Source organism: Schistocerca cancellata, chromosome 1 (genome assembly GCF_023864275.1).
Source record: "Schistocerca cancellata isolate TAMUIC-IGC-003103 chromosome 1, iqSchCanc2.1, whole genome shotgun sequence".
Classification (NCBI taxonomy): domain Eukaryota; kingdom Metazoa; phylum Arthropoda; class Insecta; order Orthoptera; family Acrididae; genus Schistocerca; species Schistocerca cancellata.
The window spans coordinates 511466215-511754572 of NC_064626.1; the positions used below are offsets into that span (position 1 = coordinate 511466215).

General features: G+C 42.5%; 1 protein-coding gene and 1 non-coding gene across 3 annotated transcripts; one reads left to right on the plus strand and one right to left on the minus strand.

The window, feature by feature from the left end:
- Window positions 1–7667: 7667 nt before the first annotated feature.
- LOC126178310 (probable cytochrome P450 304a1) lies at window positions 7668–164928 on the minus strand. Of its 2 annotated transcripts, XR_007536222.1 has the most exons (10): window positions 164809–164928; window positions 74356–74604; window positions 66468–66631; window positions 57884–58168; window positions 47763–47880; window positions 32551–32731; window positions 28979–29096; window positions 21521–21662; window positions 20982–21214; window positions 7668–8094 (listed from the first exon to the last, which is right to left on the minus strand). XR_007536222.1 is itself a non-coding variant. In XM_049924522.1 (9 exons), exons 1-9 carry the CDS (start codon window positions 164903–164905, stop codon window positions 21042–21044), a joined length of 1527 nt encoding a protein of 508 aa, XP_049780479.1. In that variant the 5' UTR covers window positions 164906–164928; the 3' UTR covers window positions 20742–21041. The 2 variants fall into 2 exon arrangements, 1 of the variants encoding a protein (XP_049780479.1); XM_049924522.1 differs by lacking the exon at window positions 7668–8094 and having other exon boundaries at window positions 20742–21214.
- Window positions 151113–151187, plus strand: Trnap-cgg (transfer RNA proline (anticodon CGG)). Its single transcript has one exon. It is a non-coding gene; the product is annotated as a tRNA-Pro (tRNA).
- Window positions 164929–288358: the final 123430 nt, after the last annotated feature.

The following is a 288358-nucleotide window of genomic DNA, read 5'->3' on the forward strand; positions in this document are numbered from 1 at the left end:
AGTACCTACACAATATTCCAATAAGGTACAACACAACTCCAGAGTTCGATAGTTACTTAAAAAAATATAAATCTATCTTGAATAACACAATAAAGGAGGCAAAGAAATGAGACAATGACAGATACATAGAACAAGCTTCAAACAAAATCAAAGCAATCTGGCAAGTTGTAGAGAAAGAAACCCAACCTGACAAAAATAGAGTTAATAATATTGTATTAAAGGCTGGCTTGGAAAACATTAATAACCCAGAGGAAGTAGCTCATATGTTTAATAACTATTTTATAAGTGTAACAGAGGAACTAGTGCAACAGGCCTCCAACAGAAAACAGCATACAGAAACAGGGGAAAAGGTCTCAAGCAAATCAATGTTCTTGTACTCAACAAATGTAGAAGTTGTACAGGTTACAATAAAAGGTCTCATAATGAAACACTCTGCAGGAGTAGATGATATACCTGATTTCATTACAAAGAAATGTGGGGACCTCATTACTGAGTCCTTAACTAACCCACTTTTGCTAGAGGAATTTTTCCTTCATGTTTGAAAATAGCAAAAGTAAAGCCATTGTACAAGAAAGGTAACAAAGATGAAATTTGCAACTACAGACCATTGGCACTTTTGTCTGTTTTCTCAAAAATATTAGAAAGGCTCTTCACTAACAGACTTCTTAGAGGATAATGGCATTCTGTCAGAATCTCTACATGGATTTAGAGCATACTGTTCAACCAAATCAACAGTTCACTCCTTTCTATTTGAGGTGCTGTTATCATAAGATAACAAAAAACTTACCATGGGCATATTTTTAGATTTGTAAAAGGCATTTGACACCATAAATTATGAAAAATTGTTACACAAGCTAGAAAATCTTGGCATCAGAGGAACAGCTAACAACTGGCTCAGCTATTATCTTAAGAACAGGGAACAGTATGTGGAAATAGGTCAGGAAAGGCATAATGTCATTAGGAAATATAATTCCAAGCTACTGACTGTTAAATACGGTATACCACAAGGATCAGTAATGGGTCCAGTTCCATTATTACCCTATGTAAATGACCTAAACATAAGCACTGACAGCAGTAAAACATTTCAATTTGCTGGTGGTACAAGAGTTCTAATTACAGGGAACTCAGGAGAAACCCTTGTATAAAACATAAGAGAAACCACTGACAGGCTAACATGTTACTTTGACTTAATAACCACTGGAAAAACTGTAGATATGGATATACACACAGCACAAACAAAAAGTCTGATATAACCCTATCTAGAGCAATATGGACAGACAATTACCAAAAATCTCATACCAGATTTCTTGGATTTCATCCACAAGACGGCTCGAAGAGGAAAGTACATACTGAGCAAATTAACAAAAAATTAAGGACTTCTTGTTTTGTGTTGTGTATATTAAAAATGTGTTCTAGCTACAACACTCTTCCATGTGTATATTATACAGGTGTACAATCTCAGCCCCGGTATGGGATTATATTCTGGGGAAATTCTGGAGATGCTATCAAAACATTCAAAATTTTTTAAAAAAATTATAAGAATAATGGAAGGGGTAGATAATTGCAAATCATGTAGATGATTGTTTCAAAAAAGGATGATCCTGCCTCTTTCATATATATATATATATATATATATATATATATATATATATATATATATATATATATATATATATATACCTAAAAACAAAGATGATGTGACTTACCAAATGAAAGTGCTGGCAGGTCGACAGACACACAAACGAACACAAACATACACACAAAATTCTAGCTTTCGCAACCAACGGTTGCCTCGTCAGGAAAGAGGGAAGGAGAGGGAAAGACATAAGGATTTGGGTTTTAAGGGAGAGGGTAAGGAGTCATTCCAATCCCGGGAGCGGAAAGGCTTACCTTAGGGGGAAAAAAGGACAGGTATACACTCGCACACACACACACACACATATCCATCCGCATATACACAGACACAAGCGCATATATATATATATATACTTGAATATATTTAAAACAAAACTCAACACACAAAAAGACCACTCATCACTCGAAATCACACAATACACAGCTATGATACGAGACAAAAATTGGATGTACACGTTTAAAGTACCAACACAAATTTCATGAATTTAAACATGGCTGCGGCAGCAACTGTTAAAATTCTTCACAATAAAGGATGACAGCCAAAAACAGTTGCAGGATAAAATTTTTTATTAAAATTCTTGACCAAGGTTTCGGTATATATAAATATACCTTCATCAGAAGTAAAACTTCCTGAACAGAAAGACACATTCATTAGAAAAGCCATATCAACGAAAGTAAGAAACAGAAGCTTAAGTAACGGTGAAATTACTACAGTAGTGTAGGCACAAAATCATTAGTACTTACTAAAATTACATCATGCAATGGAGAATAATAAAAACAATTATGCCAAAGGCGTCGTCAATAATTAAAACATCATCTCCATTTGTACAACATGTGTAATGGGCACAAGGTCAAAGCGAACAGTATTAACAGCATTACTTCACTTATGAACTTTTGAGACACGAGTGTGAAAGCACTAGGGCAGATGGTTTCGCCGAGAGAGGGCACTTGCATGTGCCAGACTTGCGCATATTACAATCCATAAGTACTTACATAAGCGCATCAAAAAATTATTAAAAGTTGTGTTAATTCAAACTCTGTCTTAATAAGTAAAACGTATCAGGCCAATTAAAGACATTTATATAAAATAGAAATATAGAACCAATTTATCTGTATCCTAGTGTCAAACGGATAAAGCTTGCGCTTGGAACATCTGACGAGAGAGGGCACTAGTGTAATGCGCTGGGTATTGCCGCTAGTTTTATAATATAACAAGGAGTGGAAATGTGCAAAATACAATGAGAGAGTCTTATAAGAGATAAACATACTGAACTCAGCTTATTAATTAATTTGTCTATGTGTTAGCTCTGTTTTAACTTCTTATTCAACTGAAATCCAAGAGTATTACACACTGTGTTTCATTTAATGCATGACTATTAATGTCCAATTCTGCCACTAAAAGGTGATTATTGCTTGTTTAAAACTGTATAAAATGACTCTGTGGGATTAAGACTTATACTGTTAGCCATGAACCACTTGTATGTCTGTTCAACTAAATACATAGGTATTACAATTAGGAACAACTTAAATTAGAAGGAACACATAGAAAATGTTGTGCGGAAGGCTAACCAAACACTGCGTTTTATTGGCAAGACACTTAGAAAATGCAATAGACCTACTAAGGAGACTGCCTACTCTACACTTGTCCATCCTCTTTTAGAATACTGCTGAACGGTGTGGGATTCTTACCAGATAGGACTGACTGAGTACATCAAAAAAGTTCAAAGAAAGGCAGCAGGTTTTGTATTATTGTGAAATATGGGAGAGAGTGTCACTGAAAAGATACAGGATTTGGGCTGGAAATCATTAAAAGAAAGGAATTTTTCATTGTGACGGAATCTTCTCATGAAATTACAATCACCAACTTTCTCCTCCGAATGTGAAAATATTTTGTTGACACCAACCTTCATAGGGAGGAATGATCACCATGATAAAATAACAGAACTCAGAGCTCGTACGGAAAGATATAGGTGTTCATTCTTTCCGCGCACTATACGAGATTGGAATAATAGAGAATTGTGAAGGTGGTTTGATGAACCCTCTGCCAAGCAATTGAATGTGATTTGCAGAGTATCCATGTAGATGTAGATGTAGATGTTCTGCTGTCATCTGAGCTGTCTCCTAAAGCTGGTTTTGAGCCCTTGATCGGTACATGTGTGAGGTCAGCTGACTTGCAGTTTTTGACCAAAGTGTTTGAATCTTTGGAAGACCATTTATGAAGGTACAGAACAAGATTGAGATCAGTAATGGTCCTTGTTGGTCCCCATGTGTTATTTCTCCCATTCTGAGGTTATCTTTGTGCCTGTGACACAGTCTTTCTGTGAGAGCATGTGCTTTCTGTCTATTCATGCAAGAGGGATTTCATAACACTTAAGTATTCCAAGTAAAATTTTGTGATTCATACAACAAAAGACTTTGAAAAAGTCACAGACGTTGAGAATTTTTTACAAAAGCCAAACTGAGAAGCAGGTAAAAAAATTCTGCTCATTTAAATTAGTCAGTATTCCATTAGACCACCTCCCAAACACTTCTTGAGATACTGAAAGAAGTGAAACAGGTCATTGATAATTACAAGAGGTTTGCTTGCATCTTGCTTTATAGAAAGGTGTTGCTACAGCTTTTTCAAGTGTAACAGAAAATGTGCCCTGACTCACTGATTTGTTCCAAAGGTAGCCTAATGCTAAACTGACGTCTATTGGTGGTACATGCCGTGTCTGCAAAAGTTAATTTAATACCCCATTTTTGGTTGTTTATTGTTGGGTGCAATGTTTGCTGTGACTGAGGAAGTAATCATTGAATGAAATAGCCAGTAATTTGGAAGTGTCACCATTTCTACCAAAGCAATTTTCTGGGGACTCAGTTTCATTTGTGATCTTATTTTAGTTTGTTTCTTGTTTAATAATGTTCCAAATTGTTTTTACTTTATTCATGGACTTATATTTTGAGCATATGCATGAGTTTCACTTTTATAACAACAAGCTCGAGAATCTTATGATTCTGGTGGTAATGGAGTTTCAACTCTTGACTACAGAGTGTCCTATGAATTGAGTACAGCTCTCTTTTTTAAGCACAAGACCTCACAGACAATATTAATTTTTCCTCAGACTTTTTGTAGATGATGAAGTACTATATTTAAAAAAAAACGTGCATCTGCACAAATATTCAGTCAGATTCAAGAAAGATTTGACAGTGCTGCAAGACTGTCAACTTGCTTTAATGTTGAGAAATGTAAAATTGTGCACCTCAAGAATGTGTAGTATCCTATGACTACAGTATCAATGAGTCACAATTGGAATTGGTCAACTCAACTCATACATATCTTCTCTGATGGCAATAGGATCCTTTCAGTAGTATAGCTGTCATTGTCACAAGGCCAGAATCGTGTGGCAGCAGCTCGCACAGCACAATAGTGAAGTGTTGTTGATATCTTGAGCACCAAATTTACCAAATCTGAACATAATGGAACACATCTGGGACACTATCGGTCACCAGCTTCATGCCCACAAACCATCTGCCCAAAATTTAGTGGAACTGTTTGACTTCTGCATAGACACCAGGAAAATTGCAAAGGATTTGTTGAATCCATGTGGTATAGAATCTTGGCTGCATTGCATTCCATAGGTGGACCAACATTCTATTAAGCTGGTGTTCATAATGTTCTGGCTCATCAGAGTTCAGAGTAAGGTATGGGAAGGTAACATATTGAATTCTGGTGCTAGTCAGGGCAAACGGGTCCTATTGACTGCCATGTCATCCTCAGCTAATGGCGCCATCGAATGCAGTAGGGGGGACCATGTGGACACCAAGTCTCTCTCCCAGTCATCATCAGGTTTCTTGACCTCTGAACCAATACTAATCAGATGAGTAGCACCTCATCTGGGCTCACAAGGCTGAGTGCATACCATCCCAATCCTTCCACAAAGGAAAAGAAGGTGGCAGTACCAGGAATCAGGTCCAGGTCGCCTGCATGTCAGTCAGCCAAGTTGACCACACTGCCATGGAGGCAGGCAGTGTAAAGAAAATAAGTGAGTTATAATATAATGCAGAAAATTCTTTTTTGTTTCAGGCACTTTTGACTAGGTAGATAAAGAGAGCTGTTGACTTTCACATGCAACTACATTTGGAAGTGGAAAAGGATTTTGTTGCTGTACATAAGTTAAAACACACCAAACAGTTCTCATTAAATGAGTGTACAAAAACTGTCTGTTGTATCTGTCTCATTTTATTTAACCATTTTGTAATACACTAAATACTCCTTGATTTTTCTTCTCTTGTCTAGAGCCAAGAACATAGGAACTGAGAATAGTGTATATGAAATATAAAAATGGCGGCATGTGCTACAAGAAATACACAATAATTCTGATCATTTAGAGCACAGTAGATCATTAAGATATCTTTCTGGACAAAAATAGGTGCAAGATGAGATTTTTCAATTAGATTTTATGAATCAACTGCCACTCATATGCAGATAATAATTTTATTTGTATAAAACTGACATCTTATGTATAGCTTTTAAGGAATATATACTAAAGAGTGCAGTGACTGCCACTTCATGTCACTGCCAGATGAGAAGGAACACAGTCCAAGCAGTGAAGGCACAGTGTCTAGCTACAGCTACCTTGGACAATCCACCAAAGAGATAAACAACAACAACACTATCCACAGCATGCTGGGAAGACTCACTGGCTGGCCAGCAGGCCAAATTCGATATGGCCAGTAGAGGGCTAACCATTGTGACCTGGAAGCAAGTTTGCCTTCCCCTTTCACCACACTTATGCGGGCACAAATACTATGAGTGGCCTTATTTAAATGAGCATGCAAGCTCCTACAGCCATTTCATCTCACGTCACTGTGCTAGGTTGCTATCGATGATAACCATGCTCCGAATTCAGGGCTAGCATTTTGGTGTCTTCTATTATTGACTGTCTACACTTGACCAGACTACCTGGACACGGTTAATTGGAATGGACTCTGGTGTGTGAACTGGACTTGTATTTTCATTGTGTGCAATAAAAATGTGTCAGTAATTGATCTTGTTTTCTTTCAGTCATAATAAAGAGTAAAATGCAATTCTCTTTTTTAAGTTCATTATTGGTCCTTAAAGCTACTGACATTTTAGCAAATATTGGACTGCAAATAAGTTATTTTACAGGCAAATTCTCACAGTGAATTTGTTAAAAACAAGCAGCATTTTTGAGAAAACAGAATTTAGTTATTTTATTCATGAAGTGGTAACTTCATGAGAGAAAAATTTCCTGTCTGTACACAACCAACAGAGTTTTTCAAATCTAACCGCTTTCTGAATTCACATTACAGCTGATTACCTGTGGTTCTCTTTCCTAACTACTGTGTTAGCTCCTGCCACACTGGTGAGTATGGTGTGTGTGAACAATGCTTCAGCTTTGAGTTGGAAAATTTTGTCTGTACAGGATTTCTTGTGTATTAAATTTTAGTTGATAAAGATATCTTGTGGCATAATATATGCAGCCAGGTTTTACCATATATTATTTAAATTTGTGGCACAGAATTTTACCCATTAGCTTGTCTCCATTTTATTGAGGTTTTATGAACAAAGATCACTTATATGTTTCTAGCTCCGGTCTCATTAATAAATTATCCTAAAGGTTGATAGCTGGCAGAACACACAATAGTTGTCACAGTTGCTGATATGCCTCATAAACAGAAAACAAGAGCAGATGTTTGTCCTTTATAAGATACCACAAATTTTGCAACTTGATCCCTAAATGTAATGTGCAGTGACTTTGATATGGCGAAAGGAAGGAACTGTGCAATACACAAATACTTATTAGTGCCCATATAACTTCAGTGTTTTCCATAAACATTAGTATATCCATTATCATATGTAGTAAGTATCATTTCTACACAAAGACTTCACTCTGAATTCAGAAAACTGCTTCTGGATTAAAAAAAAAAAAAAAAAAAGAAAAACAAAAAACGGTTATATCAAAAATTCAGGAAATCAAACTTTTTATGAAGCAATTTGCTCTGATTGCAGCAATGATGTGGTTGATTATCATAATGCCAATTACACTGAACTTAAAATTATGTGCTTCCAGTCTTTATTCATAAATATTACAAATGTATGACTATTAGAAACACAAAAATAGTTCTCCACCAAAGTGACAGTCATTTTCTTTTGATGGAAACTGCCGTCTGCTGGCCTGTGAAACTTTTCCTGTGAAAATACTTTTATCACCAATGATGATATATAAATTTATAAAAAACTGCCAACCTGGCAGTGTCCAAGAACATACTGACAAAATTTTGAATTAATTTTATATTAACATTGTCCTAGGTTGCAGCCTTGTGTTGAACATCCACAAACATATTCATCCAAATATTAGTATCCTTTATGTGAAGCACATAGATGGGTGTGATCTGTTGCAGTGGCATATTCTTCAAAATCCTGAGTATTGCCATAGGAATCAGTCCAGTCACCTGAGGAAATAAAATTTAATTTTTTTATGGTATACAGAAAACAATGAAGAGGATGACATCTCTCTCTCTCTCTCACACACACACGCGCGCACACACACACACACACACACACACACACACACACACACACACACACACACACACACACACAATCACCACACTTTGCTAAAAGGATTTGCTCCTTTCGAATGCCATAATGTCTTTCTGTGGACATGTTACTTGTTAGTTTAAAATGTTCTTTTGGGATATTATTCAAAAATATTCTCATCATGCAACCATATCGTAGCATTCTTTTGAGCTGGAATGCAAATGTCAGTATCCTCCAGTTGAAGCTCAAAAATATTCTCATCATACAAACATATTGTAGCATCCTTTTCAGCTCTGATGCAAGTGTCAGGCTCCTGCAGCTGAAGCTGCAGTTGTATGTCCTTAATCTTGTTTTTTATATTTCTGTGATAGGAAGAGTGAAGGAACTTCATAGCATTTTAGGAGGCAAAAGATGTACATGTTAAGGGCCCATGTATGACATGGTGTAGTATAATTTATAGAACACTGGCTTAAAACTGAGTAACCTTTCTGTAATTCATATTACAAACTATAATGCACATTAAAAACTGTTTCAGAACTTTCAAAAGAGGTAGTGCTTGTGTGATATTACTTAGGAATAGCTCAGTTTTCCAAACTATAGAAAAAAGTGCCTTAATATTTAGAAACATTTTTCTCTTGTTGAGATTAGGCAATCAAAACTTATCATTATCTGCATCTAAGGTGCAACAGATGGTACCTATTTCAGTGCAAATTTGAACAAATTATGATCCTCTGTATGACCAGAAGCAAAGAAATTATATTGTGTGATGATTTAAATAATATTAACTTTGCAGTTGAATCAACTGATTTATCTACTGAGTACATTATATTTGACAAACATGGTCAAACTACAAACAAGAGTAACACTTCAGTTGATGCCATGTTTATGAAACCTATCTCTACAGCAGAACTCAATTTACATAATTTGACAAATGGGCTTTCTGACCATGGAGGCTCCCTACTTAAAACACAACAGATGCACATGAGTAGAAACAGATCCTAATTACCAAAACTGATCTTCAAGTCTCATATCAAAGATTACAACAATTTAACAACAAAAGGGCAGGGTGCAACCAGCTGTGGAATGAGGCACATGTTGGAACAAATGATGCCCATCATCTGGACTCTGAGATCATGCTAGGATTATTCCAGTGATTGCCAGAAAATAATAAAAAGAGCAGCCTTACTAATGGGATTCCAGTGAAGCTTGCAATCTACAGCTTTGCCCCAGAACTGATCTTGGCCCCAAGGTTCTGAATCAAATGGAAGGCCTGAACCAGAGATTTTGAAGATTGTGTGACAAGCTAGGCTGTGACTTCTTAGGTTTGGGTCATAAGAGTTGAAAATTACAGGGTTCCCATAATTGGGTCTTGTGTATACTACACATCAGATGCTGCTACAAAGGTAGCCAAGTGTGTTGCTGCAGGTAGCTGACTGTGAGTGTGGTGCACACAAGGTCTTTTAGATTAGGAAAATCTCCATCCAGTCCAGAAAATGACAGCTGTAGGAGACCATGAAATATTATTGTAAGATATAAAGACAGGTTCCTAGAGGTGAGAGTACTAAGATCCAAGTGACCAGCTGCTGAAGCAATTGCAATGAAGCATCAGAGTTTGAAGTGCTCCTCATAGCTCACAAATACTAAGTACAGGAAGTTGGTAAAAACCCAAAATTGATATTAGTGGGATTTTCAGGGTAATTTAAATGTACATAGTAAGAACAGGCTAATGGGATGTGGAGGTTACGTATTCATTGCAGTAGACTCTCAGACTCGGAGATAGAAATGGAAACCGCATGTGACATTCTTTGGGCAGGACTTAGTATCAATGGTGGGCATAAACTGAATATTGGGTCCTATTAACCCCCTGACTCACACCCAGATGTAACCAAAACTTTAGAGAAGGTATCACCTTGCTAGTAAATGTGTTCCCAAGTCAAATTATCATCAATGGAGGAGATTTTCATCATACAACAACTGACCAGGATAATTACTGCTTTGTAAATGATGGACATGTCAAGACATCATGTACAACAATGCTAAACGATTACTCTGTAACCACTTAGAAAAGATAGTTTAGAAGCCCACTACTGACAAACATATATTAGAGCTATTGGAAACAAGTGTACTTCACTTCTTTGAGGATATTCACATTGAATCTCATGTCAATGGCCATGAGTTAGTTGTAGCAACTGCATAAAGAGGCAGAAGTACTATATCTCAATGAGCAATCTGAAACATTTAGTTTTGGGCAGCAGGATGTAGAAGAACTGTGGCTCAAGTTTTGTAGGATAGTTTACCAAGCACTGGGTAAATACGTATGTAGCAGAACAGTTCATGATGAGAGAAGAGTCATTGCAAAGAAACTTCTAGAAATCAGTGACTACTGCACAATAGATGTAACACAATACATAGGGCTGTAGGTAGAGAGATATTAAAGGGAACATGTTTGGCACTCTAAAGGGATGTTCTTGACCTGGCAGACTGTATTAATAGCAACCTAACATCTTTCACAGATAAATAGTTAAAAATACAATGAAGTACTGTCTCAAAATAACTGATAAATATTCGACCAGATCTTGAAATATTTCAAAATGGTGCAAAGAGTTGCAATTTGCTTTAAGTGAACAGAATTGCAAATATGTCAACATGGCATTCTATGAATACAATATCAATTTAAGTCACAGATGAAATTAGTCAACTCACACAAATACACTGAAGAGCCAAAGGATCTGGTACACCTACCAAACATCGTGTAGGACACCCGCGAGCATGCAGAAGTGCTGCAACATGACATCGCGTGGACTCAATTAATGTCTGAAGTAGGGCTGGAGGGAACTGATACCATGAATCCTCCAGGGCTCTCCATAAATCCATGAGTACGAAGAGGTGGAGTTCACTACTGAACAACATGTTGCAGGCATCCCAGATATTCTCAAAAATGTTCATGTCCAGGGAGTTTGGTGATAAGCGAAAGTGTTTAAACCCAGAAGAGCGTTCCTGGAGCCACTCTGTAGCAATTCTGGACATGTGGGGTGTTGCATTGTCCTGCTGAAATTTCGCAAGTCCATCGGAATGCACAATGGAGATGAATGGATGCGGGTGATCAGATAGGATGCTTACATATGTGTCACCTGGCAGAGTCATATCTAGACATTTCAGGGTTTCCATATCACTCCAACTGCACACGCCCCACACCATTACAGAGTCTCCATCAGTTTGAATAGTCCCCTGCTGACATTCAAAGTCCATCGATTCACGAGGTTGTCTCCATACCTGTACACGTCCATCCACTCAATACAATTTGAAATGAGACTCATTTGACCGGGCAACATGTTTCCAGTCATCAACAGTACAATGTCAGTGTTGACCGGCTCATGCGAGGCATAATGCTTTGTGTCGTGCAGTCAGCAAGGGAAAAGGAGTGGGCCCTCGACTCCGAAAGCCCATATTGACGATGTTTCATTGAATGGTTTGCATGCTGACACTTGTTGATGGCCCAGCATTGAAATCTGCAGCAATTTGCAGAAGGGTTGCACTTCTGTCACATTGAATGATTGTCTTTTGTCGTCGTTGGTCCCGTTCTTGCAGGATCTTTTTGCAGCTGCAGTTCTGTTGGAGATTTGATGTTTTTGGAATGAGATTTTCACTCTGCAGTGGAGTGTGTGCTGATATGAACAAAGTTTTAATCTGCCAGGAAGTTTCATTTGATGTTTTACCGCATTCATGATATTCACAGTACACTCATGAAATAGTCATACGGGAAAATCCCCACTTCATCACTACCTCAGAGATGCTGTGTTGCATTGCTCATGCACCAACTATAACATTCAAATTCACTTAAATCTGTATAACCTGTCATTGTAGCAGCAGTAACCAATCCAACAACTGCATCAGACACTTGTTGTCTTACATAGGCATTGCTGACCGCTGCACCATATTCTGCCTCTTTACATAACTCCGTATTTGATTATGAATGCCTATACCAGTTTCTTTGGTACTTCAGTGTAGCTGGTTGGCAAAATTTTTTGAGATATGAAGTGGAAAGATCATGTAAGCTTCATTATTAAGCAGGAGGCATACTTCAAGCTCATTGGTAGTATACAAGGGAAATACAATCTACCTACACATAAGACTGCTTACATAACATTACTTCAACTCGCCATATAATATGCTAAAGTGTGTAGAATTTGTATCAAATAACACTGACCGGAGTACCTGGACTCATAAAGGTAACTCTGCAGAACATTAATATTCATACTGGATATACTATGAATTTGCCAATATACAGAGAGCTAATACTGTTCTGTGTGAAACAATATACTTTGTTTGAAGTATTAGATAATAACAGCAGCTGAGTAGTATAGAAGGAGGAGGAGTGGCTTTTTGCAAAATACTTATTTTTCTCCTAACATACATATATACATTCCTGGAAATGGAAAAAAGAACACATTGACACCGGTGTGTCAGACCCACCATACTTGCTCCGGACATTGCGAGAGGGCTGTACAAGCAATGATCACACGCACGGCACAGCGGACACACCAGGAACCGCGGTGTTGGCCGTCGAATGGCGCTAGCTGCGCAGCATTTGTGCACCGCTGCCGTCAGTGTCAGCCAGTTTGCCGTGGCATATGGAGCTCCATCGCAGTCTTTAACACTGGTAGCATGCCGCGACAGCGTGGACGTGAACCGTATGTGCAGTTGACGGACTTTGAGTGAGGGCGTATAGTGGGCATGCGGGAGGCCGGGTGGACGTACCGCCGAATTGCTCAACACGTGGGGCGTGAGGTCTCCACAGTACATCGATGTTGTCGCCAGTGGTCGGCGGAAGGTGCACGTGCCCGTCGACCTGGGACCGGACCGCAGCGACGCACGGATGCACGCCAAGACCGTAGGATCCTACGCAGTGCCGTAGGGGACCGCACCGCCACTTCCCAGCAAATTAGGGACACTGTTGCTCCTGGGGTATCGGCGAGGACCATTCGCAACCGTCTCCATGAAGCTGGGCTACGGTCCCGCACACCGTTAGGCCGTCTTCCGCTCACACCCCAACATCGTGCAGCCCGCCTCCAGTGGTGTCGCGACAGGTGTGAATGGAGGGATGAATGGAGACGTGTCGTCTTCAGCGATGAGAGTCGCTTCTGCCTTGGTGCCAATGATGGTCGTATGCGTGTTTGGCGCTGTGCAGGTGAGCGCCACAATCAGGACTGCATACGACCGAGGCACACAGGGCCAACACCCGGCATCATGGTGTGGGGAGCGATCTCCTACACTGGCCGTACACCACTGGTGATCGTCGAGGGGACACTGAATAGTGCACGGTACATCCAAACCATCATCGAACCCATCGTTCTACCATTCCTAGACCGGCAAGGGAACTTGCTGTTCCAACAGGACAATGCACGTCCGCATGTATCCCGTGCCACCCAACGTGCTCTAGAAGGTGTAAGTCAACTACCCTGGCCAGCAAGATCTCCGGATCTGTCCCCCATTGAGCATGTTTGGGACTGGATGAAGCGTCGTCTCACGCGGTCTGCACGTCCAGCATGAACGCTGGTCCAACTGAGGCGCCAGGTAGAAATGGCATGGCAAGCCGTTCCACAGGACTACATCCAGCATCTCTACGATCGTCTCCATGGGAGAATAGCAGCCTGCATTGCTGCGAAAGGTGGATATACACTGCACTAGTGCCGACATTGTGCATGCTCTGTTGCCTGTGTCTATGTGCCTGTGGTTCTGTCAGTGTGATCATGTAATGTATCTGACCCCAGGAATGTGTCAATAAAGTTTCCCCTTCCTGGGACAATGAATTCACGGTGTTATTATTTCAATTTCCAGGAGTGTATGAAGTAAAAACAAAGATGACGAGACTTACCAAACAAAAGCGCTGGCAGGTCGACAGACACACAAACAAACATATTTAAATATGTCTGCTTGTGTCTGTATATGTGTGGATGGATATGTGTGTGTGTGCGAGTGTATACCCGTCCTTTTTTCCCCCTAGGGTAAGTCTTTCTGCTCCCGGGACTGGAATGACTCCTTACCCTCTCCCTTAAAACCCACATCCTTTCGTCTTTCCCTCTCCTTCCCTCTTTCCTGATGAGGCAACAGTTTGTTGCGAAAGCTTGAATTTTGTGTGTATGTTTGTGTTCGTTTGTGTGTCTGTTGACCTGCCAGCACTTTCATTTGATAAGTCACATCATCTTTGTTTTTAGGTATATTTTTCCTACATGGAATGTTTCCTTCTATTATAACCATATCATTAATTTGAACCCAACAATTATGTTTGTTATTGTCGCTGTTGCATTTCGAAATCTTTCCTGTCGTCTTATTTTCTCTTTATTTTCTCTTTCTGTTTTTACCAGTAGTCTCGCTTCGTATTCACCTTCCCCTTTTACCGTAATCTACTATACAATTTTATCCCACCTATATATGCTCAATAATACGTAACCCACTTCCAAACCATAACCAAAAAAATTTTATTTTCCGCTTTCAACACTACCGCTGCAATAAAATCCACCATTTCTAGTCCAATAACAGCTGGTCTTTAAATATGTCTGCTTGTGTCTGTATATGTGTGGATGGATATGTGTGTGTGTGCGAGTGTATACCCGTCCTTTTTTCCCCCTAGGGTAAGTCTTTCCGCTCCCGGGACTGGAATGACTCCTTACCCTCTCCCTTAAAACCCACATCCTTTCGTCTTTCCCTCTCCTTCCCTCTTTCCTGATGAGGCAACAGTTTGTTGTGAAAGCTTGAATTTTGTGTGTATGTTTGTGTTCGTTTGTGTGTCTGTCGACCTGGCAGCACTTTCATTTGGTAAGTCACATCATCTTTGTTTTTAGGTATATTTTTCCTACATGGAATGTTTCCTTCTATTACATAGTAATTTAGATGTAATCCCATAATAATAAATTGAGTACATTAGAATTAGTCATAATTTGTTGTTAGTGTACTTGAGAGTAGTAGCCAGCAGTGGTTGTTTCTGCCTGCTAACTCATTCCATATTCCTGAAGGCTCTCCTTCCAGATGGGACTGACAGAAAACAGTGTGTGGATGAATGAATGGTCACAGGTTTGTCTGACCCATGAAAAGGCACCAAAGAAAACCTGAAAAAATTGAACTGGCAGGCATTTGAATACAGCCACTTATGATTCACCAAAAACCAAGTTACAGTTCAAGAACCAGTGTTTAATGAGGTATCTAGGAATATACTGCAACCCTTTCCCATTCAGATAACACTGATTTTGTGGCATCGTTTATCATCCACTATAAAGTAGAAGCAGTTAGTGTACTTTAGAGAAGTAATCAGCAGTCGTTGTTTCTGCCTGTTAACTCATTCCTTATTCCTGAAGGCTCTCCTTCCAGATGGGACTGACAGGAAACAGCGTGTGGATGAGTGAATGGTCACAGGTTTGTCTGACCCATGGAAAGGCATGGTTGTCATGGTTTGCATGCTGTTTAAGATAAAATAACATACAAATTCAACTGCATACTGGCTGTTAACAGAGGAGTAGGTCCAGCTAGAAATGTGGTTGTCATTTTGTCAGCTTTTCTCTGTGCAACTTAAGAGAAATTCCATCTGTAATGTGTTCCGTATTCGAAGTTAATACAGAGCTAAAGCGTTTAAATTTGTTGAGTGAGCCACGTTACTTCATAATTGCCACCACTTTCCCTGAAACTGTAAAGCTGCTGTTGTCACAACTTGTGGCTAGAACAATTTAAAATACTGAGTGTTCTCAGAGACAGACGTTTCAGGTCACTAAGGTGTGGCAACCTTGAAAGTTTCAGGTTAAAAGTGAGGCCCAGGAACCTCATGGTGTCTTAAAAATTAAGAACAGTATCCCTCATATTCAACTCAGAAAAGTTTAAAACTGAATGGGAATCTTTAAAAGGACACACACAGACTTCTTGGTTGACAATTTAAAACTTCTCCTCAAACTGTTGAACAGTCACTTACATGTGACAAATTGTTGCAAGGCATGAAGAGGAAGTTGTCAACAAAAAAGGGCACTGGACAGGATATTTAACAATGGACATGATATTAGTAATAGCTATGGCCAAGACAGCGACACTTAAGACATTACCTAGAGGGACACTATTCTCCTGCTTAAAGCAGTCAGAGAGGACATCACTCACTCAATGTCTAAAATAGCAGGGCGAGGTGAAGGATGGTATGAAGATGGACAGACTTCCTCAAAAACGCCATTCATGGAGCTGCCCAAGGATAATATTCTACCAAAAGGTACTGTAGGCCTTCTTGATGTCAAAAAGTATAGCCAGGAGATGACGCCAGTGCAGGGAAGCCTATTTTATATCTGTTTCTAGAAAAGCTAGGTTATAAAAGGTGATGTGATACCTGCTGAAGCCACGCTGAATGCATCTAAGGAGCTGTCTGGATTCTAAGATCCAGGGAAGGCGCTATTTGGCCATCTGCTTCACGGTCTTTCCCACACCACTAGAGAGGGCAACAATATGATAACTACTTGGGTATGCTCAGTCCTTCCCAGGTTTTAAGAACGGAATTAAAATGGCCTCTCACCACAAGTCAGGAAGGTGACAGATGCCCAAATGTGGTTAAAAAGACTGAGGAGGATTTCTTTGCTACACCCTGTGAGGTGCCGTAATGTACTATAAGTGACCCTATGGTGACCAGGTGATGTGTCACAAGCTGCAGCTAGGGCAGAATCCAGCTCCCTCATGGGGAAGGGGCAGTTGTATTCTTCATTAGTGATGGAACGGAAGTTTCAGCTCACTCTGGAAATCTCAATTCTGGCTGATAGTGATGGTAGCTATTGCAAAATAGGCCACCATAGTCTGGGCAATGTCTTGCAGAGTGGTCTATAGACTTCTGATCACCTTTACAGCAGCCACTGTGCACTTGACACCTCTTCCAGAAATCCTCCTGATGGCCTTCCATATTACTGTACTTTTAGTGGAATGGTGTAGGGTTGGCAGGAACTGTTGCCACACTCCCTTCTTGTGCTCCCTAATAAGTCAGTAACACATTGCCCTTGCTTCCCAAAAGGCTCCAAGGTTCTCTCCAGTTGGGTAGCATTTGAACCTGTGTAGAGCAGTCCACCTTGACCTGATTGCAGAATGACATTGATCATTCGACCAAGAACAAGTTGCCTTTCCAACTGGGCTGAAGACTGTGGAATGGCTTATCCTGTTAACCAGTTCCTATACTATCCTCTTTCTTCAATAGGGACTGATAACCTCAGCAGTTTGGTCCCATAGGACGCTACCACAATTTTTCCTTCTTCAAACAGATTGCAGTACCAGATCTACCTTCATTTACATTATTTTCACAAAGTATTAAATTTCTTGTCTCATTGTAGTCATCAAAAGAAAAAGTGATTCTTGTTTTCTCTATAATGAAGACACCAATTTTAAATGTAGGATGTTATGTATTACTACATAGTTTTGCAAGAAACTAGTTGTAAGTGAAACACTGAAGTTTTGTTCAAAACAAAGAACTTGAAATTATGGACAGCTGAGAGGCAATTTCTTCTTTTCTGTTTTAGCCTCCTGGCCTGTCACCTCAGTATCCTGTCTTCTGTGTTTCTCTGTGGTGAGGTTTTTATTATACGAACAATGATGCACTGTGTTCATGATGTTGCTGTTATGTGGAAGATGGTTGTGACACTGTTGTTATCAAGATGATGATGATGATGATGATGTTGATGATTGCAGAGTATTATGGGAGCTTATGAAGTATTATGTGAGGAACATGTTGATTTTATGGTTAGGAAATAACTGTTATAAAACATCAATTATGTTCATGGAATCATATGGCAATGAATACACACTGAAGTATACGATTCTGGAGAGCAATTCGTCGTCAGCTGATACTCGTATCCAAGTTTTCATTTCTCTCCTGAGATTTCCTTTGTCACGGTTCAGGTGTGGAAGTGTCGTTGATGGCTTAGCAATCCAATCCTAGTGTGGAACAGGCAGCCACAGACATTACAGCTGATGGAAGGTGGAGGAGTTTACGTCTCCGGCGTTTGTCATTCTCCATTTTATGATGTTCCAGCTCAAAGTTTTGAAGAGCATTTGAGGTAACTGAGTGCCAGCGTCTTCAATCTTCTGCTATTGTGAACCAGTTACTCGGATCGATGTCCAAGTTTTTCAGATTTTTCTTGTACTGATCCTTATAACATTTGAGAGAGGCACCTCGTGGCCTTTTACCTGTACTCACTTCGCTGTACAGCATTTGGCATGGAATTAATAGCACAGTTAATGACAGGATAGAATGTAAAGTGGTAATTGTGATCTATTGGTACTGTGTGTGAAAAACAGTGGAAATCCTTGGTTCAAATGAATAACTTTATTATGAATAGAAGTACATGGAATAATGATTCATTCTTAAACAACTAAACAATCATTAGAAACTGTCTTGCCATAATTGCTGTTCGCAAAAAAAACACCACACTTGAATAACTTGTTATTGACATAGTTAACTAAGGATTATTTTTCAACATTACACAATGTGGAGGAACTGCAATCCCCATTCTTAATCAAGAGCTGAAACTAGAGATGGCAGAGACCTTGGATGCTGGTGTATGGAGCAAAGTCGTGCTGATATGATCATCATCTCCAACCTGCTCCTCTGTTGTACACAATAAACAATGCTGTAAAATGTGTTAAAACATTTTGTATTTAACATTTTCTCAAGTTGAATATGGTTATCACACTCCAACCATAAAAAACACCTCCATATTGTAACAACCACCTCCCCTGTAATTCACTCTTGGCACTCCACATGATGGATGGAAACACTCTGCAGGCATTCCCCAAATTAAAACCCTTCAAGTCTACTTCACAATCACGTCACAATCACATCACCTGCTTTGGCAGCTATAGAAGGGCTGAGATGTTCCTGATGGATTTCTGAAAATTGTAATATGGAAGGCGAATCGTCAACTTTGGTTTATGGGGATAATTTTAGAAAAGTGTTGTTCATCTGTAAAGGAGACCATGTGTAGAAGACTAGTGTGACACATTCTTGAATACTGCTCAATTGTTTGGGGTCCCCACAACCAGTTCACAGATGGGCTACTAGATTTATTACCACTGCATTTAATCAACATACAAGTATTACAGAGATGCTTCAGGAACTCAAGTGGGAATCCCTGGAAGGAAGGCAATGTTCTTTTTGAGGAACACTACTGAGAAAATTTAGAGAACTGGCATTTGAAGCTGACTGTGGAATGATCCTACTGCTGCCAACATACATTTTGCATAAGGACCATTAAGATAAGATACCAGAAATTAGGGCTCATGTGGAGGCATATAAACAGTCGCTTTTCCCTCACCCTATTTGCGAGTGGAACAGGAAGGGAAATGACTAACAGTGGTACAAGATATTCTCCACCATGCACCATGCGGTGGCTTGTGGGGTATGCATGTAGATATCTTATTCATACGCAATGCAGTTGATTAACCCAAAAGAAATGCTTCTGTTAATTACAACCCATATTGTATGAAATAATAACTGCTGTATGAACGCCTGTATCATGTCTTACATACATAGCAATTATTGGGATTAACTACTTCAGTAAATGTAAGTTCATACATAGCAATTATTGGGATTAACTACTTCAGTAAAGGAATTTTGCCTACATACAGATACATTTTTCAACATTCCATCAGTTCTGCTTTCAGATGATACTGTTGTATAACTCAAATTGTGAATGAGAAAAAATCCAGGACTGCATCATTAATACACTTGACAGCTTAGAAACATAGTCCCAGTTAACCGATAAAATCTGAACTACTCAAAAACACATTTGGTATCAAGAGTCAAAATGCCATGAAATAAAAATAAACCATAAAATATGGAAAGAGCATAAGCAGAATCTATTAAATTTTTAGGACCAAGTACATGGTTTATCACAATTGCTAGTACAGGCTTCTACAGGTTGTGGAGGGAAGTTAGTAGATAAAATGTTAACATGGAATACATATCAAGTAAAACTGATACAGTCTTCCAACGTATATTGTATCTGACTGGTACATTTTCGGATATGGGTTCATTATGAAGTTTTATCTACTACGTCCCCTCTACAGCCACTAGAAGTCTGTAATGGGAATTCTGAAACACTCTGTGTAGATAAGAATTTAAATATAATATGCATATTGAACACATAACAGTTTAATTATGTAGCTTTGCTTTTGGGATGCAAATATTATGCAGTGACACTGACTTGGACACAAAGAAAATTGCACCCTTCAGTTCAAAACAATGTAGATGGGAGTTATCCTTGCAACATATCTTTTGTTCCCAGAATCCTCCTGGCCTCAATATACCACAACATCTCCCACACAGTTTCCCCTCACTCTGTTCTGTCACCCACTTCCAGTCCACTCCCCCACAATGTCATCAGCATCATCATCACACGCTGCACAAAGTCACCAGTTCCAGTACCATGTGTTGGATTTCTATCACAGTCATCTATTGCCTATCCCTCCCACAATCCAATCTTGCACATCTGCTGCCTCCCTCTGAGCCATCAGCCACCCTTCCCCAATCCTCCCTCCCACTCCCTGCCTGTTTTTTCATATTGCCCACTCAAACTAACACGAAAACATCACACCAGTCTACCTGCCAAACTGCAGCACAATGTATCTATACAGATATTTTGTGTGTGTGTGTGTGTGTTTCAGTGAGTTAGCGAGCTTGTACCTTTACTTCTTAATTATTCACATTCAGCAAGAGCTTTTTATACCATACTGAAATGTAATACTAATTTCTAATGTTTGTCCAGTATCCTAATCTGATTATTAATAAATGTACCTATCGCCTCATGCCTGTATTTTCATTGTGGATGTCCACCTGGGAATGTGATATGTCCTATCAGCGAGGCACAAACCGTGCCCAGAATGCAGGAGCTGTCTCGATGATGCCTGGAATGTTGCTGTCTGGCAGAGGCGCGCCATCTGGCTTGACTGAAAAGTTCTGCAGGAGTGTCGAGAATGTGAGAAACAAATTCTGGCGGGCAAAAGTCTCTCCAGCACACAGACGTTTACCTGCAACATAGAGGGGTCTGTATATGTGCATACTCTTCTTCTGTTATCAGCAAATGTCTAGCAAGTCTTAAATGACATTAAATAAAATGAAGATAAAAATTGGGGTTCAAATATAATTGTGGCAATTTGTTATGACATGAACAACTCGATGATAGTGAGTACTTTCTCTCTCTTAAACACAACTTATATAGGCCTAATACTGTTCTTGTAGTGCTGCATTGGACAAAGGTGGGTAGCAGTGTTACCAGATTGGATTCTTGGTAAATCTAAAAAATGACTGTAACACTAAAGAGGCAGTATACGTACCAGCCCCAAATGGCAAGGTAAAGTCTTTCTTGCTGAGTTTTCCATCAGTATCCAAAAACCTCTCAGGTCTGAAGTTGTTTGGATCACCCCACAGATCTCCATCCATGTGCATGCTAATTAAGCATGTTATCACAACAGTTCCCTACAATAAGAAAATCACATATTCAGTTCTTTCACATATTGTGTTAATTTGTAACTCACATACAAGGGAGGAATTAGTATTCTGATGGAAAATTTACTCTCAACTGAAAGTCAAGTACTATTCATTATCCCCATGTTTTTGATATTCACTGAAGCTGAAGCCTGTAATGCAATCCCTTGTTCCAAAAATACCAGGAAAAGACCCAAAAACAACAGTATATAAATCTGTATACAGTGCACAAGATCCACAATCTAGACTAATCCTTGTTTGCAACTAGTTTATTCTAATATTGAAATAAATGAATGTTTCTTATGTGAAATAGGCACAGCCATGTGTGTAGTACCAACAAAAATATGTTAAATTTTATTCTTTATTGTTCATGATATTACCAGAATATTCATGAATATTACCAGAATCTTTATTCAAAAATCTAGGATGGAATAATAAAACAGTATGACTTTGTTAGTATAGATTGCTACTCATCACATAGAGGAGGCTTTGATTGAGACAAGCACATTTTCCACACACACACACACACACACACACACACACACACACACACACACACACACACACACACAGGCACTTCTAAATCCAATGAATCTGATAGCTTAGTTTACTTTTCAATATACTTTTACAAATGCCAGTCTGCCACTCAACACTTCCTCTATGGGGTGAGTAGCAATCTACCATAATTTATATTGTTGTTTAGACATAGTTAAGGAAGTATTCATAACTGAAGACTCGTGGAAAGTTCTTGCACTTAGAAATCTGACTCTGCTAATAATTACTTGTTTTAGGACCCACATATCTTATATGAAACCCTCATTTCGTTCTTTACAAAGGAGAACATTTTGACTTCTTTGAGAATTTGTGTAATTAAAAAAGTTTTTTATTCAACATATTGTTGTGGTACAAATTCCACAATTTTTTAATCTTAAAATGTAATTGTTTTAAAATTTCATTGTTACCGGTACTGTTTTGTAGCCATACTTTCCCATGTCAAAAAATGCATAATTTTACTGCAAAAATATGTTTCATATACCAACTTTTAGCTAAGTGTGGTGTACAGTGCCACTGGCAGACATGATCTATGTCTCCATTTAGCAATCAACTTCAATACTTTAAGAAGTCAGTCTCAAAATCTGTTTAGCAAAGAAATTAAAATGTTTTTGTAAAGTCAGCTTCAGTTTAGCCTGCAATAATTTATCATCTGCATAGTTAGTCTCTGAAGTTAATTTTTAAGAAATTTTCAAGAACATTTGATCTATGAAGTTGACCACTGTTAAAATGACACTGAATAAATCACAAATATTGATGGATAGCAAAGTAGATGAACTAATTTGAATATTATACTAACTATCAGTTCCTGTATACAACATTTGTTAGCTCAGATATTGAAAAGGACAGTATTAAATGCATCAATGACACAGCTAACTTACAGCAAAATAATTTTTGGAAAGGTAAGTATACTTTCTTATGTTAGGAGTGTGTTACTCTGGTTTTGTTGTTATTGTTGTTGTATTCAGTTCAAAGAGTGGTTTTATGCAGCTCTCCAAGATAATCTATCCTGTACAAGCCTCTTCATCTCGGAATAACTGCTGCAACTTATATCTATTTGAACACACTTACTATAATCATACCTTGGTCTCCTACAATTTTTGCTCCCCACACTTCCCTAGTTACCAAACTGATGATTTCTCCTTTCCTCAGGATGAGTCCTGTCAACTGAGTTCTTCTTAGTCAAGTTGTGCCATACATTTCTTTTTCTGCCAGTTTGATCCAGTACTTCCCCATTACTTAATCTACACATCTAATATTCAGCATCCTCTATAGCAACATATTTCAAAAGCTTCTGTTCCATTCTTGTCTGAACTGCTTATCACATTTCACTTCTGTACAAGGCAACACTCCAGACAAACACTTTCAGGAAGGACTCCCTAATGCTTAAATTTATATTATATGGTAACAAATTTTTCTTTTTCGGAAATGTGTTTCTCTCTTTTGCTATCTGTACTTTATATCCTATTTACTTCAATTCGAACAGCAAACTCAACTGTTACTTTTAGTGTCTCATTTCTTACTCTAATTCCTTCAACATTCAACTACATTCCATCAACCCTGTTTTACTTTGGTGGTGTTCATCTTATAGGCCCTGAACATCTTTTCAAGATGCTACTCATTTCTTTACTGTCTGTGATAGAATTATGTCACTGGCAAACCTCAAAGTTTTTATTTCTTCTCACTAAACTTTAATTTCCTTTACAAATTTCATTACATTAAAGTTAAAAGAAGCTCTCATTCTAGATTGCCACCTGATGTGACCAATGACTTTTTGCACCCAAGTAGTTTTATGTTAGGAGAAAGTTCTGTTCCTAAATAAGGCTAACAAAAGAACTACATGCCTTTCTACTTAAAAATGACTACAGGCAGTGGCAGCTGCTGTGTAAGAGCATGTGAACATCCTAACTTTCAACACCTTGTGGATTTAGTGGTTATTTTTCTCTGATTATTGTTAAACTAACATAGATGCTGCAATGTGAAAGATACGGTACTTAAATCTAATATATTACTATTCCTCTAGACTCCGAGAAACATGGCATCAGGGTCGCAAGCACACCTTCTGTTGTGCACGTTTTTAGGAGACTTTTTTGTGTATGCGCAACTCGTGTGATGTAATTGCCTCATGAGCCAAATTCATACGGATTTATATAAACAATGTGCACAACTAGCTCTTGCCATTCAACTAGAGGTTTACATCAGTGCCACCAGGTGGTAGCACATTGTGGCAGACTTTTATCCTCATTCACTCAGCATAAATCCTACTATAAGAATAAGCCTGATGTAAGCAAACAAAGTATCTTGGCGTAACCTTGGACTCTCGTCTTAATGTGAAGCCCACATAAATGAGGTCTACAGAAAGTTATGTGCCATAATGTCCATCCTACATCCAATCCTCAACACATCTAGATCCCTTCCCTGGTCTGAAGGAGTAACTGTGTATCAGGCAATTAATTATACGGCCGGTAATGGAGTATGCATGCCCTGTCTGGGGATATGCAGCAAAGCAGCATCTGAACAAACTCCAGAGGCTCCAGGACCATGCCCTAAGGAGGGCACTGCATCTACCCCTGGGTTTCCCCACTGATGTTCTGCACGCCACAGCTGAAATCCTCTTCCTGAACGAGCATTTCCAAGAATGGGCAAGGGCCATATATGAGAGCTCTTCCAGATCTGGAAATGACCTCATCCAGTCCCTAGGTCAGAATAACATGTCCAGTGACAAGCACAAACATCGAATGACGATCTTCAGCGACTAAGTCGAACAGAAAATCCCTATCTCTAAGTCCTAATCCTGTTCCCTTCCCCCTAAAATCAATCACCTCGCCAACCTCAGGCAAGTACCAGACACACACAGAACATTCATGACGTTACACAGACATCCAAAAATCACATTAAAAAATCACACACACCATCAAACACTTGGAATAAAAGCCAAAACACTACAAACTCCTCAACACACTTCCCCAAAGAGGGGAAAGTATCAGATGAGAGTGAGGGAAACAAATAAATGCAATAACTGGTCAGCAGCCGTAGACCTCGTACCGTGGTCTTTTGGAAGTAGATCCAACTTACGTATTAGATATCTTATTACTACGTCACTGTAAAAGAATCTTTAAGACATTCTGATGTATTAACAGCCACCAACATTTTTCTTAATTATACTTTCAACTACGTAATTTTTATTTTAAAAACGCCTACAGTCACCGTCTCTGTAAAAGTTATTTGTACTGTGATTGTCTTGCTGTTCATAAGTACGGTGAAAATGGATAACACTGCTTCCTGCTTCGTAGCGAAACATGCGCGCGGAACACTGTCAATGGCGAGAAATGAGTTGTTCTTAATGTTTTTCACAAGATTACATAGAAAAATCAGCTTTTGATGTTTTCAAGACACACTATGTAATAAATAAAAGAGAAAGTATGTTACTAGTATGCGTGGTGTAAACGGTAGCTTAGTGGAATGATTATCGTGTATGCTGGCGGGTGGCGGTTCGAAACTGAGCTACAATGTCTTTATGTTTGGTTTGAATACCGAAGTCATTTAAATATAGAAGTCATCAAATATACATTAATTAATTCATATTTAACCATCATTTTTCAAGAAAAATGCAAGTCTTCTAGTTTCTAATGACATATCACACGCAAAACTTTGGTTTTCATTGCAAATATACATTCTTAATTATCGAAATTTGTAAAAAATTGTTAAAGACTTTTGAAATTAAGAAAACATTACACAATTACATTTTCTGGAGAAAAATCAAATATTCTTCATTTTATACGCCAATTGTTTTGTAGGATGGATGTGGTCTCTCAAGAGACAAAGTGAAAAGCATTGTAGAAACGTGGGAAACAATTTTTGCGGCATCCAACACACTGTACAAATGTTGCATTTTTATAGTTGTCTCCGTAATATTGCAATCTGAACCCAATGTAACTGATCTGGAGGCAAGTTAAGGGATCTGTCACGAGAAATAACAAGACATTTAAGCTGCCACATGTACTGGAACTAATGCACCAAGCTTTGTAACACGTCTCTGCTGAGCGATGGCGAAATGCAGAGCAGCACATCATAAAGGAGGAGGAGAAAATGTGTATTTTTTGTTGGCTTGGGATTCTGTTGCTGATTGCCTCATTATCAATGTAGCAGTACTGAAATGTACCGTATTCCCTCGGAGTCCGATACGGAAGGAGTTTAGAGATTACCAGACGAGTGACTGTAATACCTTCAGTGACTTCAAATATTTAACTATATAGAAAATCAGCGCTTTTATGCCACACATAGCTCATGAAGAAAAATTACCCTTCTTAAAGTCAGGAATTTTCATCACTCTTGTTTTCAATTACAATACTATGTTAGCTAAGATCGAGAGCATGTTATGTTTTCCGTCCGGTCACCTACGAAGCATATCGCCTGAGTTTTGCCATATATTACTTCTTTCTGTTTAAAAATTAAGTTACATTGTTTCTCTGCTCGTATTTTTATACGTTTTCACATCACAGCAGGTTAGTAGGATCACTTGCCTAGCCAATGCTGTCCAAGTAAAAAGCACCGGTAAAGCTGTTGCCTCGTATCATCACTGAGTTGATGTACGTGTAACGCACAGCATAAAACGTATCCGAATTGTTGTATTTTGACTGTACTCGAGACAGCTTGGCTTCCGCTCCATGTGAAATGAAATTTATTGAGAGTCCAGCAAACGCAGAAGATTATATAGTGTAACGTTTACATAAAGTTTGTTCTTATGATGACAGCACACTCCTCAGATTGATAATTCATTGAATGTTGAGAAATTAGATCGGACGCCAGTATATGTTAATGTTGTACTGACAGCAAACATATTTTGTGGGTTTCTGAATGAGTGGTAGTAAGTTATGTATTTTATAATACAGTAATCCATTTTAGGTGCTGAGGATCATAAGCACATCACTGTCAGTTATGAGACTGGAGCTTTCATTCGTGCATCTGATATCTATTGATCCTATGGTGAGTCAGGTTTGCCTGCTTTAGGCCCACATTGTATATATGAAAATTGACGAAAAGCTGTATCACTGGTTTTTCTGATATTCACTTAAGTGAGGGATCGACGGTGGTGTGATTTAGGCCCTTATGGATCTCATTTGTATTCTAGTCAAGTGACCATGTTGATAGACATTACTACTTGAATTTAATCATTGCCACAAACGGCACTTCGTGTTTAGAGTTGGTTGTTTACTGTGCGGGAATTGGCTTTCGAACTACGTTGAATCTATTTTAAATGCTAACAAAAAAGTAAAGCTGTGAGAATGAATCATGAGTCTATTTGGGTAGCTTAATCGGTAGAGCACTTGCCCATGAAAGGCAAAGGTCCCGAGTTCGAGTCTTGGTCTGGCACTCAACTTCAATCTGCCAGGAAGTTTAATATCAGCGCACACTCCTCTACAGAGTAAAATCTCAATCTGGTAACAGAAAAGTAAATTGCCAGGAAAAGTTAGCTGCAAAGGAACTAGGGCTTCTGAGAACAGATCCTTCGGGTGAGAGAGCGACGAAAATCAAATAAGCGTGACTACAAGCGAACATTTAACAAGAAACTCTAAAGATAGCGTAAGTTGTTGTGTAGGTGCAGCGTAAGGATATCTGATTTTCAGCTCAGGAGTAAATTTGTGAACAAATAAATCTGTTAGGGATCCTGTAAATTTGTCCGAAAAAATGTAAAAGTACGGTAACTCCCACTTACACAGAAGAAGAAAAGAGAGCCTACGCATTATTTCGTTATTGTCCTAACCTGTACTTAACTACGTACAAAACAAAGCAATTCCACAAGAATAATTCTTTCTTGTGTCAGATAAGCTATGCATCTTATTATTATTAAACAATGGAAAATCCAGAATGGAATGCACAAATATTATGAAAAGGGTAGTTGGGTAGTTGCTACTCACCACATAGCAGAGATGCTGAGACCCAGAAAGGGACAACAAACAGAAACAGACTGTCAGAAAGTTAGCTTTCGTGCAACAAGGCCTTTGCCACCAGAGACTGTGGTCATGAGCGACTGAGTAGTGTGTGTTTTTGACAAAGGCCTTGTTGGCCGAAAGCTAACTTTCCGACAGTCTTTTTGTTGTGCCTTTCTGCGACTCAGCATCTTCAATATATGGTGAGTAGCAACTATCTTCTTCATAATATTGTTATTATTGTTGTTGTTGTTGTTATTATTGGCAGTGGCTGTAGTTGTATAAATCTGTTGATAAGCATAACTGTTATACAGCAAATGCTATTAGCTTCACACTCTCAAATTTATTTGAATCTAAAAATTTGTGAACACCCAGAATGTATACTCACGAGCCGCCATTGGCTACAGGTCAAAAGAGAACCTTCTTTACCTTGCCTCACACATCATGTCTCCATTGTAGTTTATTATTAAATGTCAAATCAAGACAGAATAAATTCCATTTGTTACGATACAAGCCCAAGTTATGAGATACATATGAACACAAAAGATGTAGTTCAATTAGTATTAAACTGTGCATTAGGTGAGCTATAAATATAAAATCTATTTGTAAAAGACATTTCTTGAAAAAGTCTGTAATGATATTTCTCTTGTGGACTTGTGTGTAAATATCCTCACAGTACATTGGCCACTGCAGCATGTGCGTTCTTCTTTAACCCATGATACAAATTACTCATTAATTTTTTGTAAAATTTCCAGCTCACTTGCAGATTTTTAGGGTTTGACATATTCACTGCAGAAGTAAAGAAACACATAAACAAAGACTCACTTTGGGCACAGTGTAACCCTGGAGGGTGGTGTCTTCCATGGCCTTATGGGGTACAGAGATGGGGGTGACGGTTCGAATCCTCATCACCTCCTTTAGTGTTGCTTCTGTATACGGTAGGCTGCAAGAACAAAGGAGCATAAGCACTCTAGTTTTCATGTGACATAGCTTAAAATGAATTTTAAATTTGGAAGTTGATGAGAAACTTGAAGAAACGTGTTATATTCATTGAAATTAATGGAGTGGCAAATGAAGATTAGCGAGATTTGTCCACAGACTCTGTTATGAAATTATGGTGAACCTTTTATTTTTATGTAATAGTTATCACAGTTTACCATAGCCACTAGATGCCAAACCATACATCTTAGGGCAAATAAAGAAATAAACAAACCTGTGAGCAGATTTCCATTCACAAATAAAGAAGTAGGGGAGTAGGACAGTTTACTTAGAGAGGTCTTAAATCACTAGTCTGAGAATTTGCAATGATTCAGGAAAAGAGTGAAAGTGCTTGCATTGAGGGATGAAATGAAACTCAGTGATTATGGAGATACATAGGAATAACCTGTATAACTAATCATATACATTGCAACAAAAGAATAAAATCTTCATTGCCAAGTAATTTAATTACAATAATAATAATAATAATAATAATAATAATAATAAAATAAGAGGGTCATTCAATAACCAAACAGACAAATAGTTGTACAGCAAACTGGTTTACTTAATCAGAACAACTTTTTCTCTCATTTTTCCTTGAAATCCCCTACAACTTATGTGCACTCTATATGTAAATTGAAGAGGAATGTCTGCTATCAGCCAGAGCCCCCTATACTTTACATACAATGTTTTTACAGCTGTGGGATCTGTGTGGTGTCTGTTCTTTCAAGGGAACAGACACCATGCATTCAAATAGTTGTATGCACTCATACCATCTTCTTTCAGATCTTCTTTCTTCATGAAAAATTATTTACCTTTATTTCGAAACAAATTTTGAACTCTGTTATTTACCTCTGTTTTACCACTGGACTTGATGTCATGCAAAGCTTCTTTCATGAGACCAAACAGGCAAAGACCCAAAAGGGCAAGGTCAGAGCTATAAGGAATGTGAAGTAGGATCCCTCCCATCCATTCTACCAACAGTCTGCTGCATCGGCTGTAGTGTATGTGGTTGTACTTTGTCTTGAAGAAGCGGCATGCATTTCCTCTACCCTCCCGGAAATTTCCTCCTCTGTGTGGGCTTGACTCTGTTCTCAGTCATGCCTGAGTAGTGTATGCTGTTGATAGTATATTGCTCCTCTAAAAATTCAAAGAAAATGTGACTATGGCACTAAGAAAGATGGTTGATATTAGCATACCAGCCAATGGTTGCATTTTTTATTCATTATGAACAGGTGATCCAGAGTGTTTCCACTGCATGCTTTGAGTCTTGGGCTCTGGCACAGAATTATGTACCCAAGTTTCATCATAAGTTAAAATAAAGAAGAGGGTACATCACATACCACTATCATTTCCTCCTTCTTTCATGTTGCATCTGCATATGGTGTGTGGTAAGAATGATTGTTGAGGGCCTACATATGAGTTCAAATTTCTCTTAATTTACCAACCTAGTAATTTCTGTAGACCCGTGTCTGAGGAAGTAAAATGATTATCAGAAATTCAACAATAAACCTCTCATCTCTGTGCAGTAGAAAATTTCTCATAGCAACTGCCATAGGATTTTCATGAGCATCTCTGCAATGCTGTCATACTTAGTAAATGAAAACCTGATGAAAATTACAGCTTTTCTTTGTCAATTCTCTATCTCCTCTGTTCGTGGAGAGTCCCAAATTGACGAGTAATACTCAAGAAATGATCAAAAGAAAGATGTGCTAACTTACACTTTTGTGGCTGAATTATATTTCAGTCAGATAATTTTAATAACTCCCTATCAAGCGTCTGACTTTCCTGCAACAAGTTTTATGTTCATTTTCCATCTTCAGTTATCCTGAAGAGGCACTTCTCGATATTATGCCATTGTTGCTGTTTCTAGATATTGTTTTTAATTATGTAACTGAATAGTTTTTTAACAAAATAATAGTGAACTTTCCACCTGTTTAGTTGCCATACATTACATTTATATAATGTTGAAGGTTAACTATCAGTATCTGTACAATCCTTCTACATCCTGCAGATCTTCCTGAAGTTCACTACAATTTCCTGACGTTACTGAGTTTACAACTGATTCACCATATCATTTTCATAGACCAATGAGCCAAAACATTATGACCACCTGCTTAATTGCCACTTCATATAACTTTGGAACACAGTAGAGCAGGGATTTTGTGTGGCACCGATTCAGTCAACAAGTCCTTGCTGGGGTTTCCAGAGGTATATGGCACCATATAACTACCTACGGGTCACACAATTCCCCCATTCCCCTAAATTATGAGCTGCTGGTTTGGGAGCATGGTGCTAGTGCCTAATAGCATCCCAGATGTGTTCTAGTGGGGTAGGAGAATTATGTGGCCAAGACATTAATGTGAGTTCTCTATAATGCTCTGTAAAACCACTGTAGCATAATTATAGACTTGTGACATCGACAGTTATCCTGCTAATATCCATTCATATGAATGGATGCAAGTGATCCGCAATAATGCTCACATAGTGTACCGCTGTCACTGTACCTTCAGTCACTACCACTGGCCTCTTGGGAGTCCAGGTGAATGTCACATATAGGATTATACCATTCCCAGCAGCCAGCATCCGTGGCACAGTATATTTTTTGAGCATCTGTTCACCTACATGATGACATATCTAATCATGACCATCAACATGGTGTAATAAGGAATGTGATTCATTTGGCCAGGCAACACGTTACCACTGGTGCACAGTACAATCACAGAGAGCCAGTATGTGCTGAAGTCATAACTTAAAGTGTTGTTCAGTCAACATGGAAACATATAGGAGTCAGACACGGGTCTGTAGAAATTACTAGGTTGGTAAATTCAGAGAAATTTGAGTTCATATGTAGGTCCCCAACAATCATTCTTACCACACACCATATGCAGACGCAACACGAAAGAAGGAGAAAATGATAGTGGTATGTGAAGTACCCCATGTTCGACAACATGAGCTCGAAAACAAATGTGCCTGCACTAGAATAGTATTCTGTCATCAGATCTGCTTTACAGAACAGGCAAGCCTCCAACCTACACATTCTGTTGTAAGATGAGGACATACAATACTTTGTCACCTACTCATGTTTTCAATCATTTTCCATAGGTGTTCATGACAGTAGCACATGAGTAGCCGACCAGCTTCATCGTTTCAGAGATTCTTGTTCTCAGGTGCTGGGTTATAATAATCTGCCCTTTATTAAAAGCAGTTGGATTTTCCCATTTGCAACCTGTGTTACAAATTCCCTGCTCCACAAATTCTCTGCTCCACTTACATTTTTTCCTTACTACGTCACATACCCGCAATGCCACCAGGACAGATGCCTCATCAGTGTTATATCTTTCTGGTTAATTTTAGAATGACCCTCATAGTAATGTGTATAAATATAAAGTCTGCTGAGATACGTGTGACATGCTCACTTGGGCCGATCGTCTAGTGTGGGTAGTCTCCCGCGGCCCACGACTGCATCCAATTCGTCCTGCACCTTCCTCATCACTTCTGGGTTGTGAACCACATAGATGAGTGCCCATGTCAAGGTGGCTGACAGCACAGAGGCAGCCGGGAAGAAGAAATCCAACAGAATCAGGGACAGCTGCTCTGCTGTAACAGCCAATGTTTCCATTGCATTTTACTCAGATTAGTGGATACCAATTTCTCATGATATATGAGATGTGTAAAAATGTAAAGGAAAATTTGTAATTTGTTGTGCTGTAACAGGCCAGTTTGTCGATATTTCCGTTGTTGTGCTGGTAAATACGTTTGAAAAGTATGTGTACAGTGTCAGCCATAGTAAATACGAGGGCTATCCACAAAGTACATTACCGAGCGGGGTGGCGCAGTGGTTAGACACTGGACTCGCATTCGGGAGGACGACGGTTCAATCCCGCGTCCGGCCATCCTGATTTAGGTTTTCCGTGATTTCCCTAAATCACTCCAGGCAAATCCCGGGATGGTTCCTCTGAAAGGGCACGGCCGACTTCCTTCCCAATCCTTCCCTAATCCGATGAGACCGATGACCACGCTGTCTGGTCTCCTTCCCCAAACCAACCAACCAACCACAAAGTACATTACGTTTTCGTTTGTGTCCGTTAGGGGCGGGGCTAGCGCGGCCATCTTGGTGTCATGGCATTCCGCCACTCAGTCGGCATCCTGCCGTGCTAGTGAGAGGTTCGTGCTGTACTCCGTTGAGTTACTGTGACAGTTTGAAATGTCAGCGTTAATTGAAAATGCCGCTAAGTGTGAAGTGCGTGCTGTAATAAGGTTTCTGACTGCAAAAAACTGTACACCGATAGAAATCTATCGGCAGCCTTGTGAAGAGTATGGGGACAACATAATCACTGAAGGTGGAGTGCGTCAATGGGTCATAAAATTTAAAAATGGCCGAACTAAGTTCACGACGAAGAGCGAAGTGGAAGACCCAGCATAGTGACTGCCGAACTTGTCGAGAAAGTCAATGCCGTGGTCCGTGAAAACCGTAATTTCACAATAACGGAACTCTCTATGAGTTTTCCACAAATTTCACGAAGTTTGTTGCACGAAATCATTACCGAAAAGCTTGGTTACCACAAGTTTTGTGCAAGATGGATACCAAAAATCTTGACAGATTCACAAAAATCAGCGAATGGCTGCAGCGTTAACGTTTTTGGACGCTTACAAGGAAGATGGCGACTCATTACTCGATCGCATCGTTACTGGTGACGAAACATGGGTTAAGCATGTGAACTGCGAGACAAAATTGCAATCAATGCAGTGGGGGCACACAAATTCCTCCCAAAAGCCCAATAAATGCATGCAGACAATGTCGGCAAGGAAGGTAATGGCGACTGTCTTTTGGGACAGAAAAGGTGTGATTTTTGTGGATTTCCTGGAAAGAGGCACTACAATAAACTCTCAAAGGTATTGCTAAACTCTGCACAACCTCAGAAGAGCAATACAAAACAAGCGCAGGGGAAAGTTGGGCTCAAAGATCTTGCTGATTCACGACAACGCCCGGGTCCACACGGCAAATGCCACTCGTGAAGTTCTCGAATCTTTTAAGTGGGAGTTGTTTCCTCATCCGCCGTACAGTCCCGACCTGGCACCGAGCGACTTCCACTTATTCCCAGCAATGAAGAAGTGGTTGGCTATGCAGCGTTTTGATGACGATGCACAGCTTCAAGAAGAGGTATCCACGTGGTTGAAGGCGCAGGCGGCCGAATTTTACGACGAAGATTTCCAAGCTCGTCCATCACTACGATAAGTGCCTTAATTTAAATGGCAACTATGTAGAAAAGTAGTATTTAAGTGTGGCTTTCATCTGTATATAATAAAAAAAATTTCCAATACTTTATTTATTTTTAATTGCAGAACGTAATTTACTTTGTGGATAGCCCTCGTATTTAGTATGTTGTCATGTATCAAAAAGATAACGTGTGTGAAACTTGAGTTTCTACCACGAAATAAAATTTTCAAAGACTTATGGGAATGCACCCGCGTGATGTCTTTGACAATAGCCAATGTTTCGATGTTTACGTTTATCTTTATTGATGTTGCATCATCTATTTGGACAATTTATGGCATTGCATTTCATTACAAGTAGTATAAAAGAAATTTTTTATTTAGTTTTCCAGTTTTTGGCCTACAAGGCCGTTATAAGACTCAGTGTGAAAAATATCTTGCTTTCCCAATCTGTTAGTGCACATATCCTCCTCTAGGGGCCCATTGTGAAAGAAGTAATTCTGTTGGTTTTTGTGACTGCCTCAGTGCTCTATTTCCAATTTTTGTGGTTTTTGATTAGTTTCTTCTTTGTTTGTGATTGGTAGGTGTTCAGTTTTGTGTGTTGTATCGTTTGTGGTCTGCTGCATACGGCTCATTCCTTCTGCTTGTGTGGTATAGTCGTTGTCAGGCTGTTGTTTACCAAATATTTTCTTGGCTGCTGATGCTGTCGTTACGGATGCAGTCATTGTTATGTTATGGAAACTGATCTCCTGCGCGTGGTGTTTTCTCTGAGAATCTGTTTAACCCTCTCATAGGAAGTGTACTGCCTTAATGCACTGCCAACTTTCTTTTATGTTATTCCTTATTTGTATTGTGTCCATCGTTACTTTGCAGTCTCTGCATCCTCTGGTTACCTGTCTTGTTCAGTGTGGTGTGTTGTTTGCGTGCTCATCTTGTGTGTCTGGTCTTATCGTGATCTGAACGATTTGAGCGATATATGCCTCCAACAGAACAGAAGTGCTGCTGACAAGATGACTCTTGTGTATACTTTTATTTATATATGTTGGCGATGCTGGCGCTAATTTTGTGTTTATCATTTAACGATGCCACTATGGCACCAGTATATTACGACATGTTTTCATAAAGAAAAAGGAGCTGAAGATGATCATTGCTGACCGAAACCGGTAGTCTGAGAACTTAAAAATTTGTGAACATAGACGTGAAGTAAAGCAAATTTAAATAGGAGGTACGTATGTCTGTAGGTCACTTTTTTACCCGTCATTGTTACAAACGGACGTTACACCTCTATACAGACACAAATTTAAATACAACGAGCAGACACGTCAATGTCCGGGCGACCAGTTCATAATTTGGTGAAAAAAAAAGTAGTGCACGAGGGAGATTTGAACCCAAATCTCCCCCATTCGTAGTCCAACATTGTGACCACATGATCACAACGCCACTATCCGGCTACGTTACTCAGTGTTGCACATACTGATCTTGGCCGGCCAGAGTTGCTGAGCGGTTCTAGGCGCTACAGTCTGGAACTGCGAGACCGCTACGGTTGCAGGTTCGAATCCTGCCTCGGGCATGGATGTGTGTGATGTCCTTACGTTAGTTACGTTTAAGTAGTTCTAAGTTATAGGGGACTGATGACCTCAGAAGTTAAGTCCCATAGTGCTCAGAGCCATTTGAACCATACTGATCTTGGACCGTTCACGACGCACCACGAAGGAATTATCTGAATGGGACGGAAATCAGTAGATGTGGCGTAGATGCACAGATAAACAAATTATTCCCGCTCCATTCGATAATTACTTCGTGGTGCCTCATTTTCAATATATTTTATTTTGTTTTAGTGTACAAGCCGTATTATCGTCCTTGGTTGGCGTATCACCGCCTAGTGAGGGTTTACATGTCCTCGCAGAGTGTTCTCTCGTTGCATTTGTGTCTTGAAAGTGATGGGTGTTGTTCCCCTGTCCAAATGTCAGCGGTTGTCGAAGTCGTCACCGTCTGCAGTCACGAAAGTTTTTTGAACAGCATACAGGGATTTTGGTAGTGTTAGCGTTTATTTGTTTTGTATAAAATGAATGAGGAAAACTGTATTAAATTTTGCTGTAAGAACGGTATAAAGAGCAGCAGAGTTTTATAAATACAAGATATTGCTTTTGGTTAGTCTGACTTGACTTAAACAATGAGCAATATAAGGGTTTCGAAGAAGGCCGTCAAGATGTTGAAGATGGTAAGTGTGTGGTTGCCCCAACACATCACGAAATCGCAAAAAAGTGCAAGAAATGATTATGAACGATCACCGAATTCCCACCAGAGACATCCCAGATGATACTGGCGTATCAACCGACTCATGCCATGAAACGTTTTTGGATGTTTTCGCTACGAAATGCGTGACCGCAGAATTTATTCTAAAACTATCAAAATTCGCCGAATCAAAATTGCCTAGAAGTCGCTAGATGAGGTAAACAACAATGCAGGAGAAACGAAACATGTCATAACAGACGAAGAAACCTTGATATACGGATATGACGTCGAAACCAAAGCTGAATAGCCACAGTACAAACATTATGTATTGCTTTCAAAAAAGAAAAAAAATCGACAAATGCGATCGAATGTGAAGGGTATGCTCGCCGTATTTTTTGGGTTTAACGTCTTAGTGAACCATGAATTCTTCCTACTGAAACACGAGCAAGGAAAATCCGAAAGGAAGACCCAGATGGGGGCTAAAAATTAATCAGTTTTGCACGATGAAAATGTACCTGCTCGTCCCTTGTTACCAGCTCCTGAATGATTTGGCCGAAAACAATACTGTAATGATGCCTCAGCCTCCAGATTTCCCAGACATTGGCACATGTTCTGGTCCTACATATAAACAAAACCTTAAAGCGGCATTGTTTCACAAGCATAGAGGGGATTTAAAACGCGTCGCTAAGAGAGCTGAAAGCCATCCCACAGATTGAGTTCCAGAACTGTTTGGGGATTGGAAAAAGCTCTGGTATAAGTGTATAATGTCCAATAGGGGCTATTTTGAAGGCCGTAACACTGACGTAAACGAATTAATAAAATCATTTCTAAAAAAAATAAATTGCCATTTTTTGAAACTAGTTGTATTGTGTGTCACATAGAGAGTCAAAATTATAAAGGCGATTGAGGTATAGAACTAGTGGTCAGAAAGTAATATTTAGCGTCTTACATTTTTCAGCAGCAAGTTAAGTTCACAGTAACTCATGGGTTATTCAGATAGTTAGTTACTCAGGGCGTCCATCCTAAGAGTCATCGGCAACGTTTTCTCTAGTATTTCGGGAGATATCTGCAACTTTGTTTTGGGAATGTCTAACTGGAGTCTGCCCAACAAACAAATACTGCCGATCACGTCTTTCATATGACGCCCAATGTCGACAGAACACGTCTTTTGTCTTCCGTTATAAATAAAATTATTTTTAAAGAGGAATTTTACGTACCCATGTGATAGAGCGGTCCCAAATTAGTCTAGCGCGCGATATTCGTTTTAACGATGCGTATTAACAGGGACAATGAAACTCGAAGAAAAACCAGTACTCGAGCAGCAACTGAGCAGTGCTGCTGCATAGCAGTAGCAGTCGGCGCGGGCCAGGGCAGTGCTGTCGCTGCTGGAGGAGTACGAGTTATTCTTCGAGTTTCACTGTCCCTGTTAATACGCATTGATAAAGCGAATATCGCGCGCTAGACTAATTTAGGACCTCTCTATCGAATGATCACGTAAAATTCCGCTTTAAAAATAACTTTGTTTGTAGCAGAAAACAAAGCGACGATTTCCGTCGACACTAGGCGCACATTAAACACTTGATGGGCAGTATTTGTTTGCGCTGACTACAGCTACAAAGTGCAAAAATGAACTAGAAAATATCTGACGATACATCAGAGAAAACGCGCCTGACGATTCTTAGGAGGGACATTCTGTATATTACGGGGGTCACTTTGCATGCTAAATCGTAACGACGTGCAGTGGGGCAATTTAAGACTACTAACATGAGTTCACCAGGCAAAATATTAGTCATCTCATAAGAGAGGACACTGTTCGCTTTGCACCACAGTAGATGGTACAGAACTGGTATCAGGATGTCACATGACCCTCAGCTGTTGGCGCGTCATGGCAGTGAAGCGGTGTCTTTGTGCCAGCCAATTGCATGGAATCAGTGTAGTACAAATGGTCGTCGCGAAGAGGTGACGGAATGACAGAAAGGAGTAATCGTGTCTGAACGTTCCCATGACCAAACTGTGAATGCAGTTGCCCGATTTGTTGGTGTAGCAACACACGTTGCCCAGCGTGTCTACAAGGAATTCTAAACCAATTGCAGCAATGCAGCACAGCATAAAAAGAATGGTCGTAAAATATTCTGACGGACCAGACTGTAAACGAGCGTCACGCGTTATCATTGACAGTCGGTTTCAAACTCGACAGGAATTTCTGCTGTTAGTGAATACAAGTGCCTTTCAACCAGCTGTTGAGCGAACATTGCGAAGGAAAGTGCATGCAACAGATGTTTGCTGTCGGATACATCTACATCAACAGTCCGTAAGCCACTTGACTGTATATGGTGGAGGGTATTTTTGGTTTTTGGTACCGCTGACTGATTTACCTCACCCCCCCCCCCCCCCGTCCTCTCCTCTTTCCCTACTCCCTTCGCGAATGGTGCGTGGGAAGAAAGATTGTCAGTGAGCCTCTGTATTAGCTCTAATTTCTCGAGTTTTCTCGCGAGATGTTAGTGGGAGAAAGTAATATGTTGCCCTACTCTTCCCGGCAAGTACTCTCTCGAAATATCAGTACTGAACCTCTACGTGTTGCACGACGTCTCTCTTGAAGCGTCTGCCTTTGGAGTTTGTTGAGCATCTCTGTAACGCTCTCACATCCACCAGTCGATCCCGTAACGAAACTTGTCGCTCTTCGTTGGATCTTCTCTATCTTTTCTATCATTCTTACCAGGTAAGGGTCCCTAATTGATTAACAATATTCAAGAATTGATCGAACAAGCGCCCTGGTATTACTCCTAGATATTTTACGGTAGGATAACGTTTCCAGAAATTTTGTCGTTAATAATGCAGTTGTGGATTTCTTTTGCTATGGATGCAAAATATGTTACATTTATTTAGGTTCAGGGCCAACTGTCAGAGTCGGCACCACTCATCAGTTCTCTGCAGGTCATTCTGCAAATCGATACTCTCTTCAGGTGTTGCTACTTTGTTATAGACAATCGCTTCATCTGCGAAAAATCTGAAAGACCTTCCAACGCTTTCTACTAGATCATGTATACACTTTATAAACAGTAATGACCGTATTACACTTCCTTGAGGTACTCCGGAAATTACCTTTACATCTGTCGACTCTGTTCCGTTAAGAGCGACGCGTTAAGTTCTGTTTGCAAGAAGTCTTGATCCTGTCGTAAATCTGGTCCGATACTCGGTAAGCTCGTGCTTTTTTTTCTAAACGGCAGTGCGGGACGGTGTCAAATGTCTTCCGGAAGTCAAAGAACACGTCATCAACCTGAGCGCCCTCGTCTACAGCGCTATGGATTTCATGGACGAACAGGGCGAGCTGAGTTTCGTAAGATATCTGTTTACGGAATCCATGTTGATTTTTATAGAGGAGATTTTCATTCTCCAAAAAATTCATAATTTTTTAACATAGAACATGTTCCACAATTCTACAACAGATTGACGTCATCGATACAGGCCTGTAATTATAGTCTGTTAAGTAAGATCGTGGTGGAGTTAATCAGTACGGAAATGTGTTTGATAACAAACTAGAACATACACATACATCATATATGATCTCCGAGACATGCTCGAAATCAAGTTTTCCGCATATTCATGTGGAAGAGACCTCCAAATGTGTCGAATTTGCGTTGTCGGGTGTTTAAAAACTTCTTTTCGATGTAAGACCACGCATTTTGAATAGAATTAGCGTCAGGCGACTGTGAGGGCCAATCCAGTTCTTTCTTCAGTCGCTGCAAAACCTGCTGCGGTGCTTTGGATCATTGTTCTCCTGCAGTGTCCAATTTTCATTTTTGTCGATGAGGCAATGTTTGACAGGTGGTATGAAACATCTTTGATAAAAGCGACAGGTAAGCTCCACTCATGTCTCTTGTTGTGTATCTCAGTCAAGAATTCAAAGTAAACTAATCCTGTATTGACACTGCGTGAAGGACAGAGGTTCCCTCTGTTGGACTGTAAAAGAACTAAGGCAATATATGTGTATAATGCCGACCACGTTGTTACTTAACAGACTGTATGTGCAGCTGTCGCACGATCTTTTTAGAAAATGCGAATGATCTACGTTTTTTTCCAGTCGCTAGTTATACCCTTCGTTGATTCAGCGAACTACGATAAACTGCTACTGGAAGGGGAGCAAGTTCTTTCGCATAATTTCTGTAGATTATCTCATCTGGTCCTGATACGTTTACGCTACTAAGCGACTGTAGTTGATCTTCTGTTCCACGGTCGGCTATCTCACAATCGGTCATTTCGAGGTTCGTACGATGGTTGAAAGGAGGGACAGTGTAATCATCTTCCGCGGTGCAAAAATTTCGGAAGACCGAATTCAGTATTTCGGTCTTCCCTCTGTTAGCTTCCGTTTCGGTGCCAGTATTGTCACTGAGTGACTGAATACATGATTTCAAATCGATTACTGATTTTACGCAAGACCAAAACCAGGTAGGGCTTTTAGTCAGATCGGTTGATAAAATTTTATTTTCAAAATCTTTGAACGCTTCTCTCGTTGCTCTTCTTGCGCTCATTTTCTCTTCGTTCAGCTTTTTTAAAAATTTTTAGGTGCATTTTGACTTCTTTTGAATCGGTGGTACAGCTCTCTTTGGTTATATAGCAGTGTCCTAATACGGCTATTAAACCCCGGTGGGATTTTCCATCCCTTAAGGACTTGCTCGGAATATACATTTCCGGAAAAAAAATTAGTAAACGTTTCTAGAGGTATCCACTTCACTCAAGATTTATTGTTGCAATACTGCATAAGTAGTGCATGAAATGGTTATGTTTACAGATCAATAGCACAGGCAGTTCTGAGGTACTAAGTATCAACCCATGCTGAACCTTCCACATTAGCATGTGGTGTAGCCTCCAAGGGCGGCAATGCCGGCACTGGCTCTGGCATCGAGTCGATCGTGCTGATGGCGAATACTGTCCTCGGATCCGTTATGCCACGCCTGCTCGATCTGCTCACGTAATTCTGTAAGAGTTGTTTGATGGGTCGCACTTCTCGTCTAGTCATATGCCACACGTGCAGAGGTCATGCTGGCAGGGAAGTTGCCGCACGTCTTGCAAAGACGTTGATTTTCACGGGCAGCGTGTGGGCGAGCATTATCCCATTGGAAATACACGTCATCTTCCTGTTGCAAGAACGGGTCTAACAACGTTCTGCACGTACCGAGCACTGGTTAGCGACCCCTCCAGAAACACCAAAGGTGACCGAGAATTGTAGCTTATCGCGCCCCAGACCATAAGGCCTGGTGTGCGGTCAGTGTGTCTTGCAAGAATGCACTCTACAAGAAAACGGTCACTTGGTCTATGTCGTACGCGCAAACGACCATCACTTACATGCAGCAAAATGTACTTTCAATGCGGAAGACCACAGCGCGCCGTTCCATCTTCCAAGTGATCTTTTGACGGCACCAGTCGAACCGTGCGAGTCGTCGCTGTTGCGGCAGTGCAGGCTGGCTAGAGATGTGGGTGCCCTTAGTCCCACTGCTAATAACTGGTTCATAACAGTGCGTGTTGACACGTCTGGGCTCACAGCCTCTTATCTTTGCTGTGGTAGCTGTACGATCTGCCACTGCTGTCCCTGCCGTGTGACGATCCTGGCAGGCGTCTGTGCTGCGTGTGAGAGTGTTCACATGACTCACGCAGCACCTCCAACTTGTGTGGCAGTTCTCCGAATGGACCATCCCGCCACAATCTGACCACTTTCAAACTCACTCAGTCGGCTTAAGAAGCACGTTGCCTGCCTGCTTCACACGTTTGCACCACACTGAGCCTTCTGACGACTAACGTTACCTATCAAAGGGTAGACAGACATGGCGCTCTGGTAACTATGTCACTAATGATCTGTTGGCGGAGAACGTTGAAACCTTTATCAGTACATCTACCATCCCTCAGGTGGCATACACTGTTATTGGATCAAAATGGACATTGTCTTTCAAGGTGTACTAATTTTTTTCCGGCAGTGTAGTTATCTAAGGGGTATTGAACGTTGCTTTTGAATTTTTTCCACTTGCACTTCGCATCTTCGTCCTCAGCACTGAATATTTGATGTTGACTACATAGGTGCTCTGTAATTTTGTAATCTGCCACAACTGCTAAGCAAATATTTTCCTACCTTTCTTAACATTCCTTGTAATAACAACAGTTGTATTTACTATCATAGCTTTATGATGATCGATACCTTCCTCTACGTTAACAATTCGATAAGCTCAGAACTGTTTGTTGCTAGGACGTCTAATACGTTACCTTCACGAGTTGGTTCTGTAATTTATCTTCTACAAGTAATTTTCGGACAAGACATTCAGAAAAGTGCCACACCATCCTTCCCTGTCTCTGGAACCAGTTTTGATTGCACGACTCTCGCAATCTCTACCTAGCACGTTGAAGTTACCACCTATTACAACGGCATGATCAGTGACTTATTAACCATATTCTGCAAGTTCTCTCTGAAGCGCTCTATCACTACAGCTCCTGACGCAGACGGTCTATAAAAGCATCTGATTACCATTTTTGATGGACCTTTGATGCTTAACTTCACCCAGTTCAATTATCATTCGGCATCCGTGATTACCTCGCTAGATACTATCGAATTCTTCACGCAAATAAATACCCCGCCACCATTGTAGACTAACACTCCCTAACGACATATATTCCGACCTGAACTTAGGACTGCTTTGCTATTCACTTCCGGTTTCAACCAAGTTTCTGTTCCTAATACTATCAGAACATTATGATCTTTAATAAGCGATACCAATTCTGGGACCTTTCCTTGGATGATCCTGCGGTTCACTAACATCATATTAACCTTTCCATATCCCATCTACAAGGACGAACCTTCTCTGAGAATATTGTGCTGATGCAACTTGGATTTTGGTAGGCGTTTCTTCTTTGAGCCTAAGGAAGGTTTCCTCTAAACTAAAAAATAGGCCACGTGCAACCCAGTACCATAGAATCCGCTTCCTGCGTATAGTGCACACCTGACCCATTAAAGGAAACGCTACAATTCTCCACCTGATATTTGAGGTCGAGAAATTATCATCTGATATCATTGAAGATTCGGCTGAGCCTCTGGTTTGGATATTTCACTCTGCTCGAGACTAGAAGATGTGACTGATTTGACTACGATGCAAAAAATAGTGAGCTTAGACTCCACTCCCAGTGCGATCTTTGCTGCCTTCACCAAATCAGCCATCTGCCGAAAGGAACCAGGGATGACTTCAGAACTCAAGCTGCAGGTCTTATTTATGCCGTCATGTGCCACTATTTGCAGCCGGCTGCACCGAGCCGCTCGATAGCCGCTGGCAGGGTCTCCTCAACGTCTTGGACGAGACCCTCCGGCAAACGCACCAGGTGCACACTGGCAATTATTTCCTCCCCTGTGTGCTGTTTTCCTGAGGAGGTCCATTACCCGCCTGACGTTACAGCTCCCATGCGCCCTCTGCAGTTGTTTGGACTGGGCAGAAAAATCGGCCGCTCACCGAACAGTAAAGGAACCTGTACCGCGTCAGAAGTATTATCAACACTGGGTAGCAGCTCGCACTTGTTTTTAAATTTTAAGGAGCCAGCCGTTAAGTGTGTCCCCTCTTTAGTACTCTGCCGAGTGATATGTGAACCCACCACTGTCCGTCACTTCCTCTGGAGTGAAAAGGGACTGGTCAGATAATGTGTGTCGGAAGACGCAGCGATAGCCAGATCATCAGCGAATTCGAAAGGCACCAAAGGTGGCGCATGTCTCGGCATAGGTGCCCGACGTCGCCGCAGCTTTGAGCACTAACCAGAAGTCTGTCGACCGTGGTCAAAGCAGATTTCAGCTGTTTACAGACGGGACCCAACTCTCCTTGTGTCCGCCCACAGCAAACACAGCTCCTAGTCATATTTTACTGTGTAAAGAAACTGAATAAGATCTCAAAAAAAAAAAAGAAGAAGAAGAAAAGCTATCAGGAGTGACTGAGAAATATCCTCGCAAAAGAGAATATTGTCCGACAGTCCGGCGGCCGGAAGCTACCCGAGAAAGTTGCTTCATATAAAGACATGCACTAAAATTTATGCAAGAAACCTTAGAGTACGTTAGTAGACAGTCTACAGAATAAAATACACAGGTGCACAGTTACGAGGGTGATTCAAATGAAAACCTTAAATTTGTAATAATAAATCGAAATTTCGTTCCGTTATCCTGTAAGTTGGTAAGCGTGCTACAAACAGCCTGCAGAATGGCCTGTAGGTGGCAGCATACTGTAACGTCGCAGTATCAATATAAAGATGGCCGCCCCACTTGCGACTTGCACCAGGGAAGAACAGTGTTCTGTTATTCGGTTTTTGCGTAGTGAAGGTGTGAAACCTATTGAAATTCATCGACGAATGTTCAGTACAGTGATGCATGTTTGTTACAGCAGCAAGCCTACGAATGGAGTAGGAAGTTCACAAATGGTGTGACTTCAGTGGAAGATGCTCCTCGTCCAGGTCAGGCACAACGAGTTGTGACTCCACAGAACTTTGCAGCAGTTGAAGCCATAGTGAAGGAAAACCGCCGAGTGACACTGAATGACATTGCAGCATGTTTACAGTTTAGTCATGTGTCAGCACCCCACATTGTGCATGATGTGCTCCAGTTTCACAAAGTGTCTGCAAGATGGGTGCCACGGCAGCTGACTCCTGAAATGGGAGAACGACGTGTTGATGCTTGTGAAGAACTTCTTCGGCGCTTTGAACGAGAATGTGATGGCTTCCTTGCAAGAATCGTTACTGGGGACGAAACCTGGGTTCACTTCCACCAACCGGAAACGAAGAGAGCGAGCAAGGAATGGCGCCATTCCTCGTCACCAAAACCAAAGAAGTTTCGAACAGAACCATCAGCAGGGAAGGTGATGCTGACTCTCTTTTGGGACGAAAAAGGCGTCATTTTGGAGCATTACATGCATAGAGGGACCACTGTCACCAGTGCATCATACACAGATCTCCTAAAAAATCATCTGCGGCCTGCAATCAAACCAAAGCGACGTGGGTTGATGTCAGCAGGTGTCCGTTTGCAACATATCAATGCAAGGCCCCACACTGCCCGTACAACAGTTGCAACAATCACAGACCTGCATTTTGAGTCTTCCTCATCCACCATACTCACCAGACCTTGCCCCAAGTGATTTCCATATGTTTGGACCACGCAAAGACGCAATGGAAGGAAAGAAGTTCCGTTCTGATGAAGAGGTACGCCACGCGGTGCATGAGTGGTTGCGCGGACTACCAAAATAATTTTTTCTAAAGGAATTTATACACTTTGTAAGTGCTGGAGGACTTGCATTGAGCGTGGGGGAGATTATGTTGGAAAGTAATACAGCTTTCTACCACTTCTGCACAATAAATAATATTTTAAAAAAATTTTAAGGTTTTCATTTGACTCATCCTCGTATTAAAATAACGGTAGTATAGCTACTAGATACACAGACATGCCATAAATTTGAGAATTTAGACTAAAGTGCACGCACTAAATGATATCAAGGCACTTCTAGTTATTAGAAACTCGTAACAACTTACAAACGATACGGTGTAGCCTGACGTGCTGTTGACGATAGGGAGCAGCCGGGTACTTTTCAGAATGGCTTGTCTCACAACGTCACTTACAGCTGCACGCTTTCAGTGGGCCAAACAACACAGAAACTGGACAGCATCTGACTGGATGCGCGTGGTGTGGTCCACGAGTCGCGATTTTGCCTCTTTTCCAATGATGCCCGAATATGGCGTGGGGAGAAGCTAGTTCAGACCAGACTAGTAAATATCAACACTTACACACTAGACAAGCACTAATTTCTTAGTTAGTAGAATTACAGGTCAAATTTCCTGTGGATAGACATCATGCGTCTTTAATGCAGTGGTTTCCATTGCCCTCTGCATCGTCATGCCGTTGACCATAGCTGATTCTTCAGTCTTTAGTGGCAGTATCCCACCTCAAGAGCAAGAGGGTGCTCTGATCTCTATCCACTTTCCCGCCCTCTTTGATGAGGGAGCTGGAAGGACCAGGGTGATTCCTTATACTGAAAATCTTGGGCCGCCATTGCTTAACATTTTTATTCAAAATGTAAGCAGTGGCTGGGATCGAAATATGACATGAAGTAGTGATAGGCTGTAACGAACCAGCCAGCAGACTGACACCAATCGTCCTGTATAATAAGGATTTCCTGTGTTTGAGAATAAAAAAAATTGTCCTGTGTGTAACTTGTATGAGATGCTAAAATCCCCTTTTTTACTATTTCTCAGCTAATTTATGTTATTTTTGTAAATCAGTTGTCGAAATCAGGTTAATTTTACGCATGTATGTCGCTGAACAACGTACCGAAGTATGAATTTGTCTTATAACACGTTTGTCAGAATGCGGTACAGTACATCACATTATTTGTACAGTGCATTTCAGTTTGAATTGGCCTTACTTAAATTGTAGCCTAATCCAAATGAGTTTGAGAAGTTGCGACAGCAATTTTATTTAAACGAGTCAATACTGACTGCAACTATGAATCAACGGTGATTACCTGTAGACAACAGACGTCGATCGTCAACGGTCGCCACTCGACATTAGTTGTTTGGTATCCGAATACGATTAACGTCGAAGTTATAATGTGTAATTCGCCTTATAAACGAATTAAACGACTATGTGTTTACCTGCAAAGATGGAAAAGAAGTGTCCTTGGATGGGAAGCGTCAAGAACAATTCATTCAAGGTGAAATGCGCGTACAATTGCAGTTGTTAGTATGTTTTGAAATTGTTACGAATGACAAGAAACTGTTGACTAAACCTAAAGAAATAGGTGAATACTATTTGTCAGAGGTTAGCCTTATGATAAAGATGTATATTACTGTACAGTGTTTAAATTCTTCAGTGTTTTGTAAGCCCTTATACATTCAGAGATCTCAATTTAGCATTTTAGACTAAACTGATTAGCGTTTGTTTTCTGGTTAATGCGTAGAGCATGTCCTTCCCTTAATAAAATAACAGCTGATCGGTGTAAAAATTTGGAATTGTCATTGAAGTCTCGTTCTGGGACGCTATAGAAGTTGGCAAGCCTAATATGCACCTCCTGTGAAGTTCTTCGAGAAGAAGACGTGAGCACATGAAATACTGCCTGCCATCCATGTCATCTAGGAGCGAGACGACTGCAGTGAGGTAACAAAGTCTTCCCCGACTTACAGGTAAATGCTGTCGGTTCTCCAATCTTCTCTCGCTCTTGAATTTCCCGCAGGTATGAGTCGATGAAGTCCCGCATGTATTCGTCGGAGTACGTCTTCTTGTGTTCTTCAATAGAGTGCTGCGTAAATGCGAAACATACAAATTACAATGTAAACCAGAGTGAGAAGAAAGGTGAAATAAAAAGAAGCCTCGTCAGACGATAAAATATCACATTAAGTACGAGAGTCGTACCAAAAGTATGGTTCCCAATGAGCTACAGGCTCGAGGGAAGCTGCTACGCTAAATCCGACAACAGTGCCGTGTGCAGTGGTTCTCCCACTCTTGAGCCCGCCCGTCCGCGATTCGCTACGTCGCTCAGTGTTGGCTTGGCAGCTGTCAGAGATGGAAGTGTTGATCGCTGCTCCCGCCAAATGCGAGGTTCGAGCAGTAATCCGGTTTCCCCACGCAAGGAAGTTACCGCCTGTGGATTCATCGGCAACTGACAGGTTTATGGTGAAGAGTGCATGTCCATTCAGCAAGTCCGCAAATGGTGCAGGGCTTTTGCTGAGGGTCACACGAAAGTCACACGGAGTAGAATACCACCAGTTTCGGATGTGATTGTCCAGGAGATCAACAGCGAGCTGCTCAAATATTGGAGGATCACTGTCCGCGAACTTGTTGAACGCATTCCTGAAGCTTCCCACAGCACAATTGAAAGAACTTCAACAGAAACGTTGGGTTATCGCAAGGTGTGAGCTCGCTGGGTTCCTCGGATGCTGACTGACGGACACAGCGAGCAACGCCTTGACTGTGCTGGCAAGTTTCTTCAGCAATGTGAGGGGAGAGGCAACAAGCAGAAGTGGTTGGACTCCATCGTCATGGGACATGAAACGTGGGTGTTTCATTACACCCCCAAAACAAAACAACAATTTCGTCAGTGGCGTCACTCCGGTTCACCGCCACCAAAGACATTCAAACAAACACAGTTGGCAGGAAAGGTTATGGCGACTGTGTTTTGGGATCGGAAGGGGGTATTCCTCATCGATTTCATGCAACCTGAGACGACAATAAACTCAGACAGATATTGAGAATCACTGACCAAATTCCAGCGAGGAATCCAGAATCGCCAGAGAGGACGACTGATGGAGGGCATAATGCTTCTCCACGACAATGCTCGACCCCACATCGCTCGTCAGACACAGGAGCTTTTGAAGAAATTTGGGTGCACTGCTATGCCCCATCCCCCATACGGCCCAGACTTAGCTAACAGTGATTGTCAACTCTTCCCAAAACTAAAGGACGACTTAGGAGGCAAATGCTTCAAGAGCGACAATGAAGTCCGACCAGTCCTCAAAGGGTTGGCGGGAGACTTCTTCGACTTAGGACTACAAAAGCTGGAGCACTGTCTTCAAAAACATGTCGAAAAAAATGGGAAAAAATTCGAAATTTGCTGAGGTCATTGGTCCCTAGGCTTACACACTACTTCATCTAACTTAAACTAACTTACGCTAAGGACAATACACACAGCCATGACCAAGGGAGGACTCGAACCTTTGATGGGGGGCAGCCACTCGAACCGTGGCAAGGCAGCCCAGACTGCACGGCTACTCCGCGAGCAAAAATGGAGACTGTGTTGAAAAACAGACAAAAGTGTAAGCTTTTCAATGATGTATAAATTAATAACAGTAAACAATGCTTCATATTTGTAAAAAATATGGGAAACATACTTTTGGTTCAACACTTGTATGAAGCTAAAAGTGAATATTCACATCTGCTGAATAAATTTGTGATTCAACAATGGGATAATTATTAGCGGTAACCAAACAAAAGTTACTTACCAGAATGCATCTTTCGCTCTGCAGTGGAATGTGATGTTTTGAAAGTTCCTGACAGATTAAAACAGTGTGCTTGACCACGACTTCAACCCAGAAGCTTGCCTTACCAACTGAGTTACCCAGGCACTACTCACGACCCAATAACGGTGGATGTAAAGCTGTGATGGCGGATCGTGTTTTGGCTCAGTCACTGCCCGTGAATAGCAAAGTTTTGAGTCAGAATTTCAGGTCGGCACACAGTTTTAATCTGCCAGGAACTCTAAAAATTAGTCAGTCACTCAAAAGCATGTCGAAAACACTGTCACTAAATTCGTGTCCATAATTATTATCACATTTATAGGGATTTTTAAAACATTAGTATCACCAGATTCAACTAAAATACTGAAATAAATGGCTGTTGGTGTGTCAGAAGTTGCATTGAGAAATATCTTTTGGTATTTCATGGTGGTGACTGGTTTAGGACACCTGCGTCCATTTTCAAACTATCTGTATCGTTAAGTGTGACATTACAGGCCTGTGTATAAAAACAGGCCTGTGTATAAAAACTGCCCCTGCAGTTACGATCAAAGCGGCACTATGGCCGACCACAGCAAACAGACCACATAGAATGGACATTAGAGAGTTTTCTAGTTAATCTCCCGTGCGAACTTGCTACAGTAGAGCGTCGATTATCCAAAGTAATTGGGGGACATGGGTGTTCGGATAATCGGATAATCGAACTGTACATGTTTATTTGTCAAAAAGAAGTACTGTACAGTAAATTTATTCAGAAAAACAGGCATCTCTTTTTAGTATTACAACGTAACATACTAAGGAAACTTCAGTAGGAATATATAGTATGTGGCATAGTTTATTAAACAAAAATATACACATATTATATACGCATTTTGCATGAACAATACAAACAGTATACAAAATTAACGTTTAAAAAAATCCTTTATGTTGGTCTGTCTAAGCAAGCCTACACGCTTACGAGCAGATAAGTCACGTACTTTTTTCATTACAGATATCTGAAACTGGTCACTTTCATCTTGGGCTTCAAACCATCGCAAGGCAGTATCTAAACAAGTGAACGCCTCAGAAGCTGTTGGTATACTTTCATCTTCACTTTCTGGTGCACTGATTGATGAGATGCTGGCGGCGTCATCTTTATCAGTGACGACGTTTACAATCTCGCTGTCCTGCATAATTTGATGTCCTGGATCTGCATCATCGATATTCATCAATTCATGAACGTCTTCTTCATCACATTCGTGGCAATCTATTTCTTTTAGCATACCGAGAATTTCGGACATATCATTCTGTTCGTCATTTTCATCATACCTTGTGAATTTTCTTCTGTGTCCAAAATTTTATTCCAGGCTTTCTTCAAATTCTCTTCCTTTACACTATCCCATGCTACGCTGATCATGTAGGACGCGTCTTTCAAGTCAATATTCTTATGATTTCCTAAGAGACTTTCTTCTCCATCCTCTTCTCTTTCTAACAATAACTTACGCAACAATTCTTTCCTGTCATATCGTTTGAAAGTCTCAATAACGCCTTGATCCATGGGCTGTAATAAGGAGGTTACGTTAGGTGGAAGAAATATTACCTTTATGAACTCGTCTTTTTCGTTTAAAATGTCACATGACGGATGAGTTGGTGCATTGTTAAGGAGAAGTAGTGTTTTCTCCCTCTTCCCATTCTTTAGCTGATGAGCTTTTACAGAGGGTACGAAAACGTCCAGAAACCACTTCATAAAAATCGTACTATCCATCCAGGCACTCTTTTGTGGGGTGTACACAACAGGCAAGGCTGACATATTAACGTGCTTGAAACAACGTGGTTTTTTACTTTTACCAATGACGAACATAGGCAGTCGGTGACTTCCAGTAGCATTAGCACAAGCCAAAGCTGTAATACGGTCCTTGCTTGTTTTAAGACCAGGTGCTGCTAATTCATGACGTGAAACAAGAATTTTTCTCGGTAAAGCTTTCCAGTTAAATCCAGTTTCGTCAGCATTGTAAACGTTTTCGAGAGCATAATCTTCTTCCCTTAATACGTCCCTTACTTTGACTTTGAAAGAATCAGCGGTGGCCCAGTGCGGCGACTACTGTGGGAAACTTGGTTTGGGAGTGAGGGGGATGATGGACGGTAGGGTGGGAGAGTAACAGGTGCGAGCGAGTACACAGTTCGGTTAAGCGGTCGTTCGGTTGACCGACGTTCGGATAATCGACGCTCTACTGTACATGTAAAATGTGGTCTAATAATAATAGCTGAATAATTTTCCTGCTGTTGCACAGCAGAGGCGAATATTGTCCTCTACATCTACATCCTCTTTAAAAGCCTAACAGAGAAGTGGGGAACCAACTACCTCAATATTCATTCCGTCTTCGTCACCAAAAATTTTGGTATGTGAACATATTCGCGCTCTTTTAACACAGCACATTCTAACTCCTTTTGCGGAGTCTTTCTTTGTCGTTATGCTTTCGTAATCAACATCTCCCACTCACTGCCACTGTCCATTGTCGTATCGGCCGACGCTCTACTGTACATGTAAAATGTGGTCTAATAATAATAGCTGAATAATTTTCCTGCTGTCGCACAGCAGAGGCGAATATTGTCCTCTACATCTACATCCTCTTTAAAAGCCTAACAGAGAAGTGGGGAACCAACTACCTCAATATTCATTCCGTCTTCGTCACCAAAAATTTTGGTATGTGAACATATTCGCGCTCTTTTAACACAGCACATTCTAACTCCTTTTGCGGAGTCTTTCTTTGTCGTTATGCTTTCGTAATCAACATCTCCCACTCACTGCCACTGTCCATTGTCGTATCGGCCGCCGCACAGCAGCCGTCAACTCGGCGCGGCGTGCTACAACACGCGCGGCACACAGCGAGTGCCGCTGGCGCCGCACATGACGTCAACAACTGGTGCCAGTGAACGCGTCGTCGCGGGGTTAGCGCCAGCGTACACACCACTATCGATACGGATTACCCTGGCGGCGCTACCCTTGCCTCCAGAGTGAGCAACCGTATAAGGGCGGCATCTACCAACACTCTGATTGGCCGAACCTGAGGATTTAAGCGAGCTCCCTGAACCCGTTCAACCAGTTCAATCTTCGCCGATGACTGTGTTACTACCTGGCTGCTGGATTCACGACGACCGAACCGTACTGTGGCCTCCCTGGCTGGAAACTTGCGACGCGTCGGTATCGACTGGTTGGCAGTGGTTTGGGACTTGTATTCTCTACTAGTGACTCTGATTTCTCCTTGGCGCTACAGCCAGCGAAGTGTTGAGTAGTCGAACTTAAGTTTTGTTTTGAGTGACAGAAGGTCAAATAAATTTGATTATCACGGAATATTTGTTGTGCTATAGTGCGGACATAACATCCATGTACGTCTCTTGTCCACAGTCTTCTTTTTCTCCCATTGATATACAGTACACCCCACCGCCACTGTCTCCTCTTTCACTCACTCTTTCTCCTTTTGTCTTTATTCCCTACTCCCGCTCTCTCCACCATACCCCGGCAGCTCAAAAATTCTGGCTGTCCAACTTATTTTATCCCTGCACCTACGTGTTTCAAATTTCGGTTCAAAATGCGCCCTCCTCTATGCCTGCGTGTTAAAGTACGTCGGTCTGGGAGGCTCTAGATGTCTAAGCCTATATGTATGGTCTCCACTGAGTTGTATTTTTTGTTTCCACTGTCTCCTCTCTCTTTTGATCCCTCTGATTCTATCTCCGTCCATCTCACTTTGTCTTTTACGTCCACTGTCTGTCACTGACCATCAATATCTCCTCTCTCTTTGGCTCCCACTGTTGCTGTCTTCATCCATCTCTCTCTCTCTCTCTCTCTTTCACTGCCACTTTGTCTCTCCCATCACTGTTTCCTCTCTTTTCATTTCCTAATGAGTAACGGAAAATATGTTTAAAAATGGAAGAACAGAGAAAATGGAAGAATGTGAAAAACAGAGAAGGAAAAATAATGTGTACGGAACTGAAACTTAAATTAAGAATAACAACGAAACATGCAACAGAAAAAATGGATGTTCCAGTGTGTGGGTCCCTTTTTGGATTAAAGTAAGAGCCTTTAACTCTTTATGTAGATTGTTCTTGTTCTAGTATTAATTTTTGTAAACTGAGCTGGTTGTTGGAAAAACAAATGTGTTATATACGGCAAATTTCAGAAGAAGTAGGTCGTATGCCCAATTCTTTGAACAACATTCTACTTTGCGTTGAAGAGATCCCCAAAAATTATGGTAGCCTAACAAATGTCACTGTGGAAAGAAAGTAAATAAAGTAATCTACCTATTGTAATTTTATGTCACCTATGTAACATTCACATTCCAAATAAGGATATGTTTAACCATTAGGACTTATTTAGCCGTTTCAGCAGTTCTGTGGCATGCTTCTCCCAAACAAATTTATTGTGACGTTATAATCCCAGGAATTCTACACTGTCATCCTTTTCCATTTGCTCTTCTTCATAATTTATGAATATACTGGTTGGAAACCTCGTACATGTAATGAACTGCGAGCAGTGAATATTTTGAAAGGTTGATGGCAGTGAGTTATTAATGTACATGATAATATCAGGAGCAGTCCTTTCTAAAACTGTATTCAAATTGCTACTTATTGCAGTTATTGTATCATTAGAAAGCCACTTTGCATCTGGCACTGTAACTGGTAAGAGATCATTACTATAGACAAGAAAAAGTAATGGCCCTAAGATGGACCGATGTAGGACAGAAATCATAATTAATTCCCAAGCTGCTGATGACTGATAGCTTAAGACACTGGTTTGTCCTACTGACACTCTTTGTTTCTTGCTTACGAGGTATAACTTGAACACCTTCAAAGCATTGCCCATGTTGCCACAGTATTCTAATTTCCTTAAAAGGATGATGTGATGTACATAGTTAGACACTTCTGACTAATCTCAGCAGAGAACTGTAATAAATTAAGTGTATTCTCACTATACAGGATGACTCTTATTAATGTTAAAAAAACCAAAGCAACGTAGATGACGCTGAGACAAGTAATTTAACGTAAGAAATATCCCAAAAATGGATGAAAAACGTTGAACGTATGACGTCACCAGATGATGTACCTCGCCGCACGTGCAATGGTTGGTCTTGCGCGTGAAGGGATGATTGAGCGGTGCAATACTTGCATTCATACAAACTGTAAAAATTTCGAACACCTTTTGTAAATGTAATCTGTTGTAAACACAGAAGTAACAAAATTATTACGATACAATATTGCAGTGCCTGTGTTATTCTGCATTACCATACAAAGTTCCTTTGGACATGCATGCATGTTCTGACGGACAACTATTGTTACGTGAAAAGGTTACGAGCTTTTCCCCTCTAATGTTTTAGTTTTGTGAGTACTAACATCTTGATACTCTCATGTAAAAGATTTAGTATGTTTTAAAATAATTTTAAAAATCGTATAATAATCTACCATACCGGTGTATATCCAAGGGTTTTTATTACTTCTGATTTATTGTTATACAGACGTTCACCTGAAGATGTGGCTTTTAGTGCCACGAAACCGGTAGTGATCCAATAGTAGAGGATTAAATACCCAAGATGTCATTAAATGTAATAGCAATTGCGAAAATGTGCTACCGTCAGCTGTAGAATGTAAAGATAACAACGTAAATTTGTATCGGACCGGGACTCGAACCCGGATTTCCCGCATATCGCGAGCGGTCGCCGTACCATTTGGCTTACAGTGCACCACTCAGGGCCAGATCCAGATTTCCGTATTATGTCAACCATGCGTCTACAACCTGTACTCGAACATACATTATGTACGTTCCCGTACAGGTGAGACATTTTACTTAAATGTCGGCGGATAAATACGATACTGCAGTGCCTGTGTTATCCTAAATTACGATGCAAAGCTCTTTTGGCTATGTATGCATGTCAGGAATATACATAATGGATGTACGAGTACAGGTTGCAGACGCATTGTTAACGACATATGGAAGCTCGGGTCTAGCTGTGAGCCGTGCACGAATTTTTTTTTTTTCTTTTTTTTTTTTTTTGGAAAAGCGGAAAATCCGAGCTAGAATCCCGGCCCAGCACAAATTTTAATTGTTGTCATTCCATTCTACAGTTGATGGTTGCCTGTATACATTTAATGTACAAAATTATTGTCCTCACTGTAACCAAGTAAAAGCCGTTCTTATTTTGTGATTATTTCCTTTTGACCCTTCTTTTTTTGTTTAAAGACATTATTCAGTAAAGAAAACGTAGGTCATCTTCTGGTAATGAGTCGGTTAGGATACTCATTTACTTGTGACGCAATATTGGAGGTTTTTGTTGTTCTGTACTTTGCAATAAACCAGCGGGACCGGCAAGTAAAATGATAAATCTTATCTCACAATAAATACAAAACTGTCCAATGCAATGCAGAAAATACTACCTGACAGACGCAAGACTCCAACCCTGAGCTCCACGCACTAAAGTCGCTCACGTGGGCCCAGAGCCACACGGACGTGAATACTTGACTTGGGTTGGGGTGATCAGGTGCGACAGACCGATAGGCTCAACCGCTGCTTGTGCGGTGGTGTACGTCATCTGGTGAAGTGACTTGTTCAACATTTGTCAACAACTTTTGCGGTTTTCCCAATCACTTGTCTGAGTGTCAGTTACAGCATTCGGAGGTTTTTAAGTGTTAGTAAGAATCACGCAGCCTTTCTCAGTACCCAAACTTTTCAAAAATGCAAACTGTGGTTTGGACTGTATATTATAAGGGGCGATCAAAAAGTTTCCGTTTGAATGCATTGTTGCAGCCTATATGCAACGTAGCACAAGTCAGATGCAGGTATCGAAGCAGTGACATTTAGGCAAGGGACTAGTGTGGTATTCGTGTCTTTCTGATGTGTGTGCAGTAAATGTGGAAAGGTGAACTGTTGCGACGCTATTACCAAATGCATCCAAACCAATGTGCTGCCAAAGGACAAACACCAGTGGACGTTTATCGGAGAATGAAGAATGTGTATGGGACAGCTTGCCTTTCGAAAACCACACTTGTGGAATGGTGCACCAAGTTCCATGCATCTCACAAATCGGAAGGAAGGGAGGAAGATTAGTCACGATTCGGCAGAGCACGCCGGTCGATCTGAGAGGCCAGCCTCACTCAAGTGGAAGACACTCGAGCACTCGCCCTATAGTTACGACCCCTCCCCATGTGATAATTATGCCCTCAGTCCATTAAAAAGGCTTCAAAGGGTCGACCATTACTGTCAGACGAGGATGTGCAGCAGGTAGTTATGGACCTCTATGCACTGCAGGATGCGGTTTTTTACCAAACAGGTGTCTTCAATCTGGTGCATTGCTGGGATGATCGCCTGTGCTCAGGGCGATCTTTCCTGATTGGCATAGCGATTCTTCACAGTATTGCCGTTGGATGGAAACTTCGTGATTGTCCCTTATTTTGTGGTCAGATGGTTAAGAAGCTGACTGTGCATTACCTTTTACAAAATTTCCGAAAATTCTGGCAAAAGTGAAATCCGTCTTTAGTTGATACCCTTTCTATATGGCTAATTTTCGGGTCAAATAAATTGGGAATCTGGCGTGGGGCTTCTAAAAGCGCAGGACTCTCGTAACATGTGCTGTGTGAGTAAACTGGCCCTGTAAGAAGAATGTGTATGGGGCAGCATATCTGTCGAAAGCTGTCATTGTGGAATGGTGCGCCAACTTTCGTGCTGGTAACGATTCGACACATGACGCCAGTCGATCTGGGAAGCCATTATCACTCAAGTGGGAGACAATCGAATACATGCCCTATAGAAGTGATCCCTCCCCATGGGATTATCACGCATTCAGTCCCTCAAAGAAAGCCTTGACGGGTCTAAGATTCCTGTGGGACGAGAATGTGCAGCAGGCAGTTACGCACTTCTTCGTTCAGCATGACGCAGTTTTTTTACCAAATGGGTGTCTTCAACCTGGTGCATTGGTGGGATGACTGCCTCAATGCTCACGGGGATTTTTCCTGATTGGAATATCGACTCGGGACCGTGCGGTCTTCAAACAGAAACTTTTTGACTACCCGTTACATTTGTGGTCAAATGGTTAAGAAGCCGTATGTGAGTCGCCTTTTATAAACTTTTCCAGAATTCTGACAAAAGTGAAATCGGGATATAGTTTCTTGCCTTTAATGTCAGCATATTTCACCCAGTCAGAAAATGTTCTAATGGTTAATTTTCGCCTTGTAGAAATTGGGAGTTTGGTGTGGGTACATGACAGCGAGGGACCATCGTAGCATGTGCTACGTGAGTAAACTGTCACTGTGAGAAGCTCTGCTGACCTCCAGGAAGAGACGCATCTTCTCAGAGCTGTGGACGTGGTCCCGGTAGCCGGAGAGGCGCGGCGCCAGCCACGACAGCCAGGGGTGCAGCGTGAGGAAGCCGCCCGTGGTATCGCTGGCCTTGGTGAACTGCAGCGCCGCACGCCCCAGCATGCGAGCCGTGGCGTCCGCGGAGCGCGGCAGCCGCGCACCCGTGTACACGTGCAGCAGCCCGTTGATGAAGCCTGGCGCCAGTGCGTCCGGTAGCAGCACGCTGCTCGCACCTGACGACGGGCGCACCACCGCCTGCCGAAACGACACACAGTGTCACTTGTAGCGTAGGGTTCCTCTCCTTTTACTTATTTCCTGTCCCCTCAAAAGGTTCAGACTGGACTACACTTAGGTGACAAAAGTCATGAGGTAGCAATGTGCACATATACTGACGGCGGTAGTATCGCGCACACAATGTAAGGGCAGGGCATTGGCGGAGTCGTCATTTATGCTCAGGTGATTCATGTGAAAAAGTTTCCAACGTGACTATGGTCGTACGACGGGAGATAACAGACTTTGAACGCAGGTTGGTAGTTGGAGCTAGACGCATGGGACATTACATTTCGGAAATCGTTAGAGAATTCAATATTCCGAGATCCACAGTGTCAAGAGCGTGCCGAGAATATCAGATTTCAAGCATGACCTCTCACCGCGGACAGCGCAGTCGCCGACGGTCTTCACTTAACGACCGAGAGCAGCGGCGTTTGCGTAGAGTCCCTAGTGCTAACAGGCTGGGCAGAAATCAATGTGGGACGTAGGACGACCGTTTCAGCCAGGACGGTGTGGCGAAATTTGGCGTTAATGGGCTACGGTAGCTGACGACCAACGTGTGTGTCTTTGCTAACAGCCTGCAGCGCCTCTCCTGAGCTCGTGACCATATCGTTTGGACTCTAGATGACTGGAAAACGCGGGTTGGTTGGATGTGACCCGATTTCAGTTGGTAAGAACTGATGGTAGATTCAAGTGTGGGGTAGACCCCACGAGGCCGTGGACCCAAATTATCAACAAGGCACTGTGAAAGTTGGTGGTGGTTCCATAAGGGTGTGGGCTGTGTTTGCATGGAATGGACTGGGTCCTTTGGTTCAACTGAACTAATCATTGACTGAAAACGGTTACGTTCGGCTATAGATGGAATTTTTATAGATCAATGACAATGCTCCCATGTCACATGGCCACAATTGTTCGCGACTGGTTAGAAGAAAATACTGGACAATTCGAGAGAATGGTTTGGCCGGACATGAATCCCATCGAACATTTACGGGACATAATCGAGAGATCAGTTCGTCACAGGATACTGCACCAGCAACGCTTTCGCAATTATAGTAGGCTATAGAGGCAGCATGGCTCAATATTTCTGCAAGGGATTTCCAACGACCTGTTGAGTCCATCCCACGTCGATTTGCTGCAGCACGCCGAGCAAAAGAAAGTACGACGTGATATGATTTTTGTCCCCTCAGTGTAATACAAAATAAAGTGTCGGTTATGTTATCAAATTGTTGACCTTTCACGCGAAGTTCTGCGTTTTTGGTAAGTTAGTAGTGAAAATGTCAACGGCCTTGCTGCAGTGCACCGGTTCCCGTGGGGTCACCGAAGTTAAACGCTGTCGGGCATGGTCGGCGCTTGGATGGGTGACCATCCAGGCCGCCATGCGCTGTTGCCATTTTTCGGGGTGCACTCAGCCTCGTGATGCCAATTGAGGAGCTACTCGACCGAATAGTAGCGGCTTCGGTCAAGAATACCATCATAACGGCCGGGAGAGCGGTGTGCTGACCCCACACCCTCCTATCCGCATCCACCCCTGAGGTTGACACGGCGGTCGGATGGTCCCGGTAGGCCACTCGTGGCCTGAAGACGGAGTGAGTGCTTTAGTAGTGAAAATATTCAGTGTCGTCACCCGTGATGATTTTTTCTAGAATATAATTGCCTACGTTTTCCATTTCAACCAAGTCGCGGCAGGTGTGCACGAGGTGTTTTTCTTCGGAATTCACGGTGTGAGGAGTAAACTTTGCACACACTTCAAAAAATTCTGGAGAATGTTTTGAACACTTGAATAGCGACGTTTCTCAATTGAGATTTGTGACACAACAATGTTGACACACTACGTTCGTACTCCACTCTTAAAACACTGCCTCCTCAAAACCGCGGCTTCCCCCGTCGGAGGTTCGAGTCCTCCCTCGGGCATATGTGTGTGTGTGTGTGTGTGTGTGATATCCTTAGCGTAAGTTAGTTTAAGTTACATTAAGTAGTGTGTAAGCTTAGGGACCGATGACCTCAGCAGTTTGGTCTCATAAGACCTTACCACAAATTTCCAATTTCCACAACTGGCTGTTCGAATGCAATCCGTTGTTTACAGTTGTTAGTTTCAGCTGCCAACATAGTTACTGCACTAACATCGCTTATATGCCAGGAAAAAAAAACAGTCTGAAAACTTTTTGGATGGACGGTGTGTATGTGAACGACCTTACACTGAACATTCATGAAGCAGAATTGATTATTTTTGCAGACTATAGTACTGTTATAATTAATTTCATTAGCGGGATTCCATTAGAGATTAATTCTACTAGAGCACATAATTTTACATTTCTGAACTTGACAATCTTCGCACCACTTCAAAATCTTATTAATGTCTGCCTGAATCTTTGTGCAACTACTTCATTATAGATACCTGCATCATCTACGTCAAACCGTCAAGGTGATTAATAAACAACATGGACAGAAAGGGTCCCGCACACTTACCTATGCCATAGTTGAAAATACTTTTACTTCCCTCGATGACTCACCATCCAAGGTAACATTCCTTGTCCCTCCTATCAGGTAATCCTCAGTCAAGTCACAAATTTCGCTTCATACCCGATACGATTACTTTCGATAATAAGCGTAGGTGAGATATTGAGTCAAATCTTTTTCAGAAGTCCAAAAATTATGCATCTGTCTGACAGCCTTGACTCTGATAAAAACGGGAACTGGAAGTTACACTCCTTCTTAAATGTCCAAGCAATGTCAATTTTTGCATAACGGGTAATATCAAATTTTTGAACTGAAAGTGTAAAAATTTGACTTCCGTTTCATTCACTTATCGCTGAGGAAAAAGGGGAATGCTTCTCTTAAGTACGTAAGAAGCATAATTTATGACGGCCAATCTAGGTCCTCTTACATGCACTATCGGCAGACAGATGCACAGAACTATAGCGTTATATCAGTGACCTCTGTTTGTTGTTAAATTATGGAACCCCTTATACACTCATGTTTTATTATCTTTTTAAAGAATAAATATCTCCTCTATAGGGATTGAAAGTGATTCTGCAAAAACTGAGATTCTTTGAAACTCACCTTATTCCATTCATCGACCAAATCTCATAGATTGTAAATAACGGCGCACATGTTGAAGCTGTTTTTCTTGACTTTCGGAAAGAGTTCTGTGATCTGAGCTATTACCAAGAGAACAAAACGCAAGTTTACGGAATATCTGACCGACTCAGTGATTGGAAAGAACTTCCTGGCAGATACAGGGTGTTTCAAAACTGACCGGTATATTTGAAACGGCAATAAAAACTAAACGAGCAGCGATAGAAATACACCGTTTGTTGCAATATGCTTGGGACAACAGTACATTTTCAGGCGGACAAACTTTCGAAACTACAGTGGTTACAATTTTCAACAACAGATGGCGCTGCAAGTGATGTGAAAGATAAAGAAGACAACGCAGTCTGTGGGTGCGCCATTCTGTACGTCGTCTTTCTGCTGTAAGCGTGTGCTGTTCACAACATGCAAGTGTGCTGTAGACAACATGGTTTATTCCTTAGAACAGAGGATTTTTCTGGTGTTGGAATTCCACCGCCTAGAACACAGTGTTGTTGCAACAAGACGAAGTTTTCAACGGAGGTTTAATGTAACCAAAGGACCGAAAAGCGATACAATAAAGGATCTGTTTGAAAAATTTCGACGGACTGGGAACGTGACGGATGAACATGCTGGAAAGGTAGGGCGACCGCGTACGGCAACCACAGAGGGCAATGCGCAGCTAGTGCAGCAGGTGATCCAACAGCGGCCTCGGGTTTCCGTTCGCCGTGTTGCAGCTGCGGTCCAAATGACGCCAACGTCCACGTATCGTCTCATGCGCCAGAGTTTACACCTCTATCCATACAAAATTCAAACGCGGCAACCCCTCAGCGCCGCTACCATTGCTGCACGAGAGACATTTGCTAACGATATAGTGCACAGGATTGATGACGGCGATATGCATGTGGGCAGCATTTGGTTTACTGACGAAGCTTATTTTTACCTGGACGGCTTCGTCAATAAACAGAACTGGCGCATATGGGGAACCGAAAAGCCCCATGTTGCAGTCCCATCGTCCCTGCATCCTCAAAAAGTACTGGTCTGGGCCGCCATTTCTTCCAAAGGAATCATTGGCCCATTTTTCAGATCCGAAACGATTACTGCATCACGCTATCTGGACATTCTTCGTGAATTTGTGGCGGTACAAACTGCCTTAGACGACACTGCGAACACCTCATGGTTTATGCAAGATGGTGCCCGGCCACATCGCACGGCCGACGTCTTTAATTTCCTGAATGAATATTTCGATGATCGTGTGATTGCTTTGGGCTATCCGAAACATACAGGAGGTGGCGTGGATTGGTCTCCCTATTCGCCAGACATGAACCCCTGTGACTTCTTTCTGTGGGAACACTTGAAAGACCAGGTGTACCGCCAGAATCCAGAAACAATTGAACAGCTGAAGCAGTACATCTCATCTGCATGTGAAGCCATTCCGCCAGACACGTTGTCAAAGGTTTCGGGTAATTTCATTCAGAGACTACGCCATATTATTGCTACGCATGGTGGATATGTGGAAAATATCGTACTATAGAGTTTCCCAGACCGCAGCGCCATCTGTTGCTGAAAATTGTAACTACTTTAATTTCGAAAGTTTGTCTGCCTGAAAATGTACTGTTGTCCCAAGCATATTGCAACAAACGGTGTATTTCTATCGCTGCTCGTTTAGTTTTTATTGCCGTTTCAAATATACCGGTCAGTTTTGAAACACCCTGTACAACTCAACGCATTGTTGTTGTTAACGGATGTCAAATCAAGGAGAATAAGAGTAACTTCAGGAATATCGCAAGGCAGTGTTATACACTGAGGAGACAAAAGTCATGGGATTTCTCCTAATATCGTGTCGGAACTCCTTTTGCCCAGCGTAGTGCAACAACTGGACGCGGCATGGACTCAAGAAGTCGTTGGAAGTCCCCTGCAGAAATATTGAGCCATGCTGCCTCTATAGCCGTCCGTAATTAAAAAAAGCGTTGCTGCTGCAGGATTTTGTGCACGAACTCTCGATTATGTCCCATCAATGTTCGGTGGGATTCACTTCGGGCGACCTGCATGGCCAAATCATTCGCTCGAATTGTCCAGAATGTTCTTCAAACCAGTCGCGAACAACTGTGCGCCAGCGACGTGGTGAATTGTCGTCCATAAAAATTCCATCATTGTTTGCGAACATGTAGTCCATGAATGGCTGCAAATGGTCTCGAAGTAGCCGAACATAACCATTTCCAGACAATGACGGTTCAGTTGAACTAGACGACCCAGTCCGTTCCACGCAACACAGCCCACATCATTATGGAGCCACCACTAGCTTGCACAGTGCTTTGTTGATAACTAGGGTTCACGGCTTCGTGGGGTCTGCGCCACACTCGAACCCTACCATCAGCTCTTACCAACTGTAACCACGACTCATCTGACCAGGCCACGATTTTCCAATCATCTAGGACCAACCGATATGGTCATGAATCCAGGAGAGGCGCTGCAAGAGATTTCGTATTGTTAGCAAAGGCACCCGAGACAGTAGTCTGCAGCCATAGCCTATTAACGCCAGATTTCGCCACACTGTCCTAAAGGAAACGTTCGTCGTAGGTCTCACATTGATTTCTGCGCAGTCTCTTAGCACTGAAAACGCTACGCAAACGCCGCTGCTCTCGGTAGTTAAGTGAATGCCGTCGCCACTGTGTCATCTATGGTGAGAGATAATAACTGAATATTGGTATTCTCGGCGCAGGCTTGAAATTGTGGATCTCGGAATAGTGAATTCCCCCCTAACGATTAGCGGAATGGAATATCCCATGGGTCTAGCTGCAACTACCAATCCGCTTTCAAAGTCTTTATTCCCGTCGTGTGAGCATTATCAGGTCGAAAACCTTTACACACGAATCACCTTAGTACAAATGACAGCTACGGCAATGCACTCCCCTTTATACCTTGTGTATGGGATACAAGCGCAATCTGTAAATGTGCGTATCGTTGTGCAATGACTTGCGTCACCTCAGTGTAGTGTCTTTATTGTTTACATTTTCTGCTAATGATCTAGCAGATAACGTCGGGAGCTCTGTGAGGCTGTTCACAGATGATGATTTTGTATACAGCAGAGTGACAATGCGAGCCATTACTGAACATTGCCATAGTCCACTAATGAGCAAAAATATCACGACCACTGCCCACGGCAAGTCTGAGTGCTGCCTGGAGGCTTTGCAGGCACGTGACTTTAACAGAGACAACTAGGCAATCATTCTAGTGATGACAGGAGCCAGAAGTGGGGAAATCGACTGCCTTAAGCGACATTGACCATGACTAATGTTGTGTTTCACGCTGCTACTTCTGCTGATTAGGCCTCCCCTCCATCGTATCTGCGATCGGCATAGCCCACATTAGCAGTAACATGAGCTCCACTGGTCGTTCAAAGAGGCCCCCAGCAGCGGCCGGACTACTTTGCCACGCCCACCATGGGCGCCAAGCACATACAACGAAGACTTCATTGTGCTTGGAGAGACTTCTGGGAGGAGTTGTGATCTGCAGGAACAGCAACAGCCAATCGCCTGCACGGTGAATTAACGTGGCACCTGCCAGTGTGCCAGACACACATCGGCGAGTAGTCTTCAGTGGTCAGTCTTCAGTGAGTTCAGTCTATGGTGGATAGTCAGTTGTCTGGGATCCAGTTCTTCAGTAGAATTCGTCTGGAAATAGCAACTGCCATACTAGAATATGGCATTAACGTAAACAGGCACAACTCCCTGAATCGTCACCATCCATAGCGCAGTGACGTGGCTACGGATTTAGCCGCCGGACAAGCGTTACTGCTGGATGTGACTATCGATAACAGAACTCAGTTCTCAGTCAGTACAGATTAAATGTGTAATCCGAGATAGATGTTAAGGTATTTGCAAATTACCATAAATAAGTGTTCTTGTGGTGGAGTAATTTATTTCGTGTACCTGTTGCAGAACTCTTGCACTGGCACTGCGTTATTGTTACAACAGGCAGACTGTGATGGTTCAGCTTCTGGGAAGGAGCATCTCGGGTGCGGCGAAATTGGTTGACAGTTTGCGTTCTATTATCGCGAGCATGTATTGAAAGTAGCCGGTGGATGGTGAAACCATCAGTAGGCGACAAAGTACTGGATGTCCACGCCTCATCAGAGAACATGGAGGTCAGAGGCTCGCCAGCTGTCCGAGGCAGAACAAACGGCGATCAGTGGCAGATCTGACGACAGAGGACAATGACGGTGCTGGCACAAGTGTTCTGGAACACACCATTCACTACACGTTACTGAACATGTGGCTCCCGTGCTCCCAACGTCACCATCAATTGCGTGTGCAGTGGGTACTGGATCATCGAGACTGGACCGTGGAGCAATGGAAACATATCATATCATCTGGTCTGATGAGTCACGTTTCTTCATACACCAGGTCGTGTTCGGATACGCCGTCATCCAGGGGAACGGTTGCTAGAAGCATTCACTGCGCCACGGATGCATGCTGGTGTGGTCGGTATTATGCTACGGAGGACATTAACCTGCGCTTTTATGCGGCTAGCAGTGGTAACTGAATACACTGCGACACCTGTGCACTGCGTAAACATTACTTCAGACCTCCTGCATCCATTCATGTTTGATGTCTTCCCTGATAGCGGCAGCATCTTCAAGCAGGAAAATCTCCGTGTCGTCAGGGAAGAATCGTTCTAGATTGGCTTGAGGAATATGATACTGAACTCATATTGACGTCTTGGCCACCAAATTCACCTGGTCTGAACCTAACGGAACACATCAGGAATGCTGTTAGGCGTCAGCTCCGCCCAGCAAACCAGCCGTCCATAATTTAGGAAAACTGCGTATCCTGTGCGTACATATATGTGCCGTACACCTATGAAAACCTACGAAGGACTAGTCGAACCCATGACAAGCAGAATCGCTGCTGTATTGCGATTCAGAGTTGGACCAACACGCTGTACAGCAGATGGACGTAAAGTTTTGGCTCAACTGTGTACCAGCAATGGCAGTTTTAGAATCTTGCCAGCTATCCTATACATTTCTGTTGAGTCATTTTGGAGCAGCTTATGGCCGAAATCGGGGAGATTTTCTTTTTAAATTGTTGGCGTATTGTTTGGCGACAGGTAGAATCTGGCAGCAAAGCAACCTTGACCGTCATCTAGAGTCGTAGCAGACGAACCCAGCCAGCTGAGTTGGCAAGCAGAGAGACGGACAGAGACCTCGACCCACCTGGTCTTCGCGGCCTCCTCGGATCAACTCCACCAGGTCTCGCAACTCCGCCCCCATCTCGGCCTCCAGCTTCTCAGAGCGACGGCCGAACCCGAAGTCCCGCATGTTCCTCAGCGAAAACCGCCGCTGCTCCAGCCACTGGGGGCCATCCGTGAAGAAGATGCCTGCAGAGCGACAACAGACATGTGTACAGCCGATGTCCTGGAAGCTAGTTGGTATCAGGAAATAGAAAATTTTTTACACATTTTCAACTAATGGCTTCGATACAGAAAACATATTGCAGTTACAAGAATCGAAGGACATGAAAGGGAAACGGTAGATGAGAAGGTAATGAGGCAGGATTTTAGCATATTCCCTATTCAGTCTGTGCACTGAGCAAGCAGTAACATAAATCACGGAGAAATTTTGGGAAGGTGATTAAAGTTCAAGGAGACGAAGTTAAAAACCTTGATGTTTGTCGGTGACACTGTAATTCTATCAGAGACAGCAAAGGAGTTGGAAGATATCTTGAAAAGACTGGATTACAGTCCTCTACGTATCGCTCCATTAAAAATCTTGAGGACAAGATCAGATTAATTAAGTGCGCACAGAAGCATTTAAACAGTCATTTCTTTCCCCACTCCATGCGAGCATGGAACGGGAATAAGCCCTAATAACTTGTACAGTCGGAAGTACCCTCTGCCATGCTTTCCACAGTGTTTTGCTTAGCATAGATGAAGATGTTGGTGTCTTGAAAACAGGTTATAAGATGAACATAAGCAAAAGTAAAACAAGGGTAATCGAGTGAAGTTCCATCAAATGAGTTGAGCATCTGTTGAAACTTCTGGGCTGTGAGCCCGTGGTCGATATGTAAAACTACTGCTCGATGTTTCGACTCCGACTGCTGGAGACACTTCCGGAGGTAAAACGGCAACTGCATCAAAGGCTCGATGGGCAGTCGCATTTATAGAGCTGCACAGAGGGCACCACCACTCGTCACGTGAAGCCAATTGCGTGATTATCTTTGATTGGCGCCATCGTTCTCGGTTGAAAGTCGTCGACAGTCATTCGGTTGGAGCAAAGTCGACATCCATCTTTTATCTAACTTAATACCTTATCTTTTTCTATTAAAATTATTATGGTGTTTGTGAATCTCCATGGCCTCTGTATACACTGATCAGCCAGAACATGATGACCACATACCTAATAGGCGTTATGTCCACCTTTGACACAGATAACAGCGGCGACGCGTCGTGGTATGGAAACAGTGAGGCCTTAGTAGGTCGCTGGAGGGTGTTGGAACCGCATCTGCACACACAAGTCGCCTAATTCCCGTAAATTCCGGGGATAGGGGCGACGAGCTCTAACGCCACGTTTTATCACGTCCTAGATGTGTTCACTGGAGTTCAGATCTGGCGAGCTGGGGGGCCAGCACATCAATTGGAAACCGCCACTATGTTCCTCGAACCACTTCATGACATTCCTGGCCTCGTTGACATGGCGCATTATCTTGTTGAAAAGTGTCACTGCCATCAGGAAACAACGTGGTCTGTAACCGGTGTACGATACTTCTTGGCCGTAATGATGCCTTGCACAAGCTCCACTGGACCCATGGATTTCCACGTGAATGTTCCCAGAGCATAATGAAGCCGCGGCCAGCTTGTCTACGTCTCACAGTACAGGTGTTAAGGAGATGCTCCCCTGGAAGATGACGGATTCGCGCCGTCCCATCTGCATGATGAAGAAGGTATTGGGATTCATTAGACCATGCAACGCTCTGCCACTTCACAATGTCCAGTGCCGATGGCCATGTGCCCGTTTCAATCGTAGCTGCCGATATCGTAGTGTTAACATTGACACCGGCATGGGTCGTCGGCAGAGGAGGCCCATCGTTAGACGTGTTTGGTGCAGTGTGTGTTCAGACAAACTTGCACTCTGCCCAGCATTAAAGTCTGATGTTAGTTCCGCCACAGTTCACCGCCTGTCCTGCTTTACCAGTCTGCGCGGAATTAGCCGAGCGGTCTGAGGCGCTGCAGTCATGGACTGTGCGGATGGTCCCGGCGGAGGTTCGAGTCCTCCCTCGGGCATTGGTGTGTGTGTGTTTGTCCTTAGGATAGTTTAGGTTAAGTAGTGTGTAAGCTTTGGGACTGATGACCTTAGCAGTTAAGTCCCATAAGATTTCACACACATTTGAACTTTTTTTTTTTTGAGGCCGCCCGACCCCACGACGTCTGAATGTGGTTACACCTTGGTTTCGCCACGTGTTAAAAACACTCACCATAGCACTCCTCGAAGAACCAACAAGTAGTGCAGTTTCCGAAATGCTTCTGCCGAGCTTCCGGGCCATCATAATCTGTCCTGGGCCAAACTCAGCTTGATCACGCGGCTTCCCCATTCCACACACGAACAGCACGCTCACTGATACTACATGCACCGTCCGTTTGTCTGGCTAGCAGTCCTTCCTCGCCAGGTGACGCTGCTGTCACCTGGACGGATTGATATCAATAGTAGGTCGGTGGTCATAATGTCTGGCTGATCAGTGTAAGCGCGCATGATAATGCGTTGTGATCGCAAACACGCTCGTCCCACTGAGTTTTAGCTCGTGGTGTCCATCACGGAAAACATGTTCTGCTATGGCTGATTTTAAATGAAAAAACAAGTTTACTGTTACCAGTCACCGTTTTATTTATTTCCACGACGCGTTTCAAAGGTTTAAACCTCCATCATCGGGTGGATTTACATTATTTAGTATGACATTTGTGTGTGTGTTGTGTTACGATTTTTGGAGGAACTTGTGGCACTGCCTAGTGGAGAAACAAGACACTATTTCAGAACATGGTTTTGGATTTCTTCTGACAAAAAATTAAACTGATATCTAATGGTAAACATAAAATAAGTAAAATAGAGTAGGCTACCTCCAGTGGTCACAGGTTCCTATTCGCTGTCGTAACATATCACATGTATACTGTCACATTTGTATTTGGAATGACGTTATTCTTGAGACAATTCCTATTGAAGTGTGTGTGTGTTTTGTCGTCATTGCGACCTTTTCTGCACTGTTTTTGTACTCGAAAATAGCCTTGATTGCCTGACTGGGCAGATTAACTTTAAATGCGAACATTTTAGGTTAGGCTTTACTGTGACTGTTATTGACATTAAATGAAACAAGTTTACTGTTACCAGTCACCGTTTTATTTATTTCCATTATTACTGTCACATTTGTAACAAATGTGACCGTATACATGTGATGTGTTACGACAGCGAATAGGAACCTGTGACCTCTGGAGGTACTCTATTTTACTTATTTTATGTTTACTATTAGATATCAGTTTAATTTTTTGTCAGAAGAAATCTAAAGCCGTGTTCTGAAATAGTGTCTTGTTTCTCCACTAGGCAGTGCCACAAGTTCCTCCAAAAGTCGTAACACAACACACACACAAATGTCATACTAAATAATGTAAATCCACCCGATGATGGAGGTTTAAACCTTTGAAACGCATCGTGGAAATAAATTAAAACGGTAACTGGTAACAGTAAACTTGTTGTTTCATTTAATGTCAACAACAGTCACGGTAAAGCCTAACCTAAAATGTTCGCATTTAAATTATGGCTGATTTGTCAGAATGTTCCAGACGGCAGTTAATTTGGTGTTCAGTAAGACGGGTGTTAACACTTACAAGAGCTGCAGACAGTCAATAAATGACCAGCTAAGTCTCACAGAAGCCTTTTTTAAAGATCTTGGAATTCTTACACTCATTTCCCAATACCTTTAATACTTAATGACTTTAGGCACTGAAAATAAAACTTAGTTTCAGCTAAACTGTAATGTACACAACCACAATACAATACCTATAAACAATTTTCATCTGGACTTTGACTCCCCTGTTCATGGTTGATTGTGAACTCTGGTGTAAAAGTCTTCAACAAGCTACCTTCAAACATAAAGCAAGAAATTTGAAATCCCAACCAATTCAAAAGAATACAGCTGTATCGAAGACTTCACATGCATGCAATTTATTTTTGACTTATAAAGCTTCTTTGTATAGAACGTTCGAAGTACTATGGTTGGGGAGATGAACGTGCGAAAGGCAGCTGACACTAAGGTCCACGCCCGCGACACGAAGCGTCTGTCCTCGTGCTTTGTTCATGGTCACTGTGCGGTGATACCAATAGATATCATGCCTTTACCCGCGCGAGTGTTATCTTTGTCTTTGTTGTAAGCTTGAGTGCTCGTAGGAAGTGATGAATGTTCACATAGCACATGTGTATGCTTTAGCACAATAAATCTATATGTAATATCACTCACCATGTTACGTGTTAATAGAGGTGAAGTAGTAACTCGTCCCGTAGTAGTGACAGCAAGACGAACGGTTTTCGTGCCGCTACATTCCATTTTCGAGGAAGTGCTTTACGGGGCGATGAATGGAACAACGGACACGCCTGGCAAACATAACAGTGAAACAAGAGGAGCTTTCAGCTCCGCAGCCCGTGTTGCATTCAGCAAACACCAGTTCTCTGTCTTTTCCGGCGATGAACAATAATCTGCTCCTCAATAAGTTGCTCACCCAGGATCAGCAACGTAAAATTTTCTATATTCTGGCCCACCAAACCGAAGCTAAAATTCACACAAGAGAAAGTTTTTTTCTGGCAACACGGTATTAGTAATGACTCGGACACGTTCACAGTGGTAGTGTCGCAGTTGGTTACATGTGATGGAGCAAATCGACCAAGCTACATCTCAGGCCTCTCAACCCTGTCAGTCATACCGAACGGACAGTTTTCATCCATAAGGACTTGCAAAGCTGTCAATTCGTGTGGCTCAGAGACGGTTCCGTACAGCCTCCGCACTCACTCCACTATTCCGAGCCATTTAGGGTCTTTTTAGAAGAGGAAACTCGTTCGTCATCGACAGAAACTGTACACGGAATACCATGTCCAGGCTGAAGCCTGCATACGGACGACGGAGCCCTCCTCACTGCATATACCCCACAACCATTAATTTGATGTGGCCGAGCGGTTCTAGGCGTTTCAGTCTGGAACCACGCTGGTGCTACGGTCGCAGGTTCGAATCCTGCCTCGGGCATGGATGTGTGTGATGTCCTTAGGTCAGTTAGGTTTAAGTAGTTCTAAGTCTAGGGGACTGATGACCTCAGATGTTAAGTCCCATAGTGCTTAGAGCGATTTGAACCATTAGATTTGCAGGCACATACACCAACATCAAACGACTGCGAGCTCCCGCCGCCTCGCAATCCTACACCTCTTTGTACATTCTCTGGCAGGGTATTAAGGTGCAAGTTCCCGAAGGTGAAAGAAGCTTCTGGTTTCACGTCGACGGCGCCACGTCAAGATTCAGCAGATCGAGCGTATTGGCCAATGGCCAGCTGCTTACTCGGTCCGTGAAAGATCTTACGCGGAGGTAACGGTGGTAAATGGCAAACGGGTTTTTTGGCAATACTTTCTGCGCACTGCCAATGCAAGTCGTTGAAAAGGGCTCACTTCCGTTCCGCTCGTGCGACCAGCCACAACACAGTTAATCGCCTTCCCCAAAAGTATTCGATGGGCAGAAAGATGTAAGTGATGTTTGCATCGTTTTAAGTCATCAGTTCGGCACTACACGGCATTCACCTCTTCAAAAAAAGGGAGGAGCTGATGTGACAACAATGGTACATATCGTGTCGTCAGCAGTGGGAGTATGAACGATATCTCAGACTCATGTTTGTTATCTTTGTCGTGATATTGAGCGCTTGTAACAAATGATGCTTATTCACGTAGCACGTGTGTATGCTATAGCACGATAAAGCTATAATTAATATCTCTCATCGTGTTCCACGTTAATATAGAGGATGTAATAACCAATCCCCATCACGGCATAACAAAAACTCATAGGGAATTGTACACTTTTAAATCGAAATGGTAATTTATTAGGAATAAGCGGCATTTGGGATGTAAAAATTCGCTCCTCTGCGCCAGTTACCGTCAAAATTTCCTCTTGTGTGAATTTGCATTGGAGGGAAGTGACTTTAAGCCTGTGTGAGTGAAGGGTTCCGAGGAGCGAAATAACAGCATGTTGCTCTCGAGCAGACTTGCATTGCGCCTCGATTTTGGAAGGGATTTCCCAAGTGCGAGTTACAGCCTGATGTTCTCGGACTGCAGCAAATCTCTCCTCAAGATTTTCAATGAATTCTTGAGATCACGTAATCAGTCTTTTAGTCGTTCTGGTGTATCAAGAAAGACATCAGACCATTCTCTAGTCATGTTTATTCATAAACGAAACGAATTCAACATGCAACATGTAGGCACCCAAATCACAAAGCAAACTAAATAAATTAGTTTCTTCTTAGCAAGAATATAAATAAAACCCGCCAGAAGAAATAAAACAATGTCGTTAAGTTTTTAATACACAGAACGAAATCAGTAAATCCATAGGGTATATCCCAGCCAAGTAAATTCAGTGTTAGCTGTCTTCATAAAGATAAGGTTGCATTGCTTGATTCTATCACTGACACAAACTTCCGAAAATACTTCTGGCACTGATATAAAAAATAAAGCTTTCCTAGAACAGAAGTTAGATATAAATGGAACCATCGCAAGAAGCAAACCAGTGTTGTTAAGTTTTTATTACACAAAACGAAAACACTAAATCCGTGCATCCTAAGCAAGTAAATTAGCTATTAGTCTGTGTTCGTAACATCGCGGTGGTTAATCCTGTCACTAATGTAAACTTTCGATAACTAGCACATCTGTCACTGAGTTAAAAAGACTAGCACTGCCATCTATTGGTTCTTTGGCGAACAACGAAAACTAGAGTCCCATAGGTTGGCTCTTTGGTGTACTGTGCCGTGATGATTAAACATCCTAACTGTTCAGCTGAGCGCCGACCGGAGTGGCCGAGCGGTTCTAGGCGCTTCAGTCTGAAACCGCTCGACCGCTAGGTCGTAGGTTCGAATTCTGCCTCGGGCATGAATGTGTGTGATGTCCTTAGGTTAGTTAGGTTTAAGTAGTTCTAAGTTCTAGGGGACTGATGACCTCAGATGTTAAGTCCCATAGTGCTCAGAGCCATGTTTGTTAAGCTGAGCAAACGAGTTTAGATAAAACTTTAAATTACGATTGCTAATTTTTTTGGTTTTCTGATTTTGCTTAAATAAAGCCCGTATGCTGTCCTAAGCTACGCTCAGGCTAGCTACGCTCAGGTTACCTGTGAAAGCACCATGAAAATGCATCTAGTAGTCTTGGAGATTAGCATATTCAAACAAAACATAAACACTTTGTTGCTTTCAGATATTTTGCATCTCTTCTGGGAGAACGGTGGTAGAAAAAATATCAGGTCCCCGCGAAACCGTTACAACTCGACACAAAAACAAAACAAACAAAGAAATGGAGATTAAGGGAAGTCCATTCCTATGATAGAAGTGAGCTCGGTAGGCAAAGCTTTACTTCCGATATTTGCAGACTACCCCGCAGTCGTCTGATCTGCGCTTGTGCAGTTTATAGTATATTATAGTTTTAGAACGCCACACTCAGCACCGTCAGTTGATTACTGACGTCACTATCCCATACCTGAAGTGATTGTCGGCTGATTTACATTCAGATTGAGAAGTCGATTTTGACCAGAAAGTCGCTCATATAGAACAAAAAATTAATTCAAATGGCTCTGAGCACTATGGGACTTAACATCTGAGGTCATCAGTCCCCTAGAACTTAGAACTAATTAAACCTAACTAACCTAAGGACATCACACACATCCATGCCTGGGGCAGTATTCGAACGTGCGACCGTAGCGGCAGCGTGGTTCCGGGCTGAAGCGCCTAGAACCGCTTGGCCATAGCGGCCGGCGGAGGAGCCTACAGAACATGATAAATGAGAAGTTTTCCCTTGACTGGGAGGGAGTATGTTTCGAATCTGTGATTACCTAGTTTCTTGCCGAACATCCTGTGCTCGAGCCCGATGTTGACGACGCGTCCCTGTAGGTGCGGGTTGTTGAGCGCCTCCTTGACCGACTCGTAGTCGCAGGCAGCGACGGCGGGCATGTCCCCGAAGTAGAAGCCGATCACTTTGCTCTTGTAGAGGCGTGTCAGCAGGTCCAGCACCTTGTATGGGTACTTGTAGTTGAACAGCAGCATCTGCACGTAGTTGCCCCATATCGGCATCGGAGGCGGCCCTGAAACATACGCACCGAAAATAAGCACTGTTAATGTTAAGAGACGTTAAATTCAACGAAGAGTGTCACTTAAAATAGTTTCGAACTATGTCAAAGTCAAACTTAACTGCAAAACTAAAGCTGTCAGATTTGCTAAGCAAAAATGTGAAAATATATGGCTAAAAACAGAGATTAAAATGCAATACAAGAAAAAAGAACACTTAAACAATGTCATGTACAACTTGCATCTGCAGCTAGGACACAGCCTCTCACCTTTACACTTCTCGCACATCCTACAGCACATAGACGATAAAGTAGATAAAGAACAAAAGATTATCTTATCCAAACACAAAAAGAAAATTGAAGCCTTAAAATCTATGAACAATTCAGAGTTTAATAAAAACAAACAGCTAAGCCAATACAAATTTTTTGATAGAGTCATTAATACAACTGACATCCAATTTAGCAGCAGTGAACTCACTTTATTAAATAAAGGTCTGAAACATAATATTGGAACAAATCTGAATAATCACAGTGTTAAAAACCTCATAGCCTGCACAAAACTTGCTTGTAACACAACAAAACTAGACACATGTGATAAAAATGCAGTTTCATACAAGACAAATAAACTGATAATGAAACAACTTCAAACAAATAATACCCGCAAAAACACTGAACTTAAAGACTTGAAAAATATTAACATCAAACTGTCTGAAAGTAAAGCACTCATAGTAAAAGCTGACAAAGGAAATTCTTTAATCGTAAAGCATGAAAGAGAATATGTAGAGAAAACCTTGCAATTTTTCTACAACAACAATATTACTGAAATAAAGACTGATCCTACAGTAAAATTCCAAACTAAACTCCGAAAACTACTACAAAATTGTAACTTTTTACTGAACAAATATGAAATACGTAACTGCATAACAATGAATCCCTCGGCACCAAAACTAAGGGCACAGCCAAAGGTTCATAAAGAAAATTGTCCCATTCGCCCGATTGTTAACTCAAGAAACAGCCCTGCATACTTCATAAGCCGTAAATTAAAAGACCTCATTACCAAATACTATACATTTGAAAATAACTACACCATACATAACATACACGAACTCATAAACTTAATTAAAGACATCCACATCCCACCAACAGCTAAATTAGCATCACTAGACATACTCAACCTGTACACGAACATCCCTGTCAAAGAGACTATTAACATTATAAGAAACAATCTGCTTAAATATAAGAAAATTAGTGTTGCATAGATCTGTGAACTCATAGAAATACTTTCACTTATTCTAGAGCACAATTACTTTAGCTTCAACAACAAACTGTACCAACAACATGATGGTTTGGCAATGGGAAGTAGCTTAGCTGGGATATTGGCTGTCATTTACATCAACCATATAGAACAAAAATTCTTCTCTGCCAACCAGCACATCTCAAACAAAATAATATACTACAGAACAGTTGATGATACAATCCTGCTTTTTGATGGTACAAGTTATGAAATAGATACATTAGCAGCAGATCTTAGCAAAATGCACAAAAATATTAAATTCACAGTTGAACATGAAACTAATAAAAGCATTAACTTTCTTGACCTGAAAATTTGCAATAGTAACAATAAACATCAATTTAGTATTTACAGAAAACCTACCACCACAGATGTCAGTATTAGCAACTCATCTTGCCACCCCGCCGACAAAAAATGGCATATTTCAGAACGATGCTACACCGAATTAAAAAAGTACCAATGAGTGTCACAGACCAACAAAATGAAAGCAATATAATTAAAACAGTTGCTCATAATAATGGATATAAACCCACAATAATAGAAAAACTCCACGACAAAATGCAGACAAAAACCGCAGATCCACTTTACAGCAGTCACTTCAAGTCAAATCAGTGTGCCACTGAAATTAGATACAAAGAACATACTGATGCTCTAAGACTTGGTAACTTGAACAAATCAGCATTTGCAACCCATATTGCTGAAGAAAACCATTCAGCAGGAAACATTGAGGACAACTTAAAAATTTTGCATCTAGCAGAAAAAGGAGCCACTATGAATATATTAGAAGATTTAGAAATACACACACACAACAACAGCATCCCAGACTATATCCTTAACGAACAAACAGAGTTAGCTAACACCCCTTTCCTGAAAAATTTCCAAAAATTACTTTCTAGCCTCCAAAGCAAATAATATTAATACACCTATCTGCAGATAAAGTAGCAAATTTATATGTTACTATAATTCTCATGATGCCAAATGTAATAAAATAATATACTATTTTACCTATACAGTTCTAAATATATATAAAAAACTTTATAATTAATTTAGCAATATCAACTCAAAAATTCAATGTCTCTGTACTAATGTAAAAGGCATTACAGTTGTGTAAATGAATATATGATCCTTTCCAAACTTAGGACATCATCGTCAAATGTTACGATATACCATAGCATCTGTGATACTCATATGTTTATAAGCTCTTTGTATGAATCAAAACCCCCATGAACCATGGACCTTGCCGTTGGTGGGGAGGCTTGCGTGCCTCAGCGATACAGATAGCCGTACCATAGGTGCAACCACAACGGAGGGGTATCTGTTGAGAGGCCAGACAAACGTGTGGTTCCTGAAGAGGAGCAGCAGCCGTTTCAGTAGTTGCAGGGGCAACAGTCTGGATAATTGACTGATCTGGCCTTGTAACACTAACCAAAACGGCCTTGCTGTGCTGGTACTGCGAATGGCTGAAAGCAAGGGGAACCTACAGCCGCAGCTTTACTGTATGGTTAAATGATGATGGCGTCCTCTTGGGTAAAATATTCCGGAGATAAAATAGTCCCCCATTCGGATCTCTGGGCGGGTACTACTCAAGAGGACGTCGTTATCACAGGAAAGAAAACTGGCGTTCTGCGGATCAGAGCGTGGAATATCAGGTCCCTTAATCGGGCAGGTAGGTTAGAAAACTTAAAAAGGGGAATGGATAGGTTAAAGTTAGATATAGTGGGAATTAGTGAAGTTCGGTGGCAGGAGGAACAAGACTTCTGGTCAGGTGAATACAGGGTTATAAATACAAAATCAAATAGGGGTAATGCAGGAGTAGGTTTAATAATGAATAAAAAAATAGGAGTGCGGGTAAGCTACTACAAACAGCGTAGAGAACGCATTATTGTGGCCAAGATAGACACGAAGCCCACACCTACTACAATAGTACAAGTTTATATGCCAACTAGCTCTACAGATGATGAAGAAATTGATGAAATGTATGATGAGATAAAAGAAATTATTCAGGTAGTGAAGGGAGACGAAAATTTAATAGTCATGGGTGACTGGAATTCGAGAGTAGGAAAAGGGAGAGAAGGAAACATAGTAGGTGAATATGGATTGGGGGAAAGAAATGAAAGAGGAAACCGTCTGGTAGAATTTTGCACAGAGCATAACTTAATCATAGCTAACACTTGGTTCAAGAATCATAAAAGAAGGTTGTACACATGGAAGAATCCTGGAAAATCCTAGAAGGTATCAGATAGATTATATAATGGTAAGACAGAGATTTAGGAACCAGGTATTAAATTGTAAGACATTTCCAGGGGCAGTTGTGGACTCTGACCACAATCTATTGGTTATGAGCTGTAGATTAAAACTGAAGAAACTGCAAAAAGGTGGGAATTTAAGGAGATGGTATCTGGATAAACTGATTAAACCAGAGGTTGTACAGAGTTTCAGGGAGAGCATAAGGGAACAATTGTCACAAATGGGGGAAAGAAATACAGTAGAAGAAGAATGGGTAGCTCTGAGGGATGAAGTAGTGAAGGCAGCAGAGGACCAAGTAGGTAAAAAGACGAGGGATAGTAGAAATCCTAGGGCAACAGAAGAAATATTGAATTTAATTGATGAAAGGAGAAAATATAAAAATGTAGTAAATGAAGCAGGCCAAAAGGAATACAAACGTCTCAAAAATGAGATCGACAGGAAATGCAAAATGGCTAAGCAGGGATGGCTAGAGGACAAATGTAAGGATGTAGAGGCTTATCTCACTAGGGGTAAGACAGATACTGCCTACAGGAAAATTAAAGAGACCTTTGGAGAAAAGAGAACCACTTGTATGAATATCAAGAGCTCAGAGGGAAACCCAGTTCTAAGCAAAGAAGGGAAAGCAGAAAGGTGGAAGGAGTATATAGAGGGTCTATACAAGGGCGACGTACTTGAGGACAATATTCTGGAAATGGAAGAGAATGTAGATGAAGACGAAATGGGAGATACAATACTGCGTGAAGAGTTTGAAAGAGCACTGAAAGACCTGAGTCGAAACAAGGCCCCCGGAGTAGACAACAGTCCATTAGAACTACTGACGGCCTCGGGAGAGCCAGTCCTGACAAAACTCTACCATCTGGTGAGCAAGATGTATGAGACAGGCGATATACCCTCAGACTTCAAGAAGAATATAATAATTCCAATCATAAAGAAAGCAGGTGTTGACAGATGTGAAAATTACCAAACTATCAGTTTAATAAGCCACAGCTGCAAAATACTAACGCGAATTCTTTACAGACGAATGGAAAAACAAGCAGAAGCCAACCGTGGGGAAGATCAGTTTGGATTCCGTAGAAGTGTTGGAACACGTGAGCCAATACTGACCTTACGACTTATCTTAGAAGAAAGATTAAAGAAAGGCAAACCTACGTTTCTAGCATTTGTAGACTTAGAGAAAGCTTTTGACAATGTTGACTGGAATACTCTCTTTCAAATTCTAAAGGTGGCAGGAGTAAAATACAGGGAGCGAAAGGCTATTTACAATTTGTACAGAAACCAGATGGCAGTTACAAGAGTCGAGGGACATGAAAGGGAAGCAGCGTTTGGGAAGGGAGTGAGACAGGGTTGTAGCCTCTCCCCGATGTTATTCAATCTGTATATTAAGCAAGCAGTAAAGGAAACAAAAGAAAAATTCGGAGTAGGTATTAAAATCCATGAAGAAGAAATAAAAACTTTGAGGTTCGCCGATGACATTGTAATTCTGTTCGAGACAGCAAAGGACTTGGAAGATGGACAGTGTCTTGAAAGGAGGATATAAGATGAACATAAACAAAAGCAAAACGAGGATAATGGAATGGAGTCGAATTAAGTCGGGTGATGCTGATGGAATTAGATTAGGAAATGAGACACTTAAAGTAGTAAAGGAGTTTTGCTATTTGGGGAGCAAAATAACTGATGATGGTCGAAGTAGAGAGGATATAAAATGTAGACTGGCAATGGCAAGGAAAGCGTTTCTGAAGAACAGAAATTTGTTAACATCGAGTATAGATTTAAGTGTCAGGAAGTCATTTCTGAAAGTATTTGAATGGAGTGTAGCCATGTATGGAAGTGAAACATAGACGATAAATAGTTTGGACAAGAAGAGAATAGAAGTTTTCGAAATGTGGTTCTACAGAAGAATCCTGAATATTAGATGGGTAGATCACATAACTAATGAGGAAGTATTGAATAGGATTGGGGAGAAGAGGAGCTTGTGGCACAACTTGACCAGAAGAAGGGATCGCTTGGTAGGACATGTTCTGAGGCATCAAGGGATCACCAATTTAGTATTGGAGGGCAGCGTGGAGGGTAAAAATCGTAGAGGGAGACCAAGAGATGAATACACTAAGCAGATTCAGAAGGATGTAGGTTGCAGTAGGTACTGGGAAATGAAGAAGCTTGCACAGGATAGAGTAGCATGGAGAGCTGCATCAAACCAGTCTCAGGACTGAAGACCACAACAACAACATGAATCAATACATGTGGCGCGTGTTTGAAATGATCTCAGCGACAAATCTAAAGTGTACAGTGAGAACTATTTACATGTGCAACAACGAGAATGCAGTGGGAATGCATTTACATCTGTTGGACGAATGTTATGAAAACAAACACTCGAAATCGACGTTTCACGTAAGTCACATGCAACGAAAATCTGTAACGCAACCATCTGTGTGTGGCGTGTTTATAATTATGTTTTATTTATATTTTAGGACAATTAATCTATAAAACGCACCAAATGTTATAAAGAAAGCGTGTAAACCGTATGAGGATGAATCAACGATTCGAAACCGGTTTCCTTTGAATAAAGGAATTGAAAGAAAATTTGTGGCTGGTTGCTGTCCTAACACCATCAACATTTGTCTTCAAACAACAGCCACGGTCTCCATCATGTCATCATATGACAAAATTGCAACAATCAAAGGCCTTCGTTAAATCAAAAAATATGCCTAACGTTCGAAACCTTTTGTTTAACCCATCCAGTACCTCACAGAGAAAAGAGAATATAGCATTTTCAGTTGTTAAACGACTTCTAAAGCCGAACTGTAACATTTGATAGCAAATCGTGTGATATAAAATGATCAATTATCCTTACATACACAGCCTTTTAAATAACTTTAGCTAACACTGATGGCATAGAAATTGGTCTAAAAATTGTCTGCATTATCCCTTTCTCCCTTTTTATAAAGCGGCTTTACTACTGAGTACTTTAATCGTTCAGGAAACCGACCATTCTTAAAGGAAAAATTGCAAATATGGCTAAATACAGGGCTAATATCTGCAGCAGAGTACTTTAATATTCTGCTAGCCACTTCATCATATCCATGACAGTCCTTAGTCTTCAGTGATTTAATTATTGACTTAATCTCCCCCTTGTCTGTATCACAAAGGAGTATTTCAGACATCAATCTCGGAAAGGCATTTTGCCAAGAAAGTTATATTATTCCCTGAAGAAACTAAATTTTTATTTAATTCACCAGCAATGCTCAGAAAATGATTGTTAAATACTGTACATATATCTGATTTATCAGTAACAGAAATATTATTACTACGAACTGACTTTATATCGTCGACCTTGTGCTGCTGACTAGGCACTTCCTTCACAACTGACCATATGGTTTTAATTTCATCCTATGAATTAGCTATTCTATTTGCATATCACATACTCTTTGCCTTCATAATATTTTTAAGCAGCTTACAATACTCTTTGTAATGGGCTACTGTCGCTTGATTGTGACTGCTTCTAACATTTTGATATAATTCCCGCGTTGTTCTAGATGATATCCTTATCCCACTAGTCAGCCACCCAGGCTGCCTATTACTGCTAGTACGTTCTAACGAAAGCAACTCTCAAAGACCATGAGAAATGTATTAAGGAAAGCATTATATTTACCATCTATGTTACTGGCACTATAAACGTCCTGTCACCCTTGTTCCTTGACAAGATTTAAAAAACTCTCTATTGTTGTTGGATTTACTTTCCTACATAGTTTGTAATTATATGTGACATTTGTTTGAGTAAAAACGTCTTTTAGTTTTAAAATTTGTGCACCCTTTTACTAAAAGAATGCCCATCTAGTAATGAAGAATGAGTAAAAATATTGTCTATGGCTGTGCAACTATTCCCCTACATCCCAGCTGGAAAAAACACAGTCTGCATCAGATCATATGAATTTAGGAGATTTACCAACATCCTTTCTTTTGCACCATCATATACAAAATTTATATTGAAGTCAGCACACATACAGGTACTTCCTACAAAGTGAATCAAGAACCCCTCAAGCTTGAGGAAAAATGCTCTGAAGTCAGAGTTAGGGGACTTACAAAGAACAACAATTAGAAGTTAAGTTTCACTAAACTCAACTGCCCCTGCACAACATTCAAATGTCTGTTCAGTGCAGTGTCGTGATACGTCTATGGACTCAAATGGAATACTGTTTTTTACGTACATAGCCACTCACCGACCCCGCAAGGAACTCCTTGAAAAACAGCCAGCTAGCCTCTGAATTGTAAAATTATTTAAGTGGTGCTCCGATACACCAATAATTTCAGAGTCAACATCTATAAGCAGTTCACTAACTTTATCTCTAATACCTCTTATATTTTGATGAAATATATACTAATTCCTTCTCTACTTGGAAACATGACTTCCTCTGAATGTAAGCCTTTAGTTAGAGGGACTTCCTTTAAGCAGGTATACCTATCAGCTGATTTCAATCTAAAAAAGATGCAGCTCTAACACCAACTACTGCAGGAATTTTTCCATGAGTGATCCACCACCCACTACACGGGCACCCATAGGCTTTGAAAGCCTCCCCTTCCCATACCTATTGAAGTGCAGGCCATGCCTAGTGAAACCCGATCTACTGATAGACCCAACTGGCACCACTGAAATGTGACCCATGTACTCTGGCATCCGCGCCCCCTTCAGCCCCATGTTAAGCGCCTAACAGCCGCGTTAAGATGAGGCCGATCATGATGCAGAAACAGTTGCACGAAATAGACATCAGTGCCACCAGTTTCTTTACCAGGTCACTACCTACATCATATTCCCCGTCCCTATCAAGACTATTCCCTGCTCCACTCACTATCACTACCTGATCCTCCTTCGTAAAATTCCTACATAACTCGCCTATGCTGTCAGTCACCTGAGTCAACCCTGCACTAGGGTTCACAATGCTGGTGACCTGGTACTCACTCCCCAACACTTCCTGCAACTGCTGGGTCACACCTCTACCGTGCGAACTACCTAGCAGCAGAACATTCTTCTTTCTGTTAGACTTTGTAACTGACCTAGGCCTCCTAACTGCTGCGGACTGCTGTAGGGAACATCGTCCGTCGATATAAACATGAAGACAAGGTAGAAAATTTGACACAGACAGGGTGTCCAAGGATATTTGTGAGAAGGAAAGAGAGGGCAATAGTACAAAAAGTCAAGAAAGATCCACGAATCACAGCTACACGAATTGCCATTGAGGCTGAGAAAGAGTCTAGGAAGGAGGCTGCTCCTAGCACAACCGGACGAGTAGTCTACAGAGAAAATTACCGTGGGCGAACTGCAAGAAGGAATCCTTACCTCAGCCCTGCCAATAGGAAGGAGAGGCTGCTATTCGCAAAGGAGCATACAAACAAGAACATGGAGTGGTGGAATCAAGTAATTTTTTCAGATGAATTAAAATTTAACATATCAGGACCATATGGACGAATAACGGTCTAGACGCAGCCCAAGAAAGTGCTGGAAGAAAAATATATGCAAGCTACAGTGAAACATGGCAGGGGCCATGTTGTGGCTTGGGTTGTATGTCGGCCCAGGGAGTGGGTGAGATGGTCTTCATTGACGAAACAATGGATAAAAATGTATACCTTCAGATTCTAAGGAACATTTTGAAGAAGAGAGCAGAAAATTTGGGGATTGGAGACTGTTTCAAATTTTATCAGGACAATAACCCCAAACATACCGCCTATATTGTACGGTTGTGACTCCTGTACAACTATCCAGAAGTTGTCAATCCCCCTCCACAACGTCCGGACATGAACCCTATAGAGAATTTATGAGATGCGTGAGAAACAAATATTCGAAAAGTTCCCATACAGTCCATACAAGGCGTCAGGAGAAGACTGCAAGAAAAAGGAAAAATCTAAGTATTTCGTACTTACAGAAGCTTGTACAACGTATGCCAAAACCGCTGATACAAGTGTTACAACGTCGCAGTAGAAGTACAAAGTACTAATTCCTCATTATTTCCTAGCTTTGGCTAGTTTCTGTACTTTGTCCCAAAACTTTTGCGAAGGCAAATCTGTGTTATTTCACGTAAATATTAAATTATTTGTATTTTGTGAGTCATTAAATGAAGTAAAATGTTCAATTTATTGCTCTGTGAATATCATTCCGTCTGTTGGAATAACAAACATAATGCGTTTAATTGATTATCTGTTATTTCTCAAAGTAAATGCAAAACTATTCTGTTTGTACCAAAACTTATGAAAGGCACTGTAGATACCTAGTGATGAAGTACTGAATGCAATCGAGGAAAACATAAATCTATGTCACAACATAAACTTGATTAAAAGAAGGTATCAGTTCACAGGACACATCCTTAGGCACGAAGGAATAGTCAGTTCGGAATGTCTGTGTGAGGGAAGGGGTGTAAAATTGTAAAGGGAAGAGATCACTTAACTACAATAAGCAGGTTCAAGTGGCTGTCGCGGTGAAGTCCAACCTGAACACGTGGTCTGTGCGTGCAGCCCTCTCATTGGTCTCTTCGACCATTTGTTGACAGACACCACGACACGAATGGCCCAGCACTGCTTCGCTAAATGCGTAAGTAAAGGCACTGCCACTGACCTCACATTATTTGCCGATTCACTTCAAGCTTCAGCTCTAACAAAGTAACGTTGCCCCTGCGCAACGATGCATTCATACGCCTGTTGCACCGTGCGCTTCGTTCTTTAGAAGCAACCGTCTCTATTGTTAACCCATTCGAGGTTGATGGGACACATACAGGGGTTGGACAGAAACGTGGAAACGCCGTGAGACGTGCACGCTTGAAAATAAATGCAGATATAGCGTTGCAGATGTAAATGCAGATGTAGCGTTGTTGTATTTGACACCTGTGCAATGCACTCAATATGTTGCAAGAATCAGTCGTGCTCAGAACAGTATTTTGTGTACTTGTGAGTGTATTACATCGGAGCCAAGCGTATTCGAACGTAGGCAAATTGTTGGTCCCCGTATAGTGAGCGCTGCCATAACCAAGGTAACCGAAGTGTTTGGTGTTTCAAGAGGCACCGTATCAAAGATTTATACCGCATACATGCAAAGCGGAAAAACATCATCCGCTAAGTCACAAGATAGACGAAAGCGCTTATTGGGTGACAGTGACAGACGGTCATTGAAGAAGATCGTGACGAAATATATAGAAACGACAGCTGTAAAAGTTACTGCAGAACTGGGGTCTAGTGAAGCAGGGGATACAACCCGCCGGCTTTGACCAATGACGTCATACATTACGCATAGATAATAATGTCCTCACTTTCAGTCATAGATAATAAAACTGTTCTGTGTTCCGGATAAGCGCTATCATTGTACATTAAAACAATTGAGTGTGATTTTAAAAGAGATCGCTACACATTGTTCAAAATATTCTTCGTGTGCATTTATTTAAATAATCGGTTGTTTGCAATTCATTCGGTACTTAATTTGATTCTTAATGATATTGAGGTAACTTGGACTATTAGTTTCTTATTTTAGGACAATTAATAGTATCTCATTTTCGTTTGTAGGTATGGGTTTATCTGTTCCGACCTGGATGGTTTGAGAGAGGCTATTGGGAATAGACATGTTGGCCATGATTTGTTTTTTTGCAAATGTGTGATCTCGTTGCCGAGTATGTTCAATGTCGTGAGTGCGGCAAACATATGCGCCTCACAAGTGTATCTCGTCGCCGTACTCACGATTTATTCGTATGGCGCTGCAGCAAAGATCGGTTGTGGCGGTCCATTAGACGTGGTTCGAAAAATCTAAGCTTGCCTTGAGAGACATTATGAAAATCACGTACTGTTGGTGTTTGAGATATCCTGTGTGGCTGTGTGTCCATGAATGTCGTGTGAGTAAGCGTACTGTTGTGGATCGGTACTCTTTTTGTAGGGAAGTTTGTGGGGAATACATGAAATATAGGGGGCCGTTGGGGGGGGGGGGTGTTATGGTCGAAATTGACGAGTTGCATTTTGGCTAAAGGAAGTACAACAGGGGCGAACCTCCAGTGGGAGTATGGGTTTGGGGTAGAGATGGGCAAAACTGTTCTTTTCAGAGATTGGATCAGAACTGTTCACTCCCTGAAATGAATTAGCTCTTTTTCATGACTCACCACTCATTTACAATAGAAAATAAATGGAAGGCACATTGCCCTTTAAACTTGGTTTATTCCAGTACTATACCTGTATTTTGATCTTATTTGATCCCATTTTGAAGTAACACAGATAATGAGTAAGAATTTTGTATTGTTTATTGAAATTTCCACGATATGACAAAGTTTTTGATTATTGATTTATTTTGCACTATCGTGGTTTTTTGGGTGATCGGAAAATGTTGTAACTTGAGATTTACATTAACAATGTATTTGGCTATAATGTATTAAAATTTCATTAACCTCATACAAATACATCGCAAGCCATATATTTTTAAAGTGAACGTTTCCTTCCGAAGACGCCTAAAATCGCAAAATCCGTACCAGAATAAGAAAAAAAAATATAAATTTGACTGTAAAACGAAAGTGCTGCATATAGCCTTAAGCAGAATAAAACAAGGAAAATATTGGTGTATCACATTTTGTGATACGTTTATCGGTTCGCTCGTAATTAAAGCGTAAATTCGAGTGTCCATAATAAAAATCCTATAGTAAGAGGAGTCATCAGGAACCTAATCTAATCAGTTTAAACAAATAAAAATAAAATAAAAACAATTGATGTATACATAACATAATAATGTAATATACATAGCGGTATTACTACGAAGAACAATATCCAGTGGGGACGAACTCCGATGCAGAGGCGCTGAGTCGAGCAGGTCGAGCCGCGAGCTGTATTACTGCATGAGCTGAGACCGCAGAGACCAGAGTGACACCTGAGTCGCTTTGCTCAACGCTCTGGCTAGAGTCGAGACGGTGGGGTGAGCGTTGAGCGGGCGAGTTCCGAGCGTGGGGGGAGCGGTGAACTCACCCGCTCCGAGACAAATCGTCCGTTCCCTTGCGAGCAGGTTTTTGCAAGTAGTTCCTATGTTATCCGCTAGATGGCTCTCTGTCCTGTTGCTCGCATCAACTGCCCAGAGGGCAGGATGTGCGACTGAAACGATCGCCGACAGAGTGCGATGCGAAGTTAAGCTGCGCCAGACACTGCACACGGCAGACGACGCACAGAGACGGCACGGCATATGTGAAACACAAAATCCAATGGGGCACTGCACAATACAGGCAGCCAAGGTAGAAGCAGGGCAGAGGCCGGCGCTGGCTGTGTTGTGTGGCGTGCACTATGCTCTGACCAGCAGAGGCGCTGCTGATATGCTCCGTCTCTCTCTCTCTCTCTCTCTCTCTCTCTCTCTCTCTCTCTGCCGTTGGGAAACGTTTGGAGCTACCGTTCTTTTTTTCTGAATCACTGATTGTTCACTCCTTTGAAAGATTAAACTCTGTGAATTAGTTCAAGAGCGGATCCCCCATCTCTAGTTTGGGGGGCTGTAGTTTCAGGTCAAGGGTGTGGCGATGTAGTGTTTAAAGTAGTACCCAATCGAAGGAAGTAAGTTTTGGTCAGCTTAATTGAAGGTCACGTTGCAGAGGCTTCCATTGTAATTTCAGATGGTTTTTCTTCTTATAGGGGTTTAGGGAAAAGGGCTTATCAGCATCTCGTAGTTAATCACAATATTGAGTTCAGGTCATTATCCACAGGGGCTTGCACAAATAGCATATAGGGTTATTGGTCAGCTGTGAAATCTCTTGTAGGGAAGGGGAAACGCCGAATTTCGACACTTCAAAGTCACTTAGACGAATATTCATGGATGCGTAATATTCCCCAAATTTATTTAAATGTTTTGTTAATCGTGTTGGGCAAATGTACCATCCGAAACACGTCAGCTAATTTCGCACACATTACGATGATTACGATGGCGGGGGGAGGGGGGGGTAAGGGAGGGTGACTGTGTGTGTCTGTGCGCGTGTGGGTATGGGTGTGTGGGTGTGTGTGTGTGTGTGTGTGTGTGTGTGTGTGTGTGTGTTGTGTATATGGGTATGTGATTTTTGTTGATGTCTTTCTACGCGAGCTTCGGTTCTTTTAAGAAGTTTCCGTGTGGTAAGTTCAGTTTTTCATTTTCTTTCTTTTACTGCTTTTGACTATTTTGACGTATTTCATTGTTGTATTACACCAATACGTATGTTTTCGTGTACTCCAGTACGTAATAGAAATTTCGCAGCTGTCGTTCTTCTTTCGTTTCCCAGTACTAGTATCTGTATGATTTTTTCGAATCTGTGCTAGCAATATTAAACGTGAAACGCCCGACACAACTAAAATTTGTATTCCGTCCTTCAGTTGACCTTTACGCTGACACTACCTATTCAAAAAGAAGACATATGTAACACTGATGAGATTTACTGATATATGTCAACCGGAGAGCAGGATACAAATGCTGTGTATAGCTACATAGCTCAACTAAATAATGGGATACTATTGGCACTGCTGTGATGAAAACTATAACTTTCAGTCGATACTATTAGCATCGAAGGCGAAAAAATAAACTTTAGTCCATAGTGAAGAACGTATACGAATTGTATGTGTGTTGTCTTATTGCCTGTTCGCGAAGTTCAACTGAGGTACAGGTTGCAAATGTAACGTACGTCCATTTCCACGTTTTCGTTAGCAGGTACATACAGGGTGTTACAAAAAGGTACGGCCAAAATTTCAGGAAACATTCCTCACACACAAATAAAGAAAATATGTTACGTCGACATGTGCCCGGAAACGCTTAATTTCCATGTTAGAGCTCATTTTAGTTTCGTCAGTATGTACTGTACTTCCTCCATTCACCGTCAGTTGGCCCAATTGAAGGAAGGTAATGTTGACTTCGGTGCTTGTGTTGACATGCGACTCATTGCTCTACAGTACTAGCATCAAGCACATCAGTACGTAGCATCAACAGGTGTTCATCACGAACGTGGTTTTGCAGTCAGTGCAATGTTTACAAATGCGGAGTTGGCAGATGCCCATTTGATGTATGGATTAGCACGGGGCAATAGCCGTGGCGCGGTACGTTTGTATCGAGACAGATTTCCAGAACGAAGGTGTCCCAACAGGAAGACGTTCGAAGCAATTGATCGGCGTCTTAGGGAGCACGGAACATTCCAGCCTATGACTCGCGACTGGGAAAGGCCTAGAACGACGAGGACACCTGCAATTGACGAGGCAATTCTTCGTGCAGTTGACGATAACCCTAATGCCAGCGTCAGAGAAGTTGCTGCTATACAAGGTAACGTTGACCACGTCACTGTATGGAGAGTGCTACGGGAGAACCAGTTGTTTCTGTACCATGTACAGCGTGTGCAGGCACTATCAGCAGCTGATTGGCCTCCACGGGTACACTTCTGCGAATGGTTCATCCAACAATGTGTCAATCCTCATTTCAGTGCAAATGTTCTCTTTACGGATGAGGCTTAATTCCAACGTGATCAAATTGTAAATTTTCACAATCAACCGTGTGGGCTGACGAGAATCCGCACGCGATTGTGCAATCACGTCATCAACACAGATTTTCTGTGAACGTTTGGGCAGGCATTGTTGGTGATGTCTTGATTGGGTCCCATGTTCTTCCACCTACGCTCAATGGTGCAAGTTATCATGATTTCATACGGGATACTCTCTCTACCTGTGCTGCTAGAACATGTGCCTTTACAAGTACGACACAACATGTGGTTCAAGCACGATGGAGCTCCTGCATATTTCAGTCGAAGTGTTCGTACGCTTCTCAACAACAGATTCGGTGACCGATGGATTGGTAGAGGCGACCAATTCCATGGCCTCCACGCTCTCCTGACCTCAACCCTCTTGACTTTCATTTATGGGGGCATATGAAAGCTCTTGTCTACGCAACCCCGGTACCAAATGTAGAGACTCTTTGTGCTCGTATTGTGGTCGGCTGTGAATCAATACGCCATTCTCCAGGGCTGCATCACCGCATCAGGGATTCCATGCGACGGAGGGTGGTTGTATGTATCCTCTCTAACGGAGGACATTTTGGACATTTCCTGTAACAAAATGTTTGAAGTCACGCTGGTACGTTCTGTTGCTGTGTGTTTCCATTCCATGATTAATGTGATTTGAAGAGAAGTAATAAAATGAACTCTAACATGGAAAGTAAGCGTTTCCGGACACATGTCCACATAACATATTTTCTTTCTTTGTGTGTGAGGAATGTTTCCTGAAAGTTTGGCCGTACCTTTTTGTAACACCCTGTATATATAGGTCAACGGAAGTATGGGATACAAATATTATGTAAGTAGCTCTTTCTGCCCTCAGTAGTACTACTATCTATGTAAGAACAGACTATTAGTGGTAGTGGAGGCGAAAGAAACAACACATGTTAAATTTGTATCCCGTGCTTCAGTTGACCTATATAGTTCAGCTGAACAACAGGATATTAATGCTAACGACAACGAAGAAATCGACGTACGCTAAGCTTGTATCTCGTACTGCAGTTAACCAATACAGATCGAATGAGGTTTGAGATAAAACCCGTATATACAGGGTGTTACAAAAAGGTACGGCCAAACTTTCAGGAAACATTCCTCACACACAAATAAAGAAAAGATGTTATGTGGACATGTGTCCGGAAACGCTTAATTTCCATGTTAGGAGCTCATTTTAGTTTCGTCAGTATGTACTGTACTTCCTCCATTCACCGCCATTTGGCCCAATTGAAGCAAGGTAATGTTGACTTCGGTGCTTGTGTTGACATGCGACTCATTGCTCTACAGTACTAGCATCAAGCACATCAGTACGTAGCATCAACAGGTGTTCATCACGAACGTGGTTTTGCAGTCAGTGCAATGTTTACAAATGTGGAGTTGGCAGATGCCCATTTGATGTATGGATTAGCACGGGGCAATAGCCGTGGCATGGTACGTTTGTATCGAGACAGATTTCCAGAACGAAGGTGTCCCGACAGGAAGACGTTCGAAGCAATTGATCGGCGTCTTAGGGAGCACGGAACATTCCAGCCTATGACTCGCGACTGGGGAAGACCTAGAACGACGAATACACCTGCAATGGACGAGGCAATTCTTCGTGCAGTTGACGATAACCCTAATGTCAGCGTCAGAGAAGTTGCTGCTGTACGAGGTAACGTTGACCACGTCACTGTATGGAGAGTGCTACGAGAGAACCAGTTGTTTCCGTACCATGTACAGCGTGTGCAGGCACTATCAGCAGCTGATTGGCCTCCACGGGTACACTTCTGCGAATGGTTCATCCAACAATGTGTCAATCCTCATTTCAGTGCAAATGTTCTCTTTACGGATGAGTCTTCAATCCAACGTGATCAAATTGTAAATTTTCACAATCAACATGTGTGGGCTGACGAGAATCCGCACGCAATTGTGCAATCACGTCATCAACACAGATTTTCTGTGAACGTTTGAGCAGGCATTGTTGGTGATGTCTTGATTGGGCCCCATGTTCTTCCACCTACGCTCAATGGAGCACGTTATCATGATTTCATACGGGATACTCTACCTGTGCTGCTAGAACATGTGCCTTTACAAGTACGACACAACATGTGGTTCATGCACGATGGAGCTCCTGCACATTTCAGTCGAAGTGTTCGTACGCTTCTCAACAACAGATTCGGTGACCGATGGATTGGTAGATGCGGACCAATTCCATGGCCTCCACGCTCTCCTGACCTCAACCCTCTTGACTTTCATTTATGGGGGCATATGAAAGCTCTTGTCTACGCAACCCCGGTACCAAATGTAGAGACTCTTCGTGCTCGTATTGTGGTCGGCTGTGAATCAATACGCCATTCTCCAGGGCTGCATCACCGCATCAGGGATTCCATGCGACGGAGGGTGGATGCATGTATCCTCTCTAACGGAGGACATTTTGAACATTTCCTGTAACAAAATGTTTGAAGTCACGCTGGTACGTTCTGTTGCTGTGTGTTTCCATTCCATGATTAATGTGATTTGAAGAGAAGTAATAAAATGAGCTCTAACATGGAAAGTAAGCGTTTCCGGACACATGTCCACATAACATATTTTCTTTCTTTGTGTGTGAGGAATGTTTCCTGAAAGTTTGGCCGTACCTTTTTGTAATACCCTGTATGTGACATGAGGAGGTATTGTTTGTTACCAATATTTCCATCCATTCTTTCCCCTTCATTATCCACAGAAATAATACAAATACGCGATATCCTTATCGTGAAAGTACTATTTGCCTTGATATGTGTCAACTATATTTTTCGTCTCTCGTATTCCTTTGTTTCTGAACAGTCTTGTCAGCTCTTTTATCTGTGAAATAAATGCCCTCTGGCCAATTCTAACGTCATTGGTCAAAGCCGACGGGTTGTATCCCCTGCTTCACTAGATCACAGAACTGAATGTCGCACTCGCAACTCTGTCAGCCCTAAAACAAAACTACTGGAGCGCCATAAGCTGGGACTTGCTGGGTGAGGTGGAGTTCCAGAACCACATAAGTGATGCAAATGCCCCTAACAGAAAAACGTGGTGCCGAAGCCATAAAGCCTGGGCAATGAAGCAATGGAAGAAAGTCACTTTGTCGGATGAGTCTTGTTGGATTCTGTTTCCAACTTCTGGTCGAGTTTGTGTCTGGCTTATGTCATTTGAAGTCTACAATGCAGACTGCTGCTTGCTGCCAGGAGTGAAACATGGCGGGTGATTGTGACGATTTGGGCAGCCATATCACGTGGTCCATGGCTACTCAGGTCGCCTTACTGCCAAGGATTATGTGACCATTTTGACTGGTCAGATCCGTCCCTGGTATAATATTTGTTCCCCAGTGGTGATACTGTGTGCCAAGATTACATGGTCCTCGTTCACAAAGTTCGCATCGACCCGGACTGGTTTTGTGAGCCCGAGGATGGATGGTCGCTTTTCTCCTGGCCACCACAGCCACCGGGGTCTCAATATTATTGAGCTTTTATTTTCTACTTTGGACAGAAGGTTGCATGATCGCGATCCACCTTCACATCGTTATGTGAAGTCGTCACTGTTTTGCAGGAAGAATGGTATAATATCCCCTTTAAAACCACACAGCACATATATTTATCCATTGAGAGATGACTGGAAGCTGTTTTGAATACCAACGAGTTTCTTACATCGTATTGGGCGTGGTCATATGTCGTGCTTTTGGCGTTTCCATATTTTTGTCCACCCGCTCTACGTCTCACTTAACAAAATGCATTTTTGAGCGTCTCTGTCCCATATCTGTTTTTAGTAATACCATCAAGCAACGAGCTTTCAGAATCGTGGGCTGCATATATGGAAAGCTGTGAGCGATCACGTGCGCCGGCGTACGTTAATAGGTGACACTGCAAAGACGCCCACACAGGGAGAAGCGGGGGGTTGGAGGGGGTGGGGGGGGGGGAAGCTAACTCTCAGAGCAAGGAAAAAATATAGCATAGTGAGCTGTTTTTCTTGCAAGAAAATGATTTAAAGGCCTGTATTATGCAGATTTTTAACAGGGTCGGAACTTGAACTTTTTTATGTGTACTTATAAGTCGCTATTCGTCTTCCAAAATATTAAAAATACTCCATATTCCCAGGTCTAGACTCTGCCCCCCGCTCTGCAAAAAATCGTATGGGCGCCCTCCGCACAGTGTGTGTATCTGACGAAACATCAAATCCAGTTACCATCTCCTTCGTTCCAAGAACGTCTGAAGTGAGTAACTGTGTTTCCTTACAAACTATATAGACTCTCTTTTGAACAAAATATTTACGCTCCTCAATAATCTTGCTGATTTTTATTGCAATGCAGAGACTACAACAAATTTCATAGAATGTAAAAAAAATGTTATATGGTATGTCAACGCCATCTCCATCTACATCTACATCCATAATCCGCAAGCCACCTGACGGTGTGTGGCGGAGGGTACTTCGAGTACCTCTATCGGTTCTCCCTTCTATTCCAGTCTCGTATTGTTCGTGGAAAGAAAGATTGTCGGTATGCCTCTGTGTGGGTCTTAATCTCTCTGATTTTATCCTCATGGTCTCTTTGCAAGATATACGTAGGAGGAAGCAATATACTGCTTGACTCCTCGGTGAAGGTACGTTCTCGAAACTTCAACAAAAGCCCGTACCGAGCTACTGAGCGTCTCTCCTGCAGAGTCTTCCACTGGAGTTTATCTATCATCTCCGTAACGCTTTCGTGATTACTAAATGATCCTGGAACGAAGTGCGCTGCTCTCCGTTGGATCTTTTCTATCTCTTCTATCAACCCTATCTGATACGGATACCACACTGGCGAGCAATATTCAAGCAGAGTCTGGCATCTCCTTTACCGACGATCAACTCTATATGACATTCCATTTTAAACCACTCCCAATGCGTACTCCCAGATAATTTATGGAATTAACTGCTTCCAGTTGCTGACCTGCTATATTGTAGCTAAATTATAAAGGATCTTTCTTTCTATGTGTTCGCAGCACATTACACTTGTCTACATTGAGATTTACTTTTTGTTGTTTTGTTGAAAATTAGTACGTGACATTTCATGTTTTCCATTGTCATGAGAATAAATGTGTTTTGGTACAGTTTTCATACACTTTTTCTGAATTTATCGTCCTGATAAAGTACCTCTATAAATAAAAATTTAACTTTGAAAATCCAGGTTCAAATGAAACGCAGTCCTAGTTAGGTTCATGGGACCCTCTTATCCCGCCACATTGATTTTTCAGAATCGGCCAACTTAAAATTTCGTTGTTAGTGAAACCGACGTATTAATCACGAGGAAATGATGTTTTTGATTAATGAAACTGACATATTAATCACGAGGGAATGATGTTTTTGATATTTTGTTTTCTAAATAAGTGGAAAATGAATTTTAACCACAAAAGGTTTAATGCGATCATTTTCTTATTCAATATTATAGTCAGAGGGTATTGATTCTAGCCATCTGTTCTGCCCAATTATTGGTTGTACTGACAAAACCTATCAAACCGATCGTTTACAGACTCGCTACCTGTAACTTATAAGTTCTGGGGGATATACGTTTGTATGCAGACTTCAACTCTTGAACCACAGCACCCATGACAGGTGATGGTCATTTGCAACGGTGCGCGCACCCGAGATCACGTAAATACGTGATCTGGGCCCCCGTACCACTACATTGTCCCCTCCTGTGCCGTGCCGTCTGCGCAGATTGAGGTCAAGTTGTTTTGTACGGACTCTGCCAGCGTGTTTCCATTCGTCTTAGAGGCCACAAGTTTGAGATTTGTACATATTTATGTTTCCCAATGCATATCAGCCTATTGCCGATACAAAGTAAAACTATTTCATTCTGTAGCACCACCGGAAGTGACTTTCATTTGTCACTTGTAGCATATCTCTTTTCGCCACACTCATTTATTCTGTGTATGTGTCTAGTTTTAGGTATAAACGCATCATATTCTGCACGCATTACGTGTTTCAGTAATATACGGATTTAGACCTCGCGACTTACTGCCATTCTGCTGGTTGTACAATTTTAATTATAAATGTATGACATTTGCACACAGAAATATAAAGCATGAACATGGCCTGTGTACAACACGTGCAAGATACCAGCATGCAAATATTTGCCATCGCAGATTTTGACGATCATACATCCAACAAATGTATTTTGATACTTAAAGATGGGCTAAGGCTGAAATGGTACGATTGTGCAAAAAATAAACCAAAAACTAACAGTTGCAGGCGGAAAGGAATCATTTGAAATAGAGGTAAAATTTGATTCGTTTCATTCTACCATTCGCATAGTTGTTTTCACAGAAAGCCGTACTGCATCCACAGGTTATTTTCACTATTCTGACAGCCGACTGCATTACACAAGTAGACTGTGAACTGTCTCTCTCAGACGAGATATGATTATCAAGCTTGCATCGCCGGTTAAAGTGCAACTGACAGCCAATCTGACATCTCGACTAGTCGACATGGACACGTGAGCTTGGCGTGATACTTTGTTTGATATCGGATAATCTTGTAAATATCAAGTGCAGTGTTAATATCTGTATTCAAAGGTCTTGTGATATTCAACATATTACTTCTCTGCAACGGAATGCTGAGTGAAGGCTACGGCTGATAAGCAATACAGAAACAAAGTAGCCTTATACGCCCACCATTGTATTCACTGCTTGTGTGTCAACTCCGAGTAAAGAGGAGCAAAAATAGTTGCAGTTGGCGGAGGTATTTTTAACACCTGAATCAATACAGTACAATATAGCATGAAGTGCAGGGAAGAGGGTGCTTCCCGTAGTACTATGTGTTAGGGTTATTTGCCGTTACTCTCGTGAAAGGAGCGCAAGAACAAAGATTGCTTAGACGCCTCTGTGAGAACTGTAATAAATCTTATATATTTATATGTATGGTATCTGTTGTTTTGGTGCTGCCGCGCGGGATAAGCCGAGCGGTCTAGGCGCTGCAGTCATGGACTGTACAGCTGGTCCCGGCGGAGGTTCGAGTCCTCCTTCGGGCATGGGTGTGTGTGTTTGACCTTAGTATAATTTAGGTTAAGTAGTGTGTAAGCTTAGGGACTGATGACCTTAGCAGTTAAGTCCCACGAGATTTCACACACATTTGAGCATTTTTTTTTTGTGCTTTTGGACACGTCCCAAAAATGTAGACACCATTTGTGTTTGATTATGTAGCTGTATATATACATGACGAAATTAAAATTCGGACATTAGATGCAATCGGGCATTGAAATAAATTTAGTGGCGGCAAGCGAAAATTTGTGCCGGACAGGGATTCGATCCCAGATTTCCCGCTTTGCGGGAGTGGTCCCCTTATTGATTTGGCTACCCGAGCACGCTTGACGTTCAAGGGAAATTCCCAACCTGTCGCACACTAAATACGGATACTGGATGAAAAACAAATGGTGTCTGTTTTTTCGGGGCACGACCGAAAGAATAGGAACCACACATATGAATATATGCATCTCGGCGGCAAATAATGATTGTTCAGAGCAGACGCGTTGTTCGTTCGACATCTTGCGGTAATCGGCGTGAGGCTGCAAGCAATGAAGGTAATGAACAGGGGACGCTACGAGTGAAGTGTGCGCGAAGTTGGGAATTTGGGTTCCACATTCTACGATGGAGCACGAGTGGTTCGTAAGCAGCCTTATTTGTAAGTGACTGCATTTTCCCAGTATCCTACCAGTGACATGAAGTCTGCCACCTGCTTTACTTACAACTGTGCCCATGTCGTCGTTCCATTTCATATCTTCGCAAATTATAGTTTCCATGAGTTAGCTGAACCCAGTTGTGACTCACTGATATCGTAATCACAGGACATTACTTTTTCCCGTTTTGTAACGTACATAATTTTACATTTATGAACGTTCAAGACAAGCTGTCAATGCTTGCACCACTTTGGAATCTTATCGACAGCGGAGTGAATATTTTTGCCTTCATCCAGTACATCGTTACAGGTAACTGCATGATCTGCTAAAATTCTGAGGTTTCTGCTAATATGGTCTGCAATAAGAGTTGTACTGAAACAGTGACAATGAAATACAGCAAGTTACGATCTGTTAAGGAGGGATGTGTATAAAATTGGTCAAAAAATGTTGAAAATTTTTCCCCACCTGTTGGTTCTGTAGCCTGCTTGAAATAATGTCTCCAATTTTCGGAGTTTAATTCGTGCTACAAATGTAAAAGCCATCTTGTTTCAACTAATGCGCAGTGTGATGCCCCCTTTTCTACACGACTCTGTCGTTGTTTGCGATATTTTACTATTTCCTGCCATTAGAGAAGCCATATGTAGAGTATAGAAGGCTGTGAGCCCATTTATGATGCGATTAATTACGATTTATTAAAGAAATTCCACACGATGAAACACAAAACCCGAACAAAAGCTTTCATGATCTTATTTAGAAGAGGCGCCGAAAGACAACATTTTGCTCATCTACTGTCGTTAAAATTTCCTCATACCCTTGTATGGTGTTCAATGACGGTAATGCCGGAAGAATCAGAATCCTTATGAGACTAGGATTTGATGCAGGTTGCTTCACTGAAAACCTGCTAAAGAAGACTGAAGATGTGGGTGTTGCAAGTTTTGCAATATCGGTGAAGGATATTGGCAAAATGACACGACAGAAGACTCAGACTAGAAGATAATAGCTATATGAAAACCAAAAGGACGAAACGTATGGTTATTGCCAACATTAAGGTACTTGTTTCTGGCACAAATGCAAAGAAAACCTATTTTCTCCATTGCTTGAAACTTTCATTCCTCATTGTATGAGGAACATTTACTGGTAAACCATTGTAGATAAGAAGATGAAATTTGCTACTGACTTTGTACATACTGTGATACAACTCCCTGTGGACGGAAAGTGAATTACTGTCAAATTTATTTAAATTTTTGTGAAATAAGAATTACTATGTATCTTACACATAAATTTGAAAAAAAAATTATTATGAGATCTAAGACTGATATAAAAAAACTTTCTATGTAACTGTGTATTTTCTTGTACGTCCTCCCTTAATGTACCATCACTTAGTTACCATTCATGAAATTTTCAAACAGCTATACCTAGATAACAAGTCAGAAGTGAATATATATTTATGCGATGGTAACAGTCCCCATATCGCCCTCTTTCATCGTACGTCCATATACCCCCGAAACGCAATTACATGCAAGCACACTCACACACACATACACATATGCATGTGTGTGTGTGTGTGTGTGTGTGTGTGTGAACATCCGTGGGTGTTTCGGGAGGATATGGACGTACAATGAAAGAGGGTGATAGGGGGACAATTGCCATCAGATTGCACCATCAGATGGCACACTTCAACCTACACAAACTTGAACCTGCAGCGTCTGTACCAGCGTCGCCAGATTTAATTCATCTACACTCCGTCACCCTTGTTTTAATTTTTTTTATGTTCATCTCGTAGACTCTTTTCAAGACATTATTCATTCCGTTGAAATGCTCTACCATGTCCTTTAGCGTTTCTGATAGAATCACATGTCATCGGCATACCTCAAAGCGTTACTTTATCCTCCCTGAACTTTTATTGCTTTCCAAATGTCTCCTTAGTTTCCTTTACTGTTTTCTCAATGTACTGATAGAATAACATCGAGGAGGTGGTAGGCAACAGCCCTGTCTCACTCCTTTCCCAACTACTGCTTTCTTGTAATATTCGTCGACTCTTCATAAGTGCAGTCCGGTTTCTGTGCATGTTGTGATAACCTTTCGCTTCCTGTATTTTGTCCCCTCTATCTTCAGAATTTCAAACAGTGTATTCCAGACAGCATTATTACGGGGCGTGAGTCGTGCTTCGGTAGCTCAGTTGGTAGAGCACTTGCCCGCGAAAGGCGAAGGTCCCGAGTTCGAGTCTCGGTCTGGCACACAATTTTAATCTGCCAGGAAGGAAGTTTCATATCAGCGCACACTCCGCTGCAGAGTGAAAATCTCATTCTGGAAGCATTATTACAAGTTTGCGCTAAATCTACAAATGCTACAAATTCTTTAGCTTATGTCATAAGATACTTCGTATACTCAGCATTTCGCAGACATCCAAAGCGATATTCTCCTTCTATCAGTTTTCCATGCTTCTGTAAATACTTCGTGTCAGTATTTTGCAACTATGAGGTATTAAACTAATATTAACAGCTGTCAGCACCTACATTATTTGGAATTGGCGTCACTACTTCCGCTTGAAGTCTGAGGATATTTCCCCAGCCCCACACATTTCGCACACCAGGAGAAATAGTTTTTCGTGTCTGATTCATCCGATAAACTTAATAATTATGAGGAAATGTCTCCTATTTCGAAGCCTTGTTTCGACTTGGGTCTTTCAATGTTCTATCAAATTTTGCGACGTATTGCTCTGCAGATTTATTCAATTGCGGACTCGGATTTATTCTCTGCGCCGCTGTACTATAAAGGTCGACGGCCTTGCCTTAACCCAAGAAACAGCGTGAAAATTATCACTAATCCCGTACCACCAATATGTGTTTGGTACCAATCAAATTACTTGTAGAAGAGCCTCAGATCAGACCACTAGATTGCAAAACGAGCACTGCAGTCACTACACCGTCACAAATTGATATCTAGCAATTTCTGCTGATAATATTCTCAATAAACTAAACAATATAACAACCTATGGTAATGGAAATGGTCCCCAAGGATAGATGCGTGTTAGTGTTGATCCTGTGTGCCTTCCAGAATGAAGAGATCCCCCAGGCAATGCCACGAAAACATTCGCCAGAACTTTCCCTCCTCCGACCTCGACCCTTCCGACGATTGTTGTAGGATCGTACACAACTAAGGCCATCTGTCCAGTAGAGCATAAATCGCGATTCCTCTGAAAAGGACACCTGTCGTCACTCAGTGGACGTCCAGTTGCGCCGGCCACTGTGGCCGAGCGGTTCTCGGTGCCTCAGTCCCGAACCGCACTGCTGCTGCGGTCGCAGGCTCGAATCCTGCCTCGGGCATGGATGTGTGTGTTGTCCTTAGGTTAGTTAGGTTTAAGTAGTTCTACGTCTAGGGGACTGGTGACCTCAGATGTTAAGTCGCATAGTGCTCAGAGCCATTTGAACCAATTTTGAACGTCCAGTTGCGGCACTGGCGTGCAGAATTCCAGGCTTCGTCACCGACGAACAGCAGTCAGCAGGGGTGTATGAACCAGGCGCTTGCTGCCGAAAGCCATACGCAGCACGTTCGATGAATGGTCATTGAGGAGACTCATAAGTTTAAACTCATAAGTGCTTCTGGAAATAAAACGCTTGAATAATGACCCTTCACAGGTGAATATGCATGCGAATGTCGGAGGTGATCAAATTGCACACCAGCTCATACAAAATGGGAAACCACCTTATTCAACCAGGCCTGGTAAGAAGACATGTGAGAGACGACCTGACCAAGAAACCAATACTCTGCTTCAACCATTTACCCAGACTGAGGTGGATTCCGCTTTGAGTAAGTGCAAAAATGAGAAAGCGCCAAGCCCTGATGATATAAGAGTTGAGCAGATAAATAACTTCGGACCGATAACAAATGCATGGCTGAGAGACCTAATGAACAACTGTGTCCAATCCTGCAAGATTTCTAAACACTGGAGGAAAGCCAAAGTTATAGCTATCCGCAAGACAGGCAAGGACCAAAATGATCGTAAAAGCTATCGCCCTATATGTCTCCTATGTCATCTGTATAAACTTCTTGAAAGACTCATCCTACACCGACTAACGGAGAAGCTAGAGACAATATACATTCCACAGCAGAATGGATTCAGACAGCGAAAGAGCTGCACATTTCAAGTGTTGAAACTAACACAGCACATCGAAAATGGTTTTGAAAGGGAAGAGATCACAGGAGCTGTATTTATAGATCTAACAGCAGGTTATGACACAGTTAATCATAGAAGACTTCTTATGAAGCTATGCAATGCTACTAGAGACTACCAGCTAACCTGTTTCATAAGGAATCTCCTTGAAAATAGAAGCTTTTTTGTTGAATTCCAGGGCAAGAGAAGCCGATGGAGATTACCCCATGGAAGTGTGCTTGCTCCAGCTTTGTTTAACATCCACACAAATGATGAACTACTACCTGAAGGAACACAGAGGTTCATCTATGCAGATGATTGTGCTATCACCACCCAAGCCCACTGCTTTGAAACTGTTGAAGAGAATCTGTCCAAAGTATTGAGAGAACTGTCAGATTACTACAGGAAAAATCAGCTGAGACCAAATCCTGAAAAAAACAGACTTGCGCTTTCCCCCTTAAAAACCGGCATGCAACTAGAGCCCTCAAAATCACCTGGGAAGAAATATCACTAGAACACTGTACGTATCCCAAATATCAAGGGGTCACCCTTGACCGTGCATTAACATATGAGGCACTGCCTAAATACCAAGCAAAAAGTGGCAGCCCGGAACAATATCGTCAGAAAGCTAACAGGCACAACGTGGGGAGCACACGCCAGCACTGTGAGAATCTCTTCCCTTGCATTGTGTTACTCTGCCGGAGAATAAGCAAGCCCAGTGTGGTTCAATTCTTGCCATGCCAAAACAGTAGATGTCGCTCTTAATGATACTTGTATGATCACCGGGTGCCTGAAGCCTACTCCTCTGGATAAACTGTACAGCCTCACGGTAACTGCACCCCCCGCCCCCCGACATCCGCCGAGAGGTAGCAGCAAAAAGTGAGAAGACAAAATCAGAAACTTCTGAAGCCCACCCTCTATATGGCTATCAACCAGCAATCCCACGACTAAAATCCAGAAAGAGCTTCCTCAGATCTACCGAGGCTCTAGTTGGGGCACCGCAGCAATGCTGAATTGAACTATGGCGTGAAAGGCTTACCAGTACTGTGGGATGGATTACACCAAGCGAAAGACTACCTCCCAGCTCCACAGAGAATTGGAGTACATGGAGATCCCTCAACAGACTACGCTCGTGTGTCACGAAATGTAAGAACAGTCTGACTAAATGGGGTTTCCTAGAGGAGCCGCCACTCTGTGACTGTGGAGCAACGCAGACGACCTTCCACATACCCCAGTGTACCCAATGTCCAGCAACACGCACAACAGAAGACCTGATACATGCAACGCCCAATGCAATAGAGATCGCTAACTTATGGAAGGCAAAAGTGCAAATAATTGTCTTGTAAATGTATATGCACACGACATGTAAATATTGTACTTTATTTTATACATCGTAAATTCTTCTGACACGTATAAATAAATAAATAATTGAGGAGACACTGTTATTAGCATTTTGCAGACTGAAATTGTCACTCTCTAGCGGAGTGTGCACTATTATGAAACATCCTGACAGATTAAAACTGTATGCCGCACCGAGACTCGAACACGGGACGTTTGCCTTTCGTGGACAAGTGCTCTGCCATCTGAGCTAGCCAAGCACGACTCACGACCCATCCTCATAGCCCTAATTCCGCCAATACTTTGTCTCTTACCTTCCAAGCTGCACAGAAGCTCTCCTGCAGACCTTGCAGAACTAGCACTCCAAGAAGAAAGGATATGACGGAGTCATGGCTTAGCCACAGCCTGGGGGATGTTTCCAGAATGAAATTTTCACTCTGCAGCGGAGTGTGCACTGTTATGAAACTGTATCCGTTTTTTTGCGGTACCGCAAACAAAGAATTGTTATAAATCAGAAGAAAAATTGCAGGTAACCGAACAACAACGCCCAACCTATAACACCGACGAGTCCTCAACATCCAGATGAAAAACATTTCCCGAAAACGAATAAAAATGCCATCAACTGGTTAAAGGGACATATGATATACTAAATATTCTCAAAAAGGGACAGGAATGAAGAATTCTGGTTGTACGTGACTACGCAACATCACAAACTAACAAATTGACAATGAGAAATTTGCTTTCGTCTTCAAACGAACTGTTACGTAAATTCTACGTTACGAATTACTCAACAGACAATTTTTTTACAGTGTGGTACTGAAACTGTGCGGGGGAGGGAGGAAGGGACGGAGAATCTGGCGAATGGCGTGCAAGGGGGGCGCAGTATTTTAAAGGAAACAACAATTACATTTCTCTTTTCCTTCGAAAAAACGGGATGCCGTTAATCTGGACTGAATTTCGCCCGACGTTGGTGTTACCCCAGACCAGCTCGACGACAATGACGCCGCGGTCATATTTTTAGTTGTTGTTGTTGTTGTGGTCTTCAGTCCTGAGACTGGTTTGATGCAGCTCTCCATGCTACTCTATCCTGTGCAAGCTTCTTCATCTCCCAGTACCTACTGCAACCTACATCCTTCTGAATCTGCTTAGTGTATTCATCTCTTGGTCTCCCCCTGCGATTTTTACCCTCCACGCTGCCCTCCAATACTAAATTGGTGATTCCTTGATGCCTCAGAACATGTCCTACCAGCCGATCCCTTCTTCGGTCAAGTTGCGCCACAAACTTCTCTTCCTATTCAACACTTCCTCATTAGTTATGTGATCTACCCATCTAATCTTCAGCATTCTTCTGTAGCACCACATTTCGAAAGCTTCTATTCTCTTCTTGTCCAAACTATTTACCGTCCATGTTTCACTTCCATACATGGCTACACTCCATACAAATACTTTCAGAAATGACTTCCTGACGCTTAAATCTATACTCGATGTTAACAACTTTCTCTTCTTCAGAAACGCTTTCCTTGCCATTGCCAGTCTACATTTTATATCCTCTCTACTTCGACCATCATCAGTTATTTTGCTCCCCAAATAGCAAAACTCCTTTACTACTTTAAGTGTCTCATTTCCTAATCTAATACCCTCAACATCACCCGACTTAATTCGACTACATTCCATTATCCTCGTTTTGCTCTTGTTGATGTTCATCTTATATCCTCCCTTCAAGACACCATCCATTCCGTTCAACTGCTCTTCCAAGTCCTTTGCTGTCTCTGACAGAATTACAATGTCATCGGCGAACCTCAAAGTTTTTACTTCTTCTCCATGGATTTTAATACCTACTCCGAATTTTTCTTTTGTTTCCTTTACTGCTTGCTCAATATACAGATTGAATAACATTGGGGAGAGGCTACAACCCTGTCTTACTCCCTTCCGAACCACTGCTTCCCTTTCATGTCCCTCCACTCTTATAACTGCCATCTGGTTTCTGTACAAATTGTAAATAGCCTTTCGCTCCCTGTATTTTACCCCTGCCACCTTTAGAATTTGAAAGAGAGTATTCCAGTCAACATTGTCAGAAGCTTTCTCTAAGTCTACAAATGCTAGAAATGTAGTTTGCCTTTCCTTAATCTTTCTTCTAAGATAAGTCCTAAGGTCAGTATTGCCTCACGTGTTCCAGTATTTCTACGGAATCCAAACTGATCTTCCCCGAGGTCGGCTTCTACTAGTTTTTCCATTCGTCTGTAAAGAATACGTGTTAGTATTTTGCAGCTGTGGCTTATTAAACTGATAGTTTGGTAATTTTCACATCTGTCAACACCTGCTTTCTTTGGGATTGGAATTATTATATTCTTCTTGAAGTCTGAGGGTATTTCCCCTGTTTCATACATTTTGCTCACCAGATGGTAGAGTTTTGTCAGGACTGGCTCTCCCAAGGCCGTCAGTAGTTCCAACGGAATGTTGTCTACTCCGGGGGCCTTGTTTCGGCTCAGGTCTCTCAGTGCTCTGTCAAACTCTTCACGCAGTATCGTATCTCCCATTTCATCTTCATCTACATCCTCTTTCATTTCCATAATATTGTCCTCAAGTACATCGCCCTTGTATAGACCCTCTATATACTCCTTCCACCTTTCTGCTTTCCCTTCTTTGCTTAGAACTGGGTTTCCATCTGAGCTCTTGATGTTCATACAAGTGGTTCTCTTATCTCCAAAGGTCTCTTTAATTTACCTGTAGGCAGTATCTATCTTACCCCTAGTGAGATAAGCCTCTACATCCTTACATTTGTCCTCTAGCCATCCCTGCTTAGCCATTTTGCACTTCCTGTTGATCTCATTTTTGAGCCGTTTGTATTCCTTTTTGCCTGCTTCATTTACTGCATTTTTATATTTTCTCCTTTCATCAATTAAATTCAATATTTCTTCTGTTACCCAAGGATTGCTACTAGCCCTCGTCTTTTTACCAACTTGATCCTCTGCTGCCTTCACTACTTCATCCCTCAAAGCTACCCATTCTTCTTCTACTGTACTTCTTTCCCCCATTCCTGTCAATTGTTCCCTTATGCTCTCCCTGAAACTCTGTACAACCTCTGGTTCTTTCAGTTTATCCAGGTCCCATCTCCTTAAATTCCCACCTTTTTGCAGTTTCTTCAGTTTTAATCTACAAGTCATAACCAACAGATTGTGCTCAGAGTCCACATCTGCCCCTGGAAATGTCTTACAATTTAAAACCTGGTTCCTAAATCTCTGTCTTACCATTATATAATGTATCTGATACCTTTTAGTATCTCCAGGGTTCTTCCATGTATACAACCTTCTATCATGATTCTTAAACCAAGTGTTAGCTATGATTAAGTTGTGCTCTGTGCAAAATTCTACCAGGCGGATTCCTCTTTCATTTCTTACCCCCAATCCATATTCACCTACTACGTTTCCTTCTCTCCCTTTTCCTACACTCGAATTCCAGTCACCCATGACTATTAAATTTTCGTCTCCCTTCACTATCTGAATAATTTCTTTTATTTCATCATACATTTCTTCAATTTCTTCGTCATCTGCAGAGCTAGTTGGCATATAAACTTGTACTACTGTAGTAGGTGTGGGCTTCGTATCTATCTTGGCCACAATAATGTGTTCACTATGCTGTTTGTAGTAGCTTACCCGCATTCCTATTTCCTATTCATTATTAAACCTACTCCTGCATTACCTTTATTCGACTTTGTGTTTATAACCCTGTAGTCACCTGAGCAGAAGTCTTGTTCCTCCTGCCACCGAACTTCACTAATTCCCACTATATCTAATTTTAACCTATCCATTTCCCTTTTTTAATTTTCTAACCTACCTGCTCGATTAAGGGATCTGACATTCCACGCTCCGGTCCGTAGAACGCCAGTTTTCTTTCTCCTGATAACGACGTCCTCCTGAGTAGTCCCCGCCCGGAGATCCGAATGGGGGACTATTTTACCTCCGGAACATTTTACCCAAGAGGACGCCATCATCATTTAATCATACAGTAGAGCTGCATGTCCTCGGGAAAAATTACGGCCGTAGTTTCCCCTTGCTTTCAGCCGTTCGCAGTACCAGCACAGCAAGGCCGTTTTGGTTAATGTTACAAGGCCAGATCAGTCAATCATCCAGACTGTAGCCCTTGCAAGTACTGAAAAGGCTGCTGCCCCTCTTCAGGAACCACACGTTTGTCTGGCCTCTCAACAGATACCCCTCCGTTGTGGTTGTACCTACGGTACGGCTATCTGTATCGCTGAGACACGCAAGCCTCCCCACCAACGGCAAGGTCCATGGTTCATGGGGGGGGGGGGGATATTTTTAGTATTGTTTGAAATGATCAGCCGAGCTGGGGACGTCGGCCGTCGGCGGGATCGCTCGTTGTCGGCTGCACTGTGACTGTATCATTAACTGCCGTGCGCAGTACAAGCTTTGACTCGTGCAACTTGACGCCTCCCTACAGTCTTCCAGACCACTCGAGGAAGGCTTCACTGCACTATGACAGACATGAGGACATTAGTGGTCTATCAACCGATGGAGGGGAGAGAGACCCCAAAGGCGAAAACGAGAAGGTATTTATTACTACACTTTACGAAAACTACAATCAATGGCGAAGAATGTCCAGCCGGCCGCTATGACCGAGCGGTTCTAGGTGCTTCAGTCCGGAACCGCGCTCCTGCTACGGTCGGAGGTTCGAATCCTGCCTCGAGCATGGATGTGTGTGATGTCCTTAGGTTAGTTAGGTTTAAGTAGTTCTAAGTCCAGGGAACAGATGACCTCAGATGTTAAATCCCATAGTGCTTAGAGCCATTTGAACCATTTGCAGAATGTCAGCAGTCTGTGTTTAGCCATTTTAGCTGCTAATATTATCAAATCTAACAACAGACATCTCGAAACCAAACATACTGAATTAAAGGGAAAATCAAAAGAATTTTTTGTCAGGAAACCAAATGTTTTATTGTCTACCCCGAAGAACTTTCTAGAATGACGAGTGTTATTTTTAAGGTTTTTTTAGACTCTTACCGGATTTAGCAAAGAGCTAATGGAAGAAACGACACACGGTTGCAGGAACTCTGGTTTTTCCACAGCAATTAATACGGTATCAACAATGTTTGGTGACTAATTTGCTCAACACTTGAAAAGTATATCTATGACACAATCAGTAGAAGAGTTTTAGACATTTTTGTTGATTCGCTCTAGCAGTTAATCGATAAATTGCATAACAACTGGTTTGCACTTCCAGTTGACCAAGCGACTGATATTCATAAAGATGCTTATTTCTTTGCTTATGTTCATTTCGTTGATGAGTTTATCATTCGAGAAGATTTGCTTTTCTACGAGCTGATACTGAAAACAGTTACAGCTCGAAGCCTTTTAACATGATCAATACTTTTTTAATCAAATCGTGATATCAGGGTATAGGTGCACTGCAGCGTGCACAGATGAATTTCTCTCAACGTGTGGAATTCATGGTGGATTGCAAACGACAGTTAAAACTGTATCTCCTGATACAGTATGGACTCACTGTATGATACAACGGGAGACACTGCCCGCTAAAGCTCTTAGCCTTCCCCTTCACGAAGTGCTGCCAACAGTTATAGAAGCGGTTAAAATTGTTAAGACAAGATCTATAAATTCAAGGCTTTTTAAAGTGCTATGTGAGATGAGCGCCGAGCACACTCAACTGCAATTTTTTGGTAAAGCTCGATGTCTTTCACAGAGTAAAGTACGAAAATGTATGTTTCAACTGAGTAATGATGTATTCTGTTTCTTAAAGGAGAAAAGTCACTGGCAAAGTGCGTCAGCAAGGGAGATTTTGTATTTAAATTACTGTGGCTTACCCCACTGACATTTTTGAAAAACTAAATATTGTACGAAGTAACCAGGCAACTGTAAACTTGGAATTAAAAAGTGCAGGCGTCGCTAAATAAATTAGAGCTGTGGTCAAACCGAATGGAAAGTGGCATGTTAGACATGTTCCCTACTGTAGAGTCAGCGTCAGAGGGCACAGATAATCCGATACTTCCAATGGAGATAAGAGCCTGCCTTCTTCATCAACTTGCAACATTGATAGTTCGTCTCGAAAAGTATTTCGGCGACGATTTTGACAAATTTAGTTGGATTAAAAATCCATTCAAAAATGCTTCTGGACCATCACGTCTAAATATAAAATAGCAAGAACAACTTATTGATCTCACTTTTGATTCTTCACTGAAGAGTAAATTTAATGAATTGTCTTTGTTCGAGTTTTGTACACACATTAGCAAGGAATACACAACGCTGAGCCAAATTTGAATGAAGGCCCTGATTCCTTTTGCAACAACATACTTGTGCGAGACTGGCTTCTCGGCTTCGGCAGCTACCGTTCACAACTAAATGTTCAGCAAAAACTTCGAGTACCTGTTTCTGCTATTACACCACGTCTTGAGAAACTTTCTTCTCAAAAGCAAGCTAATCCATCACAGTAAAATTCGTAAATGAAATTTTTAATGCTGTACTACTCCTCGTCTGGTGAACTGTTAATATTGTTCATTTCCTAGACTTTAAAAAAATAAAATGGTCTGTACTTTATTATTATTTATTAGTTACAGGTGCCAAGGGCTTATCGACCGTACGCCTGCTCTACAAGCCCTCTTCCATTTCTTTCTGTAGAGTGCACTGTTTGCCCATTCAGTGTTCGTGTTCATCCTAGTTGTGTCCTCCAGGATGTTATCTCCCCGCCTACCTCCTCTTCCTCTCGTTCCATCTATTGTCTTTCCAAATGCTATTTTAGGTAGTCCGTTTTCTTGCTATATGACCTGCCCAATTCCACCTTCTCTTCTTTAGCACATCTAAGATGTTACGGTGTTTGTTCAGCTCTCTTAATTCTTCATTTTTTTATCCAACATTCCATGTTATCTTCATCATATATTGTATTTTAGTTACAATAATTCACGTAGTTTTGGATTCTGTTGCGTACAATCCTTCTAAACTGAATATGGTAAAACGCAGAATAAGACAAAGAAAATACAAAAAATAACCAGGTACGAGTAGGGGTCGCGCTCTGAGAGTGCCATATAAACTTATTAATGTACATAGACAGTTCATCTGTTCCGGGAATCTAGAATTTCGACCATTTTTGTCTGTTACTGAAACTGACACTGGCTAGATATCGGTCCCAAGGATTCCAAGATTTTCGAAACTGTTTTATTTCAATAATATGACTGACAAAGTCATACAGGAAGCAGGCGACCGTTATTATAGCAATCAGAACTTCTTCGTTCTGGTTGACTGGGTCACAATGGTAAAAGGCAACTGACGCGTTTCGGAATTTACCCATCATCAACTGATACCCAGAAGCGGTTTCGACGTTTCATGCTGCATGTGAAACAAAGATCGCAAATTAGGCCAGGTCTGCGAGTGTTTGTTTAACATACAACATACTTACTTGCAGCAAACGCTCGTGGATATCTGATGATAGGTAACTTCCGAAACGCGTCGTATGAGGAGTAAAGTTATTCCTTGCCTGATGTTTGACTTTTAGCAAAGCGACCCAGTCAGCCTCAGCCTGAATGAAGAAATACCGATTGTTTTAATTTCAAGTTTGACATCGAATAACAAATGACAAAATAAATATTTTTTCATGTGATACAAATACAAATTAATAATTTTCGGATTTTTTCCTTACTTGTACTGTGAAACCATGCTTCTTGCCAAATCTCATGATTGTAGGTCAACGGGAAGTAATCTCAAGGTTTTGATGAGTGAGTTCGTGAGTGTCGAAATATTTGACATAAATGTGGAATTGCATTCACTTGACATAAATTTGATCTTTATATGTCTATACGTTCCTGAGAAAAAGGGTTTCTTACAGTCGGAGAGAGAGACACAAGGACAACAAAGCAATCCTATAAGGTTTCTGTTTTTACCGATTGAGCTCCGGAGGGGTGAAACTATTTTTTTCTCATCGTGGGAGGCCCAAAGTTTGAGAGCCACTGGTACAGTATAGTACACTGAAATGCGAACCTGTTGTTAAGTTTATAATTATTTATAAAAGGAGTTTGTTTTCTGTTATTTGATGTGATTGTCTGAAAGTCTTGAATCTTAAGTAAAACGATGGGAAAAAAAATCCAGACCACAATGGGGGCAGGGATGGCAATGTCAGGGCTAATCCTGCCAGTAAATTTGAGTCGATCAAATTCTTGTCGGGTTTCCAGCCGTATCAAACTGTCATCTGAGCACAATATTTCAGCAGTCCACCTGGCCGCCATCATCAGGTGAGAAAATTTACGCTGCTCTCGCTTTTTTTTTTTTAATTGTGATTTCATTCATGCCGCTGTCAGCGGCACAATCCGCCACTCTTCAGCCGAGTGACATGGCAACTAAAATAAGAATAATGACTCCACTCGCAAATGACTGCACCTTTATATGCATTGGAAGTACAACAGCGCATGCGCTAGATGCAGTGTGCACGATCTCGATCATTCCTGCTGCCCCCTGGCGCAAAAAGAGTTGCAGCGCCTCCAGTGGTGGACGCTGTCGAAAACGATATATCGTTACAAATGATTATTCATAGCCGGCCAATTCAGATAAACGCAAGTAGTTGCAAATGCTTCGCGGTATTGGAATTGTTTTCTAAAAGAATCTGCCGAAATCTGACTAGCAGATATTACTATTAATCGTGATAATGGATACCCGCTAATTAAAACGTGGAATCCTGTTTTATCAGACATGAAGAAACAACGGCACCTGTATTGGCCAGCTATTTTTGTAACGATATTTCGTTTTCGACAGTATTCACCACCAGAGGCGCTGCAACTCTTTTTGCGCCAGGGGGCAGCAAGAATGATTGAGCGCATGCACAATGCATCTAGTGCATGCACTGTTGTACTTCCAATGCATATAAAGGTACAGTCATTTGCGAGTGGAATCCTTCACACCTAGAAATCCTTGATACGCCCCATCCTTTGTTAGGTCAGCGTTGCTTGGATTTCCGCCCCTCCCAGGTTCTATAAAGCCCTCCAAATCCCCGAACGCCATGCACTCCGCCTCACCTTCTGCATCTGCGTACCATCTCCCACGTGCTTCCTCTACGACCTCATCCCCTTCCCCCACCTTCTCCTTTTCCTTGAACACATCTGCACCCCATATATTATCTGCCACCTCGATCCCTCTCACCCCCTGGTGTCCCCCTTCCTCTCCACCTCCAGCCCATTGCTGCGCCTTTACCGTTGTGTCCCACACTCTCACCATCTCCACACCCTCCGCCTCCTTTCCCAAAGCAACTTCCAGCATCTACCCCTCCTGGATGATGGGCTTCGCCCTGACATTTACCCTTCCTACCAACTCTAATGAGTGGCTTTCTCCTCCTATGACCCCTCCCTCTCCTGTGCTCCCCTTCAGTGTCTCTGCACTCCCTCCTGCCTTCTCTTCCCTCTTCATCTCCCACCCCACCTGTCTCCTGCCTCTTGGTGCACCCGCTGATGCCCCTACTCTTTTCATCCTGCCCCTTCCCCTGCTGCATCTTGCTCTCTCCTTCCTTTTCTATCCACTCAGGCCTCTCCCTCGGCAGGTCCCACCTGGCAGTTTTATTCTTCAAATGGTTCAAATGGCTCTGAGCACTATGGGACTTAACTTCTGGGTTCATCAGTCCCTTAGAACTTAGAACTACTTAAACCTAACTAACCTAAGGACATCACACACATCCATGCCCGAGGCAGGATTCGAACCTGCGACCATAGTGGTCACGCGGTTCCAGACTGTAGTGCCTGGAGCTGCACGGCCACTCCGGCCGGCTTTTTATTCTTCATCATATGTGCTCCAAGTGGGTTTAGAGTGTGTTGTTCTGGAGTGTTTTTAATACTGTGGCCAACTTTTAACATGTGTATGTGACTTCAATGTCTTTTTTGTGTTCTACAAATCGCCAACGGCTTGCTTCCTGTTCCTCACATGGGCAGCCGGCTGACTCCCCCATTTGGCGAGCTCTAATCCGCTGCACGAAATTTATTTCTACGTTCAGGCCTTCCTCCCAAACTGCTTCAGGCGCGTCACGTATTTTCAAAATGATTCACGACAGATGCTGCTAAACAGGACCATCCTCGGGAAATCACACGACGTTCAGGATAGCATAGTCGATCCCGATCGCTCTTCCATTTACCAGGATTAGCAGAAGAACAGCCCATTCTCTGTAGCCAGGACATAAACTTCCTTGTACCGGATCCCGAAAATCGAGCCCTGACTGACACAGTAGCAACTAGACAAGCACTCAGATGCGATGACGAAATGGTACGCTGAGTGGTCAGCACGGCCGACTGCAGTGCAGGGCGCCCGACTTAGATTCCCGCCAGAGTCGGAGATTTTCTCCGCTTTTGGACTGGGGTGTTGTTTCCTCTTCATCACCATCGACACGCAAGTCGTCCGAATGGCGTCAAATAAAAATACTTTCACTAGGCGGCCGAACAACCCCAGATGAAGGTCTCCCGGCCAATACGGTCATTTCTTTTCACGTATAGACAGTCTGATGCTGGCTACTGGCGGCTCGAAACAGGTATTTTGAAATGTATTTGTGATTTTTGTTGGAAGAAAAATAAAGCAAGATAAATTAATCATTCTCTTATTCTCCGCTAACAACACGTTATTTTTTCTAACATTTCAGTATCAAAGAAAGGTGAATATACACGTTGACAAAAAGACCGATTTTTTGTACCCAATATTAAAACAATAACAAAAGGACTGCCACGTAAATTATTATAAACGAAAATAATTTAGTTTCTGTGAATGCGAGGCGATTCGTCGTTTCTTTGAAAGACTCTGACGATGAAGGGTCTCGATGGTGAGGCCTGCAAAAGGTTACCTTATTTAGTCATCTTGCCATCTGTTCACTGCTTCCGCTCTCATCAGAATAAAAACAGTCGACGGTCTTCCCGCTTCTCGTCTCATATCCAGGTCACTTTAGCTCACACGGTGAAGTTTGTACCGCCTTCTGGCTTCTACTAAAGCGACTCCTATCAAATAGCGCCTGTCATAATTTGGAAGGGTTATACAGTGTGTATCATTTTAATAGCGAAAAATGATACAGCTGAAAGTATGTAACGTTCTACCTCCTCTTTCGTGGCTTTTTCCGCTTTTCTACGGGATCAGCTTTGTTATGGGTTTTCGCAGTGTTAGTCACAGTAAGTGGCCGGATGCCCTTCCTCACGCCACCATCTCTGCCTCCACCCCTCCTCTCCGGGAAGGAATCTGTGTACCCCATCTGTCTCTGCGTCTAGAGTAAATCTCGTGGTCAAGTGTGGGAACGTTTCCAGAATGTTTGGGTAGCGTGTGCTTAGGGCGGGACGTGGGTACCAGACCGCATTTACCTATACATGAAATGAATTCGCTATTTGTGAATACGATTATAGATCAGCTGTACCATATGCTACTACAAACAAAAGAAAATTTGTGCCAGACCGGGACTCGAACCCGTATTTCCCGCTTATCGCGAGCGGTCGCCTTCACTACTTTGGCTATCCGAGAACGCCTACAGTACCGATCCAAACTTCCTTATTTACTAGTGGGCGTGCTCGGATAGCTTAAATGATTTAGGCGCACGCTCGCAATTAGCGGGAAATCTGGGTTTGAGCCCTGTTCCGGCACAAATTTTCTTGTGATTCTACAGCTTGCGTATAATCGCATTCACAAACTGCGAATACTTTTTATGTATTTAATGCTAGGAGAAGCGGTGTTAGCGGACTGCCGAGAAGGACTGCTACTGGTCATTTTGACCGGTGAAGGTTTTCTTTTTTGTTTTCAGTTTTACTTCTTAAGTTACTTCAGTACACTGTCTCCATAGGTTGTTAGTGCATTATGTTTATCGTACAAATCCGTTATACTTAAAAATATGTATAACGATCGAAGTAAAGAAAGCATTGTAAATACAAAATCAATTTAAACTTATGTTACAAATGTAAACCCTCCCGCCGAGGTTCGAGTCCTCCCTCGGGCACGTGCGTGTCGTTTTTAACATAAGTTAGTTTAAGTTGTGTGTAAGTCTAGGGACCGATGACCCGAGCAGTTTGGTCCCTTAGGACTTCACACACATTTGTACATTTCAACGAATGCAAATAAACATATGATGATATAATAACATTTTTATCTGAATGACTTGTACTCAGTCAAAGCTGCAGACAAGTCATAAACATGTATTTAGTTCGAAAACTAAAGTAAAATGGAAACAAATTGCTATAGCAATAATGAGGAAATAACATTTTCTCTCTATGACATCTTTTCAGTCAAAGCCACCATCTTTGTCAAAACGCTTTGCACACACGTACTGAACACTTCCAGCACATGGACCACATATGAATTTCTGCTCTACACACATAGATTTTTAGTTCTGTTCGAACTTTTGCATCCTTTTATCTGGCAGGTCTTCGCACCGGTACCTTACGTATTTCAGTGGTCGCAATGATTGTATGAATAGGTTCTTTCCTTCATTGTAAATACACGGAGGAGAGTTCTTGTGCTGATTTGAAAAGAAACATTCGCCGGCTAAATTTTTCTCTTTTGTCTCCCTGTTAAGGATCCGGGCGTTGATTGGGCAAGGTTTAGGACACGGGTGGGCTACAGGTGGCCCGCGGCGGGATGCGCCCCGCGATTGATATGAGTCCGGCCCGCGGACGATATCCTCGGGAGAGGACAAGGTGCTCACACTGTACTCCGCCTGAGATTTTCGGGGACCGAGCGAGGTGGTGCGGTGCTTAGCACACTCGACTTGCATTCTAGAGGACGATGGTTCAATCCCGCATCCGGCCATCCTGATTTAGGTTTTCCGTGATTGCTCTAAATCTCTCCAGCTAAATGCCAGGATGGTTCCTCTGAAAGGGCACGGCCGACTTCCTTCCCCGTCCTTCCCTGACTCGACGAGACCGATGACCTCGCAGTTTGGTCTCTTCCCACAAACGACCAACGTATTTTCGGGTATTCCTGCAACGCTCGCCTGGGCTCGGTACAGGTTTACAGCTCATGGTGCAGACAGAGAATGTTCCGGTGTAACATCAAGCGCCGGTACGTCGGCCTGGAATGTAACAGCAGAGAAGGCTCTGAGATGACGTCAGCCAACAGTATGCTGACTAGGACCGCACTACGACAGGAGCGGCCCCTATGCGAAGAGAATATAAGCGCCGCTCCGCCAAGCCTCGGTCTCCTGGAACGCCATGCGCTCCGCCTCGCCTATCGCATCCGCCTCCCCTCCCCCACGCGTATCCTCATCCTCTACTGCTTAATTCCGTTCCCACACCTCCTCCTTTTCCTCGAACGGATACAGATCCACCTCACCCGCTTCTCTCTCCCATCCTTTCCCACCCCCGTCCACTGTTGCGCCTGTACTCCCACATCCCACCCGCTCTCCATCTCTCCACACTCCATACCCTTGCCCAAGGTGGCTTCCGACAACTCCCCATCCCTGATGATGCCCTCATCCTCTCCAGCTACCCCCCGCCCCCACTACCAACTTTGATCCTCCCCTTCCTTCCCCTGTGTTTTTCCTCCAGAGCACCCTCTTTCCCTTCTCTCCCTCCTCTCTTCCTCCCTCCCTCCCCTGCTCCCCACAACCCCCCTACCCTCTCCCCTCCGCCTCCCTTCTCCTCTCCCACTTGCATCAACACCTTCCCCCTCTCCCTCCTCCCCGCACCTCTTCCCTCTGGCAGGTCCCCAGCTTTGTGTGTGAACAGTGCATCTTCGTGGGCCGGAGGTCGTCGCCAGTGCTCGTGTGTGTCTTCGCGTCAGTGCTTCAGTGTCTCTCCGTTTGTGCTCCTCCATTCACGGGTGTAAACTCGTTCTTCCCCGTTGTGTACAATGATGAACTTTTTTTTTTATCCAATCAGTACGCCCGTGAACGGCTTCGTTTATTTTTACTATATCTGTCTCTGGTTTTTGTCCACCATGTTTGTTTGTTTTTCTGTCTTTCTGGGCCGGCCGCGGTGGTCTAGCGGTTCTAGGCGCTCAGTCCGGAACCGCGCGACTGCTACGGTCGCAGGTTCGAATCCTGCCTCGGGCATGGATGTGTGTGATGTCCTTAGGTTAGTTAGGTTTAAGTAGTTCTAAGTTCTAGGGGACTGATGACCACAGATGTGAAGTCCCATAGTGCTCAGAGCCATTTGAACCATTTGTCTTTCTGTTTCCTGCATGTGTCCACTGTGGCCGAAGAGCGGCGTAGATAGGTCGCTGCCGGCCTACCTTTATTGTAAAGGTCTTAAAATAACAATAAAGAAAAAAAAGCCTCGGCCGCACTAGAAGAGCCGCTCTAGAAGACGAGCCATGACCCAAACGATTTAGTCGTGACTTGTGATCTATATTAATTACTTGCATGGAATTGTATACATCGAAGGACATTGATTATTTGCATGTCGCCAATTGCTTGCGATACCTCCATGTAAAAAGGCAAAGTTAAGTATTGTCAACTCAATTTACTGTAATACACTCCATTAATATGATTTGCTAGTTGTTTAGCTATCCGAGAAAACAGTTTCCTAGGCACCCTATATTAGACGAGTGGGCTGGATCTTACAGTGAAAGTCTTGCTTAAAGACTTGGTGGCTAGATAGAAAGCCGCCTAGTGACTCGTCTCAGGCCGTGGCGGATGGCCGGTGTTCACAAGGCAAGGGATGCCACACAGGCAAAAGCGCCGCGCGTGGTAGCCGTGCTGTGTAGGGCGTCTTGTCACGGTCCGTGCGGCTTCCCCCGACGGAAGTTCGAGTCCTCCCTCGGGCATGGGTGTGTGTGTCGTCCTTAGCTTAAGTTAGATTAAGTAGTGTGTAAGCTTAAGGACCGATGACCTCAGCAGTTTGATCCCATAAGACCTAACCACAAATTTCTTATTTATAGGCAAGAGCTGGCTGTTGCTGCGTCAGCTGTGGAAGCGGCCGATACCTCATTAGCACCTTGTATCTGTAGAGCGGTACAGAGCTACCTCCCACCGCTGCTGCAAAAAAAAAAAAAAAAAAAAAAAAAAGGTTCAAATGGCTCTGAGCACTATGGGATTCAACGTCTTAGGTCATTAGTCCCCTAGAACTTAGAACTAGTTAAACCTAACTAACCTAACGACATCACACACATCCATGCCCGAGGCAGGATTCGAACCTGCGACCGTAGCGGTCTCGCGGTTCCAGACTGCAGCGCCAGAACCGCACGGCCACTTCGGCCGGCCCGCTGCTGCAGCACAGCAGTCAAACGCGCACGTTATTTACGGCCAACGTCTGTGCTACACATTGATAGAGTGCAAACGCTTATAGGAGGCAACAGTGCCACTAAAATTACCGACTGCCCGCGAAATGTGCCGACTTCAACAACGGCAGCAGGTGCCGTTGAACAAATACAGTACTGGCTATTAAAATTGTTACAACAAGAAGAAATGCAGATGGTAAACGGGTATTCATTGGACAAATATATTATACTAGAACTGACATGTGGTTACATTTTCACGCAATTTGGGTGCATAGATCCTGAGAAATCAGTACCCAGAATAAATACCTCTGGCCGTAATAACGGCCTTAATACGCCTGGGCATTGAGTCAAACAGAGCTTGGATGGCGTGTACAGGTGCAGCTGCCCATGCAGCTTCAACACGATACCACAGTTCATCAAGAGTAGTGACTGGCGTATTGTGATGAGCCAGTAGCTCGGCCACCATTGACCAGACGTTTTCAGTTGGTGAGAGGTCTGGAGAATGTGCTGGCCAGGGCAGCAGTCGAACATTTTCTGTATACAGAAAGGCCCGTACAGGACCTGCAACATGCGGTCGTGCATTATCCTGCTGAAATGTAGGGTTTTGCAGGGATCGAATGAAGGGTAGAGCCACTGTTCAAAGTGCCGTCAATGCGAACAAGGGGTGACCGAGACTCGTAACCAACGGCACCCCATACCATCACACCGGGTGACATGCCAATATGGCGATGACGAATAGACGGTTCCAATGTGCGTTCACCGCGATGTCGCCAAACATGGATGCGACCATCATGAAGCTGTAAACAGAACCTGGATTCATCCGAAAACATGACTTTTGCCATTCGTGCACCCAGGTTCGTCGTTGAGTACACCATCGCAGGCGCTCCTGTCTGTGATGCAGCGTCAAGGGTAACCGCAGCCATGGTCTCCAAGCTGATACTCCATGCTGCTGCAAACGTCTTCGAACTGTTCGTGCAGGTAGTTGTTGACTAGCAAACGTCCCCATCTGTTGACTCAGGGATCGAAGGTTCAAATGGTTCAAATGGCTCTGAGCACTATGCGACTTAACTTCTGAGGTTATCAGTCGCCTAGAACTTAGAACTAATTAAACCTAACTAACTTAAGGACATCACACACATCCATGCCCGAGACAGAATTCGAACCTGCGACCGTAGCGGTCGCTCGGTTCCAGACTGCAGCGCCCAGAACCGCACGGCCACTCCGGCCGGCATCAGGGATCGAGACGTGGGTGCACGATCCGTTACAGCCATGCGGATAAGATGCCTGTCATCTTGACTGCTAGTGATAAGCGGCCGTTGGGATCCAGCACGGCTTTCCGTATTACCCTCCTGAACCCATCGATTCCATATTCTGCTAACAGTCATTGGACCTCGACCAACGCGAGCAGCAATGTCGCGATACGATGAACCGCAATCGCAATAGGCTACAATTCGACCTTTATCAAAGTCGGAAACGTGATGGTACGCATTCCTCCTCCTTACACGAGGCATCACAACAACGTTTAACCAGGCAACGCCGGTCAACTGCTGTTTGTGTATGAGAAATCGGTTGGAAACTTTCCTCATGCCAGCACGTTGTAGATGTCGCCACCGGCGCCAGCCTTGTGTGAATGCTCTGAAAAGCTAATCGTTTGGATATTACAGCATCTTCTTCCTGTAGGTTAAATTTCGCGTCTGTAGCACGTCATCTTCGTGGTGGAGCAATTTTTATGGCTAGTAGTGTAGTTCTCTGTTGTCAGTTCTAGCGTGAAGTTCTGTGCTAGTTGTTTCTTAATTTCGTGCAAGTTTCTCTGTGCGTCGAGTTTATTCACAAAAGTCTGGCGTTAAGAAGAGGAAAGTAGATGCTGAATGTCGGCAATTCCACGAGAAATGGACTGAGGATTACCTCTTCACGATTCATAACAGTAAACCTGTTTGCTTGTTGTGTAATGAATCATTATCTGTTGTGAAAGAATAGAACATGAAAAGGCACTTTTCTACGACACACACTGCCCAACAACAGCTTACAGGGCAACTGCGGAAAGACGAATGTAACTTATTAATTTACAGTTTGGAAAAGCAACACAAAATGTTTGCCAGACCGAGGACACAGTGCTACACTTGGGTTAAAGCTAGTTTTATTGTGAGCAGAAACATTGCCAAGTCATTAACGCCTTTTTCTGAAGACGAATTCGTGAAGGAGTGCCTCTTGGACATTGCAGATGTACTATGTCCTGATAACAAAAAGTGATTGAACAAATAAGTTTGTTCGACGAACCACTGTTAAAAAAAGTTTGTGTGATCGTGCTGCCACATTTTCCATTGCTTTTGACGGCAGCACTGATTCGTCAGACACAGTTCAATCAGCAATTTTTGTTCGTGGTGTAGATGTGGACTTCAAAATATTGGAAGAATTGTTAGCATTACAGCCATTAAAAGGAATCACTAATGGTGAAGATTTTTTTCACGAATTTGAAGAAAATCATCGAAACCTTCAACCTGCAATGGAGTCAACTCGCTGGAGTTTGTTCTGATGGAGAACCTGGTCGATTCACGAAAAGGTTTGATTGGCATATCAAATGAAAAATCTTCTGAACCAAATATCGTCAAAGAAAGTTTAACAATTCTTCACCGCATCATTCACCAACAAAATTTGTGTGCTAAATCAATAAAATGAAACAAGTCATAGACGTAGTTACAACTAGCGTCAATATCTGGCAGTCCCACGCACTAAATCAGCGCCAATTCAAACAGTATTTGGACGACCTGTGCTCCGAACATGAAGATTTAGCTTACCATTGGGAAGTGAGATGACCGAATAAGGACAAAATGCTAAAACGTTTTTACGACCTTCGACAAGAAATAACAGATTTTATAGCTATCAAATGGAAACTATTGGCTGAAATAAATGATCCCCAATGGTTTTGTGATTTAGCATTTCTGGTTGACATCACAGCTCATTTAAATGACTTAAATTACAAACTCCAGAAACAAGGGCAGTTAATTCACGAATTATACAGCCATCTGACAGCTTTTCAGACAAAGATGCGCTTGTGGCAGATGAGAGCTGGAAACTGTTACCACTTTCCTACAGTGTCAACTTATGAAAATGTTGGTTATGTTACTTATACTGATAAGCTGAAATCATTATTAGTGCAATTTACCACAAGGTTTTTTGACTTCAGGAACGCAGACAGCGTGTTTGTTATATTTGCTAAACCAATAACATGTGATGTATAAAAGGCCCCCAAAACCTTCAGATGCAACTTACTGAACTTCAGGATGATCTGTCTTTAAAGTCTAAATTTGAAGAAGAAAACCTGGTCGAATTTTATAAAACTTATTTGATCGAAGAGCAATATCCGCAACTGAGATCATTTCCAAGAAGGAAAATGTGCCTTGTTGGAAGCATATATAAGTGTGAAAAACTTTTTTCCGTATGAAAACAAATAAATGCAACATGCCTACAAGATTAACAGACGACAACCTGGAAAATACCTGAAGACTCAGTATCAATGACATAAATACAGATACCAACAATCTTATGTTAAAAATTCAAGCTCAGAGCTCACATTAATCTGCTGTTGAATATCTTTCTAAATCAATAAACCACTGTAAATACATTTATTAAGTGTAACGTTTCAGCTTTCCTAATGGCTGATGGCAAAATTTGTGTGTTTAGCGTACTGGATTTAGACAAAGGCGCCGTTTTACTTCGGTATCTGTGCAATCTCATGATCAGGAAAAGTTTTATTTTGGGGTATGAGTTTTATTGTAAGGAACCAAGATGCCGAGTTAAAGTACGGCGCGAAAATCAATATAAACACCTGAAGATGGGGTGTCGTGTATTGTCAGTCACGGACGACAGAATTCCACCTTATTCGCTGGGCAAGCTGTTGTCAAGTCAGATATTTTTCCTTGTGGCCGTATGGCCGAGTTTTGTGATGCCATTGGAATCGAACGTGTAAGCACTGGGTTACTCGTGTATTTTTGTACAGGTTCTGAATATTCATCTTCCGGCTCTCATGATTCGCCTTGTTCTGTTTCATGGAGCTGATATTCCGTAACATCTTTGTACTCTTTGTCATCTTTATCATCCAGCTCCATATTCAAAAATATTATCTCCTTCAGAGTCTTCTTCTGGTAAACTGTTGACGTAGTTCAGTAATTCATCTGAAAGAAAACACTGGCGCCCCATACAACGAGGAGGAGCGTAAACTTCTGCAGAACACAACAACGTATTGACAGAAAATGTCTCTGAGCACTATGGGACTTAACAGCTGAGGTCATCAGTCCCCTAGAACTCAGAACTACTGAAACCTTACTAACCTAAGGACATCACACACATCCAGGCCCGAGGCAGGATTTGAACCTGCGACCGTTGCGGTCGCGCGGTTCCAGACTGAAGCGCCTAGAACCGCTCGGCCACACTGGCCGGCCGTATTGACAGACGACAGCAACCGAAGTATGTCCACTCTTCCGCTAAATAAAATAAAATGTAAAGAGAGAGATGGAACGAGATCACAAGAGTGAAGTAAAATAAGGTAACCGGATGAAAAAAAAATTCGTTGTTGCGCCTTTACAGACATGAAACGTAAAAACTATCTCACCGGCCAGAATGACCGGCTGCGTTCCTTTAAAGTAAAAATGATTATATATTCTTTCAGTTTTTGTCATAGACGTTTGTCTTTTACAGAAATTATAAACCACCAAGGTACATTGAAAGTCATAAAACTTAAGGCACATAAATTAAACGAATGCTATTTATAAAATATTAAACAACGCTCACCATCAGATTGACTGGTACGGTCCCTCTAGTGTTAATACAGTTGTAGATCGTCAGCAATGCCTGTTCCTTCATGCATGTATGTCTGAGAGGCATTTGTATTGAATCACACAGACACTAAAAGATACAGACAATGCAATAGCGGTATTTACCTGGTTAGATGTGGGAAACCGTCTAAAACTCAGTTCCAATTTGCCCGGCTCACCGACCCTCTTTAATCCACGAGGAGGATTCGATCCAAGGGAGACTCGCCTCCCTGAATTCCGGAAGCAGCTCATTAACGCGCTCCGCTTCTATCCGGCAGTGCAGTTTGAAAGTATAGGATAATAGTAGCAAAGACGTACCAACAAATATGAATCCACTACCGAGCTGTTTACGAAGTAACTGCGAATGTTTGGTTATGAAGCGCAGCTGGTTTCAGTATGAAATATAGTCATCGTCAGTGCAATTGCATTTGAAATGTAAACTTTTCGATTACGTCCCAGTCTAAATGAGTTCAAATTCAACCCTTGCCCAATTATTGGGGAATACGGTAGATGTGTGATGAGACACCATCACATTTTTCTGCTAATGTAAGACGACATCCAGCTAACTAATGAGGTCCAAGGTGGTTAGGTCGACTAAGGGTTGTACTGGTTCCCAGAATCACCTGGCCTCAATGCTCTGGACTTTTCCATCTGCGGATATCTCAAAATTAAAGGGTGCAACACTCCCGTTGATACGATTGAAGAACAGGAGAATTAGATTGTATAGCCGTGGTCCGAGATAATCCGCGGGTATTTGAAAGAATTCGTAACTCACCGTAGAGCACTTCTGCAAACAAGTGCTGGTATGACAAGTGGAACTCCTCTTTCAACAGGTACGAATGCCCAGTAAGTTGCAATGTGTAACGTGCTGAAGTGGTATAGAAATTTTGTAAAGGTAGGCAATGGGAGGCATTTACATTTGAATTACATTTATGGTAACTAGAAAACCTCTTATTCGCAATTTTCTAGCAGACGCCTCCTTCACGCATCCATGTTTGATGGGAAGTTTTTGTTTGTACTACAATATGCTTTCACTCATGTTCGTTTCCAATACTAATTACAATACACCCTCTTCACAGAGCTTTTATATCTGTAACCTCAACGTACATAAAATAAGGTAGAAGAGAGGCGATATAAAATTTAACGTTCTGTCGATAACAGGAACATTGGGAGAGATTTCCTGCTTTCTAGGTGACACTGTTTCAGCGGATAAAGCGCAACTTGTAACTCTAACATTAACCTACTATGATGACTGCGTGCAAATTGTAAGGCCGTTTAAGCGCGTTAGAAAAAGCAAGAGGCATAATAGTAGGAAAAGAATGGATAATGCTAAATAATTAAGTATATATATAAGATGCTCGGAAATTCCCGTTACCAACATGATTTGAGAGGAAGTGAGTACATCATGTTTTGAATAGTTTCCGTTCTACGACGGTTTCGGTTCAGATGTTTAACTCCATCCAGTTCCGCTTGAGGAACGGAATTAGGCGTGACACGGTGCAATTATTAGGTCACAATTCGAAAGGAAATATAACAAAACCTCCATTTTTCACTTAAGCACATTTATTTGTATTAACACTCAAACATCGATGCATTACAACAACGGCTCGATGTAGCGGCAACCGCCGGCCGTTGTGACCGAGCGGTTCTAGGCGCTTCAGTCTGGAACCGCGCGACTGCAACGGTCGCAGGTTCGAATCCTGCCTCGGGCATGGACGTGTGTGATGTCCTTAGGTTAGTTAGGTTTAAGTAGTTCTGAGTTCTAGGGGACCGATGACCTCAGATGTTAAGTCCCATAGTGCTCAGAGCCATTTGTAGCGACAACCAACGTTGTTACAGACATCGTACCTACGAAGCATGTTCTGGTACACACGCTCCGTCCCACATGGTGTCTCTTCAATTTCTAGTGCAGCGGCCAGAGCTCGAGCCAGCTCTGTCGCTGCAGGAGTCTCGTAAATTAAACTTCAGATATGACCTCACAGGTAGTCCACGTCATTCTGTCTACCCTACTGCATACCAGGACAAGCAGCTCTTGAGACTTTTCTCTTTCTTCCAGCAGACGTAGACGGGTTACACATCTGGAACGTGAGTTCCTATTTAAAATATTATGTACTCACTCCCCTCGACAAGTCCTAGACGCTTGTAACGGGAATTTCCGAACACCTTGTACGATCAACCAATGTTGGCTGAATCGAAGGAAGAACTAAAATTTATGATGTAGAGGATCGTAAATGGGAAAAGTGTATGGAATGAGGATAAATGTAGGAAACACCAAAGTGATGAGAATCAGCAAACATGAAGATACCATCGGAATGTCTATGGAATGGAAGATTTTGGAATGAGTGAAATATTTTACGTACATAGGAGTTTCCGTGACGGAAAATAGAAGCTGCGTGTAGGCAATAAGAAGTAGAATATTTATGAATGAAAGAGCTTTCGAAAAGACGAAAATCTGTTGACAGCAAAAAGAATCGCTGCAGAGTTAAGGACATTCGTCAAGTGTTTTATCTGGACTGTGGTACTGTATAACAGCGAATCGTGGGCAGTAAAAAAGAAAAAGCAAATACTTGGTATAGTTTTCAAATGTGGTTCTGTATAAAAATGCTAAAAGCGAAATCGCCTGACAGAATGACAAATGAAGAAGTACTTATACGAGTAGGTGAGGGAAGGAAACTAGTAGAAATGATAAGAACGAGGAAAACAGCTTGACTGGGACATACAAGGCGAGTAAATTGCCTGTAACGAAGAGTCATTGAAAAAATGACTCCAGAAAAGAGGAAGACGGTAAAAATGCACGAATTTAGCATCAGCCTAAGGAAGAGGGAAAAGACAGAGGAAAGTGCGATGCGTCCAGTCGTAAGACAGATGTATCAAAGAAAAAAAAAGTATGTTATTGACGGGGATGGGAGAAAAGGGAGATAATGAAAGCTGGTGGTTTTAAGGATGTGTGTTGGTCACAAGATGTAAATACCGTGTTATTTGCTGATGAATTTAGCGCCATTGACGTCAGAGTCGGTAACGTTGCTATTAAAGGTCAAGGTCTCCGACCACACGGTAGCATGAAAAAAAAAAACAACGTAATTATATGATCAGTTCTTGAAGACCTCGCGATGCTAATTAGGCGCCGTGTGATCCCCTGCCAACAGCGTAATTTGGATGCGGTAAGAGCGGTGTAGGAGTGCGTTTAAAATTCACTGTGAAAGGATATTCATTATAAGATTTGTTGACGACGTTGCTATCCTCAGTGAAAATTATGAAGAACTAACTGCACGACCTGTTCAATGGAACGAGCAGTATAAGGAACACTGCCTATGGAATGAGAGACTAAATCGAAGAAACACGGAAGTAACGAGTGACTGAAGTGAGATTAGCGATAAAGGTTAACATCAAAACCGGCTACCACGAAGTAGACGAATTGAAGGAATTCTGCTGCTTGGGAAGAACATTAATATATGATCAACCAATTCGCACCATAGCAGCAATTTATCGAAGGCTACTGAAGCAATGAAGTGCTAACAGCGCATGAAAATTACGCAGGTCATTCCAGCTCGCAAGGAAAGTTTTGGAGAGAAGCGTATTATTGTCCTATATCGCTGACGTCAATCTGTTGTACATTTATGGGAAACATTGTTTTCTCGCTTATTATAAAATTTTTAGAGGACGAATACGTTCTCTGAAGAATCAAAATGGGTTACGCAAACAGCGTTCACTTGAAACTAAGCTTGTTATATTTGTCCGTGACATCTGGAGCTCATTAGACATAGTCGCCAAGATTGATTCCGACTTCCTTGACTTCAAGAAAGTATTCGACACTGTTCAGCACTGTCGTTTGGTGAACTAAGTACGAGATTACCGAGTATGGGATCAGATTTGTGAACAAGTTCAGGAGTTCTCAGCAGATAGAATGCAACATGTCGTGCTTAACGGAAAATACACTACTGGCCATTAAAATTGCTACACCACGAAGATGACGTGCTACAGACGCGAAATTTAAGCGACAGGAAGAAGATGCTGTGATATGCAAATGATTAGCTTTTCAGAGCATTCACGTAAGGTTGTCGCCGGTGGCGACACCTACAACGTACTGACATGAGGAAAGTTTCCAACCGATTTCTCATACACATACAGCAGTTGACCGGCGTTGCCTGGTGAAACGTTGTTGTGATGCCTCGTGCAAGGAGGAGAAATGCGTACCATCACGTTTACGACTTTCATAAAGGTCGGATTGTAGCCTATCGCGATTGTGGTTTATCGTATCGCGACATTGCTGCTCGCGTTGGTCGAGATCCAGTGACTGTTAGCAGAATATGGAATCGCTGGGTTCAGGAGGGTAATACGGAAAGCCGTGCTGGATCCCAACGGCCTCGTATCACTAGCAGTCGAGATGACAGGCATCTTATCCGCGTGGCTGTAACGGATCGTGTAGCCACGTCTCGGTCCCTGAGTCAACAGATGGGGACGTTTGCAAGACAACAACCATCTGCACGAACAGTTCGACGATGTTTGCAGCAGCTCGGAGACCATGACTGCGGTTACCCTTGACGATGCATCACAGACAGGAGCGCCTGCGATGATGTACTCAACGACGAACCTGGGTGCACGAATGGATCCAGGTTCTGTTTACAGCATCGTGATGGTCGCATCCGTGTTTGGCGACATCGCGGTGAACGCACATTGGAAGCGTGTATTCGTAATCGCCATACTGGCGTATCACCCGGCGTGATGATATGGGGTGCCATTGGTTACACGTCTCGGTCACGTTCGCATTGACGGCACTTTGAACAGTGGACGCTACATTTCAGATGTGTTACGACCCGTGGCTCTACCCTTCATTCGATCCCTGCGAAACCCTACATTTCAGCAGGATAATGCACGACCGCATGTTGCAGGTCCTGTACGGGCCTTTTTGGATGTAGAAAATGTTATACTGCTGCCCTGGCCAGAACATTCTCCAGATCTCTCACCAATTGAAAACGTCTGGTCAATGGTGGCCGGGCAACTGGCTCGTCACAATACGCCCGTCACTACTCTTGATGAACTGTGGTATCGTGTTGAAACTGCTTGGGCAGCTGTACCTGTACACGCCATCCAAGCTCTGTTTGACTCAATTCCCAGGCGTATCATGGCCGTTATTACGGCCAGAGGTGGTTGTTCTGGGTACTGATTTCTCAGGATCTACGCACCCAAATTGCGTGAAAATGTAATCACATGTCAGTTCTAGTATAATATATTTGTCCAATGAATACCCGTTCATCATTTGCATTTCTTCTTGGCGTAGCAATTTTAATGGTCAGTAGTGTAATTTCGGGCGTCCCTCAAGGGAGTGTTGTAAGACTGTTGGCATTGACAACGTTTATGACCGATCTGGTGAATAACGTCGAAAACTCTTTGAGGCTGTTATAGGGCGTCGTTGTTACCCCAGAAGGTGGTGGTGAAAAGCAGGAAGACCTGCGGAGAACCGATGGTTGGTGCAGGGATTTCTAGTTGACCCTCAAGAGAAATAAATGTAACGAACTGTCCATAAATAAGCGATGAGATTCATTATGCCATTAGCGAGAAATGATTGTGAACAATAGCTACAGTAAAAATAGCTGAGAGTAGCCGTGTGGAGCAACCTCAAGCGGAACGACCACATACAACTAACTGTAGAGAAAGAAGATGGGAGATTGAGATTCACTGGAAGCATCTAAGGAAATGTAAACCATTCATGATAGAAGTGCCTTACAAAACACATGTAACACTGATACTTGAGTATTGCTGAATAATTTTGCTCTCATTAACTCGTGGTCTGGTCTATCCTAACATTTGCAAAGACGTTCTGTAACCAGTATCGATATGCAGTGTAGGTTCTTTGATTTGTGCCGCGCGGGATTAGTCGAGCGGGTCTCAGGCGCTGCAGTCACGGACTGAGCGGCTGGTCCCGGCGGAGGTTCGAGTCCTCCCTCGGGCATGGGTACGTGTGTGTTTGTCCTTAGGATAATTTAGGTAGTGTGCAAGCTTAGGGACTGATGGATGACCTTAGCTGTTAAGTCCCATACGATTTCACACACATTTGAACATTTTTTTTTTATTTGTTTCGATCGGAGACGATGCAGGGGAAGCGTGTTGGTTCTGGTGGTTTCCGCATGCTCCCAGTGAATCAGATGGCCAGCGAGTGACTTGGGCCATTGTCATTATGTTTGAGATACACTGTTGGAAAAAAGTTTGTCCAACCGGAAAGACGAAGTCGATTTTGATCCGATGGCTGCATATTCCACCTGATGAATAGTAGATGTAACGGTTTCAGCGTCGTCCACCAACACACTAGTGGCATAGCTAACAGAGCGCCATCTGTGTCTTCCCTTTAATAGGGAGTGCTTAGATCCAGAAGGCTCAATGTGGTGCATACGTCTGAAGTAAGCAGGCAACCAAGCCAAGGAGACGCACTTGTGCCTCCTACAGCTAACTGAGCGAGTTTGAAAAAGGGTCACGTTGTTGCCTTCCGAGTGGTAGGATGGTTCTTTCGGAGAATTGCCACGTAAGTTGGACGTGCTGCGTCGTATGTGCAACGACGCTGGTAGCAGTGATCACGTGAACATTCTCACATCCTTAGATGAGGTACTCACACCCATGGACGAGTTTCTGGACGTCCACGCAGCTCAGACGCCCGTCAGAATCGTCGTATTATTAAGGGCAGCTACCACAGCACAGATAAAAGGGCTCGCGAGCCCAGATGTGTTACACGAACTGTTGTAAACTGGTTATTAACGTGCGAGTAGTGCCCGTAGGGGCAAGCACACCTCTAGCCCGTATTCTACTCACGCCAGCATCGACATGCATTTCTCGACTGGTGCCATCAGAGGATCACTTTGAAGATGGGACTGCGCCCCGTGGTCTTCACGATGAAAGCAGATTCCGCCTGCATGCAAATGATAGTCGTTTGCGCGTACAACGTAGACCTGGTGAGCGCTGTCTCGTCCATCCAAGACACAATGGTCCTAGGAGGAGATTAGTGTTTAATGTCCCGTCGACAACGATGTCATTAGAGACGGAGCGCAAGCTCGGGCGAGGAAAGGAAATCGGCCGTGCCCTTTCATAGGAACCATCCCGGCATTTGCCTGAAGCGATTTAGGGAAATCACGGAAAACCTAAATCAGGATGGCTGGACGCGGGATTGAACCGTCGTCCTCCCGAATGCGAGTCCAGTGTGCTAACCACTGCGCCACCTCGCTCGGTACAATGGTCCTACCCCAGGTCTTACTGTCTTGGGTGCAATATGCCGCAACTCCCGTTCACCTTTTGTGCAGAATGTTGTTAGACCCGTTCTTTTGCCGTTCTTGCAACACGAAGGTGATGTGTTGTTCCAAAAGGATAATTCTCGCCCATATACCGCCTGTGAAACTCAACGAACGTGCTCTGGAAGACGTGCAGCAACTTTTCTGGGTAGCATCTCTGAACTTGTTTCCAGTCCAGCACGTGTAGGGCATGATCGGACGAGAACTGACTCATGCGATTCGTCAACCAAGAATTCTTACCAAACTAGGTGAACAATTCGAGCAGGCGTGACATAAAATACCCTGGACAGCATACGCCATCTGTTCGATCCACTGTATGCCGGGGTTAGCGACTACATTGCCACTCGTAAAGGCTGCACCAAAAATGAGTGTTTCAGCATGTGTCGATACCTGGTACCTCCGAACCACTTGTCATATCGATCTGTAAATGTAATCATTTCATGTACTCCACATCCACTGGTGCAACGATACATGGTTCAAATGGCTCTGAGCACTATGGGACTTAACATCTGTGGTCATCAGTCCCCTAGAACTTAGAACTACTTAAACCTAACTAACCTAAGGACATCACATACATCCATGCCCGAGGCAGGAGTCGAACCTGCGACCGTAGCGGTCACGCGGTTACAGACTGATGCGCCTAGAACCGCACGGCCACACCGGCCGGCAGTGCAACGATAAATCTTGAGTGAATTGGAAACTTCTAAAATGGTTAATAATTTTTTCCCACAGTGTACGCTTGGTTCTGGGAGACAGGTGATAATTACACAAAGGTCGGACGGAGGTGGCAGCAGCAGTTGATAGATTTGGTGAGAACGTTCATTTATTCGAAATTGCTATTAATAAGTAAGATGATGCAGTCAATTCATTCATTAACTTTGTGCGATACACTTATATTGAGCTGTCGTCAGTTTGGTCGTCAGTTTGTATCACCGTTGCAGTTCGTCATCCACAATGGATATAATGAATTAATCAAAAACCCAAGATTAATTTGAATATTCTTTATGATAAAAAGCGACATTAAGCTCTACTTCAGTTCATTTGACTTACATACTGCTATTCCATCAGTGCGCAGTTGATTCTACTACAGAGTAAAAATTGTGTCACCAGTGATAAGATTTCTACCAATAAACTCTCAGTTATTCACAGACTTAGCATTTCTCAGTAACTAAATTATTAACGATCAGATTTGTTCGATGTAGGCTTATTGGGTTAAATTCGAGAATTTATTTCACGCAGTTGGAACATTCCGTTAATAATATATTGTGCAATATTATTTTCAAAAATGTTCGCATGTGTGTGAAATCTTATGGGACTTAACTGCAAAGGTCATCAGTCCCTAAGCTTACACATGACTTAACCTAAATTATCCTAAGGACAAACACACACACACACCCATGCCCGAGGGAGGACTCGAACCTCCGCCGGGACCAGCCGCACAGTCCATGACTGCAGCGCCTAAGACCGCTCGGCTAATCCCGCGCGGCGTATTATTTTCGTTCTATCTTGACTACTCAGTAATATTGCCAATAAAGTTCTGCAATAAGACTGTGGTTCCGAATGTTGGACCAAGAAGACCTACGAAGAAGATTTGCTACTTTGATAATTACTATACTTTGATGTGAGCAGAAAAAAAATGTGGATGAAAAATTGGTTCGAGGAGCGTCAAAGATCACTCACGAAAACTCGTTGAGAGAACTGGGGATGAACAAAACAAAAAGATTATAATTATTTTTTCTATGTTGATCGTCCAACATTTGATACATTAGTGGAAACGCCCACCGCCCCCGTCACCCTTACTTTGGCATCCCCATCCAGAGGCTCTTGGCCCCTTCCTTCCATCCCGGACAAATCTCTGGAACGTCTATATTCCCATCATCAAAAAACAAAATAATACAATGAGAGACGCAGTTCCAAAATGTTTGCGCTTATCTCTTACGCCACGATACCTTCCTACTGGCGATTCTTTCGAAGACTTGAAATTTTTAACTGCAGTTTCACCTTATTCTATTTGAGAGATAATTATGGAAACGTGTCACGCAATAATTCGTCCAATAGAGGATGAGATTCGGGTAATTAATGTATACACAGAGATAAATACCAATATATGCTTTTATTTATAATTTTTCGATAGTTAATTTTTTAAAAACCTCTTCCTTCATAGCCGTACCTTATATTTGAGCAACAAATCATACGATTCATCATTTTTAAAACTACCGCTTATGTATTCACCTGGCCTATCATCCCACAAAGCCGACAGTGATTTACACTTTTCCATGTACTATAAGAATAATGCTCTTTCGTGTTGTGTCGAACTCATTCTCCACGCAACAACAAACCTAATTTAACCTGACCTCCTTGGTCTGTGTAGCACGCGAGAGACTGCCAATAATGCTCACAGACCGCACAGTATTTCCAGGCAGCGCAACATATTTCCAAAGTTTTTAATGTTCTCAATATTAATGCACAGCCTCTCTATTTCGTTTCTAGGCGGTCAATATTATTGCTCATGTGGGAAATATTGTCAATATTATTGACCGTCTAGGGGCTACTTTACTATTTCTAATACGTTAAAAAACGTTGTAAGTGACTAAATGATTCTGTTCTCGACTTAGTCACAAACCTGCTAGCGTGGTAGACGATTACATTAATTGTAATTACGTTGCTGGTCAAAGCTTTATTTTTTACTGATTGAAATCCATTGAGCTAACTGTCATGGCACGATGGGCGGCGTTGCGCGATTTTAAAGAGAGATACACCCAGCAAGTGGTGAGAGATGGATGTAGCGGCGCAGCAAGTCGTCCTGAGTAGTGGTTGGTGGACACGATATTGAGTGCTCAGACTGCGTTTTTCTATTGATTCACTTGGTTCTAAGGGCCGTCAAGAAGAGAAGAAGATATGAGGAGTGATGACTTGCTGTAGGATGCGAGTTGTGGAAGGTAGACGGATGCGGAAGACGAGGCGGAATGTATGTAGGTATTGTAGAAGATCGGCTTGCACTTCCTTACTTTCGCAGCTCGACTGCGACATTTTCGATGCCGGGTGCCGACACCCGGGACTGGGAGCTTGTAACTGTTATCGGATAACACACTGCCGTCTTCTTAGTACCCCTTATCGATGTGTAGTAGACATGAGAGTGTGGTGGTGATATAACAGACGGTTATGCATAATGGTGCTCCAAAAGGATGAAATTTGAAACATTTTACCATATGGTTTCCAAAGTATCAGTCATGTGGAATGCAATGGACTTAATACTCTAATGCAAGACATATATGTCCGTCATCTGACATACAACCACCCTGCACTACAGCGACAAACTTTAAAATGAATAAATCTACTTGCCTCTCCCCGATGTTATTCAATCTGTATATTGAGCAAGCAGTAAAGGAAACAAAAGAAAAGTTCGGAGTAGGTATTAAAATTCATGGAGAAGAAATAAAAACTTTGAGGTTCGCCGATGACATTGTAATTCTGTCAGAGACAACAAAGGACTTGAAAGAGCAGTTGAATGGAATTGACAGTGTCTTGAAAGGAGGATATAAGATGAACATCAACAAAAGCAAAACAAGGATAATGAAATGTAGTCGAATTAAGTCGGGTGATGCTGAGGGAATTAGATTAGGAAATGAGACGCTTAAAGCAGTAAAGGAGTTTTGCTGTTTGGGGAGCAAAATAACTGATGATGGTCGAAGTAGAGAGGATATAAAATGTAGACTAGCAGTGGCAAGGAAAGCGTTTCTGAAGAAGAGAAATTTGTTAACATCGAGTATTGATTTAAGTGTCAGGAAGTCGTTTCTGAAAGTATTTGTATGGAGTGTAGCCATGTATGGAAGTGAAACGTGGACGATAAATAGTTTAGACAAGAAGAGAGTAGAAGCTTTCGAAATGTGGTGCTACAGAAGAATGCTGAATATTAGGTGGGTAGATCACATAACTAATGAGGAGGTTTTGAATAGAATTGGGGAGAAGAGGAGTTTGTGGCACAACTTGACTAGAAGAAGGGATCGGTTGACAGGACATATTCTGAGGCATCGAGGGATCACCAATTTAGTGCTGGAGGGCAGCGTGGAGGGTAAAAAACGTAGAGGGAGACCAAGAGATGAATACACTAAACAGATTCAGAAGGATGTAGGCTGCAGTAGGTACTGGGAGATGAAGAAGCTTGCACAGGACAGGGTAGCATGGAGAGCTGCATCAAACCAGTCTCAGGACTGAAGACCACAACGACAACGACAACAACAACAACTTGCTTCTAAACTATTCAGGGGTCCTACTAAGTGACCGAGCCACTCCTCACTACGAAGGTATCGTCGGTGTATATCCGCCGCTCTGACTGTTTATAAACCAACTAGAATGAAGTTGGAAGACTGCTGTTCCGTCTCTTAGGGAGTTGACGGATTTTATACATCGTTTTAAGTCGGAAATGTGCGTACCCTAAATCACATTTTCTGCATAAGTTGTGCTTATTAATAGTACTAGCAGTTTTGAAGGATGCGGTCATGCCTTACTTGGAAATAATACGAGGATAAAATGACATGAATATTTTCGATAGTTGATACATTGAGTTATCACCCACACCCTGCTGTATGAAAATAGACACAAAGAAACAGCGACTTCTTACGAGGGCATAAGCACCACGGTCAGTAGCCAAAGGAGATACAACAGTCTTATTGCATCACCACAGCCCTACCAGCCTTCCTCCTAAACGCAGAAGTCATGGTCTGATGTTGGGTAGTTTTGCTCGTGTGTAGGATAATATGTCAATTTCGTCCTAACATAACGTCTCTAGAATACACCCTCCTCACACTGTTAAAGCAAGTATATGTGGCATCAGTCCACTCTCCTACAAAACACGCTAAGTAATGGCTTAGGTCTATAAAACACACTGATTCATCTCCTTAATACTTATGGAATAACATTGGTTGTGAGAACCAACTGTAATTCGTTAATATCTATATCCGACTGCATGTGTAAGAACACTGTCTTGGCTTGGGATACATATGTTTGGCCTGCTTTAATATAGCGTTTCTGTGTAATACTTATATCTCCTTTGTTGAAGTATGTGTTACGAAAACCCACATAGTTTACAGGGAGAGGGCTAAAATTGAATACAGACAGAGCATAACTTTTAAGCTTTCCTCGGTCTCAAGTGTCCAGGTACCCTCAGTTCATCTTAATCCCCCGCACTTCGTGATATTTTTCTCTAATTTTATGTAATCTCAGTCAATTTAAATAATTTTGCAAGGTCTTCGCGATTTTACATATTTCGTTGTATTCCCTCAATTTTACGTATTTCCCGTCAATTTGTCGTAATTATACCAGGTTTCATCGATTTTTACCGATTTTATGTCAATTTTCCGTTTTTTCAATAGTTTTCCAAATATATATGGTCATATTGCTGACATACCCATTTGTTGGTCGATTTTTATATGAGGATATTTGCGTCATATACTTAAAGCTCGCCAGCCGCTGTGGCCGAGCGGTTCTAGGCGCTTCAATCCGGAACTGCGCTGTTGCTACGGTTGCAGGTTCGAATCCTGCCTCGGGCATGTTTGTGTGTGGTGTCCTTAGGTTAGTTAGGTATAAGTAGTTCTAAGTCTAGGGAACTGATGACCTCAGATGTTAAGTCCCATAGTGCTTAGAGCCATTTGAACCTTCTGAACTAAAAGCTCCTAAGAATTCTCCTCTTCCTGATGATCAACATGCATGTACTTTGGATAGGACGATCATGAGAAGTATACGAGTAGAATCATGTTTACCGTGATTTCCCTAAATCGCTCCAGTCAAATGCTGAGATGGTTCCTTTGAAAGGGCACGACCGATTTCCTTCCCCATCCTACACACAATCCGAGCTTGTGCTCCGTCTCACGGGACGTTAAACCCAATCTTTCTTCTTTTTCCTTTCGGATGTCTGTTTGGTAAAGAATTGATAGCTGGGCTGTAGGTGTTAGGAGATTGGTGGGGTGGTATGTAGGCAAGGACAAGATGGACTGGAATTTCATTTAGTGTGGAATGGGATGGAAAGGATAGGCGATTGAAGTTACACTGGGGAAGGACGTGGTGTGTTAAGAGATTAAGGTAAGGTCAGACGTGTTAATAGAGGCGTGGCAGCAGGAAAGAGTTGTCAGTGGTGAACGAGACTATAGGATGTTTCGACTCAAGTTTATAGGAGACGTAGGTGAGGAGAAGGTGTTCTAGGTGAGTGTGAAGTTGTGGGGACTTCGTGAGATGATACAGGTAGGAGAAGGTAGCTGATTATGGAAAGATTTGGAGGGAGGGAACTTTGGGAGGAACGGATGTCCATACTACATTGGAATAGGTAAGGCTGGGTTAGATTAGGTTTTTCTGTGTATGGATAATGATAATTGGTTTTAATCAAATGGTTCAAATGGCTCTGAGCACTATGGGACTTAACATCTGAGGTCATCAGTCCCCTAGAACTTAGAACTACTTAAACCTAACTAACCTAAGGACATCACACACAAACATGCCCGAGGCAGGATTCGAACCTGCGACCGTAGTGGCCGCGCGGTTCCAGACTGACGCGTCTAGAACCGCTCGGCCACACCGGCCGGCGGGTTTTAATCCTCATTTTCGGCTGATTGGTAGTTTTTATTGATTGTGGGCTTGCTTTTGAATAATCATTATTTGAGGGTACCAGTTTAGTTTTTGATGGAGTGTTAGATCAAGGTATTTTATTGTTCTAGTTAGGTGGGTTAGACAGCTGTGGATTGTGGAACGGAATGCTCATGCCGTTTTCTGGTAACTGTTACATGGTTCTTTTACAGCACTGGTGAAATGGCAGGTTCTGGCTACGGTTGTACCAGAAGGTGAGACTTGGAGTTGGAGAAATCCTAGGGATGAATGGAGAGGTAGGATGTACTGCAAGGGAGGTGGTGCCATCAACAGATTCGAGGAGGTGCACAGGAGGTTTTGGGCGTTGGCTGTGTGTAGGAGATAGAAGAGTAGTGGCAGGGCGGATAGTTGTGGCACGCCTGCAATTAGGTGGGAAATTTGGGAGTGACTGTTGTTGTTACATATATGTAATTGTTAAGCAGATAGATTGCAAATTAGGTGGTTGTGGCTAACTGGAAGCACGTATCGCAGGCGTTTGGGAAGGAGACTAGAGTGCCAGACTGCGACGGTATCTAACGGTTACTGCTAGTGTATTAGTTCTTCCTAAACAGCATCCCATACGAGCAAACCAGTTGCGTCTCTACTTGTGGTTACTCGTACTTTGGGTACTTGGATAATGCGCGGCTCTGTTTAAAAAGAACATCTGAATGTAGTCAAAGCCGAGCACGTCTTCTTTCATGCCCTGCAGCTAGCTAGCTGCAAATAATAACCTGTAGTTGCGATCCTGCAGTCAAATTGTGTACTGACGAGAACTGCGAGTTAATAAAATACACGGAAATACAAAATAAAAGTTAAATGAATAATTGAATAACAAGGATTCTATTCCAGTGTCTGTAATTGATGTAGATAGACTCGCTCGTATCGGTAACCTAGCCGGAAGCCGGAACTGCCGCGGCGCGCTGGGTGCGTTAGTATTCAGACGTATAACAAATTCATCCTAACTCGTACCAATATTGGGCGGTCGATTAGGTCGCCTAATATACACGTAACCTTACAAGACACGGCGCTTGTCGTGGCTGTATACGGCTCACCTAGTCCGCTGCTGCAGCGAGTGGATTCGCCCTTGACTGACCTTCTCCAAGCAGTTCTGTGAGACAGCGCCTAGCCGGTATTTGCTACTTGCTGTTTACACACACACTGCACGCTACAAGGACACTGTGCACTTTGCTCACCGCTCGCGAGACATGCTGAAAGCGAGACTCTACTGTGTAAGTGTGCAGCAGACGGTGCTTTTGTTTTACCACTAAAGGACGAAAAAGACGATAATTACGCTGAAACCACCACAGTTTATGATAGCCCCCTGGAGACTACAAAAGGCAGGGCATAGTTATTAATATGGTGTGTGGTCACCACGGGCGCCAGTGCACGCACTGCTACGTGCAGCCACGCTAGCCACAAGGCTGGCAAGGAATTCATGTGACGCAGCGTTCCATTCCTCCAGTAGCGCGGTCCACACCTGCTGGATGGTGGTTCGTGCATGTGGACCTGCTGCAAACCGTCTGCCTTAACGTATCCCAAGCGTACTCGGTGGGATCTAAGTCGGGGGAAAGGGCAGGACAGTCCACTTGCGGAGTATCCTCTAGTTCCACAAGCGTTGTCCGATGCAGACGCTTAATTTCAAAAAATGGTTCAAATGGCTCTGAGCACTATGGGACTCAACATCTTAGGTCATAAGTCCCCTAGAACTTAGAACTACTTAAACCTAACTAACCTAAAGACATCACACACACCCACGCCCGAGGCAGGATTCGAACCTGCGACCGTAGCAGTCCCGCGGTTCCGGAGCGCTTATTTTCATCCATATAAACGAAATCAGGGCATAATGCACCCACGAAGGAAGGAGTACAGTGTCAAAATAACGTAATTCGCTGAGAGTATCGTGTTCAAAGATTTGAACATCAGTACGCCCAAACAACGTTATTCCTCCCCGTACCCATAACATGTGGACAACCGAAACGATCGTGTTCAACGACTTTCCTGGGCGCATTACGCCGTATGTCCAGTATCACTTTGCAGACTCTGATCTCACCCGAGAAGAGCACGCGACGCCACTCCTCCTTGATCCAGTCCCTGTGCTCTTGGCACCCTCGCAAATCTTTGAAATAGTCGCTGTTGTAGTGTTGGGCAGTTGGCTGTTAACAGCGCGTAGCGTTGCGCAGTTGGAGGTGAGCCGCCAGCAGTGGTGGATGTGGAGAGAGAGATGGCCGAGTTTTGAGAGCGGATAATCTGGACGTGTGTCCATCAGAGACAGTAAATTTGTAAGACTGGATGTCATGAACTGATACATATATATTATGACTTTTGAACACTATTAAGGTAAATACATTGTTTGTTCTCTATCAAAATCTTTCATTTGCTAACTATGCCTATCAGTAGTTAGTGCCTTCAGTAGTTCGAATCTTTTATTCAGCTGGCAGTATTGGCGCTCGCTGTTTTGCAGTAGTTCGAGTAACGAAGATTTTTGTGAGGTAAGTGATTCATGAAAGGTATAGGTTGTTGTTAGTCAGGGCCATTCTTTTGTGGCGATTGCTGAAAGTCAGATTGCGTTGCGCTAAAAATATTGTGTGTGAGTTTAGTGTTGATCAGAATAGGTAAAGAGCGAAACGTCTGAGTACGTTCAGTTTTGCCCAGCTGTTTGAAAATCAAATAACGTAAAGGGTTTACCAGCACAATCATTCATAAATTTGTCTAAGGGGACGTTTCAACGGTATAACTCACCAGTCATATTCTGACGCTGTACTCCTTCCCCATGTGCGTATTTTCAGGAGTGCTTCACTTTTGTGGGTCACAGTGAGCGACCGCGTCCAACAGCGCAGGTAGAGGAGTTCTAGGAACGAGAGGATATTCGGTGAATGGACTGGTCTGCTCTTTCCCCCGACTTAAATCCCATCGAGCACGCGTGGAAGGTGTTGGGAAGACATACTGCAACTCGTCTATGTGCGTCAACGACCATGTAGCACTTATGAATGGCACTGGTGGAGGAATGGACGCCCTGCAACAAGAACTCCGTACCAGAGCACTCGCCTTCATGGCAGCAGGTTGCACAGCAGGCACTGCCACCCCGTGGCGATCAAACACCCTATTAACAACCATGTTAATGTCGAGGAGACGATCATAAAGCGTCGTGACTTCTATGTAATTATTACCTTCAAAGTCCGCGGCTCGTGGTCTTGCGGTAGCGTTCTCGCTTCACGCGCACGGGGTCCCGGGTTTGATTCCCTGCGGGGTCGGGGATATTCTCTGCCTCGTGTTGATTGGGTGTTGTGTGTCTTTCACCATCATTTCATCCTCATTCACTCGTAAGTCGCCGTAGTGGCGTTAAAGAACTTGTGGAGCGGCGGCCGAACCGCCCCGCGAGGGGTCTCCCGGCCACCAATGCAATACGCTCATTATTATTATTATTATTATTATTATTACCTTCAAAGAAAAGTGACTTTTAGATTCGTCTCTTTGTGAACTTTTCTCAGTTACCTTCTGAACTGCTGCAGTTCTTTCTAAGTATGGTTCAAGTTTCATCGAGCTAGGATACTTGGCATTGACACAGCAGTCGGAAGTTACTTTTGTCCTCATGTTTTACTCACCAGTGTGTTAAGCACTAAAGATAAGGCTCGCTGATGACATTGCTATCCTCAATGTGAATGAAGAGGAATTACAGGGTCTCTTGAACTGAAGGAACAGTCTAACAAGTACAGAAAATGGATGAGGAGTAAACCAAGAAAAGTCGAAAGGAATGAGGAGTAGTAGAAGTGAAATTAGTGACAAACTTAATATCAAAATTGAGAATCACGAAGTAGACTAAATTAAGGTATTCTGCTCCCTTAGAAGCTGAATATGACATGACGCATGAAGTAAGGACATAAAAAGCAGACTATCTAGATCTACATGACAACTCCACAGTTCACAATTAAGTTCCTTGCAGAGGATTCTTTGAACCGCCTTCAAGCTTTTTCTTGAATCTTTTGAGCTCTGATATCTCTTTCTTTTGCTACAATTATAATTTCTCCCTGAGTCAGTGGGCACAAATAAAATATTTTCGCATTCGGAGGAGAAAGCTGTTGACTGAAATTTCTTGAAAAGATCCTGCCGCAACGAAAAAACGCCTTTATTTTAATGATTTCCATCCCAATTCGCATATATAGACGTGACACTCTCTCCCCTATTCCGCGACAATAGAAAATAAGCTGCTCTTCTTTGGACTTTTTCAATGTCCTCCGTCAATCCTATCTTGTAACGATCATACTACACAGCAGTATTCTAGCAGAGGACGGACAAGCATAGTATAGACCTTTTGCATCGTCTAAGTGTGCCAATAAAACGCAATCTTTGATTCGTCCTCCCCACAACATTATCTTTGTGTTCATTCCAATGTAAGTTATTCGTGATTGAAATTCTTAAGTATTTATCTGAATTCACGCCCTTCAGATTTGTGTGATTTATTGTGTAAAAGAAATTTAGTGGATTCATTTTATTACTCATGTTGATGAGTTACACATTTTATTATTTAGAGTCAATTGCTACTTTTCGCACCATTTAGAAATGTGTCTAAGTCATTTTGCAATTGGTTTGGATCCTATGATGACCTTACCAGATGGCAAATGACAGCATCATCCGCAAACTATTTAAGACGGCTGCTCAGATTGTCTCCTAAATCGTTTGTATGGGGAACACGGATCTCACTACTGTTTTATTCAATGATTTCCCGTCGATTACTACATATCGAATCCAGTCGCACAACTAAAGCGATACACCATAGGCGCGCAATTTGATTAGGAGCCTCTTGGAGGAAAAGTGTCAAAAGCGGTCTCGAAATCGATAAATATGGAATCAGTTTGAGATTCCCTGTTGATAGCACTTATTAGTTAGTGAGAATAAAGAGCTGGTTGTGTTGTGCAGCAATGATATTTTCTGAAACCGTGCCGACTACGTGACAGTAGACCGTTGTCATCGAGGTAATTCACAAGGTTCGAGCACAGTGTATGTTCCAAAATCCTACTGCAGATCGATATCAATGGTAAGGATCTGTAGTTCAGCGGATTACTCGTAGTTCCTTTCTTCAGGATTGGTGTGACTTGTGCACCTTTCTAGTCTTTAGATGCGGATCTTTGGTCGACCGTGCCGTTGTATTCGATTACAAGTGTGGAGTATTATCAACATACTCTGAAAGGAACCTAATTGGTATACAGTCAGGACCAGAGGACCTGCCTTTGTTAAGTGATTAAGCTGCTTCGCTACATCAAGAATAGCTGTTTTTAAGTTACTCATTTTGGCAGCTCATCTTGTTTCGTTTTGGAATATTTATTTCGTATACTTTGGTGAAGGAACTTCGCAGCACCCGGTTTTGTAAAGGTCCTTTAGTGGCACTGTCATCTGCAACAATACCATTGCTATCGTGTAGTGAAGCTATTGATTGTGTCTTGCCACTTGTGTATTTTACATACGACTACATGAAAATAAGGCATTTCTGGCCAAAAGAAGTCTGCTGGCATCAAACATTGGCCATGAAATTTCTGAGAACGCACGTATACAGCACATCATTGTATGGAAGTGAATCACGGACTGGGGAAAATGGGAAAAGAAGAGAATCGAAACATTTGTAACGTATCATAAACTGAAGTGCCAAAGAAACTGGTATAGGCATGCGTATTCAAATACAGAGGTATGTAACAAGCAGAATATGACGCTGCGGTGGCAACGCCCATATAAGACAAGTGTCTGGCGCAGTTGTTAGATCGGTTACTGCTGCTAAAATGGCAGGTTATCAAGATTTAAGTGCGTTTGAACATGATTTATAGTCGGCGCACGAGCGATGGGGCTCAGAATCTCCGAGGTAACGATGAAGTGGGGATTTTCCCGTACAACCATTGCCGAGTGTACCGTGAATATCAGGAATTCACTAAATAATCAAATCACCGACATTGCTGCGGCCGGAAAAAGATCCTGCAACAACGAGACCAGCGACAACTGAAGAGAATCGTTCGACGTGACAGAAGTGCAACCCTTCCGCATATTGCTGCAGATTTCAGTGCTGGGCCATCAGCAAGTGTCAGCATGCGAACCATTCCACGAAACATCATCGATATGGGCTTTCGGAGCCGTAAGCCCACTCGTGTACCCTTGATGACTGCCAGACACAAAGCTTTACGCCTCGCCTCGGTCCATCAACACCGACACTGGACTGTCAATGACTGGAAAAATGTTGCCTGGTCGAACGAGTCTCGTTTCAAATCGCATCGAGCGGATGGACGTGTACGGGTATGGAGACAATCTCATGAATCCATGGGTCCTGCATGTCAGCAGGGGACTGTTCAAGCTGGTGGAGGCTCTGTAATGGTAGGGGGGCGCGTGCAGTCGAAGTGACATGGGACCCCTGATACGTCTAGATACGAATCTGACAAGTGCATCCTGTCTGATCACCTACATTCATTCTTGTCCAATGTGCATTCCGACGGACTTGGGCAATTCCAGCAGTACAATGCGATACCCCACACTTCCAACATTGCTACAGAGTGGCTCCAGGAACACTCTTCTGAGTTTAAACACTTCCGCTGGCCACCACACTCCCCAGACATGAACATTATTGAGGGTATCTGGGATGCATTGCAACGAGCTGTTCAGAAGAGACATCCACTCCCTCGTACTCTTACGGATTTATGGACAGCCCTGCAGGATTCACGGTGTCAGTTTCCTCCAGTACTACTTCAGACATTAGTCGAGCCCATGCCACGTTATGTTGCGGCACTTTTGCATGCTCGCGAGGGCCCTCTACGATATTAGGCGGGTGGACCAGTTTCTTTGGCTCATCAGTGTAGAAAGATGCTGCAAATTAAGTGGACTGATAAGATGAGGAACGAGGTTCTTTGTGGAAACTGCGACGAAAGTAACACAGAGAAAACATGACTGCAAGAAGGAAAAGGATGGTAGGGTATGTGTTAAGACGATAATTGACTTTCAGGGTAGTAGAGGAAGCCGTAGAGCGCATAAACTGTAGGACAAGACAAAGATCGGAATATATGCAATAGATAACTGAGAACGCTGGGTGTACAGGGGCTGGACAACAATATGGAAACACCGCGAGAGATGTGTGCTTGAACATAAATGTAGTTGCTGCAGGTTGTACTGTTGCATGACGAAGAATGGCGCCTGTCCAATGTCCCCAATTCGTTGCCAGTGTCAGTCTTGTTCAGAATAGTGTTCTGTGTAGTTGTGAGTGCATTATAGCGGAGCTAAGTGAATAATTCGAAAGTGAGCAAATTGCTGGTGCTCATATGGCGGGAGCTTCTGTAACCAAGAGATCTGAACTGTTTAAGAAGTAAACAACCGAAGATTTACACCGAATACAGCAAAAGCGTAAAATCATCATCCGCTAAGTCAGAACGCGGACGAAAGTGTCTGTGATCATGACAGACAGTCAGGGAAGAGGACTATGACGAAAAATAAAAGAGCGACAGTTGCATAGGTCTCAGCGGCAGTGATTGTCGCACTCGCGAACTTCGTCAGCACTAAAACAACACAAAGGGAACTCCATAAACAGGGAATTGGCGTGCGGACTGGAATTCTAAAACCTCTCATCAGTGATGCATATTCCTGCAACAGAAAGACGTGGTGCCGAAGCTATAAAACCAGAACCATGGAGAAATGGAATAATGTCGAATGAGTGTTATTTCCCATTGTTTCCAACTTCCGGCCGAGTTTACAGCCCAAGAATGATACGTTTTGGGTTTGGCTCTGAGCACTATGGGACTTAACTTCAGAGGTCATCAGTCCCCTAGAACTTATAACTACTTAAACCTAACTAAGCTGCAGACATCACACACATCCATGCCCGAGGCAGGATTCGAACCTGCGACCGTAGCGGTCGCGCGGTTCCAGGCTGTAGCACCTAGAACTGCTCGGCCACTCCGGCCGGCAACATTTTGGGGGTTCGGTGATCATTTCGGCAGCCATATAGTGGTAGTCCATGGATCCCATGTTTATTCTCCAAGATCGCGTTATTGTGAAGGATTATGTGACCATTTTGGGTGATCAAGTCCATCTCATGGCAAAATGTTTCATCCCCGATAGCGATGCTTTGTTCCAAGACGGCATGGGGCTGTTCACACTGTTCATATCGTCCATAACTCGTTTTGAAAGCACGAGGATAAATCGTCACAGCTCCCATAGCCACCAGTCACCATATAGTGTCAATGGTCCATTGTGGTCTACTTTATTTTACTGGAAGAATGAGCACAAAGTTCCCTTGAAAACCATGCAGGATCTGTGTTCGACTGGAAGCTGTTGGCTACACTGTCTTAGGCACGATAATACCACGTGTTTTGGTGTTTCCAATTTTTTGTCCAGCCCATGTACAGAGTGAAACTCAAGAAAACCGGCAAACTGCACGGACGGATACCTGACTGAAAATGAAGGAAAGAAAGTCCAATGTACATGTGTCCAGAAATGCATCGTTGCTGCGGTAGGTGGCGCTGATTGGTGAAAGTTCCTCTGACATGCCCTGTGTGTTCCATATGTGTTGCAGGCTGTGTGATTGACGCAGCGTATTGCAAGTAGCAGAATGGTCCTGTATTCAAGTCAGGAACAAGCCGATGCTATTGTACGGTCAAGCTGATGGAAACGATCGAAAGGCAGCGTGGTTACACCAAAATAGGTACCCTCACAGACACTAACCAAATCACACAACATTTCAAGCTAATTTTGGGCGTTTGTGTGATCATGGGTCCTTTCAGACAGACAAACGTGCAGGGAGGCGGTGGACTGTGCAGACACCAACTTTTGAGGACGAGTTCTACAGGATATGCTGCCTCTCGACCGTTTCCATCTGCTTGGCCATACACAAACAACATCTCGACTTGTTCCGGACCATTCTGCTGCTTACAGTACGCTGCGTCAACCAAACAGTCTGCAACACACAAGGAACGCACGGGACACAACAGAGGAACTTTCATTCGTCAGCGCCATCTACTATGGCAACGATACATTTCCGGACACATGTTCTTACAATTAGGACCTTTTTTCCTCCGTTTATAGTCAGGTATTCGTTCCTGAAGGTTGTCGGTTTCGTTAATGTCCACACTGCATATGGTATTCTTGAAATGAAGAGGTTGGCACAGGAGAAGAATTACTCTTGGTTTGCCACATCACTCCGATCTGATCATCGTCCTCCTCATAAAAAAAAGACTCATTCACCGATGGAAAGGTGCACATCTAAGATTTTGGGGAGACCACAGTTTGTACAGCCTCCCCACGCCCTCAAATATTACTTCTAGTCACGCCTACTTTTAAGATGCCACAGATGTCTATGATTTTCATAACAATAACAATAAAGGATATAAAATGTTTTAATATCTTCTTCTTCTTCTCCCTTCGTGGATTAGGCGACTTAACCTACTTTATCCAACGAGGTCGAGCTATGTCTTCCTTGTTGTTCCCCTCTGTCTTGTCCCTCGTGGTTTGTATTCAAGAATTAGTTCTGGAAGTCTTTCTTCAGACTTTCTGAATTAATGGTAAGTTAAACAAGGCAAAAACGGATATTTTAATACAAAAGTAATCATTGGCAATGTATTGTTAGTAGCAGGTTATGCTGAATGGTGTATGCAGGTGTATCTGACTAGAATACAAAACAGAGTCACTACTACAACTGCAAGCATTCCATACCATTATAAATTACAAGTGGCAGTATCAGTTTGTTGATAAACTTGATAAATTTTACAAACTCGTTCCTGCCAGTATACAGAGCACTATTTTAAATCGTGTATAGTCAACTAAATTTGTATTTAATTTTTCTTTGGAATGAAAATAGCGCAAGCAGCATTCACATACAACTGAATGGTGACGACCAGCAATTCTACTATGTACTAGCATCAAAATGTGTTTTATGCGACATAAGTTATATGTATTTGTATTATCAGCCTTCAAAATTAATAGATTAATATGTTCCTCACAGCCGGCCGGAGTGGCCAAGCGGTTCTAGGCGCTACAGTCTGGAACCGCGCGACCGCTACGGTCGCAGGTTCGAATCCTGCCTCGGGCAGGGATGTGTGTGATGTCCTTAGGTTAGTTAGGTTTAAGTAGTTCCAAGTTCTAAGGGACTGATGACCTCAGAAGTTAAGTCCCATAGTGCTCAGAGCCATTTGAACCATTTTGTTCCTCAGAATAGTGCTTTGTAACATATAACGTCACTACTCGAAATTCTTTATCATCTTTCTTGTCACCTATTGCTGTACACTCATAATCAGAATATTGGATGCCATAGACATTAACAGAGATGCCCTCGTTCCTTTTCTCGAAAATATGAACATGCTTCAACTCTGCATGAAGTGGTATGTTGGTAAAGTTTAATTTGTATGCATACAGAATATATTTAGCCACATATTCTGCATACTTATTTACAGGGTATTAAGGCACCAGGATTGACCACTTGAAGTAGTCATTGTCATTTGACTGAATATTTATTATTGCGTGTTCATCTGATACCATCTTGGACAGTTTTGTATTTAGTCTGATATAAAATCCTATATTTTCATTGACATTAACATGCATTTAAACTACTTTCAAGCCCAACCGGAATCTCTCTCTTGAAAAGTCTCTAATTTGTTTAACAGCTTATTGATAACGTTAGTCGTGTACCAATCAAATAATTTCGGATTGTATTAAACTTGCATTCTTTATATAGACGTAAAACTATTTTTCTTTCGTCTGACTTGTGCAAAAGAATCTTGCAGACAAGTGGAAAATTGATTTTAAGCCTTTGGTTTATTAGGCGAATTCTGTTCTCAAAAACGTGAAACAGGCGTCCAAGAAAAGTCTAGGATCCTTAAACTCAACACTGTTAGGTATCACACTTGTGCATATTCGACATCTAAATATAGACTCAGCAAAACCCCATTCAAGAATCATTGACTGCGTCCAATTTAATATGTTTTGGTGCCGGTTCATCCATCATTACAAACTTGACAGAAATGTTATGATATTACAAACTTGGCAGAAATGCTATGCTATTACTAGGTTAGTCTCAAAGTCTAGTATCATGTCCCTGATGTTCAGTCTACTGAGGGACTTGGCCGTCGTCGGTCTCCGTCAGTCTTCGATCTGTAATCTGCACTAAATGACAGTAGCTGCAGTTCTTCAGTCACTGCTCCTGTACGTACTAGATGACAGCTGGTTGCAGATTCTTCAATAAAGCAACCCTGAGTTAGAGTAAGAAGATGAATGTGAGGAAGGTATCGCGACTGCATTTACAAATATTGCAAGGTCTGAATAGACTGGAAACTGTGAAAAGGAATGTACTCAGACTTACTTTTTTTTAGTTACCGCACGTGTTTGAAGGTTCGAATTTCATGACGACCGAGTGTTTTTTTCTGGGAGATGACAGTCACTTCAGGACTCTCTCTTCAGCTCTCTCTTCCAAATTCGAATGAGAAGCACGCGTAAGTTCCAGCAAGTAATTAGTGAGTGAAAGATGTAAGATACTCATCAATGTCGTGCAACGCTTTTCTTCGGACATGTGTGCAAGAATATACGTTCACCATCCAGAAAATTATGACCACCTAGCTAACAGCCGATATGTCCGCCTTGACATGGATAACAGCGACGACGTGCCTTGGCATGGAAGCAATGAGGCCTGGTAGGTCGCTGCAGGGAGCTGACACCATATCTGCCCTCACAAGTCACCTAATTTCTGTAAATTCCAAGGAGGAGGACGAAGAGCTCAGTCACATCCCAGATATGTTCGATTGTGTTCAATATCTGGTGAATTGGGGGGGGGGGGGGGGCAGAACAACATCATTGGAACTCGCCACTGCATTACTCAAATCACATCACACTCTGGTTTTGTGCCATGTCGCATTTCCTTGCTGAAAAATGCCACAGTCGTCTGGAAACATGATCCACATGAAGGGGAGTATTGTGGTCTGCTCTATGAGGTCGAGCATTATCGCCCATCAATACAAAGTCTGGGCCTACAGTACCTCGCAACAATCGCACATGAGATCCCAGATCTCCCTGGCGGTACCTGACAGCAGTTAAATCTTGCTGATTCACCTGTACAATTTCATGAAGAGGTGTTTCAGTGGTCGACATAATCCCTGGCCACACCCTTACGAATCCTTCATCTATATCGGTCTCTATCCACAATGTTTGGGTCCCGAAATCGTGTTCCGCGATTGCACCAGATGCGAAACCGTCGATAATCACTCTCCGACCAAATCTGAACACATCTGTGAAAAGAACATCCAGATGACATGTTGATGGTTCCACACTAGACGCTCCCTGCTGTGAAAACACTTCAGAGGTAAACAGGAATCAGGTCTCCAACAATAAAGGCCACTCTGCTGAAGCCTTCTGTTCACCGTTTGCCTCGATACATTTCCACGAGATGCTGCGAGGTCAGATGCCAGTTGCAGTGCAGTACTAAGGAGGTAACGTCTTGCCCTTACAGCCAAATAACGTTCCTCTCTTTCTGATGTCACACGTGGTCGGCCCTTTCCTGATCTCCTAGATACGGTTTCGAACTCTCGCTTCATCCGAGAAGCAGCAGAACGATTCACATTAAGCCATCGTGCCTCATCAGTTTGCGACTCTCCTATTTTCATTCTTCCTATGACACTCCACAGCAGTCTGTAGGCATCTCCTCAGTGCCATACTGCACCGTCTGTGACTGCGTACAAAAGATTGTGAATGTGGGACTACCCTGCAAACACTACCCCGCTTGATAGGCACCCTGACATCATTGTTAGCATGGTTGTCCGTTGACAGAAATGTCATCTTCCGTGCAGAACACAATATCAATTATATCTGTTGGCAGTTTGCATGATTACGTCGTGAATTAGACACAGGATGGGGGAAACAGCATTTTGTTGCTTGAATTTTAGACACTAGTATACGTGCACTGTGTGTGTGTGTGTCTGACTAGCATTCATTCCTCGCCAGGTGACATTGCTATCTCCTGAACGGGTATTTTTGGAAATATTAAGTCTATAATGTTTCTCAGATATGTTTGTGTATGTGTGTGCATGTAGAAAACAACTGGGCCAATAATAGTCAGCTGATAGGGTGTTTGCCATTATCCCATATATTATTGAGCGACGCAAAAATGGGCAATTTGAAAAAAAAAAAAAAAAAGGTTCAAAAGGCTCTGAGCGCTATGGGACTTAACATCTGAGGTCATCAGTCCCCAAGAACTTAGAACTACTTAAACCTAACTAACCTAAGGACATCACACACATCCATGCCCGAGGCAGGATTCGAACCTGCGACCGTAGCGGTCGCATGGTTCCAGACTGAAGCGCCTAGCACCGCTCGGCCACAGCGGCCGGCACCAATTTGCAGGGTGACTGCTATAACTATATATATACTATTGCATGGACAATAATGTTAAGTTTACAGGGTAATTGACATTACCATCCACACAGTATTGAATGGGGCAATGGCAGAGAGTTTACAGGATGACTGCCGTTACCCCGGATACTACTGGATTGGTACAATTATAGGGTGACTGCCATTACCCCACAATTTCATTTATGTTGAGTCAATGAAATATGATATACTATGCTTATGTAATTTGACAGTTACATTGTGACTGGCTGTTCTATTTTAAAGCCTGCTAAAATACTAGCTGGGTTTGGCTGTTTCATTTTAATGGCCAATAAAATTCTACGTAGATTTTAGCTGGAGAAGGAAGGAGGGAGGGAAAGGAAAGTGGGAAGGGAGGAGAGGGGCATAGTTTATCATGTGCTCATCATAACGCCATTCATAATGGTGATGGCGTCGCTCATAAGGGAGTATGGCTTGGTATGGCATGGGTTTCTATGCAGTTTCTAGCCCACACGCACTTCTCAAGCTGGTTTAAGTGCAAAGTGATTTCACTTCCAAACTGTTACAAAGTTACTCATTATTCTAGTTACTTTTTTTAGCTCACTTTATATATGTTTTACACCACTTTTACATCATTTAGCGAAAATTTTCCAGGTATTTTAAATCATAAAAATCCGGGCCCTGTGATTACGAAACAAATATTGAATATTGACTAGGATCAGATGCCCTCTCCCCTTTACCTCCCCCCCCCCCCCTCCTCTGCATGCGTCCCTGTTGAAGGGATTTGAAATTTGCTGTGGCCTGGTTAGACGTTTGTGAATATACAAATACACCAGAGACATTTTATCTGTGCCATGTACAAGTATAGGCAAGACAGAATGAGATTTTGACCCTGCAGCGGAATGTGCGCTGATGTGAAACTTTCCTGGCAGATTAAAACTGTGTGCCGGACCGAGACTCGAACTCGGGACCTTTGCCTTTCGCGGGCAAGTGCTCTACCAACTGAGCTGCCCAAGCACGACTCACGCCCCGTCCTCACAGCTTTACTTCCGCCAGTACCTCGTCTCCTACCTTCCTGCAAGGTTCGCAGGAGAGCTTCTGTAAAGTTTGGAAGGTAGGAGACGAGGTACTGGCGGAAGTAAAGCTGTGAGGACAGGGCGTGAGTCGTGCTTGGGTAGCTCAGTTGGTAGAGCACTTGCCCGCGGAAGGCAAAGGTCCCGAGTTCGAGTCTCGGTCCGGCACACAGTTTTAATCTGCCAGGAAAGTTTTATAGGCAAGACAGTCAAATATCATAACAGGAAACAGTACCGATATACCGATCAAATAAGAGGTACTTACGATGTGTCGCCTTGTCGTATGAATCAGGTTTCTTACTACAAAAGGTAGATGGTCCTGTGTGATACACCATCACATACGTGAACGATTGCTAGAAAGATGCGCCTTACCAGGGTTGCAGTCTCATGGGGGTAGAATGACACATTTACCTGGGCTTCCATGGGACCTGCGGTAGTAATGGAAGGAACCATGATGGCTGTGGACTACGTGAACACTATTGAGGTTCACCTGCATTTCTTCATGCTTCGTGCTTTCCCTGAAGGTGCTGGCATCTCCCAACAGGGTAACTATCTGTATCACAATACCAGTATCGAGTTACAGTGGTTTGAAGAGCAAGACAATAAACTTACTTTGATGTCTTGACCGTCAAATTCGCCTAATCTGAACTCAATGGGACGCATCTGCGACGCTATTAGTCACCAACCCGGCGCCTACAAATCACCGGCTCGTAATATACGGGAATTTCTTGACATGTGAGCTGACATCTGATACCACATACCTCTGGAGACATACCGAGGAGTTGTCGAATGGATGCAATGCAGAACAGCTGCTGACTGCATTCGAAATGTGGGCCAATGCGTTTGACACAATGTTTTAGCTTATATACACATTATCTCCCGGACAGAGTACTGTTCAGGAAGACTATGCGTCCTTCACATTTATCTGAAGATGGCCGTTTGAGACGCTCTTAACCGGTAACATAAAAGAAGAAAACGGACAAGTACTAGGGGGACTCGCGCTACGAGGGTTCAGAACCAATTTCATTATGTATGTACACTGAAGAGCCAAGGAAACTGGTACACCTGCCTAACAACGTGCAGGGCTCCCGCGAGCACGCAAAAGTGCCGCAGCATTTCCTGGCATGGACTCGACCAATGTCTGAAGTAGTGCTAGAGGGAACTGACACCATGGATACTGCAGGGTGTCCATAAATCCGTAAGAGTACGAGGGAGTGGAGATCTCTTCTGAACAGCACGTTGCAAAGTATCCCAGATATTATCAATAATGTTCATGTCCGGGGGTTTTGGTGGCCAGCGGAAGTGTTTCAACTCAGAAGAGTGTTCCTGGAGCCACTCTATAGCAGTTCTGGGCATATGGAATGTCACACTGTACTGCTGGACGTTCCCAAGTCCGTCGGAATGTACAATGGACGTGAATGGACGCAGGTGATCAGACAGGATGCTTACGTATGTGTCACCTGTCAGAGTCGTATCTAGACGTATCAGGAGTCCCATATCACTCCAACTGCACATGTTCCACTCCATTACAGAGCCTCCACCAGATTGAGTAGTCCCCTGCTGACATACAGAGTCCTTGGATTCATGGTGTTGTCTCCATACCCGTACACGTTCATCCACTCGATACAATTTGAAATGCGACTCGCTGGACCAGGCAACGTGTTTCCAGTCATCAATAGTCCAATGTCGGTGTTGACAGGCCCAGGCGAGACGTAAAGCCTTGTGTCGTGCAGTCATCAAGGGTACACGAGTGGGCTTACGGCTCCGAAAGCCCATATCGATTATGTTTCGTGGAATGTTTCGCATGATGACACTTGTTGATGGCTCAGCATCGAACTCTGCAGCAGTTTACAGAAGGGTTGCACTTCTGTCACGTTGAACGATTCTCTTGAGTCGCCATTGGTCCAGTTCTTGGAGGATTATTTTCCGGCCGCAGCGACGTCGGAGATTTGATGTTTTACCGATTAATGACATTCACGGTACACTCGTGAACTGGTCGTACGGGAAAATCCCCACCTCATAGCTACCTCGGAGATGCTGTGTTCCATCGCTCGTGCGCTGACTACAGCACGGCGTTTAGACTCACTTAAATCTTACTAATCTTGGCATCGTAGCAGCAGTAATCTATCTAATAACTGCGCCAGGCATTTGTTGTCTTACAAAGACGTTGCCGATCGCAGCGCCGCATTCTGCCTGTATATATATCTGTGTTTGAATGCGCATGCCTATACCAGTTTCTTTGGCGCTTCAGTGTAGGTTTTGATGAGTGAGCTAGCGAGTATCAAATGTGTGACATAAATTCACTTAATCTATGATTGCATTGACTTACAGGCTTCCATTTTTTAACGGCCAATGGACCGTGGACCTTAGTATTGACGGAATTTCAACTTGATGACTCTACCCGTTCCTGAGAAAAAAGGATCTTAATAGAGAGGAAACAAAGTGATCCTATATGGGATCCGTTTGTAATGATTGGGGTACGGAAAACAAAACCGGTGTTTCTCGGAAACCAATAACGGCCTTTCTGTTAGGAAATAAACATTATTTTAGCAAAAACAGAAATCACGGTTATTCCAGACCATGGAAACGCAGCAGTTCATAAAATTGCATAATATATTTAAAAATCTGAGTTTGTAATTACTAGAAATGTGTATGCCCTCTGCCGGCCAGTGTGGCCGTGCGGTTCTAAGCGCTTCAGTTTGGAACCGCGTGACCGCTACGGTCGCAGGTTCGAATCCTGCCTCGGGCATGGATGTGTGTGATGTCTTTAGGTTAGTTAGGTTTAAGTAGTTCTAAGTTCTAGGGGACTGATGACCTCAGATGTTAAGTCCCATAGTGCTCAGAGCCATTTGAACCATTTTTGTACGCCCTCTACCCTACGGAAGGAAGTGCAATAGGAATGTTCCCAATGCAAGGTAGATATGTCATATGAGGCCCGGTAAAACCGGCGCACTGCTCACAACTGAATGTATAAGCAAGATCTGGACGGTGGTAGCACTTGTTAAACCTTCTGCTAGTAATCACGCTACGGCGCTAGTAATGAGTTTCAGCTGTGATTCGTGTTGTTGCTATTAAGTGCTACTTTTGACCAGCTTCGGGCAGTGAGACTTTTTCAGATATCATTGTGATTAACTTTGCGAAATTATTAGTGTTGTGGAAGTAGTCAATAACTGAACAAGGAAAAGTAGGAGGTCTCTAATAAGGCCAAGGTATCTCTTGCTTCATTCATTGGTTGTAACAATAACAGTAACTTGTTTTCTTTACTGAGAAGCACAACATACTGTCCTCTGTCGTAATTTTTTGTGGTTTATGTGAGAGTTGAAACCTGTGAACATTCTTCTGACGGAGAGGTTATTATGAAGAGTGGAAGTGACGATTTTGATTTGTTTTGGTAAAGTAAATAAGCCTAAATTAATGACAATTCGTTCCTCCTTTCAGAAACAAATCATGAAAAATTATAACAAATCCAAACGAAAGGACATTTGTCACAGGAGGTTTTAGGAAGAGCGTTAGATGCAACTGCAATTTAGAATCTTTCAACAAAATTCCCGCAGTCACAGTAACGAAACAGAAAATTTGAAAAACGAACATTTCACTACTGGCTTAAATGGATTTTTCTTGCTTCATTTTACACTTGTTTTGTTTCCTTAAATTTTTCTGTTTATAAATGTCATATTTTTTTCAGTCCATGAGTGCTTTTACTTTTATACTAGAGTCATTTGCAATTAGGTTATTTTTTTACAACAATGTAACTATATTTAATCTGATGCTGTGTTCTATTTTCTATTTCTCTAATAACACTGCTCAACAGATTTTTAAATTTTTGCTTCAGTTCATGAGCAAATTCTTACTAACTTCGTTTTAGAAAAACGAATATGACAAAGAAAATTTTTTTAGCAGCCTCTAGTTTCTTTGATACACAGTAAGTTGAAATGTTTTATTGTAATAGATTGAGAAAAAACGATAGTTTTGATTGCGTGTTCCAGCAACATCGAAAGCCCCTTTCACCTTTTTTAATGATAAATACATTTGAAGTGTTCCAAATTGATGGAAGAGTACTTGGCATTTGGTTGGGTCTAAAGTTAATTATATGGTGGCTTTATGAGATAGTTGTCTTTTGGCTTACCTCTTGTGAGTTCCGGAACATTACACACAGATTATCCGTTGTGAAGTAATACAGCTTTCAAATTAAGCTGGAGAGGTCTATGAAAAGCCTTCAATCAGTTACATAATGATTCAAATTCAAGGATTTTCATCGAGCTATTAACTTCGCAGGAAGCAAAAAGATTCTTTTCCTTCGGAAGGAAAAGGAATCGGATCTCTATGACGATGTCTCTACTGTGAGACTTTGTCATGACGTCTTTACCCCAGAAGTTCTGCCTTCTCCTTCGACAAATCAAGGTCTCGAATGAGATTGCTCAATTACACTTGACTTAGTATGTGAGGTTTATCACTTTTTTCGTCAAAATCAGACTCACGGGATCTAGATGGCTTACAAGGGTTCTTTTTCTTTCGTACTGCCTTTATCTTCCACTTGAAGCTGTGACGGGAGTAGGAACTGGTAAACTACCTGAATAGTGGCGTAGGTTGAATGGCAGGAGGGATTTCATTCACAATCTTACCTTAATACGTGGACTCGAAAAGAAATAATTATTTTTGTGATTTGTGGCTTCCCGCCAAACCTTAGGAACACCAAAAGCCATAGACTTTTTTTTTTTAATTTCTCAGCCATTCTCTTGATATAACTGAAAAAGAGTTGCAACGTATATACGGAGCACATGACTTATACCGGTCCCCTACCTTCATACCAAAATAATGCTGATAGACAGTCTTCACAAGAGGAGTCATATTGCGTTTCTGTGACGAAAATGTTATTTTACTTCAAATTTAACAAAAATTAGCACTGAATTTGCACATTCTCGTGGCGTTTTGATTCGACGCAGTTATACTTCAAAAGCCGTCGAAAAAGGTAACTCTACGCCAGTTACAACACAAATAACAAGAAACACACGGTCACAGAAACAGTAATAGTGTTTATAACATACAAACAGCTGGAATCCTTCAACAGCTGTGACACCTCGAAAAAGATAATTACCCCCTAACTAAAAATGTAGACAAGGAAAAATGGGCGTCTTTGTATCTCCAAATCAAGAGCTAATCTGTCATTTTTATCGTGATTTTTGAATTCGGCAGACGGGAAAACATGAGAATAAGCAATTTTGGAGCCCAAAACATATCCATTGTTGGGCAGTGCATTGAGTGAGGGCCTTATCTAGGACACATGGTTGTAAGACGACCGAGTTGATGACTAGCTGTTAATTGTTTACAGCACACCATGCAATGTTATGAAATCTTTAATTTCCCATTTATTCACATAATAAAGAAGTAAATTGACTTTCTCTAATGCAGAACCTTAATTGACACAACTACCTTACGTAGACAATGTATGGGATAAGATCAGCAGCACTATAAGATTGGTCGTTGGGATGATGTTGTGTGCAGGAAAGCATCGTCGTCGGACAGTGTTAAGGAAGTGCGGAGAGACTTGGATAAGATTTCCATTTGGTGTAAGGAATGACAGTTCACGTTAAATGTGCATATATGCAAGGTAATATCCATAACAAAGCGAAAGAACCCTATAGCGTGTGATTATAAGGTTAGTGGTGAAGATCGCGAACGCGTCACGTAGCTATACGGAATGGGAAGATCATGTAAAATCAGTATTAGGGAAGGCGAATGGAAGACTTAGATTTGTTGGAAGATACTCGAAAAGTTTGGTGGGTCTGTGAACGCAGTCACATACAGTGCATTAGTGTGAACATTTCTAGGGTATTGTTCCAGAGTTTAGATCCTTATCGACTAGCCATGACAACAGACAGATTGAATTCAGAGACGCACTGCTAGGATTGTAGCCGATCGGAATAGCCCATGGGGGTACTGAGCGCCTATAATTAATGCGCAGCTACTCACGGAGTTCCTCTGTGGGCTGTAATTACCATATGGCAGTGAAACCTGGTAGACATTCTAATGCGTTATTAATGTGGAACCAATTTACGCTGGAAAAAATCAGTTCCAGTTTTGGGCACCAAGTGCAAATGTGGGGCTGTGAATGCAAGAAGAGGTATAGAAATATTAGGAACGGGACTTGGCCAGAAAAGGTCAAACAAGTGAGAAAGGCACAACGTGGTTTTATTGTTGACCGCCGCTTGCTCAAGTTTTTAATGTGAGTATTGGAGTCCTCGACAAGATGCTGTAGAGCGCCAAATTTTTACCTGGTGGCCAAAATTGGAACTAAGTTTTTCCGGCGTAGTCGGTTCAGCATTAACACGTTAGCATATACACCAAATTTCGCTGCCATAGGATAATTACAGCCCACACTAGACCTACGTGAGTAGCCGCGCTTTAATTACCTTTATCCACCTGGTATAATGAAGGGAGTTGTCAGGACGTCAGATACTTGAAGATGGCGACTGTCATGTTAGTATGGGTAGACATTAACTCATGGCTGGAGTGTTTTGATAAAAACAATGACAGCTTGCATCTTTTACAGGTGCACTGGACGTTCTGATTAATGTTAAGGAATCACGTTTCATTCGTACCCGACAGGTTAGGCGAGAGCGCTAATGCGCTGCCTCCTGGACTCGGTTAGGCGCGCCGGTCCCGGATTGAATCCGCCCAGCGGAATACGGACGTCGGCCAGTGTGCTGGCCAGCCTGGATGTGGCTTTTAGGCGGTTTTCTACATCCCACTAGGTAAATACCGGACTTGTCCTCACGTTCTGCATCAGTTACACGACTCACAGTCATCTGAACACGTTCGCTCTATTCCATAGATTACACTACATACAGACAGCTGGGGTACACTAATTCCATCTTGGGGGATACGGGGTGGTGGAAGGAAGGACATCTGGCCACCCTTTAAAATTAACGTTGCCAAATCCGTTCTCACCATGCTGACCCTGCGAAACCGCGGGACAAGGCGCTAGCACAAGAAGAAGAAGAATCACGTTTCATTCGTAAGTGGACTCATTCAAACGATATTTTCTTTTATGTACATGAGTATTAGTTGCGCTCGTTGCTTTTGCTGTAGTGATTTTATTTCTGAAATTAAGATTTCCTGCTATTCAACTCGAAGAGCGCCCTGGCTGAACGCTGTGGGAAAGAAATACTGCAAACCGTCCATACATAGCAAAATATTACGTTCTCAACATTTTCGGGAAGTGGATATAGACGGGACATCAATTTCCTCATTCCGTATTAAGGAAAATGCTGGATTGCGAAAGCAACATTTTCACGTCACATACTTCCCCTCTTAGTTATTCGAAACGTGTAACCGGTACCAAAACGGAATTTACGTTACCGAGGCCAAATGCGTCGAATTACTGGATTAAATATGCCTCTAAGACCTGAAAAAGTCTGGAAATGGCTCCCTGACACAGAGTTATTCACGAAAGCAGTATAATATTCACTATTTAAAATAACTGTTGCAAGGACACTACAGAAATTAACAACAAGAAGCAACTGTAAACATTAGTTTGCCACCGTTTAGGGGCTACTAACACGGTGGCGCCGGTATCAAAGCAACGTACAGTGTAAGTCTGCAGCATCAACTCCCCTTATTATACCGCCATGGCATAGCCCGTACGGAAGTCTAACGGAAATGCTTGGGGAAAATAAATGGAAATGTTTGGAACCAAAAGCGAATTTGTTCTCACCAAAACGCGTTGGATAAGTGTACAATATCGATATTCGAAAAAGTGTGACAACATAGATTGCCAAGTACCTCGCTCAGGGCTGATGAGAATAAGAGGTGTTAGGAGGCGTACAGAGGCGTTTAGGCACTTTTTCCATTTGCTGATCAAGCGAATGGCAATGGACAAAAAAAAAAAAAATTGGTTCAAATGGCTCTGAGCACTATGCGACTTAACATCGGTCCCCTAGAACCTGTGAACTACTTAAACCTAACTAACCTAAGGACATCACACACATCCATGCCTGAGGCAGGATTCGAACCTACGACCGTAGCGGTCGCGCGGTTCCAGACTGAAGCGCCTACAACCGCTGGCAATGGACGCATATGAAGTAATCTCCACTACGCAGGGTAGAGTTCTTAGCAGAGGATGTATGAACGCTGTGTGTTTAAAAGTATCCAGACAACCCTATGCAAAGCGGTACTGACCACTAGATGTCACGAGAGGCTGACCCGCCACTCAGAGGCGTAACTAACGGCCCCGCAGACCCCGCACGGGAGCGGTGAGGGGGGGGGGGAGAGGATGGAGGGCATTGTACTAAGGGAGCCTCGTATTTTGGGGTGGGGGCTAACTGACTTTAACGATTTATTTAAAAATATCTTCTTATAATCAACTTCGCCGTGGATGCTCATTATGGAGAAGCGAACAGAAGTGTACCAGCAAACGTTTCGGACCCTTTCTTGTTAACAAAAATGGTACAGCATCTGCTGGTCACCACTCCGCGCAGTGGAGATTCCACCAGCGCTATTTTTCTTCACAAGCAGTCGCCGGGTAACGCTGTGGAATTCGCTACCTTCGTCATTGTTTATTTCTTCCATTGGCGTTGACAAGTAAAAGCTGTCTCTTAAGTTTTTTGTTGTGTTTGTGACGGACGCAGTGTTACAGTGCAAGTAAACTGTTAATAGAAAGTGACTCGGTCACCACAGTTGTGTACACAAGTTATATGCGTAATGCATTTTACTTCGACTTCAGCTAAGCTGTATTTGCGTTAACGGAAAACGCAATTGTGGTTTTTCTTATATGAACTGCTATTAAACGCTTGCATTAAGATAAAACCACAATGTTTAGAAATAGGTCCCGTTTAGTGCGGCTCAAAAGAGAAAGTTAAATGCCTCTCGAGACAAAAAGTTGAAAAGAATGACGACAGATGTAATATTCCACAAATCACCTACACGCCCAGACCGAGCGAGGTGGCGCAGTGGTTAGACACTGGACTCGCATTCGGGAGGACAACGGTTCAATCCCGCGTCCGGCCATCCTGATTTAGGTTTTCCGTGATTTCCCTAAATCGCTCCAGGCAAATGCCGGGATGGTTCCTTTCAAAGGGCACGGCCGACTTCCTTCCCCGTCCTTCCCTAATCCGATGAGACCGATGACCTCGCTGTCTGGTCTCCTTCACCGAACCAACCTACCAACCTACACGCCCAGAACGGATATGTACTAAAATTAGTAATGCAAGTTAAACTGGAGATTGAGGATTTAAAAGTTGGAACTGGAAGAAATACAGCTGAAAAAAAACGAAACGTGGGAGTCTGACAGTTTGAAAATTCATAGAGGACGCGCAACCAGCTGCGAAAGTGAATCGGGCGTAAAGTCTGGTGATGCACAATTTGAAAACGGAGCACCAGCAACAGACGCCAGTTCACCACGAACAGATTGTTTTTGTTCTTCCCAACTTCTAGATAATCAGTAAAATCTACCTTCCAGCACTGATAGAGGATTATTTCAAGGTAAACTGACTGAAGAAACAAAACTACATTTTATCAACAGAGAGTGATGGTGATGTTTCCTTTGTGGGGCGCTCAACTGCACAGTCACCAGCGCCTGTACAAATTCCCAACCTGTACACAGTCCAATCTAGCCACTTTCACGAGTGATGATGGAATGATGAGGACAACATAAACACCCAGTCCCCGGGCAGAGAAAATACCCAAGCTGGCCAGGAATCTAACTCGGGATCCCATGATACAGAGATAGCAACGGTAGCCACTTTTTTTAAAATCTCATTTTTGTCCGTTATTGATCGTTGTATTTGTTCGGGGCGGACGTCCCATGAAGCTTGTTGACATTCATCGTTGGTCCATTCACTCAGTTGTTTTTATTGCTGAGGGTAACTAAACCCTCTGACCGAACAAGCTGAGCTACCGTGCCGGCACCAATAGACCACGAGCCGCGGACTAAATAGAGGTTGGTACAAGCCTCAGAGTTCTTTTCCTAGAGACACTGAGACCAAAAGATGGTTCAGCTGCGATTATTATTATGATTATACTAAAACAGGACAGAAAATTGAACGGTTTTAGCGCTGCTATTCTCCTGCTTTAACACAGAGTGTTATGTAGCGTGCTGGTTATCGAAGACGGAGAAAATCCATGGCGTCAAACCTTTGTTACGCAACTGCCGCCAGTATTTAAGGAGGCGAGGAGTATTGTGTTGTCATCAGACATGCAGCAACACCAGAATGGGTCGGTCAAGAGAGGCAAGTGCCTTCAAACGTGGACTAGACACTGCATGTCACATGAGTAACAAATCCATCAGGGGCATTTTAACACTTCTAAATTAGTCCATGTTGACTGCTGATAATGTGTTTGCGAAGTGAAAACGCGAACGAACAACCCCAGCTAAAAAAGACCAGGCAGTCCACATGTAGGCCTACTGACAAACAGGGACCATCAAGCAACGCGGAGAACGGTTGAAAAAAAATCACATGAAATCAGTGGAATGAATCACTCGTGAGTTGCAAAGGGCTACCAGCAGTCCAGCCAACAAAACGACTGGGGCACGATGGTCGAGCTGCTGCTCGTAAGACACTTTTATGTACTCAATGCTAGGGGTCATTGGATGACTGGAAATTAGTTATTTGGAGTGATGAATCGCGTTATACCGTGTGGCAATCTGATTGAAGTGTTTGCGTTTGGCGAATGCCTGGAGAACGTGACCTGCTATGAAGCGCAGTGTCAATAGTGAAGTACAGGGAAGCTGATGTTACTGTATGGGGGTGTGTTTCCGCAATTAGGATGTGCTCCCCTTACTGGGCTTAAAAAAAAGACGCTAAACGCAGAATGATCTGAACACATTTTACAGCAATATGTGCTGCATACAGTAAAGGAACACTTCGGAGATAGTAACTGTTGGACAATAATATGCCTGAAATGGATTCCAAAACTGAACCTAACAGAACGCCTTCGGGATGATTTAGAACACTTACTTCGCAGCACACCCCAGCGTCCAACACCGCTACCTTCTCTGGTTTCGGCTCTTAAGGGAGAATGGCCCAGCTATTCCTCCACATACATTCAGACACCTAATTTAAAGTGACCCCAGCAGAGTTCAAACCGTCATAAAGGAGTAGGTGTGTGGATACTTTTGATCAGATAATATTGCTGTAGAAGACTTGATTGACGTGTAACTCTGGTTTATGAGGACAGAAATACAGCGGGATTGTAGATTCCTATTGCCTGCATCGTCCGCTAGGTTTTAGCTAGGATTATTGATTGTTTACTTATTTCTGACTATAGTCCTTTTCTGATTGACAGATTCAGGAGAAGTAAAAACGTAGCTGTCAAGCAAAGGCATAGCGAAGCGAAAATGAGCGTAAGGAGAGCAATGAGAGAAGCGTTCAACGATTTTGAAAGTAAGACGTTGTCAACCGACCCGAGAAAAACCATAAGAGATTTTGGTTGTATGTAAATTCAGTAAGTGCGTCAAAATCATCTATTCATTCTCTCAGCGACCACGCCGGCACCGAAACGGAAGATAACAGAGAGAAGGCCAAAATACTGAATTCGGTCTTCCGAACCTGTTTCACCGCGGAAGATCGTAACACTGTCCCTCCTTTCAATCGTCGTGCGAACGTCGAAATGGTAGATATTGAGATAATCGATCGCGGAAATGAAAAGCAGCTACAATCGCTTAGTAGTGGAAGGGCTTCAGGACCAGATGAGATACCTATAAGATTCTATAAAGATCATGCGAAAGAGCTTGCTACCCTTCTAGCAGTGATGTATCGTAGATTGCTCGAGCAACGAAAGATACCTAACGACTGGAAGAAAGCGCAGGTAATTCCCGGTTTTAAGAAAGGCCGTAAGACAGATCCACACAATTATAGACCTATATCGTTGACGTCGATCTGTTGTAGATTATGGAACATGTTTTATGCTCAATAATTATGACGTTCTTGGAAAATGAACATCTCCTCTATAAAAATCAACATGGATTCCGCGAAAAGAGATCCTGAGAAACTCAGCTTGCTCTGTTCTTCCATGAGGTCCACAGCGCAGTGGACAACGCCGCTCAGGTTAATGCCGTGTTCCTTGATTTCAGTAAGGAATTTGGCACCGTCCCGCATTGCCGATTAATGAAAAAAATACGAGCTTCCGGAGTATCGGAGCAAACCTGAGATTGGATTCAAGACTTTCTTGTAGACAGAACTCAACACTTGCCTCTTAACGGAATTAAATCGACAGATGTAAAGGTAATATCCGGAGTACCACAGATAAATGTGATAGGACCGTCGCTGTTCACAATGTATAAATGGTCTAGCAGAAGGCGTCGGATGCTCTTTAAGGCTATTCGCAGATAATGCAGTTGTTTATATCAAAGTAGCAACGCCAGAAGATAGTAAGAGTTTGCAGAATGACCTGCAGAGAATTGATGAATGGTGCAGACTCTGGCAGTGGACCCTGCGCTTACATAGGAAAAGAAATCCACTATTGTACAGCTACAGTGTTGATGACAAACAGCTGGAGACAGCGTCTGCCGTAAAATATCGAGGCGTAATTATCCAGAGCGACCTTAAGTGGAATGGTCATATAAAACAGATAGTGGGAAAAGCAGACACAAGACTCAGATTCATCGCAAAAATCTTAAGGAAATGTAACTCATCCACGAAAGAAGTGGCTTATAAGACGCTTGTTCGCCCGATTCTTGAGATGTTTTCATCTATCTGGGATCCCTATAAGGTAGGATAGAAGAGATAGAGAATATCCAACGAAGAGCGACGCGTTTCGATATACGCTCGCTAACTGATTCGCTTCAAAAGATTTTTTTTTTTTTTTTTTTTTGCGTGTCATTCATAGCCTGCCGGAGATATGTATAAACAGCAATGGAGACTATTTTGAATAAAATATTGTTTATCAATTTCAAACAAAAAACGTGTAATTTTTGCAACCAAATTACGGTTTCATATTTCTACGCCAGGCATTTGTCACAAAATTGATGAGAGAGTGTCATGGATAAGATTAGCGAGTCGGAGTGACGATAACTGAAAAGGAGTTTTTTTTGTTGCGGCGAGATCTTTCCACGAAATTACGATCACTAACTTTCTCCTCAGCATTTTGCTTACTCCAACCTACTTAGGGAGAAATTACCATCGTGATAAAATAACAGAAATTATAACCCGCACTGAAACGTTTAGGGGTTCATTTTTTTTGCGTGATATTCGAGAGTGGAACGGCAGGGGAACCGTCTGAAAGCGGTTCCATGCACCCCCAAGTGTGAATTGCAGAGTAGTCATGAAGGCTGAGATGTAGATGCAGAACCACCACCGTTCCTTGCACTGGTTTTGAAACCGTTCGTTTTGATTTCCTGCAACCAGAAATCTGGAACATGCGATGCAGTAGGGATGTAGAAATGTCTGTGCTTCTAATGTTTGATTCTATGTGTTTATATTCCGTTGATATCAACGCGGTAAGCTACAGTTCTATCCAGCGTCACAAGTGTTTCTTCACGAATGTGTTGTAACTTGCCACTGGATTCATGATTTATATCCCTACTTGCGCTTACTTTAGAATCATTTTGAGAAACGTCTGTGTCTTCTGATATTACACAAACTCTTGGAGATCAAAAAATAATTCAAATATTTCGTAAATCACGTAGGAAAGGGATGAAAAACAAATATTATGCTCACGACGCATCTGAAGTTCTCCTTTCTCGCCGCTTGGAGCGCTAGTGTCGCTCCAGCTGTCAAACGGTAACTTTTACAGCAGTGAGTGTATCGACTGTTATGTTAGACTGTGTTTATACTCAGGTAGCGGGTACCCACCTGGTGGGAAGTTGTCAGGCCTGGAGACAGTGACGAACAGCAGATACAGCAGCAGGCCCACGGCCAGGGCTGCCAGCAGTATGCCGACCAGAGCCATAGCGATCGTTCAGCGGCGGAGCGCGAGCGGTTCTGGCTGAGGCCAAGGCACTGTAGAACTCCCGAAGGAGTTCCCCCTCCACCACTTCTAGCTGTCCCCACCAGCAGCAAGAACACAGCGGCTGCGTTCCCTGATAGGATATTCTTCATAACTGGGAGTACTAAGACGCATTCTGATAGCGCGTCGTGTGTTTGGATCAAAGGAACCTTATGCCTTCTTTGCACCAGAGCAAATGGAGGGGAACACAGACGAACAAGTATTCGCATACGATTCAGCTATTTCATTACCATTCGCTTGTACCTGTGAACGAGTGTCCATACTGGAGGAAACGGAAGAAAACGACCATAGCAAGTCAAGCGTACGAATGCTAATAATCGCCACACAGTTTTCACTCAGTACAACAGTTAAGTGGTTGTCCACGAAATGTGCATTTCAAGGCCATGTCTACTGCGTAACTTCATCAGGCGCGAAGCGCTGTGATTCGTCCGCTTCACAGCTTTGCTGCCATATACTTTACACATTGCAGAACGAATGCACAAAAAATATCGATAAACAGAAACATCCAAATTTTTCGTAATTATATCGATGTACATATATCATTAATATGAATGTAGGATATACCGACGAATTGACATTAAGTACTGAACTGTGAAAGTGATTGTTTTTATTATCTGTCTTTTCTTGACTCATAGGCTACTATAGTTCCCATCGACAGACTTTTTGGAATTCGGAAATTTGTGGTAAGGTCTTATGGGACCAAACTGCTGAGGTAATCGGTCCCTAAGCTTACACTCTACTCAATCTAACTTAACCTAACTTACGCTACGGACGACGCGCACACCCATGCGCGAGGGAGGACTCGAACCTCCGACGGGGGGACCGGCAGATTTCTTGCCTATTCCAGCTACTAACAATCTTTGAAATCGAACGGTAAATGTCTTTCAATGGCTTAATTTAATTTCGTACTCAGTTCTACAAATAAGCATCAGATTTGAACATGAATGTATCCATGCTGCATATTCGTGACAGTTTGTTACTTCCAAGTGTGTCATATCTACCATTGCAAATGACGAGGTGCAAAAATGAACACGTTTGGTGACAGCACTATATGACAGTGGTGAAATCACCACTCCCTTCTCCCAACTATAAGGCAGAATATGCGCTCTCATTACCCCCTGAGTACCTGGATCAAACAAAGATAGATTAGATTAAATGTACTTACGGAGACCAATAGTCAGGAGATCCTCTGGGACGTGGAGTACGTCAGAAAACGAGAATACACAATAAATATTTACAAAATATGAAAAGATATGCTAATGTACCTTCCGCGCAACCCAAATGAAATTGCTCTTGTGAGTGTGGATATAAAACTTGTCACCAAATATTAAGCGTTTAGTACACTTCGCTGCAAATGATAATTCTTAAGCTATTGTAGCCACACATCATCAGATAAAAAAGTAAAATAAAAACAGTTTTATAGTACTTATTTACAATGATCACATTTCTGCACAAAATTTGTACAGAAGTCAGATTGCACGCAATATTCCCATTATGTGATACTATTAATAACATACACACATCAATCAGTTCTGCTAAGAAATTCATCAACGGAGTAGGAGTTGGCCACCAATAAATCCTTTAGACTCTTCTCGAACCGAACTCTATAATTAGTTAAACTTTTTATCGATTCTGCAATGTTATTGAAAATGTGTGTTGCTGAATAGTGGACACCTTTCTGAACAGAAGTAGGAGACTTGAAATCTTTGCGGAAGCTATTCTTATTTCTGGTATTGATTCAATAACTGAGCTGTTGGTATTGGAAAAAAAAGGTCATCCTATTTTGCACTTCTATATTTCTGAAACTAATAAACATATAGGGTGATTCACGAAGATATGGAAATATTTTAATATGTTATTCTACAAGTAAAACTAAAGAAGAAAGTTCATATAAACATACACCATGTGATCAAAAGTGTCCGGACACCTGGCTGAAAATGACAAGTTCGTGGCACCCTCAATCGGTAATGCAGGAATTCAACATGGTGTTGGCCCACCCTCAGCCTTGATGACAGTTTCCACTCTCGCAGGTATACGTTAAATCGGGTGCTGGAAGGTTTCTTGGGGAATGGCAGCCCGTTCATCACGGAGTGATACACTGAGGAGAGGTATCGATGTCGGCCGGTGAGGCCTGGCACGAAGTCGGCGTTCCAAAACATCTCAGAGGTGTTCTGTAGGATTCAAGTCAGAACTATGTGCAGACCAGTCCATTTCAGGGATGTTATTGTCGTTTAACCACTCCGCCACACGCCGCAATTATGAACAGGTGCTCGCTCGTGTTGAAAGATTCAATCACCGTCTCCGAATTGCTCTTCAACAGTGAGAAGCAAGAAGGTGCTTAAAACATCAATGTGCTGTGATAGTGCCACGCAAAACAACAGGGGGTGCAAGCCCCCTCTCATAAACACGATCACATGAAAACAACCACCTCCGAATTTTACTGTTGGCTCTATACACGCTGGCAGATGACGTTCACCGGGCATTCGCCATACCCGCACCCTGCCATCGGATCGTCACATTGTGTACCGTGATTCGTCACTCCACACAACGTTTTTCCGCTGTTCAATCGTCCAATGTTTACGCACCTTACACCAAACGATGGGTCGTTTGGCATTTATCGGTGTGATGTGTGGCTTATGAGCAGCCGCTCGATCAGAAATCCAAGTTCTGCAGTAGTTTTCTAGTACGTCCAGAGAAGCAAGAATTATTGTACAAGTAAATGTGTTTACTTTCCATTAAGAATGTAGAAACGTTTATATCATTGTTGGCAACCGTTAGTGAGTTCTATCAGTGTTTTCCTAACCTTGAAACGAGTTAGTTTTCTGTACTGTTCAGTGAAAGAACATAGTAACAACAGTGCATTTAAGTGTAACCACGTAGTAACTGTTGTAGTTACTGTTATTAAGTTCTTTGCGGGCCTATGTTTATATGAACTTTTTCCTTTAGTTTTACTTGTAGAATAACATATTAAAATACTTACATATCTTTGTGCATCACCCTGTATACAAAGAATTTTGTTTTTTGATGAATGGGAAACTCAAAAAGTTTTTTTTCCATACCTTTTCATAGGTGTTCAATATCCCCTCCTTGAGATGCACGGCATATGTCAACGCGGTATTCAAATTGTTTCCACACTGCAGCGAGTGTCATTTGTTACAGCTTCCACAAATGCTGTTATGCGATGTCTCACTTCAGTCATTGTTATTGGTAACGGAGGGACGTAAACAGAGTCTTTTATAAACCTCCACAAGAAATAATCACAGACAGTCAGGTCCGGTGACCTTGTTGGCCATTAATGTAAGGCTGAATCATCTTGTCCAGTGAGACCGATCCATCGTTCAGTAACCATTTGATTTAAAAATTTCCGCATCTCCAGATGCCATTGTGGCGATGCCCCATCCTGTTGGTAAATCTGTGGGAAAAGAAAGTTCTCATGCATATCGAGATATTTGCTTCCTGTAACAGGTCCTCGAAAAAGAAAAATGAACCATATACCTTTTCCCGTAAAACTGCACAAAACACATTAAATTTTGGTGAGTCCCTCTCATAGTGTACAACTTCATGTGGTTGTTCCGTACCCCATATTCTCAATTTATGATTGTTCATCTTTCCATTTAAATGGAATGTTGCCTTGTCACTAAACACTAAGCGTAGAAGAAAAATGCCATCTTCCGTCTTGCCAAGAACGAAATACAGAATTTCACACGGTGTCGTATCACCTTCACGAAGAGCTTGCGGTAGCTGAATTTGTATAGTTTCATGTGTAAACGTTGACGCAACACACGCCAGACGGACATTGCTGTTGAGCTTCACGTCTAACGAATTGCTGCGGGCTTTTTGTGAAACTATGGCGGATGCTTTAGACGTCTGTATGAGACACTCGGGAAAGGCACGACGATTTGCCTATAACCAAACAACCTGTTTCTCAGAATTCTTCATGCCATCGTCTAATGCTCTGTGCAATAGGAAGATCCACACCGTACCTAGTACAAAAGTCACGCAAAACAGTTATTACTGACCTGCACTGAGCAAAACGTAGAACACAAAACGCTTTCTATTGTCCCGACACCATTTTTACAGCCGGCCGTTGTAGCCGAGCGGTTCTAGGCGCTTCAGTCCGGAAGCGCGCGACCGCTACGGTCACAGGTTCGAATTCTGCCTCGGGCATGGATGTGTGTGATGTCCTTAGGTTAGTCAGGTTTAAGTAGTTCTAAGTTCTAGGGGACTGATGACCTCAGAAGTGAAGTCCCATAGTGCTCAGAGCCATTTGAACCATTTTTACTAGAACTGAAGTGGGCGCACACTGCTGCTACCTAGCGGGAACCATCCAAAAGTCGAGAGTTTGCTCTTTCCAACAGTACGTTGCTCACGCACATATTTCAAATATTATATTAGTTATGATTTTTTAAAAATCGGATGATTCTTTTTGATACACCCTGTATTTTAATGACAAATTTCATTAAGAAATAAATATATTTAGAAGCAGTAGTTGATATCCCCAAGTCCTTAAACAGCCCTCTCACACCACAAATGATACGTATTTCACATTCTTGGGCTCGGAAAACTTTAGCTTGGCTTGATGAGTTACCGCAGAAAATACTCCCGTATGACATTATGGAATGAAATCACCTGTGTGTGACAACAATCGCATAGTGAATAGAGATTTGTTTAGGCACTTCAACAGTCGTGACATGCTCCTCCCATTTAAATTTATTATGAAACTGTAAAATTTATCATCATCAGGGATATGTCAGCCATGGAATTACAGCCACCTTGAACGTAAGAAATAAGGATGATCAAGTCTGTCGTATACCTTTAATTTTAATTAGCAAAAAAGAAACAAATGCACTTGTCATGTTGAATAATCGGGTTTCTGCCGGTTAATCGCGTGTTTCTACATTTACATCTAGATCTACATGAATACTCTGCAAATCACATTTAAGTGCCTGGCAGAGGGTTCATCGAATCAACTTCACAATTCTCTATTATTCCAATCTCGTATAACTCGCGGAAAGCTCTGATTTCCCTTATTTTATCATGGTGATCATTTCGCCCTATGCAGGTCGGTGTCAACAAAATATTTTCGCATTCGGAGGAGAAAGCTGGTGATTGGAATTTCGTGAGAAGATTCCGTCGCAACGAAAAACGCCTTTCTTTTAATGACGTCCAGCCCAAATCCTGTATCATTTCATTGACACTCTGTCCCATATTTCGCGATAATACAAAACGTGCTGCCCTTGTTTGAACGATATTCCTGCACGATATTTCAACTGTTTGACTCGCAGTGTTCTTCAGGTGCTGCTTGATACTGACTCCAGTGTGGAACGGGTACAGTACAGGGCTATTACAAATGATTGAAGCGATTTCATAAATTCACTGTAGCTCCATTCATCGACACTCACGACGCACTACAGTCACGACACACTACAGATACGTAGAAAAACTCATAAAGTTTTGTTCGGCTGAAGCCGCACTTCAGGTTTCTGCCGCCAGAGCGCTCGAGAGCGCAGTGAGACAAAATGGCGACAGGAGCCGAGAAAGCGTATGTCGTGCTTGAAATGCACTCACATCAGTCAGTCATAACAGTCCAACGACACTTCAGGACGAAGTTCAACAAATATCCACCAACTGCTAACTCCATTCGGCGATGGTATGCGCAGTTTAAAGCTTCTGGATGCCTCTGTAAGGGGAAATCAACGGGTCGGCCTGCAGTGAGCGAAGAAACGGTTGAACGCGTGCGGGCAAGTTTCACGCGTTTCGACGAATAAAGCAAGCAGGGAGCTAAACGTACCGCAGCCGACGGTTTGGAAAATCTTACGGAAAAGGCTAAAGCAGAAGCCTTACCGTTTACAATTGCTACAAGCCCTGACACCCGATGAAAAAGTCAAACGCTTTGAATTTTCGGCGCGGTTGCAACAGCTCATGGAAGAGGATGCGTTCAGTGCGAAACTTGTTTTCAGTGATGAAGCAACATTTTCTCTTAATGGTGAAGTGAACAGACACAATGTGCGAATCTGGGCGGTAGAGAATCCTCACGCATTCGTGCAGCAAATTCGCAATTCACCAAAAGTTAACGAGTTTTGTGCAATCTCACGGTTTAGAGTTTACGGCCCTTTTTCTTCTGCAAAAAAAAACGTTACAGGACACGTGTATCTGGACATTATGATGTATCATGCAGCGTAACTTGCTGTGACAGTGCGAGAGAGAGACAAAGATATTGTTTATTACTCTGTGGCGGTCAGCGCTCACATAATTATTCTTAGGATATAGTTTTTTTTGTTTTGTTCTGGTTAAGAGTAATTTGAGGAGAGGAGAGCCATTCTTGTGATGTAAAAATCGACGCCATTGCGAGTTTGTGATTCATATTGTAAAATATAAGTGCATATGGAAGGAAATCAGTTAATAGAACAATAAAAATATTGTTCATTTCAAGAAGGTACGTCTTATTATACACCCAGCGATATACTGCTATTGTGATCTACTAATATCCCACAGCTGAGAACAGTTCCGACGGGAGCGTTCAGTTCTAGTGAAATAGTTCGATGTTTTCTTCGGAAAAGAAGTCACTTCATGGATCATTCAAATCCACAATAGTAACTGGACATTTCTCAGAACTGAAAGCAATCTGATTGCTATGCAACAGAGCCCCGAAGAATATTTCTCCGTACTTTGGTTACCACTTTCAGCTCAACACGGTATCTGCAGCATCTGGAGCAGATATCTACAACAGCGGAAGAGTGTAATCGCTATCAGTTTCACACACCGCCCTGTGTACGCTGTATGTATTTACCCACAACAGTGAACAAACAGTTACTCACACACATAGAAGTCAATACTAGGTGGTGTGGAGAACCATTTCAGTATAAAGGCCCTGTAGAGCTAAATAGTAATTAGCCTAGTAATAATAGGAGTCTTTATAAATGTCTACCGTTAGACAGGACACGATCCTGATACAACACTCATAGTGAACATGAAATATAACCATGTTAGTAATTTAGTAATTAATGTTTCATTGTGTGTATATATGTCTAGTTTTATAGAGTAACTACATTATGGTCCTTTGTATGTTTCATGCTAACTGAACGTGCGGGAGTATCTTGTGAAGAGAACGAGTACGCCGTCCCAGCAGCCGAGCAGAAACTTCTAAAAGGCCAGAACATTTGAATTACTAGCTTTCTTGAGCATTTATGCATTTAGTTACCTTTCAGCTATTAATTTTCTAAGTATAAATAGTGTTGCTATATTACTTTTACTAGAATTCCTGTATTTCAGTAGATATAGTAAGACAATATTTTATGTGTTATCTATGTACTGTGTTTGTGTCACATTGTAAAGTGTACATTGACAGCATTAGGACATTAACGTTTTTTTTGCGTGTGTAAAAGTTCAATAGTCACTTTTGTAGGACTTATTTAGAGGAGAAACTGTCAATTGCTCATTTACATGGTGGTAACTAGATCTATGTTCAAAGGCAATAAGCAAGCACGCATCACAATGCCACAAAATGAATTAAATAGTGTGAATGCATCGTCAACTAGTGCCACAGAATTTAATACCGCCGTAGTTAGAGATATGTCGATTACGGCTGAGCAACCAGCAATAATTAATGCGCTCACGCCGTCGACACAAACGGTTGCTAGTTCCGACATTCATATGTCGAAAGAAGTCCAGAGAAATATGCAGCAACCAACAAACAACATGAATTTTATCTCTGACACAGACGCGTGCGAAAACGAAATGACTGTACCGAAAATTGTGTCGGTACAATCCTCATTAAGCCCAGTGCAATCGCCAATTGCTGAGAATACCGATTTGTTATCCCAGCTGATGTCAAGTTTGACTGTCATAACACAAGGGATTAAGGCATTGGAAACATCGCAATCTAATTTTGCAAACGACGTGAATCGTAGATTCCAAGTATTGGAGAGTGCGCAATTTAATTTGGCTCAGGAGCAATCTAATAAACTAAAAGAAATAAATGATAAGATTACTGAAAAATTCCAGAGTTTGGAAACAAAGCAGAGTCACTTGATTACCAGTCAGGCACAACTCATAGTTACACAAGAAGAACAGTATCAGGAATTAACAAACAAATACAAAGACATCTTACGTCGTCAAGATACACTAAATCATCAAGTGCAGGAAGTTATTCATGTACAGAACACTATTGCGCAAGACGTGAATACAATTAAGCACGATAACGAGCAAGCTGTCATTGAGCTTACTCGGAGGATAGACACTCTCAGTCTCGAAGGCGAGAAACACATAGAGAAACTTTTCAATGAACATAAGATCGCATTCTCTAAGGACATTGAAGATTGGGCGAAAGAGCAAACCGAGACAGTGCGAAATTATGTTGACAAAACCTTGAAAGAAACGGTTTCTAACGTGCAAGTTAACAACGAAGCTGCACAAGAACAACTTAAGGTAGAAGTTAAAGAGATTAAGGAGAATATAGGAGATGAATTTCCTGCTTGGAAAGCAAAGATAGAAAATACATTAAAAGCATGCCAGCAAGGTCTAGTTAATACTAGAGGGGCACATACTACTTGCAGTTTATCAAAGGCAGACATTATTCCTGATGAAACCAGTGAAACCGAATCCATGCAACAATATCCATGTATTGGTGCATATTTACGTAATCAACCAGAAACAGATGATCGAGATTATCATTCGCCGCGAAGTAGCCACCAGAATACACCTGTGACCATGAATGAAGAAAAAATGCTTAAATATCGTCAATTCCAGATATTTATTCCCGAAAGGAAGTCGATCAATCCCGTGGTATTTATCAAGCAATTTAAAGGGATATTGCCGCAAATGTGGACTGAGCAACAAAAAATTATGTACGTTGCAGGATTCATACATGGAGATGGATCGATGTGGGCGTCAGAAGCATCCGATTGGTGTCAAGATTATGACCAATTTGAACGCGCTTTCTTGCACAAATACTGGAATAAGGGAGTACAAGAAAGACTACGTAAGGAAGTTTTTGACCCACAACCTTTTTCTTTCAAAAATGGATCTGTAAGAAAGTATTTCGAGAAGTATATAAATAAAAGTAAATACTGGAATGAACCAATCCCGACGCAGGATGTCATTCGAATATTAAAGGGCAAACTTCCACTTGAAGTTAAGGAAAAACTTCTACATGTGCCTGAACAACATGTGGAAGATTTTCTAGCCACATTGGATTCAATAGACATTCTGTTCGAAGAATCACGTGTGCGCTATAACCAGCCAAGTTACCAACCTAACAAATATAATAGTAACAACAAACAGTATGGAAACAAACCTTTTGTACACAATTCACCAAACCCACAGGTGAATTATTTCCAGAAAAACGTGAAATTTGGTAACGAAAATCCCGACCAGTGTAATCATGACCAACAATGTGAACAAACATATAAACGGAAATGGAGGAAGAATAATAAGAAGAGGAAAGGATACTATCAAGAAGGGAATTATCAACAAAAACGCCGATATCAGCAACCAACCCAAGAATATCACAACCAACCACAAACTTCAGGTAGGATACCAAATGATAATGCAAATGAATGGAGAAATCAACCACCAATAATAACCGACGTAACGGAGCAGAGATCTACTAATAATGGACGATCGTCAAACTAAACTCGACTGTCAGAAGCCCCGACGGTGCAGTCGAGGAAGTTTTCAGGGGCGAAAATTCAAGCGTCAATTTCTTTCGGTACAATGATGGCAAATTATTAATAGAAGAACTTCAGAAAGATATGATGCCTTGTCAAGAGGAACATATCACTGAACCTGTTGCGAAAATTCAGGCGGCAATTGAAGGCATTACTGTGCAAGTTACTTTAGATACAGGAGCAGCAGTAAATGTCGTTTCTGAGAAGTTATTTCAAAGAATACTCCAGAAAGCAAATCCACCGGTTTTTCCTGTTCAATGTTGTAGAATTGTAGGTCCTACTGGTCATAAGTCTTCTCAGGTTAAAGTGCAGACTCAACTCCAGTTAGATATAGGAAATGTAGCTATAAATTGCACGTTCCTTGTAATAGAAAAATTGGTTGAGGACTGTATCCTGGGTATAGATGAATTTAGAGAGAGAAATTGGCATATCGATTTTTCTCTAGGCCGTGCCAGTTTTACAATAATGGATCAGAAACATCAAGTGAATCTTCTCAGGGAATATAGTACCCATGGAAAGTATTGTCAGGGACGAAAGCTGCAAATAAAGTGGATACATAGCAAACCTGTACGGTATTACCAAATTAATTACTTGCAACCAGTTTTAAACCCTGAAGATACGGTATATGAAAAGGTACAAGAACCTGAATATTTGCAACAACACCAAAGAAAGCAATTATATGATCTTCTACAGGAATATCATGAAGTCTTTCAAGAAAGACCTGGTGTAATCAAGGGATACACATGTCATTTAGATGTGATACCACACCAAGTTTTCTGCCGTATTTCTTATCCAGTACCGTGGCACCAACGAAAGGCAGTTGATGCGGAAATCCACCAGATGCTTGAATGGGATCTGATCGAACCTTCGACGAGTCCATACTGTAGTCCGCTTCATGTTGTCTCGAAAAAGGGAGGAAAAGTTCGTCTCGTGCTAGACGCACGGCAGATAAATAAGATTATCGTGCCCGTGCGAACTCATCCGGAAAATATCGATGAGCTAATTCAAAAGTTCGAGGGGATGAAATACTTAACAAATATTGATTTGAGAAGTTCATTTTGGCAGGTGGCTCTAGACGAACCATCAAAAAAGTACACCACATTTGTACATGCAGGTAGAAGCTATCAATTTAAGGTTTTACCTTTCGGGTTAAACGTGAGCTCAGGAGTTTTTATAAATGCTCTAGATTATGCATTGGGACCTGCACTTCGAAGCAATTTAACTTTGTTTGTGGACGACATGCTCATAGCTACGACCACATGGGAGGAGCACGTTGATTTATTGAGAAGAGTGTTAGAACGTTTCAAGGAAGCAGGCATAACCGCAAATCTGCAAAAGTCCCACTTTGCTCGAGATAAAATCAAATTTTTGGGTCATCTTATAAATGGAAAAGGCATCTTACCGGACTCCGAGAAACTAAAGGCAATCAAAAACTTTCCACTTCCAACAACAAAAAAGCAGTTAAAGGGTTTCCTCGGAGTTGTCTCTTTCTTCAGGCGTTTCATTCACGACCACTCTATTAACGCAGAACCGTTGTACAGCTTGTTGCGCAAAAATAGTCCGTGGGTGTGGACGCAACAATGTCAGAATGCATTTGAAGCAATAAAACATGCCTTAGTCAATTCACAAATATTATATCATCCAGATATGAGCCAAGAATTCGGTTTAATGGCAGATGCTTCGGAAATTGGAATAGGTTCATGCCTCTTCCAAGTAAGGATGATAGACAGAAAATCAACTTTCTGTCCAATAGCCTTTGCTAGCCGACTCTTAACTGCTTGTGAAAGAACATATACGACTACCGAAAGGGAAGCATTGGCCGTTGTCTGGTCATTTAAGAAATTTTACTATTACTTATATGGAGCGAAGACAACGGTATACTGTGACCACAAAGCGTTAAGTTTTTTGCAAACGTGTAAATTATTACATCCAAGATTAGCAAGATGGACGCTCTCACTCCAAGAGTTTCAATTTGAAATTAAATATGTAAGCGGACAGGATAATTTCATCGCTGATGCACTGTCTAGAATGCCAGATGGAGATTTGTCAACTATCAACATCACGGACAATCCGTCCGAATTTAATGTTCTTATAATGACTGATAGAATATATAGGAAAAATTTTCTTGACATGTGTAAGAACATGGAAAAACTGCAGAATGAAGATCCTCGTTGGCATTCAATAAAGGAAGGAAACGATGATCTGAAGAGACTGTACAAAGTTGAGAACGACGTCTTATTCTTCAAAGGGCATCTTGATTCAGATAATTGGAAGGTGTGTATTCCCGAGAAGAATGAGAATGACTTAATTTTGCACACGCACATCACTTGGGGACATTTTGGAGTATTAAAGTGTGCTCGGAAGATTCAAGCATATTGCTACTTCCCAAACATTCGCAGGAAAGTGCACAGACAGTTAAGGAAATGTAAAATTTGTCAGCTAGCCAAACCAGGAAATATTTTGTGTGAAAGATTTCCTACATCCTATTATACCCACTAAACCGCTGTCAATCATTTCGGTCGACGTCTGTGGTCCTCTACCATCATCAAAGGGAGGATGCAAATATATTGTAGCTTTTCTTGATATATTTACTAAGTATGTCAAACTTTATCCATTAAAATCAGCTACTGCTGCATCCATAGCCAAGAAGCTGGTCAAGGATTATATAGTCAAGGTTGGCAAACCAGAGGCTATTCTTTCTGACAATGGGTCAATGTTCACTGGATTTCGTTGGAGGCAAACATTAGCCAGTTGTGATATAAAACAAATTCTAACATCAGTGTACCACCCTTCGGCGAATCCCGTGGAACGAATTTTTCGTGAATTAAACCGGTTCATGAGAACATATTGCCACAACCAGCAACCCAAATGGATCGATTATCTTCACGATTTTCAGGAAATTGTAAACAATATGCCACATACTACGACGGAATACACCCCATACGAACTGATGTTTGGAAAACAGGAACAGAATGACTGGATTCGACCAATTCCTAAAGTAGCTATTAACAAAATAGACCTACAAAATAAAGTACGACAATCCTTACTTAATATAATGGACAAGGCAAGAAAAAGGAAAATATATTTTGACAATCGACTTGGAAAAATAAAAACATATAAAGTGAAAGACCAAGTTTTAGTAAAAACTCATCCTAAGGCTTCACTTATATAGAGGAAGAACACAAAATGGCAATTACTGTATCAAGGACCATTTGTGATTACCAAAATACCCCATCCAGGAACTTATGTTTTGAAGGATGTGAAGAATGGAAGGGTGAAAGGAATGTATCCTCATCACTTGTTAAAGCAATTTCATGATGACTGAAGATTCTGAAGATTGAAAATACTATTCTTATCAAATAATATTGATTACAAAATTTTCATTAAACCTATGAATCATACTTAGGATAGTTTCTTTTTTTTTGCAATTTAGTAGTTAGTTTTTCTTTTCAGGCATAATGTACGAGAGATATGCAGGCATTATGTATTTGTTTTCCACTGTAAAGATAAGTTTTCTTTTCAGTATACAGAGAATTTAGCTATAGTATGAATGATTTCTTTTAAAATTTTTTTTAATTTTTATTTAGTTGATAGTAACTTCAATCAGGTTTCACAATGCATAATGACCATGGGTTAGTAACTCAAATGAATCTGGTCTATGGCAAGATATTTTTTTCTTATGTCAATTTAACAATCTCAATGTATGTTTGTATTTGTTTTTTTTACTCGCTGAGCTGAAGTCATGCTGTTCGGAAGGGGTAACCCGTTCTCAGTTTTAAAAGGACGCATATCACTTTGTTTCAATCTTTTGTGATGAACATTGTCTTTATAATTGTACTATTGTTGTAACATACCTGTGTATGTAAATTATGTTGTATCAATTGTTGCTCGCGAAGTTACCAACTGAGCGAATGCCTTTCAGTTACAAGCACATCAACAAGTGTTAAAGTCCATCTGAAGGATGACGAGCATAAGTTGACACGGCAGCTCCAGTTGGATTTGTGTATAGTGCATTCTAGGGTTGTTGATAGAAATGAAGAACACCTTACGACTTCCGAATATTTCGAATTCAGGACAGAGAATTAGAAAGAACTTTAATCTTAGATTCTATTTCAGCTCAGCATAGATCAAACACCTTTTCCACGGAACTTACACTGACTCTTATTTTCATGTTAACCATATGCGGAAAACCATAATACCCACGAGGAGACAGTGAAATGGGAATAGAATGCAATCAGTTACCCGGAGATGACTGATAGAAGGGAATCGTAGATGGACGTAAATCAACGCGTCGACGGTTCACCTCAAGACACAGAAGATTAACAGTGTTGTGTTTCTTTTGTGAACAGTGTTTAAATTCATTCAATAAAAAAAATCCATATTGTAAATATTTTTTTTATTTTCCATTGTAATTCAATTAATTATCTTTGCAAATGAGAAATACGAGGATGGTAAATCTACCCCGAGGTTTTCCTTGGTTTTCCTTTGTGGGGCTTGGCCGAATGGCTAGATTATCCGTTTGAGACATCCCAAGGCGAGTGACAGAAGCTTTGAGTGATGATAAAAAAGGTTTCTGATCACATCTCATGCCATCCTCGACAAATGAATAAATGCAGCATATAAGCTATGCATATATGCTGCATCAGGAATTCAGCACAGCCTTTGTCAGCAGTATATGCATCCAAATCTATAATTTACATTTAGATAGTCATTCACTAATACCAAATATCATAAGAAATACAGTGGACATTAATACTCTAGTGGACTTTAATACAGCGTCATAAACAATCATCGATATAGTGTTGTGTGAACGCTCGTGTTTGTTTTTGCCCAAAAACGTTCGTCCACAAGAGGGGCATATATGATGTATCATGCAGCGTAACTTGCTGTGACAGTGCGAGAGAGAGACAAAGATATTGTTTATTACTCTGTGGCGGTCAGCGCTCACATAATTATTCTTAGGATATAGTTTTGTTCTGTTCTGGTTAAGAGTAATTTGAGGAGAGGAGAGCCATTCTTGTGATGTAAAAATCGACGCCATTGCGAGTTTGTGATTCATATTGTAAAATATAAGTGCATATGGAAGGAAATCAGTTAATAGAACAATAAAAATATTGTTCATTTCAAGAAGGTACGTCTTATTATACACCCAGCGATATACTGCTATTGTGATCTACTAATATCCCACAGCTGAGAACAGTTCCGACGGGAGCGTTAAACGTTCGTCCACAAGAGGGGCATATATGATGTATCATGCAGCGTAACTTGCTGTGACAGTGCGAGAGAGAGACAAAGATATTGTTTATTACTCTGTGGCGGTCAGCGCTCACATAATTATTCTTAGGATATAGTTTTTTTTGTTTTGTTCTGGTTAAGAGTAATTTGAGGAGAGGAGAGCCATTCTTGTGATGTAAAAATCGACGCCATTGCGAGTTTGTGATTCATATTGTAAAATATAAGTGCATATGGAAGGAAATCAGTTAATAGAACAATAAAAATATTGTTCATTTCAAGAAGGTACGTCTTATTATACACCCAGCGATATACTGCTATTGTGATCTACTAATATCCCACAGCTGAGAACAGTTCCGACGGGAGCGTTCAGTTCTAGTGAAATAGTTCGATGTTTTCTTCGGAAAAGAAGTCACTTCATGGATCATTCAAATCCACAATAGTAACTGGACATTTCTCAGAACTGAAAGCAATCTGATTGCTATGCAACAGAGCCCCGAAGAATATTTCTCCGTACTTTGGTTACCACTTTCAGCTCAACACGGTATCTGCAGCATCTGGAGCAGATATCTACAACAGCGGAAGAGTGTAATCGCTATCAGTTTCACACACCGCCCTGTGTACGCTGTATGTATTTACCCACAACAGTGAACAAACAGTTACTCACACACATAGAAGTCAATACTAGGTGGTGTGGAGAACCATTTCAGTATAAAGGCCCTGTAGAGCTAAATAGTAATTAGCCTAGTAATAATAGGAGTCTTTATAACATGCTGGAAAATTGGCTCATGCCACAACTGGAGACCGACAGCGCCGACTTCATCTTTCAACAGGATGGTGCTCCACCGCTCTTCCATCCTGATGTTCGGCATTTCTTAAACAGGAGATTGGAAAACCGATGGATCGGTCGTGGTGGAAATCATGATCAGCAATTCATGTCATGGCCTCCACGCTCTCCCGACTTAACCCCATGCGATTTCTTTCTGTGGGGTTATGTGAAAGATTCAGTGTTTAAACCTCCTCTACCAAGAAACGTGCCAGAACTGCGAGCTCGCATCAACGATGCTTTCGAACTCATTGATGGGGACATGCTGCGCCGAGTGTGGGAGGAACTTGATTATCGGCTTGATGTCTGCCGAATCACTAAAGGGGCACATATCGAACATTTGTGAATGCCTAAAAAAGCTTTTTGAGTTTTTGTATGTGTGTGCAAAGCATTGTGAAAATATCTCAAATAATAAAGTTATTGTAGAGCTGTGAAATCGCTTCAATCATTTGTAATAACCCTGTACTTAACGGCTATGTTGTGTGTGCTAGGCGCTCCGTCTGCGGTCCGCGCCGCATCAGGCGTTTTGCCCGTGGTATGTGCCGACCAATAGAACAGGACGACCTCCTCCAAGCCAAGCAGCATGCAATGCGATAAATTCCAAACCCAATACCTGATTATCTCACACGGCATGCTGAAAGCAATCGATTAAGGCAATCTTGTAAATGCAGGGCTTCTTGACACCTGAAATGTATTTCTCTTAGCACAACACAAATGCTTACTGACGAAACTACTATCACATGGGGTTTCACATAAAATTTGTGAGTGGGCTGTAGACTTCTTGGTAAGGAGGATGCAGCGTGTTATCACGGATGGAGAGTCATATAGAGATCCAGAACTACGCTCTCAGACTAAGAAAAAAAAGATGCACCACGAAGACGTTATGCAGTTTGCTGAGAAATTTATATTTGCACAGCTATCGACTGGAAATGACAAACTTTAAACTTTGGCGGTCAATGGATGACGCTGTAACGCAGTCGCATCGCGCAGCTGGCAAGGACATTAAACAGGGGACTTGACGATACCATTCAGTCCGTGCACTCAGTTGGACGGTAACTCTACCTTGTAGAAAGGCGCGTGAACAATATACGCAGGTATCAGCATTTGAGAGAGGACGGGTAGTTGGGCTTAAAGAAGCCTGTTGGAACAATCGGCCAATCTCTCGACATATGAATAGGAGCGATGACATTGTTCGACGATGTTGACAAGAATGGGTAAACCGAGGCCGAACACAATGTCAACAAGGAAACGGTACACCAAGAGAGACGACAGAACGTGAACACCGAGGAATTGTTAGAGAGGCACTCAGAGCCCTGGATTTATCATTATCATCCATCCTAAGTGCAACCTGTGCTTCAGTGAGAACAAGGGCCATTAATTGGCGGCTCACAGAAAGGTCGCTGAGCTCGCGGCGTCCGTTGCGTCTATTGCCATTGACCTCTGCACACTAGCAAGCTCGTCTGCAGTGGTGTCGGGCACATTCAGCGCGGAATCTCGTCGACTGGAGAAGAATTGTCTTCAGTGATGAGACCCGCTTCGAATTGAGGCCAGACGGCCAGTGAATACGTTTCTAGAGACGTCCCGGTCAGCGCTGGGGTACCAACCTGACTGTCCATTCCGTTCAACTGCTCTTCCACGTCCTTTGCTGTCTCTGATAGAATTGCAATGTCATCGGTGAACCTCAAAGTTTTTATTTCTTCTCCATGGATTTTCACACCTGCTCCGAATTTTTCTTTTGTTTTCTTTACTTGTTGCTCAATATACAGAATGCATAACACCGGGGAGAGGATACATCGAATCTTTTTACGTTTCTTTTGCGTCGGATTGAATGGACTGAATAATATTGTTTTCGTTGTCTGATAGTTCCAGTCTGCCTCATATGCAACAGTACTGTTGTTGTTGTTAAAACTGCCAATTTAAAGCAACGCTACGAAACAACTCATCAGTAGCTCCATAAAAATTTTGCTCTGAATAGCGAAGCTCGTCAAGAATGGCCTTCCTGTTTCACTGTATGAGAGAGCAGGGAAAATCTAGTGTTGCCAGCTTAGGGGTTTTCCCCCCAAATTTAGTGGAAAGATAGATGGAAAGGGTTTTCTGAAGGGGCTTCATTTTTGGGAGGATTCTGAGAGAAAGACAGAAAGCGCCCGCGAACGAAGCAGTTGAGATCATGGAGACTAGAGCAAAGGAGTGTGCACAGCGTGCTTCAGCAGTGGACACGAACTCCGTACCTCTTGTGGCGGCGTTGCGGTCGGCAACATCTAAGACGGAGCTATGATGGGAACGGTTTACTCTAGTCTCCAAGGCAACGGGAAAGAGCTTCGTACCGCGCAAGCGCTGTACGGTATTGTACTGCTGTTGGTGGATGTTGCGCATCTTCGCGCCGCTCGCGGTAGAGCACAGAACTATCGAGAGAATGGATTTCCAGTACGCTGGTACTACGTATTCTCGTATCCTCTGCACACTTCTACACTCTATTCTCCATGGCTGAGATTCTAATGTGGCCAGGTACCCGATGGCCTATGTAGCAGCGTATTCTACACTTTAAAATTACAAAGTAAGTTATAATTGCCTTTCTAAACAAATGAACAAGAACATCAGTGAATAACGATTGGTGCTTATAGACTATTCATTCTAGAATGCCAAAAGAAACCACGAAACGATATCAACAAAAATATGTGAAATGTTGTGAGACTGATCCAGAACTCAAAGTTTTGTAGCCAAGCTTTTTTTTAAAAAAAAATTGGAGATAATATATCGCATTCTCGTCGAAATATTATATTCTCCTTATCATACTCCGTCCGAGAAAAGGAATAACCGAATGTGATCACGGAAAATCTAAATTGAAAAGTAAAGTGAGGTTAGGGAGATAACATAATTTCCGCAGTCAGATTGTTTCCATCGGTCATTGTTTTGCAGCAATAAGTAACGAATGGTCATGTAAATGTTGCTTCTGTCGATATATTTTTATTATGCAAGAATTTGTTCAAAGCTTCCAGACCAGGAAACCAGCCAAGATTTTCGCAATATTTTCATAAAAAACTTAAAATAGTTTAAGTATGTCAGTTGTCAGTGTGTTTCAGTTCAGTTCGTGGAATGCCTTTGAACAGAAGCTTGATTTGGCATTAATTTTGTTCAGTTTACGTGTACTTGCTTGCTTGTTTTTCTACATGAGTTCGTTAATCTGTCTAGCTTACGAATGAATCATGGGGATATTTCTATGCGCACGGTATTTTGAATATTTTCATGCTTGCACTCGTGACGTTTGATATGGAGGTAATGTGAAAGTTCTTTTTAACTAATGTTTTTACATTTATTCCGTTCTCAGGTAGTTGGGGTGGTCTTTGCAACTCATTAAAAAATTGTCTAAAACTTGTCAATCTGGTTTAATTTGCACTGATAAACACTCAAATTTACTAATCTCGAATTTAGTTAACAAATACACTCCTGGAAATTGAAATAAGAACACCGTGAATTCATTGTCCCAGGAAGGGGAAACTTTATTGACACATTCCTGGGGTCAGATACATCACATGATCACACTGACAGAACCACAGGCACATAGACACAGGCAACAGAGCATGCACAATGTCGGCACTAGTACAGTGTATATCCACCTTTCGCAGCAATGCAGGCTGCTATTCTCCCATGGAGACGATCGTAGAGATGCTGGATGTAGTCCTGTGGAACGGCTTGCCATGCCATTTCCACCTGGCGCCTCAGTTGGACCAGCGTTCGTGCTGGACGTGCAGACCGCGTGAGACGACGCTTCATCCAGTCCCAAACATGCTCAATGGGGGACAGATCCGGAGATCTTGCTGGCCAGGGTAGTTGACTTACACCTTCTAGAGCACGTTGGGTGGCACGGGATACATGCGGACGTGCATTGTCCTGTTGGAACAGCAAGTTCCCTTGCCGGTCTAGGAATGGTAGAACGATGGGTCCGATGACGGTTTGGATGTACCGTGCACTATTCAGTGTCCCCTCGACGATCACCAGTGGTGTACGGCCAGTGTAGGAGATCGCTCCCCACACCATGATGCCGGGTGTTGGCCCTGTGTGCCTCGGTCGTATGCAGTCCTGATTGTGGCACTCACCTGCACGGCGCCAAACACGCATACGACCATCATTGGCACCAAGGCAGAAGCGACTCTCATCGCTGAAGACGACACGTCTCCATTCGTCCCTCCATTCACGCCTGTCGCGACACCACTGGAGGCGGGCTGCACGATGTTGGGGCGTGAGCGGAAGACGGCCTAACGGTGTGCGGGACCGTAGCCCAGCTTCATGGAGACGGCTGCGAATGGTCCTCGCCGATACCCCAGGAGCAACAGTGTCCCTAATTTGCTGGGAAGTGGCGGTGCGGTCCCCTACGGCACTGCGTAGGATCCTACCATCTTGACGTGCATCCGTGCGTCGCTGCGGTCCGGTCCCAGGTCGACGGGCACGTGCACCTTCCGCTGACCACTGGTGACAACATCGATGTACTGTGGAGACCTCACGCCCCACGTGTTGAGCAATTCGGCGGTACGTCCACCCGGCCTCCCGCATGCCCACTATATGCCCTCGCTCAAAGTCCGTCAACTGCACATACAGTTCACGTCCACGCTGTCGCGGCATGCTACCAGTGTTAAAGACTGCGATGGAGCTCCGTATGCCACGGCAAACTGGCTGACACTGACGGCGGCGGTGCACAAATGCTGCGCAGCTAGCGCCATTCGACGGCCAACACCGCGGTTCCTGGTGTGTCCGCTGTGCCGTGCGTGTGATCATTGCTTGTACAGCCCTCTCGCAGTGTCCGGAGCAAGTATGGTGGGTCTGACACACCGGTGTCAATGTGTTCTTTTTTCCATTTCCAGGAGTTTACTAAGTTTTTCAAATACTGAATCAAACAACCATACATAAACATATCTAATTTTATATCTATTAACATCATCACAATGCTTAAAAATTCGCCAGTGTCTGTTTATCGTAATAGGGTACTCAGATTAGAAGTTGCATTGTATAAAACACAACTTTGTAAATGAAATCATAATTTCTTCCTACCTGAATGCTTTTATTAATCGTTCAATGTTTCTATCAAACATAGATGCCTATTCGGAATTTTAAGGAGTTCAAAGGAAAATTTAGGGTGATTTCGAACTGATCCTAGGGGAAACGTTTTTTAGGAGTTGGCAACACTGGAAAAATCTGCAGAAGCAGCGATGCGTGTGTGTTGAACGCTTCACAAACAAAAGCAGCCATTTTCAGACTCTGAGACAGTAGAAAAAAAAAAGTATGTTGGAAGTGGCCGTGGTACTTTCTGAAGAGACAAGGGATGTTGTTGCTGCAGTTCAAGGTTTCCAGTGTCGGAAGGAAAAAATACAAGAAGAATCGAAATTTTGGCTGCTGATAATAAAAGTAGTTTGCTCTAACTTCTGCAAAAGGTGCCTTGCTACGCCGTAGCACTAGATGAATCATGCGACGTTGCTGATGAAGAATAAATGCCCATTGTCGTGCGATTCTGGGATACTGAAAAAAAAGAATTTAGGGAAGAATTGTTAACAATATTGCCGCTGAAAGACAAGACTCGTGGAGAACATTTATTCAAGACTTTTGATGGCACCATGAGAAATTAATCATTAGTTATGGTAAAATGGTGTCCGTTTCAACTGATAGGGACCCAGCGATGATGGGCAAATAAAAAGGACTGGTAAAGAGAATCAAAGATGAGAATACTGGACTACTATCTTATCAGTGCATAATTCACCAGGCAGCCCTTTGTGGAAAACTTGCTGTGACTCTGAAAGAAGTAATGGACAGGTTGTCCAAGTTGGTTAATTTTATGAGGTCTTGTTCTGCTCTTTAGAACAGTCAGTTCAAAGAGTTTCTTTCTGAGTGTGACTCGGCGCATTCTGATTTACTGCAGTACAACAATGTCCACTGGCTAAGTAAAGGTCAAGTGATTGAACGTTTCTACATCTACATCTACATCCATACTCTGCAAGCCACCTGATGGTGTGTGGCGGAGGGTACCTTGAGTACCTCTATCGGTTCTCCCTTCTATTCCAGTCTCGTATTGTTCGTGGAAAGAAGGATTGTCGGTATGCCTCTGTGTGGGCTCTAATCTCTCTGATTTTATCCTCATGGTCTCTTCGCGAGATATACGTAGGAGGGAGCAATATACTCCTTTACTCTTCGGTGAAGGTATGTTCTCGAAACTTTGACAAAAGCCCGTACCGAGCTACTGAGCGTCTTTCCTGCAGAGTTTTCCACTGGAGTTCATCTATCATCTCCGTAACGCTTTCGCGATTGCTAAATGATCATGTAACGAAGCGCGCTGCTCTCCGTTGGATCTTCTCTATATCTTCTATCAACCCTATCTGGTATGGATCCCACACTGCTGAGCAGTATTCAAGCAGTGGGCGAACAAGCGTACTGTAACCTACTTCCTTTGTTTTCGGATTGCATTTCCTTACGATTCTTCCAATGAATCTCAGTCTGGCATCTGCCCTACCGACGATCAACATTATATGATCATTCCATTTTAAATCACTCCTAATGCGTACTCCCAGATAATTTATGGAATTACTGCTTCCAGTTGCTGACCTGCTATATTGTAGCTAAATGATAAAGGATCTATCTTTCTGTGTATTCGCAGCACATTACACTTGTCTACATTGAGATTCAATTGCCATTCCCTGCACCATGCGTCAATTCGCTGCAGATCCTCCTGCATTTCAGTACAATTTTCCATTGTTACAACCTCTCGATACACCACAGCATCATCTGCAAAAAGCCTCAGTGAACTTCCGATGTCATCCACCAGGTCATTTATGTATATTGTGAATAGCAACGGTCCTATGACACTCCCCTGCGGCACACCTGAAATCACTCTTACTTCGGAAGACTTCTCTCCATTGAGAATGACATGCTGCGTCCTGTTATCTAGGAACTCCTCTATCCAATCACACAATTGGTCTGATAGTCCATATGCTCTTACTTTGTTCATTAAACGACTGTGGGGAACTGTATCGAATGCCTTGCGGAAGTCAAGAAACACGGCATCTACCTGGGAACCCGTGTCTATGGCCCTCTGAGTCTCGTGGACGAATAGCGCGAGCTGGGTTTCACATGACCGTCTTTTTCGAAACCCATGCTGATTCCTACAGAGTAGATTTCTAGTCTCCAGAAAAGTCATTATACTCGAACACAATACGTGTTCCAAAATTCTACAACTGATCGACGTTAGAGATATAGGTCTATAGTTCTGCACATCTGTTCGACGTCCCTTCTTGAAAACGGGGATAAGCTGTGCCCTTTTCCAATCCTTTGGAACACTACGCTCTTCTGGAGACCTACGGTACACCGCTGCAAGAAGGGGGGCAAGTTCCTTCGCGTACTCTGTGTAAAATTGAACTGGTATCCCATCAGGTCCAGAGGCTCTTTTGAGCGATTTTAATTGTTTCTCTATCCCTCTGTCGTCTATTTCGATATCTACCATTTTGTCATCTGTGCGACAATCTAGAGAAGGAACTACAGTGCAATCTTCCTCTGTGAAACAACTTTGGAAAAAGACATTTAGTATTTCGACCTTTAGTCTGTCATCCTCTGTTTCAGTACCATTTTGGTCACAGAATGTGTGGCATTTTGTTTTGATCCACCTACCGCTTTGACATAAGACCAAAATTTCTTAGAATTTTCTGCCAAGTCAGTACATAGAACTTTACTTTCGAATTCATTGAACGCCTCTCGCATAGCCCTCCTCACACTACATTTCGTTTCGCGTAATTTTTGTTTGTCTGCAAGGCTTTGGCTATGTTTATGTTTGCTGTGAAGTTCCCTTTGCTTCCGCAGCAGTTTTCTAACTCGGTTGTTGTACCACGGTGGCTCTTTTCCATCTCTTACGATCTTGCTTGGCACATACTCATCTAACGCATTATGTACGACGGTTTTGAACTTTGTCCACTGATCCTCAACACTATCTGTACTTGAGACAAAACTTTTGTGTTGAGCCAACAGGTACTCTGAAATCTGCTTTTTGTCACTTTTTCTAAACAGAAAAATCTTCCTATCCTTTTTAATATTCCTATTTACGGCTGAAATCATCGATGCCGTAATCGCTTTATGATCGCTGATTCCCTGTTCTGCGTTAACTTTTTCAAATAGTTCGGGTCTGTTTGTCACCAGAAGGTCTAATATGTTATCGCCACGAGTCGGTTCTCTGTTTAACTGCTCAAGGTAGTTTTCAGATAAAGCGCTTAAAAAATATTATTTTGGCAAATAAAAGAAGAAGTAACATTCTGCTTCGAAAACTTGGATTCACAAGAAGTTCATAGCAAACGAACGCAATACGCTTGCTGTGGTTTTCTTGAAAGACATTCTAAAGCATTTAAATGCGCTCAGTACTGAGTTACAAGAAAATGAGAAATTAACATGTGATCCGATACAAAGTGTGTCTCCTTTCCGTCACATGCTGGATATGTTTGATGGTTCAAATGGCTCTGAGCGCTATGGGACTTAACTTCTGAGGTCATCAGTCCCCTAGAACTTTGAACTACTTAAACCTAACATCCATGCCCGAGGCAGGATTCGAACCTGCGTCCGTAGCAGTCGCGCGGTTCCAGAATGAAGCGGCTAGAATCGCTCGGCCACAGCGGCCGGCGATGTGTTTGAAAAAGACATTGCAAGTCAAGAATTTTTTCACTTTCCAGCCATTTTTTAATGTAAAAATTATTTCGAAACAGACATTTCAGTAATCTCAAATTTTACATCAGATCTTAAGAAGGAAGTTTCAGCAATATTCCAAGACTTTTCACAGATAGAGAAGCTGTCGTGACTACTAAAATCGCCACTTTAAATTTCTCCAGCTACAGAATGGACGGATGTGGCTGCGAAGTTTTTCTGCCTTTCAAAACCTTACTCCAAATGGAGATAATAGACTTGCAGGAAGACATTTCCTTGCGCACGTATAAAACTGCATTCGCTGAAGAATTTTGAACGAAACATGTGCCAAAAAATATGGAAATTGCAAAAAATTAGCTCTACACCTGGGTATTATGTTTGGATCCACATATATTTGCGAAATTTCATTTTCAAAAATGACTTTTTTGAAGAACGAGTATCGCTCAAGATTAACGGCCGCCTGCCCTGAAGACACAATTCGCTTAAGGTGCTCCCCATGTGAACTTAACATAAAGAGATTGGCTCAAGACCTCAAATGTAATTTCCCTCATTGATTTTTTTTGTGTTTAATATTTTGTGAGTGAAAATTAAAATAAAAGGTAAAACTGAATATACTTTTTTCCTTGATTTTTCAACACAAATATACCTGTCTATGTATTGTACTTCATATTTTTTGTGAGTGAAAATAAAAATAAAAAATAGTGAAGAATATAAGTTTTTCTGGATTTTTAATACAAATAACACAATCTGTTGTATTTCATATTAGTTTGAGAGTGAAAATTAAAATAAAAAGACTGAAAACTGAAGTACAAAATTAGTAAGGAATATGAGATGCCACGGGTTCACACCGCTAAACCAACATCACACGCGTTATATCTAATCATATTATGTTACCGCTTTCTGGAAACCTTAATCGTAGATATGTTACTAATTGAAATTTAATTATAACAAATTGTACGTTTAGGGTGGACCTTCAGTGTGTCACTGCCTTCAAAAAGCCTACTCTCAAAATACGCAAGTTACAATAATTCTTTTGCCACGAATATGATGTTTCTCATTCTTTTATTGGAACGAATCACACAGTTAACAACGGGTTTTCCAGTGATTCTCAATTTGCTGGTGCTCAGAAACGCATATATATAGGCTTGAAATGAATGCCAATATGGCGCCTCACAACTCTGTACTGAAGGGAGACGGCGTGCTTGTGACGTAGGTGGCGTTGTGCCATCTCATTGGTCAACGCCCAGACGCACGCTCAGAATATCTGACATGCCAGATATTGCTCTGCACATTCGGGAAGACTCCCGAGCGTACAATTCCACGCTATGACGTCAGAAACTCGGCACGCTCAACGCTCAATGTTCGGATGCACGGTAAGTGTGCCGACGGCTTAAGGGCCAGAGGTGGACAGCGTGGTACTGACTTGCTCCTTTGAGAGGCTCTTTCTCTCGAATAAACCATCCAGTTTTTATGAAACTTTAATCATTTTTGTCTGCACATGTACATCACATCTACCGATTTCCATCCCGTTCGGATAACTCCTTCGTGGTGCTTCGTCCCCCCCCCCCCCCCCCCCTCTCCTTGGTTTGTAACTTCAGGAGTGCCTTAGGGAAATGTACACTTATAAGCCAGCAGACATTGACAGTAACCTCAAATTTTTTTGCTGATGACTGAGTTATCTACAATGAAATATTGTCTGAAAATAGCTGCACAAATAATCAAGTAGAGCTTGACAAGGTTTCAATGCTGTTCACGTATTGGCTGCGTGCCTTAAATGTTCAGAAACGTGAAAGTGTGCAACCATCTACACGAAGAAACGTTGTATTCTGTACGACAAAATCGGTAAGTCATCCTAGTACTACAGTATCGATAAGTCGTAATGGGAACCTGTCAGCACATAACTGGGTGTAATAGTTTGTGGGGATCTGAGACGGAACGGTCGCGTAGGTTCAGTCGTAGGTAAATCAGGTGGCAGACATCGATTCATTCGTAGGATAGTGGGAAAGGTCAAACAGTCTGCAAAGATCGTAGGTTAAACAACATATGTATGACCCATCCTAGAGAACTGTTGAAGTGTGTGGGGCCCACACAAAGTAACTGGGGTTCTGAAAGCACACAAAGAAGGGCAGCATAAATGACCACAGATTTGTTTGACTCATGGAGGAACTGAAAAAAACTGAATTAATAGACCGTTGATGACAGTCACCTATCCCACTAAAATGTATTTACTAGGTTATAAGAACCAATATTAAGTGAGGAATACCGCGAGGAAAAGGTTAGATTATTTGCAACGTCCACAGAGGCGTTTAAGCAGTCGTTCATCGTCTCCGTACGAAAATGAACACCTAACACGAGACACACACTGCAATGCTCTTCACAGTCCTTTCCAGTGTCAAGATGTAGAAGTAAAAGTGAATATACTTTCGCATAGGTCGGTCATTCTATTGTACTACATTTTCCTCTTTTGTGTCTTCTTTATCTTCACTTTAGTCGTTTGTTTTTGTGATCTATTACTAAAGGAAAAGAGGAGCTTTTATTTTTCTCTTTGGGTGCATCCCCAGAAAAAAATGCAAACTACACATGGAGTCTGAAAACAACTATGAAGTGCGGTTAGACGCCATTTCCCTTTGTGCACCCTAATGGTCGTATTAGAGAGGTCGCTACAAAAGCGATACATAAGGGGCTGTAACATATTCCTATATTTCTCACTTTTAATTAGAACCGCTTCAAGCAAATTTGTTCTGACTGTGAGCACTATCTGTAGCTTCAGGCACCACAAATTACGTGTATGAGACGGAACATGGCTCCGAAGTGGGATGAGCTTTTAATGCCCATGTAGTATGAGAATATTTCTGTGCCTGCACCCCTCCTGTGTAGGGAAGCAAGGACGCATGATTCTGTGATTGGGTTAAGTTTGAAATTTTGCGTAATAGCTGGAACCTGTAGCATGACATTGTAGTTCTGCCAACTTGATATAATGATGGAAGGAAGCAGAGAAGTTTGTCTACAGCCATACGGAACACCAAGGAGAGTCCTCGTGTTCGGATCGTTATGTTGACCAGAGTCTGCAACGTGCATCTTCATGATCCTACACACGCACCAACCGACCGACAAATTGGACTATGTAGGCGCCTTAGCCAACTGACCGACTAACTTTTCTTGTTCCGCGGGCGGTCGGGTACGACTACCTAAAAGTCCACTCCCCCCCCCCCCCCCTGTCCCCACCCCCACACACAAACTCTACACGAAAAATTGTGCCCTTTGTAGATCTGTCGTGCCAATCGCCCGACAAAAGTTCGTCTTTTGTCAATGCGGCGCTGTAACAGCATCACGTCCGTAATCGCTGATTAAAGTCGGTCGAGACATGTATAGGCTGCACACGAAACTTATTGGTCAGTTGAGTTTTTGCGAACACTCCGAATATGTTCTGGGTACAGGTATCATGAAAACTTGTTTCTGGGTGATCGTAACGCTAGACGATTCTCTTTGAACTAGGTATGTTAAAGATATTTATTGAGGTTTCTTTCCATCTTTTTTAGGGTTTCGTGCACCAATCAGTAAAACCGGGACCCTTATACACACGTCAAAAAAGTTTTGCATCACCTCGGTTCCGAGAGTACAGAAGTACAGAGTACAGAAATTGGAAGAGAGATCAACATAAACATTTCCGCCCTTTTTATTGCTCATGAAAACCAACACGTTGCATCACCACGCAGCGAGACCTTCAGAGATGGTGGTCCAGATTGCTGTACACACCGGCACCTGTAATACCCATTAGCACGTCCTCTTGCATTGATGCATGCCTGTATTATTCGTAGCATACTATCCACAATTTCATCAGGGCACTTTTGGTCCAGATGGTCCCACTCCTCAACGGTGATTCGGCGTAGATCCCTCAGAGTTGTTGGTGGGTCACGTCGTCCATAAACAACCCTTTTCAACCTATCCCAGCTGTGTTCGAAAGGGTTCATGTCTGGAGAACAGGCTGGCCACTCTAGTCGAGCGATATCGTTATCCGTAAGGAAGTTCCTTTTAATGTGTGTCAGGGCGCTGATGACCTCGATGTTGAGCGCCCATAAGCCCCAACACACCACCACCACAAGATGTGCACGATGGGGGCGCGAATTGTCGTCCATGAAGAAGAATGCCTCGCCTATATGCTGCCGATATGATTGCATTATCGATCGGAGGCTGGCATTAACGTACCGTACAGCCGTTATGGCACCTTCCACGACAATCAGCTGCGCACGTCTGCCCCACATAATGCCACACCAAAACAGCAGGGAACCTGCACCTTGCTGTACCCGCTGGACAGTGTGTCTAAGGCATTCAGCCTTACTGGGTTGCCTTCAAACATGTCTCCAATGATTGTCTGGTTGAAGGCATATGCGACACTCATCGGTGAAGAGAATGCGATGCCAATCCTGAGCGGTCCACTAGGCATGTTGTTGGGCCCATCTGTACCGCGCTGCATGGTGTCGTGGTTGCAAAGATGGACCTCGCCATGGACGTCGGGAGTGAAGTTGCGCATCATGCAGCCTGTTGCGCTCAGTTTGAGTCGTAACACGACGTCCTGTGGCTGCACGAAAAGCATCATTCAACATAGTGGCGTTGCTGTCAGGGTTCCTCCGAGCCATAATCCACAGGGGGCGGTCATCCACTGCAGTAGTAGCTCTTGGGCGGCCTGAGCGAGGCATGTCATCTACAGTTCCTGTCTCTCTGTATCTCCTCATGTCCGAACAACATCGCTTTGGTTCACTCCGAGACGCCTGGACACTTCCCTTGTTGACAGGCCTTCCTGGCACAAAGTAACTGTTGTGGATTGGCAAGACAGCCAACCCACTATGAGGAAGCCGAAAGGCACGCGTTTAAGCTCACGCAGGCTGGCGTGAGGTCTGGAACAGGTCAAGTAATTGAGACTAGCAAATAAAGTACGTATCTGCTGGAATACTGAGCTTTAATCCATAATTGGTGAACATCGCTCTTGACGGTACATGTTTTACAGCATCAATAGTAACTGGTAATGGCGCCTTGCTAGGTCGTAGCAAATAACGCAGCTGAAGGCTATGCTAACTATCGTCTCGGCAAATGAGAGCGTAATTTGTCAGTGAACCATCGCTAGCAAAGTCGGCTGTACAACTGGGGCGAGTGCTACGAAGTCTCTCTAGACCTGCCGTGTGGCGGCGCTCGGTCTGCAATCACTGACAGAGGCGACACGCGGGTCCGACGTATACTAACGGACCGCGGCCGATTTAAGGGCTACCACCTAGCAAGTGTGGTGTCTGGCGGTGACACCACAGTAACAATGCAGACGCTATCGAACCGCGGTATTGACCATCTAGGCGTGGTTGAACTACAGACAACACGAGCCGTGTACCTCCTTCCTGGTGGAATGACTGGAACTGATTAGCTGACAGACCCCCTCCGTCTAATAGGCGCTGCCCCTCCATGGTTGTTTTCATCTTTGTGCGGGTTTAGTGGTTCAAATGGCCCTGAGCACTATGGGACTTAACATCTTAGGTCATCAGTCCCTAGAACTTAGAACTACTTAAACCTAACTAACCTAAGGACATCACACAACACCCAGCCATCACGAGGCAGAGAAAATCCCTGACCCCGCCGGGAATCGAACCCGGGAACCCGGGCGTGGGAAGCGAGAACGCTACCGCACGACCACGAGATGCGGGCGCGGGTTTAGTGACGTCTCTGAACAGTCAAAGGGACTTCGTCTGTGATACAATATCCACAGTCAACGTATATCTTCAGGAGCTATGGGAACCGGGGTGATGTAAACCTTTTTTTTTGTGTTTGTGTAGGACCACTGGTCTAGGGGTCTCAGTTCCGCTTGGGACGCGACAGCGATCGGACGTGTCGGTACTTCCGCGTAGTCGTAGCGCCGCAAGCCGTGTTTATAATAATTCTTGGATTGTGACCTGTGATATTCTCAGTGCTTCTTCACTACCGTCGTACACAAGCTTCTTAATTTACTCACAGCGGTCCCGACCGCGCATATAGTGCAGTTATGGCTCCCAGTGTACCACGTAAGAATACCCTGTGTTTTGCATTTGAGAAATCTTCCAGGAATGTGCAACCGAGTTCTCTAGAAATCCATGACTGGATAGTAGATATTATTGGCATCACATCCGATCAGGTCCACACAGCATATTATGACATGGCGGAATACTGTTTCTTTGTGAAGTTTTTAGACCAGATACAACTGGAGAAAATTTTGGTGAATACTGGTGGGAAAGCAGAGTTCCGACATCGTGATCAGTCGGTGAGTACAGTTTCAATAACTAACGCTGACTTTGAGTATAAACAAGTGCGAGTGTTCAATTTGCCACCTGAGGTTGAGAATTGTTTTCTTAGAGATGTCCTCGCCAAATACGGTGACATCCGACAGATTAGAAACGAAAAATGGTCGATCCGTCACAAACTCCAATGTTGTAGTGGGGTTCGCTCAGTTGACATGGCCGTTAAAGTCAATATCCCATCCTATATAATGGTTTGTGGTTATAAGGCTCATGTCATTTATGAGGGGCAAGTAGGTACTTGTTTTATCTGTAACACGAGTGGCCATTTACGAGAGGATTGCCCACGGCGAGTTGTCGCACTTCGAAACAATCTGCAACAACGACAGAGATTAACATTGGCTGATGTCCTAACTCAAAATCAGACGCCTTCTGTGACTGTCTCCCAACCGAGTGCATCTGTGTCAGAGGCAACGATCTCGGTAACAGCACCTTCCCACCCTTGCCTCAAAAACCCGTGGCCAGTCACCCCTTAGCCACCGGCGTTGCATTATCTGTCGGTAACAAACGACGACGTACTGTAAGTGACGGTAGTGGTTCAGGCGAACAGGTAGTAAAAAATCAAACCGATGACGAGGAGCCACGGGCCTCCACACAGGACACGCATGTGTCGGATGGCTCCGTTACGACCCGCCAAATTCCCATTCAACCGCCCGACGCAGAAACTGTCAATACGGGTGCAGCCCAGTGTTTACAGCAATCCGTTCCGATGCCGCTTGCCGACTCGCCGCAGGTGGCCAACACACAAGAGGCGGCAGTCAGTCAACTGCAACTCGTAAACACGGCGGATGACGCACGCGGTGTAGAGCATAACATAAATAGCCGCCACCTCGAAACTGCTTCCAAACAACACGAGGACCCGGACAGCTGTATACAAACAGCCAGTGCGTCTCCAAACAAACACAGTGAGCCTACTGAAGCCGCGTCTTCGGATTTGCCGTCACCCGTTCCGAAGCAAGGACTTCCACATACTGCTTACAGCCATGACTCGCCGACTCCGCCGTCTTCAATGACACTTCGGACGCCTTTGCGACGGCAAAATAAAGTTAAACCAAAGGACTCCGTGGCTAGAAGTAACTCAAAAAGTAAAGTCAGCGCAAAAACTGGTACAAAACCTGCGGATGTAGGTTCGAAGTCCGACGGTGAGATGGACTGGGCTTCCTACGCTTCCCATCAACCACAAGTCTCGGACGATCATGAGTCAAGCTTATAAGTTTTTGTCCCTGAACATTAATAGAGTTAGGACAGATTTAAAATTAGCAATGCTACGGCAGTTTATCTATGAGTCCGAAGCTGATATAGTTCTGTTACAGGAAGTGTCTATCTTAAGTTTTCATGTATCAGGATTTGCAACAATCTTAAACACTGTGGCGGACGGGGGTACAGGTACGGCCATTCTATCACGAGACGGAATCCCAGTGAGCAATATCGAAATGTTGGACTCCGGTAGAAGCATAGCTTGCCAAATTTTTGACGTCACCCTCGTCAATATCTATGCTCCATCTGGAACGACCTTAAAATCAGAAAGAGCTAACTTCTTTAAACAAGACATCATATACTTGCTACGCCGCAACCCAACCCAGTTGATAATTAGTGGTGATTTCAACTGTGTGATCCACAGGAAAGACCAATCGCCAAACTTTAATTACTGTAGGGAACTACATGATCTGGTGCGTCACCTGCAGCTGAAGGATGCGTGGGAACTAAAATTTCCTACCCTGGTAAAGTACACGTACCTGACCACCACCGCATGCAGCCGTCTAGACCGTTTGTACATCTCTGAGAACATTTGCCAACATGTTCTGGACGCCGATGTCATTCCGGCTAGCTTCTCCGACCACTGCGCCCTCTGTGTCACAATAAATCTGGACAAACAGCATACTAAATGGTATAGGATTCCGTGGAGCCTAAATGTTTCTATTCTCGCCGATGCCTTGCTACAAGATGTCATCTCCACGACATGGGCGGATTGTCTCAAGCAATGCTGCAGATATCCGAGCAAGATAGCCTGGTGGAATGCTGTGGTCAAACGGAAAATGCGATTATCTTTAAGAAACTACAGTTGACAACGGGCGCAAGATGTCAAACGCACGATTGATTTTTACCAAACCGTTCTGCGAGAGTTGTATGCGACTACGACACCAACCAACACACAGCTGATGACCACCAAACAAATAAAGGCGAAGCTTGTAGGCATAAAGCGAACGCAGCTTGAAGGACTGAAGATCAGATCTAAAGCAAAATCGCTTCAAGAGGACGAACTTGCATCGCTGTATCACCTCATAAAACATCGTGCCCATCGCAAGCGAGCTTTTATCGGGGAGCTGGACACAGATGACGGTCTCCGTTTGACCCGACAGGGTGATATTCTTACTGCAGTTTACCGGTACTTCACGGATCTGTACTCGCAATGCGATACATATGGTGATGACGGCGGCGATATCGTGAGTGCTCTGCCCACCGTAGTCACGCCTGCGGACAACTCGGCGGTCGTAAACGATTTTGCTCCAGACGAAGTCCTTGAACTGATTTCTGGCTCGCCATCAAATAAATCCCCTGGCCCTGATGGTTTGCCACGGGAATTTTATGTGCGCTTCTGGCCCATAATCGGACACGCATTTGCAGATGTTCTCAATGAAGTGATGCGAGGGAGTGACGTGCCGGCCGAAATGAAGGAAGGCCGAATTGTATTGATACCAAAAAGCAAACACCTAAAAACCTTAGATAACTTCCGACCTATTACTTTACTCAATTTTGATTACAAAACCTTCACCAGAGCACTCAACAGCAGATTGTCTCCGTTAATGAAGCAAGTGATTCACAACCATCAATCATGCATCCCTGGTCGCACTATTATGACGCCCCTTTCGGAATATAGAGATGTAATAGCCATAGCGTCAGTCACTAACGTGAATCTCGCATTGCTGTTTATCGACTTTTGCAAGGCTTTTGATCGCGTCCGCCACGAGTACCTCCTACAGCTACTGCAGCGGTGTGGTTTTGAGCAACGGGTTATAAATGTCGTGCAACATTTCGTCACGGGCATTACAACCAGAATCAGCGTAAATGGACAGCGTACTCAACCCATCGAGGTCCAAAGAGGAGTGCCGCAGGGGTGCCCTCTCTCCATGATGTTATTTGTTTTATCGCTCGAGCCGCTCTTACGCTCTATTCATGACAAACTTGCAGGCCTTTCGATCGCCGGGACGTCCTTCGTGGTTCGTGCTTACGCCGACGACGTCGGAGTGTTACTGCGCAACGACGGAGACGTATCAACCCTCAAGACCGCGGTAGACGAGTACTGTCGTGCTTCCGGCGCTAAAATCAACTCCGGTAAATGCACCTTTGTCAACATTCGAGGATTCGACGCAGTTATTATACCTTGGGCGAAGCGTGTCGAAACCCACACCACTCTGGGGATGATTATCGACAAATGCCCGCTAAAAATGAATGCAAAAAATTGGAAGCAGGTCACCAATAAAATGCAAGGTGCCATCTATGAAAACAATTGGCGGTCCGTTAACATTCTCCAACGCATACGACTCCTCGGCAGTTATATATTCAGTAAAGCGTACTATATGGCCCAACTATTTCCAGTCCCCAAGATGCAGGCCAAACACGTGATGAAACTCTCTAATAGATTTATCTGGCAAGGGCATCTGTTCAAAGTGAAATACACCACGCTGACGTCTTCCAGACAGGCCGGCGGACTAAACATGCCTGACATTAACCGAAAGTGTACTGCGTTATATATTAAACGAATCACCCATTTGTTGGACAAGGAACCTCGTAGCGTAACCAGTTGGCTCTTCCGAACCTTACAACCCACCGATACGCATCCACCCATTGATGTAGGTAAAATACATTACAAACTACGACATGTCAAGCAGTTTTTTCTTGAAGTAAGCTATATTGATGGACATTATTTCACGCAGGATTTACCGACGACGCACCTGTTATTAAAAAGATGGACATCTCCAATAGTCCGGAATCCCATTGAACTTAAATACCCGAGTGTTCATTGGAAGGCAGTTTGGGACAACATAAGTTTAACCGTCCACACTGCTGAAGTGGCGTCCACATGGTATAAAGTGGTAAACGATGTTATACCCACTAATGAAAGGTTGCATAGAATCGGTTTAAGTGACAGTGACAAATGCGTCCGCTGTGGCCTGGTCGACACCTTACGCCATCGCTTCACTTGTGGCGGTCATCTCATTAACTGGAAATGGGTGCAGCAGAGGCTGGGCCTGATTACCCGCAGCAGCCCAGCCAGCCACTGCACCGACATCCTGCTCTGGCCGGACGGGAAACATTTTCCCGCTACCAAGAACAACACTGTGATGTGGATGTTAGGACAGTTTGTGACATATATAATCATCCACAATAGTGAAGATAATCTCATTAGTTTCGAGGCTTACATGAGAACGGCACGCTGGAAGGTGAAACGTTACCCAAATTTCAGGAAGATGTTTGCTAACATGTTAGACATAATTTTTGAAAAAACAAGGCATAGGGTAATTCTCGATGCCGGTAAGGACACAAATCACATGCAAGACTATGTAGCGAACAAAATACACAACGAGTAATTGGCTATACCAGTTCCTAGGACTACTCCCGATTTCTCAATGGTGTTATTAACTTCAGTATGACGTTTTCATTAATTTATGTACCTGTGCATCTCTTGTTATCCGTTTGTGTGCTCCAAATGACTTTGAGTTTGGACGGTTATGAATCAAATGACAGAACTGTCACTCCAGTTAAGACAATCAATTATATATATGTTTGCGTTACGGATCTATGTCTCTGTCTGGACTGAAGAGGCTACTATTTATGTTCTATTTTGTAAGCTTACAAATGGCACTATATTGAAATGTGTTCTTCAGTCTATTGTAGGATACAATTCGTGTTTAATCAATTCCAGCACTTCAATATTTTGTTTTTGTGCTTATGTACATATATTGTTGTTTTAATAAAGGAAAAAAAGGCAAAAAAAGGGGGGGTCTAGGGGTCGCGTCTTTGATTCATGTTCAAAACGTCTTCGGTCCCGGGTTCGATCCCCGCCACTGCCTAAATTTTTATAAATAATTAGCATTGGCGGCCGAAGACTTCCGGCATAAGAAGTCAGCCTCATTCTGCCAACGGCCTTGTCAAAGAGGGCGGAGGAGCGGATAGAGGTTCAGGGCACTCTCTTGTCCTAGGGGTGGGAAATTGCCCCTAAAGGCGGAAGAATCAGCAATGATCAACGACATGAGAATGCAGAAGGCAATGGAAACCACTGCATAAAAGACACATAACGTTTATCCACAGGGCATGTGGCCTGTAATTGAAGAAGTGTCATGATGATCTCTCCATTGGCAAAAGATTCCGGAATAGTCCCCATTCGGATCTCCGGGAGGGGACTGCCAAGGGGGAGGTTACCATGAGAAAAAGATTGAATAATCTACGAAAGGATAACGTTCTACGAGTCGGGGCGTGGAATGTCAGAAGCTTGAACGTGGTAGGGAAACTAGAAAATCTGGAAAGGGAAATGAAAAGGCTCAATCTAGATATAGTAGGGGTCAGTGAAGTGAAGTGGAAGAAAGACAAGGATTTTTGGTCAGATGAGTATCGGGTAATATCAACAGCAGCAGAAAATGGTATAACAGGTGTAGGATTCGTTATGAATAGGAAGGTAGGGCAGAGCGTGTGTTACTGTGGACAGTTCAGTGACCGGGTTGTTCTAATCAGAATCGACAGCAGACCAACACCGACAACGATAGTTCAGGTATACATGCCGACGTCGCAAGCTGAAGATGAACAGATAGAGAAAGTGTATGAGGATATTGAAAGGGTAATGCAGTATGTAAAGGGGGACGAAAATCTAATAGTCATGGGCGACTGGAATGCAGTTGTAGGGGAAGGAGTAGAAGAAAAGGTTACAGGAGAATATGGGCTTGGGACAAGGAATGAAAGAGGAGAAAGACTAATTGAGTTCTGTAACAAGTTTCAGCTAGTAATAGCGAATACCCTGTTCAAGAATCACAAGAGGAGGAGGTATACATGGAAAAGGCCGGGAGATACGGGAAGATTTCAATTAGATTACATCATGGTCAGACAGAGATTCCGAAATCAGATACTGGATTGTAAGGCGTACCCAGGAGCAGATATAGACTCAGATCACAATATAGTAGTGATGAAGAATAGGCTGAAGTTCAAGACATTAGTCAGGAAGAATCAATACACAAAGAAGTGGGATACGAAAGTACTAAGGAATGACGAGATACGTTTGAAGTTCTCTAACGCTATAGACACAGCAATAAGGAATAGCGCAGTAGGCAGTACAGTGGAAGAGGAATGGACATCTCTAAAAAGGGCCATCACAGAAGTTGGGAAGGAAAACATAGGTACAAAGAAGGTAGCTGCGAAGAAACCATGGGTAACAGAAGAAATACTTCAGTTGACTGATGAAAGGAGGAAGTACAAACATGTTCCGGGAAAATCAGGAATACAGAAATACAAGTCGCTGAGGAATGAAATAAATATAAGTGCAGGGAAGCTAAGACGAAATGGCTGCAGGAAAAATGTGAAGACATCGAAAAAGATATGATTGTCGGAAGGACAGACTCAGCATACAGGAAAGTCAAAACAACCTTTGGTGACATTAAAAGCAACGGTGGTAACATTAAGAGTGCAACGGGAATTCCACTGTTAAATGCAGAGGAGAGAGCAGATAGGTGGAAAGAATACATTGAAAGCCTCTATGAGGGTGAGGATTTGTCTGATGTGATAGAAGAAGAAACAGGAGTCGATTTAGAAGAGATAGGGGATCCAGTATTAGAATCGGAATTTAAAAGAGCTTTGGAGGATTTACGGTCAAATAAAACACGAGGGATAGATAACATTCCATCAGAATTTCTAAAATCCTTGGGGGAAGTGGCAACAAAACGACTATTCACGTTGGTGTGTAGAATATATGAGTCTGGCGATATACCATCTGACGTTCGGAAAAGCATCATCCACACAATTCCGAAGACGGCAAGAGCTGACAAGTGCGAGAATTATCGCACAATCAGCTTAACAGCTCATGCATCGAAGCTGCTTACAAGAATAATATACAGAAGAATGGAAAAGAAAATTGAGAATGCGCTAGGTGACGATCAGTTCGGCTTTAGGAAAAGTAAAGGGACGAGAGAGGCAATTCTGACGTTACGGCTAATAATGGAAGCAAGGCTAAAGAAAAATCAAGACACTTTCATAGGATTTGTCGACCTGGAAAAAGCGTTCGTCAATATAAAATGGTGCAAGCTGTTCGAGATTCTGAAAAAAGTAGGGGTAAGCTATAGGGAGAGACGGGTCATATACAATATGTACAACAACCAAGAGGGAATAATAAGAGTGGACGATCAAGAACGAAGTGCTCGTATTAAGAAGGGTGTAAGACAAGGCTGTAGCCTTTCGCCCCTACTCTTCAATCTGTACATCGAGGAAGCAATGATGGAAATAAAAGAAAGGTTCAGGAGTGGAATTAAAATACAAGGTGAAAAGATATCAATGATACGATTCGATGACGACATTGCTATCCTGAGTGAAAGTGAAGAAGAATTAAATGATCTGCTGAACGGAATGAACAGTCTAATGAGTACACAGTATGGTTTGAGAGTAAATCGGAGAAAGACGAAGGTAATGAGAAGTAGTAGAAATGAGAATAGCGAGAAACTTAACATCAGGATTGATGGTCACGAAGTCAATGAAGTTAAGGAATTCTGCTACCTAGGCAGTAAGATAACCAATGACGGTCGGAGAAAGGAGGACATCAAAAGCAGACTCGCTATGGCAAAAAAGGCATTTCTGGCCAAGATAAGTCTACTAATATCAAATACCGGCCTTAATTTGAGAAAGAAATTTCTGAGGATGTACGTCTGGAGTACAGCATTGTATGGTAGTGAAACATGGACTGTGGGAAAACCGGAACAGAAGAGAATAGAAGCATTTGAGATGTGGTGCTATGGACGAATGTTGAAAATTAGGTGGACTGATAAGGTAAGGAATGAGGAAGTTCTACGCAGAATCGGAGAGGAAAGGAATATGTGGAAAACACTGATAAGAAGGGACAGGATGATAGGACATCTGCTAAGACATGAGGGAATGACTTCCATGGTACTAGAGGGAGCTGTAGAGGGCAAAAACTGTAGAGGAAGACAGAGATTGGAATACGTCAAGCAAATAATTGAGGACGTATGTTGCAAGTGCTACTCTGAGATTAAGAGGTTAGCACAGGAAAGGAATTCGTGGCGGGCCGCATCAAACCAGTCAGTAGACTGATGACCAAAAAAAAAAAAAGTATCACTTTGTTGTCCGTCTGTCTGTCTGTCCGAGTGCTAAACACCCATTATCTCAGAAACGGGTAGACATGTCGAGTTGAAAACTGTCACGTTGAACGTCAACGGTCACTTGTCTCTGTAAAAACTTGGAACTTCTAAGTCAGTCTAATCAAAAGATGCGATTATTTATGTCACATATCTTGAATCTCGCAAATTCACTCATCAAAACCAATAGGTTACTTCCTCTTCACCTAGTACTGTGAAATATGGCAAGGAAGGTTTCATAGTCCAAGTAAAGGAAAAAAAAAATCGAAAATTTTCAACATATAATTTTAAACAACCACAAAAATATTTTTTTCTCCTTTGTTGAGCTCCTTTTTCTAAGGAACGGGTAGATGTATCAAGTTTCACCTTCTGTCAGATACTAAGGTCTACTGTCTCATGGTGGTGATTAAAATTCAAGATTTTAAGTCATCGCAATCAAAAGGTGTGGCCATCTATGTAACATATTTTCATTGTCGCAAACTCACTCATCAAACCCTATAATCAAGAAGCAAGGTTTCACAGTACAAGCAAATGACAAAGTCCGAAAATTGTTAATTTGTATTATATCACGCGAAAAAAAAAATAATTTATGATTCTCTAAAGTCTTGGAATTCCCGGGACCGGTATATCGCCGGTATCGGTATCAATAACAAGCAAACATCGTCGTGATTTTCTGTTCCCATGATGGATGAACTATCTACATAACAATCAAGTTTGTACGAAACCCTCAGTGTGCGAGTCCTGTTCGAACTTACTTGGATTTTTTTTTATATTCCTTGAGTATGGATTGTGTAATGTGTATTAAACCGGGGACCTAGAAACGACGTAGACGCTTCGTCTCGCCATAGCCCTCAGTCGTTCACAACCCCAAAAGAGGCCACAGCAGTCTACCTATCCCACCGCCGCCCCACAACGGACCCAGCGTTATTGTGCGGTTCGCCCCCCCCCCCCCCCCCCAGTGGACCCACTCCCCCGCCCCCCTTCCACCAGAAACGTCTCATACCAGACGAGTGTAACCCCAAATGGTAGAGTAATGATGGTGTGTGGGTACGTGGAGACAGTGTTTGGGCAGCAATCCCCAACATAGTGTAACTGAGACGGAATACCGGAATAAGGGGAACCAGACCGCATTCAGCGAGGTAGATGGAAAACTGCCTTAAAAACCATTCAACGGCTGCCCGGCACATCGGACCTCGACACTAATCTGCTGGGCGGGGACCGGCACGCATTCCCACTCGGGAAGCAGCGCGTTAGACCACGCGGCTAGCCAGGCGGGCCGAGTACGGATAATGAGATCTATGTGAGAGCACTTAGTTCTGATCTGAACTGCCGCCACAATAACTAATAGGTCAATGTGGTCATACTTATCTAAATTGATCCCTTGTATAAACTTATTATAAGTTAATTGGTTCGATCAATGCAGATTTACATATGTATAACTTGGTTCGAGTTGTTTATTTGTTCAACGACTTTCCATGTGGTGTTGAATGGGATCTAAGCTGCCCGGTTGTCCAGCCAATGTCAGATGCCGGTGCTTCCAGCATTTCTTTAACAAAGCATTTACTCACAATTTTGAAACAAGTTTCAAAAACGTTCGTGAAAGAAAAACTTCTTTTTCCTCATGGCCACCACGAGTGAATTAGAGTCCAAATCAAAATAAAGGCAAAAAACTTTTTCTGCGAAGTTTGGTTCCACAATTAACCCCTCTATGTGTGACATCTACGTGGAGAGAGGTGCACGTGGCTCTACTTCGCCAATGAGCACATGAACCTGTTTGTTCAGCGCTGAATACGCGGTCTTTCCTTTCGAACGAGTACCCGTAGGTCTATATAATTACCCCTCATTTGCTCAAAATCGACTTACAAGATTTGACATGTGACATGGAATGGTGATGATACTCTCTATACGATGGGCTTGCTATGTGTGGCTACTAGTCGTGATGGAGAATGATTTTTTCTTCTTATTTTGCATGTGGACTGATATGTGAATGATTTTTCTTTTTGAATTAAATTGACATAAAAGGGGGGAGAAAGGAAAGGGACTATCGATATCAACTACATCAGGACTTTGTGCGGCACCAATGGCGACCAGTGAAAATGTGTGCTGGGCTGGGATTCATACCCGAGGTATCCTTCTGCCTGGGCAGGTGCTTTAACCACTTACGCCACCCGGACATAGTGTTCCTTGCAGCTGTGCGGACTATCTCGGTTGACCTCCTGGCCGAACCACATTACCAATGAGCGCCACCTATGCGCAGTCCTTGTCCTATACTCCAAGCTCGCTACTCTGAGATTTCCGCATGACGTTGGACATTCTAGTGCACCCGCAGTGAAGAAGATGGACTCATAGCCCATATAGGCGAAACAGTTATATGAATGCATGATGTCTGTTCTTCCAGAAAAGTCCGAAAGAATAGACACCATGTGGAACCTACAGCTGTGAAAAATACGAACCAAATTGAAGGAGGAGGGGCGAGAACGGAAAGAAAAAGTAATGGATTATTGATATCAGCCACATCAGCACTTTTTACGTCATCAGCGGCAACTAGTGAAAATCCTTGCTGGACCGGGATTCGAATCCAAGATCACCGGCGTACCAAACAGATGCGTTAACCACTTGTACCATCCAGACACAACGCTTATACCAACTGCTCGGACTATCTAGACACGTCTCCTGGCCAACCCACATTAAAACTGAGGGCCACCTATCCGCATCCCCTGTCCATTTCTTCTATGGTCGCTACTCTGAGATTCCTGCAGGACGATTGACATACTAGTGCAACCAAGCCGAAGAAGATGGATGTCTTTTCTTTTGGACATGTCCAAAAGAACAGACACCATGCGGAATCCGCAGCTATGAAACATAGGAATTAAACTGATGGAAGGAGGGGGAGAAAAGTAAGGAAAGAGAAGTGGCGATGAGTGAAAATGTGTGCTGGACCGGGACTAAAACCCGACGTCTCCTGCTTACTAGGCAGGTGGATAAACCACTTGCTCACCCCGACACAGTGTTTATCGCAACTGTGCTGACTATTTCGGCATGTTCCTGCGTAACCCGCATTACAAAAGAGCTCCAGCTATCAGCAGTTCCTGTACATTTCGTCCATATCCGCTAGTCTGAACTCACCACAGGAGGTCAGATATAATATTGCACTCCCACTATAGGTGGTCCATTGCCCATTGAGACGAAACAATTGCGGGAATGCATTTTGTCTGTCCATTCAGACATGTCCGAGGAACAGACACTACGTGCAATCAACAGCTGGGAGACATATGTATTAAATTAAAGGAGGAGGGGGGGGGGAAAGGAGTGGGTTTATCGTTATCAGCAGGCTCATCACTTTGTATATGAAGACAGTAACTGTTCTCGAAAGGACAGATACCACTGATGACCATGCAGCTTCTCTAGAATAAATGATAATTAATTGAAACCCTCAGCTGCCGAAAAGTGTTGTTGATATACCTCGATGGGGACAGCTGAAAATGTGTGCCCCGACCGGGACTCGAACCCGGGATCTCCTGCTTACATGGCAGACGCTCTATCCATCTTTTTTTTTTTTTGCCACCCTTCTCTCCTTACAGACAAGCTAATCTCTCACCTGTGTTGCCTTCATCGGCCAGCTTCTAAGCTGTATTTGCAAATAAATCATTACATTCTGGATGAAAAAAGAAATCAAAGTAGGATGGAATTCCATTATTGAAGAAGGAAAAATAAACATTTTCTCCAATTTGTAATGTGAGTAGAATGAACAAAAGTATGTGTTATTTGTAGATCTCCGATACGCATGTATGAAATGAAATTTCTTCTTGAGATTTCTTCTTTCCAAAGTGGTAAACAGAAAAACTTATATGACACAAAGGACTATCACTTCATTGTTGAGGGAAATTTGCTCCCATGTTCTGCGAGAGAAAGGAAATATAAGTGGGAAATAAACCTGCCTTCTGCAGTGGTAAGCGCCTGGAATAATAACGTAAAATTTCAGGGACAACTTAAGTCTCAGGAATCAACTAGGATTCTTTATATAGAACCGTGTTAACCTCTACTATCCAAAACGCTGTATTTGAAGTACTTAACCGTTGGTTATGATGTGTAGCATATTTCCAAATAATCTCCTGTAGTCACGATGTTGGCTTATTTTAAGGTGTTCAATTTCGATGTAAAAGTAAGAATCTAGGAAAGTAGCATGCCTATTCTGTGTAATAAACGATGCTGTGTGGCCCATGATCCACGTTGCAGCGTTGTTTTTTGCTCTTGGATACCCCAGTGTTTGCGGCTGAATGATCTCTAAAAGGTCTACACTATTGGGCGTCGTGCGGTCGCTCACCGACAATCTTTGAAGAAGAAATGTTGTAATTTCTTCTGCAGGTCCACACTTGAGCCTGTGTATTAGTGTATCAACTCTCCCGCATGCGTCACAGTTGGGCGTCGGATGAAGGCCTATCTTATGTAGCTTGTCATTCGTTGCTACTTTATCACTGACTGTGAGATACCAGTCGGATATTATGCGTGACGGTAACATGTCACTGTGCACATTCCGCCATACTATGCTCCATGTTATATGTGGATATTTGTCTTCGAGGCGGTTCCTGTGGTTTGTTGTCATGAGAAGGTTCTAAAGTTTCCTGTTGGTCAGACTGCCGGTATCGACGATGTTGTGTCGTATGCAGCTCAGTTCCATGTAGTACAGTCGCACATGTCGGTAATAAAACGGAATGCCGGCGATATCAACGGGTGGCTCAAAGCAATGAGGCTTCCATCGCTGGATGAGGTTTGTGATGAAACTGGTCCTCTGGGTACGAACTTCCTTTCTGATGCGATTTAGGAGCAGGGTGACACATTTTTTGTGTACCTGAATGAGGTTAAGGCCACCTTTGGACGTAGGTAAAGTTAATGTATCAAATTGAACTTTGAAAATGTGCCCTCTAAAAAGAAACCAGCATAGTGCTTGTTGTATACTCTTTGCTAGCTGTTTGGAAATAGGAAGAATTAGCTCCAAATAATTCATCTTGCTTGTAATGGCGATCCGTATGGTCTTAACTTTCTGTAGTATGTTCAAATCACGGTCGGAGTGGAGTATCAAAGTAGCACGTAATTTATTGAGCATTTGTGACCAGTTCTTCGTCAGGAATTTGTCTGGTTAGCCTCAAAGGTTACGCCGAGAGTTTTGTGACAATCCTTTACATTGCGCCAAGTAACATGGGAAATATCTCCGATACCACCTCCGATGGGCAAAGCTGTGGTTTTAATTCTATTTAATATTGCTCCTGAAAGAAACGTGAATGCCTGTAGAAGAGTTTCTGCTGACATAAGTTGTTGTGACGATGAAACAGCATACGCAATGCATGGGATAGTAACAGAATCGATGCTAAGCCCGATCTCACAGTGCACTAAGTTGTGCATTAGCGGCTCTACTGCAATGGCGTACAAAATCATTGACAGAGGACATCCTTGTCTGATGAACTGCCCAATGGAAACTTCTTTTGTAAAATGGCCATTAATGAGAATCCTCGAAGTAAGTTGTAGTAAGTTTGCGAATTAATTATATGAGATGAGGTCCAAAACCTAGTTTTGCCATGCTTTTAAAAAGGAAGTCATGACGTACACGATCATACGCCTTTTCAAAATCTAGAAAGATCAGGGTGGCATTTCCTTTGGTTTCAGCATATGAAAAGATGATGTCCCTCAAATCACAAGCAGCTGAGATTGCGCTTCGGCCTTGCACTGCACTGTATTGGTAATGACCTAGAAGCTTGTGCATAACGATTTGCATCCGAAGCTTAATTGATCTGGTAATGATTTTGAAGTCGGCGTTCAGGAGTGTGGTGGGTCGCATGTTTCCTACCTTCCTGCTGTTACCTGTTTTAGGTAAGGGCAGGATGATACCTTCCTTGAATGCCTTGGGTATTACTTCCAGGTGCCAGATTTCATTCGCTATGTCCAGGAGTGTCGGGCCGTGGATGTTCCAGTAGCGCTGGTAAAACTCAGCGCTGAGGCCGTCGGGTCCTGGTGATTTCCATTTCTTTGCACTGTGAACCGCTAGTCGGATTTCGTCCTCCGTGAAAACAGATTCCAGATGTGCATCATCCTCGTGTGACAAGCGGCAGCTCAAGTTGTTCAGAAAATTGCCACACAAGTGTTCATCAAGTGGTTGCTTCTTGTAAAGTTGACTATAATTGTCGTAGACGTGCGAGATGATGTCACGTTGCTGCGTGATGGTGTTCTCGGCGTCATCACCGACGGCTTCAATCAACATGGCTTTACATCGTTTCGTCGTTCTCAAAATGTGGTACAGAAAGGCCCGTTCTTCGGCGGCAACGTCTTTTGGGTTGGCTCGCACGATGATTCCTTCCATTCGCTTGTGCTGGATTGCCGTGATTTTTGCATTACATCGTTCGATCTTGACATCGATATCGCGAGAAGGACTGGTGGTGTGACTGTACAGTTCTCTCAAACAGCGATAATAAAATTCCATAGTCTGTTTCTGCCAAAAGTTTTTTTGTCGAGCATATGTCATGATGGTGAGGCGTAATTTGGGTTTGGCACACTGAATCCACCATTGAAGAACGCTAGCGTAACGACATCGGTGCCACTGGAGCTGTTGCCACATTATGTTCACCTCCTCCTCAAGTTGGGCATCCTGCAGAAGGCTGGCATTCAATTTCCAGTAGCCTTTACCCCGGCAGATTTGCTGACGTTGTAGGTTGAGGTAACGCTGATATGCGCAATGTTCAGAGATGCTGATAGGAGCTATGTCACAGTTCACAGGGTGACGCTGGAGGGAATCGGACACATAGATTCTATCCAGCCGACTGGCAGAATGACTGGTTACGAAGGTGTACGCTACCTGTTCACCGTGCAGTTGCAGTTTTTCCCACGTATCGTGAAGACGCATGCCATGAATTAAATATTCAAGTTCTGTTCGTGCTAGGAGTTTGGTCTCTGTTGTTAAGCACACAACTGCAGTCACCGTCAGGAATGAGAAGTGCATGATATGCGCTAAGGAGTAGGGGAACCTCGCTTTTATAAAAAGTTGAACGTTCTCTCTTATGACTGCTGTCTAAGGGGGAGGGGGGGGGGGGGTACACGTTAACAATCTGCACACCATTCACTCGAAGAGAAATGTCACGACCACTACGCAGCCGTTGCACGTCCGTAAAGGGTATACCGTCGTGCAAAAGTATGGCAGTGCCAACAGCATCCAGCATATTGACGTTATCAATAAGTACATAACTGGGCACTACAGACTGTGACTACCTCCTGTAGCAGGGCAATATCAACGCTGGTACCATACAAGAAATCAATTAGCGATCGGAGTTTCATCGCACTTTGGATCCTATTGATGTTAAGTATGGTAATATCGCACATAATGGCGCATAGGGCGATGAGGTCTGCGTGTTGGGATCATCCTTCTCGACAGTTTCAAACCAGGCTTGTTTTGCAACGACTGGAGTATGAGGCGATACGTCCGAGCAATAACGTGTCAGGAAGTGGCAGAGGGTCGCAACGCGATAGTCATGCGCGAGAGCCGCTACTGCTGCATCTCCTCGTTCTGCTGCTACCACGGCTCATGGCTGTCGGGGTGCTGCGCGGTGCGCGCGCCGCCCTGCCCGCCACCGCCGGCTGACAATTGAGTCTGTCAACGTGGCCGCAGCCGCCTGGCCATCACTCGGGGCTGCGACTGACGTCAGCGAGTTCCTGAGGGAGCGCTGCGGCAGGTGCTCGCTGCTCTGCTCACTCTTCCTCTTAGCCGTTACGGTGCTCTGTTCCCTCTCAGCGCTCAGTAGTGCCTTCAGGTGTTTGGTTTGTTCACAAATGCGTTCTTGCCTCGCGGTGTTCTCGCAGCGCACGAAGCAAGAAGACTGACGTTCAGTCTCGCTGCCACTTTCTGACATGGGTACGGCTATCAAAACATCCGACTTTTCCTCTTTGCCGCTATTCCCTTTACTTTTCCTTCGACGTCCTTTCTTCGTGTCTGCTGCAGTCTCTTCCGGTACGGGTGGTTCAGGCAAACTGATCTACACCTACTCCTGCGTCTCACACCTGAGTTTCAGAGGAGGCCGGCGCAGCGTCGGTATCCAGCGGTAACCGTCCCGGCGTGGATGACGGGGCCGAAGTGCCATCCGTCCTACCGGGAATGTCTTTGTCACTGCTTTCCACCAGTGCTGGTATTGAAGCTTCGTTAACATGTTCCGGCTGCCGGCTTTGTGCTACAGTCCCCACGACTACCTCACTCAATAATGGAACAAGCCTTTCACTGCCGTCTGCAGGACGTTCCCACGGAAGCTGAACTGGACGTCGACGTGTTCAGTTCATCCGCAGATGTTCTGTTGAATGGCAGATCGAACAGGTAGGAGGTTGACCAATGTAAGTTTGAGAGGTGGTATGAGCCCCTTCTCATATTTCTATCTTGCTCTGAGTAATTCGATTTCGGGAAGTATAGCCGAGTATGATCATTACAAGGCTAGTATTGAGAACTCATAAGATATGAATATTTTCCTCTCTAATTGCAAGCGGTGAAAAGTTGCTATTCCTTCACATGCGGACTTCCCACGCAGCGTCTCTCGTCACCTGGGTGGTCTGGTGACAGGCGGGTTCTGCTGATTTTGAAAGGGTTATGCCGTCGGGTGTGAGAGAGTCGAGTGGATGCTGTCCAGACCCCGACATTGTCATAAGAGCGGGGGCGACACGCCTACAGGAGCCTGAAGGAGCGGCTGGAGCTAGATTCCATTACTTCGCAGAAACTTAGTGAAACCACTTTCTGACGGGCTACCAGCGAGGCATGGGAATGAGTTGGGTTCCCAGGCAGTCTTGGCGGACAAATTCCCGCGTTTTCTGCAAAATCATAACTGTGGTTGGCTTGCTCAGGAGATAGCTCAGTGACGTAGCAAAATCGGCGCAGGAATTGGCGCCAAGTATCTCCATTGGTGGAATAGTAGTGCTTAGGCAATAGAGTGGGATTTTCCGCCGGTTTTCGAGTTGCTGATTGGAACGTTTAACCACGGCCACTGTCGTGGGGGCCGAAATGTTCTGTGTTCAGCTTGTACAGGTGCTCTTGAGTGGGTCGGCTCTCGCCTTTCGGTCGGAGTAGGTTACAAGACTGAGCTATCGCTGCTCTGTACAGCCTGCCTTCCATTGGATGTCTAATATACTTTCATTTAATTGTAACTGTTTGACGAAGTTGCTGAAGTTTCGACTTTCAATGTAACTTTCCGAGTACAGTTGGCAATTGAGCGTTCTGCGTACAAGCGGCCTATGTTGTCCGTCTTGAGCAGTTTTGGCTAAAGTTGACTGTATCGGAGTTACTGTGTGACTTCGCTTGTTAAAATCAATCACTGATTGTGTAGCGAGCCTTCTTCGTCTCCCTCAGAGACGCATTTGTGTTGCTAGGAAGTCTTTAGTCTGGAACAACCAGTACAGGATAATTTGTTTCGGGCTATACTCGCGACATTATCATCACCAGGACGGGACATCGAAGCAACCAGCCATCGCCTCCGGTATGCCAGATCGTGTCCTTGCAGGTAAGAAGACAGCTTGGTAATGTATGTCTGCAGCACCAGCAGATTAGGGAATTTAGCTATGGGACAATTAGAGCTCAGTAGAACGCGCCTGTTCCCGTCTGTTCTAATGTGGTTCTGTCTTGGGTGTTCATTGTCTGAGTTCTCACTACTGTAGCAGCAATTAATGTTGGTTTGGCTGGGTGTTTCTCTTAAGATTTGAGTTGCAAGGAATTGGCTCCACATACCACTTGACCATAAATGTCACAATCTATTTTATGGACAACTTCACCTTCACAGCACTTATTTGAGTGTCCAATTTGACGTATTGTAAATGTTTCATGTGTTTTGTTTATTATTTTGAGTTTAGTCATAATAAATCTAATTGTCATTTTGGACAGAACTTTCATTCTGTTGATCGGTAGAGCAACCCTTTCATTTCTCACTACGTTAATGAAACTTTCCTTTATCAAATTAATTTCTATCAAATTAAATTATTGCAGGTGACAAATTCTTTTCTACTCCACTTGCAGGGTCGACTACAGTCAGTTCGCGTTTCTTCTTAATACACGTGCAACAGCAAAAGTCGGAGTTAGAAAAGGGGGGGCTTAGAGCATCATTTCCATATGAAGATTCTAGAAGAATTTAGTGTTAAATACACTGCTAGCCCCGGCACTTCGCAAGTTACCTGCTCGCGACAGCCGCCAATGGCAACATACGAAGGTATACGCTTTTTTCATTCTATGCATACACTTCTCACGCCGCTGTTAACTTGGTAACGATATGCACTTGACCATTTTTCATTGGTAACCGACAAAACAACGCCGTAGAGAGACAGAGAACGTGCAATAAGCTCATTAGTACACTCAGGTGGCACATTAAATACCTTGACGGTTCTCACTCCGTATCCCGAAGGCACGATCTGGATATTACTAATACTACCATCAGTATGAAGAAATTGCCTCATGCCAACATGCTCCTCAACAAATTTCTCGTAAGCTTCACTCGAATTAAATTTGACATATGACGAGTATTGCACAAAGTCCATCAGAAGCGTGTCGACTATATCTTCGGGCAATTTCAAACCCTCAAAAATCCACTCGTTAATTTCAAACGCCGCCGGCCGCAATGCAGCGCGATCGAAACCACACTGAACGCTGTTGGCTCTGGTAATTGTCGACATCGTACTTACAACAGTTATAAATAAAACAGACTGAAGTAACTCTCCCACCCACACGCTGCTCGGCTCCTCACCTCGGCACCGCTCTCGATGTAAACACTGGTCCGCGAGACCGCCCGTGACCGCGCGATGTGCACTGGCCGAGTGCCCGACCACCACTCATCTGAGCCACCGAGGACACAGACGAATAGCGCGACTGCAGGGACTTATCCCCTGCACGCTTCCCGTGAGACCCACATTCCCAACTGTGCACAATCTAGAAACGTAAAATACCTAATAGGTATTTACCCATCCACTCATTACTCGCGCACACTATATCTATTAGGTTCTTTACGTATGTAGATTGTGGACGCTTGGGAATGTGGGTCTCGCGGGAAGCGTGCAGGGGCTAAGTCCATGAAGTCGCGCTATTCATCTGTGTCCTCGGTGGCTCAGATGTATAGAGCGTCTGCCATGGAAGCAGTAGATCCCGGGTTCGAGTCCCGGTCGGGGCACACATTTTCAACTGTCCCCATCGAGGTATATCAACAACACCTGTCGTCAGCTGAGGGTTTCAATTAATTATCATTCAGCACTTGTGCTGCATCAGCAATGACAAGTGGAAATGTGTGCTGGAGCCGGCCAAAGTGGCCGTGCGGTTCTAGGCGCTGCAGTCTGGAACCGCGAGACCGCTACGGTCGCATGTTCGAATCCTGCCTCGGACATGGATGTGTGTGATGATGTCCTTAGGTTAGTTAGGTTTAACTAGTTCTAAGTTCTAGGGGACTAATGACCTCAGAAGTTGAGTCCCATAGTGCTCAGAGCCATTTGAACCATTTTGTATGCTGGACCAGGATTCGAAGCTGGGATCTACTGCTTACTAGACAGGTGCATTAACCACTTGGGCCACCCTGACGCTGTGTTTATTGCAACTGTGCAGACTATCTGGGCATGTCTCCTGATCAACACATATTCCCACCGAGCACCACAAATCCACAGTCTTGTCCATTTCCTCCATGCTTGCCACTCTGACATTCACACAGGAGGTCGGACATACTAGTGCATTCACACAAAAGAAGGTGGGCACTTTGCCCATCAAGGCAATTATATGAGTGCGTAGTGTCTGTACTTCCGGACATGTCCGAAAGAACAGACACCACATGGAATCCACAGCCAGGAAACAAATAAATTAAATTAAAAGAGGAGGGTGGAGGAAGGGAGGGGTTTTATCGTTATCGATTGCATCAGGACTTCGAGCGGTGACGAGTGAAAATGTGTGTTGAGCTGGGATTCGAACATAGAATCATCTGCATACTAGGCTGGTTCGTTAAGCACTTCCGCCATCCAGACACATTCTTATCGCAACTGCACAGACTGTCTCGGCACGCCTCCAGGCTGACCAACGTTCCCACCAAGGGCCACCTGTCTGCAGTCCATGTCCATTTCCTCCATGCTTACCACTCTGAGGTTCCTGCAGGGGTTGGACATATTAGTATATTCTCGCAGGAGGTCAGATATACAGTGCTAATGCATCTACACTGGAGAATGTGGATCCATTCGCCATCGAGGCAAACCAATGATATGAACGCGTGGTGTCTTTTAAACTGAAGGGGGATGGGGGAGAAAGGAATGGCTGCGTCAGGACTTCGTGCGGCATCGGCAGCGACGAGTGAAAATGTGTGCTGGACTGCGATTCGAAGCCAGGATTTCCTCCTCACTAGGCAGGCGTGTTAACCACCTGCGCCACTCGCAAACAGGGGTTACTGCCACTGCGCTATCTATCTCGGCACACCTCCTGGCTGACCTGCAATCCCACCAAGCGCCACTCACCCACAGTCCCTGTCCATTTCCTCCGTGCTTACCACTCTGAGGTTCCTGCAGGGGTTGGACATATTAGTATGTACGTGCTGAAAAGGTTGGATCCATAGGCAGATCACTCACATGAATGGCTGGTGTCTGTTCTTTCGGACATGTCCGAAGGAACAGACCTCAAGTATTCATACAATTTTCTTTTTGGTTTGCCCCCTCCCGCCTCTTCTGAGTTGCGTGATGCTGTCCCCAGTGATGATCGGAAGGTCGCCTGGTTTTTCATATACTAGACCTCAGTCACAATTGACCTCTGTACATGTTTCATTGCCCTGTTAACCTACTGACCGTTAGTTGAGCTTAACGCAATAAAATTGCGGCTCAGCATTAACAAAACTCCTTTAAATTACGATGTCACGCCAAATCCTGTACTACTCCGGAGATTTAGTCCCTCTTATTAATACATACTTACAAGGGGCGTTTGAAAAGTCCGTGCTAAGTCCGGGAGATGGCACCACCAGCACGTATAGAGGTCATATTTAGTTAGTAGCATCTTTGGAAACAACGCACACCAAGTTTCAGCCATATTGGTCTATTTGTTTGTGTCTGGCATTCGTGTGGATCAAGGAAGTCGAGTGAGTGTCAAAAAATGGACGAAGAAGAATTTCGTGTGGTGATTAAACATTACTTTATGAAAGGCAAAACGCCTCGGAAGACTAAAGAGTAGCTTGATAAACATTACGGTGACTCTGCGACTTCGATTAGAACAGTTTATAAGTGGTTTCAAAAATTTCGGAGTGGCCATATGGGCACACGTGATGCTGAACGTTCTGGACGCCTTGTGAAGGTTACGACTCCAGAAATCATTTATAAAATCCATGTTATGGTGATGGATGACAGAAGAGTTAAGGTGTGTGAGATTACTAGTGCTGTGGGCATCTCGAATGAACGGGTACATAATTTTTGCACAAACATTTGGACATGAGATAGCTATGCGCAAGATGGGTTCCGCGATTGCTCACGCTTGACCAAAAACGGGATTGTGTGAAGTTTTGCAAGGATAGGTTGCAGCTGTTCAGGAAGAATCCGCAGGACTTTAAGCATCGTTTCGCCAATGTGGATGAAACATGGATACATTACTATACTACTGAGGCCAAACAACAATCTAAACAATGGGTTACCAAGGGAGATTCTGCACTAAAAAAGGCGAAGACCAGTCCTTCGACCGGAAAGGGTATGACGACTGTCTTTTGGGATTCGCAAGGGATAACCCTCATCGATTATCTGGAAAAGTTTAAAACTATTACAGGTGCATATTATTAATCGTTATTGGACAGTTTAAAAACCGAGCTGCAAGAAGAACTCTGGCGATTGGAGCGCAAAAAAAGTCCTTTTCTATCACAACAATGCACCAGCACACACCTCAGCAGTTGTGGTCGCAAAATTAATAGAAATAGAATTCTAGCTCGTTTCACATCCCCTCTATTCTCCAGACTTGGGTCCCTCAGACTACTATTTGTTCCCCAATTTGAAGAAATGGCTCACAGGACAAAGGTTTTATTCAAACGAGGTGATTGCAGCAACTAATAGCTATTTTGCAAACTTCGACAATTCCTATTATTCGGAAGGGATCAACAAATTAGAACAGAGTTGGACGAAGTGTATAAGTCTAAAAGGAAACTATGTCGAAAAATAAAAAAGGTTTACTCCAAACACATAAGTAGTTTTTATTTTTGCACGGACTTTTCAAACGCCCCTCGTATTTATGAAGAGATATCTGTTGTCAGTAAAAGGTGCCAACGCAATAAGAGTCTCACGCGTAAGCTATGCACTTCTGTCTGTAATGCCACATTCCCCATATATGTTTGCGTCCCCATGTGATTTGTTGCGCGCCCTAGTAGCACAAACTGGTGTCACTGGCCTAATGTATAGAAATCTGATCATAGCTAAATATCATTAGGGACAGAATACATGGAAGACTATTAAGGAATAGGCAATGAGACTGCTCAAATGTTCGTAGCGGTATTCTTGGAACAAGTTAGATACTGATCACACACAAAGCAGCAGTTTACTTTCGTTTGACGACCCCTGCATGTGATCTGTGTGCAGAGAAGCAGGTAATTATCATCTCGAGTAAGCATTTGCCCATTCTTCTGCCTACTCTGTGTTGCAGTTCTTCTGGTGACATCCCTTGCAGTCAGTAGTGCTGTCATGTTGCAATCTAATAAATTATAGTACGTACGTACGTACGAAAAACAGGGATGCTCCCAAGGTATGTTTATTGCAAGTAAACATCGTGAAGTTTCTAAAAATAAACTTATGATGTTAAAGAATATAATTAATTCGAAAATGGAAAATACCAGATGGTTATAATTAAATGACGTTGTTCCGAGTCCTGTCCTGTGGGCTCTATACATCGAAGATCGTTAAAATATGTTCATTAAAATAAAGTAATAGTTCCACTCTCTCCCACCAGGTGATAATATGGCGCTGTAAGCAGTCAATGTGAAATGGTTCCTGTTTTGACGTCATTATGGTGTTTGACACTTGGCGACGCATGTTGATTTCCTTTGTGTAGTGACTGTTGGTGTACAGGATTAAGAAGGTTGAAGTTTTCTATTCGAAACGCAATGGCTATTGAGAAGAATGACCATGCACTTCTGCCGACATGGTCCACATCATTACGAAATATCATATTCATTATCTGTGGAACAAGTATTAATGTAACGTTTTGTAAAGTTGTTTTACCAGAAGGCATCAATAGTGGCACTGTATTGGGAGAATATCGCCGACAGCTGCGAAAGGCTCCATGTCAATAAATAGGCTAAAGAATATGATCAAGAAATTAAAGAAACAGGTGAATTAGGTGGTGCAGCAGGGAGAGGGAGGCAAGCCCATTCCCATGGCAATTATTGATGAAGTACCCAGAATGAGATTTTCACTCTGTAGCGGAATGTGCGCTGATATGAAACTTCCTGGCAGATTAAAACTGTGTGCCCGACCAGGACTCGAACTCGGGACCTTTGCCTTTTGGAGGCAAGTGCTCTACCATCTGAGCTACCCCAGCACGACGCACGCCCGGTCCTCACAGCCTTACTTCTGCCAGTATCTCGTCTCCTACCTTCCAAACTTTACAGAAGCTCTCCTGCGAACCTTGCAGAACTAGTACTCCTGAAAGAAAGGATATTGCGGAGACATGGCTCAGATGGTAGAGCACTTGCCCGCGAAAGGCAAAGGTCCAGAGTTCGAGTCTCGGTCGGGCACACAGTTTTAATCTGCCAGGAAGTTTCATATCAGCGCACACTCCGCTGCAGAGTGAAAATCTCATTCTGGAAACATCCCCCAGGCTGTGGCTAAGCCATGTCTCCGCAATATCCTTTCTTTCAGGAGTACTAGTTCTGCAAGGTTCACAGGGAGCTTCTGTAAAGTTTGGAAGGTAGGAGACGAGATACTGGCAGAAGTAAGGCTGTGAGGACCGGGCGTGAGTCGTGCTTCGGTAGCTCAGATGGTAGAGCACTTGCCCGCGAAAGGCAAAGGTCCCGAGTTCGAGTCTCGGTCGGGCACATAGTTTTAATCTGCCAGGAAGTTTCATTGATGAAGCTGCTGTAGCTATAGCCCACTGTGCAGCACATGCCTCAAATTCTGCAACCGATGCTCGACCCATGTCACAGGAATTGTCTCTCCCCTGGTCAACAGTTCAAAAGACTTTGCAGCCCATTTTTCACAAGTACCATACAAGATTCACAATGTGCACCAAATAAAGTCCCAACGCAATGACTTTGCCTTTCGTTGTTTGGCACTCAAGGAAATGGATGACATGTATCCGGGGAATATTCTTCCGACAGACGAGGCACATTTTACTCTGCACGGCTGAATGTACAGAACTGTCGCGTGTGGGGCTCTACTCTTCCACATGCTGTGTGCGAGCATTCACTGCACCCAGGTTGTGTGTCTGTATGGTGTGGTTTCACAAGCTCCTTCATTCTCGGTCCGTTTTTCTATGAGAAGATGACACAGCCTGTTAGGTGTAGAGTGACATCGTGTAGAGTGACGTTATAAGGACGTCCTTGTGCAACTCGTGATTCCAGCTTTGCAAGAACTCAACTCTGTCCACGCCACTATTTTCGTACAAGATACGCCGACCCATCATGTCGTTTGCCAGGTGAAAGATTTGCCTCGAGAAACCACTGCTAACGATCGCATCATCTCTAGCCAATTTCAAGATGTGTGGCCTGTGGGATTCCCCAACCTAAATCAATATGACTTCTGGTTGTGGGGATATCTGAAAGGCCGGCCGGAGTGGCCGTGCGGCTCTAGGCGCTACAGTTTGGAACCGCGAGACCGCTACAGTCGCAGGTTAGAATCCTGCCTCGGGCATGGATGTGTGTGATGTCCTTAGGTTAGTTACGTTTAAGTAGTTCTAAGTTCTAGGGGACTGATGACCACAGTAGTTAACTCCCATAGTGCTCAGAGCCATTTGAACCATTTGAACGAGCGACTGCTACGGTCGCAGGTTTGAATCCTGCCTCGGGCATGGATGTGTGTGATGTTCTTAGGTTAGTTAGGTTTAATTAGTTCTAAGTTCTAGGCGACTGATGACCTTAGAAGTTAAGTCGCATAGTGCTCAGAGCCATTTGAGCCATTTTTGACATCTGAAAGGTCGTGTACATCAGGAATGTATCCGGGCTCTTCCTGATCTAAAGGGTAGCGTACGATGACATGACACTCTGCTTTCATCGGATATACTGCGGGCAACTGTCGACCATACCATGTCACAGATGCAGCATGTTCGTGAGACTATATTGAACTCAGGTTGTAACTTGTGGCCGTATTATAACAAACGTGCCAGAACCACCGGTATCAAGTGTTTGATTATTTCTTCCCTTTTCCTGTACAGATTTTCACTCGGTGGTGGAAAGTGGAACTATTACTTTTTTTTAGCATGTTCTGTGAGCACACCAATCAATGAAAATACCTACGATGTATCAGCGTCCTGCGATGTACACAGTCCGCACTGTAGCACTTGGGACACCATCAGTTTAATTAAAATCACCCAGAGATCTCAGCTACGTGCTGAGTGGCTTACATGCCAAAAAATATAGTACACAGCATAGTACTGTTTCACAACTCTTCCTATGCTCTGCAGTCACTTTCACCAAAACTCAAAGTTCGCTGCGTTGTAATAACGCCACAATCATGGCCAATGACTTACAGACTTCCTGCGACGTTTTCTATATAAAAATGAGTTTTTGTTATTAATGTTTATAATTAAAGTTGTGTCTCTTTGATACCCATTCTCTGGATCATCTCCGGTCTTTGTTTCAAGGGTGATTGGCACTAGAGGCTGCCAATGAACACAGCAGCAGCGGCTGGGTTGTCATGGAGACGCGATTATGTGTATGAAGCGTAGCATGATGCCAAACACATCTACCGTGCCAGACGTTCACGCCAAAACTCACAAAGTGCACTGATTGTAACATAATGGGTAGCCACTGCTGCTATGCCAACTCTTGTCATCTAGTTTTAAAGAAAGTATTGTCTGAGAAAGAGTGATTGTGTCACATCTTACAGCCTCATACGTTCGATCGATAATGGACTGGTTTTCTTTTCGTTATTTGCCATAGTTAATGTGCTGCATTGAAATTAAGCAACCCATTGTACTAAATTTTAACAGCTTGCAGTGGTAAAAACACGATGCGAAACCGTGGGTGGGCAATTGCTGGCGAGCGGAACAGGTCTGGCCTGCAATTGGTTACGATGTGGCTCTTGGAAGAAATTCGTGGGAGAGACAGTAAAGCGCTCTAATTGTACCCCACCCAGGGTGCATTTTCGGATATTCGCCTTTCTGTTGTTCGAATTATTCTAGTTTGGATTGTGTGTAACGTAGCTGACACATGCTAAATTCAAGCGATTTAGACATTTAAACGCTTTAAAATGAACGAAAGAAATAATGATTTCATTTATTTATTGTCACAGAAACAAACCATGCCTGTGCATCAGGCGTCAAAAGTATTTTTGGACCAGTGTTTCAAAAATGCTTGGGAACAGTGTTTATGGATATTAACACACTCAATTAAAAAAAAATAGAAAGATTTACGAGTTGCCAAAAATCCCAAATTACCCTTAACTGTTTGTGGCTTGAGATTACCTGTCTCATTGCCGTATTTTATTTTTCAGTTTTCCCGGTATGAACATTAATAAATGACTCTTGTCCGTTGTGGACATATTACAACAAAGAACAGTTAAAGAAATGGCTCAAATGGCTCTGAGCACTATGGGACTTAACATCTGAGGTCATCAGTCCACTAGAACTTAGAACTACTTAAACCTAACTAACCTAAGGACATCACACACATCCATGCCCGAGGCAGGATTCGAACCTGCGACCGTAGCGGTCGCGCGGTTCCAGACTGTAGCGCCTAGAACCGCTCGGCCACACTGGCCGGCTCAGTTAAAACTGAAGGTAATTTATAATGATTTCTCTGCAGCCACTTGGTTTCATAGAAATTTACACTACTGGCCATTAAAATTGCTACACCAAGAAGAGATGCAGTTGATAAACGGGTATTCATTGGACAAATATATCATACTAGAACAGACATGTGATTAAATTTTCACGCAATTTGGGTGCGTAGATCCTGAGAAATCAGTACCCAGAACAACCCGTAAAAACGGCCTTGATGCGCCTGGGCATTGAATCAAGCTTGGATGGCGTGTACAGGTACAGCTGCCCATGCAGCTTCAACACGATAACACAGTTCATCAAGAGTAGAGACTAGCGTATTGTGACGAGCCAGTTGCTAGGCCACCATTGGCCAGACGTTTTCAATTGGTGAGAGATCTAGAGAATGTGCTAGTCAGGGCAGCAGTATAACATTTTCTGTATCCAAAAAGGCCCGTACAGGACCTGCAACATGCGGTCGTGCATTATCATGCTGAAATGTAGGGTTTCGCATGGATCGAATGAAGGGTAGAGCCACGGGTCGTAACACATCTGAAATGTAACGTCCACTGTTCAAAGTGCCGTCAATGCGAACAAGAGGTGACCGAGACGTGTAACCAATGGCACCCCATAACATCACGCCGGGTGATAAGCCAGTATGGCGATGACGAATACACGCTTCCAAAGTGCGTTCACCGCGATGTCGCCAAACACGGATGCGACCATCATGATACTGTAAACAGAACCTTGATTCATCCGAAAAAATGACGTTTTGCCATTCGTGCACCAAGTTTCGTCGTTGAGTACATCGCAGGCGCTCCTGTCTGTGATGCAGTGTCAACGGTAACCGCAGTCATGGTCTCCGAGCTGATAGTTCATGCTGCTGCATATGTCGTCGAACTGTTCGTGCAGATGGTTGTTGTCTTGCAAATGTCCCCATCTGTTGACTCAGGGCTCAGGGATCGAGACGTGGCTGCACTATCCGTTATAGCCATGCGGATAAGATGCCTGTCTTCTCGACTGCTAGTGATACGAGGCCGTTGGGATCAAGCACGGCGTTCCGTATTACTCTCCTGAACCCACCGATTCCATATACTGCTAACAGTCATTGGATCTCGACCAACGCGAGCAGCAATGTCGCGATACGATAAACCGCAATCGCGATATGCTACAATCCGACCTTTATCTGAGTCGGAAACGTGATGGTACGCATTTCTCCTCCTTACACGAGGCATCAAAACAGCGTTTCGCCAGGCAACGCCGTCCCACGGCTCTTCGTGTATGAGAAACCGGTTGGAAACTTTCCTTATGTTAGCACGTTATAGGTGTCGCCACCGGCGCCAACCTTGTGTGAATGCTCTGAAAAGCTAATCATTTGCATATCACAGCATCTTCTTCCTGTCGCTTAAATTTCACGTCTGTAGCACGTCATCTTCGTGGTGTAGCAATTTTAATGGCCAGTAGTGTATTTTCCCATAATGACATTTCAAGATGCCTGGCCTCCCATCTTCAAATGTTTACATACATTTACGTGTCATGAACATTGTATTTTCACTAACAGTGTTAACAGAAGACCGCCATAGCCGGCCGGTGTGGCCGTGCGGTTCTAAGCGCGTCAGTTTGGAACCGCGTGACCGCTACGGTCGCAGGTTCGAATCCTGCCTCGGGCATGGATGTGTGTGATGTCCTTAGGTTAGTTAGGTTTAAGTAGTTCTAAGTTCTAGGGGACTGATGACCTCAGTAGTTAAGTCCATAGTGCTCAGAGCCATTTGAACCATTTTTGAAGACCGCCATTTTAAACATGAGAAGTAAAGAAACAATGATCACGATACGTAAATAAATGTAAACATCTGAAGATGGAGTCAACGTAAAATGAATGTACTCTTAAAAATTCGTATTTTGAGGCAAAATTTGCTGGTGTGGCGTACCGGCAAAGGGATGCCATTCGTATTGGTACGTTCCCCCATAAACGTTAACTTCGTGGGCGCTACAGTTTTGACTTTATGCACCAGGACCACTGCTCGCACGTGATGTGATGCACTGGCCCGTGAGCCTATCCCTTTCAGACCCTCTGGTTACAATTGTGTACATTAACTATTACTGTGTCTTAGCTGCAACAGAAGTATTTTTTCCCCAATGGAAACCTGAGGTACACATTTGCGAATGTTCAGCCTTTTCATCATGCGTAAGTGCTGCCAACTGTTGACCATCACTTTGAAAATACCAGCAAGTCAGTGGAGCAGTGTGCAGCAGCTCGTGACCACCAGAATACAAGGTTGTAGTCAGTTCGCTATATTCTACTGGATAACTGAATATTGTGTGCAGTCCTAAAACATCGACTACACACCGAGCAGCGCGGCGGCATGAAACGGCATCAAGAAGGCGCTGACCCGCGCGCCAATGGAAAGAGCGGGCGGCGCCACATCTGCAGGAAGACAAGAGTTCAGCGCCCCCTGTCAACGCTGATTTAACAAGCCGCCCATCACTGGTCGGCCCCACTTCGATCGCAGACTTCGAGAGCATCAGTACTGAATAATAGGAGGATGATACCTAACCCGGTCTAAGGCGCTACAGTCATGGGCTGTGCGGCTGGTCACGGCGGAGGTTCGAGCCCTTCCTCGGGCATGGGTGTGTGTGTTTGTCCTTAGGATAATTTAGGTTAAGTAGTGTGTAAGCTTAGGGGACTGATGACCTTAGCAGTTAAGTCCCATAAGATTTGCCATACATTTGAACATTTGATTTTTTTAAATACTTAACCTGTGTTCTACGAGTACTCAAATGTTCAAATGTGAGTGAAATCTTATGGGACTTAACTGCTAAGGTCATCAGTCCCCTAAGCTTACACACTACTTAACCTAAATTATCCTAAGGACAAACACACACACCCATGCCCGATGGAGGACTCGAACCTCCGCTCGGCTCTACGACTACTGTGTAAAAGTAATTGCATGTAGGAGGCACAGGAAGCACATCAAACCACCTCATAATGAGAAGTTATGTTTCTTTCCTTTTTCAGAAATTAATGCTCCAGTGATCAATAAGTGGTATGTACAGATAATTTTGGATTCCTGCCATCGGCCATCGCAACTTCTCTCCTTCCTTGTTTGTGTCGGTGCTTCCCCCACAGTAGGTGGCACTGTTATTGTTATTTTGCATGGTAATTACTGAAGAATCATTATGCTATTTATTACCATAGAGAATATCGTGAAATTAGTTTAGTCCATAAAATGAAGCCAAGTGTAGAAAATATATTTTGGAAAACGGGTACAAATTTTTACGGAAATCTTACTCCTAAAATCATTAAGAAGGTCACCTAAGAGCATTACCACACAAAGAAAAATTTTTCTTCCTCCAGAAAAAATTAAGATCGGAAAGGGTTAAATAAGTACAGGGTTATTACAAATGATTGAAGCGATTTCACAGGTCTACAATAACTTTTATTATTTGAGATATTTTCACAATGCTTTGCACACACGTACAAAAACTCAAAAAGTTTTTTAGGCATTCAAAAATGTTCGATATGTGCCCCTTTAGTGATTCGGCAGACATCAAGCCGATAATCAAGTTCCTCCCACACTCGGCGCAACATGTCCCCATCAATGAGTTCGAAAGCATCGTTGATGCGAGCTCGCAGTTCTGGCACGTTTCTTGGTAGAGGAGGTTTAAACACTGAATCTTTCACATAACCCCACAGAAAGAAATCACATGCGGTTAAGTCGGGAGAGCGTGGAGGCCATGACATGAATTGCTGATCATGATCTCCACCACGACCGATCCATCGGTTTTCCAATCTCCTGTTTAAGAAATGCCGAACATCATGATGGAAGTGCGGTGGAGCACCATCCTATTGAAAGATGAAGTCGGCGCTGTCGGTCTCCAGTTGTGGCATGAGCCAATTTTCCGCGGGCTACGCGTGAAACTTGCCCGCACGCGTTCAACCGTTTCTTCGCTCACTGCAGGCCGACCAGTTGATTTCCCCTTACAGAGGCATCCAGAAGCTTTAAACTGCGCATACCATCGCCGAATGGAGTTAGCAGTTGGTGGATCTTTGTTGAACTTCGTCCTGAAGTGTCGTTGCACTGTTATGACTGACTGATGTGAGTGCATTTCAAGCACGACATGCGCTTTTTCGGCTGCTGTCGCCATATTGTCTCACTGCGCTCTCGAGCGCTCTGACGGCAGAAACCTGAAGTGCGGCTTCAGCCGAACAAAACTTTATGAGTTTGTCTACGTATCTGTAGTTTGTCGTGACCATGTGTCAATGAATGGAGCTACAGTGAATTTATGAAATCGCTTCAATCATTTGTAATAGACCTGTATATGAATCAGGCCCTCGGGTCAACTAAGGTTGCTCACGCCTAGCGTAGACTTTGATTTGGTTCACGTTAAATACAGTGCTGCCTATGAAATCTAGCTAACATACAGAAACTGTATTTAAATTTGATAGTAGAGCGATATATCTTCACGTTCTCGAAATGTTGGTTTGTATATGTTGCGTAAACGTGGCACGTGAGGCGCCCAGTCCTCTCCGAGCAAAACGTAAATCACCTAGTTGTATCACCTGTCATATCTCGTAAATGGTGGAACTTATCGAAACAAGGTTTGTTTTTTGCAAATTACAGCATGCGAAGAGGTACACATTTCGCCGTATGATTAAATGTCAAAGTTTTTTATCCATAGAAATATGAACGTGACTGCCGTTTTCTCGTGAATCAGTTACTTTTTAACAGCGTTTAATAGCTCAGGAATGAAGTACAGTGACATAGATTACATTCATATTTACGATACTCTGTAGAGGGCTACAGAACTTAAAACGAAACCAATTTGCTGGTATGTCGTAAATGTGAATGCTAAGTAACTAAAACTTTCAGCTACTTCATTTTGGATTAATAACTTTTGTTTATTTGCAACCTTAAGAATACTTTATAGGCACATGTTACAAGACCAGTTTGCTAACTGGTCTTTCCAGCATCACTGTTTAAATTATCTTTATAGGCAGGACATATAGCCTCTGATACTGCAATAGAGTTTGTTTTACCAAGAGATCGTATATCCTTGATTGCATCCTCCTTCGGTACCAAATACAAAAAATAATACTCGTGTAATCTGCAATTTTTAACTCCCACATTTGCCTCAGCATGTCCTATCAACCAAACCCTCCTTTACGTTATGTTCTAAATTTATTTTCTCCCCAATTCGCTTCAGTATCTCTTCATTAGTTATAAAGATATACCCATCTAATCTTCAGAATTTTTCTGTATAACCATATTTAAAAAGCTTGTATTATCTTTTTACCTGAAATGTTTATCGTCCAGATTTCGTTTCCGTATAATGCAACACTCCAAGCAAAGAAAATACTTCCTAACACTTAGATTTATGTTAGACGTTAAAATACTTCTCTTTTACAGAAATTTTTTTTCTTGCTATTGACAACCAGCACTTCGTCTTTTTTACATCTGCCATTGTCACCTTTTGCCTTTAGTGTCTTATTCCCTTCTCTAATTCCCCTGTTCAGTCCGCCATTGTCCTTGATTTACCGTAATTAATATTCATCTTATAACCTCTCATCAAGACATTCCCCCTTCCGTTAAATTGATCTCACAAGTCTATTCCCGGCGTTTAGGTTTACCAATGACATTGTAATTATGTCAGTTTTATTTCTGTTCCTACAATTTAAACTCCTTTTTCCAAATTTCTTTCCCATAACGGCTTGCTAGATAGAACAACACAGTGGTTGATTGCAGCCCTGCCTTACTTTTTTCTATTAAAGTTTCCCCTTCATGTCCTTCGATTCTTATAGCTGCAGTCTGACTTACGTACAAATCATATATATAAACTTTGACTCGATGTATTTCATCCCTAATAGCTTCACAATTTGAAATACCGTATCTCAATCAACTTTCTGTAACACGACATCCTATTGTAAAGGGAAGAGGCACTTCATTCGAACACAAACATGACACCACGCAACCACGGACGCATAGGCGGCGGCTGAGATCGGGCCATATTCGTGTTGACAGATGAAATCAGCTTGACAGGAGCATATATGGGGTTGACACTGGACTTCCGTCCATAGGGCATCACAGTGACTGCTCGTTTCCCATGGCCACCTGTCGCGTCCAGTGAAAAATTAAAGCTTACCCTAAAATTGGTGAATGTTTAACCACACGTGTCACTGAAGAGCCAGTAGGCTCACTGAGAGCGGAAAAGATGGACGATTACGCGTGTGAAGACGCGCCTTCGATATCCGCATTAGTTTAAAGTTACTGTATGTTACATGTTATAACTAATTTCTGAACTGCAAAATTGAATATCTTGGCAGCGCATAATACGATTATAACAAACGAAGTGTCTACGGATACATCTCGTACAACTGTATCGGACTGTGATAGTAGATTTACTGAAATTATTCACATAATTATATGAGAGGCCGAAAAGTGGATTTTGCGCAGTTAAAAATAGTTTTTCTTACTGAATAAATAGAAAAAGTTTAAAAGTAGCGGCAATACCATAAAGTTTAGATGTATAGGAAATCATTTAATCTATAATTTAAACTGTTTGTTAATGTTTACACTTACAAATATGAAAACGGAGGAAAACCATAGTTATTATTGTTCATAAATAAACTGTGGCAGATAACAGGAAACTGATAATAGCATAATGTTTGTATTAGATGTATCATATGTGTGTAAAATGTCAAAATTAAGAATTTCAGCAATTTTCAAAGTCAGTAGTTTAACTGACTTTAGTGTTGCTTAACCGAGGTTTAGTGCCTGAATTACAGCATTTTCGGGGGAGAGTCAATGTTCTGACACCTTTGGAAGGGCCAGGCCGTGTTAGTCTGTGTTTTGAGAAAGTTTTATCTGATGATGGGTGAAGTAGCCGCTAGTTCGAGTGTGTGAATTATTCAGAGTTCCTACTTTCGGACACAGAAATTTTCCAACAATCATTAACATACAAGCTGTAGACAAAACTACCGCAGCTGCATATTTCAGCTCACCGTTGCGAGTCATACTGGTGTGTTTCCCTCTTGTCTGAGGTACCAAGTGCTAACCGCATTTACCCATAGCTCCGTTCTGTCCGTCATTGATCACCGTGAGCGGCTGGCTCATCAGACGGGAATGACAATTCCACATGCCGCCTTCACACCTAGGAAATTGACGTTTATATTATTTAAAAACTTCTTTGTAAAACAGCATTGTACACTAGGGATACACCGAATGAGGCAGCCCTGTTTTAAACAGAGTGCCCTTGTATTCGGGAGAGTGGGGCTCCAATCTTTATCCGGTCATCCTCATTTAGATTTTCCGTGGTTTGCATAAATCACTTCAGGCAAATGCCAGGATGGTTTCTACAGTAAGGCCATGGCTGATTATCTGTTCCATCCTTGTCATACTAGACCTGTACGCATGTAAATGTTTGTACATGTGAATTACGTAATTTTTGTTGTTCATAAATTGTAATTCCAAGACACGTTCAGCATCCTTGTAAAAGTGACTACGGATGAATACTACTACTACTACTACTACTATGTACTTGCTGCTAAAGTTCTAGCTGTCTGGGGGAACATCCTTACATTACTATTTTATGGTTCTATGAGTTATAGACTCGCAACGGTGAGCTGAAATATGCAGCTGCGGTAGTTTTGTCTGCAGCTTGTATGTTAATGATTGTTGGAAATATGGCAGTACATGTGATTAACTATACGAAAGAAAGAAGTTGGGTGAAGCCATACCAATTTCTTATAGTTGCTAACACTTGGTTTAAGAATCATGATAGAAGGTTGTATATATGGAAGAACCCTGGAGATACTAAAAGGTATCAGATAGATTATATAATGGTAAGACAGAGATTTAGGAACCAGGTTTTAAATTGTAAGACATTTCCAGGGGCAGATGTGGACTCTGACCACAATCTATTGGTTATGACCTGTAGATTAAAACTGAAGAAACTGCAAAAAGGTGGGAATTTAAGGAAATGGGACCTGGATAAACTGAAAGAACCAGAGGTTGTACAGATTTTCAGGGAGAGCATAAGGGAACAATTGACAGGAATGGGGGAAAGAAATACAGTAGAAGAAGAATGGGTAGCTTTGAGGGATGAAGTAGTGAAGTGCAACGCCTGGTTAAATCCGCAGGACAGAACAGGTGAAAAGGGGACAAAAATTAGCGGCTGTCAGTTACACTCGAGCACATATAACTTTATTTAGTTGCCCAAACAATACAGTGCATATTTCCGACCTTAACTATCGACTGAATATGTCACAATCTTATGGCTTAAGGGCACAACCTCTTTATTTTTTAAAACGGCTGAAGACCCATGATTTAAAACACAACTACAATAAATTTTCAAAAGGCAGAAAGGGCAAGGTTCTATCCCTAAATAAAACAATCTAAGACTTGACAAGTGAGGAATTTTAATTTTAAAATGGCTGAGGGCCCATGATATAAAAACACAACTACAATAAATTGTCAAACGCAGAAGGCCGAAAGCTTTATCCTTAAATAATTTTAAAAAAGGAGGCTGAAGGCCCAAACAATCTAAGACTTAACAATAAGGAATTTTACTTTTAAAACGGTTGATGGCCCATGATTCAAAACACAGCTACAATAAATTTTTACGAGGCAGAAAGCCCTAGGCTTTATCTTTAAATAATTTTTTAAAATGAGGCTGAAGGCCCAAAAAATCTAAGATTTAACAAGTAACTAATTTAAATTTTAAGATGGCTGTAGACGCATGATTGAAAAACACGTCTACAATGAATTTTCAAAAGGCAGAAGGCCCAAAGTTTCATAAAAAAAATATTTTTTAAATGAGGCTGAAGGCCCAAACAGTGCAAGACTTGACAAGTAAGGAACTTTCAATTTTAAAGCGGCTGAAGGCCCATTATTTAAAACCCAACTAAAAGCATACAAATTCAAACCATCGGCTACGAGCCGTTAAAATACACAAACACCAATAAGAAAAGGCACTACAGCTTGCGACCCTCAGAAGTTTCCAGGGGTCGGTGTGCACTTGTAATATTAACGTTCGCTTAGGGGAGACAGGTAGTCGGCCCAATTATATCCAATCCGCCGGCAATCCAACCAAGAGACAGTCAACGGATCCACTGACAAGATGACTTGCTTTCCACCCGACCAGTGCACAAGGAACTCCAGTGCCAAAACGTAAAAGGCATAGCCGCCCACCACTAAGTATGCATAAGGTGTCAAAACTACACACACGTGTTGGACAGTGACAACACGGCGAGGAAAGGACACTGCCTGAATTTTACATCAGCGGCCAGCGCAGGTAACTGGAATGCTAAAGGCCACAAGGCAGAAAATTCCGCTGGTGCACTTGGACTTCAAGTAACCCAAATACAGGTAAACTGCACTGGATGGTGGCCAAAGTTTCGCCAACTCAAACACTCGCTGTTGCTCACAGGAATACCTCCAACAACCAACCATGAAAACCAACGACACAATGTGAACAGACTGGCTTCGATAATTAAATCACCACTCAACTTTGACGTCCTTGGTCGGTGAGCCGTGAACCTCATAGCAATCGGAACAGCTCCCATACACTCCGACACTGGGTAGAGATCGCCAGCGGACCTGGCCCAGTACGCCGCAAGGGCGAATGGTTCCCCGGAATGCTACATCTACATTTATCTACATTTATACTCCGCAAGCCACCCAACGGTGTGTGGCGGAGGGCACTTTACGTGCCACTGTCATTATCTCCCTTTCCTGTTCCAGTCGCGTATGGTTCGCGGGAAGAACGACTGTCTGAAAGCCTCTGTGCGCGCTCTAATCTCTCTAATTTTACATTCGTGATCTCCTCGGGAGGTATAAGTAGGGGGAAGCAATATATTCGATACCTCATCCAGAAACGCACCCTCTCGAAACCTGGCGAGCAAGCTACACCGCGATGCAGAGCGCCTCTCTTGCAGAGTCTGCCACTTGAGTTTGTTAAACATCTCCGTAACGCTATCACGGTTACCAAATAACCCTGTGACGAAACGCGCCGCTCTTCTTTGGATCTTCTGTATCTCCTCCGTCAACCCGATCTGGTAGGGATCCCACACTGATGAGCAATACTCAAGTATAGGTCGAACGAGTGTTTTGTAAGCCACCTCCTTTGTTGATGGACTACATTTTCTAAGGACTCTCCCAATGAATCTCAACCTGGTACCCGCCTTACCAACAATTAATTTTATATGATCATTCCACTTCAAATCGTTCCGCACGCATACTCCCAGATATTTTACAGAAGTAACTGCTACCAGTGTTTGTTCCGCTATCATATAATCATACAATAAAGGATCCTTCTTTCTATGTATTCGCAATACATTACATTTGTCTATGTTAAGGGTCAGTTGCCACTCCCTGCACCAAGTGCCTATCCGCTGCAGATCTTCCTGCATTTCGCTACAATTTTCTAATGCTGCAACTTCTCTGTATACTACAGCATCATCCGCGAAAAGCCGCATGGAACTTCCGACACTATCTACTAGGTCATTTATATATATTGTGAAAAGCAATGGTCCCATAACACTCCCCTGTGGCACGCCAGAGGTTACTTTAACGTCTGTAGATGTCTCTCCATTGAGAACAACATGCTGTGTTCTGTTTGCTAAAAACTCTTCAATCCAGCCACACAGCTGGTCTGATATTCCGTAGGCTCTTACTTTGTTTATCAGGCGACAGTGCGGAACTGTATCGAACGCCTTCCGGAAGTCAAGGAAAATGGCATCTACCTGGGAGCCTGTATCTAATATTTTCTGGGTCTCATGAACAAATAAAGCGAGTTGGGTTTCACACGATCGCTGTTTCCGGAATCCATGTTGATTCCTACATAGTAGATTCTGAGTTTCCAAAAACGACATGATACTCGAGCAAAAGACATGTTCTAAAATTCTACAACAGATCGACGTCAGAGAGATAGGTCTATAGTTTTGCGCATCTGCTCGACGACCCTTCTTGAAGACTGGGACTACCTGTGCTCTTTTCCAATCATTTGGAACCTTCTGTTCCTCTAGAGACTTGCGGTACACGGCTGTTAGAAGGGGGGCAAGTTCTTTCGCGTACTCTGTGTAGAATCGAATTGGTATCCCGTCAGGTCCAGTGGACTTTCCTCTGTTGAGTGATTCCAGTTGCTTTTCTATTCCTTGGACACTTATTTCAATGTCAGCCATTTTTTCGTTGGTGCGAGGATTTAGAGAAGGAACTGCAGTGCGGTCTTCCTCTGTGAAACAGCTTTGGAAAAAGGTGTTTAGTATTTCAGCTTTACGCTTGTCATCCTCTGTTTCAATGCCATCATCATCCCGGAGTGTCTGGACATGATGTTTCGAGCCACTTACTGATTTAACGTAAGACCAGAACTTCCTAGGATTTTCTGTCAAGTCGGTACCTAGTATTTTACTTTCGAATGCTCTTTCGCTTGTGTTCGCTACGGCGTACAGGCATCTTAAGACTTCTTTTCGTTTAACTCCTTTTCTTTTCCTGTCTTGAGGACAGCTGCTTCTGCTACTCTTCTCATTCCAGGTATCCTCGAAAGTAGGACTCTTTGTTGTAATATTTCTGTGTTTTTTGAATTCGAACCTATGCCTAACATTTTCTCCAATTTATAAATTTTTTTTAGTGTGACACGTACTTCTTCAGCAATCGGGATTACCAGTGTGTCATTGCTATAGCGAGCCTCCATTTCTGTACATAACCGGCATTGCTGTTCCGCACCTCCATCACCGTCGTCATGGAGCGGTAACTTCATTAGTACTTTGGCTGAAGATTCCCAATCAGTTTTTAGACGACAACCCCCCTCACCCCCGATTATTTAAAGAATATAATGCCATGTATAAAACAGCTTCAAACGTCAGATAACTTTGCAGATGAGTCAATGTAGTGGAAGACGCTATGTTCTCTCATTATCAAACATTGGATGAGTATAATCTGGGTAATATGCTCTCCGTTTTAATAAAAGCTAGTTTTTCAGACATTTCAGTGTTTATGAGGTCATATCTCCCGAACTACACACATCAAAAAAAGTTATGCTTCACCTTGGTTCCCAGAACTCCTAAAGATAGACGTTGACTTCGGATATTGTATCACAGACACAGTCCCTTTGACTGTTCAGAGGTGTCGCTAAACCCCCCCAAAGATGTAAATAACCATGCATGAGCAGCGCCTATTAGACGGAGGGGGTCCGACAGCCGATCAGTTCCAGTCATTCCACCAGGAAGGAGGTACACGGCTCGTGCTGTCTGTAGATCAACCATGCCTAGGCGGTCAATACCACGGTTCGATCGCGTCCGCATTGTTACTTTGTGCCAGGAAGGGCTCTCAACAGAGGAAGTGTCTAGGCGTCTCGGACTGAACCAATGCTATGTTGTTCGGACATGGAGGAGATGCAGAGAGACAGGAGCTGTCGATGACATGCCTCGCTCAGGCCGCCCAAGGGCTACTACAGCAGTGGATGACCGCTACCTACGGATTATGGCTCGGAGGAACTCTGAAAGCAACGCCACCATATTGAATAATACTTTTCGTGCTGCCACAGGACGACACGTTACGACTAAAACTGTGCGCAATAGGCTGCATGATGCGCTACTTCACTCCCGACGTCCATGGCAAGGTCCATCTTTGCAACCACGACACCACGCAGCGTGGCACAGATGGGCCCAACAACATGCCGAACGAGCCACTCAGGACTGGCATCACGTTCTCTTCACCGATGAGTGTCGCATATGCCCTCAACCAGACAATCGTCAGAGACGTGTTTGGAGGCAACCCAGTCTGGCTGAACGCCTTAGACACACTGTCCAGCGAGTGCAGCAAGGTGGAGGTTCCCTGCTGTTTTGGGGTGGCATTATGTGTGGCCGACGTGCGCCGCTGGCGTTATGGAAGGAACCGTAACGGCTCTTCGATTCTTGAATGCCATCACCCGAGTGATAGTGCAACCATATCAGTAGCATATTGGCGAGGCATTCGTCTTCATGGACGACAATTCGCGCCCCCATCGTGCATATCTTGTGAATGGCTTCATTCAGGATAACGACGTCGCTCGACTAGAGTGGCCAGCATGTTCTCCAGACATGTACCCTATCGAACATGCCTGATGATGATGACGAGGTGCCATACTCCGAGGAGGGTAGGGAACGAAGCGGGAGACCCGCACCGCCGAGTAGGCAAGGTCGTAGCGGAGATAGTTTGCCATTGCCTTCCTCCGACCGTAATGGGGATAAATGATGATGATGGAGACAACACAACAACACGCAATCATCTCGAGGCAGCATGCCTGGGATAGATTGAAAAGGCCTGTTTATGGACGACGTGACCCACCAACAACTCTGAGGGATCTATGCCGAAACGCCGTTGAGCAGTGGGACAATCTGGACGAACAATGCCTTGATGAACTTGTGGATATTATGACATGACGAATACGACCATGCATTCAATGCAAGAGGACGTGCTACTGGGTATTAGAGGTGCCGGTTTGTACAGCAACCTGGACCACCACCTTTGAAGATCTCACTGTATGGTGGTACAACATGCAATGTGTGGTTTTAATGAGCAATAAAAAGGGCGGAAATGATATTTATGTTGATTTCTATCCAATTTTCTGTACAGGTCCCAAAGCTGTCGGAACCGAGGTGATGCAAAACGTTTTTTTAATGTGTGTATATCTCATACAATAAAGATATGCACTATCTAATCACATTAATGTGATCCCCTGTCAAAATGCTGAACAACTAACTTTTGCAACGCGGACTGGTGTGAGACATGCAGAAGGAGAGTCAGTGAGGTTCTGGAAGATACCGACAGAAACGTGGAGCCATGCGACTTCAATACCGTGGCCAGCTGCGCTAAATTTATCGTCCGGAAATCCATGGCGCGAACAGCACGATCGAGGTGGTCCCACAGATGTCCGACTTCGTCTAAATCCGGAGAGTTTAGTGGCCAGGGGAGTACGGTCAACTCATCCTGGTGGTGTTCGGCCTAAGCACGTACATTGTGAACTGTGTGACGCGTTGTGCTTGTGGTAGATGCCATCGTGCCGAGGAAAAGCAAAATGAATGTAAGAGTGGACACGGCCCCTGAGGATAGATGCATACTTGTGTTGATCCATTATGCCTTCCAGAGTGACGAGATCACCCACGGAATGTCCTCCGGCCTGGACCCTTCCTACAATCGTTGCTTTCAGTCGTTTCACGCCATACACGCCAACGGCCATCTGCCCGACGGAGCAGAAGACGTGATTCAATGGGAACTCTTCGCCCGTTCAGCGACCCACTGCTGTCAGAAAAGTAGCGAGTTCGTCCGCAATTTTTGTGTAGAATCGTGATCATTTACATCTGTGTCTCCGTACACACTGCGCAAGCCATCCTATGGTGCGTGGGAGAGGGTACCCTGTACCATTACTAGCCCTTCCCTTTCCTGTTCCACTCGCGAATAGAGCGCGGGAAAAACGACTGACTATGTGCCTCCGTACGAGTCCAAATGATCTGCTGTCGGCACTCAGTGGACGTCCAGTTTTGGTATTGGCGTGCATATTCCAGCCTTCATGCAGCAACGATCGCTGAACGGTCGTTGGGGACACATTGTTGGTAGCCCCACGGTTCCTGGGCGGTTGGTTGTTCAACAATTGCATTTTTGTTCGCCGGTTCACTTTTCCCCAGTCGTCGTTAACCCCTGAGATCTGTGGCCGTTGGTGCACCACAGTTGCCTCAGCGCCGGTTTTCGACAGCTCCATTTTGCCATGCACGGTACACTTTAACCACGGCAGCACGAGAACATTTACAAACTTAGCCGTTTAGGAATTGCTTTCATTTTGACCCGAAAAACAATGATCAGGCGCTTTTGGATGTCAGATGAATCGCTCCGTCTCCGCATTAAGACAGTGACTGCACTGTAATCTCTGTCTGCCCGACACGCTTTATTTATCCTCCACTGCTAGAACTGCCACCTGCTGGCTGAGAGTGGTAATTGCTCGTTAGCAACGAACGTAGGAAGTGATCACATCAACGTTACTGGACCGTGTACAGTCGACGGTGTATGTGGAAACTGTCTACAATCTGTACTGTGAATAAAGTTTTAGCACAGATGTAATAGATTAAAAAGTTAAGCGTGATGTTGAGGTTTTACTGTATGAGCAGCGAAAAGCAATAATCAACCAACTTCTTTACTTTCAGTATTTTGTGGTGGTAGGAGGGGGAAGAGGTTCAGCGAGATAATGGTTCGAAAAGGTTTGAAATGGAAGCAGCAAAGTGCTCTCGTTGTCAAACGTACGGTGTTTCAAAATGAACTTACTGGTTTTAGGACTTTGTAGTATTTATTACATTAAACTCATAGTTATCAACAATACATCAAATGAAAGAGCAACTCAGACCGTTATTTTTACAAGTGTTCAATATGACCATCAGGCGTTATACATTGAGTCGACAGGCGAGTTCTTTCCAAACCTTGCTAAGTGTGTCTGTTGTTGTAACAATGCTGTTTCAAAATTCGAGTACATCAGCTGGTAGCGGAGGCACACACACATGATCCTTTGCGAGTCCCCAAATGTAAAAATCACATGACGTCGGATCGTGTGTGTACTTGTAGGTCACGCTCCTTGCGGCCAATCCAGTGGTCGGGTACAACGTCGTTTAACAAATCGCGTTCGAGGTATGCCAGTGAGGCTATGCAACACTTCCTGCCAAATGAAGATCTATGGGTCAGCTGCACCCAGCTGAGGAAATATCTATGGTTGTATCTCATCAAGATAAGAAACATCAGTTACAGCTGCTTCACCGAAAAAGAAAGGCCCACAAATTTTCCGCAGGGATATGGCACAAAAACATTAAATTTATGGGTGTCTCGTTGCAGTTATACGATCTCTTGGGATTTTCTGAACTCCAGACGCGCCCGTTTTGTGTGTTTACATTTTTTACTCTGAGGTGAAATGTCGAATCATCACTGAAGACGACACGATCCAAAAAATCTTCGTCATGCAGCAAAATTTCTTTAGCGAAGTCTGTAGGCTGTAGAGCTTATGACAACTGCAGTTAAGGACGTGGTTGTAAGCGTCTACTTAAGTCTCCACACAGACGTCACTGCAATTACTAACTAACAACTAGCCTTCCGAACTGATTTATTGCGGCTACGCGTGAAAGACTCAGACTAGTTCAACACGTTCTTCAGCCACTCTTGGTCGTTCCAAACTCTTCCCTTTGCGCACAAGCATACAAACAAAACTGAGTTCCTCTTTCATTTAAGTATTCCTTAAACCTGTAAGTTGTATGTAATAAACGCTACAAAGCCTTGACAGTCGTATGTTCGCTTTGGAATACTCTGTAATAGAGTGTGGGTAGTTTGCAAGCCGTGTTACGCTATCTCAAACGTACGAGATACGGTTTCTGACTTTAATATTTTTGCCGTGTTATGTTAAATCTTTAACAAGAAATTGCACCTCATAATGAGTAAATATGGCAGCATTTAAAATTTTTAAATTCGACCAATAATTTATGAAACACAGACCACTGAATTTTTGTTGCCTGTGGAAGCCATTAGATAGCAAACCGCGACTGGGATTGTGCGACCGGGTGACCGTTTGAGCGATTTAGTAATACAGATATTCCATCATCGTCCTTCAAAGACAAAAATATTTCGATGATTTTATCTTGTTTGTAGAATATTATAGGTCAGATTTTAAAGCTAGCTAGAATTGATCTGTAACATACCGGTTTGCTTTTCAGTGCTCGAGTCTAGTGACAGCCCTTGGTATCGTTGTTTGACACTTATCCATCGTTATGGTGCGCTCTTGAAAAGGCACATAACTGCAAGGACTGAGAATACCAGTAAAATATGCAAGAAAGGTACGAGTAGTAAAATCTTAGTATATTGTAAGAGTTGAAAATCGAATATGCACTGCAGGGAAGCAGGTGTTTACAGAGACGGATGTTACGAGTAAGAAAGAAGTGCATAGAGAGAGTTTGAAACACATACCTGCTTGACATCTCCTTTATACTTTTACAAAATTAGCGTCAAATATTTTATTTCTTGTTGTTTCTGCCTAGATACAGAAGATGGTGTAGCAATGGAAAACCGTGTAGCAAGTACTATCGCAGACATATTTCTCAGTGCACTAGAAGAAAATTTTTTCACCTCCAATTCTCCATCCCTCAACAAAATTATCTAGTACTACATGTATGTAGATGGCACATTACTACTGAAAGAACACAAAAATTCATCATTTTCTTAGACCTAAAAATAAGCTATGATAATAACCAACACAAATTTGAAATTTACAGAAAAACTACTACAGACATCAATAAAAACTAGTGTCACCCCAGGTCACATAAATACGCATACTTTAAACCAATGATTAATAGAATCATAAAATTACCGCTGGAAAAACAAGCAACAAAAAAGAAATTACAATATGTAGCAGAGAAAAATAATTGCGACCCAGATTTAGTACTCAAAATCTACCAAGATCATATTAAGCCTAAAGTAGTCAACATACATAAAGCAATAACATTGAAAAGAGATGACAAAACCAAAGTTAAGTCGATATACTTACCAACAACATACAGTATGTAGGTAGCATATCTGACAAAATAAATTCTTAAAGAATACGAAAATGCAGCTAGCATCTCGAACTACCAACAACTTGAAAACAAAGCTGCGATCAGGAAAAGCAACGTCCCTATCTTTTCTAATCCAGGCTATATAAAATTTCCTGTGACGAATGCAGTAGTTTTTACATTGGACAAACAGGACGAAGCTTTAGTATAATATTTAAAGAACACACGAGCGTGCGAAAGCAACCAGTCAAGTTTTTATCTAGACTTAAGAGATAAAAACCACAGAGTGAGCACGACAGGATACGCTTTGAAAATTCTACACAGGATACCAAAAGATCAAACCATGGACATTTTGTAAGAACTCGAACCTTACACACACACACACACACACACACACACACACACACACGCACACAAATAGATATCCTAAACGAACAAATGGACCTCACACATAACTTTATTAACATAATCGATAAAGAAAAGGATGAACACAACACGATAAACAAGAAACAACAGGCAACATTAAGATTGCACGTCTAGATAATGCACAGTTATCTCTGGCAAAAAATCTCTGGCTATCTAAGATAGAATTTACTTCAAATATAATGCATCAATTGAATGATCTGTCAACTGAAAACTGTCAAAAAGTAAAATTTTTGAAAACATTATCAGCGATCATCAAAATTAAACTTGTAAAGATTAAAAACAGTCTTGATCGCAACTTTTTATTTTCATTCGAGTGACCGGTTTCGATTCTATTTAAGAACCATCTTCAGACTCCTGGACGGTGGCTGGACTCCGTGGTGCAAGTTGCACCGACCCTCGACGCTGGAATAATTGATCCGTGGTGCAAGTTGTGTCGACCCTCGACGCTGGAATAACTGATCATTTATTCCAGCGTCGAGGTTCGGCGCAACTTGCCCCACGTAGTCCACCCGCCGTTCTAGAGTCTGAAGACGGTTCTTAAATAGAATCGAAAACGGTCACTCCAATAAAAATAAGAAGTTGCTATCAAGACTGTTTTTAATCTTTAAATGTCAAAACGTAACATGAAATTTCTGTATAAGGTAAATACGTGACCTGTATTAACAATAAGAGAAATTACTTTCCAAGATGTTCATCAACGTCTCTCCATCTACACGAAAGTATAATATAAGAGAAAAATCTCGAAGTGTTACACAGACGTAGAATAAAATGTTTTATAAATACATTGTCAACAGGAACACTTCAAAATGGCGCAAGTGCCGAAACAAGATTTTCGTGTACCTGTGTAAAAACAACAAGAAATAAAATATTTGCAGCTAATTTTGTTAAAAGTGTAAAGATGATGTCATATTATGACCTTATGCAAGCTGCTGGTCCAGCAGAAAAATTACTTGAAGCATGCATCGTTATTCGTAAGTAACTCCCATGTTTCAGAAGCATACTTCACGAAAACTGCAACACACGCAGAAAACGACAGCTCTCTCCAAGTTTCCGTCCGTAACACTCGTCGTGGTGTAGCTGCAGCATGGGGCAGGCGTGTCACAACATGTGGACAAATCCTCCGCTACGTACCGTCATATCGAAGTAATTATTTCGCGTCTCCTGGTAGTCAACTCAATGAACAGATTCGTAAAGCAGGCTGCTGTCTCGCATTCCCAGGCAATTTGTGTCAGCGACTGCAGAGGAGTTACAATAGAATTTTTTTTTGCTCTTTGGATTTTTTATCCATTACAAAATCTGCCGTTTTGTTAATGAAATGGCACATAAATCATTTACAAACTCGAATGGGAAGAATTTTATTTGTTTTTGTTTTTTAATATCGCCTGCATCTTTTAAAAAGTTAGAAATATTACATCCATTACCTCAATGTCAAATGAAGTCAGTAAAGTTTAATATAGAAGGCTGTGGATTACAGTTTTACAACGAGCGAGGTAGCGCAGTGGTTAGCACACTGGACTCGCATTCGGGAGGATGACGGTTCAATCCCGCGTCCTGCCATCCTGATTTAGGTTTTCCGTGATTCCCCTAAATCGCTTCAGGCCGATGCCGGGATGGTTCCTTTGAAAGGTCACGGACGACTTTTTTCCCCATCCTTCCATTATCTGATGACACCGATGACCACGCTATTTGGTCTCTTCCACCAAATTACAGAGACGAAGTTGTGTTGATGCTATTGACAGCACTGTCGAAAACAATACAGTAGCTATTCATAATATTAACACATGTAGTACGTAGAAGTTTTAAGAATTCTGTTGGTGCAGTGACCACTATGGACACCGGAAAGGTTATCGACCTTTAGATTCTGACAAAACACTGTTATAATGTAAATCAGCGAACCAAGTGGAACATATCTGTAACAGGAGCCGTGAAGGAATAAGTGGTGGACTGAAGACCTCTGCAGCTATTCAAATTTTCAGTCAATCCGTGTAACGGGTGTTTGCTATTGGAAGTTCTTAGGTGACTGGGACTCAACAATAATATGGTGTAAGTATTAGGAATCACACTGATGATTTGTTCTGAATGTGGCAGGGAGTATGGACAAGCTTATTCCACACACTGTCAACATATGACAAACTAACACATCAACTTTGCCCTCCCTGACCGGGTTCATGGTGCAAGTAATGCAAGGCCCAAAACGCAAATACTTCATACAGCTAGAAACTTTCCATCCCAGCGGAAATCATACGTCCCATTTACCGAGATTGGCACATCCTTACTTGTTGGAGTGTCGACATGGGCTGACTCAGAATCCAAATGAGTATTTCAACAATTTCATATAAAGACTCACATACCAAAAAGTATTTTCGTAGGAGACAGACACTAAAGTCCGGTCTGTGATTCTGTTATTGCTTTTAATAGTGGCAACATTAATACGGTGAAAGTGCTACAGCGAAGTGCATCACAAGACTTGAACGGATGGCTAAGGTTCGTATCGATAAAGAACAAACAGTATTCAGACGAAATGGCCACTAAAGAGTCCAGAACAGAGAAAAGAACGAGATCCAAGGAAAATAATCAAGGCGATGGTTCAGGGTACGGTACATGGTACTTCTGAGTGAAAATAAAAAATAAAATATACATTTATTTTTCAATGGAGAAATAACACAGATAACCGGCTGCAAATACGTGTTAAATACATTTACTTAGATTTCGACACCTCTAAGAATGCAGTCATCAAAATGAAAATTTAAAGGCCCTATAAATAATACATAGAAAAATAAATTTGACGGAAACATTAACCAAAATGAAAAATATAACGGAGAAAGGTTACTTTCACAAAGTTATACTGCGAGAAGCCAATAATCAAAGTTCAGAGCAGACATGCTCAAGCTAAAAATTACTGCAATGATTTTAGTTCATTGTGCGAAGAGCATCACTTTTAATGTTCCGTAAGAGTTTCATATCCATTGATACAGTGGTTTCTGAAATACAGGAAAGCCAAGTGACAAAATTTAACACCGTCGATACAGGGCGTTCCAACTCCCCTTAAAATAATCACGCACACGGTTTAGGGTTACAGAGTCACAGACTATGACCATATTGTGCATTTGTTATGTGAGTTAAAAACTTGGAGAGAAGCTCAATCCATTGAATTGTCATTTTTTTCTGTATGTCTTGTAGTTATTGTGCAGTTGTCTTCTGACACCCAGAGGAACATGCGAGTGCCGGTGTGGAACACAGTTTTAATCTGGCAGGTAGCTTCAAATCTGGATCTATCTTGGGTTAGAGCAAACGTGCCCAATATGGAGGACCGCTGGCCACGTACGGCATTGGTCTACGGCGTTTGTGGCCCGACGCTGTTTTCAGGAACATTATGTGTAAGCCAGAGAATTTTTCCTGAAACCCAAAATTGCATCTAATTCAAGTGTCTTCGAATTTTAAATTATGAAGAAAGAAAACTGGTGTTTATGCAGCCAAATGTGACCTAAAGCACCGACATGCAAAGCACTAGTTCTTTGATATTTTTGACCATCGTTGGATGCTTGGTAGTCTTCGAACATAAAGTGGTTCGAGTTCTAACTTGTATACAATCTTTGGTTATAATGACGAAGGATCTTTCACACTGCATTTGTTGTCAGATGCGTAGTGTAAACTGTGTTGAGCTACGAATAATTCTGATGATGACGGTGATGATGATTTTGCTTTGTGGGGCACTGAGCGGCGTGGTTATCAGCGTCCGTACAAATTCCCAATGTTTTCACTGTACAGTCCCACCATTTTCCTGGATGATGAAATGATGAGAACAACACAAACACTCAGTTCCCGGACGGAGGAAATCCGCGACCTGGCCGGGAACTGAACATGGAACCATGTGATCCACAGGCAGCAACGCTAACCACTAGACCACGAGCTGCGGGCAGGGATGGTTCTGTTTTCCAGTGCTATTCTAGTCCGTGTCAAAGTGAAATGATTACAGCTGCTGGATACAGTAAGAAAATAAAGAAGTTTCGAAGGAAGGCATATCATTTAAGATCAGGTGGCCAAACATTATTTATTTACTGAAGTAAATAAAACACAGTGTGTTTGATTTATAACGAAACGGCTTCAGTTCACAAGGAATATATCAAGCGACATTACAAAATGAAACATGCTTCATAATATGATAAATTGGAGGGACAGTTTCGTCAAGACAAAGTGCTCGAACTTAGAACTAAACTCTGGGGATAGCAGTTAATTTTGAAAAAAAAAAAAAAAAGATCCTCACAGCCCAACTCACTCTTCAGTGCGAGTTACCCCGTTGCAGAAATTATTGCAATGAAATAAAAACCGTTTTCTTAAGTCAGTATGTCAAAAAACGCCTTGAAAGCGTTGCTGATATTTTAGCATATGACAAGAAGGTGCAGTTTACTGACTTAAGTTTATGGCTGCAGGCACTCTAGCTCGCCATACTGACGAATAAGCCATCTGTGCTGATAACACTTCAAAACGGCGAGCCACAGAGTTTGAATTTTGTTCTCTTATATTCAATGATAGCCGTGATGCAAGCGATACTGCGCAGTTGCAATTTTCGCGTGAGGAATCGACAAAGATTTTAATCTTACGGGCAATTGGGTGCTCTGGTCGCTCTTGAAGGCACCACAAATCCAAAGATTTAATGTAGGGCGATGTTGGAACCATAAGCAGGCTTGGTTTGGAACTTACAAATCAGTCAGTGCTAACAACTGATGGAGCTCTTTCATTTTCGGAAATGCCAGAAGGATTATTAAATACAGAAGTACCTAAGATGGGAAATAGTCCTGTTAACAACTTTGTCAAATAAGATTGGGCACCTTTAGATTAGAGGGTGAAGTTGAGTAGTTCGTTGGTCAGAACTTGCAGGTACTTGCTGTTGCAGGGATATATCTCACAATCTTCATAAAAGAAATACGAGCATCATGACCTAATTTTTAAACCATGAAGACCAGAGGTATCAAAGTAAAAATGATTTCAGCAAGTCCGAAATTTTGAAGTGGCGCATGTCGGAAGATTAGGTACATATTTTCGTGGAAACTGCTCATGGACCATTTAAAGACGTAGTGGAAACGGGACTTCTCCACGGAAAATGCTTGTATACGAGTCTGTGTAATCTTGTGAAAATGCCCGTATGGCACTTTATTGTAAAATTAAAATACTCGTACTTTATGATCACTCCTTCTGCATACGTTTTCTGGAAACCAGATAATAACGGCATTGAAGTATCAGCAGGCAAATCTTAATCGTTATTTGTTTCTTTTATCTACGCGTGTGAGGAACGTTATCGATATCTGAGATCACGGGTAAGCACATGTGGTTATCGCAGCATCCGCTCAACGCTCTTTGTGTATCCATCTGCTCCTCACTTCAAGAATGGCTTATAAGTCTCGGGAACAAACGGCAGGCTGATTACATTTATGCTCATAGCATGTATCGTGAAACGATGTCGACCAGAACTAATTCCATTTGATGTCCTCGTCAGGTATCTACGCGTGGAATAATTCTTTGCTGTCAGTAACTGTGTTCAAAAATGTCCAAATGTGTGTGAAATCTTATGGGAATTAAATGCTAAGGTCATCAGTCCCTAAGCTTACACACTACGTAACCTAAATTATCCTAAGGACAAACACACACACCCATGCCCGAGCGAGGACTCGAACCTCCACCGGGACCAGCCGCACAGTCCATGACTGCAGCGCCAAGGCCGCTCGGCTAATCCCGCGCGGCCTTAACTGTGTAATCGAAGGTTCTTCAGTCATGGAAGAATCAGGAAGAATGACAGTTTGCCCTTAGGCTGAGGGGTGAAACTCTACTTACTACCATTTGTTTAGTGTTTTTATAACAAGTGCTATGTGTGGTGAAACGGGTCCCCAATGTTAATTAGAGTTATGTTTTATGAATCGACCGTGTGCTTTTCCGTCTCCACCACAATTTCTGACATTTAATGCTTATTGACTGTATATCTTTAATGACCTTAATGTTTCCATGTTCGCCTTATTTGAGGAAAAATATCGTAAGAAAGGTAAATTCTTTTCTGTTATCACCACAAGAAGTTAAGCGTATTATGCAGTTGCTGATATTTTTTGTTGCGTAGACAAGCAACTGTGGTATTTAATCAAAAACTCACTAAAATCGGTGACCCGTTGGTTATTGTTTCTTCGTGTATGTATGTTCCACATCTCTTCCTAAAGCATAGGACCGATTTCAGCCAAACTTGGCACACTTAACCACGGGCATCATCGCCGGGCGGCAGGAGAGGGGTGGGGGCGGAAGGATGCCTGGGGATGAACGTCCCACACCCACCCCAATATTTTTTGAAAAGCAATTTCAATTTTTAGAATCTTAGTTGACAAAAGTGAAACGGTTGAATGAGTATATACAAGTTTAACTAGTTACACATAAATCTATTAAGCAGTAAGAACTAACGGTTTGCTGGATTTAGTAACGTACCTGTAAATCAAACCGACTTAAATCATTCACTAAAAAGATAACATTCCGAGCTTCAGAGAATCGCGCTGGTACGACTATGAATCATGAATGTTCTGGACAGATAAGTACAAATCTGCTTGGTTTTGCTGTGTAAGTCCGTTGTAGGGGTGACCGGGAGGCAGACGGCTGACAACTGAAGGCCACGCGACGGTTGCTTACAGTCCGATGTCGGTATAATAATAAAGTTATAGTCAGTGCACGTGTGAAGAGGAATTGCTACGGAGAGAATTCAAGCAATTCATCAGTACTGTTTTTTTCAAAAGACAGGGATTCATGGAGAGCAAATGTTTATTACAAAACGTAATCCAGTTCTTCGCTATAATAACTTTTATAATAAAGTAGCAGTTTACCCGTGGCGGCTTCACCCGCGGAACTCAGAAGTAGAAGTCTTGTCTGTTACTACTGTTTCACTCAACCAACTGAGACGAAATTTTGCATTAGTGAACTTTTATACATATGGAAGACTGTAGCAGTTCCCAAATACCTCACTGTTTCATGGCAATAGCCAATTAAATGATTTGCATTGGGAGTACACTGTGTGAGGAGCTGATCCATTGCTTCCATTGAGAACGTTAAGCAAATATACACTCAATTGAAAAACGCTGTAGAAATTGCATTTAAGTTCAACCATGAGTGATTATGTCCTTCGCGAACGGTTCAATAAAATCACAAAAAAATTAAAAAAGTAGAAACGTCATACGATTACATTTTCATTGTATTCTTCAAGTAATGTAGGTAACTGCGAAAAAACCTCTTTATACCCGTATGAAGGACAGGTAACCAGCCAGGTGACCCTAACAAAATAGAATATTTTCCACTATCTTGAAATACCTTTTTTTGGGATTACAACAAATTTCTGACTTCATTTAGAATAATGACTCTAGTCCCATAAAATGTATGCTCATTTTCAGAGAACTAGGAAGAGAACGCTGGTGAACTTTCATCCAAAGAAAAATCAATCTGAAGAGCAGTTTCTGCGACTACCATGTTCATCAGCAACCAGGGGCGGGGGCGGGGGGGGGGGTGTTATGGGGGCTATAGCCTCCCCCCCCCAATGGAGTATCATATTACACTGAATAAAATGACTTCAGAAATCAGCGAATATATTACTCCAACAGATTCAATCTTTTTTTATAATTACGTAGCAGTATATGTTGCAATGTATTTCAAACACATTTTAACAAAAGAGTAAGAACGGCAAATAGCTTACTATTTAAACCAATAAATATCATATAACTTAAAATGGGCGTCTTATTATTTATTAATACACATTTTTTTACTCTGAACCCCAAAACAATTACCAAAAACTACTTTAAGCAACACCAAATTTTAACAATTTGTCTGTGGAGGACTTCAACTCTCCTTTTGTTAAGCGATATTCCATTCTCCCAAACCTCCTCCCCTCCCAATTAGCCCCCTCCCCCCTTGACCGACTTCTAGAATCGCCCCTGTCAACAACAGAGAGACCGAAACGCGTCGCTGCAGCTGCGAAAGAGTTGGTAACGCCTTGCTCCTCCTCTCCACAACAGGCCGAAATCCTACCAGCTGATTTCCCTGTACATACTCCAGGCCGAGAACTTAGCTTTAATAACGGTTGAAGTAAGACGTTTCCTTGGCTTCACACTGCTGAACTTGGATATGCGGAGTAAGGTGTTTTTGTTACGCAAAATATAGCAAGTTAGCAACAACAGAACTCCTGCAACTAAAGCTAACACAACATTTGCCAGAAAAGTGTTTAAGAACTGGAGTAGCTACTGAAAAATTGAAAGCCTAGAAGAAGACTGGTGCTCTTTCTTATGCTGCATTGACAAACACTCAGTTAAAAGTATCTGTTGAATGGAAACTATCTCAACTGAAATTCAAGCAACAATAAATTGCTTTAGAATCATTGGTGATCATTATTAGACTTCTTAAATATCTTATCAGACAAATATTGGCTATCAGAGGACACACTTACTTTGAAGGAAGCTTATTGGAACTGTTGAAACTCCGCAGTGAAGACAGATCACCTTTGAAATTGTGGCTTTAAAGAGAACGAAGTTACACCGATCCGGAGATACAAAATGAATTAATTGAAATCCTTGGTAAGGAAATTGTTGACAATGTAGATCAAAAAATTAGATAGGTGAATCTTTTGATTTATTCAGTGATTTTTGATAGCACAAAGAATGTTTCAGGTGAGGAACAAATTACTTTTTGTGTAATATGGTCTGATGACAATTTAGATTCTCATGAATGTTAGTTGGGGCTCTGTAAATCTCATTACGTATGTGTAGCACTTAGCTGCACTCGTCTGTGATGTTCTTCTTAGGTTGCTGCTACCTGAAAGTAATATGATATATGATCGAGCATGGCGTCATAAAGGGACTCAACCAGTTATAACAGACAAACAGCATTTGGCAGATTATATACTCTGTGGCGCTCATTGCTGTTATTTGGCTGTGAAAACAAGCTTCAAAGTTTCAAGAACTGGCAAAAACTACACGAATCAGCTAATCAATGAGGAATACCATTTTGAAACGCATAAGCAAAAGACAAGTTTATGCATGTTATTGAATATAAGGCTGAAGGACATGTCAATAATGTTGCCAAGTTGAAGCCTTTGTTTCCTACTGGATGACCATAACGGCGGTCACAAATCAATTAAATTTGGGAAAAATATCCTTTGGTTCTCCAGACTCTGAATGAACTAACACAACAGGGGTATGAATGACCCATTGGTGTGCTTAGTGTTTTTCAGGGTGGCAAAACGTAACTCGATTCCATAAAGGGACGTGAAACAATTGACCTTCTAGAAATCTTGAGCAAGAGTTTCCACGGAGAAAAAAGGCCAGTCTCAGGACTTTATTCAGCAGTTGAATTTATAATTGAGAGCGTTAACAAACTCATGACGAATGAAACGTTTTATTCCTTATACGAAGAATATAATGTTAAGCTATGCAGGCTTGGCTTAGAACAGCTGCAACTTCCAAGGATAAAGGTGAGTTCCTATGTGGTTGCCCGAAGGCACGAATCGTTGTAGATTTATATCGCTTGAAAAACTTTACAGGTAGGAATGTATTGAAGTCATTGATATGGCTGCCCAGGGGCTTAGATATAGAACACGTGAACAACCTGGCATGAAAAAGCATATTTCCATGGCAAAAATATTATTGGAGGAAAAAGGACTGATGTGGTAATTCCATACCCGAAAATCGATGTTCAGCCTTCGAAAAGAGAATTTGAACTTGTTATTACTTTCTTGCATGCTGTGTGGCTCTTTAGTGGATACAGGAGCGAGCGACAGATGCTGTTTATGAACAGAGAATTAAGATATTAATTTATTCTACATCTAATATCAAGTAGTAAAAATAATATATAACTTTGTTGCTGTATTTGCAGCGTCAGTTGCTAACAGTAGTTGTGAATGCAGAAATATACGCAGATTTACAAATCAGTCAGTCTTCAATACAATAACTATTCAGTAGATCACGAGGCATGACCACTATGACGCTCTTACATGTTATTCAACTGGGCAAACACACAAAACGGTCTCAGTGCACGAATGTTCGACTTTAAATGTACACGCTGGAGCTCCGAAGGCGGGATGCTTTCATCTAATTGGCAGCGACATAATCGTTTGTGGCAGCGCCCTCGTGTCGCGGTAGCTTAACTGGCGGCGCGCCTATTTGAAAGTGCGGCCGACCGGATAGCGGCCGATATCGAACCCCTCCTCACCCAATTTGGAAGGTGCAGGGGGAGGCCTGCGCCGTGGACAGCGATGAGGCTGGGGCAGAGCAGACCAACCCACGTCCCGACATTGCATCTTACGAGCGGTAGGGAAACTGCACTGGGTAACTATTCTGTATCTTTCCGCCATTGTGCCGATCGTTTCGATACTCAAGAGCACCGAACGGTCTAGTACTCGAATTAGAGCCAGTGCATTATTCAGTATGGATTTCGGTAGCGATACCGTTCGGGTCTAGAGAACCGAAGCACTATTGTCGGTTCGTGTCGTGCAAACCAATCAAAAGCAAGCGGCCGCAGATTCACGCATGTGCACTAGAGCGCGCACAGCGCCACGAACACAAAGCGGCTAGCAGACGACACAGGCGCCCTATTCATCCAAGTCCAGAAAATTGCATTTACGTTGCCATAACGCATTCCATCGAGCTGCCGTGCCTTCATCGCTCTTGCCTCCTCCTTAACAGTATCATGCGCAGTATATCCATTTCCATGATTCTCAGCTGAAATGCATAGAAATTTTTACAGTTTCCCTGACCGCATGTTTCCATGCATGCATAATAACGATAGCGTATTTGACTGTATTCTGCAGATTTCGTAAATGCCGCATTATGTCATCTTATTCTCATTCACACTGACATCGTGTTTTGGATTTAACGTTTCGGAAAATGACTTAGGAATAGTATGTAGTACCACATTGTACTAATACATCTATAAAAACACCCGAAACATTGATTCTGAGAGTTTCAAAGAAGAAGAAGATAAACAGAATGTGGTTATAAGTCGCTCCTAGAGACCCAAATGATTAAGTAGCCCACTTCCCTATATCATACGTCAACGATTTGGGTCTTAATAACAAAATTGAAAAAACGCATTTTCGAGAGCTGCTGCAGTTCGTCGAAGTTTATAACATGCAGCTTATGAATGAAAATGTTTCGTATACGGTGTCACAGTCTGAAATATTATGGCGGAGATCTTTCATCTCTGTCTTGAAAGTTGTAAACACGTTTCGATAGTTACTAACTAAACCATTTGTGGGAAAAAGTACACGAAGTCACTAGTAACGTCAGTTCACACTCATGTAATGTACGTAAGCAGAGCCGATGTCTTGATATTTAATGATCTTTAAACTCTTATCTGCATAAAAATAACACGTATTTTGAGAGAATATTGACCGAAAACGTTTTTTGGATATATTCATTCACAGTGACAACCTAACCTAATCATATTTCTAACAAAGGAAAATAGTCTATTATGAACTCACTTTCCAACTAGATGCGTCCTCTGGTGATTCTTTAATAACACAATCACTAAATACAAAGCTAAAACTGCTAAATATGTTTAAAATAACAAATTATAGGTGTACGTAAACTGCAGCTCACGGATCGACAGGGCCACACCGAAATCCAAAACTTCTCGGTACAATTGTCGTAAAATCGGTGGGAAGACCGTTCGGTAACAGGTCTCAGAAGCTTACTGAATAGGATATTTCGATAAAGAACCGAAAATGACGTCACTACCGAGACTAACCAACTACACCGATCGGTATGAACAATACAGAATAGGACCCCTGGAAGGGGTGCTGGAAGTGCAGACCTGTAATACAGTTTGATCTACGGCAGGATAACTGAATTCACGGAGCTGTAGATGTTTTTGATGGCGCTGATGCCTGCCTGAGCTGCGGCGAATAGTCTATGTAATCTGCCAGCTGATCTAAGAACAACGCCGGATTCCCATACACTCGATATTCAACTCTGACATTCGGCTGAAACTTCGGGGTGAGCTGAGCGAAAAAGACGAAGAAAATTCAGCAATCTCCGATGAGGTCTGCAGGAAAATGTTAGGAGTAGGAAAAGTTCGATATGAACTCAGAAACATCAGGAAGGCGTCTTCACGTGGATGTGAAGCTGGATGTTTGGACATTTGCGTGCTGAACGAACGAAACGTTCGGCCTCACTGTTAGCCTGTGACGAGAATGGTGCTGTCCTGACATGCATGTACATCTACGTGATTACTCTGCTACTCACAATAAAGTGCCTGGCAGGGGGTTCAATGAACCACCTTCAGGCTGTCTCTCTACCGTTCCACTCCCGAACGGCGCGTGGGAAAAACGAGCACTTAAATTTTTCCATGCGAGCCCTTATTTCTCTTATTTTATAGTGACGATCATTTCTCCCTATGTAGGTGCCAACAGAATGTCTTCGCAATAAGAGGAGGAAACTGGTGAGTGAAATTTCATGAGAAGATCCCGTCGCAACGAAAAACGCTTTTGTTTTAATGATTTCCACTCCAATTCACGTATCATGTCCGTGGCACTGTCTCCCCTATTTTGCGATAATACAAAACGAGCTGTCCTTCTTTGTACTGATGTATTCCATTGTGTTTGCGAAACTGTGAAAATTCCTTGGCAGAAAAACGAGGTCAACCGTCAGAAACAACTGTTTGTGGTAAGCCTTTGAGAGAAAAATACAGAAGCGAGCGCCTTGATAGTGCTGAAGACCGAAGGCATTGGGATAAAAAAAGCGTATTTGCTGAAGGCATCGACGATAATCAACCAACGTACTTTCCAAAAGTGGCCAGCAAAGTTTGTGTGGAGGCGTTGCCATGGAGTACCAGAATGTGGCCAGGAGAAAAATTCCTGGCACGGAGCAGCCTGATTGTCTTCACAAGCGTGACTTTGTGCTGTCATAGTTCTATTAGCTTATCTAAGCCAAGCCACGTATAATGTTGATGCGCCAGCTGCTTAGTGTGAACTACTTCCCAGCGACCTCTACGTAGAAGACCTAGCACCTGCTGCAGCAACGAGGTTGGGATTAACGTTCTTGTCTGTTCGTTAGATGTGGAAGCAGAATCACATTATTCAGAAGTGATAATCTGTTCTGATGCACAAAATATCTTCCCACTAAGGCTTTGCGATTGTAACTTTTTAGCAGTCGTAGTGATTGGTCATATTCCATGGCGTGTGAGAACTTCCGTGTATCAATAGGGAAAAAATGCAGTGCTTGCGAATGAGAACAACCGATATGAAAACAAGAAGCTTCCGCTGCGTCTAATGCCGCATCTGTGCCGACCAGTAAATGAGACAATGTGTCAGCGTTTGCATGTTGCGCCGTCTAGCACTGGTAATCTGACAATAATAGAGCCACGCGGTCGGGAACTTATTTCGACGGATGAAATAGAGCAGGCAAAGGCCTATGGTCTGTGACCACGAAATATTTTCTGACATACAGGCAATGATGACATTTGTTGACATATATTATAGACAGGTATTCCCTCTCCAGCTGACTATAATTAATCGAAGCATTGTTCAGAGTTTTGGAAGCGTCGTTCTGTTTCGTCAATTTTGTGAAATAAAATTGCTTCAGTGCCATGGGATGACACAGCGGCTGCAAGCACCAGTGGTTTGAGCGGGTCGTAGCGCGTAAGGCAAGGTTGACGAAGCAACGCATTTTTCAGTTTTTGATAAGCTTCGTTACGGTCTTTTGTCCAAAAGAATAGAACATTTTTACGACTGAGCTTCAATTAGCGCCGCGTTAGGAATATGTAGTAAGTCAATCTTCCTAGAACAGCTTGCAGTTCACTTAAGCTCTTAGGAAGTGGCAATTGCTGAACTGCTTGCAAATGTTTCGACGAAGGACGAGCACTTTTGGTGTTGATGATATGTCCAATATACAGTCGTTGTGTTGAAAAAAGAACATTTCTGCAAGTTACAATTGAGGCTCGCCTCAGTGAGAACTTGGAAAAAAAAACAGTCCGAATTTTTAAGGTTTTGTTCCGGTGTTTGTCCGGGGACGATTATGTAGTCAAGATAATTAAAACAAGAAGATACCTTCGACATCACTTGTTCGAGAAATTTTGGAAGCAACACAGTCGCAGAAGCATTTCTGAAAGGCAGGCGTTTATATTCTAACAAACTGACATGAGTATTCAAAACAAAAATTTTCTTTGTCTCGTAGTCCATTGGTAATTCAAAATAGGCTTCTGCAAGATCAGTTTTTGAAAAGAACTGTTCTCCTGCTAGGAGATCCTGAATTTACCCTACACGTGGGGAATTTACCGTGTGTTTGAAATCCGCACAAAGACGAATCTTCTCATTTGGCTTAAGAATGACGACGAACGGTGATGCCCACTAGCTTCCTGAAATGGCTTTTAAGACACCACTGGATGCCAGTCTCAGATTTTCTGCGGCCACGTTGTCGCATAATGCATGCGGCACAGGATGTGCGCGGCAAAATTTCGGTTGCGCATTAGCTTTCAACGTAATGTGGGAGTGAAAATATTTTGCACGTCCAAGAGTATTGCTGAACAAATGCTTATACTTGTCACAGAGTTGTTTAATTGCAGCATAGATAACTTTTGTGTCAACGGCATGCACATTGTCCTGTGTTTCTAATCCGAAGGAATCAAATGCATCCATGCCGAAATTATTAGGGCTCGTGCGTGAGCGGACTACAGTGGAACGAAAGTCCTTAGTCATGTATTTTGCTTATAAGCGGTGCGTTCCAAGCACTGAAATGCTGTTGATATTGTAGGCGGTGAAATGCAGACTTGACGTTTGCAGAGGTGTTTGGCCAAATTTTTTCACATGTATCTAGGTTTTACGCAGCGAGACAGGAACTATGTATCTAGTTGAAAAGGTACTGACTGGTTACAAATTTTCTATGTAATCCACAGTTTGCTGTGTGTTTTCTGAATACAGTTGTCCACTCCGTGTTGTGAAAAACTGTTCTGTGTTTCTACGTACACTTTAGAGCGCTTTCGTTAATTTCTAGATTGGAAGAGCCTCTTTGAAGCGTGTGGTACTCGAGGTAAACGTGTGTGTGTGCATTTTCTGCAACTTCTCTTGTCTGATTTTTGAGCAGGAGGAAGTGCAGAATCTGTCATGAAATGTCACTGTTCTGCATCCGTTCCTGCTTTGGATTATTGCAGTGTGAAACAGAGGAGTTCTTTCTAGTTTTTTGTAGCAGACCGGTTTTGTGTACGCCGCGCGATGACGAAAGTTGTATTCGGTTTGTATGGGGAAGCAGTTGTTCCGATCATGGGTGACATAGCATTTACAATGAAATGAATACCCTTGGCTGCATACAGGCGTTGGTATAAGTCAACGGGCACAGTTGAAAATGTGTGCCCCGACCGGGGTTTCAAGCCGGCATCTCCTGCTTACATGGCAGACGCTCTATCATCTGAGCCACCGAGGACACAGAGGATACTGCGACTGCAGGGACTCATCTCTGGCACCCCTCCCGTGAGACCCACATTCGCAACTTACTGTCCTGCACTATATTCATAGTGCCCCTGCCCATTACACTCATTACTCGCGGCTTTACTGCCGATTCCCGTAAGAGTTCGGGCACTGTTTGTGCATCTGCACAGAAGAAGATGGTCAATTGGCCGGTGAGCCTTATATACTATATAGGGTGGTCCGTTTATCGTGATCGGGCCAAATGTCTCACGGAATAAGCGTCATACGAAAAAACTACGAAGTACGAAACTTGTCTAGCTTGAAGGGGAAACCAGATGGCGCTATGGTTGGTTGGCCCGCTAGATGGCGCTGCCATAGGTCAAACGGATATCAGCTGCGTTTTTTTAAAAATAGGAACCCCCTTTTTAATTACATATTCGTGTAGCACGTAAAAAAATATGAATGTTTTAGTTGGACCACTTTTTTCGCTTTGTGATAGATGGCGCTGTAATAGTCACAAACATATGGCTCACTATTTCAGACGAACAGTTGGTAACAGGTAGTTTTTTTAAATTACGAGTAAAATACAGAACCTAGGTACATTTGAACATTTTATTTCGGTTGTTCCAATGTGATACATATACCTTTGTGAACTTAACATTTCTGAGAACGAATGCTGTTACAGCGTGATTACCTGTAAATAACACATTAATGCAATAAATGCTCAAAATGATGTCCGTTAACCTCAATGCATTTGGCAATACGTGTAACGACATTCCTCTCAACAGCGAGTAGTTCGCCCTCCGTAATGTTCGCACATGCATTGACAATGCGCTGACGCATGTTGTCAGGCGTTGTCGGTGGATCACGATAGCAAATATCCTTCAGCTTTCCCCACAGAAAGAAATCCGGGGACGTCAGATCCGGTGAACGTGCGGGCCATGCTTCGACGACAAATCCACCTGTCACGAAATATGCTATTCAATACCGCTTCAACCGCACGTGAGCTAAGTGCCGGATATCCATAATGTTGAAAGTACATCGCCATTCTGTCATGCACTGAAACATCTTGTAGTAACATCGGTAGAACATTACGTAGGAAATCAGCATACACTGCACCATTTAGATTGCCATCGATAAAATTAGGCCGGCCGCGGTGGTCTAGCGGTTCTGGCGCTGCAGTCCGGAACCGCGGGACTGCTACGGTCGCAGGTTCGAATCCTGCCTCGGGCATGGGTGTGTGTGATGTCCTTAGGTTAGTTAGGTTTAAGTAGTTCTAAGTTCTAGGGGACTTATGACCTAAGATGTTGAGTCCCATAGTGCTCAGAGCCATTTGAACCATTTTTTTGATAAAATTAGGGCCAATTATCCTTCCTCCCATAATGCAGCACCATACATTAACCCGCCAAGGTCGCTATTGTTTCATTTGTCGCAGCCATCGTGAATTTTCCGTTGCCCAATATGCATATTATGCCGGTTTACGTTACCGCTGTTGGTGAATGACGCTTCGTCGCTAAATAGAACGCGTACAAAAAAATCTGTCATCGTCCGGTAATTTCGCTTGTGCCCAGTGGCAAAACTGTACACGACGTTCAAAGTCGTCGCCATGCAATTCCTGGTGCACAGAAATATGGTACGGGTGCAATCGATGTTGGTGTAGCATTCTCAACACCGACGTTTTTGAGATTCCCGATTCTCACGCAATGTGTCTACCACTGATGTAACACCCTGGGCATCATCATTTCTTGCAGGTCGTGGTTGACGTTTCACATGTGGCTGAACACTTCCTGTTTCCTTAAATAACGTAACTATCAGGCGAACGGCCTGGACACTTGGATGATGTCGTCCAGGATACCGAGCAGCATACATAGCACACTCCCGTTGGGCATTTTGATCACAACAGCTGTATATCAACACGATATCGACCTTTTCCGCAATTGGTAAGCGGTCTATTTTAACACAGGTAATGTATCACGAAGCAAATACCGTCCGTACTGGTGGAATGTTACGTGATACCACGTACTTACACGTTTGTGCTATTACAGCGCCATCTATCACAAAGCGAAAAAAGTGATCCAACTAAAACGTTCATACTTCTTTACGTACTACACGAATATGTAATAAAAAATGTGGGTTGCTATTTAAAGAAACGGAGTTGATATCCGTTTGACCTATGGCAACGCCATCTAACGGGCCAACCATAGCGCCATCTGGTTTCCCCCTTCAAGCTAGACGAGTTTCTTTCTTTGTAGTTTTTTCGTTTGATGCTTATAACGTGAGATATTTGGCCCGGTCACTATCAATGGACCACCCTATATATACAGGGTGTTACAAAAAGGTACGGCCAAACTTTCAGGAAACATTCCTCACACACAAATAAAGAAAAGATGTTATGTGGACATGTGTCCGGAAACGTTTAATTTCCATGTTAGAGCTCATTTTAGTTTCGTCAGTATGTACTGTACTTCCTCGATTCACCGCCAGTTGGCCCAATTGAAGGAAGGTAATGTTGACTTCGGTGCTTGTGTTGACATGCGAGTCATTGCTCTACAGTACTAGCATCAAGCACATCAGTACGAAGCACCAACAGGTTAGTGTTAATCAAGAACGTGGTTTTGCAGTCAGTGCAATATTTACAAATGCGGAGTTGGCAGATGCCCATTTGATGTATGGATTAGCACGGGGCAATAGCCGTGGCATGGTACGTTTGTATCGAGACAGATTTCCAGAACGAAGGTGTCCCGACAGGAAGACGTTCGAAGCAATTGATCGGCGTCTTAGGGAGCACGGCACATTCGCGACTGAGGAAGACCTAGAACGACGAGGACACCTGCAATGGACGAGGCAATTCTTCGTGCAGTTGACGATAACCCTAATGTCAGCGTCAGAGAAGATGCTGCTGTACAAGGTAACGTTGACCACGTCACTGTATGGAGAGTGCTACGGGAGAACCAGTTGTTTCCGTACCATGTACAGCGTGTGCAGGCACTATCAGCAGCTGATTGGTCTCCACGGGTACACTTCTGCGAATGGTTCATCCAACAATGTGTCAATCCTCATTTCAGTGCACATGTTCTCTTTACGGATGAGGCTTCATTCCAACGTGATCAAATTGTAAATTTTTACAATCAACATGTGTGGGCTGACGAGAATCCGCACGCAGTTGTGCAATTACGTCATCAACTCAGATTTTTTCTGAACGTTTTGGCAGGCATTGTTGGTGATGTCTTGATTGGGCCCCATGTTCTTCCACCTACGGTCAATGGAGCACGTTATCATGATTTCATACGGGATACACTACCTGTGCTGCTAGAACATATGCCTTTACAAGTACGATACAAAATGTGGTTCATGCACGATGGAGCTCTTGCACATTTCAGTCGAAGTGTTCGTCCGCTTCTCAACAACAGATTCGGTGACCGATGGATTGGTAGAGGCGGACCAATTCCGTGGCCTCCACGCTCTCCTGACCACAACCCTCTTGACTTTCATTTATGGGGGCATTTGAAAGCTCTTGTCTACGCAACCCCGGTACCAAATGTAGAGACTCTTCGTGCTCGTATTGTGGACGGCTGAGATACAATACGCCATTCTCCAGGGCTGCATCAGCGCATCAGGGATTCCATGCGACGGAGGGTGGATGCATGTATCCTCGCTAACGGAGGACATTGTGAACATTTCCTGTAACAAAATGTTTGAAGTCACGCTGGTACGTTCTGTTACTGTGTGTTTCCATTCCATGATTGATGTGATTTGAAGAGAAGTAATAAAATGAACTCTAACATGGAAAGTAAGTTTTTTCGGACACATGTCCACATAACATATTTTCTTTCTTTGTGTGAGGAATGTTTTCTGAAAGTTTGGCCGTACCTTTTTGTAACATCCTGTATATATGAAGATGGTATCTGTCCTTTCGGACATGTCCTAAAGGACAGACACCATTTTCATATAGACATACCATTTCACACACGACTTTTTGCGCGGAGCTCGAGCGGTGTAATTAGCGTTACGCCAGCGCGGCAAACGCCGTATGCAGTGTGTCCGGCCTTGTTTACTTGCGAGTGCTGGGGCCGGGGCTGTGAATGCGGCTCGTGTTGTCTGTCTCAAGTGAAGGGATAACTGGTTGACAGAAATATTGCTAGGCTAAATCTTGAACTTCGCGCGCATGGATAACTTTAGGCACTCACCGAGGCTAGGGTTACGATGCTTCAGAAATTGGGCTCTTAATCTCTGATCTGTAGATTTTGAATAATATCATCGCGAAGAAATTCATCCTGATAAGCTGTGCCCCAAACGCAATTGAATTTACAGTCTCTAGTTATGCTCTGCAGTTCCACAGTCCATTCATTATAGGATCGATCACTACGATGTTGCGTGGGGAAAAATTTATACCATTTAGCAACAACAGGTATTTGACTTTCAAGAATTCGTCTAATTTTGCAATCATGACCTCGTAGGGCTGGGTTTGGGGCTCACAAATATTACGAGCCTTGGCCACTGTGACAGTAGGTAAATGTTATTCAAGTGGCACACACAAAATGGCTCAGTACATCAGTGTTCGAATTTAAGTACACCCGCCGCTGCATCTCCGGAGAGGCGATGCCTGCATCTTACTGGCAGCGGCGTAATCATCCATGGGCGCTGCCTCGTGCCGCAGCAGCGCTTGTTGGGAACGGGGATGCGTAATTGGAGGCGAGCGCATTTGAAAGTGCGGCCGACCGGACAGCGGCCGATACTGCAGAACTCGTTCATCTACGATACAAACCAAAATTCCCGAAAGACACAAAAGGTGCTTTGTTTTCTATGAAAAAATAAGTTCGAGAATTATTTGGTAATGTTGAAGCATTTGTATGATTTAGGCTTATGTGCTGAGCTTCAAGCTGCGAAGCAGAACAAACAGTTTTACTGCTCTACGACTGAAGAACTATCTGCGTTCGACAGTGACACAGCAGTCCGCCCCCCGGTAGCTGAGTGTTTTTTGCCGGCATGGTAGCAAAGCGTGTTGGGTGAGAGGGTCTAGCTACCCTCTGTAATAAAAAAAACTGAGTGAACGGATCAACAAAGAACCTGAACGGGTGTCATCGGACGTCCGCCACGAAAAAAAAAAAAAAAAGGTCAGCTCCACAGACTGTCAACAATCCGAAGGGCCGGGTTCGATTCCGGGCTGGGTCGGAGATTTTCTCCTCTCAGGGACGGGGAGTGGTGTTGTCCTAATCATCATCATTTCATCCCCATCGACGCGCAAGTCGCCGAAGTGGCGTCAACTCGAAAGACTTGCACCAGGCGAGCGGTCTACCCGACAGGAGGCCCTCATCACACGCCATTTATTTATTTTAGTGACACAGCATAGGTTCAATCACATAGCAGTTTGCAGTGAGCACAAGTTCCTGTTGGATCAAACAGACTTAAGAAATGTTACTAGAATATTTATATCCAATTTTGACAAAATGAGAAAAGTATGTAGATCACTATAGGATGAACTGTGCTAGATTATTGGACTTTTTAACTACTTACATATTTATTCCTATTTTTCATATTTTTCCGTCTGTGTTTCTAAACCTATTTTTAATGTTTGAAAAAGAAACTAAATGAAATTGTGTATATATTAGGCTATTCATTTGTGTTTGCAATAAAAATGAAACAGTAAAGAGTTTGAAAAACTATTCAGTTTAAATTGTTTCCAAGGTTGCTTAGGATATAAGACATAATAATTGTACGCATACTGTCGATAATTTTAAATGTTAATATTGGAAATGGAAATGAGGCTATGGCATTGTTGGCCTGGAGGCCCCATCCGGGGAATTTAGGCCGCCGACTGCAAGTCTTATTTCAGTCGACGCCACATTAGGCGACTTGCGTGCCGGTGATGAGGATGAAGTGATGATGACGACAACACGACACCCAGTCCACGAATGGAGAAAATCTCCAACCCGGCCGGGAATCGAACACGAGCGCGCTGCACGTTACCACCCAGCTAAGCAGGCGGACAGTGTTAATATTATATAACTTTTTTATACTCGGAAATCGCAAAATACGTCTTATTCCAGACTTAAATTGGCACGCTTTGGGAATTTCAAGATTCATTGAATTATGAGTAGCTTATTATCAAAGATGGACATCTGTAATTGGCAAAGAATTGAGATAAACGTCATTCTTTGTTACTAACTGTGGAACTAATATATGAAGATATGGTCAGAAGTCACTGTACCTTTGTACACGCACATACTATCGGCGATTATGTAAAAAAGTAGTGTTCCAATTCTCGGTGACAGGTAAAACGGCCGCTAGAGTGCATTAGTTTTATTTTTGTTCAGTGTTGTTACCACCCTGGTAGGGTATGTAAGGGACATGAACACCGTCAGATGTTGAGTGATCTGTGAAAGACGTGGGGATGTCGCGTATTTCCACGCTGCTTTAGGCATCTTTAGCTTTACTACTGCAGGAATGGTTCTGTAAAGTACCCAATATCAGTATCATCAGATAAATCAGTTAAAACAGTCTTCGAAAATACTGATGTCCGTCTTTGAAGCCAAAATGAGTAGATGTCTACCTTTAATGCTAACATGCTCGCAGGTGTCCGCTTTTGATGCACAGGGATTCACTTCATAGAGCTGTGAATCATTTACAAAAGTATCAGCTGGGAAATTGTAGGAATTTGGACATAAAGTGAAAGAAATTAAGTTTTAAACTGTATCATATTATTGAAAAAAGTAAAAGTTACAATAATCTGAGTGCAAATTTTAATGACGTTTAGCATTTTTTGCTCATTTACAGGATTTTCGGTAGTAAAATAACTTGTTTGCGTTTTAAAGTTCTTACATTATGAGAAAACTGCCATAGGGACTTAAAATTTTCAATTTATGTTTGAAAATCTAAATGCAAATAGACATGAATCTGATCTCAAATAGACGTTAAAACGTGAGCATTGCCAAAATCATTCTGCTGTGTTTCACAGTCTCATAGATCATCATTTCACAGTCTTATAGATCGTCAGGAAAAGTTATGACTGAGCTTTATAGTATTTTCTGTACCACTCAAGAGTGGGAAGACTCTTGCAGTTTTCTCCAAAATGTTTGAACAGCAATCTGTAAAATTCTCGAAATTTTTGTGCCTTGATTGGAATACCAATGGGAATATTCTGACAGTTTGTCTTTTCCAGTTTGCTGTTGGCCTTAGAAACTGGTCTCTCTGCTCCTATATCAATGTTGTAAGAAAGTGCTCCTTTAACCACCACTTTTCTGACTTAGTTTCCCGAAAATTATGCGCTTACATGCTGATAGTTTGAAGTGGAGCTGACATGCTAACGTCACATGCCATTTGGCTTGTTCATCCCAATCTTGAGGTACTCTGTCTGTCCACTTAGTTTCAGAGTTCCATAATTCTCAATAACTTTGTGATACTAAGCTTTATTAATAATGATATTTTTTTCTTAGATCTCCTTCTGTTAGGCCGAATACTCTGAAAGTAGGAAAAGGTGGCCAGTAACTGAGAAGACTATTTCAATCCTCAATATGTTTGCTGGTGCTTGCCTAGCCAGGAATTTGTTCGAAATTGTTAACGTGATGATATTCTTGTTTTGCCCTGCACATCCATCTGCCACCCATCCTAAGAGATCAACAGCTTTCAACTCATCGAATACGATGGACGCTACCTCATTCGAGGATTTTTTGTCTTCATCTTCCGTCCAGCTGTATGTTGATTCGTTAGCAAATGTCAAATGACAAGCTCTGAACAACTGAAAGGTTGTATCAATAAAACTGTGTGGAGTAGTTGGCAATTTGGTCTGTTGCTTTAGGGAGAACAAAGTTCTTTTGACAGTCGAAGCTCAAGAGAAAACAGCTTATTGGTTTTTTACGCAAGTGCTGAAGCTTGTGCTTGTTTCTTTTGTAGCTCCAATTTAATTTTTAGTCCTGACTTCGCGGTCTCATTTTGTTCCATTGAAATTCTGTTTCCCAGGACAATAAATACACGATCCTCATCTACACTTGGAAACGATAATCCTTAGTTAAACTGAGCACAAAAATGATTTAGTGCCTTTCTATCTTCTCTTTCTGCACTGAACATTCTACGTATAGTACTGATGTTGAGATGTGTTGGCAGATAAACACGGGATGTTTTTACTCTTGAATAATGCAATTTATAGGCATTTCGATTACAAATGAAGGTCTTCACTGCTTCTCTAAGTGGGCCAGATTTGCTCTCTCCACTTCAGGTTCCTATTGTGACATGAGAGTTACCTTTTTTGAAGTTTCTGAATACTCCCAACGAACCTATGATTAGTTACTTATGTCAACCCCTTGAGGAATATTTCACAACGGACTAGCAAATTATTACCCCTCTGGTTGACAATACTGTATTTAAAAGTGGTGAGTTTTCCTTTAAGCTCTTGGTTCTTCTTCCTCTTAGGTTTGGGAGTTCCAGCACAACAATATTTCAGAAGTAATACATCTTGCTTACAATTTTCAGGGATGGAATAAAATGCCTTATGGAAGTACCTGATGTCAGACATCGTTGGTAATGAACACTGATAACCAATTCTGTGCTTACATATAGGATACCCTGGTAGGTCTTTAGCGGAATATCTGGACACACAAACAATAAAATCACTATAACAATGTTATATTGTCATATAAGGACAGCAGGCACCCTTAACAATTGAAGAAGTTATACAAAAACTGAGACTGAATCATACAAAAGATAGCAATAAACATCTATATTTCTGCATTACCATACTACTTATGAAAGTTTGGAAACACGTTTGTTTTGTTGGTTCAAGTATAGTATTTCAATGTTTATTTTTCGTGTGGTTTAGCGAGTATTTGTAAACACTGAATCTCTCACCCCTTCCACTACGCCGCTTTATCCAAAAATCCATCCCCCAACCTCACATGTTATCACAAGATTAGCAGAGGCAATCAGTAACGATTAAGAATCTGTCCATCTCTGTCAGTAATATGAACTGTGCTACTACTTTTCATCTCCCTGTATCTCGGAAATTCTTAACATAAGGCCACTTAAATCTCTTATCAGATTTCTCCATGTATATTCTTACATTTTATTAAGAAGATCCAAGAAAGTAGGCTAAGATGGTATGGACATGTGCAGAGAAAATGGGAGTACTACGTGGGGAGAAGAATTGAAGACCTAGAAATCGAAGGACCAAGGAGAAGAGGAAGACCGAAACTGAGATGGAAAGACAAGACAGCAGAGGACCTACAGGAGAAAGGATGGCTCAGAGAAGCATTGGATAGGCATTTATAGAAGGATCCAGCAAAGCAACGTCGATCTCTCATGACGTGGGAAAAGGCTGAGATGATGATGATGATGATGATGACTCTTGCATTATTTCTGACATTTGTTGGTAATGATGTGCAATACACGCAGAAATGGAGTAGCGTAAATTTCAAGCTATCCTAGCCTTTTTCTCTTCTCCGTCTTTGTGCTCCACTTTTCACATTGACGAATTCGCTTCCTGGCTGTTCCTTCTGTGGCTGGTGAAACATTTTGTTCCGTTTCATTCACTTAACAGTTACTTATTAGTAATAACACTGTAAAAACCCTTCAAAACCTGAAGTGCGGATTAGCACGTTTATTATCTAGCACAAGCAGTCGACGTGTCTGATTTTGGAGGTCATGTGATCATATACGATATTACTATTGGTCACATTGGTTTATTCAACAAATGTCCAATTTTGGTATCAAGCTGAAATTTGATACCAAGCTGTCCTGAAAAAAAAACGGACTTCACCAATGAAGAGAGCGGACAATTTCGTATGGGGATCCACTGTTAAGCAAATTTCGACCGGGAGGACAGATGTCTGGATTTACTATTAGGCTACTCATATATCGTCTGAGGCATACAGAACGCTTCACAAAGTGGTTTTGGGTCTTTTGGTCTTTGGGTCTAACTGGATAGAAGGCTATGGTGGTAAGAACTACCGACTTATCAAATGGGTGGGGATGAGAAAGAAGTGTAGCCCACGACGAGAGGATACCTATTTCAGAATGAGAGTGTTTAGTTCTTGCAACAAACTTCACGCTTAGTTTCAAACCCTCACGAAACTTTCCTCGCTGACAATCCCACAAAATGATGAAAGGAAAATAGTGTATCGTTTATTACATTTCCGCCGTGCATGCAGTAAACCTGCCGCATAAGGCATGACGTTTTAATTTATTACTTCTTTACTACTAACTGCATTCGCGATATATTTCGCAGACAGTATTCACATACACCGCTGAATGTGCGTGGAAAGTTGTATCACTGTACAACACATAGGTTAGGAGATACGAAGTCATAAACACTGAGATGCGTGAAAAAGTGTCGCATCATGCATGACGTTTAAATTTATTAGTTATTTCCTACTAATACTATCTGCAACACATTACGCACATAGTATCCATTGATGCTGCTGAATGTACCTACAAAATTATATAATTGTACGATACATAGTTCAGGAAATACGACGACTTGAACACTGAGTGGCGTAGTAAACTGACGTATCATTCAGATTTTTAAATTCTTACTTCTTTGATACTAACTCCATTCGTAATACATTTCGCACACAGTATCCAGTGGGAGGAGAGGAGATGGACAGAGGACGAAGGAGCAGAGGGACATAGTAGGGAATAGCAGGTGGATAGAGAGAAGGGGAAGAGAAGATGGATAGGAGGGTAGATGAAGAGAGGAGGAAGGAGGAGATGGACTAAAACAAGTTTAGAATAAATACATACCCTGGTATTACTGGGTACTCAGTATATCTGTACATATTATAAATACACAAATCCATACATAAATGTGGTAACACCACGGAAGGCAGTAACAGATATATGTATGAAAAGGCGCTCGCAAAATCGCGTGTTTTGAAGGGGGAGGGGAGCTGGTCTTAGTGCTCGGTTCCTCTTTGAGCTAGGAATATGGAATGAAATGTTTTTGGTTTTCCCTGGACCAGCGGCCATTCATATGGCCATCCGACCACCCTTCTTACTACAGCTATGTTCCAGTATTTAAGCAAGGTCTGAACGACGAACCGCAGCTGGCGTCCAGGAAAATTGTGCAAAACAGCCATCCTTAAATAACTCCGGACTGGGGCGATACTGATAGTTGAAATTTCATCCACCGGTGTAAATGACTGTAGTCTAAGATAAGTTTTAACCGTTTGCTTCGTTTAGTTTTTACGTGCAAAAATCACATTTTTCCGCCAAGTTTTTGAAGTGCGCTGCTTCTATATTTTAAACTTTACGAATCTATTCTTACTTTGGGTGAAGGCTTATAAATGGAAAAATTCAAAATGAAATTATTTTTATCCAATGAATTTTATCCGTTGTCAAGATACGACGGATTAAATTTGAGCTAAATATACGAGGATAATCCTAAAAGAAAGGTCTCCTATTTTTTTATAAGTACAGAACTCTGTTTGTGTGGTAGTTGGTCACACTGTTATGAAGAGTGCTTCATGCAGTTTGTGTAAACATGCGCACGCCGCGCTGAGGCGCTCAGCCTTGGCTTGACAGCCGTTGAGAATGGAGCTCCCGTTGAACGTTACCGCCAAGTGCGAATTGCGCGCAGTTATTCGGTTTTTGAACGCAAAGGGCACTGTGCCGATTGAAATCCATCGTCCAGTGGCAGAAGTATATGGTGAGTCGTGCATGGACGTCAAAATGTTCGTAAGTGGTGTAGAGAGTTTACAGCTGGTCGGACTGAAATTCACGACGAACAAAGGAGCTGGAGACTGTCAGTTTCTGAGGAGACAGTGTTGAGGGTTGAGCAAAGCATGCGTGAAGATCGGCGGATCACACTGGATGATCTCTGCACGTTGGTTCCTGAGGTTTCCTGAAGCACCGCTCACAGAATTTTAACGGAAACATTGAACTACCGGAAGGTGTGCGCAAGATGGTTGCCACGCATGCTGACTGAGGACCACTTGCGGCAACGAGTTGATGGTTCCCGCCAATTTCTTCACCGCCTTGCAGCCGAACAGGACAACTTTCTGGACTCAATTGGCACGGGTGACGAAACCTGGGCATGCCACTTTACACCTGAGACCAAGCAACAATCACGTCAGTGGCGGCATCCGTCTTCGCCAAAGCCGCGGAAATTCAAACAAACACAGTCTGCCGGTAAAGTCATGACAACCGTTTTTTGGGATCGGAAAGGGGTATTGTTGGTCGATTTTATGCTCACTGGGACCACAATTAACGCTGACAGGTACTGTGAGACTCTGAAAAAACTCAAACGGGCAATTTAGAACCGGAGGAGTGTTGAGCAAGGGCATACACATTCTCCATGACAACGCTCGCCAGCACATCGCACGGCAAACCGTTGCTCTCCTGCAACAGTTTCAGTGGAACATAATGACCCACCCACCCTATAGTCCTGCTTGGTGCCCAGTGACTATCACCTGTTCCATAGGTTAAAAGAACATTTGGACGGAAAGCGATTCAGCTCCGACGACGAGGTGAAAGAAGAGGTTCATAACTTTCTGAACAGCATGGCGGCGAACTGGTATGACATGGGCATACAAAAATTGCCACAGCGTCTACAAAAATGCATCGACAGAAATGGTGATTACGTCGAAAAATAGCTAAATGTTCAAGCTGTAAAGTGATGTAAACCATTGTACAAATAAACAGGTCTATGTACTTATAAAGAAATAGGAGTTGGGATTACCCTCGTAGCACGTAAAATCGTCCTTACATGAAATGAATGCACGGAAATGGTTTAAAGTGAATTAAATAAATACACTCCTGGAAATAGAAAAAAGAACACATTGACACCGGTGTGTCAGACCCACCATACTTGCTCCGGACACTGCAAGAGGGCTGTACAAGCAATGATCACACGCACGGCACGGCGGACACACCAGGAACCGCGGTGTTGGCCGTCGAATGGCGCTAGCTGCGCAGCATTTGTGCACCGCCGCCGTCAGTGTCAGCCAGTTTGCCGTGGCATACGGAGCTCCATCGCAGTCTTTAACACTGGTAGCATGCCGCGACAGCGTGGACGTGAACCGTATGTGCAGTTGACGGACTTTGAGCGAGGGCGTATAGTGGGCATGCGGGAGGCCGGGTGGACGTACCGCCGAATTGCTCAACACGTGGGGCGTGAGGTCTCCACAGTACATCGATGTTGTCGCCAGTGGTCGGCGGAAGGTGCACGTGCCCGTCGACCTGGGACCGGACCGCAGCGACGCACGGATGTACGCCAAGACCGTAGGATCCTACGCAGTGCCGTAGGGGACCGCACCGCCACTTCCCAGCAAATTAGGGACACTGTTGCTCCTGGGGTATCGGCGAGGACCATTCGCAACCGTCTCCATGAAGCTGGGCTACGGTCCCGCACACCGTTAGGCCGTCTTCCGCTCACGCCCCAACATCGTGCAGCCCGCCTCCAGTGGTGTCGCGACAGGCGTGAATGGAGGGACGAATGGAGACGTGTCGTCTTCAGCGATGAGAGTCGCTTCTGCCTTGGTGCCAATGATGGTCGTATGCGTGTTTGGCGCCGTGCAGGTGAGCGCCACAATCAGGACTGCATACGACCGAGGCACACAGGGCCAACACCCGGCATCATGGTGTGGGGAGCGATCTCCTACACTGGCCGTACACCACTGGTGATCGTCGAGGGGACACTGAATAGTGCACGGTACATCCAAACCGCCATCGAACCCATCGTTCTACCATTCCTAGACCGGCAAGGGAACTTGCTGTTCCAACAGGACAATGAACGTCCGCATGTATCCCGTGCCACCAAACGTGTGTAAGTCAACTACCCTGGCCAGCAAGATCTCCGGATCTGTCCTCCATTGAGCATGTTTGGGACTGGATGAAGCGTCGTCTCACGCGGTCTGCACGTCCAGCACGAACGCTGGTCCAACTGAGGCGCCAGGTGGAAATGGCATGGCAAGCCGTTCCACAGGACTACATCCAGCATCTCTACGATCGTCTCCATGGGAGAATAGCAGCCTGCATTGCTGCGAAAGGTGGATATACACTGTACTAGTGCCGACATTGTGCATGCTCTGTTGCCTGTGTCTATGTGCCTGTGGTTGTGTCAGTGTGATCATGTGATGTATCTGACCCCAGGAATGTGTCAATAAAGTTTCCCCTTCCTGGGCAATGAATTCACGGTGTTCTTATTTCAATTTCCAGGAGTGTAAAAAATGCATTCTTACGATAAACTGAAAATTTGCATAAAAAATCTAGCTCTGTTCGGATTATAAGTTCAAAAAACAAGTTTTTGTGAGTTTTTTCTCATGCCCCGCTTTCATGTTTCAGACTTGAGCGAATCTGTTCAAATTTTGTAAGAAGGTAGATAAATACATGTTTTTAATGATTGTCCAGTTGTTTTGTGAAAGCTTTATCCGTTGCTACGATATAAGGGCCTTTAGTTGCACACAAAATGCATGTAAAATCCGGTTTTACGCGAATCGCACGTGCTGAGACGATTTAAAGTTATACAGATAATACCGAAAAATATATTCTTACCGCACTTACAGGAAGGATTTGCAAAAGTCTTTCATCCTTCGGGTTTTACAAGCGACAAATCACGCGCTTGCACATGGAACTATGTTCCGTAGAAATGCTTTGGATTTCAATCGCTGCATTTGGATTCAATTAAAAAACTAGCTGTTACAGTTACCATTTCATTGTTTATACGTTAAAGATTTTATTCACGAGTGGCTTGAAATCATCGGAAAACCTATGGACCTGCAAAACAATGCACGCACCAAACCAGAATTATGCCCAGCCCTGTACAAAATGATGTACTGCTTGAAGCTTTACTGACGAATACCCAGAAAATTGAACTAACCCGACAATTGCTATAAGAATGACCGCCAGGAAAAAGGTCACCTTATTTCTAACCTGTAGAAAAGTTTTACTGCGTTTTCTTAAAAATCTACTATGCTGTCTCGTAGAAAAATTATTTCCAGATACAACTTGCTTGAGTTAGTCAAAATTCATAAAGGATTGAAAAGTTGATAGTATTTTGTCCTTTTGTTTCGCAGTAGTTCTGCTTATTTCAGCCAGTTATATCTGTACTTAATTTGGATTAGTTGTTACAACATTTCACGCAAAACTATTCTCGGGAGTTCATCTAGTGCGCGGTTTTTAAACTTTCAACTTTCATTATTGCATACTTTAAATAAACAATAACAATAATTTTAAGATAAGAGATAATAACAAGAGGTATGCTAGTTTATTATTTGTTGCTTCAATCGTCCAGCTTGCGATGTAATAAGCTTTTATGTATGTTTGTTTATGCAATACGGTCGTATCGTAAGTTTATCTGCGTAATATAAATTATTTACTTACATTATTATCATACACTACATACTTTATTAAATATTCAGTTCGTATCGTATTTACGTTATTTTATGCAGTGTATTAAGTATTTACTCTTATTTTTCATACAGTTGTGTACACAATCGCACGTGCTTATGAATAAAATGCGTATAATTATAAATCAAAAAGTTGAAAAACAAAATCAAAACAACATTAAACAGAATTTAAAAAAGCATAAGACCAAATAAGTTAATAAAAATAATAACAAGACATGAAAAATAAAACAGTAAAAAATAAAACAAAAACTCCCTCGGACATGTGACCTTGACTAGGTGTCTTTGATTTGGCCACCTAGATCGTCCGACTTGAATACCATCGAACATTTATGGGACAAAATCGAAAGGGCAGTTCGTGCACAAAATCCTGCAGCAGCAACACTTTCGGAATTCTGGACAGCTATAGTGGAAGCATGACTCAATACTTCTCCACCTGACTTCCAATGACTTGTTGAGTCTATGACACTTCGAGATGCTGCAATACACACCGGACAAAAGGACTGACGCGATATTAGGAGGTATCTCATGACTTTTGTCACCTCAGTGTATAGTGAAGGTGTGGGAACAAATAGACACAAATTTATGTGTTTATAGAGAGTGGAATGCATCTACAGTAGGAAGTATTCAAGAGTTGGCATGCATCTGCAGGTGTAATAGAATGTATCTCAAAGTGACGATGCATGTATAGTAAACTTTAATAACACGTTATGTCATACAGCACGACGGTACAAATGCCATATTGGATGGCATGATGGCATGTGTCATGTTATGTGACATGACATCATATATCATGTTACTTGACACGATGCATTATATTATGTGACGTGGGTAATAACACTAATAAGTAAAAAAGCATGAATATGTCAAGGTGTTTTGATTTAAATGTCCTTGAAACTGCCAGACAAGTCGAAAAGGTTTTCTCTTTCTTTTACATCCCTAACTCTGCCCAGGACACATCTGCCTTTTTTGTGCTGTGATAGGGCCATTTTTCATTCTAGTACATGAATATATGCCCTATATCTCCTCCTATACCACTCGACTCGACGTATAGTTTATTGACTGGAAAGAGTTGCTGTGTAGTAAGAACCACCTACCTATCAAATGGTGGAGGTGGGAGTGAAAAAGGAATGAAGCCCATGACGCACGAATACCCTGTGTTTATTCACCCAGTATTTCGGAATGAGAATATATGTTGTCTTGCAGAAAACTATCAAACCTCTTCGAAACTTTTTCTAGCAGACACTCCATACAAAATGATGGAAGGGAAAAAGTTTATCGCTTACGACATTTTATCTGGTCATGCAGTAAAACTGCCACATAAGGCTTGATGTTTTAATTTATGACTTCTGTACTACTAACTGTATTGTCGACACATTTTGCAGGCAGTGTTCACATATATCATTGAATGCACTTGCAGATTATATCACTAGACGACACGTAGTTCAGGACATGTGACGTCATAACACTGAGATGCCTGAGAAACTGCCACATAATGCATGACGTTTAAATTTATTACTCCTTTTCTATTAACTCTATTCGCAACACATTTAGCATACAGTATCCCCATAAGCTGCTGAATTTATCTAGGAAATTATATCATTGTACAACACATCAGGAGATATTACTTCATAAACACTGAAATGCGTGAAAACTGCCACAACATGGAAGACATTTAAATTTATTACTTCTTTGTTACTAACTCCATTCGTAACACGTTAAGCAAACATTATCCACATACGCCGCTTGATATACCTGTAACATTATATCATTGTTCAACACATAGTTCTTGAGGTACTATGTCATAAACACTGAGATGCGTGAAAAGCTACGACATCATTCATGACGTTTAAATTTTTTTCCTGTCAAATCTTTTAGCAATACAATTCGCAGACAGTGTCCAATTATACTGTTAAATGTACCTTCAAAATGTATAGTTGCATGAATGTACCTAGGAGATATGAGATCATAAACACTGAGATGCACATCATAAACACTGAGTGGGTGAAAACTGCAGGGCGAAATTCGCAAGAGACACAGGAGAACTATGTGCACAAATATGTGTGAAACATGGAGATAGAAGGTGTAGAAGGAGATGGACAGAGAGAGAGAGTGGAAAAGATGGACAGAGAGAGGGTCAGTACGAGATGGAGAGAAAAACGGGCGAGGTGAGATGGGAGAGGAAGGAAAGAGGAGGAGATAGAGGGTGGAGCAGCAGGTGGACAGAGAGAGGGAAAGGAAGAAATGGACTTAGGGCAGGAGGGGACGGTCAGAAGGGGAAGGAGCAGAGCTACAGAGAAGGACAAGAGCAGATGGACAGAGAAAGGAAAGATGAGAACCTGGATAGAGAGAGGGGACAGAAAGATATGGGCATAGAAATAAAAGAGGAGGAGGTGGACAGAGAGGAGAAGGAGGAGTATGAGGGGGAGGAGGAGAAGGAGGAGGAGGAGGAGGAGGAGGAGCTGGACAGACAGAGAAGTGCAGGAGGAAGTGGACAGAGATGGGAGGAGCTGGAGATGGATAGCGAGGGGGAGTGGACAGAGACGGGAGGAGCTGGAGATGGATAGCGAGGAGGATGAAGAGATGGAGTGGGAGAGGAGAAAGATGGGCTGATAAGAGATTCACTGTGTTTCTTCTTCCTCTCTTCTGTTCACTGCTTTCCTGTTTTCTTCTCTTTGGGCGTTTGCTGAAATTTCTGTAATCGTCTCTGCCGGTTTGTACAGTACTTTTGTCGGTCTCTTTATTCAGATACCCTCTTTCTGAACTGGCCCATAAATCTTTCTCTGTGTTTCCTCTCTTGTTTTTCTGCCTCCTTAAATTTCGTTCTTCCCTTGAATACTGTAGTTTCTGAGGCATACAAGACCTCTGGTGAGACTACTGTAGTGTTGTAATTTGGCATTGATAGAAATACTTCCTTTGTTGTAATCATTCCAAGTAGTTTTGTTCGCTTTTTGTAGTTTCGTGATCCTTTCTTCATTGGATGTTGTGTTCAGTCCTGTTTTCTGTATAATCTCTCCCAAGTATTTGAAACTGTCTGTTTGTGTTATCTTTCCATACTTCGTTGTTACCAGTGGGTGTCTGTCTGTGGATTTTGCATTCATGTATTACCTTTTTTCATATGAGATTTATAGTCCTGTTTTGTCTGAGATTTCGGTTGTGTCTCCTAGAGCTTCCTTGGCTTCTTTTCTGTTATGATGGCTATATCATCGGCAAAGCCCAGAGATTTAATTTTGACGGTACTATCCTTATGTCACCTGCACAATTTCATGAAGATTTCCAGTGGTCGACATAATCCCTACCCACACCATTAGGAATCCTTCTCGATATCAGTCTCTTTCCACAATGTTTGGGTCGCGGAATCGTGTTCCAGCAGCGGTCCAGATGCGAATCCATCGATAATCACTTTCAGACCAAATTTGGATTCATCTGTGAAAGGAACATTGACCCACTACGAAGCTCATCCAGGAGACATTAACATATGCAACATCCAAAGTGAAGTTTCTCGAATAGACCTCAGAACCATTGGAAGTCAAGCCAGGAGTGAAACTGAGGAGACACAAGGAGAGAACCATCAAAATTAAATCTCTGGGCTTTGCCGATGATATAGCCGTCATAACAGAAAAGAAGCCAAGGAAGCTCCAGGAGACACAACCGAAATCTCAGACAAAACAGGACTATAAATGTCATGGGAAAAAAGGTAATACATGAATGCAAAATCAACAGACAGACACCCACTGGTAACGAAGTATGGAAAGGTAACCCAAGCAGATAGTTTCAAATACTTGGGAGAGATTATAGAGAAAACAGGACTGAACACAACATCCAATGAAGAAAGGATCACGAAACTACAAAAAGCACACAAAACTACTTCGAACGATTACAACAAAAGAAGTATTTCTATCAATTAGCTTCGCCAGTCGCACATTATCCGAAGCTTAACATTCACATTCAGTCACAGAGTTGGAGGGTTTGGCTGAAATTTGGTCCTTTAATAAGTTAGAATATTTCCTTTGGGGTAAACACACAAAAGTGTACTGTCACCATAAATACCTATCGTTTTTGTTAACTTGTAACTTGCTACACCGATGGGTAGCCAGGTGATGCATGTATCTTCAAGAATTCGATTTTGAAATAATATACATAAAAAGAAATCAAAACATAATAGCTGATTCTCTTTCTCGACTACCACGAGGCTTAGAGGAATTCAACAGTCTTTTAGAGCAGGAAGGTGAAGTAAGAACTATGATGATGGAGGAGAAAACAATCCGCTCATACTATGTCCACATGTGTAAAATCATGGAGCAGCTACAGCAGAAAGACACACGCTGGAGTAAGGTGAGAGCGAAATTTACACATAATGGTGATGAAAATTTAAAAAGGTTCTTCACTATTCACAAAAGTGTTCTGTTCCACACGAACCCTCCTGATTAGAACAATGGCGCATGTGTTTGCCAAAGGGATTCATGGATGATTTTATCATATACACACACAGTACTTGGTGCCATTATGGCACTGCAAAATACATTGACAAAATAGGTAAATATGGTTATTTCCCCTACCTTAGACAAAGAGTACTAGAGGTGGTAAGAAAGTGTATTGTTTGCCAGAAAGCAAAACATTCCAACATCTCCACATTAGATGTGGCTGGACCCTATCTCAGAGGTAAGATGGGAGTACAATAAATAGTAGGCCTGTATAATATCTTCACAAAATACTTAAAACTGTATGCTGTACAGAATGTTACAGCCAGTGCCATCATAAGACTAATTAAATAGGATTATTCTGCAAGAATATGATAACTGGATAACAGATAATGCCTCATATTTTGTTACATGTAAATGTAAAGCGATTGTAGATTTCAACCAAATCAAACACATTTTAGTATCCAAATTTCATCCCACAGCATCCCCCATAAAAAGGTGTTTAAGGAATTCAGCAGGTTTGTGAGGACGTATAAACCACATAAACATACCAAGTGGATTGAATATGTCACTCCTTCCTTAAAAATTGTTAACAACCTACCCCATACAACAACTGGATTTACACCAAATGAGCTGATGTTCAATTGCAAGCAGGTAGATAGTAGTGGGACAAAGTTTGTGTCACCCCACTCTGCATTATTGCGAAATTTATAAAAGATGGCGGATCCAAGATGGCGGCGATTGGTATGGCAACATTGCAATGATGTCATGATGGGAAGTTCAAATTTTCGCGGGAAAATAGGTCAATTGGGCTACCTCCACTAACCTAACCACCTCCCTCCCCTCCCTGTGCCTACCTCAACTGACCTAAGTCATCCAACCGCCACCTTTTCCTAGGAATTGGTGGGAAAAGAGCCTGTGCTGGACTGCTGGATAGGATGGACATAAGTCTTTAATTTGCAGGCAGCGTTTATTTAAGCAATTTGAGGCAGTAGCTCCATCCATTGTATTCCCCATGATGTCTGGAGTCCGCATGATGTAGTACACAGTACTGCCACCAGAGGGCACTTTCACCCCATGGCGGCAAGGGGGGGGGGATGGTGGGAAAATGACTCAGCCTGTGCTGGGCTGCTGGACAGTGGAAGAAGTGTACTTTATTTATTTTGGAATCGTTTGTTTGGGGGTGGATTACATGTATTTTATTTACTACACTGATAGAAAACACTCGCTCTGGCGTGCTTAGGATCACTATGCATAGCCTACAAACCTGAAAACTACTGGTAAATTATCGAAATAGTGCAGTACACTAATGTACAGACATGCAAACAACTTGCAAATTACCTCAATAATGCTTCTAAAAGACTCTGCAGACACACTCACTAATTGCAAACTGCCGAAATAATGCATTGCACAGCCCACAGACCTGCAAACTACTCGTAAATCACCGAAATAACGCAGTATACTGATGTACAGACATGCAAACAATTCGTAAATTACCGAAATAATGCATAGCATAGCCTACAGACCTGTTCACAAAATAATACAACAGACACTTTCGTTACACATAAACAGACGAAAATAATGCAGAGAACAAACAATCACTGCACATAAAAAACGACTATTGTCAACCGCAACATATCAGAGGCTCCAATGCATGCATGCCCTGAGCCTCCGCTGGACAGACGAACACAGGGGTGTGAGCCATAGCTCTGGGGCCACTGTTGCCTTCAGTCAGCAGGTGAAAGCCGAGTCTGTTTTAGGGTAAACAGTTAGAATTCTTCGAGTGTTTTACTGATGTAACATGTCTATGTAAGTAAGAGCCAAGCCACACTCTGGACATCCAATGTGTTTACCATTGCTGATGCAATGCCTCTCTACATGCAGTCCACCGAAGACCTAATTGCTGAGTAACTTACCCTCGCAAATGCAGCTGGAAGGTTCTCAATTACACTCATGTCACAATCATGCTATAGAAGTCTGTTCCAATACTTCATAGAATAGCACAGGGTGCATTGTTCCTAGCAATCCTAATGGGACATGCTATCTGCACCTAGCTGTGCATGCGTTTACTTGCCCAGTGTAGCTACACATCGCCACTAAATGTTCGCATAGTGGCTCACCATAGCATGTGCATCTAAAAGGTTCTCAGTGTTACAGTGAAGTCATATGGCTATGTAAATAGGAGCCAAGTCTACCTCTAGGAAATTGTTAAGTCTTGTGGAAATAGTTAACGATCTCTTTTGTAGGAGCTTTCACGATGTCTCAGCTTGTCCACATGGAAACTTCTTGTGCTAACAGGAGCTGTTTACGAAAATATGCCACAATAACGCCGAAGGCATTTCCCCTGATGGTCCTAACGTGGCACCCTGACCATCATGTGTTAATCTTCCTGGTAATCGTTAAGTCCTGCTTTCAACAAACATCTCCGAAACACAAACGTTCTCACCACTGTGTAGAGGCTCCTACATCCTGGCACAAACGACGTCCTGTTAATGAATGGAGCATTATGATTGGCTCTTACTGAACTTACCCACCAAATTACTGATGCTGCTGGTGTGGAAACACTGTCTGCCTTTTTCTTTCTGCAGACGCGACTTTCAGTGGCAAAACTATTTTGTACAGATCGCCATATTGCACTGACAGTTAAACCCTGCAAAAGTCACCTACAGATCGTCAAATATGGAAAGACTCTTGCTCAATTGCACTGCTCTGCCACTAAGGAATGAAGCTTGGATACCAGAGTGTGAAACCGATCTCCAACCCGGCAATATATCGCTGTGTACCATGTCGATGTAGTAAACACACAATTTGTATCCTGAGTCATACAAATCGCTCCTTTTGCATTAGGCACATAGCTATCGACAGCCAGATCTTTATACATATACCGCAAAGACCGACAGCATAACCACATGCACCGTAGGTAGACTCCTCGCAGCACTATATATTTCCCGCAAGGTCGGGCGGTCGTCCACCGCAGCTGACAGTCATCTGTTCCCTACGTGTGAACAGAATGCCCTCAGCAGACCAAAGTCACTCTGTGAACTGTTGTACAAAGACGGCCTTGTTTCCCCTAGGTACAAAGGTATTACTGTTTCTGGGCCCGACCTGCATGGTTGCTTGCTTTCTACACATGCCACCAGACTCTGGAGATACAAGAACACATGTAATTTCACATGGTTTGCCAGAATATCACACCATTTACGAGATACATCTCGATATCAAGCACACAGCAATATCTCTTGCATAGCAGTAGTGATGCTCGTACAGTATAATTCTGAAGATATAGACTGGTAATTGTTTCTCTAGAAACCCAAAACTTTACTTATGTGTAGCATGCTGTAAACCATTGAGTAACTAGAAACTTAATGTGTCTGCGAAGACGTTTATGTGAAAACTCGAAAAAATAGAGGAAACTGATACTTCCACTCCCGAATACCAATGTCAGTGATAAGAAAGATTCCAAATCGTTCTTATAATTTACAAAATCAATTAAGGTGTTTCTCATGTCTAGAGAACCAGCAAATGTGTCTTCCGCCCATCTTTCACTTGCTACATACACACAACACAATCGATGTCCCTTCAAATAAATAAAGACACGAAATATGTAAAGCAGTCAACCAGGCAATTTACATGAGAGGGAACAAATGTCCAGCACAAACACATGTCTATATTGAATCTTCTCAGATTTCCATGCAATCACGAAAGCTGTGCAACACATACATACAGTATTAGTCCACTATTCAGCCGTCTAGAGGATGCCATGGTGAAGTGAGCTACATCCATGCATCCCAACAGGCCTCTCCATTTGGACAGCTCCTACCGTTAGTCTGAAATGTGAATCATACCCGCCACAGCCATCGTCGCAGACAGAATCATCCTAGGAAACTGGCCACACACACACACACACACACACACACACACACGCACACGCACACACACACACTTTATAAGCCTGATGATCAAGATGAACCTATCACGCGTCCCCTACTACTAATTACCAGTTACCAATTGCTGGCGATACGAAATGATACTGACCGAAAATCAACGATGGGTGGACATGTCTTATAATTTTTTTCTTGCAAGCTAAACAAGACTGAGAGAAAATCAGCGATGGGTGGACATGTCTCATAAGTTTTTCCTGCAAGTGCTACTACTGTATCTTAGAAAGAGAGGTATAATCGTCTTACAAAACCGCTATATGTTAAAAAAAAACACGATCTCAACGACCATATTACTATCATAATTGGTCTTAGTTCTACAGATGCACACAAGTATTCATGTTAAAAGCTATTCTGGCATTAGAAATCGATGTATGGCATTACCTCCGACAAATACCGCAATACTAAATATATAGACGGTGACCGCTGTAGTGTATATTATCCGACCAACAGTGCGATTCCACGTAGCCCATGATGCAACGTTGGGATAAAATCACTGAATTTTGAAAGTGATTCGGCTAATGAATGTAGTATGAAAACAGTATTTGCAACTTCTTCATGGCGCCGCTAGATATTTCTCCAGTATTTGTAATGTATTCCGTCTTGATGCCATGTCAGAGGTTCTGCAATACATCCACTAGGTTATAGCCGAAGGTTGATTGAGAAGGATCACAAACTGTAGATGGTGTGCTGATTGAGGTCGTAAGAAATGTACACAGGCTTTTCAGAGCTCTAGTGCTACACTCTCTGGTAGAAATGCTGTCTGGAATTAGGAATCAAGTCTTTCCATTCAACCACATACCTGCATTACGTCCTGTGGAGATGCCCTTTAATGAATACTTTTACTAGAGAATCATATTTCTGGCACTCTCATATCTCGAAAGGTATCATCTTTTTCGCATCTATCAGCTGCAGCGAAATTTTAGGTAGTCGTTATGCATCTTGCAACTGCCCCCTCAGACTCTGCACAGCCAACCTGCAGCTTTGTGCCTGTTATCATTCCAAGTCGTAACTGAGCAGAAGGCAGAGAGATCTGTATCTACCACCTCCTGCAGCCCGTGTAGAAACAGAGCAATCTGAGTTAGTGCTGTAGGAGTATGTTTTGACCATTCAGTGGAAATGGGGACATGTTGTCATAGCTACACCAACAGTGTGCAATGTGTAAGGTCCGCGCCAGATGAATCACACTCCTGCAAACTTAAAGACTGAAAGGCCCCCTCGCACTGTTTTTGACCGACTCACTCTGCAGTAATGCCACCGATATAATCGGCAGCTGGCCAGAAGCTGAATTAACATCTGTATAGGAATCACATGGCATATTTCTAAAGCATCAAACAAACACACATCTGTTGTGGTGGTAAATTCTGATGTAAGGAATCCATCTACTGTTGGATATTAGGTGAGAGGATTTTTTCTTTTTGTTTGTAGGTACAGAAATATAGACCTCTTAATCGACATTTATTAACTCATAAAGAAAAATTATACCGTTATCATCACCTTCATCATCTTGATATTTCTCTGGTTCTGCAGTGCTTGTGGTGGTGATAGCGACGCCGTGCTATCTGGTATAGCTCCTGAAACAAAAACCAATAAATAAATAAATAACATAAAGATAGAATGAAATTAGTTCTATGGATCATTTCTGTGTATTAGCAGACCCTGTCGTAGATCTAAGACCGCTTCGAATCAGACAATACCACATTTATAATGAACCTCATACTGCAGGGATCACTAAACAATACGACATGTGTGCTGTATATTTAGGAATCCAGAACCATCGACATAAATGGAAAAACGAAAATGATGTATAATTTGACTTATATTAGACGACTAGCAATTCAGTCCATATGTAAAATTGGTAAGCGAATCTAGGGATTCCATTCAACTCCTTGTTGACAAGTCTAGTGTGGAAGTTGAAGATAGCAAAACCAAATTATACATGACATAGAGAACTAACTTAAGGATTGAAGAAACAAACAAATCATCTGGTTCAGATGCCATCCCAGTTCGATTTTTCCAAGGGGTACTCTACGGCATTGGTCCCTTACTCAGTCTGCATTTATCATGAATCTCCCTCTTCCTTGTCCAACACAAAGACTCTAACGACTGGAAGAAAAAGAGCAGGTGACTCCAGTATATATAAATATACGAAAGGTGAAGGAATAGACCTGGAAAATTGCATACCAATAGCCCTAAATTCAGTTTGCTGCAGAATCCTTGTAGGCATCCTCAGTTCAAATACAATAAACTTTCTTGAGGCTAAGCTGTTTATGTTCATGAATTAGCACGGTTTTTAGAAACCATCACTCGTGCGAAACCTGACATGCCTTTATTTCACATGATATATCGAGAACTATGAACGAAGTCTAACAGACAGATTCAATATTTCTAGATTTCAGGAAGGTATATGACGCGATGTCCCATTGCAGCCTGTTAATGAAGGCACGAGCATATGGAATAGGCTCAGAGACATGGGAGTGGCTATATACAATACACTGTCCGCAATGGCGAGTGTTCGTTAGAGACAAGGGTATCGTCAGTAGTGCGATAGGATCGCTGCTGCTCTCTTTATACATAAATGATTGGGCGGACGGTAGTCTGCTGACGGAGTTGCGGTGAACGATAAGACATCACAAAGTTGAGTGACTGTAGGAGGACACAAGGCGACTGAGACAAAATTTCCCGCTGGTGTGATGAATGGCCGCTAGCATTAAATGCGGAAAAATGCAAGTTAATGCTGATGAGTAGGAAGAACAAGCCTGTAACGTGTGGATGCATTATTAATAGCGCACTGCTTACTTCATGGATATCTTTGATCTGTACCAGAACAGACTGAAGGAAGACATCGAAGCAATTTAGTTGATGGCTGTTACATTTGTTACTTGTAAAGTGCTATGGAGATGCTTTAGGAACTCAAAGAATCCTTGAAGGACGGCGTTCTTTTCTAGGAACACTATAGAGGAAATTCAGAGAAAGGCATTTGAAGCTAATTAACCAAACGATTCTACCGCCGACAATATACATTGCACATAAGGAGCACTAAGACCAGATACGAAAAATTAGGTCTCATATGGAAGCGTACAGACAGTCTTTCTAGCATCGCTCTATTTTAGATTTATTGAACATGAAGTCCACTAAACTTAAAGAATTCGAAACATGCATTGCCATAGACGTGTACAAAGAAAAAGATCTCTGATAATACCTTCTCTATAATGCATTAAAAACATGTATATGTGAAAAGCAGAAAATTCGCCCGTCTCAAACTCAGCTAATATCGACTCCAGCACCGATCAGCACTTGCATGATTGGAGAAATTGAAAAGTATTTTCAACAATGTGGAAAATATGCAAGATCAAATTATTTCGTATTAAACTCTATATTGATGACATTAAGAGAGCAATGGGGATTTCACTTCCAATTGTATGCGAAATGGTAGTGTAGACTGGTGTAATGGGGTGGAGTGAAAGACGAAGACCTAAAGATGGACAATTTTGGTGTTGATGAGGTAATAGGAATAATTTTGATGTTGATAATAATAATAATAATAATTTGTTACCATCAGCTACCTCCACCTCCATCTGCTCCTCATCCTTCTCCTTTTCCTCAGTCCCCCACAGCTCCTCATCTTCGAATGATATAAAAAAGGGTGTATATAGTTACATTTATTCAAGCACTTGCATGATTGGAGAAATTGAAAAGTATTTTCAACAATGTGGAAAATACGCAAGATCAAATTATTTCGTATTAAACACTATATTGATGACATTAAGAGAGCAATGGGGATTTCACTTCCAAAGGCATTGAGGGTCGCTACGAAAGCGAGGACCTCTCTGATGTCATGATAGAGGAAGGAGTAATCAATATAGAATATATATGGGTCGCAGTATATGAATCGGAATGTAAGAGAACTTTGGGAGGGGACTAACATTGCATTATAATTTCTAAAATAAATGGGGTGGGGGTGACAACAATACGATTATTCGCGTTACTTTGTGGAATGTATGAGTCTGATGACATGCAACTGAAGACAGCAAGAGCTGACCAATTTGGAAATTGTCACACAATCATCTTAGCAGTTTCTGTAGTCAACTTGATGACAGGAATAATATACAGAAGAATGGAGATGATAATTTAAAGTTGTGTGTTGTATGGCGATCAGTTTAGCGTTAGGAAAGGTGAAGACAGCATAAAGACAATTCCAACGCAGCACCCGATAATGCAATCAAGACTAAAAAAAGAAATCACTACATGTTTGTAGGATTTGCTGACGTGGAAAAAGCGGTCAAGAATGCAAAAATACCGCAGGATGTTCGAAATTCTGAGAAAGTATGGGGCAAGCTATAGTGTGAGATGGGTAATATACAAGTATAAAAGCCAAGAGGGAATAATGAGTGCTCGGATTGTAAAGTGTGTAAAACATTCTCAAAAATTTTAGAAAAAGTAATGTACAGGCAGCTTCTCAACCATCTGACCACAAATAACATATTACCAAGAACACAGTTTGGATTTCTCAAGGGTTCTGATATCGAGAAGGCTATTTACACCTACAGTGAAAATGTACTTAATTCATTAAATAACAAGTTACAAGTAGCAGGTATTTTCTGTGATTTTTCAAAGGCATTCGATTGTGTGAACCACAACATCCTTTTAAATAAATTAGAATTCTTTGGTGTCACGGGCAGTGCTGCAAAATGGTTGAAGTCATACCTTGCTAACAGGAAATAAAGGGTGTTCCTGCAAGGGACTAGTGAATTAAGTCATCAGTCATCATCAGAATGGGAAGAAATTACATGTGGTGTCCCACAAGGATCCATCTTAGGGCCATTGCTTTTTCTTCTGTACATTAATGATCTCTCATGAGTTACACTGCCAGAAGCAGAGTTCGTTTTGTTTCCAGATGGCACAAGTATTGCAATAAATAGTATGTCGAGTGCAGTTCTAGAAATATCTGCTAATGATATTTTCATGGATATTAATAAATGGTTTAAAGCCAACTCACTGACATTAAACTTCGAAAAGACTCACTATATGCAATTCAGAACCTGTAAGAGGTTTCCACCCAGCATATGCATAAAGTATGAAGAAGAGCAGATAGAAGAGGTTGACAGTCTTAAATTCCTGGGATTACAACTTGACAATAAATTCAGTTGGGAGGGTCACACCACAGAACTGCAGAAACGCCTTAACAAATCTGTATTTGTAATTCGAGTGCTAGTAGACATAGGCGACATAAAAATAAAAAAGCTTGCATACTTTGCCTACTTTCATTCCATAATGTCATTTGGTATAATATTTTGGGGTAACTCTTCAAGTCAAACAAAAGTTTTCAGAGGGCAAAAGCATGTAATATGTATTATTTGTGGAGTAAATTCACGGATGTCCTGTAGAAACCTCTTCAAATAACTGGGTATACTAACTACTGCCTCTCAGCATAATTACTCCTTAATGAAATTTGTCCTAAATAATATATCTCTTTTTCCAACAAACAGCTCAGTTCATACATACAATACCAGGAACAAAAATGATCTGCACAATGACTTAAAAGCACTTACTTTAGTTCAAAAAGGGGTCCACTACTCAGGAACACTCATCTTCAATAATTTGCCAGCAAACATAAAAAATTTGGTTACAAATAAAGATCAGTTTAAAAGGAGCCTGAAAGACTTACTAGTGGCCAACTCCTTCTACTCCACTGACGAATTTTTTAATAGAAACAAATGATGTATTCTATATATTCACACTATTAGTATTGTTATTTCTGCTTAAAAATAAGAAAAAAAATTGACATGTTCCACATCCACAAGGGCAACGGCCTTGCCACAGTGGATACACCGGTTTCCGTCAGATCACCAAAGTTAAGCGCTGTCGGGCGTGGTCGGCGTTTGGATGGGTGACCATCCGGGCCGCCATGCGCTGTTGCCATTTTTCGGGGTGCACTCAGCCTCGGGATGCCAATTGAGGAGCTACTCGACCGAATAGTAGCGGCTCTGGTGAAAGAAAACCATCATGACGACTGGGAGAGCGGTCTGCTGACCATACGCCCCTCCTATCCACATCCTCATCTGAGGATGATACGGCGGTCGGATGGTCCCGATGGGCCACTTGTGGCCTGAAGACGGAGTGCTTTACATCCACAAGGATCTCCTCAGCACAGATCTATGGAACAAAAAACTAATCTAATCTAACCATCAATGTAGTCTTTACCCCTACTGATCAATCTGTATATCGACGGAGCAGTGATGAAGATAAAAAAATGGTTCAGAGGTGGGATTAAAAATTTAAGGTGAAGGTATATCAATGATGCGATTCATTGTTGGTAATGCTATCCTGAGTGAAAATGTGGTAGAATTACATGATCTGCTGCATGGAATGAACAGCCCAAGGAACACAGAATATGGATTGAGAGTAAATCGATGAAAGATGAAAGTAATGAGAAGTAGCGGAAATGAGAAGTGCAAGAAAGTTAACATCAGGATTGATGGTCATGAACTAGATTAAGTTAACGAATTCAACTACCCAGATATAGAAATAACTAATAATGGACGCTGCATGGAGGACAACAAAAGCTAACTAGCTCAGAAAAACAATCTGAACATTTTAAAAATTTAAAAAAAAGCACTCACCATCAATCAGTTCCAACTCCATTTGTTCTTCTTTTTCTTCTTCTTCTTCTTCCCATGACTGGAAGAGCTCTCTGTGGGTAGCAACAAGAAGTTCATGAATGCAAATTATTTATTTGTAATTACATATCAGTCATCAGACGAAATGGCATATCATTCTTCTTCTTCTCCCCCCTCGACTATACCCATCCACACTATTGTGTGAATGGGTTTAACGTCCTCATCAAAGCTGACTGAAACAAAATGAAACAATCACAATCACGGTCTTTCAGGTTACGAATATATGTGCAGAAATAAACATGTGGAACTGATACGAATCAGAGAGAAAGAGGTACCTACAGCAAATTCTAGGACTCAAGATGATGACTCCAGATCACAGGCTTACTCGTGATGACTGTTGATGAGTGACACGGTGATGGATGGTGAGGGTGGTGGAGAGGGATGTCGAGTGCATCCATATTGGACGAGCTACCCTGGGGTAAACTCCACTGATGCTACCGAGAATGGAAATGCTGAGAAAGAATGTGATTTACTTAACCACCTGTGATATTTAAGTTAATCTACCTCATGGCTTCTTTCAGTCTTTCTTGAATAAATTTACACTATACCTTTGACACCATAACAAGACTGGCTTGACAATAGCAATCTCCTTTGCTCTGTAATACTCTGTATTTGGGATGTAATAGAGACTCCGCCCCATTACACCATCCTACGTTTCCATTTCGCGTACAGTTGTCACTTTCATAAATCATTTCAATCACAGCACCTGATCAGTGCTGTAGTCAATATTAGCTAAGTCTGAGACGGGTGAAATTTCTGCTTTTCACATATACATGTTTTTAATGCATTATAGAGAAGGAATTATCAGAGATCTTTTCCTTTGTACACGTCTATACCAATGCATGTTTCGAATTCCTTAATTTCAATGGACTTCATGTACAATTAATCTAAAATAGAGCGATGGTAGAATGACTGACTGTACGCTTCCATATGAGACCTAATTTTTCGTATCTGGTCTTCGTAATCCTTATGTGCAATGCATGTTGGCGGCGGTAGAATCGTTTGGTAATTAGCTTCAAATGCCTTTCTCTGAATTTCCTCTATAGTGTTCCTAGAAAAGAACGCCGTCCTCCAAGGATTCTTTGAGTTCCCAAAGCATCTCCATAGCACTTACAAGTAACAAATGTAACAGCCATCCACTAAATTGCTTCGATGTCTTCCTTCAGTCTGTTCTGGTACAGATCAAAGATATCCATGAAGTAAGCAGTGAGCTATTAATACTGCATCCGAACGTTACAGGCTTGTTCTTCCTACTCATCAGCATTAACTTGCATTTTTCCGCATTTAATGCTAGCGGCCATTCATCACACCAGCTGGAAATTTTGTCTAAGTCGCCTTGTCTCCTCCTACAGTTACTCAACTTTGTGATGTCTTATCGTTCACCGCAACTCCGTCAGCAGACTACCGTCTGTCCAATCATTTATGTATAAAGAGAGCAGCAGTGATCCTATCGCACTACTGACGATACCCTTGTCTCTAACGAACACTCGCCATTGCGGACAGTGTATTGTATATAGCCACTCCCATGTCTCTGAGCCTATTCCATATGCTCATGCCTTCATTAATAGGCTGCAATGGGACATCGCGTCATATACCTTCCTGAAATCTAGAAATATTGAATCTGTCTGTTACCCTTCATCCATAGTTCTCGATATATCATGTGAAATAAAGGCATGTCAGGTTTCGCACGAGTGATGG

Excerpts from the sequence above, each read along its gene's own strand:
- LOC126178310 (XM_049924522.1), bottom strand. The coding sequence starts at position 164,905 with ATGGCTCTGGTCGGCATACTGCTGGCAGCCCTGGCCGTGGGCCTGCTG. Across the intron at positions 74,605-164,808 it reads GCCTGACAACTTCCCACCAG|GGCCGCCTCCGATGCCGATA; the intron begins GTGGGTACCCGC and ends CGTATGTTTCAG. Across the intron at positions 21,215-21,520 it reads TACCTTGCCATTTGGGGCTG|GTAAACGTCTGTGTGCTGGA; the intron begins GTACGTATACTG and ends TCTATGTTGCAG.